Source organism: Podarcis raffonei, chromosome 1, assembly GCF_027172205.1.
Source record: "Podarcis raffonei isolate rPodRaf1 chromosome 1, rPodRaf1.pri, whole genome shotgun sequence".
Classification (NCBI taxonomy): Eukaryota; Metazoa; Chordata; class Lepidosauria; order Squamata; family Lacertidae; genus Podarcis; species Podarcis raffonei.
The window spans coordinates 47572568-47782585 of NC_070602.1; the positions used below are offsets into that span (position 1 = coordinate 47572568).

A 210018-nucleotide genomic window follows, 5' to 3' on the forward strand; every position below is an offset into this window, starting at 1 on the left:
AGGGTCACAGTTCCCTTAGCCCTGCAGTAGAACTTTCTCCTCAGCGTGGCATAATCAAAACAATTGGGAGAAGTTCAAGAGCCTGGCTGTTTCAATTCAACAGGACTCATGCAGAAAACTTTCCCAGGGAATTGTGCTCACAGTTATTATTTCTAGGGAGGCCATATGGCTGCAGTTGAATATTTATTTTTAAACCCTAAAACTTGAAGAATGCAGATATTCTGCGTGTAATGTAATGGTCCCATATTCCCTGAGGCCTTGCTGTGCTAGCAGCATGAGGGCAGTGAGGGGGTGAGTTTCTGTTTCTCATGGTGGACAACAGCTTTGGAATATGGTAACTGTGAAGACAGGAGTGCCTGGTGTGCTCTGGTCCATGGGGTCACAAAGAGTCGGACACGACTAAACGACTAAACAACAACAACTTCATCCCAAAGGCACACTGGAAGCGAGGAGTGTTATTGGTGTGATTTTTAATCTGCAGTTAGGGGCCTATGTCAGGCTAGGAGATGCAGCCCATGGGTGGGGTGCAGAATTAGAGAACAGCGCAGTAAGGCACTCCGACCAGCAGGCGGCAGGAGAGAGAACCCCTGACCATTAGGTCCAGTCGTGGCCGACTCTGAGGTTGCGGCGCTCATCTCGCTTTATTGGGTGAGGGAGCCGGCGTACAGCTTCCGGGTCATGTGGCCAGCATGACTAAGCCGCTTCTGGCGAACCAGAGCAGCGCACGGAAACGCCATTTACCTTCCCGCTGGAGCGGTACCTATTTATCTACTTGCACTTTGACGTGCTTTTGAACTGCTAGGTTGGCAGGAGCTGGGGCCGAGCAACGGGAGCTCACCCCGTCGCGGGGATTCGAACTGCCGACCTTCTGATCAGCAAGTCCTAGGCTCTGTGGTTTAACCCACAGCACCACCCGCGTCCCCTCCTAAGCTGTATAGTACCAAGCATATCTGCTTATCCATTAAGCCCAGGGAAAAGGCAGACAGAAAAGTTCCAACTGTCCAACTTAACAATATTAGGGGGTTATAGTGGTATACACAAAGCAAATGAAATGAATGTCTGTCTAGGCTATCTTCTTGAGGTGCTGCCTCCTCCACACTAGAAAACAGTGGCAGTGATATCATTAAAACACTGAAACATTAAACATTTGGTCATACTTAATATGGGTCAGTATGATATCTCAGAATGATTCATTCCACCTGGCAGAAAGATTTGTAAAATGAATAGGAAGTCCCCAAAATTGTTGAGCTTTTTTTTTATGAAAACACCAACAATTGTGATTTTTCGGTTTACTTGCCAAAGATCCAGGACAAACCTCCGCCTTCCAGAAATTCCCCCAGACATCACTTCTGCTTTTGAAATCCCAGTAATGTCCAGGAAAATCTGGGTGTATGGCAGCATCACATGAGAGATATGACCAGTTTTAGGTTATTATTATCAAACATCCCCACTTTCCCCCCAGCACTTCATATATCTCTTCCTCAGTAGCAAGAAGAGCCATCTTTTAGATTCATTCAGACTCCTCTGTCACCTTCACCAGTAATCTATTCCAAATGTTTGTTTCCACCAGTATCAACTGGTAAAAATCTCTCATATCACCACTTGCAGGTTGGTTGTGGGTTTTTTTTAAAAAAAAGGTAAATTCTGGTACCAAACTTTATTTCAAGCTTAACTATACAGTGGTACCTCGGGATAAGAACTTAATTCGTTCTGGAGGTCCGTTCTTAACCTTAAAATGTTCTTAACCTGAAGCAACACTTTAGCTAATGGAGCCTCCCACTGCTGCCGCACCGCTGCTGCACGATTTCTGTTCTCATCCTGAAGCAAAGTTCTTAACCCAAGGTACTATTTCTGGTTTAGCGGAGTCTGTAACCTGAAGCGTCTGTAACCTGAGGCGTCTGTAACCCAAGGTACCACTGTAAGGGGAAAGATTTTGTTATTCCAGTAACTTCATGGGCAGGAGGGTTTGAACATAATGCGGCATTGCCCACTCACCCCATCCAAACTCTAGAACCTCTATAGGAGCCAAATAATGCAGTTACCCATTTGTTGGACTAGCAACCTTTGTAATGTAGAACCACATTCTCAATGAGCAGCTCCTATGTACAAGATATTATACCAGTCATCATAGATGCATCTACACTATACATTTAAAGCAGCATCATAACACTTTAAACAGTCATGGGTTCTCCCAAAGAATCCTGGGAACTGTAGTTTGTTAATGGTGTTGAGAGATGTTTGGAGGCCCATATTGCCCTCACAGAGCTACAATCTACAGAGTTTGCCAGGAAAAGGAATCGATGGTTAAACCACTCTGCAAATTATAGCTCTGTAAGGAGACCAGGGGCTTCATAACAACTCTCAACACCCTTAACAAATTACACTTCTTAGGATTCGTTGGAGGGAAGCCATGACTTTTTAAAGTGGTATGATACTGCTTTAAATGTCTGGCACAGATGGGGCCTGATTCCAGTAACCCAGAGTTCAGAGAATATTGTCATTCTGTTTATCATACCATCCTGCAGGCTGTGGGGTTTTACGTTTCTCCGCAGCTGGGATCCAGACTAGAGGTTTTTCAGTTTCTCCACAGCTGGGACCACAACCATTGCTCCTGTGATCATGAACAGATGTGGGGGATTCTTAAGGAGCCCAGCACAAGGAACAGACCTGCTTGTCCCTGAGAGGTGGCTTCAGATTATTAATTGTACTATAACACTGTGCCTGCAGTTCAGTTTCAGGCCAAAGGCCATTTCATATATTCCAGAATTTTCCCACCAGAAGCAGTTCAAGTATAGGAAACTGCATACAAATATGTTGTTGATGACACACACAGAGAGAGCAAAATGTTTGTGAGGCTTTTGCTTCTGATTAATTTAAATGCAGGACACTCAGTTTGGGATTACAGTTCCAGTGGTGAAGCTGCATGCTCCGCTACCGGGGGCGGAGAGCGGGGGGCGTGGCATGCATCCTGGGGGTGTGGTACGGCGCCTGCAGGGGCATGGCACATATTCTGGGGCCATGACACACTGCCTGTGGGGGTGTGGCGCATGTCCAGGGGGGCCCCCGCAATGGCACCCTACCGGAATAGTGGTGCCGGGGGCGGTCCACTCCCTCCACACTCCCGTTCCTCTGCCAGTGCACACTTCATGCATCTGATAAAGCAGACTCTGTCCCATGAAAGCTAAGGCCATAATCAATTTGATAGTATTTTAGGCGCTGTTTTCACAGTGCATGAAGTACCGTAACCCCTTCTTTACAGCATACATCTTGAGGATTAACTCACCCTGATTCATGGCAATCGTTCAGACTCTACAGCCCCTTATATATATTTGTAAAAGCGCCCCAGTGTTTCCATTGGCAAAACAATAAAATCCTTGTACCTGTCCTTAATTTAGATCAGTCAGAACCGAAATCAACTTAAACTGGCCTTCCAACAAGCTTTCTGCGCAGGAGGAGAACTGAAATTCAAGGGACGTCTTCCTGGTGGTGTCTTTATCATGCCAGTAACATTGCACTGCACGCACAGACACTCAATGGGATGGTGGTGGCTTCAATTTCACCTCACCTCTGGAAAGGCCACTGAGATGAACATCTGCTCTCCACTGTTGCTTTGGAATTGCTTACTAGACTGAACACAAGCAACTTCTGAAGGAGCAAAACACAGCCAAAGTCAGGGGTGGAGGTGATAATGGCACAGTTAGGGCAAGTGAGAAAAACTTGGGAACACTCAGAAAAGGTAAGAGGGCAGCATGGATGTGAGGAGTAAGCAGATCTGGTACTCAAATCTAAGTCTCAAATCAGCCCATTATGGACCTATTCTTAGTATAATCAAAGGTGTGTGTGCATACACACACCCCTCTGCTACTAGGTCAGCCTTGCTCCATATAAGCCTGAGTACCTTAGTTAAATGCAAGTGAGCTTGATTCCTGAGCATGTAGTGCTAGTCTTGCATGCTTCCTGTACCAACTCTGCGAATGATTTAATTATGATCTAATAATTTAATGATGATTTCAGGTCCTAATCCTTATGCTGGTGTTTTGCACAAAGCATGGATGCCTACTCAAAAGGCACAAGAGAATGGATAAATTAACAGCTACTTAATAGCTTTTAAAATAGGGTTTACCAAAGGGCCTTTTTTCCCTAAAACACATTTGGAAGCTGTCCAGCAACAGCAATAGCTGACTTTAACATATGGCATTTATCCTTGGCAGTGAGCATTTCTGCACCTTTTGTAAGATCCAGAAGCCTTGCTACAAATAGTCAGCAGCACATGCTATCAGTTACTAATGAGCTTTTCCTCCCCCCTGCTGAAGAGGAGACTCTCTAGTTGCAATCAGGAAGCCAGCCTCTCTAAGGAGCACAATATGTAGGAAACATTTACCCAGCTTTGAAATGGGAAACCCTTAACGCTGAGACTAGTCCCAAGGACAATCGGTGAATCCATGGCAGAGAACCTGAATTGTGTATAGGAGAGCAGATTATTCAAGAAAAGTCCCATCTTCACAACACATTTAAAGCAATACCACACCACTTCATAGAGTTGCAAATCAATAATTATTAATACATCCCCTTATCAGAAGGGTTGGGCTGATAGATCTTCAATGGGGGATACCAAATAGCGTGCCTAATCTACAATGGGGCATTTCCAGGTGTATCTAATCTGCAACAGACTTTTGCCATCTTCTTCAGAGCAGCTAATCCTTAGATGCATATTTTCTCCAGAGCAAAATAGCAAAAACATTATCTGATTTCCAAAGTAATCATTAAAATCCAAGGTCTGATGTATGCTCAGAATATGAAGCCAGAGTGCTGATCAAATTAAATCATTCCCCTCCTGCACAGCTCTTTTCCAGAATATGCCCAGTTTACGTTTTTATCAAGGTAGAATGCTTCAAAATCCAAGGCTGCAGAGAAATCCTTGTTTGCAAATTGGGTACACGGATACATCTTCCAGATTCCTCAGGCAAACCAGACAAAAATATTGGTCACTTCAATAAGGTCTGAAGAACCACCTCATGTGTTTAATCACTCTGAGAACAGATTGACAGTTTGTAGTAACACACAATAAAAGACTTTTCCCTTCACTTTTTAAACTATGGACAGTCATGAAGTTCTTCTGACGTATCCTAACATAAAATAGATACACCTCTGATGGTGCAACATCTGGAGTTGTCTAGGAGCTTTTCCTTAACACTCCTCTGATCTGAGAAAATCAGGGTCGGCAGCATTCACAGCCTGTGGGGGAGGACGTGCCATTCACAATAGCGGAGGAAGATCTGTCTAGAGCTCTGGAAACAATTTAAACTAAGTCATGCAGAGTTAAATTGAAAATATTTAATGCCACATTATCCTTCAATTGAAGTCAAGAGGCTGGAGCAGTAATAGCTTTAACCGACTTCATGGACCTTTGTTAAGTTGAATTTTGTTGGGTATTTCACACACACACACACACACACACACACCTATGCAACCCTCCATTTTGTTTTTAAGTTCTATTTAGTTGCATTGCATTCTCCATTTTCACAAAGATTTTTTACATGCATAACCAGGACAGAAGTATTCCGTCTTTATTTCCCCCCTACTTTCCCCACAACCACATGGTGTGTGTTTTTTATTTGTTATTACATCAATATTTTTAATTGGAATAACAACTTTTTAGCTGTTGACATTATACAAAGGGTGTTAAGTATCGTATGCTTTAGAAACAGGATTGTCAGAATATCTGGCAAGCTTCCATGAAGAGACATGGAGAATTGCTACAAGAAGAGCACACTCCTCTGTGGCATGTGCACCCAAGTCGGGGACTGTGTTGCCCCAAACATTTTGCTGCCTGAAGCACAGCTCGAATGCTCCTTCCTCACACTTACAGAAGCCTTAATGGAATTCTCCCTCTGCTACCGCCTTAAACAAGACCCTAAATGCTAGGGCCACACTTCCAAAAATCTTTCTGCATCATGCAGTCACCAGTTCCTGCTTCAAGATTCCCCGCAACGTACTGCCTGAAGCAGGCCATTCTAAACTGCTGCATGATGGGGCTGGTCCTGGTTGGGTAACAGGTGAGTAACAGGTAAGTTTGCCACCCATCCCTAGAAAAATGGGGTCGCCTTGTTTTTGAACAAAAGTGTCCCCTGTCCCATTTGGACTTCAAACAGGACAGCTTTTTTGCTGTATTTGAGCTTGGCCAGCCCCAAATGGCGGTTGCGTCGCTGTTGGTACAGCGGACAAGGACCCTGGCTTGGCACGAACAACAACAGAGAGAAAGGGGAAGGAGTGGCCTCCTCCCCTCATCCTCTCCTTCCTTCTCTCTCACTGGTGCTCCTCCTCAGCCACCACCCGCTGGTCTAGCATGGTACGGGTCTACTGCCCCTTGGCTCTCCTGCTACCCCGAATTGACCTCTCCTCCTCCCTTCTCCTCCTCTGCACTCGAGTCTCTTCAGATGCCAGCATGGGCAAGAGGCTGGAGCTGCAGCCCATGGGAGCTGGCCGTCTACTCCTGGCCCCTGCCCATCAACATGAGTCAAAGGGAAGAGAGGAGACAGGAGGCCAAATTCAGGGGGGAAACCCCTCCTCAAAAGGAGGAGGATTTGCTGTGATGATAGTGTGTGTGCGCCACAATCCCCACCCCGACCTCTCCTGTATCTTGCCCGACCAAAGGTGGCAACCCTAGTAACAGGGTGAGCAAGCAGAGCCATCACTGGTTGCCTCTAGACTGTCACTATTTTGTGGGAGGAATGCAATCGCACACTGGAATTATTATTTAAAAGGTGCACAGTTTACCTGGCTTACCAGTATCTACCTGCATGCCAATTTCGTGCTTAATGAACTGGTTAGAATCAACAAACTGGGCGGCAGGAACAAGCACAAAAGGGAGTGACGCCTAGTGGTAAGGAGGGGAACCAGAGGATTTAGTCTTCAGATGCAAATGCAAGCAGGTGTGGATTAAAGTGGTCAAAAAAAGAAAAAGTAGATTTTTAGCACATACGTGGTTCTCCCCCCTCTCCAAAAAAAATTTAATCTCCACCACAACCATGTAAGGTAAGAGAGATATTGTCCTGCCTTTGAAAAAATATCAAGGGACAGACCCCTTGGAGGATGACATTCCAAAGTCTTGGGGTCAGAATAGAAAAGCCTTTGCTATTCTTTGAGGTGACTCTGTCCTCCACCTGAGATGGACTTCAAAGTGGGGCCTCATTTAAAGATCTAAAGTGCCCCAGCAGCAACTCATTTGGAATAAGTCATTTGCTCTGATCGGCAAGACCCAGGCTATTTATGGACGAATTCACTCAAAAGGAGCTGGCAGCCAGGTTGATGTTTCAGCTAACATATGAATATGCTGACTCTCTTATATCGATGATATCTAGATGCAAAATGCTGCTGTTTTCTGTGAAGACAGGACATCTCCATTTTGAAGTAAAGGCTTTCCTTATTCCACAGTGAGTCTTGCCAGCCATAATACCTCATGTTCTCTTTTACTCTGCAATTCTGGGAAGTGCAAAGTAAAATGCATTTTTGCATCTGAGCGACATTAGGTGTGCCAATGTGGGGATTGACAACCAGCATCAATTTTGGACAGGTTTTTTTGGTTGCTACAAACTCTCTTCCTAAAGGATCACAAATTATTTCGTTATTACCCATGTATGCCCCTCTTCCTCTGAGAAGGTCAGAGTAGCTCACATCTGGCTTCCATGTATTATCATGTCTGGACAGTGTAGAGGGCCTGACCTTTTTATTGAATCTACCTGCCTCCATGCATGGGGTTGTGTCAACCTTCCTCCAGCCTGGTACCTTTCAGATGTTTTGGATTATGGCTCCCAGCTAGCAGTTGGGGCTGATGGGAGTTGTAGTCCAAAACATCTGAAAGGCAAAAGGTTTAGGAACGGCTGGGCTAGAATAAGCACCACTCCTGTAGAGTGAGTTATAGTTTAAAACATCTGGAGAGTGCCAGGCTAAGGAAGGCTGAGCTAGAATAAGCTACGCTTGTGTTGAAATGTTCCTTTTTTTGGTTTCAGTAGACAAATCAGGGAGAACCCCTGCCTTTGTACTATTGAATTTATGTGAGCTTCTGATTTATTAAACCTGACCACTCTTTCTCAGCTAAGTCACCCTCTCAGAAGAACATCCACGCTCTCTGGATTGAAAGTGTGCTTCTTTCCACTGAGGATGCTGCCACCATGTGGCGTCCCATCACGTCTTCTGTACCAGAGTTCTTTGTAATTGGTTTTACGTTTTTTAAATGTATCCCCTGCTGCTGACATCCTCTCTGGGTGGTGTCAAGCAAGCCCCTTTTGAGATAGAGCCAAGTCACAGGTAGGTAGAATCCCAGCTTCTAGTCACAGGAGACAAAGAGTTTCTTTAAGACCAGCAAAAAAATATGCCAGGGAGTTTTCACACATTCCCCAAGCATCATGCCACAAATTCTTGTTTGAACGCTCAATGCAACATCAGTGGCATTTTTCTTTATGGATTAAAATATTGTATAGCCCTTTCCCAATGCACACCAGCCAAAAACAAAACAAGACTGATGTGGTGGCCTGGGATTCGGACTCAGAGGCTGAACCTGAGGAATCCCAGCCTGCACAGGATTCCCCGCCTCCAGAACCAGCTGAGCCGGGGCTGGGGCTTGAGCCTGAAGGGTCCTCACCTGTGCTGGATCCTCAGGTGCAGGCACCAGCTGAGTATGCTCTGGCTCCTGAGGTGATGGAGGACCCATTGCCTGCAGGTGCTCCACTCTCAGCCCCGTCAGGGGAGGCTGAGGTGGCCTCTGGGTCCGGTAACCCTCCAGCTTCTCCTGAGCTGCAGAGGCTCAGGGCAGAGAGGTGGAGGGAACTAAGTTCCTGTAGGAGGAGTGTCGCCTCCAGGCCAGGAGAGGCGAGTCACCTGTGGACTTGGGCCGCCCTATGCCTCGGAGCAGATAAAAGCCAGTCAGCCCCAGTCCCAGGTTGTGGGAGCAATGTTGTTGGTAGCCAGTTCCTGCCTGCACCCTGTCCTGCTGGATCTCCTGACCTCGCCCAACTCCCTGCCTTGGACCCAGCTTCAGCTTTGATGGACGGCCTCAATACTGCATCCTCGACCTCGGACTGGACTCAGACCACGCCTCACGGAAACCCATGGGACCAGCACAACTGAGAACCACTACACCGCCATACCAGAAGCAAATAAAATAAAGTATCACTCAAAGCCTTCAGGAAACAGAGAAGTTTACAACCTTTGTGAAAGGATAGGTGAAAATAAGCTTTGCTTACATGGTTTGGGGGGCTGTTCCACAGTCTGGGGGGCGAATGCCAAAAAGGATCCGCTCCTAGCCATCACTCTGTGGCTCTGTCAAATAGGCAGCACAGCTTCCGCTGTGGAAGCCGTTCACATGTGGACCGTAAGCGTTCTTAAGGTGTGACACATTTAAAATACATTACGCACTGCAAAAGAAATAGATAAATGTTTAGCAACAAATTGTTAAATCGACAGCACTGCGTGGCTGGGGCTATCAGCAGAACCACATTTTGTCCTTCAGATATAGTAAAATACTACCGGCATAGCCCATGGAGCTGTAAATAATTGCAGGATTCACTTTGCAGGAGGTCTGTCGCCCACATGAAGGTTGGAATGTACATTCCCTAAGCCAATCTGATATCTGAATAACTCAAACAAATTGTCCACACATTGGCAGAGTGGAATACACGCTCACTCACACACAAATCTTATCCTATTCCTGATCACTCGCCGTGAGGCTGGCTTGACCTCCGTATCCAAATGGTCTTTCAATTATGAGGGATTTTTAAAAAGATGAGGGAGAACAATTTTGCTAGAAGTCACAGCAACTCAAAAATAGTTTTCTGTTAAATATAACATTTCGGAGACATCTCTCCTTTGGACTGGCACAAAGCATGAGAAACTTTGTGCTGACTGCAGGCCAAATATAGGACACAGGGGAACGGTCAGTCTTGAGAGAAAAAAACAATTAATCAAGCTCTGCAGTTGTGCAACCTCTGCCTATTTTGAGGTGCCTGTGTGGGAACCTTCAAATGACAAGAAGTCGTGCAGAAGCTGTGCCTCTCTTAACTACGGTATATTGCCATAGGATTACAGCTCTTAACGGTAGAGAGGAAGTGTGGTGTAATGGTTAGAATATTGGACAAGGACTGGGGTGCAGGGACCCAGGGTGTCTGCCCAGAATCTTCACTTGCATTTTTGTATGCACTGAATTCCCGCTATGCAATTAGGGTAAAATAAATACTTCTGTGAGCTTCACACATGATGCTGTGTCTCTAGAGGAAACTGACATGAATCCCAAGTCCCAGAGGCAATTTTAATTTGTTGTTCTTTATTTAAATTCTTCTTAATAATATATCTAGTTGAAAAATTCCCTCAGTCTTGTTATACCAATATGGGACAAAAGTGCTCCACTTCTAAAGAAACACATTATCAAGTTGTTTGTCTTCCCCCGCTCTTTTACCACGAGACACTTCTCATAGTTTTACTATCCAGTCTTCTAACATAGAGATGTGTTTCTCCCAGGTGAAACATATTGCTTTGCAAGCATCCATTAACAAGTATGTTATCAGTTCTGTGCCCACTGGTAGTATATCTTTAACATATCCATAGTGAATGAGTTACTGGTCAATCATAATTTTAATTTCATTTATTATAATCATTATTTTGGAATAAGACAAAAAAAATATAGGAAGCATGCCACTGTTCAATGTGCCACCTCCCCAATATGTGTTAGCTGCTCCATTGGATACATGTCTAAGTATATGAATATTTTGAAATAATTACAATTATCTAAGCAGAAATACAGCATACGGGGGAAGATTGTGACCAGGTGACTTGTGTGCCTACTCAGTTTGGATGAGCAACTTTAAGGTCCTCCTTTCTTCAGGGCAGCCATTCAAAGAGAGGACTCCTTCAAACAGAAGACTGCCCTCTAACAGCCCTTATATACAGGTCTGTCCTCTCAAAGCAGGTCACCTGACCATCCTGTAAACCATGGTTTGAAATTTGCTTGTTTCAAACAAACGATAGTTAAAATTAACCACAGTTTGCCAAGTTCTGATAACATGGTGAGCTGCGGTTAATGAAAAAGCTTCTGAAATCTTCCGAAATCCTTCTAGTGATACCTGAGGAGGATAGGGGAGCAGTATACCTGAAGGAGCATCTCCACCCCCATCGTTCAGCCCAGGTCCAGTGCTGAGGGCCTTCTGGCAGTTCCCTCACTGCAAGAAGCGAAGTTACAGGGAACCAGGCAGAGGGCCTTCTCGGTAGTGGCACCCTCCCTGTGGAATGCCCTCCCACCAGATGGCAAGGAAATAAACAACTGTCTGACGTTTAGAAGACATCTGAAGGCAGCCCTGTTTAGGGAAACTTTTAATATCTGAAGGACTATTGTATTTTAATATTTTGTCGGAAGCCGCCCAGAGTGGCTGGGGAAACCCAGCCAGATGGGCGGGGTATAAATAATAGATGATGGTGGTGGTGGTGGTGGTGGTGGTGGTGCAGTCCCAAGGCTCAACTCAGCTCATTCTCATCAAAGCAGGCCACTGGGAATATCCATGTGCTCTATTTCAGAACATCAGTAGTACACAACGCTTTATATAGTGTCTCTAATACAAAGTTTGATCCAGCCATCCCACTCCTACTCTCTGTTTGAGGCATCCCAAATGCCTCTGATGTGTCAAGCTTAGATTAAACACAGCCTAATGGAAAAGTTTTGGCACTGGAATATAATGTTTCCATGGTTGCCTCCAGGGATGGAGCCGACATGTTGGCTTTGCACAGAAATTTGACAAGTTGTGGGCACTTCCTTCCTACGCAAACACACATCCATGACACACACTTTCTCAATTAAGGCTACAGATAGGTAGCCGTGTTGGTCTGCCATAGTCAAAACAAAAATTTTTTTTCCTTCCAGTAGCACCTTAAAGACCAACTAAGTTAGTTCTTGGTATGAGCTTTCGTGTGCATGCACACTGTGTATCTGAAGAAGTGTGCATGCACACGAAAGCTCATACCATCAATTAAGGCTGCAATCCTATGCACACTTCCCTGGGAGTCAGCCTTATTCAACACAGTGCCAATTTCCTCTGAGTAAACATGCATCGGATTGTGCTGCATGATTATCATATTTTTAAACGACATAGAATAGAATGCAACAAGAACAACTCATGTGCACAATCAGTGATGTCTTCTAATAAAAGAGGGGGCCATTGTGCATACCATGCAACTAATATTTTTATGCCTACCTCTTCATGGGTGAATCTGCCTCAACCTTAGTCAAACCATCAGTTCATCTATCTTAATGCTGCCTGCGTTTTCAGCTGTACACAGTTATTTCCCAAATATTCAATAAATGTTTTCCAATCTTCTCTAAACATATGTTAAGTCTACAAGCTGTGCATATTCTGTCAATTTATGCTGCCACTCTTCTTTGGTTGGGATTTTCCATTTTGGGACTAACAAAATATGGGCCGCAGTAGTGGCCTACATAAATAACCTTTTTTGACACCTGGGAATTTCAGTCAGAATTATCCCCAACAGAAAGGACTCTGGTTTTGGGGGGAAAGTACTTTTGAACATTTTTTTTCAATTCATTATGTATCATTTCCCAATACTCTTTTACCCTTTTACAAGTCCACCACATATGAAAGAATGTCCCCTCAACCTCTTTGCATCTCTAGCACTTGTCTGATTCAGTCTTACACATCTTAGCAAGCCTGCTTGGAGTTAAATACCACCTGTAAATCATTTTCAAGTAGTTCTCCTTCAAAGAATGACATGCTGTGAACTTCAAATCACTTTTCCAGAGTCTTTCCCAGTGTGTGTTCTATTCCCACCCCATCCTCCTCCTGCTTCACCCTACCATGGCAAAACAAAAACTGGACAGGAGCAAGCTGACAGGCATTATCACCCCCAGGGCTGGCTGTGAGAAAGAAGGAAAGCGGGGGGGGGGGGGGCTGCCAGAACGCAGGCTGAGGTTGCTGGGCCAGGGTCCTGTTTTTTCCTAATGTACCAGGATCTATTGGCATCATCTCTCCAGGGTCTCAGAGAGAGGCTTCTCCCAACCCTCCTGTCTTTTAAGACATCTTCACCCAAAGCATTTGCTCTGCCACAGAACAAACAGCCCTTCCCCTATTTCTTCCCTTGGCAATTCAGAAGGAGTAGCTCTTTATTTTAAGGTTAATTTATTGGACTCTATTCCTTCTTCAACCTATAGAATAACTCCATCCTGGTGACCTTCTCTGGCCTTTCTATAGATTGAATATCCAGGGATAACAGTACCCCATTGATTTTCACTGTTCCACTAAGTTTCTGATGTGCCCGCTATATATCTAAAGTCTCTGTATATTCTAGGTACTCTAATTCATCCATCTTGGATTTCAGGCTTCTGACATTTATAAGCCATAATTGTGGCATCAGAGTCATCGGCCTTGCAGATGCCGTCATTATTTAATTAATTGTTTAATTAATTAATTCATATACTGCTCTTATGCCAGAGTGGCTGGTCAGTTAGAAGCTGGGTCTTTTTCCATATACAGGGTTTGTGTCAATTAGTGACAAGTCCTGCTTGCAGCACATCTATCTACATAATGCGGTGGCCGGGGCGGGGCAGCGGAGAGACACAACAGTCTTTCATATAGGCATTTGCAGCAGGTTGGAAAATATGACCTTTGAGGTACGTTCAAACTCTATGGTTTTGTCCCCATTGTCTTGCAAAAGGCTATAGGCTGGTTGCCTTGCAGTTGATGCCAACCACTGCAGTTATTACTGCTGGATTGATGAAGTCTCTGGACATCTTTATGCTGCATTTGACACAATATTGCCAACTGTTAATTCACTCCCCAAACCGGAAGGAAGGCTTGTTTTCTCTCTTCACCCCAGTTCAAAGCAATCACTGTCTAAATATGCAGTTGGTTAAAACAACACCCAGCAAACAGCCTATACAGAATTTCATGCCCAACAGGTGCTGTTTCTTAGAGGAATGTCACCACAGAATGGGAAATCTATTTGAAATAAGAACGCTGTGTCATTTAGCCCAAAGGATTCCTGCCAGAAGATTTTTAAAAAATTATTATACAGTATTTCCAAAGAAAAAAGAAGCCACTGATTTTCTTGAAGATGCAGTGTGAAAACTTGCCTGCAAGTAAATGTTGGTTCTGTAAAAAAATTCATTATCTAGCTCAGACTCAACTTATACAGGAACCGAAAACACCGCCCATTCCTGGCTCTCAGTCCCTAATCTGAGAAGGTGTCTCAGTGCAGCTAATTGGGCATTTTGCTGGCAGCTCCGAAGTTCTGTCTGGCTCACCAGTTACTCTGTTCCCATGGTTCTGGGGAAACTGGGTGTGTGCCTCTAAGAACCAGTCAGGAACTCATCCAGTTGGTATGATATACACTGAAATTCAACCAGGGGGATACGAGGAAGTCACTTAACGATGTTACTAAGTTTGCTTTAAATACGGTTGAGATTTATGTTTGTTTGTATGTTTAAAAAAATTTGGAAAATCAATAAAAAAAATTTGAAGGGGGAAAAAAGGAACTCATCCAGTTGGTGCATGTACCTCCAGTCCTGGGGCAGGGACCTCCAGAGTCCTTAGCAGGGAGGAGACCTACTGGAGGTGAAATATGTCTGATTGGTCTTCTCCTGCAAGCCAATCAGTTGTTGCATTCTACGAACCTACCTACCTTCTAGGATCCAAGCTTAGTACATAACAGCAGGGTCCTGCAGCAGGGCTCAAGCCTGGCATCCAGTTAATATGCATGGAACAGCACCAAGCCACCAAAGTATTGACTTTCAGGAAGAAGGGGGCAAGGCAGTGGAAAACACCTGGCTGCTCCTGTTGAGGCAGAGTAAATTGCGTATCTGTAGACACTGAACCTGCAGGAGACTCCAACCCTGATAAAGATATTTGCCTTCATTTGGATGCCTCAACAAGTAGAGCTGTGTGCAGGGAGGGCTCTTCCTCTCCGCACAGTTGAGAACCCTGCAAAGGCAAGGCTAACAATTCCATGGATAGACGTCTGCGGATCAGAGGTGGAGCTTGTAAAGATGAGGAGGTGGAGTACCTGCAGATACAGAACTCCTGAACTGGGCTCCTGCAGTTTCTACAATATTTCAGAATGTGGCAGCAGTGCCTGGAACGTCCTTTTGCTAGTTGACATTGCTTCCACATCCCCCCCCAAAGGCTGACAGCTCTCTGAACTGTTGTTGTGTATTGAGCACAAGCTGCAGGTCTTGACAGTGACGTTTTATGGTCTGGGTCACATTTATACAGGATTCTGTGTCTGCAGGATTTGTTGGCGTCTCTGCGCCCAGAGACGGTTTTACTTTCTAATATTATGTAGCTCTTTTGATTGCAAAAAACAAAAAAGAAACACCCTGCATTTTTTCTTTTAACAAAAAATGTGAGCGATGCAGAATTGGCATCCTGGGAGAGTCTGCAGACAGTCTGCAATACTAACCAAAGGATCAACGTTGCCTTATCCATTTTGATGAATAAATCTCAGGGAGACAATTTGCATGGCCTGAAGTTTCAGAGCAAAAAAAAAATCCAGCTAGTTTGTATTCCAGACTACAAAACTAGCATATTAATTTGGGGGAAGACATGAGGTTTTCTATATATATTTTTATGTGGAAGAGCATTCTTCAAGCATGCAGTTCCCTCATTTCCAGCCTCAGTGGTACATCTCAGAAAATACTCTCTGTAGAGCATGAGAATCTTAATCCCAGGGTTGTGGGTTTGAGCCCCATGTTGGGCAAAAAGATTTCTGTGTTGCAGGTAGTTGGACTAAATGATCCTTGTGGTTCCTTCCAACTCTACAATTCAAGGATTCTTTGCTCCATCAGACTATGTGTTTCAGCTCAAAGTCAACCTGGTTGGCTGACATGATTTCCAGCTTGTCCCCAACACTTACTCTCAGACTACAGTGGTACCTCGGGTTACAGCGCTTAAGGTTACAGACGCTTCAGGTTACAGATGCCGCGAACCCAGAAATAGTACCTCGGGTTATGAACTTTGCTTCAGGATGAGAACAGAAATCATGCTCCGGCAGCACGGCAACAGCAGGAGGCCCCATTAGCTAAAGTGGTGCTTCAGGTTAAGAACAGTTTCAGGTTAAGAATGGACCTCCAGAACGAATTAAGTACTTAACCCGAGGTACCACTGTACAGGGCAAAATATTGCTCCTCTGCCACATTTCATACATAGGGTGGCTCATGATGCACTGCCAAAGAAGAGAATTTGCATCACCAAAAAGAGAATGCCAATCTGCATTAAAATTGCACAAGGTAATTTATATGTATAGATGCAAATTTAGAAAACATTGCTATAATTTAAATAGAAATAATCTCACCATAGACACCAGATGTACCTGCTCGGTCTGTTGACCAGGTGCTGCTGTCTTTTGATAGGCTTCTACTCTCCCTTTTGATGGTTTCTTGCCTTTAGATCAAGCTTGGGCACTTCAAATAGAGGACTGCCCTCATATGACACATGGCCACCCTAGCCATACCCTTAGCTATTTTAAATAGAGAGCAGGCAATCCTGGAAGTGTTGGATAGGTGGATTTCTACTCTAACACACCTGCACACACACTAACCTGGGTTTTGTGTTCATTGTTTTTCACTGAGCAGGCAGCCTGATTCACAATCCAGTTAAATCTAAACAGTTTATGGGGCAAAACAGTCTTAAATTCAAGTAATTTAACTGAGTTGTGAAACAGACCTTGGAAGCAGGAAATAAAGACCTGGGCTTTATTTACATATGTTAACAAGCCCTGTAAAGATGTAGCCGGGGAAAGTAATCCTTTGCATGTTGATTTGCATGTAAGTCACACTGTGTTTAATTGGGCTTATACCAGGTAAACATTTATAGGACTGTAGCCTCGATTGCCTTCACATCTATTTTTATTTATGTATGTGTAAAACATCTTGCTGTCTGAACAGAGCCCCAAGGCTGTGCACAATTAATTAAAAAAATGATGGCGTCAATAGAAAGGAAAGCAATGGTGCATAAAAATGCAATGGACATTTCTCAGCTGCCAGTGCTAGTGAGAGTAAAGATACCTTTCACGTGGTTCCTGAGCATGGAGCTGTGGTGCCACTGCTAAGAAAGCCCTGCACTGAACCCCGCAGGATTTCACACCACACAAAAGAGTAGAGTCACATTCATAGGCACCAATTCTATGGGGCTCTCGCCCCTTCAGCTCCCCAATAAAATATTTAGGGGGGACACACCACCCAATATTTTCTGCACACTGGTGCCTCCCTCCCTTGGGCAGCCACCTCCCCCTCAGCCCAGCGCCTCCTTCTTTTCCCAGCTTGCCTCCCGGGTTTCGGTGCCATTTCTGAGCATGTGTGAGCCAAGGCAGCTGGGGGGAGGCAAGTAGGCGGGGGGGCAGGGGGGAGTGGGCAGAAATTTCTTGTATGCAGGTGGGGGAAGAGAGACCTGTGCTCAATTGCATGTGGCAGAGCAAGGTGCGCTTTGCAGATGTGTGTTGGGGGGGAGATGTGCAGGGTGGGGACAGAGGGGAAGAGGGTCTCCCCAATATATTGTTCAAGTTGGCGCCTATGGTTACATTACAGTACTTGGCTGTGGCATAGAAATTGCTGCTACAGTGGAGGTTCATTTTTAAATTCTATTCTTAGGAAAGAAGCTGTGCCTTTTCAGCTTATGTCCGCATGTCAAGACCTTTAAAGGCCTGGCTTCCACCATCCCCCCTGCTGCCAGTTTGACAGGAACCAATTTTTAAAGGCAAGAATACTGTCAAATAAGTGCCAACTCGAATCTGACATCTGCTAGGCTCATTAAAATGAGATGTAAATTAGATTGCTTACATGCATGCAGCTAATGTATTCCAATCACCTGTGCTCCCCCAGGTCTGGATGCGGCCTTTAGTCCAGCCCCCTCCTCCGCAGTGCTGGGAGCAGGAAGCAGGCGCAGCAAAGTGCAGAGCTTGTGAAATAGGCATTTGCTCTGCAGCTCCAGGAGCAGGGAAGCCATGGGGCCAAGACATGGTGCAGTTGCAATAAACACAAGACAACCAATTGGGATTTAAATAGGCCACAACTTTATGGATTACAGGTGTCAGCAGGTTTTGGCACAGGCACTGGGTGTGTATCCTGAATTAACCAACTCATGCATTGCCTCATTATTTGGCAGGGTTAATCCCCCTGGATCCATTTAAAGAGATGCCCTGACCCCTAGGATGGGGGGCTGCCAACCCATCCATATCAACCTAGACTAAGGATCCAACCCTATGCTTTATCCACTGTCACATTGTAACAATTGCTATGAGGCAGGCAAAAATCCAGACAAGCCCAAATTGTCTGAAGGCGAATTTTTCCCTGGCCTCATATGCAGTGTCCCACAACATAAAGAGTAGGGTGTCTGGGGACTCCAGTGTCCACTGAGACTGACGTCTGGGCGTAGCTAGCTTTCATAGTCAGACAGCGGACCAGAGGGATGAAGTTTTCCCTGTGGTCTGCTCTCCAAACTGCACACCATAGCTGGGCTGCAACCACAGGCGAACCCCAGTAACCAGGGCGGCTGGTGAAGGAGGAAGGGGTGTCCTCACCCAGCAGTGCTGAAGCTAGAAGATTGCCCTGAACTGCCATGGCTGCATGGACCACAACCGCAGCTCCCTTACAGCTTGCAGTAAGCAGCCCTTGCAGGTGGTGACTATGGACGCAGGTGGCGCTGTGGTCTAAAGCACTGAGCCTCTTGGACTTTCTGATCAGAAGGTCGGCGGTTCGAATCCCCACGACGGGGTGAGCTCCCGTTGCTCTATCCCAGCTCCTGCCAACCTAGCAGATCAAAAGCACGCCACTGCAAGTAGATAAATAGGTACCACTGTGGTGGGTAGGTAAATGCCGTTTTCGTGCGCTTTGGCTTCCATCACGATGTCCTGTTCCACCAGAAGCGGTTTCGTCATGCTGGCCACATGACCCAGAAAGCTGTCTGTGGACAAACGCCGGCTCCCTTGGCCTGAAGCGAGATGAGCACCGCACCCCATAGTTGTCTTTGACTGGGCTTAACCATCCAGGGGTCCTTTACCTTAACCTTTTTTTTACCTATGGCTGAGTACACATCATATATGTAAAGCACATTTAAATCACACACATTCAAAAAGAATCATGGGAACTGCAGTTTACCCTTCAGAAAGATACAAATCCCAGGATTGGGGGGTGGGCAGCAGAATGCACTTTAAATGTGTTTTTAATGTATTGTGTGTATGCAGCCTAAGAATTGCTTCCAGGTGCCTGTGCAAGGAGGTATAAGGAAAAAATCAGGATGTCTGCTTCTTTTAGCCAGGTCACACATACGGAGTTACACAGGTATTTACCGGTTAGTGGAGACTGCTCGCTTCTGTGCATTTATTAACAAAGCAGGCTTAGCCAAACTACTTTAGCACTGATGCCAGACACCACCGATGAGTCTTTCATTTTAATTCTCTCTCCCACCTTGCATTTCCAAAAGCCACTGGCTTGATCGTAAGAGAACTTAAGGAAGTTTCGTAGAAATAACTTCTCCATCACCTGCAGGCTCCTGTGCCCCCTAAGAAGCCTCTCCAGGTTGTGGGGGTCCTTCTTTAGAATCACAGAATCTTAGAATGGGAGAGTTGGAAGGGACTACGGGGGTCATCTAGGGAAACCCCCTGCAATGCAGGAATCTTCTGCTCCTGAACAATAAGGGACTCACCAGAGGGAGTGTGGAATCCCAGAGGGCAATTTCCCCTCCCAAACAGCCCCCCTGCCACAACCCCATGTTTAGAAAGCCACAGTGCCTGCAGGAGAGAGGAAACTTTCCATCTGCCACCTTCATTGATTTGTTTTAGGATCCGGATCACAAAGTTTGGGGTGTATAATAATAATAATAAGAATTTATTATTTATACCCCGCCCACTCTGCCGCTCTGGGCAGCCCCCATCATCGTCATCATCATCAAGCAACAAAACATCAAACATTAAAAACTTCCCTAAACAGGGCTGCCTTCAGATGTCTTCTAAAAGTCAGATAGTTGTTTATTTGCTTGACATCTGATGGGAGGGTGTTCCACAGAGCAGGTGCCACTATTGAGAAGGCCCTCTGCCTGGTTCCCTGTAACCTCACTTCTCACAGTGAGGGAACTGCCAGAAGGCCCTCAGAGCTGGACCTCAGTGTCTGGGCTGAATGATGGAGACGCTCCTTCAGGTATACTGGGCCGATCTTATGCTGCTACAATTAAAAAACGGTTCCTTAATAACAATAGCTTTTTAAATGTCAATCATGGAATTTTTAGGAGAAAAATATAGCGGCTCAGCAGCCTTCGGAAAGAGGGAAAGGGGAGATGAAATCCTTCCTTCTGCACAGTCCCCCCGCCTGCACAGTAATTAAATGTTCCTGCTGAACAAGCTCTGAAGCCTGCTCCCTGTGGAAGGTTGCAGAGGCTGTTTGCATCCACTGTGGAGAAGGAGGCCATCTGTCCAATCTTTTTATCACTTCTGCTGCTCTGGGCTTCTCTGCACGTTTGTTCTCAGAGTCCCCCGAACCCCCTTCATCGGCACCACTCTCGCTTTGTGTATCTCACGGTTGCCTCAGGCTGAAAACTGTGCTTTGATGCATGGTGCAGGGTCCCTTCTTGTACTTTCTTGCAAGTGTATGGCATAGGAAAGGGAGAAATAGCTCCCTTCCATTACAAGGAACCCGAGAACAAGGTGTGTATTGCAGCTAACACACAGAGGCTGGTTGGAACTGCTCAGCCTGATACTTTGGGTGCGAAGGCACTGGACCCACAAAGGTTGCATACACACCATACATTTCAAGCACAAGACCCACCCTCCTACAAAGAACCCTGGGAACCGTAGTTGGTTAAGGCTGCTGGGGATCGTAGCTCTGCAAGGGGTAAACTATAGTTCCCAGGGTTCATTGGGGGAAATGCTTAAATGTGTTTTAAATGCATAGTGTATACGGAGCCAAGGAGTTCTGCTGGCTAGATTAGTAAAACAATGGCTGGCTGACAACCTTTTGTTTTAGGCATCTTTGCCTCTTCTCTCCTCTGAGGCCTGCTTGCAAATTAGAAGAAGAAAATAGAAACGTGGGTATTTTTACATCTCTTTATAAAAAGAAACAAATCCATTACCTTTTCTTCTTGGCATCTTTGTTACTTCTGCTTGCCTAGACCACTGGAACTGAATTCATGTTGATCAATTGTATATATATCTCTACATATTTGAGTCATTTCAAATTGATTTCGTGTTTGATTGATTCTATATCTCTGCATTTTAGGCTATGCTCTGCATATCTGTGGCTTATTTTGGAGACCAGGAAATTGTTTATGTCTTGGTTCCCGCATAGCATTTTCCAAGATGCTTCTGGCGTTCAGAGTATCTGCATCTGTCCCAGATGAACATAACTGGACAATGTTCCCTTCTCAAGAGCAGAATCCTCTACCTTTACCCAGCATAGAGAGGTAATTCTAATACAGCCACACCTTTCTTTTTGGCACAGGGGCAAAGCAGAAAGGAAGGATGATGATGATTTAATCCACCCTGTGCTATTGTGGGAAAAAGATGAATGTGAAATATTATAGTGCTGGAAAACAAAGCCTTTGTTTTTCTTTTGAATTATTCCATTTGTATCCTGCCTTTCCTCCCAAAGGAGCCCAGGGTGGCATTGGTCTTGCTGGCCACCACTGATGGGAGTTGTAGTCCAAAACATATGTTGACTCTTCCTGACTTCTGTGGATCGATGGCCCAATTATTTTGTGGCTTAAGACAGAAATAAAAATTATGAATGTGCCTAATTTCCACGGTTCTCTTCTCTTTCACTTTCTCATCTTTCTTTTCCCCTTTCTTCTTCCGATCCTTATAATGGCTTTTAAAAAAATCAACCTAAAAGGCAATTCCAGCTTGAATTTAGAGGCCTTCGTTCTTTTTAATCCACATGCTATACTAAAACATTCAAAACATAGCCTTGTATGGCAGTGGAGAACTTCTTCATGTTTTGGCTTTATTTTCCAAAGGATTGCTTTTTGGAAACTTCCTAAGCGGCTATATAAAGTAATAAATTACTTTCCAAAGCCCCCCCTACTTTGCTAAACTCAAGCCATATGTTCTTAGCGAAGCATTTAGGCTTTTGGAATGAAGCTGAAGGCTGAATGTGGTCAAAGATTTTATATGCCAATCTGCGTGACTAGTGGAAATGGACAGCTGCGTGGTTACCAAGAGGTCATTTTCCAAACGAATGCATCTGAATTGGCAGCTGCCTGGAGGACAATATCATCTGAGACGTCAGAGATCATAAGAAAGCACCTTAACAGCTACATATGAAAAAAAATGTTTATGCCATAAAAATGGAAATCATGCAAGGTGCAGAGAGAAAGGGTTAAGAGTACTACCAGCAAAACAACAGGATGCCAGTAATACCGGCTGGAGTGAGACAAAGATACTGGACACTCTGACTGCAGAGGAACGGAATGTGGAAAGAAAAGGAATCTATGGCAAGTGACAATGGCCAGAGAGGTGCTTCCTAACCTGGACACCAGAGTCACAGAAAATCCCAGTATAAAATTGCCATAAAGTTTGGGTCTGACAGAACAGAAGGCTGCGCTGAATTGCAAACAACTCCCACTCAATTCCACCCAACCAAAACCTAAAGAGATATATTGAGCTCCTCCCACCCCGATTCTGCACTTGAGTAAGTATGAATGTACTGTAGTTATAGCATTGTGAGCAAAATTAGTATTGTAAACTTGCCATCCTGGTGTTAAGAATTTAAGAGGTTAATTCATTACTGCCTTGAACTTCCTTCTCCGCAAGGTTACTGTTCCCTGCCCAGTGGCCTGATCGCCAGAGGGTATTTCAAGAGATAAAATGACTGACAACATTGATTTGCTAGCAATTAAGGACCCCAAGTTCATTGTTTCTAGGAACACACCAAATCCTGGCCTCAAATCCCACCTGCTTTGAAGGAGAATACTTTGCCTTCTGTCTGCTTAGCCAATAAATCCCAGGTAGCAAATTGGCACTAAGGCAGGTCTTTACATACAAATTCTGTTTTTCATTCTCTTGTATATTGTCTGTAAACTGTTTATGAAGGAAGGCTAATGTAACGAGCAAGCGGAACTATCCCTCACCCCTCCCCCTTTTGAAAAGCAAAGTCAATATGATGTTATCTTTGGGGGTTAATTCAGCATTGTGATATATCTCCACATAAAATAATGAAGTCTTGTAACACCTTAAAGACTAACAATTTATTTTCTGGCATAAATTACTGTGGACCCTTCAGGACTTCCTCCTCGTGCTCCAGTTTACCTGTTGCCTATGATCTGGCAGAGTGGTCCCTCTTTGCTTTCCGGATGTGGTGGAAGTGTGGTTGGCAGTGACTAGAGAGAGGAGCAACACTGAAATCGTGGAGCATCTTACCCGTTAACATGTGGCTGGCAGCATCTTTTAGAGTTTTCAAGACCTTTCTACTCCAGCAGGCTTTTGCCTTGCTAGGTTACTAACAGTGATGGCTGGGTCCCGTTGAGACTGGTACAGCAGAACGCAGAAAGGCCCAGGGGAGGTGAAGGCAGATCTAATTCTAGTTTTGTCCCCAATCTCTTCCCTGATGAAGTCTACTAAGGAAACAGTGAGACGAGGGAGGAGAAAGCTAACAGGCAGCGCCACCCTCTGGCCTGGCTGTAACTAAGAAAAACAGATTGAGATTAGCAGGGCACCGTTCCCATTTGCCCTAAAGGACCAGACTCCGTTGGTCATTAATGGTTTTAAATACGGAGAATTGTTTTATCCACCATTTCTGCCTCTATTGCATTTTGCCAGTGCTTCAGTTTTATTGTGCGATTGTAATTTTCATTGTCGTAAACTGATCTGAGTGACGCGTAGACATCAGAAAGGTGGGGTAAAATGATTTAGAAGTGGGAGGAGCGGAGAAGGGTCTAGGGGTTCTAGGTCAAAAAGGCGTGAAGAATGAGGCAAACAACCCTCCACTGTAGTCTATTAAAAGTCAAAGGAAAGAAACGGAAAAGGTTCAAGGCTAGATGGCTCAGTTGGTTAGACTGATGATGCCAAGTGCTGATGATGGTGCTGATGATGCCAAGGTTGCAAGTTCAATCCCCATATGGGACAGATGCATATTCCTGCATTGCAGGAGGGTGGACTAAGATGATTCTCAGGGTCCCTTCCAACTCTACAATTCTATTATCTATGATCTCTAAGACTAGAAATGTGGAACCTGTGGTCCTCCAGATTCTGTTGGACCACAACTCCCATCGCACCTGACCATTGGCCATGTTGACAGGGGCGGATGGGAGTTAAGAGCCCAACAATGCCTGAAGGGCCACAGGTTCCCTATCCCTGTTCTTCTTTAGGATCCCGGCAGAGGTGTTACACTGCACTGGAAGCAGAAAGACACCCTTTCCAAACCTTGCAGAAGCAGCAGAACCCATAGTAGGTTACGGGGCAGCTTGCATCTATTCCTTCCTTTTCTAGTTGTTCCTGTCTTTGAAACATTAATTACAACATTAAGATTCCTTGGGTGTCATCTAGTGACTCACTGACATTAGGTTGCTTTTAGCATCAGAATCAAGTAGAATTTGGTACTCTGAAGGGAAGGGAAGACACAGAGAGGGAAGGAGGAGGAACACTGTAAGAAGGGAATTAAAAAATATACCTGTTTAGACATCTCTTAGGGGCTATGAAAGAAATTCTGTTTCTCTCATTATCTTGATGAGAACATTCACTTTTGCTCAAAACACAATATTCATCTAATGAATTTAAACAGTGGGAGAGAGGAAAAAGAGGTAGAGTAGTTTTGAAGGAAACAGTCGAAGTTTTCATCAGGAATAGCTAAAACAGATCAGTCAAAAATGGGTAGTACTCATGTGCCTGGATCCAAACATGTTAATGTAAAAAACATAGGCACTTCTGCCCATGCATGTGAGCAATGATTTATTGATTTCCTTCCCTTGTTTCAGCTAGAGTTGCAAAAGGAACTCAAGTTTTGCAAATTTAATATGCACTGATTTGATCCGCACCTCCCACACTGGTGTGTGGATTAGAACAGAGTTATTTGGTTCTGCTCGTCTCCAAATGCTGAAACACAATTCTTAGCTAATTACAAAAACGTATTAAAAAAGCATAAAACGTGTCTAAATCTCATACTTGGAGAGAAAAGGAGCTTTGTATCCTTAAAGAAAATGTTCACAATATGTGTTTAAATGTGCTGATTTTCAGGCAGGTTGGCTTTTTAAAATATCAAATTATATGTGAAAATAAGACAAAAGGTATTTATGAGTGAACAGATGGGAAAGTGACATAGGCCCTAAAGAGACAGATTTGCCCATTCCTCTTTGTGGCCCTCAAAAGTCACTTAAATCGCCCAGGGGACTCATTGGAGGGGCATCTGGTGTGGCAGGGAGCTGCAGAAATATGGGTGACCTTACCAAGCACTTAACAGAATTTCCACTCAAATTAATGAAGTTTGGCGCCAACCCAAAGAGAAGAAAACAAAGCAGCTGGTGTATCATTTCTTTAAAACTAAGATTTATTCAACAATGTTAAAATGTGCGAAAATGTTGGCACTCCTATCAAAAATTAATGGTGAACACAAATAGCCGCTAGCACAGTTTTTCTTTCTTTTCTTTTCTTTTTAAAAAACCCAATTAAATTCCCTAGAATGTATAAATAATGGTTAGACCTCGCAGCACCCTGTGAGGTTAATTAAGTAAAGATTCATGAAGCCATTCCCCCCTTTCCATTGCAAGGCAGCTTGTTTCAATTTATTTACAGTATTTGTATGCCGCCCAATATCAGTGTACAGGGGGCAGCAACAAAACACTAAAATACAGTATCAATGAAACAATAAAACAGCAGCATGAAAATGTCAGCGGCAGCCAGTAAAATAGTACAAGATGCACAGCATCACTAAAAGTACACTGCAGATCTGAAATTCATTGCATTAAGAGGCAAAGATTTAAAAAGCCTGGGTAAATAAAAATGGTCTTCCTCCCGCACCAAAGAGAGTATGAAAGTGACAGGATCTGATCAGACTGAGAGCCAGTACAAGCCTGGCAAACCTCAAATACCAGGAGTTTTAAAATCATGTCAATGAACTATCAGTCCAGATGCTGGACTAAGCAATTGAAGAAAAGTCTTATTTTTAGTTCTAAGGAGCTAATTGTGGCAAACAGAAAAGACCCTATCTTGTAGCTTGTTAAGGGTATTAGGATTCCCCTCACTGAACTACAATTCCCAGAGTTCCCTGGGAAGAGGGACTGATCATTAAACCACTCTGGAAATTGTAAGTGTGAAAGGAATGGGGCTGCTTAACAAACTACAGTTCCCAAGATTCTTTGGGAGAAGCCATGACTGTTTAAAGTGGTATGATACTGCAGATGAGGCCTCAGCCACTTAACTTCTCAGAATTCATATGCCACAGTGATTCTTGGTTAATAAGATAGCAGTCAGTTGTCGTTTAATTTTGCAGTAAGTTTTAGTAACAACCTCCTCTTTCATGTGTCTGAAGTAGGGATGGACAGACCTGTCAATCTCAGTTCTCTCAGATTAATATTTCTCCAGTCTTAAAATCAGCTTGCCACATTTCTGCAGCAATTTGTGGGTTTATTTTTTTAAACTGCATGAAAATTGATCAGCGTTGATCCTCGCACACAGACATTCTTGTATATAGTTTTGACCAATGTACATTTTTTTCGCAAAAAAATCATTTTTCTGCACACTTTCCCCTGATATATGTGTTTCTGTAAACATTGTTTGGCTGGAGAGTGGCATCTCAAAATTCAGTGAGGTGTGCATTTTGACGGCTGGCTATGTTTTGGATCTCGTAATGTTCTGGAAAGTTCAAACTTAGGTAGGTTCACATTTAAATACAAATTGAATTTCAACACCTTCCAGAAGTCAAGGTAGAGATCTTGCTTCAGACTAGGGGAACCTCCCTAATTTGCACTTTCTGAAACAGAATGAGAACCAAAAGAGCAACACACTTGCTGGGAAGCTAGCAGACTGGCTCCTCCATACCTGGTCAGTCATAGAGAAAAAGTGGCTATGAGATGCTGTTAAGGCAGTTTGCACCTAGTATTTGCCAGTATGTCTTACTTGGGAAAGAGAATGATGGACAGAAAGAAACAAAACATCCACATGCCTCAGTCTTTCAACAAAGGAGTGGTCTTCTCGAAACTGCCTGTGGCTTATACAGGAATTCCTGAACAGTCCCTTCCCTTCCCCTGGTGTCACTGGTCAAGTGAGTGCTTGAGCCTGGATGGCTGGGAACTTGAAAAGCCCTTGTGTGAATGAAATTCAAGCACTCAGCAGCTTCAAATACACCTTGTGCTGTAGCACCACCAGTCTGACATTATCTTCTATTGCATACAAGGCTTCTTTCTAGTTACCACAAAGGTAAAGTTAAGAAAGGCTTACTGCAGTCCACTAAGGAGACCGGGACCAGAGGGAACACACTTGTTACTTTAAAACAGTATTCATTGCTACCATGACATCCTTCCTGATCCTGGAAGTCCCTCCCTGACAAAAATCTGGCTACTGTAGCCTTTGTGTAACAAAGCAGCAAAGAAACAATGGGTTCAAATGGTACTTAAAATTTATTCAGAACGTAAAAAACTGCACGTTTTAACCATTTCACACGGTTTTGCTGATTTGACACAGCTGACCATTTCCTAAGCGACAGGCAATCTGAGCAAGATCCTGCACATCCATTATAGGCGCGTAATGGAAAACAAAGAGGCCCAGTTTATTTCCCAGGTTTCCCAAGTATATTTCCCGTCACCTTCTTAGCGTATTAGTCCTCATGACGCTTCAAGAAAGTTCGACCTGGAGATGCTCCCCATATTTTTGGATCAGCTTCTCATGATTGTGACTGACAGACCACTGCGTCGGGAGATACCTGGGCTGCATAACGTCCAAGAAGTGTTGTCGCCAGCGCCTCTCCAGCTGCATGAGAGAGCGAAGGCCCCCGCGAGAAAAACACTGGACCACTTTTAGGCCATGTGGCATGTAGTTCTCGTTACAAATCCTGAAAGGGCAGATAGAAAATGTGGATTCAGATACAAAGACAGGACCCCATGGAATTCCAAACCACATACAGGCCTGTTATGCTTTGGCCTCCTGTATGCACTTTATAAAATTATCCGTAATACGAGCAGGCTGGGGACAAACAAACAAAAGCCTCGAGAGGGTGTTGCAAAGAAACAGGCAGAAATGAGAAGTGCTGGGGGTGAGAATCAGGTCTAGCCTCTGGCTCTCCATCACCCCTGCAACCTAGACACAGAGCGAAGTTTCCGACTGTACCTGGTTTCCAGTCCAGCTGCTTCCTGCAGCATCTCCGGGGAAACTGTCACAGAGTCAAAGTAGTCCTTGATCACCTGTAGCAACTCCTCCTTCCTGGCATGGGGAAGACTGTCTGCATTCAAGAGAGCCCTGGCGCCTGAGCGGACCTGCCTGCGGATGGGGTCTTCCAGGAGGCGGACGCCCTCCTCGCAACCAATGGGGGCGCCAAACTCCTCAGCCAGCTGCTGCTTGAGATGGTTGTCATAGTAATTGGAGATGGCATGGCAGGAGGTGCAGAGGAGAAGCACGTCGTGGGAGTTGTGGTCCTTCATCTGGATGGGGAAGTGCTTCCGGTACTCGTGAGGAACTATGTTCTTCCTGTTGAGGAAACAGCAGCGGTTGCCAACAGTCAGCTCTGAGCTTGCAACAACCCACTGACAACCTGATCTAACGCGGTATCCTAGCTTGCTCATCCCCGATTCCTCATCCCTAAGGCAGTTAATGACACAAAAAGTCAGTGTACAGAGCAGCAAAACACAGTAAAATGAGCAAAGCGATTAAAAGGTAAACAATTTACATGTTTAAATTTTGAAGAAGTGTTTTTCAGGGTCTACAATCATGCTTGGTTCTAGTTACATTAAAGCAAACGCAAATAAAAGCCCTTGTCACGGCTCCCTCGGTTTCATCAGGACTGGGCATGGGGTGGGAATCCCAGACAAGGGGAAGAGGATGGAGATGGAGCAGATGAGGGGCAGGAAGGTGGGCACACCTGGAAGCCAAGAATGCAAGTCTTCCCCCTTTTTACTCTAGATGTGAGGGCTGGGGAAACACAGCCATTAGATCTCGCCGCAACCCCTCCTGTGCAGCAGAGAGACTCCTTAGGAATGGAGAGGATTCTGTCCAGCCAGAGGGATGAGCTGAAGAAACAGGAGCACGAGGTAGACAGGCAGGAAAGTCTCTTCGTTGAGAGCGCTCAGGACCACCTTGGTAGGTGGGATCAGTTGCACCTGCCCAGGAGGAGTTGTGCTGGTGCACATGTAGGAGACAAGTCTCATAAACGCCCCACCTCATCTGAGAGAGGTGTGTCAAACATTGAGACATCTTCGTAGTTCCTGTTCAGTTATGAATCTCGTCTTGCTCACGTACCCTGAACTCTTCACTCGTGGACCTTGTGTTTGCTTCTGAGCCCATACTGCTATTAGCCTGAGTAAAGATCTCTTCCTTACCCCCATTGTTGTTGTGTTGTGGGACAGGAGCGTGACACCCCTCGGCAGACCTTTCCTGACCAACATGGGGAAGGCCGGAGACTGAGTGGGCAGGGCGAGGTCTATGAGGGCACTGGGAGATAGGGCGCTGCGTGCACCCCTGCCCCCATAAACAGTTTCAGCAAACACCTGATCCCCTTTCAGTCTCTAGTATTTTGCTCTACCAGAACAGAATGCCTTCCCTGGATTACTGGAGAACTCACCGAATATAAGACTCCCGTTTGCCACACACAACACACAGGTTCTCTTTGACAGTCAAGTAATAATCCACTTTAGATTCAGGGCGCCCAGAAGGTTCAAACTGTAGCTTCACAATAAATGGGTCCATGCTCACTAACTCTGTAATGGCAAAAAAGTATGTTAAAATGTTTAATTTCTGCTTACGTGTCTTGTCTAAATAATGGGTTGCACAAAATAATAATGAATGTCTGAAGATGAATGCTTAGCAGTGGCAGGGTGTGGTGTATGTGGCAAATCTTGTTTTCCAAGCCAACATCTTCAGCCTCTGCATCTGTTTCAGTGTGTCCCAACTTTAGCCCACAAACCTCTTGTTGCCTTTCAGATACCTTTCATCCCTCACTTCCTTCATCCAGACTGAGGGATCTAGATCCCACATTGGAGGAAGAGGAACAGAAGAAGATAGAAGGGCATCATGTGGCCAGGAATGGGTTATGAAGTGAAGGAGGGCATGCTGTGGTGAGCCTCAGATAAGCAACTTGATGGATTTTAATTGGCATGGATGGGAAGAGCATCTGCATCCCAAGAGACTGTCCAACAGATATGACCCAAATGTTGATGCACATTAAATAGTGGGCTGTTTTCCATATGTAGCTGAGCTTCTAAGTCACCATAACATTGGCCAAAAAGCTCAGTGTTGTTGACTAGTAAAATAACAGGCTCACAAACCTCCAATGCCTTTGTCAAGGTACCACTGAGCCTTCTTGCGATCACAAGTGCATAGAGGCTGCCCGTCTGGAGCATGTAAGAAGCAATTGTCATACAAGGGAGATTTTCTGCAAAAACAAAGTTTAACATACATTGCCCAAAATAGACAGTGGTAGTACCTTAATACTTCCACTTACTGCACACAAGTTCACGTGTAATAGAGGTAAATAATACTGTCACCTCAGTCTTTGGATTTACTCTGGTGCAAGACCTAACTTCAACAAGATTTCCTTCCAAGGAAGACTGCAATTTTATGCACACTTACTATGAAGTAAGTCCTACTGAACCTTTGAGTAAACTTTCACAACATCAGCCTGCAAGTAGATGGCCCTTCCCCTTAGCAGGCAGGCATGCTCATTGCCACCACTAACAAGCTGGAGAAGGGCTGCAGCTCAGGGGGAGACCACCTGCTTTCCATGCAGAAGGTCCCTAGTGCAGTTTCCATCGTCTGCAGGTAAGGCTAATGATGTTCTTAGTCTGAAACTCGGGAGAACCATTGCCAGTCAGTGCAGCCAATACCAAGCAGATTCTGATTGGGTAAAAAGACAGCATCCTATGTTCACAAGTTAACCTGCAGGGCGGGGACTTAATTTTTATCTGGTGCCAATTGCTCACTATTTAATGAAAAACTATACAAAGCTGCAAACAGTTTTACCTGACAGAATATCCAATGCCCAACGGCTTTCGCTTGAGCTTCCGAGGATCCTTTGATTGTTGATTGACAGGGGAGTGTCCATCATTTACTGACTTTGGAAAGTTTCTTTTTTTCTCTGGGCCTCCTGTAATTTCGTCATCTCCAAAGCTACTCCTGTTTATTCCTTTGAAAGGTACATCTGCCAAACCCTGACACATCTTCAGGACTTTTTCCCAACCAGGAAGAAGAGCATATTTACTGCCTGCTGGAAGGAAGGGCAAGTTCAACAGGTGGAGGAACAGAGCTACTGACACCTGGGCATCCCTGGCAGCATAAGCAACCTGAAGAGGAAAAGCAAGAACTCCGCGTTATAGAATGCAGGAGGGCCCAAGAGGAACAATTCCAAACATGAAAATAATGAATGCAGGTTAATAAGATAAGGAAATTAAGTTCCCTTATTCTACTTAGAACCCCCACACTAAAGTGTCAACACCAAAGCTCCATGAAGCTATGGTAAAACTGACTTCCAACAGCGTAAGAAAGCACCGTTTCCATTCTGCTGCAGTTCATCTTCCACCAACTACATTATTTGCCTTGCTGTCTGCTGTTGAAAAATTATGAAACTTACGTAATAAATTATGCACGTTAGGTTGTCACTACATTATTGCACCCCATTCATTTCAATGTAAAGGAAATGCAATTCAGATTGGGCGGGGAGGAACATAATCAATTGCATATCATCTGTGGACTGAAAGCAACATCATCAACTATTGATTGTATTCACTGGATTGATTTCTGTTCTGGACAAACAAGCAAACACCAGCAATTTCCACTCCCATTTCTGTTTTCACTACAATTTTCTGACATCCTTCCTTGCAACACAGCCACAACTGCTCCCGACCTTCATTTACACCCTCTGTTGTGGCAGCTCCTTATGCCACTCTTTCTCAGTTTTTACGTATTCACATCCTGGCTTAAGCAATGCAGTCCTAATTCAAATCAGTATATATATTTTTAAATCCTTAAGATGTGCTTCAGTCCTCCTCATATCTGTTTCTTGCAAAGCCTTGCTCCCATTTTCCCATGGGGAAAATGAGACGTTCCAACTGCCACAGTGAATGACTGCAAAACTACTGTGAGCTGCCTTGGCGACAAGACTCTCCAACCACTAACTACTACCAGTGCAGTGATGAAAAACCAAACCTGTTCTGGAGTCAGTTCTTCTTCTTCCCAGTTGCTGCAGCGCAGGTGAAAAGACTTGTCAAGTTGGTAGCTGAGGATGCTCTCAGAAAGAGCTTTGAGGCTGAGTCCATTTTGGGGAAGGACCTTACTTTAGGTTTTGTAAATGGGAGAAAGAAGAGTTATTTTTTTACACAGAAAAACGAAATGACTTCGGAACAGAATGATGCATATGTTTTTGCAACCACTATGAAAGTGCCATCTGTGTCTAGAACTATCTTGGCGAGTGTAACCGCTCACTGTTTAATCTGGGGATTTGACATCTAAATTGTCGGTGTTATTAACATGAAGTTGTTTCACAACTGCAGTTACTTGAAAAACGTAGAGTAACTGTATATAAAACAAATACAATTATTAAAGAAGAAAAAGCAGGCGATCTTCCCTTATGTATATACGAGTTTTCTATCCCACCTTTCTTGTGCCAGTGCACTAACATCATGGAAAACTAGAGCTAAATATTTAGGGATATGGCTGGATGGTGATACGAATAATATTTCAGGGATAAATCATAGCAAATTCATGACAAATTTAGTGAGTAATTTCTGGTTGACATGGCCCATATCATGGATGGGCAGAACATTGTACAGTTTGTTTGTTTTTATTTATAAATATATTCTTAATTGCTGCTGTCTCCAATCTGGATGCTTGGCAATGGCTTTAGTAAAAACAACAACACGCACACACCCTGGAGATTTGCATTGCAATCTTAGGTATGGTTACTTGTAAGTAGGTCCCTCTCGGTTTAGCATGCCTTACTCCCCTATAAAAATGTTTAGGAATGCAGCCTTAAGATCTAAAACATCTTCTGAATTAGAAATAACAGGAGGTATTTCTCAAAGTGCTAATAGTAAATGTATCAAATGTGACTACATTGGTCAGAAAGAGAACTGTGGCTCTAAGGAGAAATAAGGAAAATATGCAGGACAACCTATTTTATAAGCTTAAAGGTAAAGGGACCCCTGACCATTAGGTCCAGTTGTGACTGACTCTGGGGTTGCGGCACTCATCTCGCTTTATTGGCCAAAGGAGCCGGCGTACAGCTTCCGGGTCATGTGGCCAGCATGACTAAGCCGCTTCTGGTGAACCAGAGCAGCACACGGAAACGCCATTTACCTTCCTGCCAGAGCGGTACCTATTTATCTACTTGCACTCTGACATGCTTTCGAACTGCTAGGTTGGCAGGAGCAGGGACCGAGCAACGGGAGCTCACCCCGTCATGGGGATTCGAACTGCAACCTTCTGATCGGCAAGTCCTAGGCTCTGTGGTTTAACCCACAGCGCCACCCGCATCCCTTTTATATACCGTATTTTTTGCACAATAACACTCACTTTTTTCCTCCTAAAAAGTAAGGGGAAATGTCTGTACGTGTTATGGAGGGAATGCCTACGGGTGGATTTTCCTCCTCTAAAAACTACGTGCGTGTTATGGTCGGGTGCGTGTTATAGAGCGAAAAATATGGTGTATATATATATATATAAGCTTATATATATAAGCTTGGCGTCTATATTGGGAGGAATTTATGTTGGCAGAATTCAAGGGAAATATTTTCAAAATACAGTATCTGTGGTATATAGGGTGACCCTTTGTGCATAGACAAAAAAATAGCCAGATAGGACACAACTTTCCATTTGTTGATCTCTCTCTCTCTCTCTCTCTCTCTCTCTCTCTCCCCTAAAGCGGGAAAGACTGTGATCAGGTGGCCTAAGGGCCCACTCAGTCTGCTGTCCTGATGCCTTTCAGCTAGAAGACTCTCCTCAGAAAAACAGGGCACCTGGCCAGCAGAGTAGTATTCTATACATCAGCAAATGTGAGAGGCTTGGAGGAGAAAGGAAAGATCCCAGGTAAGAGCTGGGAGGGGTTACTACCTTCTGCGGGTGGTAAGGGTTAAGATCTACCTTTAAAAGAGGACTCTGTATTCTACTTGTACTTTTCTTAGATATTTTTCTTACTCTTTTTTTATTTGCATTAGTTTTCTATATTGTATTATGTGTTATGAAAATCCTAACCCCTGCCCCCCAAAATGTGGCAAATTTATAAATTGGGTAATGACTTTTCCCATATCTTCCAGGCATGCCTACGTATTAATCTGTTTTGGAGAATGATTGATATATAAGATAAGTGTGATAGTTATAACTTTTTAAAAAAAGAAAACTGAGCCCAGAAGTAGTTTTATAATATTATCTGAAGGATTTAGTGCCAGAGACTAATTTAGAATTCCTTAGTAATTAATCTAACTACAGCCAAGTTAACTTACCAACTACAGCCAAGTATCACAAGTAATTGGAAAAGAGGTAATGCTCACCCTGTTTTGGAGTGTGAGCATATGGCAGGTTGCTGTGATGCCGAAGATAATTGGCAGAGCAATCCTAACAGACCTGCTGACTGCAGGCAGTTAGGATGGAGAGGAGGGGTTTCTTAGCTGGTTGGAGAACCATGTCTGTCACAGAGGTCACTGTTATACCTGCTGCTCCTGCCAGCACTAACTGGCCCCAAAATGTGGCATTGTGGGGGATAAATGTAAAGATGATATACAACAGTTTGATTTCCCCCTTTTATTGGGAGTTGTTGTATGCAATATGTGATTAATGAATTTTATATGAATTACATATAATGAATTCTGGGTGAATTTTATATTCCCCATATATATATATGGGGAATATAAAAAAAATAGTTAGCAACACTAAAAGGAAAGATCAACACTATTCTGTACCAATTGCAATGAATAACATTCTAGGGAAAAACCATGCTAGCATCCGTCTCTGGTAATCATCACAATTCTATCTTACCACCAGTGCATGTGCGCGCGCACACACACACACACACACACACAAAACTTTCTTGCAAGGATACATACTTCTGTCTTATAGCTAGATACCGAAGGTCCACGCTCCCTTTCACTGTGACACCGTAGCCATGAAGTAACTTGCAAGCATCTTCCCAACACCCTACTCCAACTTTCAGGATGCCACCATCTGCCAGAATGTCCAGCAAAGTCTTTGGAAGAACCTGTCCACCTCTGGTCAGCTGGGGCAAGCGAAGAATAGTGCAAAAACCACTGTAAACAGCCAGTTGCAAGATAGACACAGGCGGATCCTTCTTCCCTTTGACTGAGACCTTGAAAAAATAAAAAGATAATTTCTGGATTATATAGATATGCCATAACAGAACGGAAGTACAGAGTTAATTTTAACAACCTTTTCGGCTATCTAGAGCAAGCCTACTGGGAACATTATGCATTTTCAGTCAATATTTCTTGCCTATCCTAATGTAAATTGATACAGGTTGTATCACCAGTCGTCAAATTTGCAAACTGACTCTGGGCTCTAAGACTGCTAAACACTACACCTTGTGAAGCACACAGCTTTCTCCTACTTGCATAATGTATGGGGCTGGCGGTGAACAAGCTCAGAAGCACTCCCATATTCAGACAGTGACATCATGCATTAGCCATTATTACAGTCGTACTTCGGAAGTGGAATGGAATCCGTTCTGGAAGTCCGTTCTACTTCCGAAATGTTCAGAAACCAAGGCGCGGCTTCCGATTTGTTTCCAATTGTGCAGGCGTGCCAGAAACAATAGCAGAAGCTGCGCTGGACGCTCAGCGTCCCCCAAAAATTTGAAAACCAGAATACTCACTTCCGGTTTTTGATCGTTTGGGAGCCGGAACGTTCGACTCCCAAGGCGTTTGGGAGCCAAGGTACGACTGTATTGTGTTTCAGAACCCTTAGGCTCAAATCCTAGCCAGCAGCTAGTAGTTCTTTTATTCTGGTGGGCCACTAATCTAGTGCCATAAACCTGTTCTACTTTCTGCCTTTATAGATGAGTTATATTTTAATAGTCTGCCATAAAACATGTGTTGTGATGTATTTTTTAGAAAAACACACACCAAAGGAACCTAGACAATTGCATCCTTTTTAACATCAGTAATAACAATGCAATTGCATTGGTAACCTCAAGACTGGACTATTGTAATGTGGTTGCCAATCATCTGTTTCTGCCATCAGCTGTTAAAGGAACAGACCTTCCCATCGTTTATGACTTACCCACTCACAGTCAATTCCAAGGACTGGACAACGCACCAACACTTTCTGAATAAAGGGTTCCACTTCATTCCACTGCTCTGCCTCAGAAATTACCACTACGTCTGCCCCAAGAATCTTCTCCACCCAGGGGATTGTGGAAGAAGAATGGAGTGAGAGAAAATTCTCTTCTGAGGTGTCTTCCTTTTCTCTTTCTTGGACTGCCCTTCCTAGGTTAAGTGCAACACAAGATTTGTGTTTCTGACGGCGGATGAGTTTCCAGAAAATCAGGCCTCCTGCTGCAATGCCCAGCAGAGAGGCGACAGTAACAGCAACGGTTGTTTGTCTTGGCATCTTTCATTCCCCATACATCTTCACCTACAGAAGAAATGGCATTATTTAGAGTTGCCTTGTAACCTACAAACAAAATATTATGGAAAATATATGAAGTCCTAGACAGGCTTCTGGGAGAGGGGACCATTATGTCTCCAATCTTATACCTACTTACCTGGGAGTATGTCTCACAGAGCTCAGCAGAATATGCTTCTGCTTAAACATGCGTGGGATTGTGTCATATATTACTTTTAATTCAATCAAACATGCAACCGAGATGTTCAAGATCTGACAAACTAGCTGTTTAGAGCTTACTAGGTAAGGAGGCTTATAATGATATAACCAACAGTCTCGACCCAACATGGTCCTTTCCCAGGAGAACATCCATTTTAGGGAAATAAATCCAGCTTCAACTTCCTGCTCTTCATCAGATGCCTAACCCCTTAATGACACCATTTCTATTCCTCCAAATCCCTCCTCAATACTATACTTTGGCACAATCTCCTGGCTCCTTTGCCCTACAGTAACTAAATCTATGTATGCAAAATGCAGTAACTGCATTCTCCAACCAATTTCCCCTCACTCCGTGTCCTTCTCCTTTCTTTGTTGTCTCCCTTGTGTCCATTTTCTAGACAATTAGCACTTCAGCATAGGGATGTATCCTCTCATTCATTGTAAGATGCCACATTCCATGGATGGCACTGAATGAATGAATGAATGAACAATACCAAACAGTAAAGGAAAAATATTAATATTTTAAGTTATAGTGAAGGCTTACAGCCAGTTAAGTAATTCTGAGTTGCTTGAATGGCCTTTTAACAAAATCAACTAATTAAATTTAAATGAGCATGTAATGCACAATATATACATTTTTTGAGATCCTAAGCTCAGTGGAAATCACACATTGTGCATGCTTACTCACCATTACAACATTACAACGTCACAGAACTCCAGGGTTCCATGGAACACAGTTTGTAAAATGCTGGATTAATTAATTAATCTACTGAGTAAGGGCCTACTGTATCCAGGCCTCGTCATAACAATCTATCATGCATTTTCTAAAATCGTGCACCTCAAGTTTTAAAATGAACTATTTTAAAAGTGTATTGCTTAGCTGTGTGTGGTTATTTCATTGCCTAAGACATTAAACTGGTATAGTATTGGTTGGGAAATACCTTAGTATTTTGCACTCAACTGGCAAAGGAAATAGCCCTGCACTTGGTTGTGGAAATCCCTTTTAGATTTTTATTTTTGAGACTTTTCAGTTTTACAATCACACCTTTCTTCCATACTATATACCATAATTCTTTTTTACTTCCTACCCAGCATTTCATGACAGCTCTTTTTACTTCTTGTTTGACTGCATACATATTAATCCTTCACCCAATTCTGTACACTCTCTTATCTTTCATATTATCAACTGTTGGTCACAAAGTGCCTCCTACCTGGAATTTATATTTGAGGTCCAGTTTTTGTAAATATTCCTCTGGGTACTCCCACTCACTCCTCATCAATGTGTCATCTTGATTTCTTATTTTAGATTTCTTAGTGGCAAACTCTGCATATTCAACTAGTTTGTATATCCACTGTTCTTTCCCTGGGATCTTTCTTTGTTTCCAATCTCTTACATATACTGTCCTTGAAGCTGTTGTTGCGTATAAAAATACGTAAGTTATGGGTTTTCTTTGGTAATTACACCTAGAAGAAATGCTTCTGGTTTCTTGGGAAACGTAAATATAAATATTTTCTTTAACTCATTGTACACTATCTCCCAAAATTTTCTTGCCCATTTACATAACCTCCAGACATTCCAGCACATTTTTTATTTTATTTTTTGGTACATTTTAACCAGTTTGACCGGTGTCAAATACCATCTATACTGCATTTTGTACGTATTTTCTCATATTTGGTAACATGCTGAAAAGTTGCATTGTTGAATTCCATAATTTTTTCACTCAACAATTTCAATATTACACACAATATCAATAGACCATTTTAACCTTGCCTCCTTAAAAAGTTCATCTTTAGTCTCCCACCCTAACAATAGTTTATATATTTTAGAGATTAGTTCTTTATTAGGCCCCAAAATCGCTTTTTCAAATTCTGATCCTTCTTGCACAAATCCTCTGGAAACCCCTTTAGAATCCAATGGAAGTGACAGTTGAAGAGAGTTGTGAGGGAGGAAGATAGGAAGGAAGAGCAAACACAATGGGTTTAAGATAGAAAATGGCATTTTTTAAAAGGACTGCTTGGGAGACTGCTCCAGGGTTTTAGCTTTGTCACTCTGTGCTTTCCATGTGGTGGGATATAATAATAAATGTAATAAATATTTTCTCAATGCCAATTTGTGTCTGAGTTGAGCAGAGTGGCTTCAGTTTCCATTGTAACAATTTTGAGTGGCAGAGAGACTGCCACTCCATTACAACTGACCAACCTTCCTTATGTTTGTAAATCTTAATAGACTCAAGGTAATTGGCTTCCCAGTCAGTCAGTTTCACTACAAGAGCTACCGACTGTTTTATTTCACCATTAAGGTTTCTTAAATGGAGTTAATGGCCAGTAAGGTGAGCTTTGCAAGAGGCAAGCCTTCAGATCAGTCCATTTCACCTTATAAGACCTCCTTCCCTCAGAGTTTTAATGCAGGGACTCCTTTTTTTGTATCTGTATGGTGCTTAGTGCTTTTAGGCACTTTGAATGTGTTGCATAATATGTTCTTTATAAAAAACAATAACCCGAACACACATATAGCGTTTGCATGACAGAGTGAACAGATAACAGCTAATAATAATAATAATAATAATAATAATAATAATAATAATATAGGTAACAGTTTAATCTCTCCCCCTACACCGTGAAACTTTGTTGAAGCTGAGAGAGGTAAGAAAGGCGATTGGTGAGGAAAGATCGCACAATATACTTTACTTGGGGAATGGGATGCTCCTTGTTGAATCGGGACCAGGTTCAGAGATCGCATAAGGAGCAGGAGGGTATCCTAGCTCCACTCGAGTAGACCCGATTAGTCTAAAGCCCCCTTTGCATCTTGAAGTTTTTTATATTAGCATTTTTAGGGCTACAGTCGCAAGGAGAAGCAGAGAGCTCCACCAACCTCTGAACGATATTAGAACAATCTCTAGGAAAGAAAAATACCATGCGACGAGGAAATCAAACGCAACCATCTCACGGCGATTCCCCCCTCCCGCCAGTCCCAACAATCTCGCTTTTTTTATCCTCCCCAAGGGCTGAACCTTTCAAGAAACCCGTATCTACTATCAACAAAAGACACGTGCATGTTACCTGCTTCTGTTGCGCGGGGCAGGAACTCCTTCTCCGTGGTCTGCGCGCTTCCCGGAGCCTGCTCGTAAGCGAACGCTTCCGTCCTTCGAGGAGAGGAACGTACACGTGTGTTGCCGGAGCTTCCAGGAACGCAGGGAGGCGCCATGTTGTACGGCAATTGTGACACTGGTTCTATCTGTCTGGGCTTCCGGGCTGGTTAAAGGAATAGCGCCTGGTGGACGAAGTTCCTCTTAAAACTAGGCCAGCCTTTACTAGAGAACAAGTGCGGTTGGGATTCACTGACGTGTGCGTCTTGCGCGGGCTGTGCAATCCTATACACGCATTAAATGTGCTTCGGATCGCACTAACCGCGCTTTTAGAATGAGTGCGGAAATGGAAGCAAGCAGCCCGATCCTATCACGGTTTGTTTGGAACGAAGTTAATTGCGACGGGGTTCAAAGGAAGCGCTCATAGGATTGCATCCTTGCACCTCAGTTTAATGCAAAAATAAAAATAAAAATCAGTCGCCCTTTGTGCCTGGAACTCATAACTATCTCTGCTGAGGCAACATGTTGGAAACTGTTGCCGTGTGTATTTCCTTCATAAATATTTTTTTAAGGTGTGCTTGTCTGTGATTTTGTTTTAATGTAGATCCCTGTCCAGGAAGCAGTAGTTCCCCAACTATCAAATTCGCAGGTTGCACTACTGATAATGATTACATCACGGGACAGCAGTAGGTAGACTGGTATCTGGTCCAGATCTTTGAATGAATCGTAGACCAGCAGGATTCAGACCCTGACCCTCTTCTAAATTAGGCTGCAAAGATGGAAAGAATGGGGCTGGAGAGATTTTTGTATGACAGGACTGTGACCTCCATTATGATACTGACAACAAATCTCTGGGTCCTCAGTGACAACCTGATCAAGAGCATCTCTGTTTTGCTCCTGGCTCTTGTTGACCTTAAAATAAATAAAAAAAAACATCCTGCAAGCACCAATTCTTCCCTCACCTGGATTACCTAACAGAACAAGAAGCAAGTAATCAAAATAGGGGTTCAGAGAGCAGAGCTGGCCCCTGTGCCAAATCTAGCCAGAAGGTTGCTGCCTGGTTCTTCATTTAGTTGCCAAGCCAGAGTGAGACAGAAGTGCCTGTACCATAGAGCTTCCTGGGAAGCTACTGTTGGGAAGAGGGTGGAGCTTTGGTCTCCTGTCAGATAATAATGTATACACAAGAACATATTATTTCAGTATGTATTAATTTATCAGGAAAAAGTACTAACCTCATATTCTGTACTCCAAGACATAAACACGGATTAACCAGATTAAATAATAAACTGTCAGGCATTGGTGTAACTGACATTTACCCAAACTTTTCAGTTTCTCTGGAGAACAGAAGGGGAGGTAAAGAAAACAGAAATGGAACAGACCAACATGATAGTTGTGAGATTGCATTTTCAGGGCAGATGCGCTAAAATATGTGAGGGGCACAGGAATGCATAGTCTAGCCCCTCCCACACCATTATATGGCATGGTCACACCTACACTGTAGCTTCCTGCAATATGAAATGCTTACCCAACATCCATGTGTTTGGCAACATGAACAGGAAATCTCATTTGGAGATGTAGTAAACCTGTTGTCTAGTTTAGCATGAGAAGAGCAGCTTTATCTCCTAAGAGCTTCACAAATTTGTCTCAGTAGGCCTCCAAGTGCTGCACATTTCATTGGCCACGAAAAATGACAAAAAAAATCACCATGTGGAACAGCTCTGCAGGATGGGCACCTGAGGCTGCAATGGAAGCAGAATAGTAAGACCTCTTCACTATGATGCAATAGTCATGATTAAGAACTCTAATTCATGTTTGGTCATCTTCACAATGAGATTTCCACCATCTGCACTCTAGCCATCATCTGACCTTCATTTTCCACAGTTCCCCAGAGAGTGAATGTGGGTTCATGATGTCCGTGTATCTTCAGGCTCCATAATTCAAGTGGGCTTAGTAGCAATTCTATCCTTGTTCAGGAGGCATAAGTCAGAAACAGGAAAATGAAAGCAAAATAACAGCTGTTGGATTGGAAAGCTTTTATTCTTCATAATATCAATATCACAAACATGTTCCCCAGTTTAAGTATTGTAACAGAGTATTCAAGCGTAAATGTTGAATGAAAAATAAATGAAAGTAACTGATGCATGAGTTGATTCTGGTAAAGGAAGAAATATTGAAACTCCGAACTAAATTTGACTGGCACATAAGAGGAAGATGGCCACCAAGCTTTGGCCAAAAGCTCATCTGCAACTGTTTGTACTTGAAAGCAACTGAACTGCCTTCTCAGATTAAAAAAATAATAATTTAACTTTCAAGTCAGGTGTTATACAACACCACCAATAAATCAAATTGCAAGCCATGACATACCCGAGGACAATTCCTCATTTTGTGATCTTCTGTGGCACGTTAGTTGGTACTGAACAATTAAATGTGCATATAGAAAACAAAGAGGATTCTTTGGTGCTTTTTCTGGTATACATCAGGGCTCTCCACCATCTTAAGGTGCTAGAAGAAATGTTAGGAGTATATATTTTTTTCTGAAACACATTTGAGATCTACACCCACCATTTTTTCCATAATGTACCACACATTTGGGGATTCTCCCCTATCTACATTTTTACCACTTCTCCCTCTTTTTAAAAAATGTGTGCATTCTTATCAGTTTTACTAATGCCAAGGTCTCCCTTCTCTGATTTCTGGTGAACCTGACAATGCGGGGGGAAAGCTTAGTCATTATCTCTTCGTTCTCCTTGTTCTCAGTGAAACAGGGGAAGGTTGGGTGAAGGCCTTGTCAAGGTCACCAATACAGGAAATCTTCCATCTGCCCATCCCTTTCCCTTCTCCTGCTCCAAGGATCAGAGGATGTGTGTGTGTGTGTGTGTGTGTTTTCTTTAAAAAGTAGTATTTGTGCACAAAATATTTTAATTTTTAAAATAAACTGGCAGGCATTGGTGTAACTAATAAGACATTTCCCCAAACTTCTAAGTTTCTCTGGAGAGCAGAGGGAGGGATGAAGGATAGAGATATGGAACAGGTCAAAATGATATTTGTCGGATTGCATCTTCAGAACAGATTGTCTTGGGACAATGAGTGACAGATACTGACAGCTGACCACAGTTTGGCTGGGTGGGAATAACTGGGAAAATAAAAGATCAAGCTGTTTCTCAGTGAGTCTGTTAGTCAACTGAGGCTATAGGTAGCTGCTTGGCTCTGGATTTTATCCAATGTTTTGCTTTTCCGTATTTTTTTTGTTCTGGTGACTGGTGCTTCTGTCAAGGCTCTTGTCACACTGTGGAATGGTAAGCACCAGTCACCAGATGGAAATCCCTCAAAGCATTCAGGAAGACATCAGATTCTCTATGGGTGGACTATCTGATTTGGTTTTCCAGCCCTGCATAGTGATGTCGCCTTGTTTTTTAATTTGTTGGAAGCCACTGAGTGGCTGGGATAACCCAGTCAGATGGGCGGCATATAAATAATAAATTATTATGATTATTATTATAACTGCATTCAGCCCAAATCTCAACAGTGATCTGTCCATGACAATGGAACAGATTCATGATGAGCTGTCCCCTCCATCAGTTGAGTATTGCAAGTCTGCTTTGTGGCAAATACCGCAAATGAAGGGGGAGCAGTGAAATAGCCATGTTTGCTGATCTTTTTTTTTTTCAGAATTGCTAAAACAAAAATGGATTGTAAGGAGCTCCAAACTGGGTGAATGGACACTAAAATGGGGAATGTAAATTGAAGTAAGCAAGTGTAAATTGATACAAACTGGGGCAAAAAGTCTTAATTTCACATATATACTAATAGGGTCTGAGCTGGCAGTGGGTGACCAAGAATAAGACTTTGGAGTCATATTGGGCAGCTCAACAAAGACATCTGCCCAGTGTATGGCAGTTTTGGAAAAGGTGAATTCCATGTTAGGGATCATTAGGAAAGAAATTGAAAGGAAAGCTGCCCATTTCATAATACAAATCTATGGTGTGGTCACACACGGAATACTGTGATTAACTCTGGATGCCACCTCCAGAGTGAAAAACACTCAAAAAAGCAAAATGATCAAATGGGTCATCCAATGAAGCTGAATCGTGGAAGATTTAGGAAAAGCAAAAGGCAGCACTTCTTCACACAGTGCATAATTAAATTGTGGAATTTGCTACACTATATAGTGGTGCATTGTGTTTCTATTGTAATTATATCTAATTTTTTACTAGATCGTATGTGTATTTAATTCCATTAATGTTTAACTGATCTTATTTTATCTGTCTGCCACCTGGAGTCCCTGTCAAGGATAAAAGTTGGGTAAATAATAATAATAATAATAATAATAATAATAATAATAATAATAATGGTTCTATAGTACCTTCAAGCATCAGAGGTGGTATGCAAGTTGCTGAGGAACACAACCAGGAGACTGCTATTGTTATGTCTTACTTGTTGCCTTGTGGGAGAAACAGGACGCTGTACAGTACTAGAATGGTCTTTGATCTGATCCAGAATGAGTCTTTTAAATTTTTACTATGTTATAAACTTTCATGGACTTGGGTCCACTTCATCTGATACGTGTAGTGTGATTCTCAGTTACACATATGTTGGTTTTTTTGCTGCAATACACTAACCCAGTCACCCCTCTAAAAATATTTAAAATTTTATCATAATTCACAATTAAAATGCACATTCTACATAAATCCATTTTTAATCTTCTCTAAAATTGAATTGATAAATAAATCCACTGTTCTACAAAACCAGTGGCATTCCTTGACTATACCGCTTAAGAAAGAAGAGTTATGTACACTTTAGATTAGTTCCTATGTCAAACTTGTCTTCATTTATTGTTCTTTCTAGCTAATGCCTTCAAAACGTGTTCCCCATTGACCCCTTTCTCTTCGAATCTGCTTTGTCTGAATCAATTTCTAAGAAGCCCTTTGAACAGATGAAATACTGGAGATTTTAAGAAGATCCTTTGGTGATCCAAAACAAACTTATCATGTTTCCATTTTATCTACGGGGAATATATTAAATGCTAGCAACTGTCTCAAGAGATGGATTAGAAAGAAACCAGAAAATCCGGGAAGCACACTCTTTCCCCAAAGTTTCTTCCACCTCATTTCTAATAAGGCTCAGGGAGAAGAGGCTAATGTTGGCACAGCAAATCAATCTTATTTCCGATTTCAGTCCTCGGATGGGCTTTGGTGACGGTAGAGAGATCAAACTCCAGCAGGGAGTTTGAACCTGGCTGCCTCTTATTACGTCTGTCCAACTTCATAATTAAGTGTTGCTTTAAATTATTATGAGGAAGGGCCCGAGGGAGGTGCATCGGCAGTTCCAGGTTCACCGTCGTCGTCGCCGCCCCCATCTCCTTCTCCCTCCTCTGGCCCCACCCAAGCGCGATCTAGCGCCTTCCCGCTGTTGCAGCCCCTTAAAATAAAAGTGGATCCAATAACACGTTGATCCCTAGCGGGAGAGGGATGTACCGGTACTTCCGCAGATTGTTCTTGTGGGGAGGGGAAGGCGACTGATATAAGAAGTTAGGCAGCGTAAATATCTTATCTTTATTTAAAAAGCGGGGGTTTGGGGGCTCCGCCTGGGATCGGGGGCAAGTGAGACAAGAGCCACAGTCCAAACCTCCAAAGCCACTGACACCCCCGATCAACGTTCAGTCCAGGGCAGCAGCCGGCCGAGGAATCGCATTAGGAAAGGGGCTGCAGCTGTGGATCAGCTGCTACCGCCGCCGCCGCCGCCGCCGCTACGAGGCAGGGGAGGAGTTTAAAGGGGATCAGGAAGCAACGGAGTGTCTAACACCTCTCCCCTGCTATGGCTGGCTAAAGAAAAATCATCATAACCATAACAAGAAGGAGGGGGGGAGGCGGGGAGAAGGCAGAGGGAGTGAGCCAGCCGAGCAAGCGAGGGGGTGGTGGGGGATCAGCAGCAGCAGCATGAGAAGGCGAGCTGATCTGGGGGGCAACATGAGGTCAGTGGTGGGCTTCTTGTCCCAGAGGGGCTTGCAGGGAGACCCTCTGCTCACCCAGGACTTTCAGAGGAGACGCCTGCGAGGCTGTAGAAACCTCTACAAGAAGGATCTCCTGGGCCACTTCGGCTGTGTCAATGCCATTGAATTCTCCAACAATGGAGGCCAGTGGCTGGTCTCAGGTAATGCAACCCCTCCCCCCTCCCTCCCCAATTTTTATTTTCTTCTTCTCTTCTCTCCCCCACCCCCCACCCCGCCCGCATCCCCGAGCCCGCATCGGAAGGCGACCATAGCGGCGTTGAGAGGCGTATTCTCCCTCCTATACACACAAACACCCCCGATGTTTCCCAAATAGAGATCTAAAATGGTTGACAGGTTTTTTGGGGGGGTTGTTTTTGTTCCCCACCCCAAGTCATGTTTATGGTGGCGGTCTGGTTTGTGGGAGTGGAAGTTTCGTCTTCCCAATCAGAAAGTGTCGGCTACTCTGCGAGGCTTGATAGGTTTTTTTTTAAAGAGAGAGATAAAAGCCGATGTATATTAATAACTGGCTGCCTAGTCCTCCTAGTGTCGGGGGTGATTGGGAACAAAATGGATAAAGACCCGAAGGAATCCCAGGGGCAAATGACAAAAGTAAATAACGAGAGACGCAACATATCCCAAATGGAGACCGGGGTCGGTTTTTGTGGCCGGATCCGGAAGGATCCGTTGTTTCCCCCCCTCCACTTAATGGGGCGTGTGTGGTTTTGAAGGCAGCTGGCTAATTCAGGGAGGGGGCAGCACTGCGGGGGGGCACTTGTTTATTTTAAAACTGCGGGGTGATTTTATTTTGCGCAGCGCCTTTCTTGAAAGAGGTAGTGCACTCGTTTCGTATTCCCCCCCCCCGGTTATAATTTAACTGGGGAAGAGTGTGTTGGGGGGGGGCTTCCTTATGGGGAAGGGGATCTGCTGTCAGGTGTCGAGGAGCCTCGGAGTTGACGCGAGAGCTGCGCCCGGTGTGTGAGGGGGGCGTAGGGAGGCGCCCCTTCAGGACGGGGCCCAGGGAATAATAACCCCTTCGGCCTGCCGCCCCCTATCTGCGCCTGGCATCAGGGGCAGACCCCCGGGAGGTGGGCCAGATCCGTCTCCTTCTCCCGCCTGCCCCGCTATAGCCGCCGCTCCTCGCTCTGAGAGGAAATGGCTAACTCCAGGCCGGGGCTTGAGTGGGAGCTGCAGGCCTCGCTCTCCTTGAGCTCCTCATAGCGACAGGCCTGGGAATCGATGCAGGGAGGGGAGGGCGACACGCGAGTGGCACATCGCAGCCCTTGCGAAGTGTCTCTCCCGTGTGTGTGTTTCGGAGTCGGGGTTTCCCTCTCTGGCAGCCGTGGCTGGGGGTGTCTTGACAGGTGGCCAAAGGGAGGCAGCCCTCGCCTGCACCTCCCTCTCCTCGAGGAGGAAACGTAGGCCACGGATAGGAGAGTCATGATGCACAAGGATGCTTAATCCGGAATAACTACCACCAAATGGTTCTCTACACCATTTATAATCTCACACTTGGCGGCTTCATCCACTCGAGTGCCTTCTCTCTTTAACCTATCCCGGCTTGGAAAGTGGCCCAGTGGCTGAAGCCTGTTTAATGGGTAACTAATAATCAATGTTAAAGGAGCCCTTTCCCTCTTTTTCCACTCTGAAGGCTTGTTGCATCTGCAGTCTGAAAGCAATTCTGACACAGCAAACCCTTTATTCAAAAGGAAGAAAGGGAAACTGAGGCAAAGGGGGACCTTGCTCTTTCTACTGCCTTTAATTTGAGATAAGCACAAATAAGGGTTTTGGCATTTTACTTTTAAATTCTATAATCATTTTGGAGGGACAAGAAGCCTCTCTGGCTAGAAGTGCCTTATATAAGCTTTGGCCTCATCTGGATGGGCATAGCCTGGCATCAGTAGCCTATGCTCCTGTAATCTCTAGGTTACATTACTCTTTTTATAAATTGAGCTGCCTTTGCAGGTTGTTTGGAAACTGCAGCTTTTGCAGAACGTTAACCAGTGATCTGGACATAAAACACCAGATCTGGCCTAGCTGCGTTGGCTCCAAGTTTGTTTCCAAGCCCAGTTCAAAGGACTGGTTTTAACCTATAAAGCCTTACACAGCTCAGAACCCCAACAGCTTGCAGATGGCCTCTTCCTATATGAGCTTCCCCAGATCCTAAGATCATCATCGGAGGCTCTTTGTATGGAGGACGGCAGCAAGAGCATGGGTGTTTTCAGGGATGCCCCCACCCATTTGTGAACTGCTCTCCTCGGGAAGGCTTGCCTGGCACTAATATTTTTTTGGACCAGGTACTTGAATGCTAACATAATTATAGCTCCTGCGGGCATTCTGCCTGAGTATTTTTAGGGAGTGTGCTTATGTAGTGGGTAGGGGAGGAGTATTCATCTATTATAATGAGTGGATAATCTATTTTAGTGTATGACTGCTGATTTTGAATGTTGTATTTGTATATATTATCAATTGCTTTGAGATCCTGAATAGTGGCATAATAAAGGAAATATAGGAAGCTGCCTTACAGTGAGTCGGACCATTGGTCCATATTGCTCAGAGCCATCAACGCTGAATGGTAGCAGTTTTCCTGGGTTTCCAGCAAAAGTCTTTTCCAGCCCTGCCTGGAGAATCCAGAAATTTAAGCTGGGACGTTCTACATGCAAAGTGTGTTCTGTACTATGGAGCTGTGGCCCTTTTCCTAAATATATTTCAATGCACTCATAACATGCTGTGATAGGGTCACTGATTCCACTTCTCAGATATGAAATGGAAACTAGCACAAATTATTTGCCTGAGGCTGTCTACTGAGTCCATAGCTTAGCCCTTTATAGTCCTCTGCTTGGAAGGTAATCTCTCTCAATATCAAAGGGTATTTCTGCTATTACTGTTCTAGCAATAATTATGTTCCATTTGATTTAACTGGGCTTTAAGGTGAACAGATTAAAAAAAATAGCTAATTTTCATTTTGTCTCACTTTCAAGTGACTTAAATTTGCATATGGTAAAAGACACAGTGTGGGTGCTAGGAAGGAACAGTTTTTGTGAAGCGTGAGAGGTTTTAAAGTGGAAAAACACAAAACTCATTGTTTTGAGGAAAATGACATCTTTATTGCTTTACTACATCTCAGGGTATTCCATATTCTACTAACATGCCAGAGCTAAAGTGCTTTCAGAAATAAACAAGTTCAAGGCCCATCATTATTGTGGAAGCTCCAAGTTTAGAAGACATGTTAATAGAGATTTCAAGTGAGCCCTCACTACTTCAGATGTGTGATCTATATTTAAAGAAACAGCAGTTTCATGCTGGAAGTTGTCTACATCCCCGCCCCGCCCCCACTAAAAAAAAACCAGCCTTGGTGTGTGGATGAAAGCTGCTGTTTGATGTGCAATATGATTAACCCTTTAGAATCTTGTTTTTAGTCCCTGATTATTGGTTCACCAACTTTTAAACACAAGCTAATATACCAATAAGAGGCAATAATCCTAAACTACTCTTGGTCTATTTTCAGTATTATTCAAAGTCCGCTTTGTTGTGATTAACTAAGTAATACATAGTAATCATATTTAGGTAATTGCAGGTTCCATCAGCTGCAGCTCCCAAAACTGGGGTGGATGGAGTACTATGCAGTATGTGAATGAAGAGGGTTAATAGATTGTGGGATTATGATTTTTCAGGACAGGAGAGTGCATAAAACTAGCCTTGGTTGCAAACCCTTTCCCCTCTCTATAGCAGAAATAAGACTATTTAATATTTAATATTTTAATAATTTATTTCTCAATGATTTATCAGTATCGATATTAAAACATACTAGCAGCATACACTTTTGAGCATATTTGAATGTTACATACAGAACTGTAACAAATACTGGGTTTTGGCTTCAAACATTCACTTGTTCTAGAAGTGTCTCCAAAAAATGTGGACTTGTAAGGTTTTTGAAACTTAAGCACTATAGCAGCGAAGGAAAGAATGAGCTCTCCATTGAAAAGAGTATGGCTGCAGTTTGGATGATTAGGTTGAAATATATAGGAAAACACACATCTTATTTAGAGACCAGATGCACAAGATTATGGTACTTGGAATATTTGTTGCATAGAAGAGGACTGTTGGCAGGTATAGCCTTTTCCCCCTGTACAAATATGACAGGATGTTTCACTTGCAGACACTCTCTGAACTGCCCAGCTAGTAAATGTATTGGACCCTTGTCCTCCTCCACAGTTGTCGGACCATGAGGCAACTCACTTGAAATCCCCATCCTGGTTCTCGCATATCTAGTACAAAGCCTTTAACTTCAGATGTTTCTGTAGCCTTGCTCCATCTCCTGCCTTAGTTCAGGTGATATCCCTGCACCTGACCCTCGTTATTCAACTCTTACCAATTGTCTAAAAACCTCCAGTTTGCCCTCTCCAATCATTGCACTCATTCTCTCCTGCTGCCCACCCATGGATGTTTGGGGGGGGGTGTTCTGTCCCTCCTGGCATACCGCTTTGTCCTTCTTAAATACCTCCTCAAAGCCTACTTTTTCCTGGCCTGTATCTTTAGTTACCTTTGGTTCCCCAGCTGCCATCTTGCTCTCCTTTGGTAACTTTGTTTTTCCTTGATGTTTAATGTCTGTTGACTGCTGCTGTTCTACTACATTTGAATCCACCTTTCTTCTAAGGAGTTCAGAGTGGTGAGCATGCAGAGGTGTATCTAGGGGTTGATGAAACTGGCCCCTGCCAGGAGCGCAGAGCAGGGTGCAAAAATCACCTATTGGGCTATGGAGTGTATGATGTATATGTGTTTGGTGACGCAATGCCACTGTTGCAGTGAGATCAAACACAGGCTTTCTCTGCAGTAAAGTGATTTTTTTTTGGGGGGGGGGTTGCCAGTACAGCTTCTGCCAGCATAGTTTTCCTTCTTTCCATTTTATCTTCCTTAACTGGCCTGTGAGGTAGGTTGGCCTGGGTGTATTTGACTGCCCCAATAAGTTTCATGGCCAAGTAGGGATTTGAACTTAAGTCTGCTCCATCCTAGTCACGCATGAGCCATTATTCCACATGGTGTCTCTCTTTTGTCTACTTGACAGAAAAGTTGCTCACTTCCTAAACTTGTTACTAGGCTCTTTTAAAGTGAATAGATTTCCTTTATCCTGAATGAAATAAAAGGGTTAGACTACTTCTAGGGCTTGATTCAATGCATCCTTAAAAGCACACCTTAGAATATTTACCTTAAAGTAATATTCTGGTTATAACTCTCCCATCTGTGAAACATGAGCAGGTTTCAAATATGACAACCATTGGTAAATTTGCAGCAGTCTATATTATTTAGAAATGAAAAGGAGATGGTACTAATATTCAAAAGTGAATTTTATTTATTTGGAGCTATTAATTTTATTAGAGTGTAAATCAGTTAGTTCTTTACTTGATATAGACAAATTCTTAATGAAAAGTGTAGCAACGTATTTTAATGAACAGAATGTGCTTAGGCTTCTCATGTTAACTGTTATCTTTTTACTTGTCTTTTCTATTCCAATCTTTACCTTCTTAATTGAACCCAGAATTCTTCTGCTAGAATTATCTGCAGCTGGTTTGACCACATCAAACAGTTGTTGTTTTCTCTTTCCACCCCAGCAACATCTTTCTTCAAAACACTTATCTTGCTCTCTTGATTTCCCCACCCTTCCCATTCTCTCTCTCTCTCAAATTTGGACTATCTCCAGGTTCTACTATTCTTAACTCATTCTCCTATCTGCCTTTTGTAGATCAATCCACAAAAGTCCTGAGTTCTTCCTGAGAAATTCGGCACAATATTGATCTTGAAAGATGTACAAATAGCCTCATATCTGAACTGTTTTTCTGTGTGAAAAATTATCACTCCTTTCCTAGAGCAGCTCCCTTTCACAGAAGGAATGACAGCCCAATTCCATATGAAGAATATAAGAATTATAAGTGGGGCCCTACAATGAAATGTTGCAGCATGGGCTGCTTCTGTTCAGAGGTCCAGCCACTCCACTCCACTCCATTCTGTTCCCCCTCACCCCTTGTCCAGCCCCCTCGGCAACAGGAAGTCAGCATTTTGTGTCCACTGAGCATTCTGAATCCTAACTGGGATGTGTTTGGGATTTTTGGGGGGTGGGGTGGGAGGTAGAGCGGACAAACTAATGCTCAATCCTATCTACCTAAAAATCTTGAAATCTCCCTTGATTTCTATGTGCAATGTTAACATCTTTCCTGAGGAATATATTTCCAGTGCATTTCATACAGGTGAGCCAGAGGAGGTTACCTCAGTGGGTGCAGAGAGTAGTGAATGCCTCAGTACAGGTGCAGGAGGTACCACCCTTAGATAGGCATTGGGGTGCCACCTTAAGAGGACCTCCTTGGACCCAGAAGTGTTAAGCAACCATCACCCAGTTGTTAGTTGTCCCTTGTTAGGCAAGGTGCTCAGGATCATCATGGCAGTTCAGCTATAAGCGTGCTTGGAAGAAGTAGATTATATCAGGGGTTGGCAAACTAAGGTCTGTGGGCCAGATCAGGCCCAATTGCCTTCAGGATCTGGCCTGCAGACTGTTCGTGGATCTGCGTGAGGATTCTGTTCGTTTGGGCTGTGCCATTTCCCCCCCCCCTCACACACACCGCTGTGCCGCCTCCTCCCTCCTTCCTCCTGGCTTCTCCCCGCCCTGCCTAGAGGAGGAAGGGGGCTGGGCTGGCTGAGCGCCATTTTAAGCAGCTCCTCTCTGGAGCCAGCCCTTTCACGCCACTCATCTTCCCTCCGCCACTGATGCCCTGGTGCTCCTGTGGGCCAGAGAGCGGAGCGGATGAGCTCCCTCTGTCTACCCACAAGAAGCAGCAGCAGCGGTGGTGGACCCCTGGGAAGGTAAGCGCAGCGGGTGGGGGTGGGGAGGACGACTACTTGCTCCCCTCACCTCTTCTTCCAGCTCCCCCTTCCCCGGTACCGCTTCTCCAGCCCATCACAAGGTCTGAGGGACAGTGGACTGGCCTGCGGCTAAAAATGTTTGCTGACCCCTGGATTATATGGACCATTTTCAGTCTGTCCAGGCTCTGGTAAGGCACCCGAATGGCCTTGGTCACCAGTCTCTCTGCCTCTCTCAAATTCTTCAACACAGCTATTCCTTGAAGAACAGTGCACCAAGGTCACACCCATGACTTCTGTCCAGCAGTCATACGTGTAACTTACAGTTCAGTACATTGTCCTCTGTACAGTAGGACACATGGCCAACCTAGAATCATAGAATTTTAGAGTTGGAAGGGATCCTAAGGGTTCTCTAACCCAAGCCCCTGCTAGGCAGGAATCACAAGTAAAGAATCCCTGACAGATGGTAATCTAATCTCTCTGAAAACCTCCAATAAAGGAGAGTCCCTTGAGGAAACATCTGAAGGCAGCCCTATATAGGGAAGCTTATTAATGTTTTACTATGTTTTTATATATGCTGGAAGCCACCCAGAGTAGCTGGGGCAACCTCAAGGGCATTCCACAGGGTGGGCACCACTGCTGGGAAGGTCCTCCGCCTGGTTCCCTGTAGCTTCACTTCTCACAGTGTGGGAACCGCCAGAAGGCCCTTGGTGCTGGATCTTAGTGTCTGGGCTGAACGATGGGGGTGACTTGGCTTCTAGACCCTTTGTCATCTTTGTCGATATCCTTCTTAAACTGTGGTGCCCAGAGCTGGACACAGTACTCCAGGTGGGGTCTGACCAAGGCAGAATAGAGTGGTACTATTACTTCACTTGTGCAAGTAGATAGACTTGTGGCAAACAGTTGTTGATACACTAGGGCTATAACTATGTCCAAAAGCTGAAATAGACCTGTAGTGCTCACTTCCAAACACTCCATCTTTGGGGACATCTTTGGAAGCACTGTTAGGAGTTACAATTATGCCTGTAAATAGATGAGATGTGTTCACAAGTATATCCTTGGACTTGCTGCTTGGATTTATTATTCTGGCAAGCTATGTAAACACATCCAAGTATATTCAGTTCATAACAAGTCTACTTAAAAGGGCAAGATTGGAGATTAAGTACAAGCCCAGTAGTAAAACCTTAATTTTCTCAAGTCTCCTCAAATTGTAGCCTGAGGTTGTCAGAGGATTTTGTAGGCTTTTGTTTCTTCCATTGAGCACATTGCAGATATCCATGATTTAATTGTTTTGGGAGCTAATTTACCTTAAAAACTTTTCACTTAATCATGGCGCATGTTTGAAAAGTGTTTCCTAGTATGATGTGGTTAGACCTGGAAGGGGGAAGCTGGAGTTCAAGTCCCTACATGACCATGAAGCTCAGTGGGTGACTTTAGCCAGTTACACTCTGCATCACAGGGCTGTTGTGGACAAAGACTTGGAGAGGGGAACCATATATGTTAATAGTGAGCTCCTTGGAGGAAGGGAAGGATATAAATGCAATAAATACAATATGTGGTAATGTTGACTCTTGTCTCTAATCACAGATGATGCAATTGTAGTATATGATAGCTTCTTTCTGGAAAAACATTGAGCAACAGTTAAGAGATTTTGCTTATAATGGGGCTGTTCGTAGTCCCACAGCAATAGAGGCTCCGTAATTTGGACTTCATGTTGTAAATGCTGGTTCCAGCAGAAGTTGTGCAGGTGCTTATAGTGCTGTTTTTCTCCACTCTCCCACATAGGTGGAGATGACCGCCGAGTTCTACTGTGGCATATGGAACAAGCCATCCACTCCAGAGTCAAGCCTGTTCAGCTGAAAGGGGAACACCATTCGAACATCTTCTGCCTAGCTTTTAATAGTGGCAACACCAGAGTATTTTCTGGAGGTAAGGAAGAAAAGCTTCAAGGGGAACATCTTCAATGGAAAATTAGGGTTTCAGGACCTTTCTGTGAATTTATTTTCTTTGCAGTATACTTTTGGTCTTTCACTTGTGTAGGCTTGGCATCCCAACAACAATCCCTGCAGAGAGAATGCTGCCTTTTCTGAGCATAATATTATGGTTCGGGGAGAATGGTGTTCCTCCTCCCAGGTAGCCTGTGAGAGTCTCAGAGACTCTGCTGGATGCTGCCTGTGACTTGGAGTATAATATGCTGCCTGCCTCAGATAACATATAACCACCATATTTTAAAGGAGGAGAACATCAGCAGGACATTTCTCCACCCACCATCCACCCCTGGTGCAGTTCTCCATAACAGGTTGGCACTGAAGAGTGCATGAACAAATGGGATGGAGGATGAAGGATGAAGGATGAAGAACAAGTTCTTCTGCTCAGCAAGATTGTCCTATCCTCTAAATCCATTCTGTGTGGATGGGCTATATCACATTCTTAATATGCAAGAGGGGATGTGGTAAGGAAAGGCAACTAGCGTATGCTTGGGCTGGATAAAAAAAATATATCATGTGACTTCAGCTAGGCTGGGATAGCTTAACCTGTTTGGGGCTGAAATGACCCATGATCATCAATCCTTTAGGAGCTGCTGCATGTCAGAGTGGGTATTCCCAGAGTGTCAAACTGGGTGCGAGAAGAACTGTGGTAGGGGGCTTGGAAGGTCACACAGAAGGTTTTGATGCTGGGGATCTGCAGGAGCTGTCAGTAATGTTTTAAAAACGATAAAAAGTTGTTTAAAAAAAATAAGGAGTAGTCTTGGGGGCCGTCACAAAAACCTTGGTGGTGGGACTGGATATGGCTGGCATGCCATAGGCTAGTCAGCCTTTAGTTAGGCTGTTGATTCAGAGACAGGCAACACCAATGTTGAGCAGCAAACAGGAGTCCTGATCCTGTGTTTTCCTCTAGCATGTAATGTGATGGCATTGGCAGGACCAGGAGGGTAAGTAGGCTGGGGGAATGCTTGAGCTTCTTATTTCCCAGCCACTTTCCCCCACGCAGTGGGAACTAGCACCTAACCCTGGAACCAGGCAGAGGGTGATATTGCAGAGGTCAGAAGAATGAGCACTTGGGTGGAGGCCGCACTGGGGTGGAGGGTGCTGCCACTATGATTTAGAATGGAGTGCAAGAGGTGGGGAAGCGCTGACGTTTCAGGGCGCCACTGAAATTTGAGACCTCCCCAGGTCTACCACTGCGAGCAAGCACTTCCTCCCTGCACTTCTTCTCCTAGACAAATGTCTTCTCATTTCTGCTACTGGGTATGTCCAAGTCAAACAAGCAGGGAATTGGGAGGAATTTTACCCTGGACACCTTGTCCTGCCATGAGAAAAAAGTAGCAGGCTCATCTCTTTTGCTTCATCTTTTTTTATTCCAAAATGAAAACTGCAAGCACATTATTTCTCAATTTTCATTACTAATATGCTATAAAATTCTGTTTCTTCATCTAGGTAATGATGAACAAGTGTTGCTCCATGACGTTGACAGGTAAATGCGTTTCCCGCAATGCCTGAACACTCTTGGGGTGTGTGTGTGTGTGTGTGTGTGTGTGTGTGTGTTTCCTAAATGCTAACCAGTTGTTGTATGACATTTTCACTAATACAGGGGTTGCCAACATTGTGACCTCCAGATGTTGCTGGAGTCCATTTCCCGCCATCACTAACCATTGGCCATGCTTGCTGAGGCTAATGAGAGTTGGCAGTTGAGCTGCATCTGGAGGGCACAATGTTGGCTAATTCTGACCATGTTGGCTGAAAGCCTATGCGAACACCCATTCTTGTTTGTCTTCTATTTACTGCTTTCTCCTCCTGATATTTTATCTTCCTCCTCTTGTCTTTCCCCTTGATATGGTTACTAGATAACATACTATGGAAAAACTGCATCAGAGCCATTAGGCTTGTTTGTTAAGTTATACAGCAGAATCTTAACCACGTCTACTCAGAAGTAAGTCCTGTTGAATTCAATGGGGCTTATTTCCAGGTAAGGGTTTAGAGCTGCAGCCTTCCCAAATAATGTAAAATAGCCAAAGACCCTGATCTGGAGAGATCCTAATGTATGTGCTTTCTTTCTTTCCTTTTTTATATTTAACCCTCCCTACCCTGGGGGCAGATTCACAAGCAGTTTTTAAAACATCTGAGTTTAAAGAACTAGTGATTTTTATGGATGGTGTGGGGAAATAAGTTCTGCCAGGTGTATAGGACCAAAAATATTCACTTTGCATACCAGCCCCCATGTGTGTTGATATTTCCTGCTAACTTAAAGCCCAATTCTATGCACAATAGGTTGCGCTTATTTCAATGGGGCTTACTTCCAAGTAAGTGTGCATACAATTGCAGGGGTAGGCTACAATCCTTCCCTCATTTACCTGGGATAATGTTAGTGGACATGTATAGGATTGCACTGTTCAATCTCCAAATCTCTACTGTTAAATTTTCTACCTACTGCTACTCATATACAGGATAATGGACTTTACATATTTTCAAGTAACATTTTTCAGTGCTACTTGGCAGACTGTCCTGCCTAGCCTTAAATGAGAAAGACGAAAAACAGATGTCTGTGTCTTTTTCAGCGGTGAAACCTTGGATGTATTTGCCCATGAAGATGCAGTGTATGGGCTCTCTGTGAGTCCCGTGAATGATAACGTTTTTGCAAGCTCATCTGATGACGGCAGAGTTCTCATTTGGGATATCAGAGAGTCTTCGCAGGGAGGTGAGGGCTATGTCTGAGTGTGAATGGTGGTGAGCTCTCTCATTGGAGGGAATTCGTCCTGAGATGTGAAAGTCCAGAAAAAAACAGGGAGAGGGAGAAAGACTACCTTTCTAGTCTCTCTCCCCACTTTTCTGAGGACATTGTTCAAACTTTCCAACAGAAAAAAATGAACATTTTGGGAATGTTGGGGGGACTATTTTGAAATGTTTTCTTTTTTATAAATAATGAAATGCTTTACTGTAATCTATTATATAATCATAGTATCCACAATCCATGTTACTTTAAAAGTGTCATTGTATTCCTGCTAATAATTTCAGCTGTTTACAATGGTCTCTCAAATACGTTAGAAGGTTATTCCAGTCTTTTAAGAATACTTGGTCTTCCTGATTTCTCATCTTTCCCATCAGTCTAGCTATTTCTGCATATTCCATCAGCTTGGCCTGCCACTCTTCTCTGGTCGGTACTTCTTCTTTCCATCTCTGGACAAGAAACATCCTGCTGCTGTCGTTGCATACATAAACAGTCTTTTATTTTCTTTTAGTAGTTAAAATGCCTAACAAAAAAGCCTCTGGTTTTTTTAAAACGAAAGTTACCTTAAACATTTTTTTCAGCTCATTATATATCATTTCCCAGAAAGCTTTTACTACCCCACATGACCACCACATGTGATAAAATGTACCCTCTTTCCTTTTACATTTCCAGCAGACATTTGAACTGGTTCTAAACATTTACGCAGTTTTACTAGGTGCCAAATACCAACAGTACATCATTTTCATATAATTTTCTTTCAGCGAACAGCAGGCTGTAAACTTCAAATCCTCTTTCCATAACTTTTCCCATGAAGAAAACTGTATATTATAACCAAAATCTCTTGCCCAGTATATCACTACTGATTTAACTTCTTCGAGAGTGATCATTCTTATATATGCTGCAGACAGAGACAATGTGCAAATTCAGGATGCATTTCCGCACCTAGGAGGTGTTGTCATCTTCATGAGGGGAACACCTAGAACCTTAGTGGCTTGTGAGTTGCTGCTTGCCACCTTCTGGTGATCTTTGATCTCATTTGGAGATACCTGAAGGAAGAATGAGGCATATGCTGTCCTTTTGGCATGACCCTTCACATCTAGTTGAACTTCCCACCTTGCAGACACCTTGCTACATAACTAAGCCATTTATACTTCTGAGGCTTCAAGCCTATGTGTGCCTACCTGGGAGTAAGTGCCACTATACTTCTGAATAAACATGCATAGGATTGCTCTGTAAATTAAAAAAAATAATACGTTAAATAGTGCAATTTTATATGCAAAGTTAAAATGATGCATTCCATGTTAAAGCAGTAAAAGAAGTGAAGGTTTAATACAAAAGTTAGCATTGCATATATTTAAATCGTCCTGGAATTTACCGTATTCTGTGTTCTTGAAGGGGGAAGGTCCTCTTTCCACCCCTGCCCCATGGCTTTGAGATTTCCAGAAACTTCACATCTCTAGAGTGTGTTAAAGGGTGAAATGGATTGCTTTATCCCTGTTGTGGTGGAGTCTTATTTGATTTTACAAGTATTTCTAGGGCAGCTGACACTAATAAAAACCAATGAAATGAAATGAAACTCCCACAAGAATAAAAGAGCAGGTCCATTTGTACTCTGAGCCAGTATCAGTGGAGATTTAAAAAGCCTGGGAAAATGAAACATCTGTACCTTGGGCCAAAAAGTAATCATCATAATCCTAGGAATATAAGTGCACTGAATTTTGTGTTGGGGGGGGGAAACTAATCTTATTGGATTGGGGAGGGGGAATGAAGGGAGGACTGTTGTTAATTGTAAGATTTTTGAAAACCTGAATAAAATGTTAATGACATGTTAAAGCCTCTCCAGGAAAAGCAAAGGAAGATAATCACAACCAAGAAGCGCCATCTCTGCTAGTTGGGTCACCTAGAGGACGGCTTTCAAAGATTACTTTTATTGTATGGGCTGGTTCATTGGGCATAGGCCCAAGGATGAACTGTGTCTGCCCGGGTTATACCTCTGCTTTTAAGTCTTTTCATGCACTGATTTTCAGAATGATTTGCTGAGCATTTACAATCGCTCCCTGTGCTTTGTAAACTGGAAACTTGCCTATTGATCTGCAGAGGACTCTGTTGAATTTAACTCGCTGGGTTAGGTTTTGGACAGGGGTTGTGTAGAAGCCATGTGTGAATTCTTGAATTTCCTCCTTTAGTTGAAAGTTCAACTAAATAAGATCTTTTCTACGATGTTCTTGGAAGCTGCTATTAGGATACCATACATATGGGTACAAAATGCCTCCAACTGTGAGTGATTTAGGGACTAGTGAAAAGAGAGTAGGGGAGTAGATGGCCCTTGAATATATTTCTGCATAACAGAGTTGCTTTTGTTGTAGAGTAGAAAGGGAGCTGCCTCCTGAGGCAGCTTAGCTTGATCACTGTCTAATAGCTCTTGTTCATTAGGAAGTTTCTCATCCTCCTAACCAAAATCTGCTTCCCTGCAATTTCTACCCATTGGTTCTAATCTTGCCCTTTGGCAAAGCAGAACACAAGTCTGATCCATCTTCCACATGACAGCTCTTAGATATTTGAAGATCTCCATCATAGGTCCCTGTAAACACAGGCAGTGACCATTTTAGATGCGTCTGATGTATGCACATTGTGCCAAACCTGGAAGTGACCTGAAAATGCCACAGAACGGGGCAGGGGTGGAACAGGGTGTTTGCAGGCTTTTTCTATGATGTTTCAAATATACACAATTTCACTTAAACGCGTGGTGCCTTGGAACGTAACCAACACATAAATTGGGAGTTGCCTGTAATATAAAGATGGATCTGTGGATCCTTGAGGTTTGAAGATTTCTGTAGACTAGGTGTGGCTATTCTGTGTCCCTCTGGAGCTTGTTGGACTCCCAACTCCCATCTGTCTCAGCCAGTGAATAAGCTGCAGCGAAGCTTAGAGTCCACATGCTCTCCCAGCTCCTGACTTCCTTCAGCACAAGCATGAGTAGTTCAGAGGTTTCCACCTTCTTTCTTTTTTGCCTAACTACTTTTGCTTAGCTACAACTTGTTGTGTCATCTGAGGTCACATACTATGGTTTGTTAACTATATTTTGCAACATCAGTCACATTGAAAGAAAAGGGGGAGTATTTGAGCTAAAGGCTCCCTCTGGCTCTTTAATAATGCTAAAGCTTTGGGTTACTGTAATGTCTGCTCGTCGGGTATGGGATTTATAACTCAAAGGGGCAATAATTTTATCTGACTCTTGACACCATCCTAAGCATATTTACTTAGAAGTGAGACCAATGATGTTCAATGGATCATATTCCCAGTTGAGTGTAGATAGGATTGCAGCCACAGTGTCTGATAATTCGCAATTTTAAATGTGGGTGTCTTCAGTGGTGAAGGGATTTGTGCAATGAGGAATTTTTTTTGTCATCTGAGTGAGGTCGGTCTGTGATGATTTAGGGAATTAAAATAAACGGGTCAAATAAGGAAGCAATTGTTCATTGAATCCTAGATCTTGACCCATATTTAGAAATGCTAGACATTAAGGATTTTATTACAAACAAGCTTTTGGTAGAATGGCGGGAATGCTGGAAAACTGAATAACAAGGAAAGTGTATGGATTTGGCAAAAATATTTGCAATTCAGAGTTCTCTCAGCAACTTGGACAAGTAATTCCAGCCTTAAGATGTTGATGGGGCAGCTACACTTGCTTGTTGTAGCATATTAAACTCATGAAATAAAACCGTTGAAAAACCTCTACTCTATTGAAATGGTTTGTGTCACATTACTTTTAATGCCATAATCTAGTTTTAATTAGATGGAATGTCAAGAACTTATGAGAAGTTCCCTTGTGGACTACCACAATGTTTTGTGTGCTAGTAAATGCAATGTTTATGGGTTATACTAAAGTAATTTATTTAAAACTCTTTCAATAAGACACAAATCTAAATCAAAACATTTCCCACTCTGCCAGAGTTCCAAGATCTCCCACTTAGTAAAAAATGGTTTCTGTAGTAGATACTACTTCATCAGTACACTAGCACTGTACATTTCTGAGCCACAAATTACCAATTAGTGTGTGGGAATTCTGTTTAATGCTAGGGAAAGATGCATAAAACCTGACTACCTAAACTAAATAAATTCTTGAAAGGGTTGACAAATGTCCCATTAAGAAAAAGTTTAGCCAGCCGTCAGCATTGTGCAAGAGGTCTTGTGCCTTTAAAAGTAAATTGATCTTATCTTGTTTTGTTAACAGAGCCCTTCTGCTTGGCTAATTATCCATCAGCCTTTCACAGTGTGATGTTCAATCCAGTGGAGCCCAGGTTACTCGCCACTGCCAACTCAAAGGAAGGTGTAGGACTCTGGGACATTCGCAAGCCTCAAAGGTAAGACTCTTCTTTCTTATGTGTTGTTTTGTGAAAGTGGGAAGACAGAAAGAATCTCCTTCTGGAACTCAGTTGAACTTGGTGCTTGGTAATGTTGTGGGGAAAATACCCACCCAGCATTAATTGCCAGGATTGATCGATTAGGCAAAGAATGCTGAGTGGGTCTTTCCCCCCACAACAGTAATGTGGAGTAATGAAACTTCTCTAAGTTTGTATTTTTTCTTAGTTTATAAAGCTAAGTAATATTAGCTTCTCTGTTGAAACATTTTAGATAAACTGGATATATGTGTGACCATGATTGAACATAAATCTGTAGCAGCTTTGGTTCAGACAGGAGCAGCAGGTTGATCTGTATTAGGCTTTGAGGCTTTAACTGCATGTGGTATTGCTTTGAGTTCTTAATTCCCTATAGCTCACCAATAGCCCCTATAAATTTTGAACTGCCTGGGCTGTTCATATTTGAAATTTCCATGGACCACATTTTTATGTTGAAAATTACGTTTTACTAGTAGTTCAGTGACTAGTAGTTCTCCACACCTAATGGCAATTTGTTGATGTATCCGTGTGCTCTGTATATGTTTCTCAAATCACTTTGTTTCAGAATGGAAGGAACCTATGGATCATCTAGCAGAATTAACTGTGATAGTCTATCCAGATTTTATTTTGAAAACTGCTAGTGAAGAGGTCATCACTAAGCAGTCTCCCATCCTCATTCTGTATGGGGCTGTCCTTTATTGTCACTGAAATGTCCTATTCAATCCAAGTGTGTTTTTCTTCTGGCTTTGAAATTTGTTCCTCCTTGCCCTATTCTAGAACAAATGAAATTTACTAAATGATCTATTGAACCTGTATTCTTCCACTACATAATGCTGGGTGCTTCCATGCTGGTCATTTTTCTTCTGTAGTTGACATGATTTGCTCACTCAAGTTTCATAGAGAATTTGGATGATATTGCTCCTAAACCGTTCCGACATTGACCTCCCACATAATCTCTTGGCCATTTGTAATCAAATGTTTTGGCTTCCAGCTAGAGTGCTCTACATTCCTTGCATGCAGAGATTGCTATAATGCTGTCATTTCTCCTTTTTTGGAAGAGACTTGGATGATGTGGGCAGCGATGTAGCTAAAGACCGTGGCTTTATCTACATCGCCCTATATCTTCCATTGCCTGCCTGCACCTCCACCACTACCTTGCCAGGAATGTGCCCCTCCCCATCATTGCCTCTTCCTGGCTTGAATCTGCCAATTTTAAAATCTCAGTACAATAGTGCAACAAAAGTTTAATGTGATAACAAGCATGTTAAGTTTTACTGCTAATATTATATAGACATACCAGCTAGGTTCATCCTGCCTGTACTATACAAACTCCCAGGATGTACAGAACGACTTTGTATCTCCCTACTATTCCAGTATCTTAACCCTATTACAGCATCTTAAAAAGCAGAGACATCACCTTGCCAACAAAGGTCCGTATAGTTAAAGCTATGGTTTTCCCAGTAGTGATGTATGGAAGTGAGAGCTGGACCATAAAGAAGGCTGATCGCCAAAGAATTGATGCTTTTGAATTATGGTGCTGGAGGAGACTCTTGAGAGTCCCATGGACTGCAAGAAGATCAAACCTCTCCATTCTGAAGGAAATCAGCCCTGAGTGCTCACTGGAAGGACAGATCCTGAAGCTGAGGCTCCAATACTTTGGCCCACCTCACGAGAAGAGAAGACTCCCTGGAAAAGACCCTGATGTTGGGAAAGATGGAGGGCACAAGGAGAAGGGGAAGACAGAGGATGAGATGGTTGGATATTGTCTTCGAAGCTACCAGCATGAGTCTGACCAAACTGCGGGAGGCAGTGGGAGGCAGGAGTGCCTGGCGTGCTCTGGTCCATGGGGTCACGAAGAGTCGGACACGACTAAACGACAACACTATTCCAGTATGAAAACCCAGATGTCACATTCTCAGTTGCTAGATTTTGCACTGCCATGATGGACATACTGTATTTTTCCATGTGTAAGACGCCCCCATGTATAAGATGACCCCTATTTTTTTAAACCCAAAATCAAGAAATTTAGTTGTTTAGCTTTTTGGGGGGCTGGAGGAGGTCACTTCCACCAATTGCTCACCCACCTGCCCGCCACTGCCAGTTGCTTGCCACAGCCACTGCTGATCGCACACCTCACCGCAGCTGCCAATTGTCTGCCCGCTTGCCGCCACCAACAACCCACCCGCCCACTTGCCGCAGCCACCAATCGCCTGCCCACCTCGCCACAGCCGCAGCCAATTGCCAGCAGGCCTTACTGCAACCACCAATCGCCCCTGCCAACCTCCTGCTTCCTGCTGCCATTAATCGCACATCCCCACTCTGCATTCACTGTCCGTGTATAAGACGACACCCAATTTTTGCCTTTTTATTTTTTTAGCAAAAAGCATTGTCTTGTACACAAAAAAATATGGTACATCAAAGGATTGTTTGTGTCACAAACCAGGCCTAAACTGAAGGCCCATAATGCAAGTCCTGTGCTGCTTCACATTCCTTCCCTTATAGTTGCTTTTAACCGATTGTCTTTTGTCTGTATCAGCTTTAAGTTTATGTGAGTTATAACCACTTTTAACTATTTTCTTTTATCCCTCTCTTCTTTAAGTCTTACGTGTTTTATTTTATTTGCATGTTTGTATTTCATGCTGGTCTGCGACCACATTAAGTTTGTATGTTAAGTACTCTGTCATTTTTACACAAATGGCAAATTGTGTGAAACCACACAGTGGTAACGTTTTGCCTTTCTTTGAAGGTAAAAACAAAAACCTGTGCATTTGTAGTATTGGCAGGAGTTACAGCAGGGGTGAGAAACCTGTAGCCATCCAGATGTTGTTAAACTCTTAACTCCCATCAACCCCAGATAGCATTGCAAGTGATTGTGGGCTATGGGAATTGTAGCCCAAGAGCATAAGGAGGACCAGAGGTTCCCCACCCTTGAATTATAGGATTTGAGATAAAGGAAAAATAGGTTCTGTGGAAAGTGAAAGAGCACTGGCTGTATAAACCCTCGTGTAAAAGCACCTGCTGTCTCCTTCCAGGCGCCAACAAAGGGATCGTGGGAATCATTTATCAAATTTATGTCCCCCTTCCTCTCCAGAGTAGCAAACAGATGCACAATAAAAAAGCAAGAACATTCTAAAAGAGTTAACATGTTCTAAAAACAATTGTGGTTAAAAGCTTCTTCCAACCATGCATGCTATCTTCCAGCCTCTCTCCTCTCAGCCGTGAGCTTCCCTTTCTCCAGTCTTAACTACAAAAATGTTTTTAGGTTGGTCCAAACGTAGTTAATGCTTGTCAGAAATGCTGGGGAGCTGCTGCCAGTCAGCATAGGCAATACTGAGCTCAATGGACCACAGGCCTGACTTGGTGGAAAGCAGCTTCCTGTGTCAACAGTGCACAACTCCTATCCAAACCTGCTGTGCTGTTCTGATATAAAAGAACCTCTCAGAAATGGAATGCATGTAGAGTGTTGGCAAAAGACATGGCATGGGCTGTCCCAGGACTTTTCTAGATTTTTTTAGAAGGTCATTCAAGCAACCTCTGCTCTTGTTTGAGACCACAAGCAAACATTTCTCTTCTGAATAGCGTGGGTGGTTTAAACAAAGCTGTTATGAGGCTTCTCTGCCACGAGGAGGTGCCAACAAATCACAATGTGCGTAAGGCCAATACATGGTAGCATATATAGAACTAAGTGTGGCAATTTATACATTGGTGAATATTATCCATCCAAATCCTAAGGCCACAAAGCATAATCATTCCAGGACTGTTTTCTAGATTTGGACTTCCTAGACTTGTCAATAAAGGTTTATGCCATTGTAAGGTTTAAAAAAAAGGCTATACTTCTGGAATTGTGAGACAGTTTGCTTACTTAAAACAAGGGTGGGGAACCTCAGGCAAGGGAGTTAAATGTGGCCTGTCAGGCCTCTATGCCTAACCCTCAGAATTCTCGCTAGGCCTCACCCCTCACTGCCCCAGGTATTTTGACTAGGCAGCAATGTGTCCTTGAACTCTGATAATGTCTCTTGCTTCTCTGGATGGAGGAAAGGAGTGTGCAAAGAAACTAGCTTGCTGTACAAGATTAAAATTGCTTCACCATGGTCTCCGCCCCCTCTCCCAGCATGTGGCCCTTGGAAGGTTTCTCATGAGGGAATGTCTCCCCTTGGGCTGAGCAAGGTTCCCCACACATGATTTAAAACATCATGTGACATTTTTGCCTGTTTCAGCGGTCTTGCTAATGGCTGGCAATAATCAGTCATCATGTGACTTTTTTTTTTAAGGGGCCTGCTCTTCATGGTTTGCATATCTGGGTACAAGGCTCATGTTGCTTTTAAAAAACCTTGACATTTTTACTTCCACATAAAGCAACGTGGATGGTTCAGTTTTGGTTTGCTAACAAATAGGCACTTGAATATTCTAAGCAAGTTTAGTCCTTCAAGTCGGATCCGCAACAAACGTTTGCCATGTGGAGTGCTCGAGGGCAGGGTTCTAGCTGTGCCTTGGACTGGATACTCCCTTCCTCTCTCCTCACCCCATTTTTCCATTTCTTCCCACAACAGCCAGAAAGGATCCAGTGCCTGCGGAACATGCTTTTAAATATTGTTTTGTGCTTCTTCAAGCCTGCTTGTGGCTGTTTCTTGTGCATTGATGGTACCATGTTAGTTGCATAAGGATAAGCACTGGGAGAATGAATTTGCTATCTGGGATGTGATAGGATAGCTCTGTAAGTCTGCACAGACTTACCTTCCACCTTCAAAGGCAATTTAAAATCCTACCTTGCAATATCCTCTTCTCCCCTAACCTTTTGTATGCTTATCATTCACCTTGATAAACCATTTTGATCAGGCTTAGGCAAACTTGGCCCTCCAGATGTTTTGGGACTGCTATCCCCATGATCCCTAGCTAACAGGACCGGTGGTCAGGGATGGTGGGAATTGTAGTCCCAAAACATCTGGAGGGCCGAGTTTGCCTATGCCTGATTTAAATTAACTTTACTTTTCCTGTTTAACTTTTGGGTCTCTCCCCCCCCCCCGCCGCCCATGCCATTCTTACCGTAAATCATTATTGCACAGTCAAAAAATATCAGATGGGTTAAAATATTAGCTTGGCAGTTGTATTAACTACTGTGTATTCGTCTGTTCTTGTGTGTTGAGTGTTCAAGGCATTGAGTCCTCCTTCTCTTTTAAAGTCTCTCTGCTTCCCCCACCCCCATTATACTGTAAACAGCAGTGCTAGAAACTGTCAACTCTTTCCTGCCCATTCCTCAGCCCTTTCCTCCTCCGCCTCAGTGACTGTAATTTCCTGACACCACTGGCAAGCTTGCAATTCAGTCAGGTGTGTCAGATCAAGATATGCAGATTTCATATTATGAATACAGTTGTGGTCATTTCTTCCTCTCTTTTCTTTTTCTTTTAAAAAATGTCCCAACTTTGTGCTATGCCTTCCTTCTTTGCACTTTGTTCGCAGTAAGTAAGTGGCTGTTTTCAAACCTCAGGAAAACAATCCATCCATAAAACTTGCCAAAGGGAGAAAAGCTTTATTTAGACTATCTTGTCTATTTTTCCTGGAAAGGAAACCATTAGCTGATACAGACAGTAGCTCCCATTTGTCATATCCTCTCTCTTCTCATTTGTCTGTTAGCTACTGGTAACCTTTAAAAAATCTATTCTTGGATTAAGACCCAAAATGTTGCTGTTCCACAGATCCTGCTTCATTTATCATTTTGTATAGGATCTGTGTGGCAAATGACATCACCATGGCCTGTTCACGTATTCTGCTGCAGTGTAGAGGGGAGAAAGTTAAGTGTTTAGAATCATAGAATCATCAAGTTGGAAGGGATCGTGAGGACCATCTAGTCCATCCCCTTGCAATGCAGGAATCTTTTGCCAAATGTCTAGCTCAAACCCTTGACTCTGAGATTAAAAGTTTCAACTGAGAGACCAGCTGAGCTAATCCAGCTGTTCCGTTTCAGTTAACTAAGACATATGGTAATATATTTGCAAGTTTAATAAACAGGAAATACTTTATATGTAGAGGAATTCATAATATAGAATCATAGAATCATAGTGTTGGAAGGGATGACAAGGGTCATCAAGTCCAACCCCTTGCAATATCAACTAGATCAGGGCTTCAGCAAACTTTTTCAGCAGGGGGCTGGTCCACTGTCCCTCAGAACTTGTGTGGGGCCAGACTATATTTTGATATGATGCTAGAGCACCACGAGCCCCAGTGGCTGCTTACCTGTGTCTTGCGAGCGGCAGGCGTTGGTGGCAGCAAGACAATGAGCGGCGCACGAAAGGGCTCCAGAGAGGGGCTGCTTAAAATGGTGGCCGCTTGAATGCTGCTGCCGCTGGCACCAACAAAGCCCAGCCTCCTTCCTCCTCTAGGCAGGGCGGGGAGAAGCCAGGAGGAGGGAGGGAGGAGGCGCTGCTGCCGTATGAGGGAGAGGGAAAGAACGCACGCTCTGCGATCCACGCAGCAATTCCCGGACCGTCCGTGGGCAGGATCCAGAAGGCAATTGGGCCTGATCCGGCCCACTGACCTTAGTTTGCCGACCCATGGACTAGATCATACAGGGCAGGTGTCCATCCAACCTCGGCTTAAAAACCTCCAAGGAAGAAGAGTCCACCACCTCTCAAGGGAGTCTGTTCTCCTGTCAAACAGCTCTTAGAAAGTTCTTCCTGATGTTTATGTGAAGCAACAAGTAAGGCTAAAGGAATTGCTGTGGAATAACCATCTTCTTGTTTATATAAATTGGGATGGGGGACCAAGCTAGGTTTTCAACTTGGTTTAGCTGCTGCATATTATTATTTAGCACCAATCGTATAGCTGGGGCTCCATCCTTGCCCAGAAGATTTAATTTACCATTGTAGCTTGTATACAGTACTGTACGTTCTGTTGAAAACTGTTAGTATTTCCAAGCAAATTGTCATGTGAGAAAGGGGGAAATAGATTGATGATAGGGTTGCTACCAGACCAGGAAAAGAAACAAAGCTTGGCTTGGCTTGGCCTGTCACTAACAGCAGTTTTGATCTGTAGACATTTGTAACAGTATAGAAGAGGCGGAGGACGTTACACTCCAGTATAATTTTTGTGTGAAAGATTGACGAGAGGTTTGAAGGGGCAGGAAGCTGGTGGGAAATGAGAAGGAAGAATCACATTCTTTTGGCTTCTCTGACTGCGAGACTTCCTTTGGATGAACTGAAAACTGTTTTTAATTATGATGACATTCAATAGCTGGGAAAGATTGATTTTCAATAGGTTAATACTTTTAATAATAATAATATCTTTATTGTCACTTTATTTTATTTTATTTATTTTACCACTGTTAATTTAAAATTCTAATCCTGCTGTATGCAAAATCATTTTGTGCTGGCCCCCATGGTACTTCTATCAATGTACAAACCAGCATCTCATATTTTTTTTTAGCAAAAGTAAAGCACTGATTATGATACAGTAAGTGAATGAGCTATGAATGCTTTTGCCACAATAAATTTTGTGGTCCACTGGGAGCCAAACCCTATTTATATTTACTATCTTAATAGTTCCTCTGTGACTTGGATAGACAATTTGTATCCATCTGATGCCATGCATTGAGTATTTTATTCCCAATTCTTTGGAACTCCTTCCTAGATGTGATCAGAAAGGCTCCCTCCCTCTTGAACCTCAGAGACTATTCAATAGGTTATTTAGTTTCCTGTTTTGTGATTAATTTTAAATTGATTTTATCCACTTTACGCCTTTTGTAATTTGTATGTACACCGTTTAGAAATCTGTATATAAATAGCTGAAATATTATTGTTCATTTATTTATTAAAGGCCTCCTGAATTCAACAAGAGATTATTTCCTTGTAAGTGTGCAGGGAATTATAGTTGTAGGCCATGATCCAGTTTAAAGTTGAACCTGCATGTCCGTCTGAAATCATTAGAATGAGTTAGTTGTGGCCAAAGTTTTAGCAAATACTCTTGACTGGATTTGGGACTTGAAATAAACATTGCTACTTGTCTGAGATTTTGCCAAAAATCTAACTGAAATTTTGCTACACATCTAATTCATAAGTTAGTCCTAAGTATAGAGCTTGGGTGGCTTATTGGATACTCAGTAACGTTTCCTTCCTGGAAATTTATTTAGGACATCTGAGTAATATATGGAGAAGTGTGGTTCATGGAACACAGTTACACATCTATAGACATTCTGCCTCCTTTGAACTCCTTCCTGCCTTGTTGTGATAAGGAGGGATGGCTGATAGATGCTTCATGGTAGTTAAATTGCGGCAGCCCATCTGATTCTTTTTGGTTTCTTGTTTCCTAGTTCCCTGCTCCGGTATGGTGGGAATCTATCACTTCAGAGTGCCATGAGTGTGCGGTTTAACAGCAATGGAACACAGCTGCTTGCTCTCAGACGTCGGCTGCCACCAGTCCTTTATGATATCCACTCCCGTCTGCCTGTCTTCCAGTTTGACAACCAAGGATACTTTAATTCTTGTACCATGAAAAGCTGCTGTTTTGCAGGTGATCGCGATCAGGTAAAGAGCCTCAGTTGCCAAGTCTGTGAGCTGAATAAATATTTCACTTGTGGCATTTATATCCCACCTTGCTCTCCAAGGAGCTTAAAGTGGCATATATGGCTCCCTCCCTCCTTGTTTAACCCCCACGACAACCCTGTGAGGTAGGCTGAAAGGGAGTGACCGATGCAAGTTAATCCTGTCAGTTTCACTGCCAGGTGGGGGCTTGAACCCCAGTCTCCCAGGTCCTAGTCCGACAATATAACCTCTACACCATACTGGCTCAGTGGGCACTTCAAGAGCATTGATGGCATGGCATTAAAACACAGGGTCAGTGTGCCTATATTTAAGTTTCCCCCTTGCTTAAAACAAAGAAGGGTGTTAACACTGAGAGACCTGGACAACATACCCACACAACTTAGCCAACCCTGTGGGGTGAAGTAGGCCGAGAGATGGTAGCTGACCCAGGTTGTCCGCTGAGCTCCTCACCTGGGTGGTCATTAGAAATTGTATGTCTCTGGTTGAAATCCACTGTCCACTTCACCCCACTAATGTGACTTTCAGACTAGGCACATTAAAGGGAGGAAATGAAATCCTTTGATACTAAACAAGGTAATGGAACTGTGGTGGCTAAGGCTCTGTTTCCACTCCATCAACGCATCATATGAGTTTATTCCAAAAAAGCCCCACATGGCGAGCGGTTTTAGTGCATGCAGCTGCTTGCAACATGGCTCTGCTGCGTTTCACCATATTACTGTGGTATGCGAGAACTTGGACCGTGCTTCACAGCAAATAGTTGCAAGCAAATGGCACACCATGCAGAGCTGTTACATGGCTATATTTCCATACGAATCGTGCCTTGGCTAATGCAGAAATGTTAATTGGGAGTAGGTGGTACACCATGTTGCCTTGATTTGAGATGGCTGGTGCAAATGTTTAGAAAGATGATAATGTGCTTATTTGCTTTCCCTTTGTTTCTACATATTTCTTAAACTTACATCCCACGTGTTTTCATCATGGAATCCAAAGGGGGGGGGTGCATGTGGTTCAGTCACCACCCAGGCACCGACCAGACTCAGAGCTGCTTTGTTTCTGCATGTTGATGACCCCATGTGTCTTCAGACCTACTCTTTAGAATATTGATGATCTAGTGGGTTATGATGACTTATCTGACCTCATCTGGCTCAGGCCAGTTGCACCACCATTTTTTTTGGAAGGGGGCGAGTGTTTTCCTTTGTTACAGAGGAGGAAAGAAGAAGCCTGGTGCAGTATGGTTGGGAGAGGGGGAGGGGGCTTGAGAAAAAATAAAAATGAATGCTGTTGGGAACTTGCATATATTTTATTTAGGCAGCGGAAGGGAGAGGAGAAAAAGCAGTCTTCAGAATGCCTGGTTTTGGTAGCATGATGGGAGGGGGAGTCTAGTTTTTTGTAGCTGCACTGATGCTCTATCACATAGGCGCCAACTCTAAGGGGCCCAGGTCCCTTCACCCCTCCCATAAAATATGGGGGGTGCCACCCCAATTTTGAGAACAATCAGTTGCAGAGGAGGCTGAGTGTGGAGCTGAGTGCAGTGCTGATTCAGTGGTTGGACGCTGCTTCTCCTGCTGCCACAGAGGGGAAGCAGCCCCGGGCAAGTGGCAGGAGGAGGAGGCCAGGCTCCAGAAAGGAGGAGCCACCAGCCATTGAAGCTGCACTGCTATTGTGTTTGGCTCCACCCCCGACTCCTCCCTGTGTCACACGGGAGTCATGCATGTGTCATCTCCCCCCAATTTTCTACTTAGGTTGATTCCTCTATCAATAAAAAGTGAGTAAAGTTTGGTGAAATATGAATTTCTTTAGCAAGATCTCAACCTTCTAGGGAATGACTCCCAAGACTCGATGAGAAATTTCCTTTGTTTTAGATCAGTGCTGCCTCTTTCATTTCTCCTTAGTTCTGAAATTCGTTTTTCCCGCTCCCTTTTGCTTTGCTGTAGATGTAGCAAAGCTCCAGGCCACCAGTAATAAAAAGCAGTACTTTGATGCTTTTTTCAAGCAAGAGTTAACGTGTGCTTTCTGAATAAAACTAAAATTATCTTTACTCTGTGGCATGTCCTCAGACATTACATCACCACTCAGTCTCCTTTGTTGATATTATGCATGTGCAGGAAAGTTTCAGGAATGCAGCAGTCACTGGGTTGCTCTTCCAGCATTCCTTAGGATGAGTTCTGCACACTGAGAGATTCTGGTCAGAATGCTTTGGGTTTTGCCTTTCAACATGGTGCTCCTAGAAAGAGCAGTGGCTAAAACAACTCATTTACATGCTGTTTTGTTTTGTTTTTAAATAAACTAGGGAACTTGCTCAGTGCCACTTAAGAACAGAACTGGCAGCATTTTCCACACACATCCCAACCTTGGGGAATTTTTTTTGCATGCTTTTGCATCACTAGGAATTTGCCTTGGTTCAGAGTAGGAAAAATTAAGCATTCTGAGGCTAGTTCAAAAATGGAAGCATTCACTTCCGGGTTTTCAGCGTTCGGGTTCTGAATCGTTCAGCTTCCAAGACACTCAAAAACCGAGGTTCCACTGTATCAGTTTTAGTTGGAAAGGGCAGGCACTTGACTACTTCATACCACGTGAATTCCCTCTCAGAAGCAGTGCTGTTCTCTGAGTTTAACTGATAAGATTTCCCTAATTCCACCAGGCATACAGGCTTGTTTTCAAATTATAAACTAGATGTGGACAAACCATTTTTACAAGCCTAATGTTGAAACATTTGTACTTCGATGATGAACAGGGGATTTCAGGGAATGATGACCTAAATACACCTTATGAAGGTTTTCTGATTATCTTCAAATGCATTTACAATGATTAATTTTGAATGTTTTCATTAAGGCCGTAAGAAATACCGTATTTTTCGTCTCATAGGACACTCCGTCCCATAGGACGCACCTAGTTTTTTTGGGGGGAAATAAAGGAAAAAATTGTTTCCTTTATTTCCCCCCCCCCAAAAAACCAGGTCGGGGAACAGCGGTATGGTGGCGCTGCACCTCCCCGCTGTCCCCCGAGCTTGTGGGGCTGGCAGATGTCTGCCCAGCGCGAGGGGCGCTCTGCTTAAGGGCGCTCCGCGCGCTGGGCTGCAGGCTGCTATCTGCAGCGTGGGGAGCCCTGCGGGAACTCCCACAGGGCTCCCGACGCTGTGGATGCCTGCCCGGCGCGAGGGGCGCTCTGCTTAAGGGTGCTCTGCACGCTGGGCGGCAGGCTGCTATCCGCAGGAACTCCCGCGGGCTCCCCAGGCTTGCTGATAGCTTCCTGAAGCCTGGAGAGCGAGAGGGGTCGGTGCACACCAACCCCTCTTGCTCTCCAAGCTTCAGCGAAAGCCTGTATTCACCCCATAGGACGCACACAGATTTCCCCTTCATTTTTGGAGGGGAAAAATGCGTCCTATAGGGCGAAAAATACGGTATATTCTTGGTAACTTTAAGTAGCGAGCTTACTGTGGTGAAGCACTGGAGTTACCCTATACTGCCAGTGGGGGGCAGCAGTGGCTATTATGAGACCTATTACATTGAAAGCAAATATAGACAGGGCCATGTATTTAATTTCTGATATTGACATGATATATACTGTTCAAACAGCTGAAGGCTAGGATTTTTTTTTGAAGAATTATATTTGAGTGGTGAAAGAGTGAGGCAATTACTCTGAACATTTGAATGTTGAAATAATTTTTATCCCCAGTAGCTTATTCTTATTAGCATACATTTATTTTATGCCTTTTCTTGCTTCCAGAAATATGTCATTCCCGATTTTCTGCCTAATTATCAGTTGTTATATTTTGGGTGCACATGTGTGTGTACAGAGCTGTAGAACGTGTTTGTTTAAATAAGCAGCATATCACAAAACAGAACAATTGGTTTTACAGTTATCACTATTGAAATTTAAAGCAACCCTCCTTTGCTTCAAAATTTATGGAATTTTATATATATGAAGAGATGTAAAATAGTAAGATGCTCTTCTTCCTGTGACTATTTTGAGAGTGGGAACTGGCTTTTGCCACAGACTTGAGAGTTCATGCAGATGAGCAACCTGGGAAACTTTTTCGAGTGCTGCTGTTGGCAGGGTGGGGAACTAAGGGAAAGATTCAGCGGCACTTAAGTGTGAAGATGACAATCCAAACTGAACCAAATTTTGGAAGTTGCATGTGCTGTGAACGGTGTGGGTGGCTTTAGACAAGCCACTCTTCTCTTAAGCCCTGGTTTAGTTGTCAGTCATATCCCATACCTGTGGTGTCAAGCAGGCCATCCATTTTTCAAAGCAACATTTGTTTATTTGTTTCCTTATTTAAACAATAACAAGCAATTATTTGAAATGTAAAAGTGCTGAGGGGATTTCTTGGTGTCATAGCTGAGAGCTTAAGGGTTAATAACACTCCAGTCCTCCACACTAGGGTCCAAATAAGCATTGGGAGCCCTGTGCTAGTGAACTGTGTAAAAACGAAAAATCTTAAAAGGCCCAGTTATGTAGCTAACCTAATGTGTAATTTGGCTCTTTAAGATGTAAGAAGCTCTGTCAGTCATGAATTGCCTTACACAAAAGAAGCAAGCAAATGTGGAGCAAGAAAAAAGGGCTGGCTTTAATTTTCCTCTTTAATACTTTGCATTCAGCAAAACCTACGGAAATATAAAAGCTTCAAGATGCCGACCGTTTTCCAGCAGACAGTAGTTAAGAAACATTTATTCCTGTTGGTGGCTGAATTCCAGAATGTGCAAAAAGCACTGCTATTAAGACCGCAGTAACCGCTGCCGATCATATTCCATTTTGCATCAGTTGCCTGTAGTATGTTCTCCTTTTGGGGCAGAAATGGGAGGGAGGTTCAGGCAGGCAAGGAAGCAGCAGAGCCAGCAGTCTGGGGATGGCTCATTCTAAACAATTGAGGCATGTTTATAGAGTTCTGGGATTGCTGCTTTGTGCAGCAACAGCTACTAACCATGCCTGGGAATTTTCTTCCTTCTAAGGCAAACTTCTGAATCAGCAGCTTGTCATCCAAAAGCCTTTCCTCCCCTCCCCTTTCGGTTGTTTGCAGCTAGTCACAGATGGAGGATGATTTACATCTTTGCTCATCAAATGACTTTGAATATTTTCCCCCAAAAGACTGTTAATGTTGTGTTTGAACACATTCTTTTAATGTTTGGAGAACTTGATGGGAGTAGGAAATGGGGGGGGGCAGTTGGCATGAGAAGCACTTTTTTTTGCTGCTTTAGGTCACACACTTCCTGAGAGTAGGCTTGGGCCTGATTTGCATGAAATGCTAAGCTAAACCTTGAATTAGGGAAACCACGCAAGTGTGCAGGATCCCAGAGAGCAGCTTGCAGCACCTTTCCTCCCCTCCAGTCCCATTTGCTGCATGGCTTAGCGTGTTGTCTGAACAGGGACTTGTGGTTCAGCTCTCTGCTTGCTAACCACGAGGTTAGGAAGGAGAGAGCTTAGCCATGAGCCCAAGTTCAGACAACACACGAAACCAATCCTGACTTGCTTTGCCACAGTGCTGCCGCAAAAATGACCAGGGAGGAGCACAGCGGCTATAAGCTTCTCTCCAGGAGCCAACACAGGCTTAGTAAGGTAAGGTCTGGTTTTTCAGGCCTTGTGAACCAGGCCATGGTGTCTCACGTGATGTATCCTCAGTGCTGGAGACACAGCAGGCAGCATATATTTCTTAACAGCTTTCTTCATATTATCCTACAAGAGCAGCTTCTCTGACCATGCTCCTAAAAAACAACTGGCTAGAACAGAGATGGGTCTTCATTTTTCCTTCTTTTAGGAAACTTCATCTCTTGAGGAACCTTCACGCAAACAAGAGTGGGGAATAAATAATAGAATTATTATTACTGCTACTTCTTCTACACTAAGACTATTAAACTGAGTGACTATGCTACAACTCTGTGTTGGGACACTTGCAATTGTGAAAGCTTAGTGAAACTCACCAACCACCAGCAACGTGTTGGCTGCATTTGGCTGGCTGTTAAGTGCAAGATACTTTTTAGTTATTGGGGGGAAATGTGTAGTTGCATTCACATCTACAGCCTGAGCAACTTTCCTGTGCTAGATCCTTTTTTGGACATTGTTAACATTTGCCAAAAGGGACTCCACTGGCAGCACTTATCTAAAGCTGTCCTCTTATAAGCAGATCTCTATAAAATTTCACATGGAAAGGAGTTCCTTGTGTGACTGTTTTTTTCTGGCAGTAACTAGGCTGGAGTGCCAGAACACCTTGACTTTACATTTTGAGAATTCTGGTTAAGGATGAGGACAAAATACCCTTGCAGTTGGAATGAGCACATCCAAGTTGGGTAAAGCAGCTGGGCTTCTCCACATTGGAGTGTACTGTGTGTTTTACAGCTGCTTGTTCTTATTTCTCAGTCCTTGAGAATGAAGGATCTTCATCTTATTTACTTTGTCAATTTGTTTGGCTACTCTAATTGTTTAGTTTCTGCCTGTAAAGTATTTTAAGTGCTCTTTGGTTAAAATTGAATCAACTTTGTATAAGGGGTAAAAACTAAACTTTTGCCTTATTTTCCCTTCTTTCTTTGTGCTACTGGGTTACAAATATGAGGAATTATTTGTTGGCCATCAGGTTGGCACAGACTGAAGATTGGTCAAATGTTGTAAAAGACATAACTTTCTGTATCCCCACAAAGTTGCTCTCAGGTGTTCTTCCTTTTTTCATAACACTTCAGCTCCATATGCAACTTTTAAAATTGTGGTAAGAAATGGCCAGTTCGTTAGCACTTGCATACCCCTGCAGTTTCCCAGTTCTTCTATAAGTGTAATTGTGTTTTATTTTCTTTTTTTCAGCTAAACAGACTAATAATGTACTTTGAGGAAGGAAGCTTTTAAAATTATCAGTACTGTACTTTGAACTTTCATACAGTGGGCATATTGAGTGAATTTGAGGGAGAATTCCATTGAAGTTAAAGCAAATAAATCATAAATGAAGACTAGAACAGGGGCAGGTGTTTGACTTGTGTAGCATGATTTTTATGGGTATAATTTCAATGGGACTGGAAAGTAAATATGCATTAGATTGTAGCTTATCATTTTTGTAGCCTGTTGATTTTTAAAATCAAAGCCTCCTCTCTCCCCACTGGTTTATCATGAATCCCTGGTCTTTATATTTTCAGTCCTTGACCTGCCACCACACCAACAATACGAATTCTGGGGATGTAGAATATATATGTATTGCATCATATAATCAAGCTATTGGAATCTTCCAAATATGTATATTTCAAGGGCTGCCTTAGTGGTGAATTTGTTGTAACTTACTAGTATTTTTATTTCTAACAGTACATCCTCTCTGGCTCTGATGACTTTAATTTATACATGTGGAGAATTCCTCCGGATCCAGAAGCAGGTGAGTGTTCCTGAAAAATCTTCCAAATTAAGTTACTAGCGCTAGGAAAAGCAGTCTTCTAGAACAGTGCTTCCCAAAGTGTGGTGTGCATACCCCCAGGGTTACACTGAAGAGTTTCAGAGGGTACATGGCAGAATTTGCTCTAGTCTAGATAAAATAATGATGTTAAAACTAGAAATTATCTTCTCCCAAAAAGGCCTACCACTGGTATAACCTCTCAAAAGAGGTATACAATCATTGTAAGTTTGGGGAACACTATTCTACAATATTAGCAATTTATGCAAGAGGTGCATTATTGGGGCCTCCTTCCTGTACATGCACACCTTTGTGTAAACCCTGTGATGGTTGCTATCCTTTGCATGTCTGCTTGGAAGCGCTGAAGTTCTCCTGGTTTGTGTGTGACATGTGTGTATATATCCTTGTTCCCATCGCCTTCTTAATCAAATTCGTCTCTCCCCCTCAGCTGCTCTTTGCCTTGTAGGGGTGGGGAATACAGGTATCTGTATTTTTCACCTAACACTGTGTTATTCATTGATGCAGTCCGTCCGAATATGTAACAGTTTAGAAATGCAATACCTAAAACACAAAAAAGCATTATGTATTCACAATATTAACAACTACTGAAACACACATGCACTAAGTTTAGTGCTTTAATTTTAGCTCTTTGTTGATCTATGTATGTTGTCATGAGTGTCACTGCTTTCTCACTTTTGTGTCCCCAACATGGCTGTTTTTTAAAAAACAAAGTGAAGGTTCCTTCATGTTCCACTTCTGGGCTTCCAGAGGCATCGTTTGTTGAGCAGTGCGGTTGAGTGACCAAGCTGAAATACATGAAGTAATAAGTTCTTTACTGTGCTGCCAAGCGCTACAGTCAAAGGACTTTTTGGAGAAAACTGGTTCTCTTCAGTACTTCCAGCACTTCTAAGTAATTGTCCAGACTTGCCTAAAGGTCCATGGTTTTGGTGACCGAACCAACTCAGCCTTATATTTGTATGACCAGGAGAATGTAGTTCTCCTGTGATAAAGGAGACACAGACCTGTTGGGTTCAGAGGTCTGGGACTCTTAGAAACATAAGACCCAGGACGTGTACTGTGTCTTATTAGATAGCAGGTTTGTTTTAGAGTTCCTTCCTTACTTGCAGCTACGTGCAGATTGCTGTTCTTCCTTCCAGAATTCCCTTTCCCCCGGTCTGCCTACTGTAAGTCCTGGGGTGAACTAGTCTACACTTAACTCAGAGCAACCTGGAATCCTGGTTTGGATCAAGGAATGGATCTCCCATAAGCATTACAGTGACTAATCGATTGGTAAACCACCAAGAGGGTAGATAAAAACAAATCCATTTGTGTTGGCTTGCCCTTTACTTGAAGCAGCTTTTCTTCCCATCTCTGTTGAGGCCATCACTACTTTACCTTCTGGATAATAGTTAGTAAAATGGAATGGCCATCTATCTGCCTGCTCATAGTTCTGAAGCTGCTAAGGAAAAGACTGACTATGATTTGGAAGCTTCATCTGATGAGAAATGCTGCTGTACGTCTCCACCAGACATTCCTATCTTCAGCCTGTTCTGTTCCAGTGACATTGGTTATCAATATGCTGTTTTTCACAACTATATGTGGTATGCATGCATGCAGGCTTACTGGAGTTTTTGAATATTTCACCACTGGCATAGTCCAGAGTCAGGGTGTCCTTGATTTAAGGCAGTTTTACTTGCTGCCAATGAAATAGTGACTAATTTAGTGGAAGGTGCACAGTGGGATAAGGGCAGTGGTGGACTTATGGCCTGTAGCTGTATACAGCTAGTATTTCAAATTCAGTGCAAACAAGCCATTCTCTGGTATATGGAGCTATTCTCTTCTGTTGCTGTTTTTTTCCAGGTGGAATCGGCAGGGTGGTTAATGGTGCATTTATGGTATTGAAAGGTCATCGTTCAATTGTGAATCAGGTCCGATTTAATCCCCACACCTACATGATCTGCTCCTCAGGTGTGGAAAAGATTATTAAGGTGAGCCCTTTTCCTCCGCTTTGCCATGGCTGTTGAGTATCCTCTTCTCAGATCTTAAAGTAAATGAAACTTCTTTTAAATGTGTAAACATTTCCTTGTGCGTGTTCTAAAGCAGAACTGTTGGTTGCTATGATCATGCAGGACTTGTGTTCTTTGCTAGAATGTGCTTCATATTCTTCATTTATTGGGAAATACAAGTTAAGGCAGCCACACACACCAGCAAATGGCATGTTTAATATAATTGCATTAATCAAAGCTGGTACAGTCGAGACACCCACACACTTTATCCCCCTCAGTGAGAACCAAACTAGATAAAATGTTGGCAGCCTGCTCATGTCTCCCACATATTTGGGTTTTGTGGGGGGTTGCTTGTTTACTGAAATGCAGCCATGGAAGGGGGGCGTTGAAAACTTGATCAAGGAAACAAAGGGTTTCCTTGAGCCGATTATTGTAATATTTATTCATACCTTGCTTCTCCCCTTATAGGTTTCTAAAGTGGCTTACAGATAAAAACATGACTCACTAAAAACATTTTTAAAGAACCAATTAAACATCAATAGAATTAAAACTATATACATATATGAAATCTGTTTAGAACATAACAAATAATTGCAATAAAAACCACAAATGAGTTGTCCAAGGCATTTAAGCAGTTGTCTTTTATCAAGAGCAGCAACTGTATTGAGGGGTGCTTCTTGAGAGAAAGCATGTCCACTCAGGGAGCCCCTCTTCATAGAGGAGGCTTTTTCAGTGTCCATGGATGAATACATGCCCTTGGAGGCCTTCCCTGACACCTGCAGGGTCCCATCCTCCCACCCCTTCCCTGCTGAAATTTGGCTTGGGAAAGTTTAACATTTGCTCCCCAGCTGCACACTCTGGGTTGGTCACCCTCAGTTAAGCTTAGTGGGGAGCCAAAGGGTGTTCCCAGGGCTAAATACTGGCAGGGCGAAGGGAATGAGTCTACATCCATGTGCATAGTTGTGGAATGTACATGGTGCCCCCAACAGTTTCTCCTGTTTGTAAATATGTCCATAGCTGGTGCCCCCTGTTCTGTGGGCAACTATGCACAAGTTCTGAAACAACACTCAGCTTCTCCAGAACTGTGCAAGACACAGTTGTAAGGAGTGATAACTTGATAAATATTTATGAAAATAGTAGATGGTCTGAAATGTTTAATTGCTTGAAACACTCTTAGAGGCTACTGCCTGTGCAGCAGTGAGGTTATCGGAGTTGGGTGCAAACCACGACACTAGCTGTTTTGGGGATGGTCACATACTTGGTTTTGGTTCTACCACAGAACACATTGGCCGCATTTGTGTCACCTTCCTTCAAATCCAGGATTTTACCCATTCTAAACTCCAAACAAACCTGTGAAGTAGCCATTTGGCTGGGAGAGAGGGAGTTTCATGGGTGGAGAGGGGCTTGTAAGTCACTCTTCCTGGTCCAAGTCCCAACTCCCTTGCTGCTGCACCACACTGGCTCACTGACGTTGAGCTGAACCCTTGAGTAGATCATCTTGTGCTCCTTTATGTATATACAGGTGCAGTGGCGTAGCGTGGGGGGTGCAGGGGGGCCGGGCGCAACATCTGGGGGTTAGGGTTAGGGGGTGCAAATCCACGGGTTAGGGGGCGCAAATTACTTGCCTTGCCCCGGGTGCTGACAACCCACGCTACGCCACTGTACAGGTGCCCTGCAGGCTTAGAAAGCTGGTTCAAGAGGATTTAATTCTACGCCTGTTCTGTTTTCAACCATCCTCTGAAGAGCTTTGTAAATGTCTTTAGGGCAGATGGCAGTAATTGAGGTGTATCATGTAAACACTTTAGTCAGTTGCACATTGATTGACTGACTGTAACCCTGTTGGCCATTTACAAGCTGGGGGTCATGGCTGGCCCTAATCCTGCCAGCATGGTCCACTGCCTGCCTGCATAATACAGTACCAAGAATCTATCTTCAGTCTGTGTCTCTGGCTTGCTCTTTGAGTTTGCTACTGCTTTCTCACCCTATTCTCCAGATACTAATGCATATTTAAAAAGGGATATATCTGGCAGCAGCACAAGCAAGGACATCTTTCCGCAGGGCCTGCAAGACAGAGTTGTTCCACCAGGCCTTTGGTCAGGGCGCAGCCTGACTCCCTCCTCTGGCAACCTGCACAGAGTTTTGCTTAATGGTTGCCATTAACTTGATTTTAATTAATTTTTATAATGAAATATTTTTAGAATGTTGGTTTATTTGATTGTTTGATTATTTTATTGTTGTTAGCCGCCCTGAGCCCGGCTTCGGCTGGGGAGGGCGGGATATAAATAAAATTTATTATTATTATTATTATTATTATTATTATTATTATTAATTACACTGTGTTGTGTACCATTGAAATGCCTTGCCTCTTGTTTTTGAGACGTCTGCCCTAACTGTATTTACACCAGTTTCTGCCAAACGGGTATACGCGTAGACTTAATTGGTTCAGTTTGAAGCCTCGTGTGAAATTTGGATGTAATAACCAATGAAGCTCTGAATCTTTCCTGGGTGACGGTACTTGGTCTGTTGGATTAATGTATGTATATAAACAGCCCCTGTGTTGCTTTTGTTGCACCTATATTTTATTTTTATTTTTTGCGGGGGGGGGGGGGATATTGATTCAATTAAGTGTCTTTTTCAAGAGCTCTCCCAACCTGAAAGGTTGTGGTGCTTGAATGCCTCTGGAAAAGAGAATTCGTGTTAGACCATAGGTTCAGCATGTGTATTTGTGAAACATGCCTATCTTTTCTAATGTACAAGCTTAAAACTAATTATGAGGAAGAAATATTGATGTATGTAACTGCCATGCTGGAGCTCCAGTTTTTCTGTGCCTTGTCCTCATTTTTGCGAGACAAACTATTTTGGGACAAGAATGGCTCAGCTTCAGATTGCTCGCACCTAAGCTCATATCCTACGATCACACATTGTAGGCCAGCCTTGTGAGCCCCTTATAGACTTTCCCGCCTGTTGAGATCAAAATGTGAGGCCCTGCACTGGAATTTTCACCTGGGTAAGGTTGAATTGGCAGGAACCCAACAGAGCAATTCTTTGCAAGGGCTCCCAATTTTAATAACCCTTCAGTAAGCTGATCTATCTGGCTCCTAAATCCTTAGAGGGGTTGCCAAAACTTGGCCTTGAGAGGAATTTGAGAGGTGGATGAGCGGGTGTGGACAGCTGCTGGTGACTTTTCTGTTTTGGCGTGTTATGAATTAAAGTAAATTTAAAATCCAGCTTTATTTGAATTGTTAGCACGGCTTGATGACAGAGTAATTTTGTGTAAAGTTTTTATGTGGAAGATAGCCTTTGAGAAGAGACTTTAAACTAAATGGAGATTATGAAGCAACGCCATGATTCAGAGAGAACATAATGGTGAGTCAAAGGAGAAGACTGCAGAAAAGCTTACTTGGCAGGCAGATGTTGCTCTGCAAGTGGTAGAAAGGTAGAGTTGTGTACACTATTGAGAGAAACTGGCTGAAGTCTGTACAGCAGGAGGGCAGTGTTGAACTGAATATTGATGGTAGTGGCAACTTGTCAAACTGTGTGGGAGGGAAAGTTGTAAGGTATTGCTGATTTATACTTTAATGAAAATTGAAATGCACTACTATGTAAGAGATGGAAGGTTTTTTCAGCCATGTTTCTATGGAGACAACCATAGAGACAAGCTACTATCTGTCTCTTGCTTTTATAGGATAATTTGATGTAGCACACCTAATTATATACACTTGCAGCAAAATCATAATTTAGCCTACCTGAACACAGCAGAAAATATCTTGCTGGCATCTTGCTGGCAGGTGACTTAACCTGACATCTCTGAAAGGTCACCTTCCTGCATGTAAAAGGAGTCTGAGGCTTACCTGGCAACTGCAGGTGATGATAAAAAAGGTTGCTCCTTTGAAGGGCTTTGCTTACTTCTCAACTTCTATCCCAACTCTAAAATCTTCCCAAAGAGTAGCTGTGTTCATCTCTTGCAACAAAAAACAATCAGTCTTGTGTCTCCTTCAATACGAATGCATATATTGTGACATAAGCTTTCAGGGACTCAGGCCCGCTTGTCAGATGCATGAAGTGAAATCTTAGTTGGCAGGTAAACAAAGGAGAAAATGGTAAGGTGGGAGTCATGTCTATCTTGTTACATTCTTTGGTAGTGCCTTTACAAGGATTTTTTCTGCAAAGTCATGTTTTTAGGATTCAGGTTTTCAAAGTGGGTGTGGGGACTAGGCTTGAGGATGGTATGAAAGAATGGAGTGAGGGAAGGGTCTGAAGTTCCTGACTTTATTTTCAAATAATTGAAGGGGAAATTCAATAGCCATTAAATTTTCTCCCTTTTGATTACTGCCTAACCTGTTCTTTGGTTTTGATATTATCTTTCTAACCCAAACTTTTCTACAGATGCATGAGAACTAATGACTTGTATGTATTTTTTTTTTCTTACTGACATTTGGAATCTCCCCAGATTCCACATTCATGTTGTGATCCAATGGGTGTTCCTTGCAGGTCTTCCTCAAAGTTGGACTATTCCGTTATTATGCAGAATTAAAATAGGAACAACCTCCGCGTGTCTGTACTTTTTGTTCTGGGGGAAGTAATTTGAGGGAGGCATTTCTGAATTCAGCTACTTACTGAACTGGTTCCTTTAAAGGATTGGTAAGAGGACCTATCAGGACTCAGCAGCACTAAACAACTATCACCCAGTCACAAATATCCCCTTCTTGGGCAAGGTGATTAAAAGCATGGTGGTGGTCCAGCTTTAAGCCTGTGCGAAGGAAGCTGAGCATCTGGACCCATTTCATTCTGGCTCCAGGCCTCTTCATTGTACTGAAACTGCTTTGGGTACCTTGGCTGATGACTTTTGTTGAGAGAGAAGGGGAATGCAACCCTGTGCATTCTCTTTGACTTCTCTGACTTTTGGTAGTGATGACTATGGAATTCTTCTGGACTGACTGGGGGGGCACCATTTTACTGGGGTTATGTTCCTACCTCCAGGGTCAGTTCCAGAAAGGAGCAATTGGGGGAGGGCTGTTACTTGACACCCTGGGAATTGACCTGTGGAATTCTGCAGGGGTCCATTCTATTGTCCATCCTGTTGTTTACTTGGCCTGGCCCCTTGGGGTGAAAGGCTGATAATAAATAGCAGAACTAAAATAAGATAAATATGTAGAGCACGTCTCTCGAAGGCCCCAACCCACAACTTAGGTGAGGGCTAGATGAAGGTGGGGAGGTAGGGCCTGCTACAGAAGGGCTGGCAAGCAATTAATTTTTTTAAGAAGCGGATTAGGATAAATGGGCATTACCTCCAAGCCCTACTATGCTGTTTACCTCCCATGTGCATAGATCTGCTAGCAAAAGAGGATGGATCATGTCTGCTGTTGGTGATTAAATGAGCATAGGTGTACACTAACAGGCATGATCATCCTCTTTTGCAAGCACAGCCTTCTGCCTGGGAGGTGAATGGTGTCAGGTGGTTCTGATCACCTGTGCTAATTCAACCATATAATTGTCTTTTAGTGCTAGCCTAGGTGTATTTTTAAGAAATACTTGGTAGGACAGCAACATGATTGGAAATGGCTACACTGCTGTTATCATGGCATTTGAGTATAGGGGAACCAATAACAACAACAACAACAACAACAACAACAACAACAACAACAACAACAACAACTGCTATTTTATTACTTCTACCCCACCCACCTGACTGGGTTGCCCCAATCACTCTGGACGTCTTCCAACAAAATATAAAAGCACTGTAAGACACCAAACATTATAGATGTTCGGCTTACATTGTGCAGCCATCCACAACTGCTGAGATGCTGAACCATGCAACTTATTGAAACACCACAACACGTCTCTAAAACAAGCTCTAGCTTTAGTTTCCTGGGAAACAAATGCCTTCCTTACTGCCTAGACTTTTATTCAGAAAGCAACCTAGTATTCTTACCACCTCCTTTCTCTCTCCCCCCCCCCCCACTTGTAAACACCTATTAGATAAAAATAGAGTTCTGCAGTCTGGCGTTCATTTCATTTCAAGCTGGAAGCATTTTATGAGTTGTGAATCCTCAAGTGTAGGTGGGGAAACATTTTGCACGTGAAATGGAACATCTTTGTGAAACTGAGTAAAAAGAATTGTTCTTTAAGATCAGCTACACCAATAGTCTTGCAAAATGATATAGGTATATCAGTAGACTGCTGAAAAGCCTTAAAATAGCAACCGGGTGATATATATAAAGCAACACTTCTTTTTATTCTTTTTACAGATCTGGAGTCCTTACCGGCAGCCTGGTTGCACAGGAGATCTGGATGGTAAAATCGAGGATGATTCCCGTTGTCTGTACACACATGAAGAGTACATTAGTCTTGTGCTAAACAGTGGCAGTGGCCTGTCTCATGACTATGCCAATCAGTCAGTCCAAGAGGATCCACGGATGATGGCCTTTTTTGACTCCTTGGTCCGTCGAGAGATTGAGGGATGGAGCTCTGATTCTGACAGTGACCTTAGTGAAAGCACAATCCTGCAGCTCCATGCCGGAGTAAGCGAGCGTTCAGGGTATAGTGAGTCTGAGTCCTCCACATCTCTGCATCACTCCCCACCTCACATGACGGAAGAATCTGATGAAGCTGCCTATAACTTGGGAACCTTGAGATCTACCGAATCTCCACCAGCCAGAGAAGCTGTGGCTTCTCGCCAGCAACGTTTGTCTGCACTGAGGAGGTACCAAGACAAGCGTCTCTTGGCTCTTTCTAATGAGTCTGATTCTGATGAAAATACTTGTGAGACGGAGCTGGATGCTGATCTCTTCCCGAGGCCCAGATCCCCAAGCCCCGAAGAGAATGACTCGAGCAGCTCCAGCAGCAGCAGCAGCACAGAAGATGATGAGGAACTGAATGAGCGCCGTGCCTCAACCCGGCAACGCAACGCACTAAGGCGCAGGCAGAAGCCACAAAAGGAAGAAAGGACTAATGCAAATGCCAGCACAGAAAACACAAGTACCTACTTAGGCGAAGACCTCTATGATTATCCCCAGATCAAAGTGGATGACCTCTCTCCTTCTCCAGCCTCAACTCCCGAAAGGAGTACTGCAAATACTGAGGTCCGCAAAGAGAAGGTCTCTCCTTGCTCAGAGAGTGAATCTGTAGACAGGAAGATCTACAAAGCTTTCAGGTGGCTCCACTATTCTTATATGTCTTACGCGGCTAACAAAGATGGTGAAACTTCGCATGGAGGTGGTGAAAGTGATGGGAGACCCGGAACGAGCAGAAAAACCCAAAGTGGGCAGGATCCCTCTACTGAAAACCGCAACAAGGAAAACTTCAAGGAACGTAGCTCGGCAGAAAATTCTAGAAATGGTCAAGATCATGAATGCGATAATCAGCGGCAGCTGGAGGATCAAGAGAATGTCGCCCAAGGGAACAGAAACAGTGGGACTGTGGAGCATTCGTTTGAGATGAAGAAGCTCAATGGAAAAGCCACATGCAAAGGCCGAAGTAGTTGCACTGAAGAGCCACGCAGCCAGCCTGCAGGATTTGTGGAGCAGAAAAGTAACCAGAATTGTCAACCTGCACCCAGCCACAACCCACTGGTTGTCTCGAAGGATTCATTTTCCACCGCTGCCACCTGTAGTGGATCTGGAAATTACTCTAGAAACCCAACAGATGACAATGAGGACAGGAACACGGACAATTCCTGTGCAAACCACAATAATGGTCACTTGCACCCTCGCTCTTCTTACCTTAGTAACGGACAGAGTTTTGGAGAGCAGGAGGCTGTGGCTCAAGGAAGACAATTACACTTAAATGCTGATAATGGCAGCCTTGTGCAGACGTGCACATCCTTGCACAAGGAATGCAGCCTGTCTGCAACAGACTCTCCCAGTCACACCGTGAGCACGAAAGAGGAAGCTGCCGAGTTGCATCTTCCGGGCAGTGATGGCTCGCAGATCCGTGGGCGACAGAAAAGGCATAGAACAGAGTTTGAAGACACAGATTCTGAGAAGTCTTCCTCAGAAAAGAAGTTAAAAACACACGCAGCCTGGGTTTGAAATGTCACATTTCCAGTTCTCCATTCCATTCTCCAGTGGGTCTATTTTAAATTGCCAGGGGCTATGTTGTATAAAAAAATCTAATCAACCTTTAAAATGAGACTGAGTATAGTGTACCCTTACAAGGTTCTGTTCAAGTAAATCCTTATTCAGACAGTTGACTTATTCTCGTGTGATGTGTGGTGTTTGTTCAGCTAGCTACCTAACGTGGCTATTGTAAATCTTACTCTTCTGAAAAGAATTATTTGCGTGTTGATACTGTGGGTTTTATAGTCTCATTGACTTGAGTGATAGGCAACTGACATCTATGACTGATGCTTCCGGGGTGTTTTTCTGCACATGAAAATGGGAGCAAATTGGGTGCAGCCTTCTAACCCTCTCCCATGCTTCTGAAGTCTTAAATTAGAGTGACTGTTTGATTTGGTGGAAGCATTCTCATGGTTTATGTATGTAAAGTAACATCACACAGCTGTTTGTACTTAAAGTAATCCAATTACTCATTCAAGAGGCAGGAGATAGTTTTGTTTGAAACTGTTAAGGTAGTATCCAGAATGACCTTGCTCTTTTTCCTTCTTCTAAAGTTAAGCCTCTCCTACCACAAAGTAGCCATATTTGTCATTGGACTAGAACGTAGATTCCACTCCAATTGAAATTCACTAGAGGTATAATCTGGAAGCACTGCTGTACTTCCCATGGCTTCATTTGCTGTCCCTAAACTATTACCTGATTTACAAAATAACTTGCAGGAAAGCTACACGAAATCTTGTATGTAGCTACAACTCTTGTGTCTGCATGATACTGGTGATACAGTCCAGGAAAGATGGTTAGTGTAACTCGGAGGAGAAAAATGCATATTGATGTACCTAACAAGCTAACTGTGAGCGTAAACTGAATCTTGAGACCCGGTTCTCTCTTCTTTTCTTTTCCTTTTTTAAAATAATTGATCTTCTTTGGAACAGTAGGCTGACTTTAGAGACCCTGGTTTTACAAGTCCTGCACTACTGTTCAAAAGGTGCAGATTGATGTATGGTTTCCAATTAAACAAATATTTTTGTGTGTATTGACTATCTTGTTTTTTATGGTAAACCATAACATTAGTATATATTTTTGTAATACAATAGTTATATACTGGAGAGGGGATGGCCTTGCAGTTGAACACTTGACACTGGTAAATTCTTCTGGGATTCCAAGTAAACAGAAATGTTAATCAGCCAATTTTCATATGTTACCTGCCGAGTTTTTAATAATGGTGGCTGGCACAACCATACTCAACTGGGGTTGGGGTGGGGGGAGGGGTTCCCCTAGATGCTGTTACGATTTGTGCTCTGCTTTTGGGTGGCTTGCCTGTCCCTTCCCACCTTACAAAGTAGGTTGGTAGGTGCCAGCCCTACTGCTGTGTCCTTTAGTGTTAGCTGGAGCTCTTTTCCTCTAACACTTCACTGCTTGTAGCGTGTCTTAATGGTAGATTTTGGAAAGTCAAATATGGCCTAAGAAGGAGGGGTGGGATGGGAAGATTTTCTGTAGGAGTCCTACTCCGCACATGTTTAAGATCTCTTCCCTTTGGTCTCTTCCTGATTTTTGTACATATTGAGCCATTTATGAAATGGGCACCTATACAAATGTGAAGGAACTAATCAACTTTATACCACAAAACAAACAGCCATCTACTTTGCAGCCTAGTTCTATGCATCTTTAGTCAGAAACAAGCTCCACTGAGTACATCTGGACTTAGTGTTGCATCTAACAAGGGCATCCCATTTGTGCAAAGACTTCTGTGCTTCCCCTCTCATGCTCCCCAAATATGCTCTGGTGGTACCTCAATACTGAAGAGCAGATTGGGCAAGGGAGGGGAAGGTTTGTTGGGCAAGCAGAAGTCCTTGGAACAACAGGACCACTTCATTGGATACTGCCCTTAGTCCCACATAAGTTTGTGTAGGATTGCTGGCATAGTTTGCTGCACAAGATTTATGATGGCTGTGTGAAATATTGTTCTGATGTGACTCTTATCCAGGGCTTTCCAAACTAAGTACATGGACCAGAGCTTCATTCAAGAGGTCCACAAAAGCTCTCTTAAAAATACAATTAAAAACCATACAGCACCTGGCATGGCACATTACAATTACTACAACAGGTGGGGGGGAAATCATTAAGTGGCACCAGTACCCTCAGCAATATTCAAGTTGGGGGGGAGTTTGGGAACACTGTCTTAAACAATAAATATAAAAATAAAATGCTAAGCATTTTGGCGGAGCGTCACTAGTGCTGAAACTGCTTGAGCTTTCTCTTGGAATTTGAGGAGTTCTCCACGTTCCTTGGATCATCGCTTGCTATGGGATTCTTCCAGTAGAAGCGTCCTACATTGCCGGGTCAGTGTTTTAGAACCAAACCAAAAATGACAGAATGAGGTGCCCTGTTGTGTAGTACTTTGCACAATTTTCCTTTGTGTATATTGTATGCTACTGTGTCAATGGCTAAAGGGTGGGCTAAGCTATCACTGGGGAAAGGGAAGGGGGCCACCTTCATGAAATGAAAAGGGATTTCAGAAGAACTGGAAGATGAGGTAAAGGAGATGGAAGAAAATATACTCCCCAAGGGAGAAGTGGAAGCATGAAAGGCAGAGTGGATATGCTTCAAGTCGAATAACTTGATCTGCTTTACAAATAATTAATATTAATCTGATTGTGGTGTGGTGGGTGTGTAAGTGCATTGAAGAGGGAGTTTCTCCATCGCAAAGATTTGAAAAAGCAAATGCTTATGGTTTTGCAATTGGAAAGCATTGTGCAATAGCATAATAGTTAGCAGATAGATTTTCCTCTCCTGTCACTGTAACTTGAAAGCACAAACCTTGGGGTAAAACTTTTTTGTGTGTTTTGTAACTTGAACTTATTCATTCTGTAGTTTGGGGCTTTGCAGCTCTTCCCCCTCCCCCTCCGCATTTTATCACTTAAACTATTCTCTACAGGCACATACGTTGGCACTCAAAACAGGTGGAGTTGCAGAGCAGCAGCTCCCAAACCCAACCAAGTCAACAAAGACTTTTCCTTGAGGATTATGTTGTCTTGACTGTTTCTCCTCTCCACGTCTTATTCCTCATTAGGAGACCTTACAGTAAGGTGCCAAAATTTCATTGACTTGTATCTCCCCAGTAATTTTAAAGGAAATGGGAACAAGCTTTGCCATTTAAAAAGCCAGGAAATTACTGAAATTTTTACTTGGAATATAAAATCATGGGTGGTTATGAATCATGTTGACCAGAATTTCTATGGTAAAAGGTCACATGACCCCAGTTGCTAGGACTATAGCACCACCATGCCCATAGATGAGAAATCCCTTCTATCATTTGGCCAGTGAATATTGGGAGACATAACACTGAACCAGCTTAATAATTGGTTTGACAGAACACAGCAGTTCTTACATTAAAAAAAACAAAAACATGACTGCAAGCTTTAACTTATAGCTGCATTGATGGACCAAATCTGCAATTGATTTAAAGAAGGGTATATTTTTAATAACTGCAGAGTAGTCGTGTATGTGTTGGCTAGTTTGGCTCTGTTATGTTTCTCCTTATGGGGAATGAAGGATAATATTGCAGGTGGCCTTTCCTTCCAATGATAAGTAGCAGCTTTCTGGAATTAAATTCTTTTACTACTTTCAGTGTTCTCAAAGACACCTTTATATTTTGGTCATAGGTATGTTTGAACACCAGATAACTTTTAATCTAACTGCAGATAGCTCTAGTTTGTGTAAAAATAGATTAAAAATATGCAATGTTAACTGCTGCAGAAATATTCAGCAACCATCTGTGATCGATCCAGGGCTCATTTTAGCCATGTGAAAGAAAATACCTTCAGCAAAACTTTTATGGCTATTGTACAGATGGTTTGAGAGACTTGTTGCAAAACCTAAAATAATAACATAGCTCTCCAAGTTACCTACTTGCACTGTAAATGAGAACCTCTGTTAACCAAAGATGCTGTAGGAGCATGACATCCTTAATTCTGCTGCAACATAGTTGTGGCTACGTCAAAGTTGTGCAGAATTAAAGACTGCATCTTAGTGCAACTTGCCAATTTAACCCTAAGCCAACTTAGACATATTGTATTCAATAGGGCATGTTCAAGCCATCCGCAAGGTTGTCACTAGCATTTCATTTGTAGAAGGGCTTTTAAAGAGTTTGAGAGGCCCACTCCTCAAGTCCAAAGACAATTGCCATCAACTGTAATCATGACCATCGTATATTTGTCCTGCCTTTGGGAAGGCTAGCTACTGTTCCTCTATGAACTGTTTTTAGTTCTGGGACCTGACTGTAGTGTACCAGACATTGTTTGGTATTCTCCATTTCTCCACTATTAAAATGGCACCCTTCAGGAAACCTCTGCTTTATTTGATTATTAACTAACATTAACTAACATTATTACAGAGGAAAGAGAGAGTGATGTGCTTGCATTGTGCAAAGTATGTCCTTCCAATTTCTCCTCACAGTAACCTTGTGAAGCAGGCCAGTGCTGCTACAATTTGATATAGATGGAAATGAGCTGAAAATTAGTGACTTGACTGAGGAGTTTGTGGAAGAACCAAGTAGAAATGAGTATGCATTGCCCCAGCATAGACAGAAAAATAGGCAAGATGAATAAACCTTTCCAAGTATCCTACTTGCATATATGTACAACTTGGGCCTAAATTTGTTTTCAATTTGAAATAAATAGATCAAGAGTTGTTATGCAGCCAAACTGGTCTGCAGCCCGCTAGGTTTAACTTAATGGACTTGTGCTGGCTAGAAGCTTATGGCAGCATTAACATCTGAAGAGACAGATTCTTCCATATGTTCTTATTTGTTTCTGGAACTTAAAAATGACCCAGCCATGTGTTTGGGGTGAAGCGTGTGCTAAATTTTCTTTCACTCCAAGAGCTAAATTAATTTCGTGCCAAGTTCTGCTCTTGAAAGCAAGAAAATCGACTCGGCCATAGTGTAGGGGTGTGTGGGTTTTTCCCCTCTTCTGAAGAACACAATGATTGGCTTCAAGATTGGAAATCTCTGCTGAAGGCTATATTTTATGGTTTGAATCTAAAGTCATTTTGTAGCTGAAATCTGCTGAACTGTTGTGGTCTCACTGCAACTGTAATCCTAATTTCATAAGGTGGAATAAATTCAATTTCTGGCAACATGCCATTAGGCCATACCCTTCTAAATAAAATTTCACCAACACTCTCTGAAAAAAGTCTTGGCTTTATACTTTTTTCTCAGTGAATGTCAATAAATGGTCATCATTAGACATCTGCTTTGCATAATAATATTTTTTAAAAAATTTCTATACCGCCCTTCATCCAAGAATCACAGGGCAGCTTACAACATAAAATCACAAAAATACATACCATAGGAACAAACAAAACCAATAGTCCCTCCACAGCTCGAAAGGCCATAGATTGTTTAATTAGTAAGTACAGTAAGACCTTTGAATGGAATGAAGTTTAGGAGATATATTAACTCTCCTGCATGTGGTTAGTAAAATCACTCTTGTATCTGATAGTGGACCCCGACACAGTTCCATTTCTAATGTGAATCTGATTTTAGCCTGGCCAGTTCCTGGGAAAGGGAGTCAACATGAAACCCCATAACTCTCAACTAGAGAGAGGACAAGGTCCACCATTGCAAACAGCTACCATTAGCCACACCATGCCAGCTATTTGATTAAGTCAGCTAGGTGCATTCATTGTTACAAGATATTTTGCAATGCTAATTAAACTTCTAAGGTAGGACTGGAGGACCTGTAGTTCTTCAAGTGTTGTTGGACTCCCAAATCCCATCCCTGACAGCTGGACATCTGAAGTCCAATTACATCAGTGGGGTGGGGGGTGGGGCACAGATTCTCCTTAAGGAATAACTTGGAGCAGGGTGGTTAGTAGTTGGAATTTCAAATTTATTTATTTTTTAATAGAAAACTATATCCTACACAGAATTAATAGAAGACAACCATGGTCTTTCATGTCCTCTTTCACCTACCCCCCCCCCCGCTATGATTAACATATCTTCTCGAACAGACCTGCTCTCTGTCCCATCTGGAAACATTATGGCAAAGACTGACAATTGGTTCAGCATGTCTTACTAAGCAGATTTCAGTGGCACTCTTCTACTGACCAGCTTTTGGAATTGATATGGTACAAAAGCCTTCCCCCAAAGTGACAGTTTTTAACGTTTTACTAGATGTCCCAAGTTGGGTTTCCAGAGTCTTCAGCTGTCCTTGTGTGCTGTTTTTGTCATGGCTATGGCAGCTGAAATCCTTGCCTTGATACCTTTGGAAAGAATGTAAGCACCAACCGTACTTGTGCACTAAGTTAAAGCATGTGTGAAAGCTTTACAACTTATTTAGAGTACCTTGCAGAGTTCAGGAGCCCTATATCTTTTTACATCAGACTTGATAAAAGGGCCTTTATGTTTAGAAAGCTTGCCTGTTAATATTGCACAGCCAGGCTATCAGACTTCAATATAATTCCCAAGGCGTCTTGAATAATAACGGCCTCTCTGGGTGTCTTGGTTTGGATCGAGAGACGAAAAGGAGAGCACACAGGAACAAGTGTCTCTGGTGCACAAACCAAAGCCAAAAACATCTATCTCTGATTTGCTGGAAATTTAGATGTTCCTTACCATGAACCAGCCAAGGACTGGAACTGAGCCACAACTGTGTAAGTACTCCTGAGAAACATGTTGAAGCCACTATAATAGATAAAACATGGAATGGCAGAACTGATTTGAAGTCTGCAGATCGACATCATTTATTATTTTTGGCTGATGAACAAGCAGTGTCATTAAATATGCATAGAATTTAGTGAAAGACTTTTAACATGTCTGCCTTCTCAGTCTGTGCACTAGTTGCTCATGAGATATAACCTACATTAGTCAACTGAGGCTGTTGGTTGGATATGCTCAGTACATAACTTAGTTTGCATTTCAGTTATACATAGTAGTAATACCCCACTTGCTTTGGACTATGCAGCATCAAAAAGAGAATTAACACTTCAGACATTTTTGTTTCACCTGACTGCCACTGTCCCACAGGCCCTTTATACATGGCCCCAAAAGAGGAAACAAGTCTCACACTTGTGTGTGAAAGAGGACAAAGCTGGGCCATGACTTTGACTAAATAGATGCATATGCTCATCTACATGAGCAGATACTATAATTTAATTTAAATGCAATCCATTTCTCCATAGCAGGAGAAGAGTGTGAGCAGGTGCCAGCACAGAATCCTATACAAATGCTAACTGTTCAAGGTCTCTGGTCTCCCTTCTTTGTCTTGAAAGCTGGCACAAACGAGACAACCCTCTGTGAAGTAGGAAATATGGCCACCCTACTAGCTTTCAGTTCCTTCATCAGTTGAAGCTTTGTTTGCTGAAGAAACAGGAGCCATGCAATGACAAAGAATGAAGCATTCTCTGCTTACGAACACTCTTCTCTTTTTTCAAATGTACAAAATTTGAGATCCAGTCCAAATGAAAGCAAGCTTAGTGGGCAGGATTTGGCCCAGGGGGGCTCCCATTCTTGATCCCTAGTCTATGACCCCCTGATTATGGCCTCTTGCTTAGAGCATATTCCTTACCATGTCTGCTCAGGTCCTATTGAATTCACTGGGGTTTACTTCCAGGTAGGGATGGGGTAGATGGCCAATTCAGTTCACATTTAAAGGTGAATCGAATATCAAATTCAAAATTTCCAAAACCATGCAAAAACCAAAACACACAGTTATCCTTTGAAATTTGCACTCCTCTGAATTTTATGATGTAGCTCTCCAACCATTTTTTACAAAAAAATACAAATATTAGGGGAAAGTGTGCATAAAAATATGTTGGTGAAAATTATATACCAAAATGCATTTTATTGGGGAAAACTTGCAAAAATGTGTACATTACAAAAAAGTGTCTATTAGAACAATTTCACACTGAAATGCTGATGAATTTTCATGAGGTTTTTAAAAAAAGGTTTCTAATTACTGCAGAAATGAGAAACAGAAAGAACCAAAATCGACAAATCTTCTCATCCTTACTTTCAGGTAGGTGGTGTTAGGATTGCAGCCTGAGTCCACTAAATGGGTAGATGAACATTAGGGTGCAAGAGAGAAAGAGGCCACAACATTTTCTACTTTCTACAAGTATTTGGAAGAAGAATGACTTCTCTTCTGTGGCAGACCTAGTTGTGTTAGGATTTTAGGCATTCTTTTGAGCTGGAGATAGATTTTAGACATTCTTTGGACTAGAGATAGTTGCAGCCTCTCTCCCCAGTTTTTAAAAATGACATGCAATCTCCTGCTTGCAGGTCAGCAGCAGTGATAAAAACCCACCATCTGGTCATGTCTGAAGTAAATATTTAAGAAAACTAAATGCTATATATCATTAACTGGGCTGAGAACTTGCACGACCAGATTTAATCTAGGTACCTCAAAGAGAGCCAGCATTTGAAGATCCATCTCATTAGTACCTCTGGTGAACTGAATCGGGCTCCATTTCATTTTTGTGTCTATCATGATGTAGGAATTGATTAGACTAGCTGGAAAAGCTGTCACTGTGCAAACACAGAAATGGGCTGAACTGGCACAAGTACAGGATATGTGAAAATTCACTGCACCGTTCAATTACATTAGCAAAGAAAGCAAACTTGCAAGAGTTGCAATTTTTTGACAGCACTCTAGCATACCCCTATGCACCTTTCCCTGGATATAAATTATCTTATTTCATCAAATTTATATCTTCAGTGCAGGAATATGCTTGAATGAAATTCTTTTCCTCTCGCACAGCTGATTACACAATATTTAAACTATTTCAAAATATACTCAGTCAAAGATGCAATACACCAGACCCACATTTTAAAAGCAGATGCAACCCCCTCTTGTGTCAAGTTTGGTCCTGACTGCCATGACATTAAGCAGTTGGCTGGCCCTTGTATTTTGGTTTGCTAAATAGCAGCCAAGGGGCTTGATCCAGATTGCTGCTGTTTAAGAACCAGCGAGATGCACTGCTAATGGGCTGTTCCAGATCATAGCCTGCATGTGTACAATGCATTGCAGAAGGTATAAGAATATGGATGCAGGGGCGGAGGAAGGGGGTGCAGTGGAAGTGGTCCGCCCAGGGTGTCACCACTGAGGGGGGTGACAAAATGCTGGCCGGCACTCACTGCAGGGCCTGCAGTGCGCTTGAGCCACGTGTCTCTCCTGGGAGTGGCGTGGTGGCTTGGGCGCCCACAGGCTCCGCGCTGCCCAAATGGTCCACCCACTGCCTCCCCTCCCAGCTGTAGGGCGGCTGAGTGGGAGGAGGCAGGCAGACTCCAAGGCCCTGCAGAGCATCCTGCCCCAGCTGGCCCCACCCCCACCCAGGTGCCCGATCAACTTGCTCCGCCACTGCATGGATGACCAGACACAGGAGAGAGGGGCCACTGCTGGTACCTCAGCTAGTGGAAGGCTCTTCATGTCACGGTAGCCAGTTGGGTGTGTTAGATCAGCAAGCACTCACAAACTACAAAGGAAACTATTTTAAATTGCAAAACTGCTCTAGAGATTGGTGGGAGAGTGGGACAGATGTAAAATGTGGGCAGGGTAATTGGCATGTCTCTTACCTTTAGACACCCTGCCTGCCGTGGGCAGTTGAGAAGGGATGCCAGCATTAAGAGCTTTAGAGTCCCAAAGCACTTAATAGATTGTGGTGCACCCATACTTACCTACTTACCTACCTACCTACCTAGCTACCTACCTCTCTATGACACTTTACCAGTTACCAGATTCTAATTTTGTTGTATTTCCAAGATTAAAGCATATTATATTATTTCATTTCATTTTATTTTATTGTGTGTGTATATGTGTATTTTTCTTTTATTGTGGGAGCCTTTTTTGTGGAACTTGGTTCAGCTACAACATATGGTCCAATGTAAATCTAGCACTGGAAAAATTCTGTGGTGCCCCCCTTCCCTTGATGTCCTAAGCACGTGCTTATTTTGCTTAATGGTTAATCCAGCCCAGATCAGCGCCGATTTCAGGTAAGGTGGTGCTGATTTCCATCAGTATCTCATTGAAATTGTGTGAGATCTTGCAGAGTGCGTGAGATCTCACGCAATTTCAGCAAGCTCTCACCCCAAATTGGCACTGGTGCCGACATTGCTTATCTGCCACCAGCAGAGGTGGCAGGGCAGATGGGACAAAGGCAGCAGTGGCAGGGTCACACTTCCTGTTGTGCCTCAAGTGGTGAAACAGGACAGGCCATCCCTGTTTACCTTTGTACAACAGGCTACATTCCAGTCACATAAAAGCTAGAGGTTTCTTTACACTGCTCCCCAGTGTGGATGTACTGTGCAAGATTAACTGCCCTCTATTGGTGAATATCCATCAAAAAATGTTTCAGACTGGAAGGAAAAATTTTCATTTCTGCAGTTTTGAGCAGTTTAAGTGCTTCATTTGTTGTGCACTAGTTTAATGGCTGGCTGTTGCAGTGTATTTTTTTCCCCATAAAGCCAGAAGAATGACATAAAATGTATTTGATTTTAAAGCAACCATGACAGAAGGCCTCTCAAGTTTTCTTCTAGACATAACGTGCTCCTGAGGAGTGTATGTGTGCAGGGCTTGCTTCTGTGCAGACTAGATGGAATGCCGACAGCTTCAGTATTAAAAACATGACTAAATAGAAGAAACATTTGCTGTTCATTAAGCAAGTCCATAAAAGTGTTCACTACGAGAAGGGAGCCAGCATTTCTGCTTTCATTGTTTGAGGGTGGAGGAAGGAGCGTCTTGGATCAAGAAAGGAGTTCTTCTCTGTCACTTTTATCGCTTGGCACAGTCTCTGGTTTGTCTGCATCCAAATTGAAATGAAAAACAGGGGGTGTTGGGAGCCCTATCGCTAGGAATGCAATCCAGTATTCTAAAAATAATGTCCAGAGGAAGTTTCATATCATTTTTAGAACATGCTACTTCTCAGAACTAAGGGAAGAATCCAACAAAGCAGGAATGCAAAAGTGATCCTCTTTTGCCTGCCTGTGCAGCTGACCAGCTCAACCAAGTGTGTATATTCATATCTACAACTAGGCAAATGTGGCTCAATATTGGATGCTGGGCTAAATAGTCACAATAGTCAGTTTCAGTGCTCTGCCTATACAAACAACTGCAATTGTTGCTTCAGTTCAGCCATTTGAACAGACCTTGCTGTGCTGTCTGGCAGGGGTGCCAGCTCCTGGGGGCCGAGCCCTTTTGGGTCTCCCAATATTTTGGGGGAGGGAGCCAACCCCCCCCCAATGCCCAAAAAGTGTGGAGGTGAAGCATGGAGCCAAGCGCAGTGTGGTTCCAGTGGCCGGTTCCTCCTGCTCCTGCTGCCATGAAGGGGAAGGAGGATCAAAGAAGCCACCCGCCAGTGGTGGTGCCAGGAGGGGGAGTCACTGGCCGCTGAAGCCATGTGGCCACCACATTCAGCTCTGCCCCCAACTTCTCCTGACATCCTGATGTCATGCACGCGTTACGTGCAACATCATGCATGTGATGTTGGGCCCCCCCAAATTGCCCGTGCAAGCTGGCGCCTCTGCTGCCAGGCAAGTTTTCCAGAAGTGCAAGAGTGTTTTTGCAGACTTAGCAGCATAGCTCAAGACCTAGCTTAACAAATGTGGGGTGGTAACATTCAAACAGAGAGGAAACCAAGAAGCATGGAGCATATTTTAAAGAGAGCTTCCTGCAATTCTGGCCCGTTAAATGCAATCATGTGGGAGTTAATATTTTTGCCCAAACGTGTAAACTATCCTCTGATCTCTTCCCTACCCTCAAGCAGGTGAAGGTGTTCTTTTGGGGCAGCTCATATATGGAAGTTAAGATAAACTACTACCACATTTCCCTAAATTGGTTGGAGGAGAGTGGAACACTGCCAATAAGAAAAGCACAACAGATCCGAAGCACCATGGGATGCTTTGCTGCTATTTTGCCAGGTAGGAATCCTCATGTCTGAATGGAGTGGATCCAGAACACTGAAGAATGCAGGGGAGACACTGGAGGTGGATGAACTGCTCCTGAAGGTGAGTAAATCTTACTCTTACACACACACTAAAAGTAAACCTTTTGTGTAGTATAGGGTGGAAGTGTGCCTCGAGTTTTAATTCCGGGAAGGGGTGGTCTTTAGTCATATCAGGCATTTGGGAAACAATGCCCTAAGTGATGCCTACACTGATGATTTTTGTGCAAACAGTGCTGGCCAGAGGCTGGTCATGATTCCTAGTTTTGAAGAAAAAAGCTTGTTCCAAGTTTCTGCAGTAGAATGGAGCAAAGGGGTATGGCTGGCAAGACAAAACTTGTTCTTGAAATAATTCAAAGCTCCTTTCAAAAGTGTAAGGAGGGGCAGGCAGGGGAGCACACAGGCTTGGTCTACAGAAAGACCCAGACAGTTCCAATGCCCAGCACTTCCAGTTCAACAATCAGGATGGGGGAAGGCTACTTTCTGAAGACCATTGAAAGCCAGAGCCATAAGACAATGCCTAAGAAAAACCTTCTGCGCCACAGTAAAGACCTATCTAATCTCAGTAGCAGCATGTGTGGTATAATGGATCCACCTTCACAACATGGGTGTTGCTGCTGCTTATTCTCTTACTAATCCAGCAATCCTGTTCATGCAACCACATGGCCCCAATGTCCCCACTGCCCACCCCCATCCAGGTATGCAGTGGAGATTTCAGTGTTGGGGGGTGGATCTGCTGACACCCCACTATCTAGTTCCCACAGTGCCAACTGTGTATAGGAAACCCACGAGCAAAGCATGAGTGCAATAGTACTCTCTCAATATTGTTCACCAGCAACTGGCATCCAGAGGCATGACACATGGAGTTAATACATAACCAGATGACTAGTATCCAATGGTTGATTAAAGCTATTCAAGTTGGTGGCCATCATTACACAATGTGGCTAAGTGCTTCCTTTTGTCCGTCCTGAATCTCCTACCACTGAGCTTTGTTGGAAGATCCCAGATGCCAATATTATGAGAGAGGGAGAAGTGGGTCTACTTTTTTTCTACACCACACATGATTTTACACCCATTATCTTGCTTCCTACATACTTGCCTTCTTCCCGCCCCCGCCCCCCCCCCGCCCCCGTCTCTTCATCCATCTAAGCCATATCTACCATTGAAATTATTCTTTGGAACAGGAATCTGACTTTGAGGATGTGTACTACAGGCCCCAGGTCCTTGAAACCCAGTTTCCCCTCCACTCAGTATCACTTCCCTAACCCACTGGGCAAACCAAGCACAATGTGCTGCCCCCAACCCCAGCAATATGCAGGAAATACATGCAGCAACCTTTGCCTATTGTGGTTGGAGGGTGGAGAAAGGGGTCGTGCTGGCCCCTCTTGTTTTTCTATAGGGTCTCTTTCTTCCCCTTCCCCGTATTCTATCATCAGACTCTGCCCATGAATCTTCTTAAAATTGCACATTTCTTTGCACTCTTGAGGGTTTACCAAGTTGCCCTATCACACTTCGATAATGGCTTGTTGACCTTCTAGAGAGATGAGGGATATGGCAAAATTAGATGTTCAGATCACCATCAAACTGAGGATTCCTCAAATACTCCTTAGCCAATCTGCCTTCCTGCCTCTCCAGCACAGTTCACCGTTTCCATAGCAATGGTGTATTACTTTAAATAGGTTTCATTCCAAAACAATATTGTGGTTCCTCGTCTATTGTGGTTTAATTAAAAATAACCTTTCTTTCCTGAATCCCCCTGGCATAAGTCTTTGTTTTGTCTGCCGAGTGAGATATTAGAGATGACCTTCCTAATTAGCTGACTCCTCTGTCCAAGGACTAGAGTTACTCATGGTATGTTTTGTAAATGGTTTCAGCAGAGAACTGAACTTGGACCATCATGATTAGAATGCATTTTAAAGCTTCAGCAAGATGAGCTAAAATGATTTTTGCCCATTACCTGAAATTTCAGTGAATGCAATTATTGTTCAGAAGCTGCACAGCTCAGCAATGGTCTTAATATGCCGTATCTTGCAGCAGCATGTAACTCTGATTTTGCGAAGAGAAGATGTGGGATCAGAACATAAGACAAGCCTGCTGGATCAGGCCATCTAGTCCAACTCCTGTTCTTACAGTGGCCAACCAGATACCTGTGGGAAGCCTGCAAGCGGGACTTAAGTGAAAAGGTATTCTGCCTACCTGTGATTTCCAGCAACTAGTATTCAGAGGCATTGTGCCTTTGACAGTGGAGGCAGAACACAGCCATTGTGGCTACAGTGGTGCCTCGCAAGACGAAATTTCGTCTAGCAAATTTTTTGTCTTGCGAAGCACGAAATCCCATAGGAATGCATTGAAAATCAATTAATGCGTTCCTATGGTCAAAAAAAGTCCAAACAAAGCCAAATTTGGTACAACAAGAGTTTATTAAGTGCTCTTTAAAGTCACACATACTGTAAAGAGCATTTCAAAATTCAAACCCAAAATTTTTTTTAAAAAACAGCAGAGTGGCCCAATGGTCAAAGAAAATCATAAAAATGCAGGAAAAAAAACAAGCTTCCAGATTCTTGCAAACCCCTCCCCAACTTTTCCCCCAGCCACCCAGCACACAGAAATTCAAATCCATAATTTTTTTAAAAAAACAGCAGAGTGCCCCAATGGTCACAGAAAATCATAAAAATGCAGGAAAAAAACCACAAGCTTCCAGATTCTTGCAAACCCCTCCCCAACACCAAGTCCTTGAATTCCAAACACCCCAACCCAAAATCCAACCCCCCCCAAAAAAAGTTTTAAAAGCTTAACTTACCAAATGGCTGCAAAAGAAGTTTTGGAAAAGCTTCAAAAATCACCAAAGTCTTTAAAAACCTCAAAAAGGCTACTATGTACACTGCGTTCTATGAGTTGCTCCTCGAAGTCAAGTCGCAACTGTATTAACGGTGTTAAGAAAAAGGAAACAAACTTGCAAGACGTTTTCGTCTTGCGAAGCAAGCCCATAGGGAAATTCGTCTTGTGAAACAGCTCAAAAAACGGAAAACCCTTTCGTCTAGCGAGTTTTCCGTCTTGCGAGGCATTCGTCTTGCGGGGCACCACTGTATTGCCTTTGAACTGGGACTTGTGAAGGCTACATTCTCTGATTCTTGTGAATAAGCCCTTAGGAACAAAGATATTTTCGTCTGGGGTTTCTTTCAGTGACTTACTTCTATTTCTCATTGTTTCCATTTCCTAAGGGTACTTTCTTCTATGATTTCTCTGAATGTTCTACAAGTTCAATCAAAATCTGCTTATATTTTGACCACTCAACTAGTAATTTGTTGTCCATGTCATCATCATGAGCTGCAACTTGAAAGCCAGGAGGAAACATTCCTCACAGAGGTGCAAGCAGGGCACCAACAGCACAATCTTAACCATGGCTGCTCATAATTAAGTCTACTGAGTTCAGTGCAGCTAACTCCTAGTTAAATGGAGTTAGGATTGCACCATCATAGACTCTGCTGTCTCCAGCTCCAAGAAGCGCTTCCTTTCATGGCATTCATAGAAACATAGGATACACCCACACTATAGAATTAAATCTTATACAAATTTTAGCCATCATGTTAAGGGATTTGGGAACTGTAAGTTTGTGAGGTCAGCATCCTTAACAAATTACATTTCCCAGGATTCTTTGGGGGAAAGCAATGACTGTTAGTTGTATAGGAGTGCCTGAAATGTATGGTGCAAATGTGACCATAGGAGGCTGCCTTATAGTGCGTTTGATCATGGGTGCTCCTAGCTTAGTAATATGTACTCGTTGACTGGCAGATGCTCTCCAGGTTTTCAGATGGACCTCTCTCAGCTCTTCTTGAATATGTCAGGGACTAAACCTTGGACCTTCTGCAAGCAAAATAGATGTTCTGCCACTGAGCTATGGCTCTTCCCTGGGGCTCATCCACAGTTGCTATGGTTTTTACTCCCCACTATTTCCCTGACAGTGAGAAACTGTAGATCCCATGAGATAAAGAGAGCCTGGGAGCCACATCACACAAAGATGTTAATATTTGTCAAAGTACATGTCATCAATGTTCCCTAGTGAGCGTCCTTATATAATACCCACATCTACTCAGAGTGCACATTTGCCTCACTGTTTGCAAACATATGTTTGCCTTGTTAATGTGGTACACTTTACATGTAAATATTATCATTGCCACAATCCAGAGTTAAGCATGCTTATCCACTGGTAACCCATTGAATGGGCTGGGCACACTTGAATTTTTGTTGGGCTGCGACCAGTGTGTGCAGCTCTAAGTTTCCTCCTCTCTCCACAAGGAAGGGGCAAGGAAGTTGAGCTGAATACAACTAAAAATAAAATATCAGCATTACCAAAATTCTCCAAATTATCTCTAGATTACAGGCAAACATTTCACTAACACATCTTTAAGTGTCCATAGCAAAGTCATGGGAGTTGTCTGCTGAGTAATTTGATATTGACTACTGAGTGCAAACAGACAAATTAAGTGTAGGGAAGGAGTGACAGTCAAGTTCCCATTGGGGCTTTCCTCTTTCCAGGCCAGCCTGGGAGTGGTTCCCATCTACATGTGAACAGGCAACTCTCAGGGAGAAAGGGACAAAGAAAGAAGGGCTAGAACAGTATTCCTCCTTTGATCCATACTCTGCTTTAATAAAGAAGCTTTGTTTGCACATCCCACTCACATCTTTCTTCAAAAGGGCGGTAAAGAATCTGACACTACCTCAAAACAGAAGCCTGTTATGTGAACCAAGTGGGATCTTCCCTGTTACATTTCTTCTTTATGTGTGCTTGCTATAGACTGGTAGAACCCACATGCTGTTCACTGAACTATAATAGTGGGCCTCTGACCTTCCATTCCAATAAATAAAGGAGGCAATAAAGCTTCTATTGAAGGCATCACAAGTGGGACTTCTCAACAATATGTTGCAACATGGAGTGCTCCAGTTCAGTGTCCAAGCCTTTGTTTGGGATACTTTATTCCATACCTTAGTTTTCTTTTCCCCAACCTCAATACATTCAGCATTCTGTGGCCACTGAACATGCTCAGTCTTCATTGACCTGTTTTGGGTTCCCTATTAAGCTCCCCATCTCATTAAAAAAAAAAATCATTATGCAGACCTTTGGGTTCCCCTAAGCCAGCCAATACCTTTTCCTTATGTGTAGATGGTCCCATTTTGGCTACATAAGGGGCCACATTAAGAAAATTGAGTTCACCATTAGTTTATTATGGTATATATCCTCCAGCATGTGGGAATACTTTTCTATCTATGACCCAACTTGCTGCAACAAATCAGATCACAACTATAGTGCTTTCAGCTTTCAACTGATGAATGTTGTATGTTGATGAATGGTTCAACCAAGCAACAGGAAAGCAACAATACTCCCAAGGTATTTCTTCCCCCACTCCAATTCAAATATGGGAGAATATCAATACTGTATTGGAGCCTCAGCTTCACGATCTGTCCTTCCAGTGAGCACTCAGGGCTGATTTCCTTAAGAATGGATACGTTTGATCTTCTTGCAGTCCATGGGACTCTCAAGAGTCTCCTCCAGCACCACAGTTCAAAAGCATCAATTCTTCAGCGATCAGCCTTCTTTATGGTCCAGCTCTCACTTCCATACATCACTACTGGGAAAACCATGGCTTTTACTATACGGACCTTTGTTGGCAAGGTGATGTCTCTGCTTTTTAAGATGTTGTCTAGGTTTGCCATCGCCTTTCTCCCAAGGAGCAGGAGTCTTTTAATTTCGTGACTGCTGTCACCATCTGCAGTGATCATGGAGCCCAAGAAAGTAAAATCTCTCACTGCCTCCATTTCTTCCCCTTCTGTTTGCCAGGAGGTGATGGGCCCAGTGGCCATTATCTTCGTTTTTTTGATGTTGAGCTTCAGACCATATTTTGCGCTCTCCTCTTTCACCCTCATTAAAAGGTTCATTAAAAGAACTAAATACAAGTGACATTTAAATAGGATGGGGGGGAGTATGTAGAAGGATGGTACATAGCTGTGGGAGGAAATGACTGGCTTGTGTTTGCTTTTTTTGCTTTTTTCTTGACTTGGTAAACTGTTTTGCAATGTTGCTGTACAGGAGAAATTACATGTTACTTCCATAATTTCCCTTTTCTTTAGAATTGCCAAGCACTTTTTACAGTGCATGTAGATGATGATCTTGTAAAATTGTCGCAGTCCAGGGTTTTCTTCCCCCGGATCAGTTTTCTGGCAAAATTAATGGTAATAAAATGTGGTCGCAGCACCAGCCTGCCCAGTGTGGAAAAAGAGTGCTGCTGTATAATATAAACCTATATTAAGTGATGCTGGAACTTGTTCTAACTCTACTTGCAGCTCATTTCAAAAAACGCAAGGCCTCTGAAAAAGGCAAACTTTTAAAAGTCACAAGATGGAACAGGAGGTCTATCCTGCCTTCCATCACACTGACTGAAAACCATAAAGAAAGGAACATCAAAGACATCTTGAGAAAGAGAGTTCCAAATGGAAGGAGCCCCAGGTGAAAAGCCTTTGTTCCTGGCATCTACTCACCTGACATCTACCAAAGAACAGAGCAAGGCCTTGCTAGAACGTCTTAACCTGAATTAAGTAATTACAGTACAATCCTAGCCATGCCTAAATTCTTTCCTACCTGATATTTCCCAGGTCCAAGTTGTTGCTAGGTGGCTTTCTGGCTTTCCACGGGGCGAGCTGATTGGGGAGGCAGTATGGAGCAGGGGAAACAGTCCATAGGAAAAAGTGAAATGCTTCTTCTCCCTACCATTTCTTTGACCCATAATGTTCAATTGTGTTGAATGTAATCAAATAACTTAACCTACGAAAGAGAAAAAGAATATATTAAGACACTTTATGTAACTCTGAAATACTGACCTGTTTAACTTGCTCTGAGACAGCCAGTAATACTTTTTTCATTTGTCATTGTTGTTTTTGTTTATGCAGGAAAATAAAAAGATTTTTTTTTTAAAAAAAAGGATGAATGGGATGTTAAGTACATCTGCCTTTAATGTTTGCCTCAAAGACCTTCATTAGTTTAATGTAGTTGTTCAAACAAGCTGATCCATATAAGGCAGAAAACTGTGCAGCTCCCCTCTACTAGGAAGCTGCAGTGTTGACATAGGAATTGCTTTGCGTGAGCACCTTATCTAGAAGATTGGTGATAAACTGAAAAATTCCATGTGATCAACAGAAAGCATTTCATTCTTATCTGAAGGAAAAACCAGAGAGATGTGCATGAGATAGCTGGAGAGGAATGTTGGTGAACATGTTTCACAAAAAACTATTCTTGCTTATGGGTTGTTTGTTGTTTTGCTTTTGAACTGAATGATACCAATAAAGTTATTGAAGGTTTCAAACCTCTTCCCACTCTCATCTTTTTAGGAATTTATATCTTAAAGTTTAAACCCTGAATATCAGGAGTCCTGTTGTTACAGCAAACTTGATTTTGCGTTAAGTTTCACATTGTTGAAATATTTATATTCCACTTTAAAAATATACTCGAAACAGCTCATAACTGTAATAGAAATCAGCTGTCTATAAAAAAAAAATCATGTAAATATTAAAATGCAAAACCAATAAAGTTCTGGCTTATTGGTGCTAATTTGTAAAGAGCTAACCTTTTAGTGTTGCAGCACCTAGCTTTGGAACCCCCTGCCTACTGATATCAGGCTGTGTTGTCCTAGATGCTGAAAACCTATCCCCCAGCAAGTCTACTGGGACATATAATGTAGTTGTAAACATTTGCTTTAATTTTGTTCTATTTGTGTCTGTGGTTTATTGATAGTTATCTAAATAGACATGGTTACAATTGCACTGAAAATCAGTCATCTGCCACTGCAGGCCCCCCCATGCAAGGCCCATGACTTCTGTGATGGGGGGGGGAACTACTTCCCTGTAATAGGGAAAGAATGTAAATCTGTATTTCTTTGTGAATCAGACATACTCATGCCAAGCAGTTGTTCTGACTTGCAAATAGATTCCCCTGTGACTTCTGTAGTTTTGCCTCTTAATCACTGGAGAAAATAATGGGGACACTTCTATGAATAAACAAAAGTCACCAATTATTATTATTATTAAATAATATAATGTGTAACGGTAAATCTGCTATATTATAAGCTTTGTTGGGAGTCCACACTACACCATGTTGGTTACTGCTGTCTCTGAAAGCTCCTAAAAAGTATTATTCGTACAAATGGAGCTATCATCTGAAGTCTTGTGAACTAAGTTTATAGTCCATGAGATATGGCAGGCGCTCACTATCTGCGCTTGCCAGAAACAACTGAAGACATTTTTGTTCCAATGGGCTTTACCAGTGAGATGAACAGTTCTCTGCACTGGGTGTTTACTTCGAATTGTTTTAGACACATATTTGCTGTTTTCTGTGCTGTTTTTCAGCTGTATATCGTGCATATATGTGGAGGGTGATGAATAAATAAAATCTAATGGTACAGCTTCAGAGCTACAGTGGTGCTAACTGGAAATAAATCATTTCTGTTCTTGCACTGATCACATAAGTATATTTTCACTTTTAGGAGGGAATTTTTTCTGTGAATCCTTCCCCCTGTGTCAGACTCCTGACTCTGCTTCATAAGCATTTTAGAGCTGCCTGCTGAACTTCCTTTGTTCTAGCCTAGGGTTATGATGTGACTTTGTAGATCAGTTAGGTAAGCTCAGCAGAATCTCTTCCTTGCCCTTGTCTTAAATGCAGAAATACAGCAGACATGGTTAAACCACCCAAAAGACAGAGAGTGAGCAATGTCTGTGAAAAACTGAAGATGGGTAGACAAATTGTGCACTGCAATCTTATACACGGTTACCTGGGATAGAATAAATCCCATTGAACTCAATGGTGTTTACCTATGAGTAGACACATATAGGATTAGATTGTCCTTTCAGTTGAGATATATATATATATATATATATATATATATATATATATATATATATATATTTCATTCAGGTAACTAATCCAAATGTTTCTGAAAGGAAAATTGTTCTTTTTCAAAATTTAGCATTTTTTCTCTCTGTGTCCTATACATGTTCATGTGGAGATAGGTTCCCCTAATATTTGTCTCAGCATGGTCTTAAACCAGGACTCATGGTTAAGCTCTCTCCTCACTAAACACGATCTCTGGCAACAAAAAAAACCTAAGCTTAGCTCAGCACAGCAGTAAAAAGGACCAGGGAGGGGCAAAGGGGTGACAAGCTTTGCCTCCATGTTCTCAAGATCTTGGTGTGCCATAGTTTGGTTTAGCGTGTCATACAGATCAGATCAGAGAGTCCTACTAAAGTCTGTTGCACAATGATTTCCTTGACCAAGGGGGTCCAAGTCCAACACTCCACCTTTTGGCCATGATTGGCTCTCATGGTAATTTAAATTAATTAACACATTGAATCCAGATTACTTTATCTTAGGGTGGGAAGGAAAACTCAATGCTCTTTAGCAGTGATGTGGGTTGGGGGGGGATGTTGAAAATTTGGCTGCTTTGGTTAAACCACCCAAATTTCCTGATGCCCTAGAGAGTGATCTAATTTGGCATGCTCATTTTACTTGTTTTTATTAAGCAAAGGTAAGCACTTTGAAACTGCCATGCCTTGCAGTTGGCATTCGTTCATTTTTCCATGGAAAAGTAAAGCATTCCAAAAAAACTGGACCTACATCTTTGCTGTATGTAGGCATGTTGAAGATTGTGATTTCCTTTTCAATCAGTCACCACTTGTGCATGGTATGTCAGCGCAGCAGTAAAACTGCTAGAACATTTGCAAAGCTAAGCAGAGTCTGGTATGGTTTCAAATTGAATGGGGGTCATGTGTTGAGATTTCTGCATTGCAGAGTGTGGGACTAGATGATCCTTGAGGTCCTTTCCAAGTCTATGCTTCTACATCAGTTAAATGACCTCAGAATGTATGAGTATCATTATTTCTAACTGTATCATTATTTTTCAATCTTGCATTACTAAAAAAAAAAAAGCACTTGCACCATGAAACCAAGATAATTTTTGTACACACTGTTTTTGGTAAGAGGCAAGAAGCAAGAACAAGGGGATGAATTAAAGGTGAAAGCTTCAGTCTCTCTTGGCCATGTGCTGTTCAGACCAATTCCTTGAAAGGGACTGTTGACTGATTGTGGTGAGCTGACATTGTCAAAGAACAGCAGCATTGTAGGGCCAATCCAGACACCGTGGCTTTCCTGGAAGAATCGTTAGAGCTGTGACTCAACTGCCCCAGATATCCAATGGCTCCTATTGTGAAGGAATCACCATTTCCAAGCATTTTAAACAGCTAGACACAGTTGCTGGGAATTATTTCTTCCTCCAGTAAAGTGGTATTATTGCACACTGTTTGCTTTGGGGATGAGAGTTGGGCTATTGTCATGGGTATTGGACAGCATATCCCTAAAATCACCTCCCTGTACCCATCTGTGCCATTCTGTACCACCACCATTTTTTACTTCTATGTATTTATGTATACATCATATATAACAGTGAACAGTAAACTGTGGATCCTTATGAAGCCTAAACAGCACAAGAGAGAAATAAAGTATATTTTGTTCTCATACCAGAAGATGTAAGCTTATGAATGGTGTATCATGATTGTTGTTGTTGTTTTATTATTTATACCCCACCCATCTGGCTGGGTTTCTCCAGCCACTCTGGGTGGCTTCCAATACATATAAAAGCATAGTAAAATGTCAAACATTAAAAACTTCCTAATAGAAGGGCTGCCTTCTGATGTCTTCTAAAAGTTGTGTAGTTCTTTATCTCTTTCACACCTGATGGGAGGGCGTTCCACAGGGAGGGTGCCACTGCTGAGTACATTGGAGCCAGCCACCACACATGTAGTTGAGTGTGCATGCGCCAGTGACAGCCCCAAACTCCTGTTTTTGAAGCTGAGAAACAGAAAAGGTGCACAGCAGGTGGAGACATCCCCACTCACTCTGAATGACATATACCGTTAGGTCTGAGGATTACGTTGCAATTTCTTTCTGGCAGGGACGGGGACCCTGCGGCCCTTCTAGTGCATCACTGGACTCCGGCTTCCATTAGCCCCATGGTTCCCAACATGGGGGGGGGCACACACCCAACAGGGGGGCAATTTGAGAATGAGTTATTAACAGTGAATGGCCTTTTAAGCTTCCTCCAAGTGAACAGGAGTTCACTATTGGAATAATAAGAATTATAGGGGGGAGGGCTCAGGATTTTAGAGATGCTTAGGTGGGGGGGGCAACAAAAGGTTGCATCAGCCGGAGCCAGCAAAGCCCAATGGTCAGGAATGATGGGAGCTGGAGTCCAGCAAATCATCTGGAGGGCAGCACCTCGACGACCCCCTACAGTTTAAGCCTGGCCTTGGTGACAATGCTCTGCTCCCCTCTGCAGGGCTGTGCTTACTCAGCAGGGAATGAAAGAAAGGTTATTCCACACGCTCACCACGAATGTAGGTTTTCCTACATTCCCTGTGACAGAGAGAGCGCTTCCATTCAGCCCCACACCTGAGGCAGCCGCAAGGAGGGTGGGGAGCGCCTGGCTGCCCCCTCCACCTTTCGCGGCGGCGTTCCAGGAACAGCCGCTTCCCTCCCGGGCTCAGGGCTTCGCCGGCGCGCTGAGGAAACGCGCCCAGCCGCAGGGTAGCTAGGCGCTTTCCAATGGGGCCAGACTTTTTCGCCGCCGCCTTCTAAGGTAAGGCCGGCTGCTCCCCGCGCAGGACTCCTGCCCAGCCTGCTCACCAACAGAGCCAGCCGAGGGAAAGGTGGGGAAGGCCGCCTGCCTTTATATGGGCATGCTCGCACGCTTGGGCCGACGTGGGAAAGTGATGTCACGGAGCTGGAAAAGATGCCCCGAGGCTTCCTGTGGCGGTGGTGGTGCTGCCGCCAGGCTCGCTTCGGGCGGGTTGGACGCGGACGCGTCTCTCGGAGAACTTCCCGCTCGCCCAGCTGGCCGCCTTCACAGGTCACGGTTCCCCGGGCTTGCCGTGGGCAGATGCACCTGAGGGAGGAGGGGGGATGGCAAATCGACTCCTCCCACGATCCCCTCCCCTCACACCCCAGCCCTGGTTTCTTTTTTACGCGCCTAGAGCAGGTCGGTGCGCGCGCTGCTCTCCTCTAGGCGCGTGAGTCAGCCAGACGCGTCGTGAAGTATGTGGAGTCCGGGGAGTTTTAAGGGGGCAAAACAAAAGTCTGGCCAAAATATAAAAAGCGGGGGGAGGGGGAAGCCGGCAAGCCCCACTGAGCTCTCTTGAAAGAACTTGGCAGCCAGGCTGAGGAGCGACAGTGTGGTGTAGTGGTTAAGAGCGGTAGACTGGTGAACTGGGTTCGCGTCTCCGCTCCTCCACATGCAGCTGCTGGGTGACCTTGGGCCAGTCACACTTCTCTGAAGTCTCTCAGCCCCACTCACCTCACAGAGTGTTTGTTGTGGGGGAGGAAGGGAAAGGAGAATGTCAGCCGCTTTGAGACTCCTTAAAGGGAGTGAAAGGCGGGATATCAAATCCAAACTCTTCTTCTTCTTCTTCTTCCTTCTGGTAGTGTGGCTGCGGTTTTAATAAAATCGTCAGGGTTAAGGGGGTTGCCAAGAGCTTTGCTTGGTACAGCCAAGGCGGTCTATATGTATACCAGTGTTTCCCAAAATTGGGTCTCCAGCTGTTTTCGGACTACAGTTCCCATCATTCCTGCCCACTGGTCTTGCTAGCAAGGGATGATGGCCATTCTCAGTAGTCCTCTGTTGTACTCTTCAGTGTCTTTGCCTCGCTGGGATGTCCCCTTAAAGTCCGATAATGCCTCCTTTGCCTGGATGGAGGACCCAAAGGCTGCATGTGTGGAAACTAGCCTATTGAACACCTACTTTTCCCTCTGGCCTTGCGCATACTAATATGTGGTCCCTGGGGGTTGTGGGCTGGGGAGAGGGTAGCGCCTGGAGAGAGTCCTGAGGACTAGACAGAGATGCTTGGAGGGCCACATTTGGCCCCTGGGCCTGATGATCTCCACCTGGTTAAACCTCTGGTTTAAAGCACTAAAAAGCTTGGATCCCTTTCCTGGCCAGGCCAGGCCGGCCCTACTTGAAAATGCCAGGGATTGACTTTGGGACCTTCTGCATGCAAAGCAGATGCTCTCCAGTGAGCTATGGTCCTTCTCTAATTACTGGGAGCACTGCTGTCTTAAGCATATCCTGCGCCGTGGCGGCAGACAGAGGCTCCGGGCGCAGTGCTGCTTTGGCGCGGCATGACAGAGGTGGGCGAGGGTGGCAAGCTGGTGCCAGGAGGTGCAGTGTCCAGCCACCGCCTCTTCCCTAGCACCCTCTAGAACTTGGCACTCTGTGCCACTAGCCACTATGGGTAAGACATTGCTCTCTTGGCCCCTTACCTTGGGCATTCTGCTGGCCCAGCCCATGGGTGTACTTGCCTGGGTGTGGGTTTCCTTGTGCAGACAGCCCACAGCAATGCATAGATGTCAGGGCCAACTGCATTCCTGATTCCTGAAGGGGGCTTTTTCTGTGTCCCTATTAACATGCAGAGTGCTTTGCCGTCCTTATCTAGTCTTCACGACACACATGCCTGCTGAATTGCTGGTATTTCCATTTTACAGAAGGGAAACTAAGGCTGAAAGAGAACCAGCCAGAGCTGGTGTATTGTACTAAAAAGATGAGGTGTGAACGGGGAAATACACTGACCTGTTCTGGTAACCATAGGTAAGCAAGTAAAGGCAACCCCCATTTGCGCAGGGGTCGCATTCCAAGACACTGCATGCATCAACAGGATGTGCATAGGCCCAACCTGCCCCATCCCACCCCTTGCGGTGCCGAAAATGGTGTGCATGTGTCAGTCACATGCAATGGGAGGCTGCCTGCTTTTCCTCAGATCATTTCAAATCCCGTATGCAATATAATGACAATCATAAGGATTTATTTAGAGAACCATTGTAAGGATTAGTAAAAATAATTTATATTAAAATCTTTGTACACTAAATGTTATTATTACTCATTAAAAGTGAATGAGTTCATAGCAGAGTTGGGGATCTAAATTCAGTTTTCTCAAGTCTCTGCTGACTCCTGAGCTCAAATGTTCAAACACAGGAGAAAATTGCTTGTTTCCTCAAATATCAAAAGCACACTTTTCACAAAGCATTTCATTTTTTAAAAAGTTATTTTACCTTGAGCTTTTGTGGAACGCTGAGAGTAATTTACACTATTTTAAACACCTTTGGAATTGGCTCGTGATGTTTGTTATTACCGTAACTCCTCTCCAAACTCAACACATCATTGAGAGTAATAAGGAACAGTTCCCACATGTAATAACAGTTTTTGTCAGTTTCCTTCAAGCTTGAAATGATGAAGTACATTGGTAATATCTGAAGTGCATTGGTAGCATTTTCTGCTTAGCTTTTACAGGTGGTTTGAATATATGGTTTGTTTTCAAAATAAGTCTTTGAAATCTGATAGAAATTATCAAATTGAGATATAGTATGTTACTTTTTACTTGATATCTTATACTGCTGCCACTAATGCAGAAATATAGTTGCTGCAAATACACCTGATAGTGGTGGAGAACCCACAAGAACCAATACCGTCTCCAGGGAAATCAAGAGAACAGATATTCCCATTACTTTACCAGCCTACAGCTTTCTATGTGCAGCAGCTGTAATTTACTTCCTCTTTTTTTTTCCTCCCAGAAGAGAGAAATTCCCCATCAGTAATAGTCAACATCATTCTATGCAATTGGAATCATCTGGTAGCCAGAGAGCAGAAGAACTGGCCACTCTAGGAGACAGGCTGCAGATACAGAATTTCATGCCCTGGGCCACTTGATACAGTATGTAGCAATTTCGATCTTATCAGGATAAATGGCCTCAGCCTGCAGTTGCTTGATCTCTGATGCCTTTCTGTAACAACTGAGGGTGACTGAGACCCCGTGAGCACAGCTGAATGCAAAATTCCTGAGGCTGTTTCAACAGAAGAAATACCATGTTTTTCATCTCAAAGTTTAAAAACAAGACAGTCTGTCTTCTCTACAGTATGTATTGCCTTACAGGAGTTGAGATGTGTATGTTTTTTTATCTAACAAGTACTTCCTTAGTGAAATGTTCCTTTTTTATATGCAATTTAGCATGGTTCCCCCAGAGAGAGAGAGAGAGAGAGAGTTAAATTCTTCGCTACCTAATCCAGAACAAATTATCACTTTTGCCAACTAGTACAAACTCCAAGCAACTACTACACTCTTCACACATGCCTATGGTTGTGTTGTACTACTTTAATACAGTGGTACCTCTGGTTACGTACTTAATTCGTTCCGGAGGTCCATTCTTAACCTGAAACTGTTCTTAACCTGAAGCACCACTTTAGCTAATGGGACCGCCCACTGCTGCCGTGCCTCAGGAGCACAATTTCTGTTCTCATCCTGAAGCAAAGTTCTTAACCCGAGGTATTATATCAGGGTTAGCGGAGTCTGTAACCTGAAGCATATGTAACCTGAAGCGTATGTAACCCGAGGTACCACTGTACATGGAGAAGAAAGTATTGCATAGGAAGGTAACAATGAGGTAGAACTGCACAAAATCCTAAACTTGGTCTGCTGTTTATGTGACCTCAGGGTGCTTCTATAGCTTTACTAGTGTTTCCTTTATAACAATAGTAGTCTCATGAGTAGCAGAGCTATTTAAAGCCCCAAAAGATACTAGTGGAAACTAATGAAGACTTTGCCAGGTGAGATAATATCTGCTGTGTACAAATTAATTTGGGGCTGGGGCGGGGCTACTCTTGTTGGATTGGTTCCAGCCATATGCCTCTCTTGTCAGCTGTCAGTGGCCATCTACCTGCTGCCTGAACGTCCTTCTTGGTTACATGTACATCTAGCAGCTGCTGATGCACACTTACTGGGACTTGATTCATCATTTAAACAATTTATGGTAGTGAAATATGAAGCTAAGACCACAAAGTGGAGGTTGCCACTCAACATCAAGAACAGGACACACCATGTAACATTCAGGAAAATTACTCTGTTCCTGAGATGGATGCATGATAAAACACTAAAATAAATATACTGTCCAACACTTCAATGGATTTTGTATCATTTTTGGTAGCAGATGCATATAACCGCCACTTTCAGGATTTTCATGCTGTCCATATGACCCAGAAAAGCTGTCTGCAGACAAACGCTCGCTCCCTCGGCCTGAAAGCGCCGCACCCCACAGTTGACTTCAACAGGACTTAATTGTCCAGGGGTCTTTTACCTTACCTTACCTAGTTAGGGAACCTGCATCCATAAGCCATTATAATTCAGCTTTACTTAATTTTCCATTATAAGGAATGCAGTTAGTCTAAGCTCCTGCTCTCAGGCACACTTACTAAAATCAAATTTAATTGAAATAAGCGCAAGCTCGTATTCATGTACAAATATGCTTCTATTTCATAATACATGAATTATCCACACTCACTCGTAGTCCCCCCCCCCAACAGCCTTAGGAAATAAATGCTTGGGGTCACTATTGACGCAGTTTAAAAATACGTACAATGTGCAGAGAAGTATAAACCTATGAGTATGAATCTATAACACGAACATTGCTCCTGGGGCCCCACTTGCTTCTAGGTCAGGGCCGGAGAACCTGTGGCCCTCCAGATGTGGTTGGACTCCCAGCAGCCCCAGATAGCCTGGCCAGTGGTCAGTGATTATGAAAGCTGTCATTCAGCAAGACCCAGAGAATCACAGTGGGGAGTGCGCTGTTGTGCTCAGGTCCTTGTATGTGGGTTTCTCATGGGCTTGGATATTCCACTAGGATTTTGCACTAGGTGGGCTTTTGGCCTGATCCATCAAGGCTCTACTCTTCATACATTAGTGGCTTTACCCTTTTTGCCTAAGCTACCATAATATACCAGTATAGGACAGTGTAGAAAAGAATAGAACTGCTGCAGGGGGCGGGATAATTGCATACAGAGCGATTCAAGGTATGTTCCACAAAGGCAACAAATAGCCAGGGCAGAAAGAACAACGTGATACTGTTGCTTTCAGACTCATTGTTAAGCTTCACCATAGCACTTTGTTAAGCTCCTTCCAGCAAGTTCTAACAAGACAGTTGTGCCGAGGGACTGAATTCCCTGTTTATGGAACATAAATCTGTCCTCCCCTTCGGTGTCCAAAGTAAGGGTGGGAAGTTAAGAAGCAGTGTTTCCAGACGATCAGTGTGGAAAACACATTGCAGAGTCTCTCAAGCACAAACCCCAGCTTTACACCCACTCCTTTTTTCTCTCATGTTAGCCCCCGCTTGACTAGGAGCACCAAGGCTGCCATCTTACTTTAGTTTTCACCTCAAGCAGTTGCGACCCCAGGAATGTCTACTGCACTGCACTGCCAAATCTAGTTTAAAGGAATGCAGAGTTCTCTTGCAGAATTATGCACTCCCCCAGTGGTGTTGCCAGAGGGAAGCAGCCTGCAACCCACCAAGGCAAAATAGGAGGCAAGGAAACTTCCTCCTCTGTGCTATACATGCAGTTGCTACATTGGAAGGGAGGGGACACAAACACAGAGAGAAGGGCAGTCCATCCTATTTCACAGTCTGAGGCAAAACAGGAAGGTGCTGCTGCCCTATGCATGTGCTGCCTGCCCACTTTGTTGCCCCCTACCAAAACGTTGCTTACTGTGGTCACACAGCTTCCAGGTTCTGGTGAGATCTCACAGACACCTCTGCAGGGTTTTGCTGAAATATTAGCACATAGAGATAGGTGAGCCAACTGTATAGTGCAGTTGGATCACTTCCTGGAAATGTAGTTTCAATTTATGACTTATGCAATTGTGGAAGGGACAGGTATTTATCCTCCGAGTTCACATTTGTCTTTCTGGGAGGCAGTGGCGGAGCTTCATGCTCTGGCACTGGGGAGGGGGGTGGAGAGCAGGTGGGAGCGGGGCAGGTGTGCGTCCTGGGGGCGTGGCGTAGCATGCCGCCTTCGGGGGCATGGTGCCCAGCGCAGGCAAGGGGGGCCGCAGTGACACCCCACTGGGATCGCACTGCCAGAGACATTGCACTCCCCCCGCACTCCTCTTCCTCCGCCAGTTCTGGAAGGATGACCTTGTTTAAGAGACGGGAGACTCAGGTTCAAATTGCCATGAAGTTCACTGAGTGACTTTGGATGAGTCATTAAATCTGAATCTGACATACCTCACAGGGCTGTTGTGTGGGTGAAGGCAGTAGGCCGAGAACCAGCAATGATCTCTCAGCTCCTTTAAGGAAGGATAGGATATATATATGTACTAATAAGTAAATTATAAAATCTGAAGTACATCTGCAGAAGTTGAAGTGCAGTCTTCCTGAGAGTAAGTACACAGGATCAATTGACTTGTATTTCACAGGCTTAGTTGTGCAAAGTAGATATGAACAAAACATGAAACTCTGTAATTTTCTATGTGATAAGTTCTCCTGGTTATAAAGGTTTTGGTTAAATTAATGTACCCAGTGTTAGTCATACTCAGAGTAGACAAACTGAAATTAATAGACATGACTTTGGTCCACTGATTTCAGTAATCCTGCTCTGAGTAAAACCTCATTGGATACAATCCATCTTTTTAAGCTTCTACAATTTGTCAAGTTAAACAGCAGCAAAATAAAATATGCAATTTCCTATAGGGAATTCATTACTTGCACTAATTGATAATAAGCCATAGCATTGCATAAAATCAAAATATGACTAGGCATGGTTGGTGTAGAAAGCAACACTCCACCCCCTCATAGACTAGAACTAACTTGGGGTCACTCAGTGCAGTTGGTTAGCAGTGGATTCAGGAGAACAAACTCAAGGAAGTACATATGAAATTGGCTGCCACACCATGTCACGATGGCACCTAGATGGCTTTTTAAAAGGAACTAGACAAATTCATGCCGGATATGTCTTTCTACTGCCACAAGGCATGAGAATGAGTAAGAACCTTCAGGGTTGGGTGCAGCAGATTTCATAGATCCAGATGCTTGGGAACATACCACGAAGGAGGCCTCTAGCAATCCTCCTCATACCTTGTTTGTGAGCTTCCAGAGTCATCTAAATTGGTTCCAGCGCATGGATAGGGAGCCTATGGGCTCATAACTCCCACAGGACCACAACTCAAAAAGTTCCTGCAGCTTCCATCACCTGGAGTTGTGGTCGGGTGCATGGGCATAGACAGGATTTTGGGGGGGGCAGGGCTTTTGTTAGGGGAGGGGCAGAACTGATGTGATTGGTCAGTTAGTTAAGTATTTCTATTGTTTTGCTTGATCTAGGACAGTAGCTGCCCCCCTGTCCGTCCGTCCGTCCCCCCGCTATGCCCGTGGGGGGGGGAGGAGCTGGGAGTCCTGGCAATATCTGCATGGCTGTAGGTTCCTCATCCCTGGCCTAGTCTTGATCCAACAATATTCAAAGTGTCTTGCCTTTTGGATTGGAAACTCTCACAAAGTATTTATCACAAACCCTTTTAATATGTTGCTATCCTAAAATAACAGTATTTTGAAAAGGATGAAATGCCCTTCAGAAATTCTGTCCTTGCAGAGATCACTTTTAGTGGGTAAGCATTTAGTAAATTCAAATGTTGCTTTCGAAATTTTGCTACTAGATTCCGTTCAAATTTGGCAATCTACTGAATATGCTGGGTTCCTTCCCCTCAAAAATTAAAACAAATCACAAGCCTTTGTTTTTATTTTTTAAGAGCTGTAGGTGTGAAGTGTTTGTAGGCAACCAGAAGCAAATCTCTTCTTAAATTATGAGAGGGCGGGGAGAGAGCACTTAAAACAAAGGTGGAAACAAATCCCACTTCATTTCAGCCTTGTTTCCCAGTGTCTTCTGCTGCAGGAGCTTCTCTTAGACTCCGAACTTCTCGTAAGGGTGACTGACTCTATGCTCCACGTAAAAGAAAGGAGGCGCTGAATCCTACCGAGTCCCCTCACATTCCTTGCATTGCTTTGCAACACATGACCACGGGCACCAGTAGGTTAAAACCGCATATTTGTCCTCTCAGCAGCTTCTGGGACTAGAACTGTAAAATCTCCCCCGAACTCCAGGGAGACGTCACCATGCCGCTCCCACGGAGCAGATGAAATTCAGACGTCACATGTGCAGAGGGAAGGAAACTGGAGCCGTGAGGGGGAGAGGAAAGCGCTCTTAAACCGACCTATAAGAGCTGCTGGAAGTTGCGATTGACACCGGAGAGACTCAATCGGGGTTAGGGTGGCCCTTGAAAATGAACTTTGGGCAACTCCGCTGAACCAATAAGGTCAATCGGGAGGCAGGGCCGTTTTGTCCCCCACCCCCACCCCTTTCGGTGTATGCGAAGATTAGGTTGCGATCTGGCAGGGGGAGCTGCCTTATTCTCTCGGCTCTCGCTGCAAGTGGAGCTGCGCCTTCAGCAGCAGCAGCAGCAGGGAGCTGTTGAGTCCAGTAGCCCCGACGAGGCGAAGCAGCACTGAAGGACCCCCGGCAGCCTCTCGCAGGAATGGATCATTATGACTCTCAGCAAACCAACGACTACATGCAGCCCGAGGACGACTGGGACAGGGATCTACTTTTGGATCCGGCTTGGGAAAAGCAACAGAGGAAGGTAAACCTGGATCTCGCCTCCCTCCGGCGGTGGGCGGTGGGGAGGGGAGCAGAAGCCCCATCAGTGTAGATGAGACCGAGGAGGCGGCGGCGGAATCTGGGAGCGTGTAGGGAGCGTGTGGGATCGGCATCCCGTGGGGCGCCGCCGAGGAGATTCGTGGGCGCCGCCAATCCGCACATGCGGCTGTGCAGCCGCGGTTTCCATTTGCCCCCTGATTTTTGCCCACGCTGTGTAGATCCGGAGCAGCTGCTGAGCCCAGGATACCAGGCGTTTCTGCTGCGCCCGTCCCCTGCGCCTCCGCCGCCCTCTCCTCGGGAACCTCGTGGAATAATTTCAGCGCCGTTCCGTTCCTCTCCGTCTTCTAGAGCCAGGGCGGGCGGCGGGGATGGCGGTGGGCGCAACGCTCAGCCCAGCGCGGCTAAGGATTTGTCTCCAAGGGAGATCTTCCCTCTTCCCTCACGCACGCTCGCTCGCATCCTCCTCCGCCGTCCCCACCGTGGCCAATCTGACACGGAAATAATGTCTTGTGTGGACGGTGGCGTCTCGCTCCCAGGGCGCAATAATTGGAGAGGGCTGATAATAACCAAGAACTCCCTTTAAAACATACGCGCAGTAGGGCAACTTTAAGTTGTTCCATAGGCTTGGCTAGGGATCTATTTCGTTCGGAATAGACCAGCTTTGCCAGATCATGCTTTGTCCGTATGTAGCCTTTTTTTCTAAAATAAACAGCTTTTTATTTAAAAATAAACACCGTCAGAGGCAAGCATGAGGTTGCTAGCGAAAGGCAGCGGAGGTGACGTGCAGAAGGGGGAGGTGGGTCAGGGTGAGGGGGAGACGCTGCTGAAATAAGGCGGTCGGCCGCGGAAAGTGTGGCGGAAGGTAAAGGGACGGAGCCGTTTGCGTTGCTCAATGCCTCGGCGCCGAAGTTGCCTTCCTTCCTCCACCTCCTCCTCCTCCTCCCGCAACAGATGTTTTCCTCGCCTGCGGGCGGGAGACAGGCTGGCTCTGCTAGCCTCTCCAGCATTTCGCAACGCCACCTTCCCGGAGGGGCTCTTCGAGCAGGGAAGTAAGTGGCTGGGCAGTTTGCGCGCCTTGTTGCTGCCGCCGCCTTGCTAGGTGGAGGAAGCGGGGCTCCCTCTCCTTCGCCCCGAGGGGAGGGCGGCGCGTAGGTAGCGCGTGTTCCCTGCCACACAGTGTCATTATGAACGGCAACACTTCCTCTCCCGAAGCAGTTACCCGCCAAGGAAAGTTGCTTTGAAGGAGGGCTTGTCCCCTCCCCACTTCCAGCCGCCAGAAATCTAAAGGTGTCTTTGGGAAGGTCGAGCAACCCGGGGGGAATTCCAGATCTCTTTGGCCAGCGGCCTCGTGCCGGCGGCCTGCAGTTCTTTCTTGTAGGGCGAGAATCCGGAGCGGGGAAGTGGGGGTCCAGGTTATCCTAAGCGGGGGCTATGTCAGGCCGATGGGTTGGGTTGGTTGGTGTTCGTGAACCGCCTGCGCGCAGAGCCACGCTTCCCTCGCTCTCTGCCCTTCGCTAGCGGGATGGTGGCTCACTTCAAGTTTTGAATGGTGCGGTTTAGGGCTGGGCTTGTGCAAAACTCATGTCCAAAAATGGTAACATTCATCCCATTTTTAAATTTAGGGAGGCGGGGGAGGGAGGTTAGGAGGCGTTCTAGCTTCTTCATTCTCTCTCTCTGCCCCCCACCCCCCCAATAACCAAAGGCATCCTGTATTAGCTCACTCTGGAATCCTAAGCCCTTAAACATTTCCCTTTAGTCATTTGTCAGACGGCAAAGCCCGATGAAGAGGAGGGGAAGCATTTGGCAAAGTTGCCTCCTAGCTATGTGACACACAGAAGAGGTCAGCAGAGAGAATGGCTTCTGCGTGTCTGGCTGGAGTTTTGTTTGTATGTTGCCACATTAAAAGGACTTTGATGGAAGTCTGGTGGGTAAAAGAAGCATATTTTTAAAAACAGCAACAAGTGACTCCCCTCCCAAGGAGCTCTGAATAAAGGTGGGAATGTATCAATCCAAGGGACTGACTAATTGGAGAATACCCTGTTGTCGTTCCCCTTGCCTAGTTTATGAAAAGATGTATAGATACTTTAAGATGATGTGCCTTCAATGGAGGCTAAGTTAATTAAAGAACTCCCGTCAGCGATATCCATCCTGGCTTGACAAGGCTTCATAGAGAAAATAAAGACGAGAAACAAACCCGGAAAACAAGGGTGCTCATTGAAGAATGGGGTGCAGGGCAGATGACCTTGGCATGACAACAAAAGGGAGAGGAGTGGTAATTTAATTCTCAGTCCATGCGGTGGGAATGTTAAATCGCTGGCCCATGGGATGCAGCAGAAGTTGCTACTGAGAGATTTAAATTACCACAGAAGAGTTATGGGCAGATGATTCTTCAGTCTCACCCCCTTTTTTTCTTAGAACAACATGATGTTTTAATTAGTAAACTTTGTGCAGCAAAGGGAGAAATTCTGTATATAGTAGAACAAAGAGATTTGTCCCTCATTTCTCATAGACAAATTATTTTATCTCTTTTGTTTTTGCAGTTAATGTCTACATGCCAAGCAGAATTTACATGAAATCAGCATATAAAGACAGTAAACAAAATTTTAAAATCCTTCATAAAAATCAAGTATCGTTAAAGCTCATAATTTCAAGACAAAATATAAAATACTATTGAAACTGGGTAGAAGATAAGTTTCTAGTGTATGCATCTTAACGTTACAACTGGAAGAACTTTAAAAGGCTTCATAGTATTAGTAGGTAATTCCAAAGTGCTGGGGGGCACTGATCAGACCCTGTTCTGCGCCCCTGTTATTCTAACCTTTTAACCATGGGGAAAATCCAAGCATAGTTGAATCTGTCACTCTTAACGAGGAGATCGGCTCACATTGTGAACAGTCTGCTGTAAGGCAGGAGACAGGAACCTGTGGCTCCTCAGATATTGTTGGGACTCCCTCTCACCAGTCCCAGCTGGTATGTCCTGTGGCTAAGTATGGTGGGAGTTTTAGTCCAGAAATATAACGTAGTCCCTAAGGCATAGTGAGGTCAAGCTTTGTAGAACTCCAATCCTAAAGGCACTTGTTAGGGAATTAAGTTGAACTCTGGGACTTACTTTTGAACAGAAATGCATAGGATCACACTGTTTGTTTTATAGTTTAAAAACCAGCAGCACCCTGAACTTTGTCAAGGAGCCAACTGGCAATTAATGCAACTTACGCAATCTTGCAGATGAATGGGTCATATGGGCATTCCTTGTAGGCCATCCCCTGATTTGGGAGTGCAAGGAGAATGTCTGACAAATTAGTCCTTATTTTAAATGAACCTAAACTTCAGTTATTTTGTATTCCAAATATTTTCCAGTTACTCTGGAAAACTAACGTTAGGAAGTTCTTACATCCCTTCTTTGCACTAGCTAGATGACCCTCGTGGGGCCCTTCCAACTTTACAAATCTGTGAGTCTGTGAACATTCAGGGTGTGTAACAACATTTCCTTAACATGCTCTAGTATCCCTGTAAGTCACTCTTCCCTTGTATAGGAGCTATCTAGTGAATCTGCAGGTAAGCTGGGATTTGGATCAAAGTCTCATTATTAATGCTGTCCTATGGACCAAAGCAGCACTTGGAGTAGCAGATCTGCAACACCACTTGCCATTCCTCTGTAAACTAAGCATGAGGAACCTTCTGCCCTCCATATTGCTGAATTCTGACACCCATCAGCTCCAGCCAGAATGGCTAATGGTGGTGGATGATGGGAATTGTAGTCCAACAGCATATGGAGGGCCGCAGGTTAGCCACATGTTTCTCAAACTGCAGGACATAAGATACTGGAGAGGAAAGGAATAATTCTGCCTGTGCTCTTGGGAATGACAGACGATGAGCAGTGGGGGAGGAATAGCATCAGCAAGCTGGAGAAGGTAGGAAAGGAGGAGTATGGGGGATTATTGATTTAGGGAGGGATCCAAGGGCGATATATTAGTGGTTGGTGTGATTTCATAAAGTTTGAAAAGCAAAATAAATGTGATTGGAGTTTGGCTGTGCTGTGGCTTGCAGTCTGGTACTTTCATGTAGGAAGTGTGACAAAGCAAGTATGTTTCTCATAGGCTAGAAACTGTGGCTTCTGGTATGGGGGCTGGCCTCATAACCACAGGGAGAAAAATGGGCTAAAGTCACCAGTGCCTGTGACAGCACATCTCTTTTCACACCAAAACTTCCATGTAGATTGGACCCTGAATTTTAATGTGTCTCCTCTTGGTGGTATTCCAGCATGCACATGAGATTTTCTCACCTTCCATTGAGTCTCTGTTGTCTATGGAGATATACAGAGAGAAACTGCCTGAGCATTTAAGTCAATAGATAAATAAGCCTTGACCGAGACAGAGGAGAATTGTGAACAGGATTAATATCTGGTGTGTAGGAAGGACCATAGCTCAGTGCTTTGCTTGCAGAAGATCCTGGGTTTAATTTGGGGCACCTCCAGGTAGGGTTCACCTTTCTGAAACCTTGCCAGTTAGTGTAGAGACTACGGAAATAGATGTGCTGTTCTGTTAGTCTGTTCAGTATTAGGCAGTTTCCTATGTTTTTCCTTCTCTCAAAAGCCAGCCCTGGGACCTCACCAACCTGAAAAGGACTGTGCAGCTCTTCTGCTCATGTGTGGTGTTGGCATAAGTGTGTGTGTCTTGCAGGCAGGTTTTCTATTTTAAAACTTTAAAAAAGCTCATCATAGCATCAGTCATTTAAAAGAAAGAGGTTAGGTTATGTTTCTTGAATCTACAAATCACTTCCCACAACAAGTCCCAAAGCAATTTTCAAGAATATAATATAATAAAAATTCATAAACATATTCAAAATATGATAAACATACGTCTACATTAAATACATTTCCATATAGGCTTTGCACTTTCCACATGAGGTTTGAATTATGGGGTTAGTGTGCTTTTTTCCTTTTAATACAATTTTTTTTGGGAAGTCCCTGTTGAATTCCTTGAATAGAACTTCCAACCTTGACCTTTAATTCCCCAGTAAAAATAACTTTCTATAGTAGCCCTGGCACAGCTTTTATAGGCTAACCACTGTTTCTTATTGATACTCAATGAAACTCGGGCTCATTCAATTGTGGCATGTTGCAGGCAGGTTAGAGTTTTCTGTTGTAAAGCTGGCAGAATCGAACATTTCCTGAAACCTCATGCAACTAATTTTGCAACCAGTGAGATTCTTCTGGTTTCATAACCAAAGGAAGTCAGGTTGCTACATGGCCCTTGTTTGAAGAACTTGCTCACAATGCCCAGTGTTTCCAAACATGGCATCTTGGTGGACAATTGTATATGTCCCCTATTTGGGAAACATTTCAGCTACTTCCATGGCAGTCGCCTTTATAAGTTGGCTTTAAAATGTGCTTCGTAATCTTTGCAAAGGTAAACAGCAAGCCTGACTCAGAAAATAATGCACTCAGCCACCCTATCAACCCCAAGCTGTTCTTTGCACTGACTAAACCTATTTTCTCATTAGGATCAAGAATACATTCTTGTGTCCTTTTATATTTAAAATTGTTACAGTAAACTAGTCCTAAAAAGGAAGGCAACTCACCAGGTTAAAGTAGCTAATTTTGTGTTCTCACAAGTCCTCTGGGTGTCAAATTATACGAGAATACATTGCCCACAAGACTGTTACATTAACTTACAGGTTGACAAGAAGAATGTTTTTACTTAGCTAGCCCAGGTTGGAAAGCAAACCAGTTAAACAGAATAATAACCCAACCTTGACTTTAAAGGAGAGGCCTCTAAGAGCACATGGAAAGCGTAAGCAATCTGGAATCTAATTTGCAAAGGAATATGGGTTGTGTGTGTGTGTGTGTGTGTGTGTGAGTGAGTGAGAGAGAGAGAGAGAGAGAGAGAGAGAATGAATAGCTAGGTGAATAATTAGTAGGAGGGTTATGTTTAGAGGTCTCACAAACAACTCTGCAGGAGTCACACATTATACAGGATGTTTTTAATGCATGGTGCCCTAGCTGTCACCTCACAAACGCTATTTGCACTGTGTTGTGAATTCCCAGAAGGATCCCAACAAAAGAGGCAAATTGTTCTAGAGTAAAGGTAGCTGCTTGTGTTACAGATGTGGGAGGTTTTCCTGAGTTTGTAGACACAGACAAGTAGTGTCTCTTGTATTACTAATTCATACACCCCAGATATGTGCCCTGTGGAACTGTTTTCTTGAGTTTTACGTTTCACGGGGTGTGTCAGAGTCTGCTGAGTATGTTACTAATTCACACAAGAAATTGGGCGCAATTGAAAGCCGATTTTGAAAGCCATCCAACTTTCACAAACTGCTTTCCATTAGGCTTGGAGGAGGGTAAGGAGGGAGGGTGACGGCTGTGCCTTAAATCAAACAAAGGCTGGCTGTAAACCTTGATTTGCCACATGCACTATTCTGGGTTGTAGTAGCTGTTTCGTGAATGCAAGCTGGCTGGGTTGTAGAAGGTGATACATGAAAAGCACCTGTGCCTCTGGTAGAATGCTCTTTTCTGGATGTGTATTGAGGCTTCAGTCAGCAATGAAGGCAAGCAGACAGAAAGGACAGGTGAAGGGACTGTTGGATTAGTGAGGACCGAAGGCCTACACCTGGACACCAGCGCCTGCAAAAGGTGGGGATGACGCAAGTCCCACCCTGCCAAGCTACTCGGACTGGCACTTTCTCTTGGCTCCACCCACCCAAAGCTCCTCCCCTTTGCTCCACCCCATGCAAGTCTCAAAAGGGATAGAAGGACTCAAAAGGGAAATAGAGTCAGATGATGGTTGGGGTTACTATAGCGTGTGACTCTCTTGCAAGAGGCCATTGTAGGACAATAATTTGGATATTGAAAGCTACTGTCACAGGATGTTTACCCTTTGAGAAGGGGAAATGATTTGGAAGTTAAAGGTAGGGACTGAACTACAGAGCAAATCACAGCTTATTCTTCACACGTTCTGTTTCTTTCCCAACGGCTGTTGTCTCAAGCCTTTTTACTGGGATGAACATCTGGGATGGGGGTCAAACAAACCATGGTTAAGGAAAGGTGCTGGGTTCACATGTAAATTGCAAGTCGTAGCTTAAACAAAAAGTTTATAAGCCAACAACTGAGCAGGGTTTCATATCATGGTGGTTTTTTTGAAGTCAAATCATACTTCTCAAAGGGTAAACATCCTGTGACAGTAGCTTTCAGTATCCAAATTATTGTCCTACCAATGGCCTCTTGCAAGAGAGTCACACGCTATAGTAACCCCAACCATCATCTGACTCTATTTATTTCCCTTTTGAGTGCCTTGATTACAGGGCTGGCATGGCATTTATTGGGGTGGTTTATTGAGGGGAGAATGGAGAGAAGAAAGGACGATTCTCCTGCCTCTCTCTCTCTCTCTCACACACACAGAGGGAAGAATCAAATTAGAACTGATTTGTTTTTCACAGTATAGAAAAATTATTTATTTAGAGTAGAAAGCCTTAACAGGTCCTTCACAAATTTTCTGTTATTACTACCGTTTGGTTATAAGAGAAAGCAGGAAACTCAGATAATATAAGCACAAGATCCAGTGCAATATGTCTCCTTTATTGCGGAGGTTTGGACTAGATGACCCATGATCATCAACTCTTATGATTCTGCCATGAACTTACTAGCTCAATTCACACATAATGCCCAGTAAACACCAGCCATTTGTTCTAGGAAACTTCTGGACAATTCGTCTGGGATCTAAAGTGCTACTTAGGGTCACCCAAGGGCCCATTTCCCCCCCTTAAATTGCTGACCCCACCCTTAGAGTAAAAAAAAAAGGCTCATAACTCATATTCTATAAAATAACCTCTCTTGGTTGGTTTTCTCTGCACATTTGTATTCCCCCCTCAAGAAGCTTTCATGTGTTCCTTTTCAAAGCATGCCACAATGTTCTTAATTTCCTCCCCCACCCCTTCCTTTGAGACAAGCTGATGTATGGATAAACAAGCCACAGCAGAAACCATAAAGTCTGCATTAAGATGCTAGTGAATATGGTTTTTACTCAAAGGAAAATGCCTGAACCACCTCCTAGATGCTACATGGTAAATAATAAAGCCCATCCTTTGCAACAGCAGTTATGATTCTCCCACTTTTCTTACTGCAGCTGGTAAGAATATTGGCTGTGATGGAAATTGTACAAAGTCCTGGTTACTTTGTTTTAACTGCCTGATTTACCGGTAAGTAGAATAAATAATTTTGTTGTTGCAATTATTAAGCAGTTGGGAGTCGGAAATCTTTGCCGATCAACTGCAAATCTCCCAGAGCACCTACCAGTAGATGCTGATCTTCATTCTGCCCACCTCTGCCATGCACTCTCAAAACTGATAGGGGCTGCAAGGCCATTAGGACCTGGACTGGTAAACTACACTTCTTTAGGCATGGCAAACACTTGCAAAGTCACAACAATATGTTGCTTATTATGGGCTGGATCTGCATGGAACACTGCTCTTGAAACACCCTGCTTCTGTGGTTCCCAGAGGCACCTGGCTCACTGCTGTTAGAAACAGAATGCTAGGCAATATGAAGATTTGTCTGACCCAGCAGGGGTTTTCTGAAGTTGTTAAGCAACTACTCCTTAGCCTGCATGACCTGACTAAGATGTTTCTCTCTCTGCAGATTCATTTCCCATCCAGGTTTCCCCTACAGATTATTACTTCCCTCCCAGATGCCCACCAAATAATTCCCACTTGTTTGTGTGTGTGTATGATGCTTCCTTTCCACAACTGGGTCCCAAAGGTTAGCACAAGAGAGAAATACACCTACTATGATGTTGCAGCCTAACTTATCCTCCTCCCACACCATCAAGCTTGGCCCCTAATGACGCTTAGGGGGTGATCCCTAATATTTTGCCCTTTATCAGTATGGTGGTGCAGTGAGCTGTGCAACCCATGTATGAAGCTGCATTTGGGTAAATTGGTCAGTTGTGATGTTACAATCGGCTGAGTCCTAATTTGTGCATGTCTGCTTGAAGTTCTGATGACTAATTAGGGTTTTGAAACACGGTTCCTCTTCCCAGCCCTGCACAGTATCTGCTAGACTGCAGCAACTACTGATATGAAGATGAAGTAATAACCACAGTTTTGGATGTGCAGATCTGTGCAATGTATTGAGAAAGATTTAACACTGGCTATCATTGCATCTTGACTTGCACTAGAACAGTCTTCCCAACCTGGTGCCCTCCAGTTCTTTTGGACTGAAACACCCATCAGTGTCAACCAGCATGGCTAATGGTTGGGGATTATGGGAACTGAAGTTCAGTAAATAACTGGAGGGCAGCAGGTTGAGGAAGGCTGCTCTGCAGCATGAAAGCAACTCTCTAATGCTCACTGATGCCTTAAATACATTTGCCATAAATCTGGCACCATGTACCGTAGTTGTCAGGGCTTCATAGTTGTAAGGCACATTTGTCAGGCCATAGCATAATACATAGATATGTACAGTGATACATTCAAAACCTGAAAGAGAGATTTAGCATTAAAGTGTGGAATCTCCATTCCTATTACAGATTGAAAACATTTTTGTTAGGGCCAGAAGGATTCTGAAATAAGAGCTCTGGGATGCATCTAGCCTATAGGCCATACATTAGCCATCTCTGACTTCACTTGCTCTCACTCAACCCTTCCATGGAACACAGATTGTTGTTTGTGAGGTTGCAGAGTCCACAGTGGCTTTGCAACTTTACCTGTCAGTCAGATTTTACAAATTAATTACAGTAGCATGAGATGAATGTCAGGCCTGGAACAGATACTTGCCAGGCAGGGAAATCCCAAGGCTTAGTTTCCACCATGGGCTTAGGTCCAACAAGCCCATAAACAGCTGGCTTGTGAAATCTTCTGCACAGTGGCTAATTTACACAACACATTTCTCATCATGAAGCAACTCTTTGCACTGCCACTGTGTAGAGAGTAGCTGTCTTTGAGCTTTACTGAGCTCATCTCAGCAAAGTAGGTGGACATACGATGAGACTTTCCATGTGGATGTTTTCCAGTTTCCACTTGGATGTTTTCCACTAGGAACAGACTGTAGGCATCCATCTGTCTCAAGAGACAATGGAGTGCTTCTCTGGGGGTGAAGTCAAACAACTGCTTAACAGCACCAAAGTTGCTCCCAGTACATTTCCGAGCACAATTCAAAGTGTTGGTGCTGACCTTTAAAGCCCTAAATGGCCTCAGCCCAGTATACCTGAAGGAGCGTCTCCACCCCCATTGTTCTGCCTGGACACTGAGGTCCAGTGCCGAGGGCCTTCTGGTGGTTCCCTCACTGCGAGAAGCGAATTTACAGGGAACCAGGCAGAGGGCCTTCTCAGTAGTGGCACCCGCCCTGTGGAACTCCCTTCCATCAGATGTCAAATAAATAAACAACTATCTGACTTTTAGAAGACATCTGAAGGCAGCCCTGTTTAGGGAAGCTTTTAATATTTGGTGAATTTTTGTATTTTAATCTTTTGTTGGAAGCCTCCCAGAGTGGCTGGGGAAACCCAGCCGGATGGGTGGGGTATAAATAATAAATTATTATTATTACCAAAATGACCTCCCCAGGGAACAAGCCTGGGCAGTGTGTATGGAGCTCCTGGGCTGCCCAGACAACAAGACCCTCCTCTTGACCTCGTCCAAAGGAAAGCAAAGCAATATGTTTGGCACCAGCTTGGCTGCTGCAGTTGCCAGAAGGTGGCATACAAGGCACCATCCAACCACCGCCTTTGGAACTCCGAAAGCAGTCCTGAGGGCTTGATAGAGAGCACCCAGGCCTGAGGAACCCCACCTCACCCCACTCCACTTGTGGGGATTGCTTTGTGACTGAACTCTGAATAGCTAGACATGACCTAATAAAGCAGCAACAGATTTTTTTTTTACCTAGTGAGTTAAGTCTTATCATACCTGTCTCAGAAACTCTGCGCCAAGCAACAGAACATTGAGCTGATAAGATCAAGGCCTCAAAATGAAGTCTTGGGCAGGAATGAATATGCGTAATAAGGGCAGTGGGTTGTTTGGCAATGGCTGCAGCCATAAAGGCTGGATGGGGGGCGGGGAGAGGAAGGACAGAATGTTGAAGCAACCCAAAGGTTGCCGAACAAATGGCCTTGCAACTAACTGGAAGTTTTAGTAAAATTAGGAAAGAGTCATTTTCCTGTTTCTGATTCTTTTGTTGTATTTTAACAGTGAAGGGCAATAGCATGTTTGCGACAGGGTTTGGAGCCAAGGAGTTATCTCCCTATTGTGCTGTAAAGTTTTCCTCTTTGGTATCCATTTCCTACCATACTGCTGTAGTACCTCGGGTTAAGTATTTAATTCGTTCCGGAGGTCCGTTCTTAACCTGAAACTGTTCTTAACCTGAAGCACCACTTTAGCTAATGGGGCCTCCTGCTGCTGCTGCGCCGCCGGAGCACGATTTCTGTTCTCATCCTGAAGCAAAGTTCTTAACCTGAAGCACTATTTCTGGGTTAGCGGAGTATGTAACCTGAAGCCTATGTAACCTGAAGCCTATGTAACCCGAGGTACCACTGTACTGATATTCCTGACACCTAACACTTGGTGGCAGGGCTATTGCTCTGTTTCCCTATACCTATCTTATAAACCATACATTTAAAACACATGACTTTCCCTAAAGTTTTTCTGCTTCTCTAAACAGAAAAGTGTGTGGAGGGCACTCTTCAGTTTATATTTACAGTATTTTATCACACCTTAGCAAGCAGAACTGCAGTCCTAACCTGGGAGTAAGCCCCACAAAATTTTATAGGACTTATGTCTGAAGAATGACTGTGATCCATATGCAGGGAGCCAAATCTGAGTTCATTCCTGGCAAAAGTTCCAAATTTGAGGGCCTGTCAAACATCTCCTTGGCACAAGTTCTTAAGGCAGGTTCACTACCGCTAGATTTTACTTTGCACCCTAATAGGGGATCCAATCTGCAGATGCAGCGTGGCTGCTTGATTCCAGGGGCCAGGTGAAAAGTGGGGAGACTGAAAGAATATATTTAACCAAGAAGTGCTTTTTGGGTGGGAGAAAAACGAGAGAACCTAATGAAGAGGCTTGTTATTATGGAGCTGAGAAACTGTTGTGGGCTTGGTTCAGAGAAATAAAAGCAAACATTGCTTCCCTTTGCTTTCAGAGGTTTTTCACATCATGCTGGTGAGCAGTGGCAGGTCCAAGACAGTTTGCCAATATATTTCTGCTTTTCAGCAGAAAATCTCCTGGGCTGCACATTGAAGATCACTTAATGTGCATTAATCACCCTTTAGCATGCTTAAATTAATCTCGTTTGTAAAAACAATTAAATTGATTAAAGAAATAGCAAAACTATTTATGTGTGAGTGTAATTACACCATGGTATAACCAAGAATTAAAACATGTGATTTGTTATCTTGGGGGAGAAGTGCAGAGAAGCCTTTCCTGACCATGATTTACCTATCCCCTCCCCAACAAATGGCAAACTGGCAGGGTACAGAGAAGCCACTCAAAATCAATCCAAGCTGTGTTACAGGCACAACCTAATTTGCATTAGCAATGAGAGGCTGAAAGTGGAAAACCTGTGGCACTTTACAAATGCCGCACATTATCCATTCCCTCTGTCCTCTACTCTCTTTCTCTTCTGTTTCTCTCTCACACTTTCATTCCATTTTGATTTCTCCAAATTTCTCAGCTCCCCTCTCACATGCACCCAGTGCCCAACCATCTGCTTTCTGCCACCCCCAGCCCCTCACCTTTCCCCTCCTTGCTTGGTAGGGAAAGGGCCCAGGCTGCTGCTCACAATGGAAGCTTGAACAGCTTCCTTGGGAGTAAATCTGCTAGTCGGGAATGCGCTCAAGTTGCTGCAAAGCAGCTGAATGCAAAAGGAAACGGGGCATTTTTTCCTCCCTCACTTGGATGCCGCCTATTATGAGGATGTGGCTGGGTTGGTTGTTTCCTCTTCTTGGAATGCTGAGGGATGGGATGAAGCGAATCATACTCAGCGTGGTATGAAACCAAATGCTGATATCATAGTGTTGGCAAATGTGAGAGGATTTGTTTTTTGCTATTTTATATGTGTGAGTGGGCATTTTCTGCCTCAAGGCCTGGAAACCTGAGATGTGGTTTAATGTAAAGGCTGAGGTTTTGTTCAGTGTCCCTGATTCATGCTGCAATCCTACACTAAGTAGGCATATATAGTATTGTCATGTCACGTTGCCTTCAGCCTTGGCTTTTCCTTCTCTGTGCTTGTCTGAACAGCCATTGGTAGTTGGGGGGATATTTAAATAGGTGCATAAAAGGCAACAGTTTAGGGAATTCTTATTTCTCAACATTTCCCCTGAAATATATGTACAGATGACCTTACAGTGACTATTTTGCAATGCTCATAGTTGCACCCTTCTGTGGCATGTAACAATGTTTAAAGTATGATAGAATAAGGTTAACATATTAGCCCACCAGCTGCCTTAATGTTTTAATAATGTAAACATTATTCTGTAAATACAGAGGGTAACCCTGTCAAACTGGTAACTCTTTATTTTTAAGCAGTATACGTAGAAGCACCTATTCTGCTGCCTGAATTGATGTACCCATTCTCTGGCACATTACTAGTGAGGTCTTTGCAATTGCTTTTCAGGAATTTCTCTCACCCTCTTAATGAGTTTTCAGTTTTGTCTACTGTTTCTGCTCCTTGGTACTGATGTAGATATATGTGTTATTATTGCTATTTCTGTTGTCTGGTCTTTTCTTTGACCGTAATATTGATTGATTGATTGATTGATTGATGGTTTTGCTGTTTACTGGCTATATTCTATTCATTACTGTGGTGCTGTATGAATGTTAAAACTGATACCGTCTTTGTAAACAGCTGGAAAAACCTCTGCCATAGACTTGTATGGAAAATCTGAAACTTGGCAGGAGGGAAAGGCTGACAGACAAGATACTGGACATCAAAACTAGAAGGCATTCAGGGCTAAAATACCTTATTTTTCCATCTATAGGATGCCCCATGTATAAGACTGTTTTGGGGGACTCAGATTTAAGAAAATGGGGGGGATGTATCCGTGTATAAGACGCCCCCTAATTTTGACATTTTAAAGGGAAAAAACCTAGTCTTATACACGGAAAAATACAGTACCTTTAAGTGTGTGTTTCAAGTATTTGTGCTCCCAGTTTGTGTACAGTACTTCACAAGGACTACCAAGCTCATTCCTTTTGAGCTGTCTCCTAAAATCCACATGCTGTTGCAGTAGGGACTTTTAAAAATTGTTTTAATATCTTTGACTGCTGGATAAGTCTTCTAGGTTTCAATTTTTTAATTGAATATTTTAAGCAGATTCTGTCCCAGAATAATGTGTCTTTATCTGAGACCTCTGGTGTTGATTGCTGCGTAGTATCCTGCCTTATGCTCAATGATGGCTTCCAAGCCGGATCCTGAACTGGGATTTTGGGAGTCTTGCCTATTCATGGATGCATGGTCCACAAACAGTTGTGCTGAAAGGGTGTTTCCATACCAGGTGTTTACTTGACAATTGCCACTAGCTTTTTACAGAGCATCTGGAAAATGTACTTGTGAATTTATTGTTCTCCTGCATTTTCTTCACAGTGCTTCCCTCACTTTTGAGAGCTCACAATAAAGGAATAGAATCATGAAGCGATATGGCTAGAGGAGAGTAAAGGGGAAATAATGCTTTTAAGTTAAATACAGCATTTCTTTTCTTGCCTAGAGATTAAATATGCTTCCAAACCCTGAAGCACAATTTTATTTTTCTAAATACGTCTCAGTGAGTCAATCTTCTGTCTCTGCTGATTCATTCATGGCTGGATCCTGACTTTCTCCTTTTGTCTCTTCCATTGTTGGGGCAAGTAGTGACAAACTTAAAATCTATTGCCCTTCTGTTACCCCTTCCTCTATCTGTCTGGCTACTTTAATAATCACTTTACATGCACCCACCTCCTCTAATCGTCATTGTACTGCTCTAGATCCATTGTCTTCTATTGCTAACTACCACATTATGGACAACAGCTAGCAAAAACAACACAAAGCTTACATTGATTCCTGTGTAGGAGAGGAAGCATCATGAAGAATATCGATTTCAAGCCTCTTCAAAAAGCCCACAGTATTGTGGCTTGAAGTAACTTGGGTTGTGGGTAGCAGAGGAAGGTAGCTTAGAGAGGAACAAAAAAAGAAAGACGTGACAGTGTTGAAACAGTGGTGTGTCGTGCTGCCAAAGCTCTGTCAGTTTTCAGACTAGATGTGCTGTGAGATTGAAGGGCCTTGTTCTTGTGTGTGTTTTGACCTATGGTGCGACTGGGGAAGCAACAGGAAAACCCAGCTGGGATTCATTAAAGGAGGAGAAGAAGAAACATTTATTGCTGTAGACTTTGTTATGATCTTGGCATATTTTAGGAGTCAAAGCCGTTCATTCTTCCTTGGGGAGGAAACAAACAAACAAACAAACAAAAGCGTTGCCCACAAAATATGCCGTTTTAGTTAATTCTGCATAAACACATTTAATTTGCATGCTTGGTTACTCCTGTTTAATCTGCATGCTGTGCTTGCAGAGCCATAGGTGCTGTGCAGAGCGGGGATATTATGCCCAGAGATGAGAGAAGAAATGTGAGAGAACGGAGAGCCGAAAAGTTGTTTGTAGGAAGAGGATATGACATAGAAGCACAGCATGCACCAAAAAACCGCAAAGGACACGGAAGCGCCACTTAAATTCCCTGAACCCAGTGTTACTTAGTCATCTCTGTTTTATTTTGTTTTTAGTTAAAATTTCAGATTATCAGGAATTCCAGTTTCGTTCCAGAAATTAAATCCTGTACAAAGTGTCCCTATTAATGGAAGGTGAGCAGATCGGATCTTAATTCACTGTGTTTACAGGCTTGCATCTCCTACTGCATCAAATGCGCTTGCTGAAATGTTGAAGACAGACTGGAGAATTTATATATATAGATATATAGATATAGATATAGATATAAAACCATTTGTGGAAAAGACGCTACGCTGTTCTTCTCTACACCTGAAACCCTGATTCTTGTTGGAGTTGTCTTGGAGAATTGAGGAGACAATTATTGATGGTGGTTTTGATATTAATTTCATCACATGCCTAATAGCGTTTCTCTTGAGATTCTGCCGCTCAGTTTTTGTATGAACCAGATTGGACGATCTGAAGGACAAAGGCAAGTGGCTTGCTAAGAAATGGATGGAATCCTAATTTTCCCCAGTACCCAAGTCAGTCCCTCAGGGGCTGGCCTAAGACATTTTGGCACGTGAGGCAAACCACCAAATGACTTTCCCCTCCCCGGTAGGAAAGAAGGGTTGAGTGAAGATATTTGGAACAAGCTGGGAATAAAGATCTACAATGAGATCTTCTGCCCCTGTGGATCCTGCTGCCTGAAGCAATTGCCTCCCCTTACCTCATGGGTGGGCTGTCCCTGCTGCCCCCTATAGTACAACATTAAAGCTGAGCATTTTTAGAGAGCAGAGTTGTAAATATCCATGTGCCCTCTCATCCCTTTTTCTGAGAACTAATGCAGAGGTGGCTTTCCAGATGTCATTGCATTCCAGCTCCCATCAGCCTCAGCCAGCATGGCCAGTGGTTGGGGACAAAGGAAGTTGTAGTCTAGCAATATGCGGAGGCCCCAAATCCCAACCTCTGAACTAGAAGAAGACACAACAGCGTGTAAATGTTCCCTTGCACACATACAGTCCGCTGTCCTAGCTTACCTAGCCATGCACACACCTTGATATATGGCCTTCAGTTGATCTCTGCTGCTTGACAACAATTGGATAGCGAAACCATCACTACAAATTGATTTCCTGTTAGATTGGCTTATGCAGCCCCTTCCCACCCACTGTATTAGTTGCTGCTACCATTAAATATTAAACGCTTCTGCCACTATTCAACTTGGCTGTTGTACTCACTGTTTAATGTGTTGCTGTTCTCAGTGCTTTGGGGAGTTTACTTTCCCCTTTCAAGCTGCCCTGGCTTCTGCTTTCCAGTATATTCATGAATGGATACAGCCATGGAAGGGAAGTACTGGGAAGCAACGCTACTGTCGATAAATGATCGGCTGTTATCTCCAGTTTCTGCTTTTTGTATGGTGCCCCAATTGTGCCATTTTGGGAAGAAGAAAGAAAACTCACCTCCTCTCCCTGGTGGCTGACTAATACTTGCCACCCATGCCATTTGTTCATTTTCTTTCATGTATGGCATAAGTGGATTATGGGAAGGTAGTTTAAAGAGTGCATTCAGTCTCTTATAGGGAATGCCACAGTCCTTTATCTAGAACTCTGTGTGCTGTATGGAGCCTAAAACAGGCTGTATGTAAACAGACCTAAATAGAAAGAAGGGCGGTTCTTGAGCCTAAGACAACAAACAGGGATTCTGAAGCATTTGAAACTGTTGGTGGCTCAGCCATGCATCTCCATCATTGCAGTGAGCAAGGAAGGTTGATGGTGGTAGCATATATGAGTCATTTTGTTCCACATATCCTTAAAAAAAAAATCTCCACAGTAAAGTCACAAGGTGTAAACCTATGCATGTCTATTTGGAAGTGAATACCACTGAGTTCAATGGGCCTTAATCCCAGAATTTGCAGCCTGTCTCCTTGTTTTCAATTTCAGCAGCCTGGTTTGCACATCACTTTAAACTCTAGTTTAAATTTAAGCTATGGTTTAAAGTGTACGAGCAGAGCGTTTGGCATACTACTCAAAAGACCTACAGTGCTCCTCCCTGCTCCTTTCTTTAGCACACCTGGAAGCAATATATTTTTATTGTCTCACAAACTTAAAAAAAAAATACAGCTTCTTGTGAGTGCTCGTAAGTTTTCCTGCAGTAGTACACTTTAGTTCCAGCTGATGAGGTTATGCTAACTGTTTGGGCTTCTGAAGTAATAAATCATGCCTAAAATATGTAGGATTTATCATGACAAATTTATTGTCAGGAATCCAGAATGCCTGACCCTGGTTTTTAAATCTTCCATCACTAGCTAGGATTAAGTATTGTAGTCTTAAAACTATAACATTGGAAGGGATCAAAAGGCCACATGATTCAACCTCCTCCCAGAAGGAAAGCCATCATTGCAAAATATCAGCCCTGTAAATATACACTCATTTGTGTCATCTGAGTAAGGAAAAGTCTTCTCCAAATGACCAGGCAAGGAAGCTCTATTCAGGTGTTTGTGAATGGGTAGCTTCACCCCAGGTTTTGCCTCCTGCAACTAGTAATTATTAACATTTCTCAAACACTTAAAGCAATTAGATGCTGTTCAAAGAATTATTAAATTGTCTTTGCATCTACCCACAGATTTATAATCGAAGAACTATTTTTATTGTTATTTCTAACCTTCTGAATGCTCTTCTCTCAGCTTCCTTTTGTCCTATGATATTCTGTGTCTCTTTGTAGAAATGAAGAAGGGTGCACAATGGGTCATATCCCATTTAAAGAGAGGTTAATATAATCTTATTTATAACCACTTTGGTTATATGCTCCCTTTTGTTTTTTTCTTACAATCTAAGGTAGACATAATGTATAAGAGAAGCAAGGGATGAAATGTAATTGGAAACTAGAGAGGAGGCACCAAGCTGAAGAGGGGGAAAGGAGAAAGAGAATTGTTTAGAAAAATCATGGGGGAAAATGTGAGCTTTGAGCAGTTCTTTACAGTAGCTAAAGATGAAATAGCATGGGTATATAGAGCAAGGGGTTTCTGGCAATAAGATGCTGCCCTAGAGTATGAATAGATAGAGGAAAGAACCAAGAGAGGCTGTGGTTATTAAGGTTGGAATAAGGAGAATGAAACGAACAGGAAGGAATATAGATGTAAAAAACAGAGCACAAAGCGGCAAGAGTGGTGAACTTTAAAAGGCAGGACCTTATTAATATGAAATGGATATAATAAACCAATTAATATGGACAGATATTATTGGAACCAGTGAAAATACAGCTGGTGGAGATTGAATTTTAGAGACATGGCATGGACTGAGGTAGCAGGTTTAGCAATGGATTGAATCTGAAATTCGATCGTCAAAAGTTAATCCCAGTTTATGTGATCAGGTAAGGATGTATTGATGAAACTGTGACCTCAAAAGAAGCATTTGGCAACTCTTTAAATAGACTAGGTCCCTCTAAAGCAGGGATTGGATAAAGCAGACAGCTAACTCCCAGCAGGCTAGAACCTCTGGCCATTCATAGTCTGCTGTCAGCCAGACCAGTGACAGAATTTACCATTAATGATCCCTGCTCTTGTACAACACGAGGGGCCCATGTATTCCCTCTGTGGGTCGGTGCCTGTGTAGGAGAACATTTACACATCACTGTGTCTACCACTAGTTCTGGTATGGGGAGTACAACTCCTACCATCTCTGATCATTGGGTCTGCTGGCTGGGGCTGATGGGAGTTGGAGTACAAAAAAATCTGGAGGGCCACAGGTTCCGCCCCAATCTCTTCTAATGGGTCAGCCATACACGGTATAGTCTGGATTGTCTGTTTCTTGTAGCTGCTGCTCTTCTTGCGAGGTAGAGTAGACTATTTGCAGATTCCCTTCTTCCTCATTTTCCTGTTCACTGCTACCCACACTTCAGTTTTATTATTATTTTTGCACTCAACATTTGATTAACTGGCAAGGAGGAGACAGCCGAGAAGGAGGCCTGGAAAGTGAGCCAGATTTGACATGGAAACATTACACTTGGCTAATAATCTAAATTGGAGCCCAGCACCTTTTAGGATAGTAAACTCTAAATGTTTTGCTTAGCAACTGTTGCCAAGGAATAATCTGTATGATAGCAAGACAAACAGAGCTTGCTGCATTCTCATGTTAATATTAATTTACACTCGGAAGGTGCCATGCTTCAAATATATTACAAATGCTTTAACTTATTCACTCACTGAGTGAAAGACAGAAAATAGGCTGTGCAGGGTTGGAAAAATGAAATTTTGGTTACGTATTAAATGACGTTTAATCAAACAGCATGCGTTTCTAGCTGCTGGTGTGTTATTTGACTCTTTGTTTTTTCTAAAAACCAAGTGTAGCCATTCTGGTCTGTAATAAATTTAAGAATATAAGGAACAAACATTGGCTTAAAAGTGTTGGGGTCAAAGCTGTTCTAAACTCCTTTCTGGGAACCTGCTTGTTTGTGAACTCTTAGTAAGAAATAATTTGGCTTCCTGTGTTGTGCAAACCAGGCCTAAGCAGCGTGGATAATCAGTTTTAATGTCAAGGTGTGTGCGCTAATGAGATTCTTCATCATTGACATGCATACATAAAGCAATACATTTTAAAAAGGGCACTCTCTTCCTCTCTTTTATTATGTTTCAAGGTATAATCTAGAATAGTTACGGTCCACAACTACTTATATTACAGTTGTCCTCAGTGATTATTATGAAACAACAGAACTAATATTTGTAGAAAACAACTGTAGCACACCTATACCCACAAGTGTCCAACTAAAATTCATTTATCATAAATGTATAATATTCCTACAGGCAAGAGATGGTATTTAACGGGACACAGCTATTGGGGATTACACTTAGAAACATGCTGAAAATAGAGACTAAGTTTGTTCAAATGATGACAGATTTTCCTACTGCTTTTTCACAGCCATACTTTATAGACTTTCCTTGGGTTATCACATGTTGGGTGATAATATTAAGTGGATGCCTCAGTTTTTGAAGAGAGGGGGAAATAACTTTGAATAGCTCCTGTTTAAAATTATGGTTTTAAGCAGCTAAAGCACAAACATACTTCTTTGTTTTGTTTTGTTTAAGCAAAATGGTTCTTTCTCATGATCTTGCAGCTGAGTACTTCCAGAATAGAAGTAGGGAGTCTCAGGCCCTGGGGGTGTATGTGGCCCTCCAGGCCTCAATATCTGGCCCTCTGGACTTTCCCCAGCCACAATGCACTCTACACCTCCACCTGGAGTGAACCTGGAGTGGCACCAGGTGTCCCGATCATAACAGATCAGTGTCGATGTAGTTTTAACATACTTAAATACCCACCGTCATCTTCATCTTTGTGTGTGGCATATCCAGCCTTTTGTAATCTTAGCATTTTTTTCTTTTTAAATGGATGTTACCTAGTTCTTAATGCAAACAGATTAGGCGTTATGTTTAAATTTGACTTGTTTCTCATCTGCAGCCACTTTCTCCTTTTCACCCTGCTCCAAATGGGGACAATCTAGATTAGTTACCATGTTACTTGGTTACCATGGCAGCTGATCTCAGCTTTATGTGTCTTAAGTTCTTCATATCTGTGACTCAATTCAGTTGGCTAGGTTTCTCTCTCTCTCTCTTTTTAAGTGGAGTACAGCATTGCTACTGCCTACTATATGTAAGGAGGTGAGGTGAGAGAGAAAGTATTTTGAATATGAGGATAGCTAATTGCTGCTTTGTTTGGAGAGCATCTTTAAAATCAGAAGTATTAATCACAATAGTATGCATAGCTAGTTTGAGCTGCTAAGGAAGTATGGATTCTGCGTGAACTCATTGGATCAAGAAGCGTGTCTGTCCTTGCTCCCTCTGCACCCTCTTTTTCTACCCCACTGTATCTTGACTATTTATAGCAGGAGATAGAAATTTTGTACCAGGAATACTGAGACAAAGTGCAGACTCTGAGGGCTGTAGCAAGATTCTGAGAAATCCAGCATTTGCATCTGGGAATAAGGACACAAGAAGAGCCTGCTGGACCAGACCAATGAAACATCTGGTCTGGAATCCTGTGCTCACTGTGACCAACCAGATGCCCATAGGAAGCCTTCAAGCAGGACTTAAATGCAGAAGCACTCTCTCCCATCTGTGATTGCCAGCTACTGATATTCAGAGGCATACTACTGCTGACTGGGAAGGTTGAACATAGCCAGTGTGGCAAGTAGTCACTGGTAGCCCTATCCTCCATGGAATTGACTAATTCTCTATTAAAGCCATCCGAGTTAGTGGCCAGCACTGCCCCGTGTGGGAGCAGATTCCATAGTTCAACCAAGCACTGTGTGAAGATCTTTTTGTCTGCCCCGAATCTTCCAACATTCAGGTTCCTTGGATGTTCACGAGTTCTAGTGTTACGAGAGAGGGCAAAAAACTTTCCTCTACCCACTTTCTTCATACCGTGCATCATTTTATACACTTCTGACATCTTGCCTTCTACTCCCAAATACTGAAACCTTTCCTCATAGGGGAGCTGCTTTTCTTGGTAATTTTGGTTGCCGTTTTCTGAGAAACTTCTGCAGGACTAGAGAGTGTTTTAAATGGTCCACTTCTGCAGGACTAGAGAGTGTTTTAAATGTTTCCTCAAATTAGCTGATTATTTGACTTCAGGGTGTTCAGTTACTAGATGATAATATGAACAGTTGGTACTTGAGACAGGACTGCTTTATGTCCTTCTGGCATTCACTGTGAAAGGACTTAGGCCCCAAATATCTGCAAGTCTACCTTACGCCCTACAGGCCCTCTGAAGTGTTAAGATCACACCATTCTCGAGACATTTGTGGGGGTAGCAGCCACAAGCTGTGGAATTTCCTTCACACTTACATGGATGTCCATAGGTGTGGGCAGTTGTCCCCCCCCCCCGGATAAACCACCTGAGATATGAGACAAAATGTATAGATACTGTACACACACTATATAGCCTGCCCCTTGCCTTTCTATATTTTATTCCCTCCTCCACTAAAATAAAATAAAATTCTGCAGATGCCCATGTCCACAGAGGTGCAACTGGCACCTTCATTTATAGCTTTCATCATTTTAGTCCTGTATTACTCTAGTGTTGCAACCTGCCCATGGACCTTATGGTGAAGGGTGGGAAAGAAATCCATTCAACAACAACACTAACACATCCTTATCCTGCTCTGTATTGTTGGCACTTGGGCTGGCCACTTGCACATACCAATTCTACATAGTTGTGTAGCTTGCTTGCCTTTCTTTAATGCCACTCCTCACCCCCTAAGCCAGTTTGTGCCAGCTCGATGCTCCCTGCTGATATGCTTCTTAGCTGCTGCTCCCCATATATAGCCCCTTTGGATTCTTTGTTTGCCTTGCAATGCCTTGCACTGAAGCGAAACTCCCCTGAACCTTTTATGGTTCTCTGTAAGCGTTAAACTCCTATCCCTCTGGAGCAGCAGAAGTACTTTCAGTCAAGGACAGGAGAATTCTTCCCATCTGTGGCTGCAAGAAAATAGTACAGATGCTGGCACAATAACTTTTCAGGGTGATGCCATGATTACTCCCACTTTGTTAGACCCAGTTCTAAGAAACATAAATCTTCCGTGCCCTTAATGTTCCTGCCCTCTTTTGAAGGCCATTCCTGCTTCTTGTGCTCAAATGGTATTGGCAGCTGAAGACAAAAGGTTGCTCACATTAGACATTTACTGAAAGGGTAATTCTTCTAGCTGTGAGAGCTTCTGCATATTTCAGTTGCCCTGGCATAATAATTGCCAGTTGTCTTTAGATGGAAGCCCTGCTGCAAATCAGGAAGGGTTTAGACTTCGTGTGACTTCTGTGGAATGCAGAAATGCTGTGAATATGCCCAGTCCAGCTTACTAACCTGAATTTAAGATTTATACCTGCAAAAAGGCACTTAGTAATAGAAGCGAATGGAGGCTCTCTGTGAAGTTCATCTGCGTGTTGATTAGACTGTCACACAGCTGCTATGGTGTCGGGTTGTCAAGGTGCTGGGAATGTTTACATGCTCAAGGTTACCTCTGTCTCTTGGATACAGGACTGACTGCGATGACTTTTCACTTGCACTCATGCCTCCTCCATAGTACCATTTTAGCATTTTTAGTTTTGGGTCTATTCTTCCCTGCCCAAGTCACTTTTCTATCCAATGTGAAACAGGGAGTGTATCTCAGGCTGGCACACACCTGCTCGCCCACCAGGTTTCTAATTCCTTGAAAGCAGGGATTGCATCATTGTTTGAAGGATATGATGAAATAAGCATGGGTAAAAAGGTAAAGGAGGGACGCGGGTGGCGCTGTGGGTAAAACCTCAGCGCCTAGGACTTGCCGATCGCATGGTCGGTGGTTCGAACCCCCGCGGCGGGGTGCGCTCCCGTCGTTCGGTCCCAGCGCCTGCCAACCTAGCAGTTCGAAAGCACCCCCGGGTGCAAGTAGATAAATAGGGACCGCTTACCAGCGGGAAGGTAAACGGCGTTCCGTGTGCTGCGCTGGCTCGCCAGATGCAGCTTGTCACGCTGGCCACGTGACCCGGAAGTGTCTGTGGACAGCGCTGGCTCCTGGCCTATAGAGTGAGATGAGCGCACAACCCTAGAGTCTGTCAAGACTGGCCCGTACGGGCAGGGGTACCTTTACCTTTTACCTTAAAAAGGTAAAGGACCCCTGGATGGTTAAGTCCAGCCAAAGGCGACTATGGGGTGCTGTGCTCATCTCGCTTCAGGCTGAGGGAGCTGGTGTTTGTCCACAGACAGCTTTCCAGGTCATGTGGCCAGCATGACTAAACTGCTTCTGGCTGAAATAAGCATGTCACCCTCTGGATCCATATGGGGATTAGTGCTCTCATACATTTGGGATATGGGAGATAGCATAATCTGGAAGCTGGTTCAGAAACTTGTCTGCTGTTTGTGGCACCCCAGAGTTCAGTTGGGGGTCTTCCCCTCTCTACCAGTCACCTCACATCTGTTGAGCCCTCTGCTGCAGTTGATTTTAGGTACTCTCTTAGCACCTGACTCCAGTAAATCTGTTTAAACCTATTGCCAGTAGCATCCCCCCCCCAACTTTATCCCCAAACTTCAGACTGATGAGCCGGTGTCGTATAGTGGTTAAGAGCAGTAGACTCGTAATCTGGGGAACCGGGTTCGCGTCTCCGCTCCTCCACATGCAGCTGCTGGGTCACCTTGGGCCAGTCACACTTCTCTGAAGTCTCTCAGCCCCACTCACCTCACAGAGTGTTTGTTGTGGGGGAAGAAGGGAAAGGAGAATGTTAGCTGCTTTGAGACTCCTTCGGGTAGTGATAAAGCGGGATATCAAATCCAAACTCTCTTCTTCTTCCTTCACAATAATGTATCCCATTGCTCATTTCCTGGATTGGCCATCACATGTGCTTCTATGTTCCCCATGAGGGCATGAAGCTTCACAGCAGGACAATCCTGATCCATTTGGTAAACACTCCCCCTGTCTCGCACTGTTAACATTTGGATCAGCTTGCAAGGGGAGGCTGTTTTGGCAGCATCTCTGGCTAGCAGTATGTGCTCAGGCCCTCCATGTTCTTTAGTTTCCATGGCAATCACAGCTAGCCAATAGCCTTACCCTTTCCCTGGGCTCTCTCTTAGTAGGTGTCTCTCCCACGAGGTTCACTACACTAAATCATCTTCACAGAGCAAGGCAGCTTCTCCACCTTACAAGGAACTTCAATTTCTTTCGTGCAATTTGGTGTTCTGTTTCTAAATTTGTATTGTTGCTGAAATACATCTCCAGCACGCTCACGAATTTGCCGCCTCCTACCCAAATTGGCAGCATCCACTCCTCAGTTCTGCCAGTCTTTTTGTATGGAAATCAGCATGAAGTACACATAGGCTTGATCCTCCTTCAGAGATGGGATTCATGTATGTTGGCCTGATTAACCTCTCCAATTTTCAATTTATTTAGTCAAACAAATGCCTCCTATCCAGAGCAGGGAAAGTTGTTGCGCCTTTTTTTAGATTTCTGTATTTTTCTACAAGTTTTCCTTTTTTTTATTTCCAGCAAGTTGATGATACAAGATGCCAACAACCTGGCAAAAATGTTCTTTGCGTGCTGGTTCCCCACCTACTTACCTCTCTGCATGCAATGATATTAGGAGGAGGGAGGGGACCCTACTCCCTTTTGCCTCCCTACCCTTCCCATGCTTCCCTAAATATATATTAGACAGAGGGATCTAGGGGGAGGGGATGGTCCTAAATGAAACTTCCCATGACAGAAGATATTGAATAGCCTTATGCTGTAATCTAGGGGCTAATATGCTTTTTTGGGGTCGATTTTAGGCTTCCATAAACCAACTTTCCATTGATATATGATGTGGCTTAAAACATTAAAAATGGAGAAATAATGATAATGCCAGAAATAAATAAATAGAATAACAATTGATTGGGGGCATCAAATCCACCTTTCTGCCTCTTTGAAAGTTTGAGTTGGCCACCCAATGAACCTGAAGAGAGGATTTGTTTAGAATAAGAGACAACAGATTGTGAACTTTAAAGAGATTCTTGATCAGATATAAGAGGTCACATAAACATTGGTTAACCATGCCAATGGTATACCATTAGTGTCGTTAATCCCTTTTTGCTTGGTGCCATGTGTTGGTCTGCTGATCAAAGTATAGAGATATTTGCCCCTTCTCTTCCCACAGTTAGTGCAAAGATGGCTACATCAGACACAGTGTCTCTCTTGTCAATTATCTTGCAACATAAGATGATGTGCTGAGGAGGCTGTGTTGCAGATAGGTCTCTGTGTGTCCTTCTCCTGTTAAGAAAGTGTCATGGATTTCACCAACACCATTCCCATATTCCACACCACAAACTGTGAAGAGCTGCCCTGAAGAGCACAACTTTGAACACTTTGTTCCCAGCTCTCTGAAGCAGGGGAGATACTGCTCCCTTCCAATGGCTAGGATTATGCATGGAATATATATGCATGCATGGATGGATAGATAGATAGATAGATAGATAGATAGATAGATAGATAGTTAGTCATGGCCACACCCTAAGGTAGGGGACCAAGGTCAGCAGAAAAGAGAGGAGACAGGCTACAGTGCTTGTTGTAATAGGCTGCTTATTTTGCTCAGCTATAATTTGAGGTTGACATGTTTTGGAGATAAATGTCATTCATCAGGAGCAATAAGCAAAAACAATGAAAATAAAGATAATATACAAGGACAATATTAATACTTAATAATGCAAAACCTTATAAATTTTTAAAACGAATACATTCAAAAATCACTTATCAAAAAGACAAGTTACGATAACATTATTACACTAAGGGAATACATAGCATGCATATCTGAAGGCAGCCCTGTTTAATGTTTGATGTTTTATCGTGTTTTTAATATTCTGTTGGGAGCCACTCAGAAGTGACTGGGGAAACCCAGCCAATAAACTGGAAATTTAACATCAAAAATCTATACAACTTCCATTCTGTGTTTATATCTCTTCTCTGGTCCAATGGTCGCACTATAGACTGAGAATTTACTAAACACAGTATTTCACCTTTTCAATGACGCATGGTGGTTCAAATACAAGGCCATGTAGTTAATATTTATAATGAATTCCTATATCTCAACTATTAGTCCCTGAACTTGTGAGAACCATTCCTTTGGAAAATGGCAAGGAATTGTGTTTTACTGCCTTTGTTGTTGTTGTTTTTAAACAAGAGGGGAAGAAAGCAGGCACCATGCTAAGCAGCTTAGGACATTGACCTTCATATAATCCAAACAGTATTGTTTGTGAGTACATAGAGATTTTCCTTAGCAGACAATGAGTTTGAGAAACAGTACCGACAGCATGAAATAAGACGTATTTGGGATATTCTGAAACTTAACAAATGAAGCTTAAGACCCACTAAGATGGCATAATGGGGACAGCCACGTCTGTAATTCATATATTTGCTCCATTCACTTTTAAAGTTGGATATGGGGGTGCTCTAATTTTTACAGCAGAAGTTGTGCAAGGGCAAGTGGAGCTGAAGCCAATTTTCTTACTGCTCCTGAGTCATTTTGGGTGTCCTGAGTCCTGTTCCATTACCAGAAATGAGCTGAACTAGGAAGAAAAATGTCTTACGTGACAGAGCACAGTTAGGTAAGTCAATGAACATAAGCAGCTGCCTTATACGGAGTCAAATTGTTGATCCATCTAGAAGTAATGTAAACACACCAGCAGGAGCACCAGATTGTTTCTGCTGGTGTGTTTGCACCACATCCCTCTCTCCGCTGCCTCACCCCAACTCCTGGCACAGTCACTCATACCCATTTCATAGGCTAGTACAAAGGCCTCATGGTGTTACAACTTGCAGTTACAGTGGTACCTTGGTTCTCAAACACCTTGGTTCTCAGACAACTTGGAACCCAAACACTGCAAACCTGGAAGTAAGTGTTCCAGTTTGCGAACTTTTTTTGGAAGTCAAACGTGCTCCGTTTTGAGTGTCACGCTGACAATTTGAGTGCCACACTTCCGTTTTGAGTGTTACGCTGAGGTCTGTCTGTTTTTGCTATTTATTTCGCATTTTTTGCATTTTTGTGGCTCTTTTTTTTTTTTTTTTTTTTTGGTGTGTGACTGTGTGGAACCCAGTTCAGCTACTGATTGATTGTGTGACTGCAGTACATTGTTTATTGCTTTCATTTGTGGATCAATGGTCTCGTTAGATAGGAAAATTCATGCTAAATTGCTGTTTTGGGGGTTGTTTTTAAAAGTCTGGAACGGATTAATCCATTTTGCATTACTTTCTATGAGAAAGTGTGCCTTGGTTTTGGAATGCTTTGGTTTTGGAATGGACTTCCAGAATATATTAAGTTTGAGAACCAAGGTACCACTGTATTCGTTTCGTACACTTGTACCCTGCTTTATGCCCAAGGAGCTTAAGGCAGTGTACTTGGTTCTTCCCTCCATTTTATCCTCACGACCACCCTGTGAGATACGATTAGGCTGAGGGATGGTGAGTGGCCTAACAGGTGGGTTTCATGGCTGAGTCAGGATTTGACCAGGGCCTTCCCAGTCCTGGGCCAACTCTGTAACCACTGTTCCACATTAGCTCTACAGATCCTTGGCACACAAACAAAAAGTATTAAGGCTGGCTGAGAAGGGAGCTGATTGGACCAGTAGCCCACTAGATCTAGTATCCCTATTTAGGTATTTTCTTGAGGACCAAAGTAAGTTTAAAGGGTGATTTCATGTATATTTGTGAGGAATCTGGCCACAGTTGAAAGAGCTTCCCAAAAGCCAATCAGTAAAGGGTGGCTGAAGTACTGAAATGCTTCAGTTTGGCTGCGGATGTATTAACTATACTAATGTGTAATCCTTTAATCCCACTAAGCATTTTACTTCAGTGACAGACACTGCAGTTAGCAAGTTCCACTGGCTAAGAAAGCACTGAATGTGAAAGCCTTGTTTTCTGTCAGATCTCTTTCTTTTTTGCCTGATTCTTCCTCTGGTTGTAAGGGAAATAATTCCATTGTGTTCCCTTAAACTTGTCAATGGTTAGAGTGTCAGACTGGGACCTGGGAGACCAGGGTTCAAATCCCTACTTGGTCATTAATCTTACTGGGTGCCTCTCAGGGTTGTTGTGCTAGTTAAGCAAGGAGGTGAAGAACCAAGTACACCACCTTGAGCAACTTGAACATAAAGGTGGGATATCAGTGAAACTAATAAATAATAAACTTTTTTGTATGGATCTCCCTTTCAGACATTTTGGCACTCTCTGAACACATTGCTCTGCTCCCCCAACCCTTAAAAACGAAGCCGGTTAACATCACATTGCACCTTAGCACATTTCATTATCCAGTATTCACAAACGAGTCAGTCATTGCCTTAATTCTGTTTGTCCTTTTTAAACATTAAGGCATATGTGTCCTGTGGTAGCTGAGGGAGAGAGAGAGAGAGATATCACAGTTTATAAAGAATGAAAGAGGACTGAATGCAGACTAAAGGTGAAAATAAATTTATGAAAAGCAAAAGGTTTTCAAAATAGTAGGAAACTGAATTGAGAAAAGGTTGACTGTGTGTTAAACATGTCCCTTTCCCCCCTCTTACAAGTGACACTATTGATTTGATGTGGCACAGTAGGAGAGAACAGAGATCTGCAAAACTCTTTAAACTTTTTAATTTTTTTTATATGCCACTTGATTGTAATAAAACTTCTAAGCAGTTTACAAGAAATGTTGAGATTTTCAGTAAAAACAGTTAAAAACAAATCATCCTACATTGAAAAGAGAATTAAATTGACAGTAGACCCAGGGATTTGTCAGTTTCCATTTTGGCAGTTTGGCCTAGACCTTTTCTCTCATTGCCGCTATTTGCCTCAGTCCCTCGGAAATTAGTTTTGGCACTGAGATCTGACTTACATCTTCAGCTGTGGAGGCAATTCATTCAGCTTCTCGGAAATCTCCTTTTCTTTCTTTAGCTTACCTTCTCCTTTTCTTTCTTTAGCTTACCTTCGACTCCCTTCCCAACCCTTCCTAGGGTCTCTTGCTACTAAAATATCTAAATTGATTTTTGTTGCCTGCCTTTATATTTTTAGCAATGTGCTCAAATTATTTTTTTTAGCATTCCTTCTTGTCTGCCTGTATCCCCCTCCCCAGGTTTGTGTTCCTTTTTTTTGTTCTGCTCTTTTAGAAAGACTTCCATTTTTCAAAGGAAGCCGCCTTGCCTCTAGTACCTTCTTTGACTCTGCTCCTTAACCACGCTGGCATCCTCTTGGTCCTTGTGGTGCCTTTCCTGATCTGTGGTATACACTCCAGTTGAGCTTCTAATAGTGTGTTTTAGACAACTCCCAATAATTTTGAAGTGATGCGGAGCCTTTCAACTTCCCTTTTACAAGAATGCACAATTTGATGTTTAAATGTAGGTTGTAAGCCACCTTGAGATTTTTCTTCTTAAAAATATAAAATGGTATAGATGTGAAATGAATTAATAACAACCACAGTAATAATAGTTAATGGAATTTGTAAGCCTTGATATATGGAGATAGCTGTTGATTGTTTTAAAACAAATTAAATGAATGAATAATTTATCAATGAACGGTAGGTATGTTAAGCCAAATGGAGCCCCTGTGGTTAAAGGCACAATGTTCCTCAATTGAGTGTCAGGGGCAAACATATTTGTGGCTAGATCAGCCAGGCTTTTGCTCTCAGCCAGCAAGTCAGTTCTTAAGAACATGAGTGCAGCCACATACTGTACTCGTTGCAAACTGTATGTTCTTGTGGATTCATAGTTATGCTTGAGGAGGCTAGAACAGTTCTTTTCTTGACCCCAGGACAACCCACTATGGCACAGTGTGAAAACTTTTCCTCTACAGTTGTGCCAATCTCTGATTTATGACAGATGTCACATGCTCCATTCTTCAGGTTTCATAGCAGGGGAACAATAAGATTTTCTCCTTAGCCTGCCCTTTTTGGCTAAGTAGAGCTATCACTTATGATCACCATCAGGGAGGGATTTTTGCACCCTGGTTTATATTTCTGGCAGCTGCGTGACAAAAGTAGCAGAATTGGTAAAGTTGTTGAGCAAATAACTAGAAGAATTTAGACAAAAAAAATGAGCGGATAAGAGTTTGAACTATGGAAAATTCCTCTGCTTTCAGAATGTTGAAAGACTAGCCTCTGGTTTATGAGCCCTTCTGAAATTGAAGTTTGAAACCCAAAGTTGGCAAAAGAGCTCCCATGTTTTAAAAACAGAGTGCAGAATAGAGGTGCAAAAAATCCATCAGCATCTGATTTCATTTAGAAATGTCTGTTTCAGTGATGGGTGTGTTTATGCTGAAGAGTCTAGCACACAGTGAAAAAAAAATCCTAATGCTCTCAGCAATCTGAAAGCTCCTTGGAATTGATCCTGTCTTTTTTCTTTCTTTCTTTTTTGTAAAAAAGCAAAATTAAAACTAGCTTGGCTGCTGCCTCTTATCTGGGATGATCACATCCTATCCTAGATGAGACCTGGGTACCCTGTAAGGCAGGGTGGCCCAACTTTTCATACTAAGTGGGCCACAAGAGTACTTCGACACGGAACCCATGGACCACACACTGTCTGCCTTGTTGGGGGGTGAGGGGAGAGAGGTAGAAATTATATGCCCCCCTCAGCTCTTGCACTGCCTTTTTGGGAAGGGAAGGGGTCCTAGAGCCCTCACACCTCCTTCCCAAAGCTGGGAAACCACTAAGTAGTGTTTGCGAAGGAGACATGGATGGGGTACATGTTCCTTCCAACTGTTCCTGTACTCCTGCTCTGACCAAGCCACCTCATCGGTCATGTGGCTGAGGCCAATGAGAGTTTAAGTCCAACAGCCACAGGTCCCCCAGCCCTGTTTAAGTTAACTCCCTGCTTCATTGCACTGCTGTAGCTTTCCATCTGCTTCGTATATCATCCCCCGCATCTAATATACTGCAGCACAGACTTTCCCAACCTGGCTACAGCTGGTGGCAGTTGTCCAAAATTTCTGGACGGCACCAAGTTGGGGGAGACGGCAGGATGTAGATATGGAATAGTTTTTGTCTCCATTTTTGTAGCATCCTAACAACTCTGTGAAAGGGGGGGTCAGATTGGCACCCATCTAACTTTTCCCTGCCACAAGGCCTTGAAGATACTAGGCTGCTGTCCAAAACTCAAGGCATCAGCCATTCCCAAAGGCAGGAGGGGGCACCATGTGTCATTTGCCGTACTGCTTCATGATCAGCATGAAACTGGTATGCTGACATGGTAAGCAGATCATGTGCAACATTTAATTGGAGTTCAAAAGTTAGTCCAAAGGCTTCTCCCCAGCCTTGCCTTCTAAGACTTTTTTAACTGCGTAAAGCTGGGGAGGGAACCCAAGATTGTTAATAGATAGGAAAGCACAGGCTTTGTTCCCGACATGTGCTACACTCCCTTTTCTTTTGTCCTGTATTCACACTTCTCTTCATTTCTGCTTTGTTTTTCAAACAGTGTCTGTCTGGTCATGTTTAGAATCCAGAAGAACTGTGGAATTTAACACCTAGCATTCTGCAGGTTTCCCTTCTGCATTTCTATTATGTCTTCTTTGGTCTTGTAAATCTTATGGCTGTAATTTTAGCCACTGCTGCTCAAACTCCTTCCTTTCTAGTATTTGTAAACTTTCCCTGCTGTGCCATATGTTAAATTACTCTTTTAGCCGGATACAGTAGCACAATATTGGTAACCTAGTCGAAGGGTTATATGTCTGTCAGATCTGAAGAGAGGAATGATTGGAAACTTCAGAAAAGTGGGACTTGGGCAAAAAACAAACAAAAAACCTTTGAGTAAATGGAACTATTTCATGGATCCAGCACAAGTAATTTTCTTTTTTAATTAAATGAATTTTGTTCCTGGAAAACTTAGGCTTTTTTCTTCTTGATGCACACTGGGATGAAAATGTTTTCTGAAGAGCTGGATTTGGCCACTTGATATTTTGGATTTGTTTTTGTTTGCTTGCTTTCATTTATTTTCCCAATGACCCCTGGCAAATTTGTTTAAGATGAAACAGCATCAGTTCAGTGTTGATGTTGGACTTTTCTTGAGTCATTTTCTCCAATAACTCTATTTAGTCCATTCCAAGCACTGGCAGAAACCTGGAGGTGTTTGGGCAGACGATTCATGCTTTTAGCCCTCATGTGTTCAGGCAAACACTTGAACACAACCTGAAGGACAGAGAGAACACAGGAACAGAACACCCTCAATATTTTGGGTCTGGTAATGCCCCCCTCCCATTTTGTGGTTGAACCTGCAACACTTTAAATTCTCCAAATGTACTCATCAACCCCCAAAGGTTGGGGAACCCTGCTTTAACCTTATGCTTAACCATTTGAATTTTCTCCATTCCTGGAGTGTTGGATACTATTGTGACAAACACATACTATGGACAAAAGTTTCCAGGTGACCAGTTGGCCATGCTACTGAAATTAAGAGTACTATTAAGCAGTTGAATATCCTGTCAGCCAAGACATTATTTTCTCTTTGTACTTCTAGTCCACTTTCCACAATGTTCCCTCCCCTATTTCATTGGTCTTGGTACAGCCTTTCACCTTTTCCAACTCAGCTTTGAGTAACTGGAATACAGTGGTACCTCGGGTTACATACGCTTCAGGTTACACACTCCGCTAACCCAGAAATAGTGCTTCAGGTTAAGAACTTTGCTTCAGGATAAGAACAGAAATCGGGCTCCGGCAGCGCGGCAGCAGCAGGAGGCCCCATTAGCTAAAGTGGTGCTTCAGGTTAAGAACAGTTTCAGGTTAAGTACGGACCTCCGGAACGAATTAAGTACTTAACCCGAGGTACCACTGTGAGTGCCTCTCCTTCTCTAAACTGAAAACTGTCACCTTAAGAAGATTTATGCATGGGTGAGGGGAAGGAGATCTGCTTAAAATCCTGTTAAAATTGGTGCTGCTCACTGTAAAAAACCTGGGCATTATATGTCTAGCTAACCCCCATCTTTTAAAGCTGCAGGTTAGTCTGCTGTCATTTCGAAGTTAGTCATTTCAGAATTCAGTGCAAGCAATTTCTCTTGTGTGCCTTTTCCTGGAATGAAAGCTGAATCACTGGCAACTTATGACAAATCTTCCTAAGTGGACAAAACTGTTCTGCCTGTCTCTGCCATACATTAGGTATGCCTGGTGAGCATGCTGACCCAAGAAAGGTTTTCAAAACTGGAAAGGTGTAAAAAATCAAGTTAACTGTCAAAACAGCTTTGCTTTGGAAAGAAGAGAGCTAATTGCAGTTTTGGCTCCCAACAAGTCAGATGTGACTGGAGCATTACAAATATTTTGCATTGCCAAATCAGTTTTATATTGAAAAATACATGTGGGTTGCATGTGGAAATAAATTAGGGCATTTGTTATCTAGATTACTTTCTTTGGCAGTTTTATAAGATATTGCCCCTTACTGGTGGTAGGTTTGCTAGTTACCCTGAGGCTGTGATCAATTACTTCAGTAATTCTGCTTCCTCTTCCTCTTCCTCTTCCTCCAATCCATGCCCAATTCTGACAGGGCCATGAGGCTCATGACAGCATAGCATTAGAGGAAGAAAAACTCAGTTTAAAATTTTACTGCTTTCTCTCATGCCCTAGCTTGAGGAATCCTCTTCAGTGGATGATCTGGAGCTCCCAGATCAAAACATAGCCTGTCTCAAGGGACTGTGAAGTAGACCGGGGGTGGGGTCCAGACCCTCAGCGATCCATCCTTTCATTCACAACCCAGGTAACCCTTTCTCAGCTTCAGATGCCAGGTAACCACCAAGCCCTAGGGAACAGAGGTGCCTAAATGTGCAGACTTTAGTTGCTGAAGTGCCCACCTAAGAAACAAAGACACTTTAGGAGTAAATGAATATTTGTGAGTAAGCTACTGTATGTGAATAGACCAAATCTGCAAGCAATAAAGATGGCTTGCAGCTGTGTAGTGAGTGGGGAGTCAAATTAAAAGCCCTTAGTTCCAGACCGAGTGATGGAGCAGATCTTTGCTCCAGTTCCCTGACTTCTGTTTATCTAGCTTAGCTGGTCACTAGATATCCCCCCACACCCTGTGTTTGGATTTTGGACTATTCCTGTGTTGCCTGCATTTTGGCTCTGACCTTGCTTCTCATGCTAGTCTTAAATTTGGACTTTTTAAGATTGGGATGGCCCTGTGAGCTCCCAGTTGTTCTTCCTGTGTGGCACCTGGAGCAGGACATTTGCTGATAACTCTTTCAGACTCCACATTATTTGTTCAAGTTTAATGAGATCATCCAGCTTCTCTGCTGTATCAGGTGATGTGTGTATGTGTATATACTGTACATACAGGAAGCATAAACATAGGATGCACATTTTATAAGCACATTTACTAGCAGCACTTCTGTGGAACATCCAAAATATCCTGAATGAAGCGTATTTAAAACACACAAAATATGTCAACGAGTGAAAGACATTTATGTGGCAGGAGCTCACTTGGTCCCCAGAGCTCCTATGTAAACAGCAGCTGTGTTGAGATCAGTCTAAAGTTGACTGTTCCAGGTTTTGGCTCACAACTGAAAGAGAATTCGGAGGTGTAAACATTTAAAGGGCCGTGATACACTGCCCTTCCTCTGTCATGAATCAGTTACACAAACAATAAACTAATAGTACTGTCATGGGGCAGGAGCAGACAACACATGGTGAGGCAAAATTCCAAGGCTCTAAGATCCTCAGAAACCTTATTCAAAGAGATCATGATTTCATCAGCTTCCTCAGGAATTTATGCCTTTCACCCCTGCCAGGTTTTCCTGATTACCAATCTTCTTTCCTCACCCCATAGAAATGAATGAAGCAAAAGTATTCATTCATTTCTATGGAGCAGAGGAAAGGGGTTGCAAATGCAATCAGGAAAACCCTCACACAGGAAACACGATTTCCATCTTACAATGTGAATAAAATAAGATGCACCTGGAGAGGGACTTATTTTTGTCTAGGGCAGTAAGATAACTTAGCCCTTCTGGGTTAGAAGCTTTTGACGGTTTCAGGTGGTTGTTGTTTTCGATAAGGAGTGCCCTTTTGAATTGCCCAGTGAGAAGACTGTAGAATGCTTAGCTCTCATACTGATTCTATGATTCTACAGAAATACACAGTTTCTACTTTGCCCAGTGATTGCACCAGGTTCATTCTAGTTGAACTGGCTTAGGGATTATTATTTGATCATCTTGCCATGTGCCATGTGTATTTGTAACCCCAAAGTATTGCTACCGGACACTCCAATCTCTGCTGAGCAGTTCGAGATTTCAGCAGTCTTGGTGCTCAACCAGGGCTGGTGTTTCATTTGGGGGAAATGTGGCATGGCGGAAGCTGTAGTGTCTTTATGAAATATGGTTTACTTCTACATATTTAGCCCCGAGTCTGGATGGAGCGAGGGATCAGAGCATCACATCTCATGAAGGGCTTCCTCCCTGTAACAGCGCAGCATTGGATTCAAAAGCAGCCCAAACGCCATCTCTCTGTCTCCTCCTCACAGCTTATCTGTCCCTCAGCCCGCATGGCCTCTGGCTCCACCCTTCTTCTTCCCCAAAGCCCTTGCTAAAAATGCAACCCATGCCTCAAGTAAAAAGGACATTTCCCCCCCTGTGGTAACATCACCCCCCCTGTAACCCTGGCAACCTCCCCCTCCCAACTCTGCTATAATCTTTCGCTAACTAACAGACAGCTGGGGGAGGGACTCCACCCCCCTTATTGTTTTGCTGTGTGCAAGGACACCTAGCTGGCCCTAGCTTGACTGCACAGCTGCTTTACAAATATGGTGGCCTCTTGTAAGTGACAGGAAGCTTGGGCCAAAAGGTGAAAGGAGGGGCAGACAAAATATTAAGGAGGTAAAGAGAGAGTAAAAGAGCAGATGTAAAGGTCAGTTAAAACTGGAATGTCACATTGAAAGCTGTCAGGAGACCAAACTGCCTATTTGTCTTTTTAAATAACTGGCATTTGTATGATTGCGACGTCGACATTTAGAATGCAAAAACTGTTAAAGGACTCAAGTGAATTATGACTTCAGTAATTTTTTTTCCTGCAGTGGTGAGCTCCTCAGTGTTATTACAACTGTTTGATGGTCTGCTACTTAGTGATGAATTAATGCAGCTTTCACAAAGCAACATAATGGCGGGATTTACATAATACAGGAATTTACTGTACCTTTTTTATTTCTTCAAAATTTCTCCTGAGAGGTTTCACATACACTGTTACTCTTGTAAAAAATGTTTGGAACCCTGCATGGGGAAAATGTGATTTGATGTGAGCAGGGGCGGGGGGGGGGGGGGACGGGACTAGAAGCAGCTTTTTCCAAAATAAAACAGTATCATGTTTTATTTATTTATCAATTTATTTATTTATTGCAAATACTCCTTCCTCCAAAAGAAGCCCAGGGCAATAAACAAAAGATAAAACAATAAAATACATAAATAAAGAAAATGCATGGGAAAGCCAAAAATTGTTCTGTAAATGAACAAAATAATTCAAACACAGAATAGTCCACTGTGGTTAGGCATTAGAGAGCAAATTGTAAAGGCTGGAGTAAATGAAATCGCCTTCAACTGATGTCTAAATGCAAACAAGTAGGACAGCAGTGGACATTGCAGTTAGGGTGGCATTACGGAGAAGGCCCTGCTGCATGTTCCCAAATCACAAATCCTAGTGAGGACTGCAAATAGACACAACCACCCTGGTAGATTTAAAAAATTGAGTCAGCTGGTATTGGAGGAGCTCCCAAAGATGCTTGTGTGTGACAGTTATTTAGGACATCCAGTTCATCCGCTGGTTCAGCGATGACTAGGAGCAAGATAGGAAGCTGCCTTATCCAGAGCCAGACCTTTCATCCGTTTAGCTCACTGACTGGTTGTGAGTCTCCAGGGTCTCAGACAGGGCACGTTCCCAGCCCTGCCTAGATGATGCCTTGTTGAGAGGAGGTTAGGATACAAACAACCAAACGAATCAAAAGTAGCTATTGAAACATCCTCTGTAGCTTAACCAAAACAAAATTTACTGAGGTTCAGCAATCGACAAAAATACATTAGTCTACTTTTCATTCATGCCATGGCAATAAGGTGTGCACACAAATGTACACATCAAAAGAGCGGTTGTCATGGCCAAACTCTGCTATCTGCCACCTTCACTATCCTTTAGTTTGAAAGACTTGAATATCAGCAAGTCCAGCCCTGATTTGGGCTTAATTTTTTCTTTGCCGCCATGCTTCAGGTAGGCTGTCTGTCTTTTTATGTATTCATTTTTAAACAACAAAGCACCGCTGTTAAACCATCAAAGACTGTAAAATGCCTATGTGGATGATGGTGATGGGGAGATGGGATCACGACAGCTGCCAGACAATCAACACTGCGTGTGGTTTAAGTCTGTCGCAAACCTGCTGAATCCCAGTGGCAATGAGCGTGCTTCACTCCTAACCTGCCCTCCAGTGGGAGCCTCTGCTGGATCTGGGTTCCTTCTACGAAGAACATGCCAGGATCCAACCCATTATTTATGATTACACTTTAGTGTCATTCCTTCAAGGACGGTGTACATGGGGCGCCTGTTTCCTCCTCCTACTTTTATTCTCCTAGCGGTCCTTCGAGGTAAATCCGTGTGTGAGAGATGGTGGTCGGCCCCCAAAGTCAACTTCATGACTGAGCTGAGTTTGGTAGCCGAATGATTATTATTGTTCTTGGAGAACCTGCACAGCTGCTCACAAGAATCTCAGGAAACACAGGTGCTAGTATTCCGCTTATCACCTCTTCTTGTCCCTGTCCATGTTTGTAAAGGAAGTGAGTTTGGCATCTTTCAGCAAACTTTCCTTCTTCAAAGGATTTCCCCTCCCACACAAGCACAACACCCCTTCCCATAGGAAGTGTGGCAGCACTTACTGGTTTCCTGCTGCTGACTGGCTTCTGCTAGGTGTAATTTAGTGTTGTACAGGGGAAAACAATATAATAGGTGGTATTGTTGTCAACAGGGATGTTATGGTCGGGTTCTGTAATTCCATGTGCAGCCGGACTTTGAAATGTCTCAGCCAAGCGAAATATACGGTTAGAGGCAGTGTTGGACATGTTCGGCACGTACAAGGGAGGCACCAAACCGAATCAAGCTGCTTGGTTTTCCATGAAGAAAACGTGGGTTTCTGCTTCAGTTTGTAAAGTAAGGCCTTGTTTCATAGTCTGCATGCCTGTATTGTTTGAAGTGCACAGAAGAGTCCATGGTTTGCAGAACTTAGCAGAAGAACCTCTCACATACAGCTGCCAACTCCTTTGGGCAGTGAGAGAAATGGAGAGCAAGTTGCCAGAGTGTAGGAGGGAGGAGAGAAGGGGCAGCACCTGCTGCTGCTGCTGAGTGAGCTGCATTGTGAGCACTGGCTGAGGAACAGGGGCGGACGGGGGAGTGTACTGCCTCCAGCACCATCGGGGAGGGGGTACCATCGCGGCCGCCCCCCAACACGCACCGTGCACCATGCCCCTGGGACGCACGCCAGCCACACCCCCACCTGCTCTCCACCCCTGGTGCCAAAGCATGCAGCTTCGCCACTGATTGTGAGTCCACAGATATAGAAGCAAGTGCACACTTACATGGAAAGGGCAGTGGCTCCTGCCCTTTCTGACACATGGCAACATGAACTAAATGAGGAGACAAAGCTACTGTTCAAAATCAAGTAGAATTGTGAGCATGTACTATTGGATTGCTGTGATATATTTGACATTATTGACTGAAGTCAATTGAATGTTAAACGGTGTTGATCGATCACTTTGTCTTAGAAACCATAAGTTCTAATGCAGTTGGCTTCCGATCAAACGTTTGGCTGCTTGCTTGCTTGCTTATTTATTTATTTATTACATCTATAGACCCACTTTTCCTCCAGAGAGCTCAGAGTGGTGCACATGGTTTGCTGGTCTCCATGTTATCCTTACAACAACCCTGTGAGGTAGATCACTCGAGTCTGTGGTGGCCCAGGATTATTCAGTGAGGTTCATGGGTGGGTTGGAACCTTGGTCTTCCAGTTCCGGGCCCAACACTCTCCTAAACCATACTGGTCTTTGTGGATGACACAAAGTAAACTAAGTTGGTAAAAATGGAAGGTTTCTGCCAGGAGCTTCAAAAGGAACTCTCCAAACTAGGTGAATGGGCAACAAAATGCCAAAGGTAGTTCAAGGTAAGTAAAGTGCTGTTCATAGGGGAGCAAAAAACCCAAATCCCGGCTTTACAGTATAAATTGACTGGGTCTTAACTGGCAGTTACTGATCAGGAAAATTATGTTGGAGTCATGGTTGATAGCTTAGTGAAAAATCTGGTTTAGGCTAAAACAGCTAGGAGTTACTAGGAAAGGGATAAAAAAATAAAATTGCCAGTATTGTAATGCTCTATATACAAATCTATTGTGGAGTCAAATTTGAGATACTGTGCAAATTTGGGTCACCATGTCTCCAGAAGAACAGCTAGAAAAAGTGTAGGAAAGGGCAATAGAAATTATTGGGGGTGAGGGGAGCACTTTCCCTACAAGGAAAAGCTACAACGATTGGGGCTTTCTTGTTTAGGAAGAAAAAGACGAATAAAGGGAGAGATTACTGAGATTGTTCACTTTCTTCATTCTATAATTTTAGCAAATATACCCCCCTTTCTCTCAAAGTACTAGAACCAGGGGTCATCTGGTGAAACTGAGTGGCAGCAGAGATAAGGTGGAAGGCACTTCTTCAAACAGTGTACAAATAATGTATGGTTTGGCTTCCTGGGTCATGCAAACCAGGGCATAGGGGATCGTACTACAGAAATTAGGAGCAATAGCACACACTGGTGGCTTCTGGAACATGCAGAGTTTTTGCCTTGGGGCAGGGCATTACCTATGCTGTCAGCTCCATCAACCTTGTCTGTAGTTTTTCTGCAATAACCACCATTGGCCTCTCTGCTGTTGAGGAAGCGAACAGTACAAAGGCTATCTCAACACTCACATTGCTCAGGGAACGAAGAGCACAATAGCATGTTCCTGTTTGCAACCTGCACTTCAGTTTTTTATTGGAGCTTTTCCTATTTTTGACCACACTGTGGCTAAACCATCATCCTTGCATTGTGTGGTTAGACTGCAGAATGTAGCTGTAACTTCATAAAAACATCTTGCTATCAGCATGTATATTGCCATTCTTCTCTTAGCCTTTGAAAAGAAAGTTTGTCTCTTCTTTATTTTGTTTTTAAGGAGTAGCTTGAAGAACAGTGATCCATAAAACATGTTGAGATTATTGTACTGCATTTCTTAGGTAGGAGTATTGTATCTCATTCCATATTTTCCTTAAACATTTTTGGTTTAAGATTATTAAAATACTAATTCTGCACCTGGGTGGTTGCCCACAACTTCATCTTTTTTCTTGTTTGGGATTCAGCCCTCTTTTCTTTTTTCTTACCTTGTATCAGCAGGTGAAGCAAATGTGTTTTCCTTTTTTCTAAGGGAAAATCCTAGGTTTCAGTTACATGGTCCTGTTTCAGATCTCATATCACGCTCTCAAATTAATGCTAGTCAGAGGCAGAAAACTCTAATTTTAGTCCATTCATCATTCTCCTAATTAAGATCCAGCTAATGAGTTGCCAGCTCAATTGCTTTACTTTAATTTCATGGTGCTTTCCTCTGCTTAAAGCTGCATAGGCTGAGACAGGCTTACGCCTGCTTCCTATGGAGCAATAATACATCTCTTACTGTTTTCCCAACCATTCTCTGTATGGAACCTTTACTTGATGTTTAGCTTCAGATCAATGGCTTTTTTCCAGTGCAGCAAAACTGTCTTATTTCTAGCTACTACGTGGCATAATTCCTCTCCACCCACTTGGTTAGAAATCACTGGCTCTGCCATTGAAACAACAGTTTTGCTTGCTCACAGGATGGTAAATTGTAGCCAGCGGCTTGCACCGCTGTGAATAAGAGATAAGGTGGATGGAGCACACAATAATTCCTAGCCTTGTGTGTTATGTGTGTGTGACACTGTCCTTCAGTAGCCATCTCAGAGCTTAATATACAGAAGAGTCAACATGATTGTTGAACAATAGTACAGTTGAACCTGATAGGTGATGTCTCTGTGACTCAGAAGAAAATGAAATACTGTATTTTTTGCACCATAACACTCACTTTTTTCCTCCTAAAAAGTAAGGGGAAATGTCTGTGCGTGTTATGGAGGGAATGCCTACGGGTGGCATGCCTACGGTTTTTCCTCCTCTAAAAACTACGTGCGTGTTATGGTCAAGTGCGTGTTATAGAGCGAAAAATACGGTACATCTTCTTGCTTTGTAACTTTTATAGAGATCTCCAGAGCTGATTGCCCCAATAATAGCCTTTTTGGATCCCAGGAAATGGCTTGCGTATTACACCTCTCATTTCTTCTCTGTTACAAACAGAAACTGTAGCTAAAATTATGTTGAGTGCAAGGAGGACACTGGCTGAAATCTTTTCCCAAGCCAATGTAACCAGGGTCCCTACCTGTCAATAGAGCCATTTGATATTGTATCTCATTTTTGTATGTTAACAGATGTCTGAGTCCTACTGCGAAGTCTGTTGACTGGTTCAATAAATTGATTGAGCCGTACAACTGAAGCTATCCGTTAAGGGTGTCCTTTTGTTTTCAGGCAGCTTTTAAGTTCTTGCGAGGTTTTACTATTGATTTTGTTGTGGCTGTATTTCTGTATTGCTTTCTTCTTTGTTCTTTTATTGTGAGTGGCATTGTTCTTCTTGGAATTTTGAATTTTTGCTTTTTGATTGTGAGGCATCCTATTGGCACTGAAGGTATGGGATATTTTAAAAAATAGAAATAAATAAATATGTAAAGCCAGCTGCCCGGTGCAAAATGTGGCTCTTAAAGCAACTTTTATCTGCTTCCCTGCCCTGGCAGAAGCACACCTGATTTCTTTTTTAAAATCAAGGTTGTTGTTTTTTAAGTGAATGGATTGCCCAACATTGCACCTGTAAGGAAAAGAAAACTGTTCCCAAATTCACATGTGTGAAAGAGACATTCTCAAATGCATGCCCCCTGTTACTTTGAAACCATGACTGCTAAATGCTGCTGACTTCATTAGAAAGCCTGGCCATCTGTGAAGAGGGTGGGTTGTGCATCCTAACACAGTGGCCCACACAGCTGTCTGGAGAACAGCATTGCCCTGAGGTTTGCCCTCACAGATAAAGAGGGACAACTGGGAATAGGTATATTCCTTCTCTTGCAGATAAGGCAGCCAAAATGACTGACACAACACTTAAAGCCAACCTGCCTGTCCTCTTCAAAGGACAAGAAGTTTGCCACGATTCTAGCTTCTGCTTTTTTAGAAAACAACGGCTATTCCCCATCCTTCTGATCCTGACCTTCCCTCCTATATGTCCGCTTTCTAAGTTTTCCATTCATCCCAGCACCAACTGTCTGTTCCATAGCAGAACATGCATAGATCTTTGCATGCATTCATGCACATGCACTCTGTGGTTTGGGGAACTAATCCCAACTCTGGCATTAGAAAGGGGAATGGAGTAATATCCTAAAACCACACAGGAATTCCCCATACAAACCAAACAGTTGTTATGCTTTAACAAAGTTGAGGTGATTGGGTAAGTGGGGCAGTAGTCCTTGCCCCCAGTCCAGTGTGAATCAATAATATCTGTTGCTAAAGAGCATTCAGCCCAAATGTGACTTGCTTGGTAAGGGGAGAGGTTCCACTGCGTCAGGATCCTATTCCACCTTCTAGATGATCCACGCAGTCCAAGAGGGCTTGCCCTATACTCCGAGAACAACTGCTGTAGAATACAATGGATAGTACGCAAGAGTTGGAGAGAGGACCTACCTGTTTCCTAGCTTTGATAAAGAGACAAGCTTGCAAACCTCTGGCCTGGAAGGGAGCTTCTGAACCCTTGAAAGCAAAACACCATGGAGAAGATTTGTCATTTCTACAGAAGCAGTATGGTGGCAAAAGCTACACTTCTTAGCCGTCATCCTGCCATTCAGCCACTTAAGATATTGGCGGTTTTCTTGCAATCTTGTTGTTGTTGGCATCCGTCTGTCTTAGTAGACAATGAAGGAAGTGCGCCTTTGAGGGTGAAGTCAAACCGCTGGAGGGTTACAGCGTCTGCTGTGGCTTGGAAATCATAGCCTTGTTCGGGGAAAATGAGTCTGCTGTCTGTTTTTGATCAGAAGCCTATTAGAAAACAGTAAATGAAGGAACCCTGTTGGGAGGGTATCCTTGCATTCAGATCTGTAGAGTACATTCAGGCTGCATGGGCCAAATTGCCTTGAATTTTTCTTCTTGCCAGCACTCATTCTCACTCATGGCCTTTTTATCTCCAGGACGTTTCTGCCCTGCAGAACTTCGATATAATTATTCCCTGACACTCACCAAGTAAATCACAGCACCAGTGCTGTTGAAATATGGGTTTCTTTTCAGCAGCCCAGTATGTTCTCTTTGGAGATTAATTATTCCCTTTTCTTCTCTCTTCCAGACATTTACAGCCTGGTGTAACTCTCACCTCCGCAAGGCTGGCACACAGATTGAGAACATAGAAGAAGATTTCAGGGATGGCCTTAAACTTATGTTACTCCTGGAAGTCATATCAGGTAAGACAGCCATTGTGCAAAGGTTAAATGCTTTGGGGGGAAACTCCAATCTAGTGAGTCTGCTAAAGTACAGGGGCTAATAGTTCAAGCTTGCACAAAGGTAAGGAAGAAAAAGCAAGTGTGGCCATCTTGTGTACTAGCATCATGGACTTAGGACATGGTTTGAAATTTCAGCTGGAAGGGGGAAAATAACCTCAAAGATACAAAAGATGGGGATCCAGTGGCATGCAGTGCCATTAATTAGCAAAGTAACTTTCATTTCCCCACATTGCACCACCGTAGCAGTTCCCGTAAGGAACCCATTCTCAGACTTTGTTATATAGTCCTGTAGGGCTTCCCAGGTGTGCTTGTTTCTGTCCTTGGGGAAATGCAGAATGTTCCTCCTTCCCATGCCTGATACAAATGGGTCAGGGTTCGAAAGGCTGCAGAATGCTGAAGCGAGGTACTGAGAAGGGAATCCATGAGCCGTGGCTTCTTTTGATGCTTGCCAGAAACCAGCTGAGTCGAGTCCCTCGCATTATTTATTTTTGTCTTGTTTATCTTGTTAGTGAAATGCTCACTCATGCATAGGGAAGGCGGTGAAAGCTGAGAGGAAGCAGTGCAGAGAGCATGATAGGAGGGACACAAATGACTGAAGGGAGAATGTCTGGGTGCTTTTCTGTTCAGAAGCAGCATGTGCCTGCCCAGCACACATCTCTTGTCTCCAGACATTCATTTCTCTTTCTGCGCTTTTTTATTTTTTAAACGTGCAATCTTTTTGAACCCAGCCAACATACTTTAGGAAAGTCCCTTGCTGCATGCCTGGCACTGTGGCATATTCAGTCTTGTAGCTGGGACCAGGGCATTCTTGATCTCTTCAAGGCCACAATGACTCCTCTTTTCCTGTAGGAAAAAAACCCAGCTTGGAAACCCCTTTTTTCCATTTAGCAAAAGAGGATCACACATAGACCCTTGTCAAGTGTCGGTGATCCCCTTTGAAAGTGTAGGACAAGCGCCCACTTTGTTGTGGCATCGTGTGGTAAAAAATGCCATGGCCACAGAAGAAGTCAATAGGGTCTTGTCAGAAGAAAATGGGGCTGTTGTTCTGTCTCTCTCAGCTTCAGTTTTCATTGCTCTTGGCTGCAGTTCAAAGTAAACACTAAGTATAAAGGCTGGGCACGCAGTAATTTAAAACGAAAGGGTAAGTAACAGCAGGAAAGCAAGGATGGTGGTGCCCTGAATCCTTTGCTGTGCAGGTGGGTTCATACCCTTCTATAAGATTTTTTACTGATGGCCATTTCTCCTGGGACATATTTAAAAGTGGTCTTGGTGAAAATATGTGCATACACTTCATACAAAAAATCATGTGAAGCCAAGCCTCCATATACGAGTATTAATCTTGCATTTAGTTAGAAGTGTGCTCTGTATGAAGACAACTGAGTGCAATATTTAAAGCACTTTGTTTTCATTTGGCTGGGTTCCTATAACTGTCCAACATGAGAGAATTGCTATTTAATTTTACTGGAAAATAAAACATTTTCATTTTTGAGGCATATTTAGGATTATTAGAGCTGTGGTAGCTAACCTGTGGTCTTCCAGATGTTGCCATAGCCAATGAAGGGATTCACAGTCCAGCAAAATACAGAGGGTGACAGATTAGCCACCTTGCATTGGGGATAAACATGTGATACTGTCCTCCTGGAACTATACCACTTGAGGGTACATGTGTTCTTACTGCATATTTAAATCTTTCTTTGCTGAAAAGCTCCCTCCTACTATGAATGAAGATTTTAGCTTAGTGTTCTCTCAGTTTCTTATGAGCTGGGTGTTAATGTGGAGAAGCGTTCAGACATGTGATTCCTTTGATTGCTTTCTGAAATGATGTGGTCCTTGTGAGTGCATAGCATCTCAACTGTGAACACAGCTCTGTAGATTGCAGTTGTGGTATTGCAATAAAAGACAAACGGAAAGTTTCCCAAGGTAGACTGTGTTCTTTCGGTTGTATATCAGTTGTTTACTGAAGTGGAATGAAGAAGTTCATTGAAAAAGTGGAACATAATTCTTTTCTCTTTCTGACTAGGTGAACGTTTGGCTAAGCCAGAAAGAGGCAAAATGCGAGTGCACAAAATCTCGAATGTCAACAAAGCCCTGGATTTCATTGCTAGCAAAGGAGTCAAGTTGGTATCCATTGGAGCAGAAGGTAAGTCAGAAACCACACCAGTGGGAGCATATAAGTGGGTCACAAGGCTACTAAAATGATTACAGGAACTGGCCAACTTTTCCACTACAAGGTGACGGTTGTACTACTGTGGTGGTGATTGTTATGGAATCCCCTAAGTTCAACATATGTGTTTGCGTGTCGAGGTCCCCAGGGCCACCCCAATAACTCACACATCACACAGAATTTTTTGTTTAAGATTTTTGGCATAATTTTGGCCACAACTTTATTGAAATACAAATTTGTGAGTGGTTGCTTAGGCATTGGTTGCGACTATCTGCCCCCACCATGGGGGACAGACTGACATTCCGCACGATGCGAAAGTCAGAATAGGGGAATACACTTGGGGGTTACGCAGAGCAGGGAACCTGCCCTCACCCCAAATGCAACCAGGAGCTCATTGCTATGGCCCGAGCCCCCTTGACAGAGTGGACAAGCAATAGTTAGCCCCCAATTCCTTTAACGGAATCCCTTGCAGCAGCAGCATTAGAGGGGCAGGCACTCAACCTACCAAGGGCAGGCACTCAACCACTTCCCCTCAACCAACCAAACCATAAACCAATGCCTAACCGCAACCTTACAAGTTGTGACGATTTGCTACGCAGTAGGCAAAAACCAAATGGCCCTAGCCAATCAGCCAGATGGACAAAATTCCTACCAGGCCCCTGCCCCAAGAGCAGACGAGCCCATGACAGGCATAGCAAGGTCAAAGCGAACAACCCTAATTCTAGGGAGGGGGGGACGGGCAACATTAACTTCTTCCCAACAACAAGGGAAGCCCCAATCGCATCAGTGGCCAATGAACAATTAGCCCACCCCCAACTTTGGAGTGTCCTAGCGGCCCCCACCGAAACACATGCTCTCCATGAAGGAGAACACGCTTTAGCAAGCAAAGACTCTTGAGTCCTGTGGGGGACTGCAGATAACCATATTACACGTTGAGCCCAACTGCAAGTCTGGTTTCTACCAGGCTCCCCAACAAGTAATGTCTACCAAAGTCCAGAAAGTGTGTGGAATAAAACTGCACTGGATATTTGATGCAGTGCACTACAGGTAGATCATCTATTTTGAATCCCTTTGTGATTTAAGTTGGCTAGAAACTTGCAGAACACAGGGTGAGATGGCCTGGAAATTATCCCTGTAAAGCTTCAGGAAGAGTTGTGTTCTCCATGCTCCTTCTGACATTTTCATACACTTCCTGGATAATTATTCTGCCTGATTGTACTTGAGGTTGTGGGCTAGGAAATCAGATAAGGGGACGTGCTTCTGTCCAATTCTAAAGAGAAATTTTTCACATTATGCCATAATCCACTAATTCACAATCATGGTGAATGACATCTACATTTTGCATCTGGACGTTGGCTTACAGATCATGCAGCTTTTCAAAACTAAAACTCCAGTGAAAGCATTAATGATATATGTTATTACAAACTCATTTGCTTATGTAGCCTGAAGTGGCATGGCTCTCATCTCTATGGAATGGTCTAGGGTCTAGGAATGGGGGAATATAATGAGGGTGCGTGTGTAAGGTTAAGGGGTACTTTAAGGTTAAAATATGTTACCATCCATCTGTCTCTGGAGACAATGGAGGAGTGCACCTTTGGGGGTGAGGTCAAGCTGTTGGATGGTTGCAGTAGCTGCTGTGACTGTAGAGACCGATGCAGGAGAGACATGTTTTGTTGCAGTTGGGGCAGATAAAGGCATCTGGTTGTGCTGCTCCAGATGCAACATGGTGTTTTTTCTCTCTGAGTATGAGGAGTTCATACGTTAGTCCTTAACTTCAGCATGAAGTATTGCAAGAGTGCGGGCTGTACCCTGGTCAATGTGTTTCATGAATCTGCTTTGTTTCTTCTGACTTCTGCCTATATGAATGACAGAATCAATCCACATGTCAGAATAAATGCATGCCTGGTGTGTGGATTCCTGCGCCACTCTACTGTAGACATTTTGTTTTGCATGAAGATGTTATCATAGCAGTTCAGTGGGCATCTGGGGCTGACTGACAGCTTTCTGGTGGGAGGACTGCCCAATGAAAAGGCTTATAAAGTTTTCCAGACTATGAATTTTAAAAGGACTCAAATTAAGGCTTTAAATAGCTGTCACTGTTGTAAACTAGAAAGTAAAAATTAATGAGGCAGGCAGAATGTATTTAATGTGGCTCAGGCAGGAAATGCCACATCAGGCAGGTAGTACTTAATGAGAAAATCATCTTGAGTTAGTACCAAGTTCGCGGTTGTTGTTGTTTTAAATCACCCTTAGCCATAATTTTTTTGGTCCAAAGCTCTCCAGTGTCATTCAGCCTGCTAAAAGGTTTCAGCACCAGGCTGCTGTATATCATATAACCCCAAAACAGCAGCAGCACAAGTTTGAGAAAACAGGAATGCAGAATTGATCCAGTAATGGCAACATCAAAATGGCTTTCTGTGTGGTGAACAAGGAAATGGCTATTGAGAATTAGAAATGACTATGAAAATAATTATTTACACAGCCAAGGCCCCTGTGTAAATTGGCTTAAAAGAAGCTCTTTGCTGGTGTAGTTCACAAACTATTTTCCACCAGCCAATGAGCTTTTCATCCTTCCTGGATCCTGATTAGCTGCGCACCAAAAGCTCACATTTGATTGCAACATAGAGTTAGATACTACTGGGATAATAGATAAGCATTTTTATTCTCCCATTCATGCATTTCCAACATATCAAATAGCTATCACCTTTTCAGACTCTTGAGCCCTGCTTCCATGGTATAACACTGATCTGAAATCCAACTATGTCAGCAAGGAGAAAACTTAAGCTTTTAGCTTGTAATAATGAAACAGTGTTGGTTGATCACAACCTCTTACCAGCATAGAGAGCTATGCAAATATGCCTGGCTGGCTGTTATTGGGCAGAAGACACGTATTGCTTGCAGCATTAAAAACAGGCAGCTGTTTGTTTCTGTCTTCTTCCCACTCATAACTGGTGAAGTGCGGAAGTGACTGACAGGGCTATGGTCTGTTTTACCTCAATTCTATACATCAGCCAAACCTATTAAAATTGAAGCCATAACAAACACATGTTCCAGCTTACATAAGCTTATATATAATGTTTTTAAGCTCTATCTCTCATGTTTCATTTAGTTCTCAGGCTAGAAGGATGCTCTTTATTTCAGCTGCAGTCCATGAACCGTTTAAAGCAGCCACTGGATAGTTAACATCCGAATGCAGTGGGATGTTGCAATGTGCAAGGCAAGGAGTGGGATAAGACTAGGTACAAAGGCCTTATGCTAATGCACCCTTCGGTATCCTGTTGGTCCTCCAAATGCTTTTGGACTACAACAACTCCTATTATAGCCCCACATCAGGGCTGTTGAGAGTTGTGGTTCAAAACATCTGGAAGGCATCAGGTTAGTGAAGGCTGTGCTCGTGCAGTATTGAGAGTCATCATGTTGCAACAGCAAACAGGGATGGCACAACAGTGCTGAGATGAGAAAGTCCTTGCACAGGTTTTGAGACGAATGAGGGGGAGAAGGCAGAGCCTGGACAAGTGAATGGTGGTGCTACCCATAAGAATGAGAAGAAGGAGCTTGTACTAGTTTACATGCTGGTGCAGCAGCCCTATAAGCTGGGTTCCAGGATGTCCTTGTCCCATTGACACCAGTGGAATGAAGCTACCAGTTATTTTGTCTTAATGATCTTGTGGTTTTTGCTGCCCTTAGGTTTTGGAAACCCAGCCAGATGGGCAGGGTATTAATAATAATAATAATAATAATAATAATAATAATAATAATAATATTTCTGGGTGGGAGGTATATGCATTAGTGTTTGCCTTCCTTTGGAATTGAAAGTGTGGTTAATACACAGCAGTTTAAATGTGCTAAGGATGTTGAATGAATATTGAACACATGTTCAGTTGTGAGCAAAACTCTGCTTTCTTACCCACCATTTAGTCCTCCTGACACCTGTTTTTGTAGAATCAACCTCCTTTCTCCACTTTTGCGTGGCTAGTGGTTGGGATGCCTCTCAAAGTACATTCAAACAGCCAAGAAATCATATAGATCCTAACAGTGAATTTTCAGCTTGTCATTTAAGACTGGAATAGAGGAAGGAGACTATTTTACACTCCAGAGGGTTCGGATTACTAGATTGTGAATGTGATGGCATTTCAGAACCCTGTTCTTTCCAGCCACCAGGTTTAATTCTGAAATATTCAATATTTATTGCTCCTCCAGCTGCTCGCCAAAGACATGAAAATACTGTCTTTATTTGCATAGCCTGTTAGCAGAGAATAGTTGTAATAAAAGCAATGGGATGGAAACAAATTCACTTGAGCAAAGCAATTTTTTGTTTCCTGTGTGTCTGTTCTGTTCTGGTTCTTTAAACAACTCTCCCTCCTTCACTGAATGTGCATTTCACTAAGAATCTCTGCTTGCTAATAGTGCTGCAAAAAACAGCCTTGTGTTATTAGTGAAGAAGGGATTCTTCAAGTATATATGGATATTTGTTTCTGTGGCAAGACTAAAATATATTTTCCTGCAAACAGGGGTCTTAAACTTTCTGAAGGATGGGGAATGCTTTTGTTTTAGATCCCACCCCTTCTAATATCACTTAAATTGGAAAGGGGTTGCACTCTAGCAGATGTTTGTTAGGAGAAACAAACTCCTTCCCCTTTCCCCCAACACAAGACCCTCTTTTCTTAAGGGGTTGCAGTGTGGGTCTATAAATATTGCTCTCCCAACAATTTGCATGGTGGTGTGATTCTGATTGGCTGGCTTTGGCAACAGGTACACCAGAAGCATTTAGGGATCATCATGAACCCTGCCCCCGCTGCATTGGCACAGAATTGCTTGCTAAGTTTTATCATGCTGCTAATGCGGTTTATATCTGCTGCCACTGGTAATTTGAAGACCACAGGCAGTGTCTTGAGCTTATTCAAGGGGGCAGGAACTAGTGGGAATCCCTGAGTAGCAGCTTGGGAAAGACAGTGCACACAACCTTCTCTGGCCTCCACTTCTCCCAATATCCTCAGAATGCTTTCCACAAGCAATAATGAGCTCATTAATAGTATCTGCTGAACTGCTTATTAAGTGCAGTTTTGTAGAGAGGCTTGGGATGGCATCAATTAGCAAGCAGAAAGTACAAATATATGATGCTAATCCACATTTCGAGAATAATGACCATAGAAGGTCTTTCTAGCAGTTAATGCTCTGAGAACAGGAAACAGTCATTAAGGCTGTCCCAAAGAGGGAGAAAATTCAAATGGACAAAGGAACCACATTGCAACAGAACTAGTAATATACAGTTGAGCCCTTTGATGTTTTCCTTCCCAACTTAATGATTGCAGATCTTGATCTCAATGAGGGTATTTGCTATTGTTTGTAACTCAGTGCAACAGCATTATCTATTTATGGTTTAATTTGCATCACTACCTGGCACTTGTTCTCTTGTGAATGTGAAGGCAATTTTTGAATGGCTGTTGCCCAGCTACGCTTGCCCAAAATAATCATTGTGTTTGATTGTTATCCTCAACCAATAGTAATCTCAATTCTCCCAGTGCCAATCCAAATAGCAACCAAAATAGTCTCGCCTAAAAGCACAAGGAAGTTATAAGCAGACCCTGGGGAACCCTGAGGTTTTCAGAAGTTTATATGGAGTGGATCGGCTGGATCTCTATAAAGAGAAGAACTCCACATTGCAGCATTTTGTTGCAGGTTCCACCTGGATATACTGATAGCCATCTCAATGTGCCTAGCGCTGGTCCTCATGCAACCAAAACAGCACCAACCACACATAAGAGAGAGTTATCAGCAGACTTGGGGAAATCCCAAAAACATTATATCTAATCTTATGTAAGCTGGAACATGTGTTTGTTATGGCTTCAATTTTAATAGGTTTGGCCGATGTATAGAACTGAGGTAACTACCCCCCCCCCACAAATCTGTTGGGAAAAACCTTTCAGGAGGCTGGGGGCAACCTCCCAAAACAATCTAATGAGAAGTAGGCATGGATTTTTTTTATTTTGGTGTGTGAGGGCATAGAAACTTAATGGGAAGTGGGATTATAATGGATTGTCTGGAATCCCAGAGAAGGAGCAGTCCACTCTGCAACATTTTGTTTGCAAGCCCCACTTATTTTCCTAATTCTGAAACATGCTCACTGGTGACTCTTGTTTACCAAAGTTCCAAAGATGTTTTGAGCACCGGTAGCAGCTGCTGAGAGGGTATTTTTCTCTTTTGCAGAAATTGTTGATGGGAATGCGAAAATGACCCTTGGAATGATCTGGACCATCATCCTCCGTTTCGCTATTCAGGATATCTCCGTGGAAGGTACATCCCAATGGGCCACCATCTCTCACAGAAGCACTTGTGGAATATTTTGTGTGTTATGTATTTCCAAAATAGATAGCATACGAAGCTCCTGTCATAGCTGGCTATTGTCTACGGGAAGGGAAATATTGCCCCCAGAGCATGATCCAGGAAATAGCAGGTGGTACTTCTGCTTGCTTGTTGGTGTTACTACGATGCCGACCATATTTACAGTGACAAAATCAGGGCTCAGACACCTCCATTTTATTGAATTTAATTCACTGCAGACCATTTCCCTGATCTGGAAGGCCATATTGACTAGTGTCCTGAAGGCAGAAATGTGAGGTCATGAATTGAGCTCAAGGGGTTCCTGAGAACAACTGAGATAATTATGTTCCTGCCAGCCTACAATGCAAAACCTCTCCTTTTCTTTTGTATTGATACATCCCTCCCTCACACATAATGCAGAATTAGAGGTGCAAAATTACTTACTTTGTGGAAGGAGCTATTTTGACTGATGAAACTACTAGGAAAAAAACACCCTCTGGGCTAGATTTGAAAAGCAATAGTTCTAGCATAGGGATTTTAGGGAACTGTTTACCCTTTCCAAGTGTAATGTTTGTGCTAAATAACATGTTCTGCCAGCACATCACTTAAGTCCTTTGTGGACTTTCTGTGCAGCCTGCTTAGCTCACTTGGTTAGAGCATGGTGCTGAAGACGCCAAGGTTGCAGGTTCAATCCCTGTATGGGGCAGCTGCATATTCCTGCATTGCAGGGGATTGGACAATCCTCAGGGTCCCTTCCAACTCTACAGTTCTATGATTTGGAGCCTATGTAATCCTAAATATTTTTGGGTTTTCTTAACTCTGTACAGCACTTGATCATTAACAACTGGAAGAAAAGGTCCCCCCATACCTTTTGAGTTGCACAGCCTGCACTACAGTGTAAATCAGGCACAGGCAAACTCTGGCCCTCCAGATGTTTGGGACTACAATTCCCATCATCCCTAGCTAACAGTGGTCAGGGATGATGGGAATTGTAGCCCCAAACATCTGGAGGGCCGGAGTTTGCCTATGCCTGGTGTAAATGGAAAGAGTTGCTCAAATCCTCCTCAGTGGCTTCTGACGTATTAATGGTCAGGATGAAGAGGCAGCTTTAAAACTCTAGTGAAAGAACCTCACAGAGGTTGGCTAATACTTGTATCTTTTTCTTCCCTAGAGACATCTGCTAAAGAAGGGCTTTTGTTGTGGTGTCAGAGAAAGACAGCCCCATACAAAAATGTGAACATCCAAAACTTCCATATTAGGTAATGTAAAGGTGATGGGGAGCAGCCTGTGACTTGTAGTCTTTGCATGGCCTAGAGGATTTGGATGCTGCCTGGTCCTTACCTCAACCGTTTTAGCAGTAATGTTAAGACCATTTGCAGTGGACTTGCCATCACAGTCCATTAAAGGCTGTGTGTGCGTGTGCGTGGCAATTGCACTCTGAAAGCTGCCCTACCAGCTCAGGAGAAAGGGCTGAGGCCACAAAAGGCTTCTTCCCACACTATACTCGGCACACAATAATGCCTTTATTATCCTCATATCTTATGTAAATTAAAGTGCTTGTGCTGTTTACTTTTGTACTTCCAAGTTTGTGGATACATAGCCCAGTTCAAACATTACTGCATTCCTGGCATCTTAAACCATAGTTTAACAAGCCAGGAATGAGTGTTGCCCCACCCCCCCATATACCTCCCCTGCATATCACCTCATTCCTATAATTGATGCACCAAACATCGATGTCTGTAACAAGGAATGGTGCCTTAATGCTGATTTACTAACCAGGATTTTAGACCATGTTCAGATGAGGAACCACCATTTAAGTTAACTGTAGTTTCAGCTAAACAATGGTTTAGCAAGCTGGGGATGTATTGTGGCTGTATAAATATGTAATGTCATGTAATCCTGTTCTTGTACACATAATCTCCTTTGGCCTGTCATTAGCAGAGGATGATTTATTGAGCCAATCCAATAGCGATCAGTAAAATAATATATATTATTTATTTTTATTATTCACTTGGCACTAGAAACCTCAGAACTTTTTTTTACATATTGAAAAGTTTTGTAGTTGGCATTGTGGAAAGGCTTCAACTGAAGCAGAGGTGAAATTTACTCGTGCTCTGATTCTTACTGAGTATAGGACAAAAAACAAACCCCATTCCTGAATGAGTAGAGTTAATGGTGTCCTATCTCTCTCACAGCTGGAAGGATGGCCTTGGTTTCTGTGCCTTGATTCACAGACATCGTCCAGAACTCATTGACTATGGAAAACTAAGAAAGGTACCTTCTTATGTTTTGGGATGTTCCAAGTTCAGATGTCATGGGAGGATGGAAACCTGTGCTGGCAACTTGGATAACTAACTTGCCCATAAGATGAGAGAAAGGAGGTCTCTGAAGAGCTCAGATGTTTTGGTTTACTTGATTTCTGTCTGTTAGTTCCTGGTGGAGATTTAGACTAGCAGCAGGTAAGGAAGTCTTTGGACTTTGGAAACACAACTCAGGTAATTCCCAAAGTTAGACTGGCACATTCAGCCAAGACACATTAGAGACTAATCTTTTCTTAGGCTGACTGAGGTTATCATCCAGGTGAAAATTGGGCTTGACATCCTTGGAGAAAGCATGTGGGTGACCAAGCCCAGAAATGTGTTTTGGGAAGCTGTAGTGGAAAGCATGGCTCCAATTCCATAGTGGAATGCATAGTTGGCGGAGTCATCTGCTGCTTGTACAAAACTGCATGGTTGTCCACATTACTTCTTCTTTAAGCTACAATTGTAAGCCCCTTGGGTTTATAACTTTCAGAAATTCTGTTGTAAGCTGCTCTGAGCCATGCAATAAGGTAGGGCATAGCTCAGATAAATACCTCTTTGCTTACCCAGCTTAAATCATGATAGGCAGAGGTAACAGGAAAACTAAATTCTGCTGCTGGGCAGATCTGGGAATGTGGTTGCCCAAAGAGGCATCATATATTCCTTCCCACTGTCTTGTAGAAGCTGTTAAGTTGCTATAGTCCCATGGTAAGCCATGAATCTGATCTCCTTGTTCATTAAGGAAACTGGATAAAAGTGTAACATTTTTTCTCTAGTAACCTAAGAAGCATGTCATCTTGGTCAGTAAAAATAGCATCTTTTTTGTGAATGACACCTCCAGCCCTGATTATTTTAACAGTAACCAAAACCATATATTTACTAGGTGAGGTTCCTTGCATCCCTGACAGACATAGCTAACAGTGGTTGCTCGTTCCTCCTACCCTGCTTCAACAGTTTTGCTGATTCGCTGTTGATAGAAAGGTGGTGATTGGTGACATTATAATTATTGTCATGGCAACATCATATGAAGTTGCTAGGAGGGGAAGATGTCTGTGCGAGTCAGCATTTTTACGCTGAGGTAGGCGAGATGCAGTAAGAGACTCTAGCATTCATTTCTTATGTCAGCAAAATCAGCATGCTTGTGATAATATTGTTAGCAACCAAAAGTGAAATGATCCTTATAGTAACTATGGTTCCACACACAGAGACCCCTCTCGTGACTATACTGAGCACAGCCTGGCTCTGTGTTCATGGGTCTATATATACCTAAACTTCCTAATAACTATAGTGTATGCTGTATGGTACTCTGAGAAAGATACCTCAACAAGTATACTTGTCTCAGATAGACAATCCCAAGGTGTCCTCCCTTTTGGTGCAATTATTTGCACCCTTACCTTGGTGTAGGCCTCATTTAGATCAGTACTACATGTGGGTGGCGCAAGGGACGCGGGTGGTGCTGTGGGTTAAACCACAGAGCCTAGGACTTGCCAATCAGAAGGTCGGCAGTTCGAATCCCCGCGACGGGGTGAGCTCCCGTTGCTCAGTCCCAGCTCCTGCCAACCTAGCAGTTCAAAAGCACGTCAAAGCGCAAGTAGATAAATAAGTACCGCTCTGGCAGGAAGGTAAATGGCATTTCCTTGCGCTGCTCTGGTTCGCCAGAAGCGGCTTAGTCATGCTGGCCACACCGGCAGCTATACACTGGCTCCCTCGGCCAATAAAGCGAGATGAGTGCCGCAACCCCAGAGTCGGTCACGACTGGACCTAATGGTCAGGGGTCCCTTTACCTTTTTACAGGCTGCAAGTCATGAAAAAATTGTTTTTGTATCCTCAAATTTTAACAAAACAAAGGTAGATATTTCAACTAACATATCCAACAATTTTGGATCCGAGAAGACAGAACAAAGGAAAACTGGGGTGGGCCTCATCTTCTCTAACCTGTTTAACATTCAGCTCAAGAGAGCCCACTGAAACAAAAACCCTATATAGTGTAGTGGGGTATAGTGGAGATTCTATATGTGTAGAGGGTGGCTTCTCATACTGCCCCTTACCAAGACAGGGCATTGAAAAGATTTGCACCTTCTCTAGTTGCAACTTACACAAATCAGGGACAAACGTCTTAAGCTGACAGCTCTCCTGCTCAGTACTGGTCCAGGAAGTAAGCAGACTAGTGGAAAGGGGAGATGACGGAATATGTGATGTCCTTTCAAAGTCCATAAAGAAGATGTTACAGAGAGGCCTTTTGGAAAATGCACATAGCCCTCATAGTTGCCCTTTACTGCATTTGTGGTGGTGGGAAGTGGAGGTCCTGTCAACATTCCACCTCCTAGTTCACTAGTAGAAACAATCTGACCTGGGGGTGTTAAGTGCATATTTTTGTGGTATGTGCAACTCATATTAATGTTGTAATTATCAGTCTAGAATGTGACTCTAATGATCTCACTTATCAATGCCCTAGTATGGTATATAAATTGTTTTTTCTGCCATGTTTTTACATATTGCTAACTTAAATTATTTATTTCCTAGGATGATCCTCTCACTAACCTGAACACAGCTTTTGATGTGGCTGAAAGGTACCTAGATATCCCCAAGATGTTGGATGCAGAAGGTAAAGTAGAATCAAATTTTGATTTATTTTCCTCTTCCCCCGCACACACCCAAGAAGTTCCACAAACTTTCTACCTCTACTTAACTAGTTCTTCCAAAAGTTCCCCATCCTTCTTATCAGGTACCTAGACTAGAATAACTGCAGATTTTTTTTTTCTATTGGCTGGATCCTATCCTGATAACATTTGAATAACAGCACAAGAAGTGTGGATAATGGAAGGTTCTATGTCAGAGCCCCTAGGGAGCAGCAGCATGGATAAAGGAACCTTCTAACATGATCTGCCACATAATTCTGACGTGAGATCTGACCTTGATGAAGTAGTTTCCATGCATCACCAGAAATGTATAAGCCAGACCTAAGATGAATGACAGCATGGTTGCATTTATACTTTCTCCCAAATTTCCCTAGTATTCTCTGTACTTCCCAAAACTGCTCCGTAGCTTGTTATTGTGGAGCTCATTTGTAAATTCAGTAGTAACAGGACACCTGTTTCTGACTAGGCTGGGACTCCACCATGAACAAACAAGCTGAATTCTCAACAAACAGCAAATGACATGGTATCTCTACAGTACATAAGGAGAGGTGGAAACAAAGGCAGATCATCCTGCATTGTCTCTTACATACTAGTTACATTTCTCTGGGCACGTTATTTCCTGAGCCACCACACTTGTTAATCAAGGGATCTAGCATGTGACCATTATAACATTCAGTTCTCAGCAGTTAGATTCCTGGAAACATGTGTTAAATTTCCCCTTTTTTCATGTTGTTGCTTTTGCATTTTGAAAATCTACACTGGCTCTGAAATCCACAGTTTTCAAGTTGCCTTTGTTGCTCTGTTCCCTTTTGTGACATTTTCTTTTTTCCCCCTTAAAATTTGGGAGAACATTTTGTACTGGCTATGCTCTGTCCATTCCTCATTACCTCTATCCAGGGAGCTTTTGTGTGCTAAAGAGGACAGTGTATTCAACTAGATTTTTTTTATTTTAATAAATCATCTTTATCAGGACTTCTTTCATATGCATAGTATGGTATTAGATGCAGCTAGGTAATGAGACCTAATTCATCCCAGCAGGTAGCCTCAGATGGAGTCCCAAAGTTGCTGGCTCTGAATTTTACAAAGGGCATTTCTTATCCTTTGGGATTTGCCACCAAACTGAACTATCACAGGTTACTGAGACAAATGTAGGTCCCATGAAAGCTCACAGAAGAAGCAGATGGTTAGGTGCATGGCAATATGCTTCTCTTTTTGTGCTATGGCAACTATTGTTCTCCATCGCCATTATAATCCTCAAAGCAGCAAGGAAACACTATGAAAACATTACATGGCCTGAGCTTGAGAGGTGATAAGCACCTGCTTTCCTTAGATGTTTGGAAAACTCAGACTAACAGCCTATTGAGAATGGTGGCCATTTGCTATCATTCACTGAAACAGCAGCTTAAGATCGTCTTTCATCTTCTCAATTTAGCACACACAATTCTTCTGTGTCCTACTGGGCACTTGCACCAAGAATATGTATTTTTTGTGGTAAGGAGAAGAGGACAGGGACAATTGCCCTAACCAAGAGGGGAAATCATCTTCCAAGAAAGTATCTAAAAGACCTATATGTAGAGAATGTGTAGGTTCTAATAGTCACTGCCACCCCTCACCTGGCGTCCCCATAACCTTTTGGTGATCCATCTCGCTTTGCTCACGTCCCATGAGTTGATATGCTCTTTAACTTCAGGTTTTCTTTGACAGACATTGTTGGAACAGCCCGTCCTGACGAGAAGGCCATCATGACCTATGTTTCTAGCTTCTACCACGCCTTCTCAGGAGCCCAGAAGGTATCGCAGGATTCCAAGCTCCCTCCACACAGAGCACCTGGTCCTCTTGCTAATGTCCAAACCTTTTTTTCTTTCTCTCTCTCCTATCTAGCTACGGGCATCTTTATTATTATTTTTGGCAGAGTTGGCTTGTTGGCTCCGAATGGCTTTCTGTGTATGTATCATTTTGGGGGTCCAGTTGGGGACAAACACAAACCCACAGTCAGTGATGTAGTACAGATCTGTACTTTGGTGCAAGTCAGCGGGTCACTCTCATAGCAGTGGGAGCTCTGCTTTTATCCACAGGACACAAAGATCTCTCTCTCGAGGTGAATCTCACGGGGGGGGGGGGAAGTATTTTGCATAGTAATTTGTCATGCATAGTGATCCAGCATCATAACATTCTACATGCCAGCTAATCCATGCTGAATTGCTTTGCTGATCAGCATCAGTGCTGTGCGATTGAGCCTCCTTATTTTGCAAAAGGGCATAATTTTAAGAAATAAGACCTGGATGCCGCAGAACAGAAAATGTGCATTCTGTTTGCCAAATTCTCTGAAAACATTACTGACAGGATGTCCCAAACAGGAAGTTTCCACAGAGCATTGCAGTTTGATGAATCAACTGTTCTTTGGTATCTGAGAACTCATCGTAGAGCAAATGGGTTGTGCAGTACAAGTCTCTGCTTGTTCACTCAGAAGTTAAGTCACACTCAGTTCAGTAAGGTGTTCTCCCAAGTAAGTGTGTAAGTAGGCCGAAGCTTGAAAATGGATCCAGAAGTCATGTCATTTCCCACTAAAGTAGACTAAATGCTAACCTTTCACTAGCTACAGCTTAAGACAGTGGTGGACAGAAGTTGTGGAGCACCTACTTTTTTCTGGGATACTTGCAGAAAATACTGAACCTGATGGTTCTAGTTAGGGTACTCCTCATGTTCTTAAGCAATTGTGCATTATCAGATTATGCCTTAATTTTTAAGAGATCCTGAGCATGCGCTCTTGCTTGGTGGGCCAGAAGGGTTCTGATAGAAAGTAGATCATGGAATACTGAAGCCTTGCCTAAATGGACAGATATGCATGTCTGTGTCTTCTAAAGTGAAACAGGGAGCAGTATGATAATACTTCAGATGTAAACAGCATTTCTAGAACTCCTAGTGACATGCCATTGGCATTCTGTCATTTTACTGCAATTGCATGATGCAGTTACCTTAAAATCAACTGTACCAGGCAAGGGGTTACTCCACATCTTTTTCCAATGCACACAGCTGAAGTTAAAAAAAATCCATCCATTTTTAATCTGCAGTTTTATAGATGGAATATCTGGTAGCTGTGCCCACAGCACAATGGGAAGAGCTGTATGCTCAGAAAATGCACATGGGACAGCCCTAGTAAGATGTCAAGCACTGGCACTGCAAGAACAGATCTTCTCTGCCTTGCATCTGGGTTTTGTCATGCCTTTTAACTTCTATATAGTGTCTTCATCAAATTTAGCTACTTTATTCTTGTATGTAGAATGGGCACATGGCACTGGCTGTTTACTCCCCCAGATAAAGCTAGATTTGCCCATCTGCAAGTGGGTTGAGGCTACTGACTGTGGAGTTGTGTCAAAGCAATGTGGACTAGGCTGGTTGCTTGGAAACCACAGCTGAAAATGGGAGGTGGGAACGAGTGTCACAGGAGTCCACAAAGCCAACCCTGCCGGTCACGTTCTGATCCGAATTCCCAGCTCTCCGCATGGAAATCTGTTTGGCCTGTCCTGCAATGCATGATGGGAAGTTTTCCCCTCTCTTACCACCCATGACTGTTTTATTTTATTCTGTGTGCTGCTTCTTACTTTATCCTTTCAACCTCTTCTCCTTCTTTGCACAGATATTATAGGCACGCTAAGGCCGGATGAGAAGGCCATTATGACCTATGTTTCATGTTACTACCACGCCTTCTCAGGTGCGCAGAAGGTGAGACTTTACTCCTAACAAACCCCCTCCTCTTCCTTCTGTTTCCCGCCCACCAAATTTAGAGGAAGATACCCTAAACCGTTAGAGGTATGGAATCCAGTGCTGGCTGTCATATTGAGCTATCTAATATTGTCACAACTTCCTTAGCATCTTGGGTGATTAAAAAAACACTCTCTAACTTTGTTGAGAACTCAGTGGATTTTTTTTTCAATGTAGTGGGTCTCTCTGCTTTTTCCCAGACAATATTTCTGGCCTAGAACACCCAAGTTGCAGCCTACTGGTTCAAATTAATATTGTAGAACATATTCAATACTTTGCTGACAGATCAGATGGCTGCCTATTGGAAAGTGCATTGCTGGTTTCAGCTGGGTGCTGGTTTCCTTAGAGCGCTCTGTTCTCAGTCATTTTTGGTGGCTGATACCACACTGGTCCACCACTGGCAATGCTAAGCCTGCTGGGAGTGTTTTAAAGACCCAGCTCTAGAGTTGCTTTTAGCCATCAGTAATAATTACTATAGGGCTAAACAACTGAGGTCAAGACTGCAAATGATGCTCAGTTGCAGAAGTTCTCTGATATTTTCCTCTGTACTAATCTTTTGCTCCAGACTGTAATTTCTGCAGCTGGATTTAGTTAAGAACATGTTCAAAAAAAGCTATGCATGATTGAGCATCATGCGTAGATTGCTCCCCATTCATGCAACCTAAAACCAATTGTTCAGCAGGGTTTATTTTATAAGCAAGAGGTCTCCGTTATTATTGGCAGTATACCAACAGTGGTCGTTAATTTCCGAGCAGCTACTTTTCCAAGTGAAGTCAGAAAATTGCCATTCAGCCTTTATGTGGCCATAAAAACAAAATCCCTCTGCTGCTTCTGCTTTACCATCAATGGAATCTGGTCATGTCTACGTGGATGTATATAAATGGCCACTTCTGCTTTGACAGGTGTTCTCCCAATGGGAGACCTCAGAAGGTCTTGTTCTGTAGATGCCAAGCTCATGGAATTCCTGCTCAGTTTACTTATTGTTTCATGGCCAAACTCTAGTGATTTGTGTAAGTTGGGATGGCTGTTCTCTTACATCTTTTTCACACAGCCAGCCTTTGATGCCACAATTGATTATCACAGTCTCTGCATACACCTTTTAACTTTTTCTCTGCCCCATGTTGCTTCTCTTTGCTCCCATCCATCTGTGTCCTTCCTCTGCTGGTAGTTCTGTTGCTTTCCCTCCTTGTACCACTTACGGTGTCCCCTTACCCTTACGGCTTTTTTTATCTATGTAATCATCTCTCAGTGGATTTATCCTCCCTTGACATTTTGTACTCGTCTGCAAAATATTTGGCTTCTGTTGGTTCTGTATCACGGCTTAGATGCATTTTGTGGAAAAGCTTTGATTCAAACACACGTGTGTCATTAGCGTTGGCACTGACATCGTGCATCTATACCTGAGTAAAAGATGCCAAGGGGAAAACAGACCTTAGTCCAGGCTCCTTGGGCACACATTGGGCAATTAAACTCTGATAAGGATAGCTGGTAATGTAACAAGACTTTCCTTTACTGAACGAGATAACCATTCCACAAAGTTTTCTTTCTTGGACCCTATTCTCCATTCTGCAGTCACACTGCATTCATAACTTTTTCCTGTCCCATATTTGTTGGTAGATTCACAGGGGTTCTCAGGCACAGGTGTAACTCTAAGCTGAACTGAAATATTGCAAACTAAGTTGAAAATGTTCGTTCTGGGGCCTAATTCATATGTTACTGACATGCCATGTTAGCTGCTGAAAAACTGACTTCACTGTGGCCTGCTCCCTTGGGCCTAACTCTTCATACTGAATGAGATGCAACATAGTGTGAAAGGATATCCACCATTGCTATGGGGCTTCTCTTTCCTCTCTTCTCCACAAGCAAATTTCTATTGCTTAAGCAGGCAGACAACATCGGATGTCACCAATATTTACAAGCATCTGAAAGTACTAAAGGACATATTTTGTAGTTTTTAAAATATGTAGTGACAGCAGACCTTCTAAATATGTATTTTTTTAAAGAATACATTTTATTCACTAATTACCCTTTCAGGACAAGCTTATAGAAAACCTGGGACATGAGTGTTTCTGCAGGGAGCGTTCAAACTTTGCTCAAAGACCATGTTTCCAGGTTTTTTTACCCTGAAATTGTGTAACACTACTCTGGATTTAATATATATCTAGCAGACAGCATAGACTATGGATCTCAGTGCTGTAGTGTTCTAGAATGGGGCACAAGAGCTTTGTTCAGTGGTGGGGCCTAGTGCCTGATGCCTTGAAATGGCTGATAAGATACAAATGAGAACATCAGTTGCACAACATTTGGATAGTAATCGGAAGATCAATATATAATCTCAAGTTTAGCAGAATCCAAAGTTTTATAATTTTTTTCTTTTAAATGAATGCACTGTCACCTAGCTAGCCAGTCAGCCCAGCAATGAATTCATGACCTGGACGAAAGAGTTAGGGTCCCTTTCCCTTTGTAGCAGTCCAAATCTGGGGCTATTGTAGAGTGATTAGCAAGCATGCATTTCGGCCTTGCCCAGGAGCACAGAGTGTCTTTTCAAGCTCTGCCCTCTTACTTGACAAGGTGACTTACTGTGATGTCGCTCCATTTCTCATTCAGATTTCTCATTACTGCTACCAGCCCTGAAGGGGAGGTCACATGATCAACTTTCTGCTTCTTTCATTCTCTTATACTGAGTCTTTAAAGGTACAGGGGCCCCAGCCTGCCATGATGTGTATGTGACTGGCTGCTTTTCCTTCATATGATTTTGTGTGTGCGTGTGTGTCTATGTATTTCTACACATATACTTGCTTTGGTCCATTTGCTTTCTTCCCTCCGCCCTAACTGCTTCCAACTTTAATAACACTAAACTGCATGAGTGTTTTTATTACTAGATGGTTTTAAATAATGTGTTTTTAATACACTGTCGAAGGAGATTCCTGGAAATAATTATAGGCAAGTATTTTGATTAAGCTTCCGTTTGATAGGTAGCATTTCCGGATTCCATCATTAATCTGTGACGAAAAGACATTGTCCACATTGTTTTATATATCTATTATATTAAGCCTTACACTCATTCATTTAGACACCAGGGGAGATAGGGAGCCATATCTATGCTGTTCTTTCTTAATGTTGAGACAAAAAGGTGAGGCATTATTGGCACTATCTAGCCTTACCTGTTCTATGGGTAGCATCTGGGATTAACAGTCTAGCAGTGGCGTAGGGTGGGGGGTGCAGGGGGGGCCGGCCGCACCGGGCGCAACATCTGGGGGTTAGGGTTAGGGGGCGCAAATCCACGGGTTAGGGGGCGCAAATTACTTGCCTTGCCCCGGGTGCTGACAACCCACGCTACGCCACTGCAGTCTAGTCACCTATAGGAAAATACTGTGGGCATGTATTTGCTTAAGATACATTTTGGACCCATTAATGAAAGTATACCCCTTTTGTTACTGGACAGTGGAACAAGTTGCCCAAATAAGTTATAAGTCTCTGTACTTGCAAGTTTTTAGGGAAAATAGCAAGATTCTTAGTAGAGCGAACTTACCAGTACTTTAATATCAATGCTTTAGGGATGTCAGATAGTGGTGGCATAATACAACCTTTTCCCTCTGCAATTCACATGCAATTCACATACATTTAATTACAGCACCAGAAGAGAACAATTTATATTGAGAATGTTCAAGTGCTGCCAACTTGAAGTGGCTAAAAGAGGCCTGTTCAGTTTGAAAGCTTGCATAGTCCTTTCAGTGGTGGATAAAAGCAGGTTGTTTCTGCCCCAGAATTCTGTGCAAGCCCAAAATCTTAGGATTTCTAGAGACCAGCGAATGGTGCTTCAGTGCCCTTTCTAGTTCTGTGATTTGTCAATACAAAAAATATGCAAAATGAGAAAGTAAAGTTAATGCACATTCAGTTATTTTTCATAATGTTTTAGAATTCAGCTTACCTTGGCATAAAAAATTGATTATCATTACTTCAAACACCACACATCCCTAAACAAACAAACAAACAAACAAACAAAAAAGGGTAAATGTTGTCATTTTGGTTTATCTTCTCTGGAGCCAAAAGCTTAGTGTTGAATGTGAGCATCAGCATTGTAGGAAACTGCTTCGGTTTCCTCTCAGTTTTGATATGGGATAGCCTGTTAGGGGTTTTTAAAAGCTATTTACTTATTTATTATAAATATTTTTATTCTGCTTCATCCCTAAATCTGCCCAAGATAGCTATATCAAGATGCTCAGAATGCTCAACTCTCTGCCAAAGTAAAGGAATTCTTAGAATGCTTTTGAAATATACTAAGACTTTCACTACAAGAACTCAGCAAGGAAGCTGCTGGAAAAAAATGTCTCCATGCTGTAGATGTCCTGGGTTGGCAGGTAGATGGTTTCATCCTTCTTGGGGGATTGTGATGAGGCATGTAGAACGAGATGGCTTCTCAGATATGTTGGGCCAGAGCAGCCTTCTCTAACCAGCTGGTCTCAAAATGCTTTAGACTACAGCTCCCATAAGCCCAGAGCCAGCATTGTCCAGGGGCGAGGAACTTCAGGCCTGGAGGTGAAATGCAGGATTCTCCTGAAGGCATAAACCCCCCCTCAAGCACAGCCTCTTTCCCAAGGCCAGACCACTTCTCTGGCCTTGCTTCATGACCTCCTTGAGAGTTTTGGCTTGACTGGGAAGTGGTGTTGGATTCTGATAATGACTTGTTGGCGTGGCTGGAAGACAGAGAGGAGGGTGTTAAGTGGATGTAGAAACTAAGCCTACTGTACAAAGGCAAAATTGTTTTACCTAGTTTTGACTGTCCCTGCCCACTGCTGGCATGTTGCCTACAGAAGGAAACACAGCCCTTGGGATGAAATCAGTTTCCCTCCCCTGTTTTTGTCCAAATCAAACTGGAGGACACCAGTTTGGAGAAGGCTGCACTAGAGGGTTGGTTTTGTTTTTGTTTTTGCTAGTTCCAGTGAAGTGTAAAAGGAAAATAGAAAAAGGGTTTCAAAGTTTTAACAAGCAATGGCTCAGCTTTTTTAAAAAATGAAATTATGTTGCTACCCTCTGAAGATCTGAAAAATAATTCAGTTGATATTGTTGCAGTTCAAGTGAAAGATACAAGGGACAGTTTTGTAGCCTCTTAGGACTGTTGAGCAGTACAACTTTGGACTTCAGGCTTTATTTCTCTTCCTGCTGCCCCCAGTCTGCTCTTTTATTTAGGCCCTCTGCCCTCATGTAACTTTGAGGCTGAATTGGCAGGTTGGGATGAGTCTGTAGACTACTCAAACCCAATTCTACCTTTGGCGTTAATTCCTAAAAGTATACATCAGTTATTCTATTTTTAAAAATCTAGTACAATATATGTAATAATGAGAACTCTTGTAAGATTAAGGGAAGTTCATGTTTCTTCCAAAACCTAAGAATGTGAGACGATCACAGCAGAGCTACAGTTTCATATGAGAACACTTTGATAGCTTTGAACATTTGGATATGTATGGAATAGATGTCAACAGTAGACCTGTGGCTTCACACTTTCTTCAGGGGCAAGTTAGTTTTGGTGAGAAGTGATTCCTTGTAGCACCTCAAAACAGAGGTGGAAGAATAACTACAACCAAAATGGAAAACATTGATCATTTGAGGTGGAAGAATGTTATTCTACAAGCAAAATGGAAACCATTGATCCATCGAGACAAATGGGGTTAGATTTTTACCTCATTTAGTTTTATAGGATGGCCTCAGAGAAGGTTTGGATAGGCACTTACTTGTTCGAAGAATAATTTTCCACTTTATGCATTCTATCTCATACCAGACATTGATGTGCATAGATACGGATGTGCACCTAAATGGATATGGGCAAATGTAGAGGGTAAAAAACCTCTTAGGCATTGCAAGTGTACATTCACATCAAAACTCTCAGAAGAGAAATGACAGCAAGAGCACTTCAAAATCTTCATAGTGTGGAGATAAATTTGGACCAGTAACATTCTCTTAGACACAGAGTGAACTGTGCCTTTCCTAAAAGGCAAGCATCAAGAAGCTGAAGGAAACATCTTTGTTAACAATGTATTTTTCTTTCTTTCTAAATTTCGGTAGGCGGAAACAGCAGCCAATCGTATCTGCAAGGTGCTGGCAGTTAATCAAGAGAATGAACAGTTAATGGAAGACTATGAGAAGTTGGCCAGTGATGTAGGTATTCCTGATTTCAATTTCTTGACAAGAGCTATGTGGAAATGGAAAGATAGATATTCCATAGAACATCCTTCTGCAACCTGGTTCTCAAAAGGCTTTGGATTATAAACTCCCATCAATCCCAGTCAGGGATGATGGGCACTATGGTCTGAAACTTCTGGAGGGCACCAGATTGGGGATGACTGCTATGGGATCTATATATTTCTCAGTTTTGGATCCCAGATATCAAAGCAACATATATTTTTAAGTATGCAGTTGCAAGAGTCTATAGTCATGTTAAATTCATTCTGGTGTGACCTTCAGGTCCATGTAAGTAATGTTCCTTTAGTGATCTGTTTATTTATTTATTATTATTTTTAAAAAACCCAAATAGCATTGTATAATGCTGGGGCTAAGAAACTAAACACTAATAGGGGAAAGAAACTGATGACTTAGGTTATAGGAAAGAGTGCATTAACTGATAGTTAGAAGTTGCTCCTGACATGTGAGTGGAATAGTGGCCTGCAGGTGGTGGCAGCAGGCATGGGCAAAACAAAAATGTTAATTTAACTCCAATGCTACTGCAGAAATTGTCAAAGGAAACCTATAATCACCCCAATTGTAGTAGTAGTAATATCACCACAAAATGAACTTAACTCAAAAACCACAAGAGCTAGGAATATATGCAGCCCTGGGAAGACTATCCTCAGAATTGTTCCTTCACCAAAAATCAGCAGAAATAAACTCAGAAGCATGATGTAGAAATACTCATTAGCCCTGTTGAAAATTAAAAGCTGGATTGCGTGCTTATCTTACTTGAGGTTTCAGATCCTTAAATATGCTTGTTAGTGTAAAGTCTAGAGATGCGAAGTGTGAAAACACACAAACATACAAGTCTGTTAAACTAGATTTCTGCCAGTTGCTGAACCTTGCTGGCAAATAAAATTACAAGCATGAAAGGCAAGATGATTGTAGGACTAAAACCACAAATAACAAAAAATCAAACCCTTGACCCTGTTAAATGTCAGCAATGATGGGTTTCTAATCTTAGCACAGTTCCCGCTTTCTTGTTTGACTTGCTTCCTTTTTTCCAGTTGCTGGAGTGGATCCGCCGCACCATACCTTGGCTGGAGAATCGGGCTCCAGAGAACACCATGCAGGCCATGCAGCAGAAACTGGAGGATTTCCGAGATTACCGCCGCCTTCACAAGCCTCCCAAAGTCCAAGAGAAGTGCCAACTGGAAATCAACTTCAATACGTTGCAGACTAAGCTGCGACTTAGCAACAGGCCAGCCTTCATGCCTTCTGAAGGGAAAATGGTATCGGTGAGTGTGTTTGGCCGAGTTCTGAGCAAAAGACAAGTTTTCTAGGTACATGCTCTATGGCTGCTGACACTTTCAAGTGGCCCATGTATCCCATCCTGGCATTCAGTGGACTTTCTCATCACAGCCTGTGGTCCACAGAGATAACCATTCATGAATGGTATAGCTCTTGCAAGTTGACAGCATGTTCTTGTCATCCACTATAGAATATGGATGCAAAACGATTATTATGGGTGTCCCAGGTTGCTGTTGCTCAGGATCCACTCACCCCTGCATCAACACAGAAACCTTGGGGCATCAAGGACCCTGAAGGCAGTGGAAATCCTTCCACTTGATCATCTCAGGAAGGGGCCACTCCTTGCATTGCCATGTTTTGATAGAGGCAGAAGAGCCCCAGTAGGCTGTGCTTTCTTTCTGCTGGTCCTGATCATGTTTCCTTGCTGATATTCTCAGATCCCAAAACTTCTTCAACTCCATACCTCTTTCACCACTGGTCCCAGAGGCAGTAGGAAGTACACTACTTTTGCAGGATCGCACATCTTCATATCATATTGCACATCTTCGTATCAGAGAGCTGGCTTTTTAGCTGGGGACAGGGAGGTAGCGACTAGAAAACAGACCTCTTGCATCATCATCATCATTTTTTATTTGTATGCTGCCTTTCCACAGTTAAAAAACAATGCTCAAGGCAGCTTACAGCATAACAAGATTTACATAATTACAAAAGTCATAAACAATAAATAAAGCACATCAAAAAAATACACAGCCAAATGGGAAACAATTTCTACATAAATCTAAAACTAAGAATACAGCATTAATATCAGTTTAAAATGACATAGGTAAAAAATAACAGCAATTTAAACAAAAACAAAACAAAATGGAGCCCTCTCTGCCCAGCAGCGGCAGCAGCAGCAGTCCTTTACAGAGCGCATCAGGCCCCGCCCTGGGCCAGGTGTTGAGTGGCAGGACTGGGGCCCTCAGGCGCTGAGTAGGGGAGCATTGCTGCCATTGGTAGGTGGCAGATCAGTGCAGCAGCAACTGTCCAGGTAAACTGCTCTCCCCAGATGTTGCTTAGTTAGCTTAAGCCTTGCCTCTAGTTCCTACTGTCCCTGGTTCTGGTGCTGTCTGCCTATCAGTTTGCCATGCTCTGTAGCCCATCCATGCCCAGGACTGCTGGTGCTTCAGAGCCTTAGCCCTCCTCAATGGATTAGTGGCAGGCTTCTGCAGACACTTGTTTTCTAAATTGCTTGTGGACCTTCCAGTGGTTTGCATGGTTTTTCTGTTAAAATGCCATTGTGCTCTAGTGCAGTGTTTCCCAACCTTGGGTCTCCAGCTGTTTGAGGACTACAATTCCCATCATTCCTGACCACTGGTGTTGCTAGCTAGGGATGATGGGAGTTGTAGTCCAAAAACAGCTGGCGACCCAAGGTTGGGAAACACTGCTCTAGGGTAATGGCAAGCAGTTGCCATTCTGTCAAAATTATTTGCCCACTTGAAACTTCCTTTTCACATCTCTTTCTGGCGTGATGCTGACCTCCAGTTAGCACAGGCCATTCGCCAGCCAGCTTGGGGAAACTATCTGAGGACGTTTCAGAATATTTCCCTTCTTCTGAACTTGCTCATCCTTCCTTGACCGTGTTTGTGCTTCTGCTTTGATCGCTACAGGATATAAATAATGCATGGGGGTGCCTAGAACAGGCCGAGAAAGGCTACGAGGAGTGGCTATTGAACGAAATCCGAAGATTGGAACGGTTGGATCACCTGGCTGAGAAGTTTCGGCAAAAAGCTTGCATTCATGAATCCTGGACAGACGGTAAAACAGATCCTAAATGTGTCCTATTGCCAGGGCTTTGTGTGCACTGTGTAACAATAAATTCATGCACCGTTATTATTATGAAATAAGATGATGATCCATGCCAAGGTAGCCTAAATTCTCATCTTTATTAGTAAATTAGCATGCTCTTCATACTTTTTGGGGGGGGTAGGTAGAAGGGAGAATTGATGATGAATAGATCTCTGGGCAGCTCTGAATTTTAGTTGTTTCTCAATCGCAATGAATAAAGCTTAGAAGAGAAACCAGAAATGGTTGTGTGTGCGAGGGAGGTAGAACCTGCAAGCTGGAAATCTGCCTACCCCTGCTTTAGTTAACGCCAAAGAGCAATACTTCTCACCAGAAGCAGCTTGCTGAGTGGGGACACAGCCACTGTGTTAGCTTCCCTGCAGGGGAATCATCATCGCTTACCAGGAGGAGGGAGAGGGAAAGGACTGAGGCAGCCAGGAAGTAGGTGTGGTGCAGATGCAACAGCAGGGCTAACCTGGTGTTTCTGTCAGTGAGTTTGCACTGCATCAACCTTCCTGCCACCTTGGCCCTCTCCTTCCTGGTAGACAATAGCAACCCATTTGCCAGGAAGCTAGTACAGCACCTCTGACCCACCTGGCAAACCACTTCTCCTCCCCACGTGGGTTACTGATATTGGGACTCCTGGAGATCTTGTTTGGCTGGTCTCTAGGCTTCTAAGATCTACTTGGCATCACAAGCCTGTCTTTCTAGTCATTAGGGATCTGTTTTTGTTTTTATTTTTAAAGAATTAAAGCTAAGATTCTCAGAGAGCTGTATTTTGTGTCCACTAGCACATACTGTGTTTCTGTTCTGTGCATGTGTTAAATTGTAGGGTTGCAGACAGATGTTTTTTTAAAATAAACATCCTTGCAAAAATATGGAAGCTTACAATTCTCAGATAATTTATGCAGTCCCAAAATTGCCTGTTCTTAATCCAAGGCTTTCCCCATGGGTCAAAATAAAGGCAGCCTGCAACAAATCTCTGTTAATGGTAAAATTTATTCATGTTAACTTGAGGATTGGGCTTGATTAAATTGTTATTAATTATTATTACTTTCTATTTATTAAATTTCCTTGGGAGAGTATTGCAAAAGTGGGGAGTTACCACAAAAAATGCCTGTTCTCATATTGCCACCCTCTGGACCTCTCATGGAGAAGGAACACAAAGATTACATGCATTGACTAATATAAATGATGAGGACAATTTTGTTGAAATATGGTATCCTTTTATAAAATACTTTGCCAAGAACCCTGAAGAATGGCAATTACCAAAATCACAGATTGGATTTGGGCAAATTTAACTAGATTAGGCAAATTGGAATCCCCTCCCCTTTTTGTAATTGTTATATATTGGAAGTTAATAAAACTATTTTGGAAGGAAGGAAGGAAGGAAGGAAGGAAGGAAGGAAGGAAGGAAGGAAATGCTGCTTTATCAAAACTCCTCAAAACTCCTTACCTGTTGGTCTTTTGCTCATTTTTCCTGTGTTTTGGCACCCCCTTCAGGTAAAGAGGCAATGTTGCAGCAGAAGGATTATGAAACTGCCACCCTCTCAGAGATCAAGGCCCTGTTAAAGAAGCACGAGGCATTTGAAAGTGATCTTGCTGCTCATCAGGACCGTGTGGAACAGATTGCTGCTATTGCACAAGAACTCAAGTACGGCTTTCACCTAGCAAATGGGCTCCACCTTTTGACACAAAACCAAACAGTGGCCTTTTCAACAGTCAGCAAGCCTGGGGAACCCGTTGAGCTCAAAGGCAAATCTAGTTCTTTTTAGACACAAGGACTATAGGGAAGCACTCTTATTTGAAAGAAAACATTGACAAGGATGAAAGCACAAAAAGAGGGGTGTAGGCCGGTGAGGGGAGAAAGGGACCTCTTCACTATGACACCTAACAAAATGCAATAGGGGTTTAAACAACTGATGTGCATAGATTTCATTGATCCATATTTGAATACCTGCATCTGTATGTTCATTTTGCCTGCAAGCTCAAGGCTTAGCTGAGCCGATAAGAATTGTCATCCGTGTGCAGAGGCTATATGCCTCCGAAGATTAGTTGCTAGGTCAAGGTAGGGCGGGGGGCGGATAAACAAGTGTGGGAGACCACTTTTAGAATCAGGATACTGAACTAGATGGACCTTTGATCTGATCCAGCCAGAGTTCTATTCTTCATCTTTGTAACAGCATTAGCAGGTTATTCAGTTTCAACATGTTTGTGGGTTTTAAAAAAAATATGAATAGATTCCAACTTTTACCAATGTGTTTGGTTAACCACTTTTTCAACTTTTTTTGCTAGTGAGCTGGATTATTACGATTCCCCAAGTGTCAATGCCAGGTGCCAGAAAATATGTGACCAGTGGGATAACCTTGGGGCCCTGACCCAGAAACGACGAGAAGCCCTGGAGGTAAAAGCTTCTTCATATGTTTCATATACAGCTTGTTTCTCCCTCTGTTTCGTATGAGGGCAGAGTGGGGTGGCAGTTTCACTCAGTGAAGCCGACATCGCGGTCTGCTCCTCATACCAGTCCTGGGCGATATATTGATATATCGCCCAGGCCTACTCCCAATACCAACCTGCCCAGGTTTTGACATTAGCAGAGGGGGTCCTTCTTGTTGTTCCCATGGTGAGTGTTGTTTTCTGCATGAGGATGCAAGATACGGCCTTCTTGGTAGTGGTGCCAGGCTTACGATGGACCTGCTTTGTATTATGCCTGGCACCACTACCAAGAAGGCCTAGTTTTAGATTTTATGATGTTCTAGTTTTAGATTTTATGATGTTTTACAATGGTTTATCCATTGCTTTTAAATGCTGAATCATAGATCAAATGATATTTTTAAAATTGATTTTCCTGTTATTTTGATGGTTGGAAACTGCTTTGCGATCAATTCTTTGATTTTTAAAAAAAAGCTTGAAAAAAAATCTGTAACTTGAAACTGCTTCCTAACTGTGGTTCTGTGGACTGTGGGAAAAGGGAAGGTGTACTGTTTTAAATGTCAATAATGTTAAGTCCTTTGCCTGGATTGCTTTGAGAAGAAGGGTGGCATATAAATTAAATAAATACGTACGTAAATTACAGCTTCTTTTTTTAAAAAAAGAAAACTAGGAGAAAGGACTGCGAAGAGTAACAAAAGAGGAAATGTCATTAGGATAGGGGGAGTGTGGGGAAAATTCAAGGTGCCTAACTTCTTTATCTGGGTGGATTTCCTAGAGAACAGAAAAATTGCTGGAGACAATTGACCAGCTGTATCTAGAATATGCCAAACGAGCTGCCCCTTTCAATAACTGGATGGAGGGGGCCATGGAAGATCTTCAGGACACGTTCATAGTCCATACCATTGAGGAGATCCAGGTATGTACCCTCTCTCACCGGATAAGCCATATACATCTTTGGCTCTTGTTCATAGGGTGCAAAATATCAGCTGATACAGTGGTACGTCGGGTTAAGTACTTAATTTGTTCTGGAGGTCTGTTCTTAACCTGAAACTGTTCCTAACCTGAAGCACCACTTTAGCTAATGGGGCCTCCTGCTGCCGCCACGCCGCTGGAGCACAATTTCTGTTCTCATCCTGAAGCAAAATTCTTAACCTGAAGCACTTTTTCTGGGTTACCGAAGTCTGTAACCTGAAGCGTATGTAACCCGAGGTACCACTGTACTAATGTTTCCTGTCAAACCCTAGCAATGGAAATAAATCACCTTCTCTCAACAGCTCAGGCTGGTAACAGCAACTGCCTGTAAACTGGTGGGAAAGATTGGATGGTTCCCTCTGCCTGTTAGATATACAAACTGAAGCAAATGAAGTGAGAAAAGAGAAAAGGAAACACAAAAATCAAAAGTAACAAGAGTCTTATGGCATCTTAAAGACTAACAAATATATTATGGCAATAAGCTTTCACGGACCATAATAAATGTGTTAGTTTTTAAGGTGCCACATGATTCTTTGATATTTTTGCTGCAATAGCACAACTACGCCTCTCGAAATGGTTACAAAAAAATTAAAATTTCCCATACATTCCCATTTCCCAGGCCTATACCTATTATGTGTCTTGTTCCAAAAATAAACACATTGTTCTCACCTAACCCTTTTGATTCAGTGATCAGGGCTACATTAATTCCAGGTCTCAACAACTTAATCTGTTTTCTGCAGCATGGCAAAAAACCTGGCATATGTTTAGTAATGTGCGGCAAAAAGTGCCTCCTGAACACATAAAAAGTGCTTTTCTCACCTCTGGTTAGTCATAGTCATTCCCTGTGCTAAGGATTGAGGAACTGCCCTGTCATCCTTCAACAACTTTAATAAATAAAAAAATAAAAGTCATAAAATAACAGTCTTTGAAAATCAGCTGATATACTGCAGGAGTGGGGAACCTTTGCCCTCCAGGTGTTTTGAGACTCCAGCTCCCATCAGCCCCAGCCAACATGGCCAGTGGTCAGGCTTGATGGGAGTTGTAGTCCAACAACATCTTGAGAGCCAGAGTTTGCCATCCCTTTGGGCTTAGGCATCTTTCTCTTTAGAAAACAAGTATTCAGAACAGTTGTAAGTAATGCCTGCAGTAAGTAAGCCTGCAGTCTCACACCAACATATGGAACAGGAAGCCCTGTTGAAATCAGCAGGGCTTGCTTCTGAATAGACAGGTATAGATTTGGGCTCTGACTCAGTTTTCCTTTACCTTCCCCTATGCTAAACCATCTACTACCAAAGGGGAGCTTTCGCCATCCCTGCCTGCAACCCAGAAATGCCAGAGCCCAACCCCTAACTGATGTAAGAAAATGGCCTCCAAGAATACTAAAAAGGAAATGTGCTTTTGGCACTCTTGCCTTAAAATCTTTCCAGCATGTCCTTCAGTGGTCATGCAGTAGGAAGTTTTAATTGCTGCACAATTTAATTTTCCACTGCTCCAGTGCAGTTCCCTGCCTTTATAATTCTCATTTGTAGAAAAGGGAATCTTTCCCTGACACTGTTTAAATTATTCCAATGTCCTGTTGCACACACAGATTCTTCCATCCTGTGCTGGTGTTTTATAACGCAGCATGATGAGGAATGGGCTTGTTCTTTTTAAAAATTGTTTTTGTGTTTTCTGTTTCCTTCAGGGATTGACCACAGCCCATGAACAGTTCAAAGCTACCTTGCCAGATGCAGACAAGGAGCGACAGGCCATTCTAGGAATCCACAACGAAGTGTCAAAAATCGTTCAGACCTACCACGTCAACATGGCAGGAACCAACCCCTACACCACCATCACCCCACAGGAAATCAATGGCAAATGGGACCACGTGAGTCGCTTTCTAGGCTTGGCAATTATTCTTCTAGGTTGGAAGCCTGCTTTTGGAATTCTGGCAAGCAGCTCAATCTCAGACGTTTTTCCTTGGGCGTAAATCCCACTGAACTTGGGCGTAAATTCAATGAACCTCCTCCCAAGTAAGGGTGCATAGGATTGCAGCCTTAGTTGAAATTCTCACAGATGTGCAATGTAATATCTTGACTCTTGGTTTGCAGGCAAGTAATCCACAGTGCATATTATAAAAGGTAATTCTGAACTCAGTTTTATTCTTGTGCTGTAGGAAATAATTTTCGCCTGTGAAATATATATTTATTGAGCGGCCTGGTGACTTAAGTCACCAATGCTCCCACCAAGTAGAATTAATTTATTTGGAGCACTTACAGAAATATTGGCATTCCATCTTGACTTTTGGATGATCTGCTGACATTTCTGATGTTGCATCTCACCTGTAATAGATATGGAGGTGTTAATTTTCTTTGTGGACATTAATCCACGTAAATGGAATTTTTTATTTTAATACCTACTTGTTCAGAAGAGGGCTGGATTTATCCTTTTGATTAACAGTGCACAGAACTTGGCTTCTCTGACTTCAGAACGCTTTGTGTTTATTAAGGCTTAACAGCAGTAAGCTCAATTTTTCTAAGCTTTTTCATATTTGCTGAAGGTGAGACAACTAGTTCCCAGGCGGGACCAGGCTTTGATGGAAGAACATGCACGCCAGCAGCATAATGAGAGACTTCGCAAGCAGTTTGGGGCTCAGGCCAATGTCATTGGGCCCTGGATCCAAACCAAGATGGAGGTAAAAACTTGCTAATACTTAAAACTGCCATTTTTCTGTTGAAGAGCCTCCTAGTTGGGCATTGTCTTTTCATCCTTTCAGTGAAAAGGATTTGTGCTGAGAGAAGTCACCACTCTCTTTGGCCTGGTTTGCACAGCATGAAAACCCAAACCATGGCTTACTTACTGGGACTTTGCAAACATGCTAGCTTCCAGAACAAACCTTGGCTACAGACGGTGGCTAAGAAGGAGAGAGCTTCACCATGATCTTGGCTTAGCTGCAACACTGTGCTGAGCTAAAGGACTGGGGAAGAACAAAGCAGCTGCAATCTCCCCCTCCCCCCCTGAGCCAGTATATCTGCGCTAAGCTATACTTGCAAAGTGGCCTTTCTTTCTTTCTCTCTCCTTACTAATCTTCATAAATACACATGTTCTTTGTTTAAGATACTCAATGGCCAGTGGTTACTTCTTATTTAAAAACCATTCTTATGCAAGAAATTATTGAGGATGGCTTTCTATAATAAAATGCTAAAATAAGTAGGTACTAAATTAACTGAGATGTGCCTTAGGAATAGTTTGTGCTTTGCATTTTTCGTCTGCATGTGCATGTTCCAGACTTGCTCCATCAGAATTAGCTTCAGATTGGTTTTAAAACACATACACCACAACTGACTGTAGCTTCAGACCACATTGTACGTGCAGCTGTGCATATTTGTTTGGCTGTTGTTTTTTAAACTTGCCTACAGGGGCATCTGGTCAGAATCATAATACACATGGTTTTAAAACAATGTGTAGCTCCAGATCTGCGAGGCTCAGCTATAACTGATCTGTAATACATACCCAATAAATGAAGTGAAGCCCTAACTTAGGGCTCCTCCTGACTTCCTTTTGAGCCATGTTTCTAGGCACAGTGGATGGCTTTGGGCCAGATCATCTCCCCTCTTTGAAATGGATCCAGTGGATCTATCACTGCCTACCCCCCCTCAGCTCTGCCTCCACCCCACACCTGTAATGCCTCATTTCAGAGCCCTGTACTAGTTACCACTGGTGGGAACACCCCCAATGATAGCTTCCCAACAGCCTGTGCTTTAGCCATATTGAGGATTTCTGCAATGGCCCCAGTCAGTGGAGGGACACCTCCACCTAAACCCACCAGCAGCACTGAGCAAGGGATTAGGATAGTTTTGTAACTGTGCTAAAAAGGAAACAAATTTATCTTCTGAAAGCCCTTAACACAGCTGGGCAGGTCTTCAGTTGGTGTTAAATATTTAACTCAGTAGAGCTGCAGTGAATTATTCCAGCGACTCGGTTTTGTTTACCTGTTCTCTGAAAAACCTGCAAGCAAAGCTCTTTTCCCCTTGAGATGACAAGGCCTGTGGTTAAAGCATGTTTTAGTCCATTTAGGGAACAGTTGCAGACAAATGCTTTACATGTTGAAACTTGTCACTCATCTGCTCATTTCCTTTGGGCTCGTGCAGGAGATTGGCCGCATCTCCATCGAGATGCACGGGACTCTGGAGGACCAACTCAATCACCTGCGGCAATACGAGAAGAGCATTGTGAATTACAAACCAAAGATTGATCAGCTCGAAGGAGATCACCAACAGATTCAAGAGGCGCTCATCTTTGACAACAAGCACACCAACTACACTATGGAGGTAAAGGCCAGGGGGAGTCTGTGCTGGTATAGCCCAGGCATGCAAGGAGTAATACCCTGAGCCACCCAACCCTGCTCTTGATTAAACTGATGTTGGGGGAAAGGGTGCTAAACTAGTAGCACTGACTAGCCATGCAGATGTGTACAGATATTGACATACAACACTTTTGGCTAAAGCCTTCACTTGTGCAAATGACAGAGAGGGTGACTGATTTAACATTCAGTAGCACAGTCTGGGACCCCACCGGATTCACCTTTGCTTAAGGCCCATAGTTTGCAGCCAAGATATGAATATTTTCTCTGTGAGGAATAAGGCCCTCACATAATGGGGACTGGCTGGCACATAAGGGATTACAGGTTTGAGGCAACAACCTTAAAAGTGTAGGAACAACACTGCAGACAAGTCTGAGGAGTCCATGCAAATGTGAGTGGGCAGTCGCTGGAGCTTGCCAGCTGTTTAGTTGGTAAGAATTACCCATTAAAGTAATTATCATGACAATATATTTTTTATATTGTGATTTTTTCTGTGAACTGTCCTGAGACCTCCGGGTATAGGGCGGTATATAAATTCAATCAATCAATAAGGAATTCTGTGTTAGAAGCAGTTTCTTATCAGCATTGTCTAAATGTGGGGTGGGAACCTGGGCTAGGGGCTGCATTGCTCCAGTGGAAAGCTCACCCCCCCAGCTCCTCAACTGATCAATGCAGATCAGCTAGGAAGGAGGATATTTCCGTACCTACTGCAGTGCCAGGATGGGAATGAGAATCATTCTTTTTTCACTTCTCAGCTGATTGGCACAGACCATCTGAGGAGCATCCCCATTGCAGCCGGCTGGGTGGGGAGGTTTAAACCTCCAGTGCATGACAATAGGGATGAAAACTGCCTACCACTCCTTGGCTGGTCCACACATCAGCTGTGGGTGATGGTGGTTTTCTTCTCCATCACAGGGTGCCAGGCAGTTTAAACCTCTCTACCCAGGATACCTTGATCAGGAAGAACAGCTGATTGGAGTGCTGAGGAGCAATAGGCAATTTTCATTCCTGTGTAGAGGAAAAACCTTCCACCCAAAGTACCATTCGGTGGATGAAAATTATGCCCTCCCCACTTCTCCGATGGTCCACGCCAATGTGCACGCACCTGGGGAAGCCAAGGGAGTGCTGTGGATTGCATAGGAAGGTCTAGTGGGCTGGATTAGGCCTACCCTTGTTTTAAATGAAAACCTAGGTCAGCTTTCCCCAACCAGGAGCCCTCCAGATGTTTTGGACTACAACTCCCATGATCTGCAACCAGCATCGCCATGTGCTTCCTCTCCCTACCGAGCAGCACATTTTCCAAGTCTACAATCACTTTACTGCATTTTGACTAGTCTCCAGATGCTGCTTCTCAACTTAAAATGTAGGCGGGAAATTGTTTTTTCTCCTCCAGCACATCAGAGTGGGCTGGGAGCAGCTCCTCACAACCATTGCTAGGACTACCAATGAAGTGGAAAACCAGATTCTGACTCGGGATGCCAAAGGAATCAGCCAGGAGCAGATGAATGAATTCCGCGCCTCCTTCAATCACTTTGACAGGGTAAGTGGCATGGGTGGTTGGGATGGTGGAGTTTAGTAGTGCCTGTAACTTCAGAGAGTTTCTCCATAGAAGTGAATGGAAACCAAGGCTCAGATTCTCCTTGTGAAACCACAGCTCAAGTAAAAAAAAATTTAAAATGTGGCAGAGTCCATTAACATTAAAGCGTTTGGGGACTCAAAGGAAATGCTAACACAAACGTTTAAAAACATATCTCTTTGATTTTCAAACCCTTCTCAGATTTAATAGAAATGGCCACATTAACCTAATGAGCCTCCGTGAGAGTAGGTAATGGTTGTGGGGTTGTTTGTTTGTTGAACTTGATTACATGCCCCTTCCTAGCAAAGCTCTTGTATGTTATCCATCCATTAGAAAATGTACAGTGATAACTCATTGCAGTACAAATATTCTACATGTGTAAGCTCACAGGTCAGGTATCACTGTCAGTAAGCCTCTTGTTCAGGCCACACTGCCTGTGCTTCACGTTCTTCCTTCTGGATTGTTCTTAAGGTTTTTGCCTCAAAAAGACCGAGGCTAACCTTGCATGGAACAATCTTCAGCTCAAGCCACTGAATCCAGACAAAATACTGTATGTCAGCAACAGCACAAAGGAAGACAGCTGGCTGCACGGAATGGCTGTAAAAAATGTAGTCACTTCATGCGCTAATAGTGTGTAGCTTTTAGGCGTGCTCTGTCAAGTCTTCTATCTCACTCACATTTTAATGTAGCTTATATTCACTATGTGAGTTGTTTCTGTTTGTTTTTTACAATTTAGAAAATACAAAGGCAATTTAATGTTGCGTCACATCACTGGGTAAACGTCTAAGTTAAAGACAAAGGTCTAGTTTTCAGTGCAGGGAGCATCAAGCGGGAGACTTGGTCCAAGTTCTGTTGCAAGGATAAACTTTTGGACTAAAAATGGCTGCAGAGTTGGGGCCACTCTAAACTACATGAACTCACATGTTCTTCTAAATCCAAGGCTCCTCTAAGCGCAAAGATGCTTCAGCAACAGGATATTCCAAATGTGTCCAATGCTTCTCTGCAGTCCAGGTGGCTCAATAAATGTTTTGCTTCTAAACTTGTTGAAGAAAATTTAATTGTTTCTAATGAAGAGCAGTCTTCAAAGCAAACATTTGTCCCTGGCATGGTCATGTTTTGTGAGAAAGAAGTGCAAAAGAAAAAAAGAAAAGGCAGCATTAGCACAATACAAAATGTGAGCACAGTATCTAACCTTGTGCACTTTTTATTTCTTCCCCTGTTTTATTTCCTGCATGCCATTCTCCCCCCAATCTCTCTCCACCTGCTGCATGGTGCACCTCCTCCTTCTCCTCTCCTTGCCCCTTTGTTGTTCTCCTTCTCTTCTTCGTCTTATGCCACCACCCCACTGGCACTGCATGCCCTGCTGGCTGGCGCACTGCCTAACCAGGACCACTCCGGCACACTTGGCCCCGAGGAATTCAAAGCCTGCCTCATCAGCTTGGGTTACGATATTGGAAACGATGCACAGGTACTGAATGCTAGCAAGGAACTCAGGCAAATATCAAACCCTAAGGGAATAACATATTTCTCCCTTCTCTTCTTTTTTGTTTTAATCCGTCTTGTCAATATTCTTATATTTTATTGTGCATATTTCTGCATACTGTTGTATGTTCTGTCTTAATTCCATTCTTTTCTTTATGCATTGTCAAATCATTTTTTCTCTTCTCGGTTACACATTCCATTTGCTTGATTCCCTAAAACTCTTCTTGCCTTCCTTTCTCTTCTCCATTTTTTAAAAAATTATCTTCCTATCGGTACCTTTTTCTTCTTGTTGTTGATCCTTAAACTTTCATCTGCTTCTTTATTTTCAATGGAATGAATCCATATCTTTGTTTTCTTCAAATTATTTTCATATTTTCTTTTTTTGTTCAATATAACTCATCTTCCATTTTTCCTTCATACAAATCCATTCTTTTAACACCTTCTGTGAGTTCATCTCTACTTTCTATTCCTCTCTTTCCCCTTTCATTCTTCCATCCCTTTATGACTGTGTAGAAGAAGACTGGCATGATGGATGCTGAAGATTTCCGCACCTGCCTTATCTCCATTGGTTACAATATGGTAATGTAGAAGCACCTGCCACTTATATTCACAATGGTATATTTGACCCTTAAACGAGAAAAGGGCATACTGCTAGTGAACCCAGGTAAAGCTTTGTCAGTCCCGTGACTTGTGAATAAAATCTATGGCATCAGTGGCATATTTCTTTACAAACTGGACTGACTTCATACTTTATTTTTGGAAGAAGAATCAGAATATAATCCAAACTGATTCCTGGTTGCCCTCTGAATAAGTAGAACAAAACAATGTCTAAGCCTTGTTCTCCCCTGGCCGTTTTGCTTGTTTTTGCATTATAATTATGCATTTGTTGCTAATTCATTGTGAGCAGCCCACACAACAACCCTTCACACTTGTCCTTCTGCTGTAAAAATAGTCCATTTTCCCACATTTAAACTGCAAGATTTGGTTTATCAAAAAATGATTTTTTCTTCTTCATCATGTACATCCATTGGTATGGAAGAAATTCAATGATCAGGGCTAGCATTTTGGCTTGCCAGACAGAAGGGTCGCCCCCACCCTCCTCTCCCTGCATGCAATTGCAGAGGTTCTCTCAACCCCTGCCCCAGAGCCAATTTGGGGGGAGAGAGAGAAAAGGCAGGGAAAGCCCTATGACACATGTGAAAGTCCTTGCTCAGGGCTTCTGCTTGACAGGATTCATTAGTTGAATCCTGTTTTAAGGGGATTTTTTATTCAAACATTTTCGAAGCTCCCCTTTGGCCAAAAATGGTATTTTGTGTCGGTCTCACAAATCCACAAAAACAACTGGATTTATTCGCAATAAAAACAAACTGCAATACCAGCAATATATCAACCAACAGATGAAAACCATTTAACTATGCAGTGTGGGATACAGCTGCACAAGAGTCTTGGGCACCTTTTCTGTTAAATACTCTTATGCATATTTTCTGTGACTTCAATGTCGATGAGCAACACAGCTCTCTCTAGGCATGTCTTTGCCATTTTGTGAACAGTTCATATTTTCACAGTGAAAGGCACACCATCTTTACTCAGAAGAAACTCCTACGGTAGCTAGTGGGGTTTATTCCAAGGAAAGTGTACACAGAACTGCAATCCCACAGGGCAACTGTATACTCACATTTTTCTGGAACTGGAGCTATGCTGGTAGAAGTCATTGGAAGGGAAATTAGTTATAGCCATCAATTGAAGGGGTATAGGATATGGTGACGGTCTGTGCCTTCCCATACTGCCTATATTCCACCCATAAGTCCCAGTGGCCCGTGGCAGCTAAAATTAGTAGTACTAAGAATGCAATGCTATTTTCCAAAGAAGTGTATTTTCCAAAATTATCCTCTGTTGATTCTTTCAATCAACAGAGACAGGATGCCTCATAATATAATCTCATATCTGGCAGTACTACTAATTTTAGCTGTCACAGGGCCACTGAGTTTATCTTCATCAGACTCTGTGATCTCAAATCTTTGGTCTGGAGCTTGCCCCATTCATGCAAGCTGCAATTGAATTCCATGAATTTTGCTACCCCACATGTTACACTGCTCATGTGCGTAGCCCATTTGCATGGGCTAGAAAAAAGGAGGGGGGGTTCAGCAATAACATGCAAATCGGCCCCTAGGCTTATTCTTGCCACAAAATTTATAAAGAGGGGAAAGGAAGTTGCTAGTGAACACGTTACATTTCTCAAGCACCCAGTTCTAAGATGTGAAATATGGTGAATCTTAATCTCCAGTGAGATCAACTTTTGTAAACCATGTTTCCTAGCCATGAAACTGTCAAGGGTACTTTTATTGTGTTTCCCTTCCTATAAAGAGGGTGTTTCTACACAGCAGCTTCTTGTGGACTTAGTGCCATGCAGTGCCCACACGCAACAGCAGCAGCATCACAATAATATGGCATTTGGGCAGTGTTTGGTTGGAGCTTGAGGAATGTCTCTACCTGAATCAGTTACGCCATTGGCTTCCATTGGTTGCTGTCTTATCAGACCTGTGATAAGGGGTAGCAGCCCCATTCTTTGGGTGTCTTTGCTGAGAATACTACTCGGTGCCAAACATTTATGAGCTTGTCTTCCTTATAACTTCTAATGCAGTCAAACTACTTCAATTAATTCTTCATGTGCTACATCCTCAATGCCTCTGGAACAGCCTTCCCGAACTTAGTGCCCTCCAGATGGACTGGACTACAACTCCCATCAGGCCCAACCAGAACAGCAATTGTTAAAGAAAATGGGGGTTGTAGTCCAAAACATCACTGGGGGGTGGCCAGTTTGCGAAAGGCTATGGTGTGTTTCCATAACAAATGCCTATTTCATCCTTTCCTGTCACCAGTAGATTGAGTTGTTGCTAACTCTTGTTTCATTGTCCAGGGCGAAGCAGAGTTTGCTCGAATTATGAGCATTGTAGATCCCAACCGCATCGGAGTAGTAACGTTCCAAGCCTTCATTGATTTCATGTCCCGGGAAACTGCAGATACCGACACAGCTGACCAAGTTATGGCTTCTTTCAAGATCCTGGCTGGAGATAAAGTGAGTTCAGACTTTTGTGCGCTATGTGGTTTTAGGATTGGTGATGTCAGGAGTGGTGGAAACAGCCTGACCAAGATGCCCCCCAGGGAGAGTGCAGTGGAAGACAATTTAGAGCCGGTGTTGGTGTCTTGGTGTTGGATGACCAAACACACCCCAGAGGAGGAGAGCTGGGAGATACTGAGTTGAAAACTTGCCAGCTCCTTCTCCCATTCCCAAAACAAGGGACTTGCTTTATGTAATAGAGCAGAAAACTAGGCAGACACAGAGAAGGTCCCTTGGGACTCACTGTAGGCAGAGGGAGGGATATGACACACAGAAAATAGACTAGCTAGGGAGGAGCAAGACACCCTAAGCAACAGCTTATGCTGAGGGAGCATATGTCATGAGTGTCCATGAGTCTGATTCTTAATAAAACTGCTAGCTGCAAGTTTCCTGTCTGACCTTGTCTCTCTCTGATCTTCGCTGAAGTGTGCTACTTGTCAGCGCTTCCCCGTGACAGCTGAAATGTAAAAATATAACCTGGGTTTTTCAAATAAAGATTTTAGGAATGTGTTGTAATTTATTTCAGGTTGGCTGAAACATTAATATAACCTGTTTTTGCTTATGGTAATTTGGCCCAATTTGGCCTGCAAGGCCATTTCCCTCCAACCCACACAACCACTGGTCATGAGTGTCGTCAGCTGATGGGTCAGAAGACAGGGTTTAATCCTGCATTTGGCCGTACTCCCTGTTCCCAGTAGGGAACAGGATCATACAGCCAAGGGAGCAGGCTTTAATCCCTACTCATTAGCTGATGGGTGGAGTTTAAAGCTCTTTCCAGAAGTGCTGTTTGAAGCAGGTCACGCTTCTTCTTTTTTTGCTCCAGTGGGGTCGTGGCAGCCGGATAAGGGAGAGGAGTCTTCCCCTCCACCCCACTGAGATGACCTGCCCACAAGCTAAAAGGAGGAGCATTTGCAAACACCACTTTTCCAAAGTGATGTAAGGCAGCCTCCGGTAATAAGCAGTACAGTGGTACCTCGGGTTATATACGCTTCAGGTTACAGACTCCGCTAACCCAGAAATAGTGCTTCAGGTTAAGAACTTTGCTTCAGGATGAGAACAGAAATCGTGCTCCGGTGGCGCGGCGGCAGCAGGAGGCCCCATTAGCTAAAGTGGTGCTTCAGGTTAAGAACAATTTCAGGTTAAGAACGGACCTCCGGAACAAATTAAGTCCTTAACCTGAGGTACCACTGTACTCCATATGCACATTGGCTGATGGCAGGGTGATCCTGACTGGTCTGGGTGCATGTGAGAACTCTCTGCAGGGAACTCTCTCACACACACCTGAACCTGCTCAGGTAGGTTTTCCGCATGGCAGACAGCAAGGTCCTGCTAACAGGAAGATTTTTTCCTTTGAAATGAAGCGGGGGGGTCTTTCTGTTAGCTACACCTTGCTACCTGCTGCTTTCAGGACTTCAAAACACCAGATCCCCTGATGTAATTTGTGACATTAGTTGATGGATAAGGATCTGGCCTGTGGAGCCAAAAAGGTTCCTCATCCCTGTCCTAATACTACAAATTATAAAATAGGCTGCACCCCAATTGGGAAGCAACAGAAACACAGAAAATGCATATCAAATAAAGCCACTAGTCGTACCTTGGATCCCGAATGCCCTGGAACTTGGACATTTTGGCTCCCGAACGCCGCAAACCCGGAAGTGATTGTTCCTGTTTGCAAACGTTCTTTTGGAACCCAAATGTCCGACGGGGCTTCCACAGCTTCTGAAGCTTCCTGCAGCCAGTCAGAAGCCGTGATTTGGTTTTTGAATGTTTTGGAAGTCGAATGGACTTCCGGAACGGATTCTGTTCAACTTCCAAGATATGACTGTATTTAGTTAATATGGAAATAAGTTCAATTTACATTAATAAAAGTGTGCCTGCCTCATCTAGTTAAAATAAAAAAGGACACCCCTCTGTTCTCTTGCAGAATTATATCACTGTGGATGAATTGCGACGGGAACTGCCTCCTGATCAAGCTGAATATTGCATTGCTAGAATGGCACCTTATACCGGGCTGGATTCTGTACCTGGTGCCCTGGACTACATGTCTTTCTCTACAGCTCTCTATGGCGAAAGTGACCTTTAACTATTACCTATCTATCCACCACACATCCTTGGCCTCTCCCATCCAGGAGCACTTTTCTTTCTGTTTGCAAAGCGGGCTCTGCTCTGCCTTTTCTCTCCCCTCCCTCTGCCCTTCCTGTTTCCACTTCAGATCCCAGATCCCATTTGGGGTGGGGGCAGCAGAGGGGGAAATGTTGAAATGAAACAGTTTATCTTGCCCCTAAAAGATGACGGTTTACAAAATTATTTTCTGCAGAAAAAGAAGTTACATATCAGCAAACGTATTTTATTACAGAAAAAAAGTATTTTTCTCCAAGATTGAAGCATAAATAGAAAATGTTAAAAGTATTACACAAAATGTATACGGTTTGTTTTTCTTCTTCTTGCCATTCAGACATAGGAAATGGAGTTACGTGTTGCGTTCCATCCTAAAATTCCCAAGCCCAGCGCCACTCCCCCCACACCTGTCTCTATTTCCTTATCACATTTATTTTAAGAGGCGGAGGCACACAAGTGCATGTATTGCTGGTTCACTTGTTTCATGAAAATATTTTACAATAAAACTTTTTGAAATTGCTGTGTTTTTTAGGGAAAAATAATGTACACAGCTCATGTTTTCATATTTAATTAAAATTGCAATATGCCTACTTTGTGTTGTTGCTGAAAGTTGTCTGGTTTCCAAACATGGCGCTTGAGAGTTGGCATCTTTGATATTGCTTGTCACAGACCATATTAAAAAGAAAACTTATTGTGATAACAAATCTAGACTTCATTCTTTTGTCTAGTTAACTTGTTTCTCTATAACCAGAAAGGCTTTCCAACATTATTCAGAATGCATTGGCCGCTTGGAGGGTTTTTTGTATATTATTCTGATGTTCATGTTTTACCTGTTTTCTTAAATGCAAGACACCAAAGTGCTTTCCCCTCCTCCACTCTGCTTTGGAATTGTATTGATGTTTACGTGGCTGGTATTACTGCTTCAAATGGAGATAATCTTAAGATAACAAAAGATAAACTTGGACCAAACATGAAGTATGCAAATTGCTGGAACTTGCAGCTTTTTTCCAGCAAAGAAATAATTAGCAGTCAATTTTCCTGTTTTAAAGAAGGTTTTTAAGTGACTGACAACAGTCTTATACATGTCTTACTCAGAAGTCCATGGAGTTCAATGGGACTTACTCCCAGCTAGGTGGGTATAGGACTGCAGTATTACAGCATGGTCCTATGCAGGTTTACTCAATGTTAAGCCACACTGTCCAGTCATACCTTGGGTTGCGAACACTGTGGGTTGTGCGTTTTCAGGTTGCGGACCGCACCAAACCCGGAAGTACCAGAATGGGTTACTTCCTGGTTTCGGTGCTCACGCATGTGCAGAAGCACCGAATCACGTCATACATGTGTGCAGACGCGGCGCTGCAGGTTGCGAATGTGCCTCCCGCACGGATCACAACCCGAGGTATGACTGTATTCACAACCCGAGGTATGAATGTATTCAGTGTGTCTTGATCTTAGGTAAGTGTGCATAGGATTGCAGCCTTAATTTTATAAATACTCTCATCTTATTTGATGAGCCATTGCATTATTTCCAATCCTAGGCATTGGAAGATATGAAATCCACATCTTCCCCCGCCCCCAATGTACAATTGGCTTTAAAGCAATTGTTTTCGAAACCAATAAATTTTGTGTGTTTAGTTTGTCTTGGGATCTTCTTCCAGCTTTTGTGTATGTTTTTGTTCTCGTATCCACATTTCTGTAGGTGTATCAACATATTCTTAAACACAGGGGTGAGGGGGAAAGGGAAGCTTTGAAGGATGGTGAATAGAAACCTGAAGATTTTACAAGAGGAAGTACCACAGACAGCTACTGTGAAAAGCTGGCAGCACTGTGCTGAAGTGTCTGTTTAAAGACACAGACTCTCTCATCTTTGTTAGGAACAAATGTTTTTCTCCATTGCCAGTTTTTCCCCAAAGGTATCTGAGCCTGTGTAAATGATCGGGATTCTTGCTGCAGTACTGTAATTTAATTGTTGTTCCAAGAACAAGATCCCTATTGAGCAATAATCTGCAAATTCACACGGGACACCTATATTTGTCTGTGGTTATCCAAGTAGCACCAGGGCTGGTTAATAAGAACTTTGCTTCAGAGTACCCTCACTTTTAAATTTTGCTGTGATAGTATCAGTTTTTTATTTAACTGGAAGGTCATTACAATATTGTACACAAATCCAGCAGCAGCAATAAAATTAAAATATTTTGCTTCTAGCAGGCCTTTTATGCATGTTTTAAAACATCTTTGAGAAATTAGCTTCTTGACAATTCACTACCTTTCTGCACATACCCACATTAGCTGCTTTACTTTCATACTATATGTATCTCAGGTGAACAAAATGATTTCTACTCCGTTCTG

The 210018-nt window shown here is 43.1% G+C and overlaps 3 protein-coding genes, 1 long non-coding RNA gene and 1 other non-coding gene across 12 annotated transcripts; 3 read left to right on the plus strand and 2 right to left on the minus strand.

Moving 5' to 3' along the window:
- Nucleotides 1-27565: 27565 nt before the first annotated feature.
- Nucleotides 27566-40121, minus strand: EXD2 (exonuclease 3'-5' domain containing 2). 3 transcript variants are annotated; one of them, XM_053385066.1, is made up of 9 exons: nt 40000-40121; nt 36405-36750; nt 35208-35467; nt 32317-32439; nt 31135-31454; nt 30441-30547; nt 29738-29873; nt 28291-28647; nt 27566-28015 (listed from the first exon to the last, which is right to left on the minus strand). In XM_053385066.1, the coding sequence occupies exons 2-9, from the start codon at nt 36724-36726 to the stop codon at nt 27799-27801; spliced, it is 1842 nt and encodes a 613-aa protein (XP_053241041.1). In that variant the 5' UTR covers nt 36727-36750; nt 40000-40121; the 3' UTR covers nt 27566-27798. The 3 variants fall into 3 exon arrangements, with proteins under 3 accessions (XP_053241041.1, XP_053241031.1, XP_053241052.1); XM_053385056.1 differs by having other exon boundaries at nt 32317-32443; nt 36397-36750; nt 40000-40120; XM_053385077.1 differs by lacking the exon at nt 40000-40121 and having other exon boundaries at nt 32317-32443; nt 36405-36569.
- Nucleotides 40122-45516: 5395 nt separating this feature from the next.
- DCAF5 (DDB1 and CUL4 associated factor 5) lies at nt 45517-88975 on the plus strand. 2 transcript variants are annotated; one of them, XM_053385089.1, is made up of 9 exons: nt 45517-46175; nt 54646-54789; nt 56298-56334; nt 57416-57555; nt 61820-61949; nt 70288-70501; nt 77798-77864; nt 79740-79867; nt 86134-88975. In XM_053385089.1, the coding sequence occupies exons 1-9, from the start codon at nt 45962-45964 to the stop codon at nt 87913-87915; spliced, it is 2856 nt and encodes a 951-aa protein (XP_053241064.1). In that variant the 5' UTR covers nt 45517-45961; the 3' UTR covers nt 87916-88975. The 2 variants fall into 2 exon arrangements, with proteins under 2 accessions (XP_053241064.1, XP_053241071.1); XM_053385096.1 differs by lacking the exon at nt 45517-46175 and adding an exon at nt 47282-47609.
- On the minus strand, nt 78417-111405 carry LOC128412226 (uncharacterized). The gene is made up of 3 exons (XR_008330038.1): nt 111306-111405; nt 106514-106696; nt 78417-78685 (listed from the first exon to the last, which is right to left on the minus strand). It is a non-coding gene; the product is annotated as an uncharacterized LOC128412226 (long non-coding RNA).
- Nucleotides 111406-120029: 8624 nt separating this feature from the next.
- ACTN1 (actinin alpha 1) lies at nt 120030-209303 on the plus strand. 5 transcript variants are annotated; one of them, XM_053385149.1, is made up of 22 exons: nt 120039-120414; nt 164989-165103; nt 167163-167282; nt 173514-173600; nt 174799-174886; nt 175823-175901; nt 178451-178532; nt 180271-180356; nt 188392-188484; nt 189561-189791; nt 191454-191601; nt 193132-193282; nt 193924-194032; nt 194837-194977; nt 196718-196900; nt 197573-197707; nt 199164-199343; nt 200769-200915; nt 202339-202419; nt 202947-203012; nt 205351-205509; nt 207476-209303. In XM_053385149.1, the coding sequence occupies exons 1-22, from the start codon at nt 120310-120312 to the stop codon at nt 207632-207634; spliced, it is 2745 nt and encodes a 914-aa protein (XP_053241124.1). In that variant the 5' UTR covers nt 120039-120309; the 3' UTR covers nt 207635-209303. The 5 variants fall into 5 exon arrangements, with proteins under 5 accessions (XP_053241115.1, XP_053241100.1, XP_053241124.1 ...); XM_053385140.1 differs by lacking the exons at nt 180271-180356; nt 202339-202419 and adding an exon at nt 182204-182289 and having other exon boundaries at nt 120030-120414; XM_053385125.1 differs by lacking the exons at nt 180271-180356; nt 202947-203012 and adding an exon at nt 182204-182289 and having other exon boundaries at nt 120036-120414.
- Nucleotides 174260-174333, plus strand: TRNAF-GAA (transfer RNA phenylalanine (anticodon GAA)). Its single transcript has one exon. It is a non-coding gene; the product is annotated as a tRNA-Phe (tRNA).
- Nucleotides 209304-210018: the final 715 nt, after the last annotated feature.

Coding starts and splice junctions, on each gene's coding strand:
- EXD2 (XM_053385056.1), bottom strand. CDS start 36,726: ATGCCAAGACAAACAACCGTTGCTGTTACTGTCGCCTCTCTGCTGGGC. Junction 32,444..35,207: donor TATCTAGCTATAAGACAGAA/GTATGTATCCTT, acceptor CAAAACCTAAAG/TAAGGTCCTTCCCCAAAATG. Junction 28,016..28,290: donor GCAGCTGGACTGGAAACCAG/GTACAGTCGGAA, acceptor CTGCCCTTTCAG/GATTTGTAACGAGAACTACA.
- DCAF5 (XM_053385089.1), top strand. CDS start 45,962: ATGAGAAGGCGAGCTGATCTGGGGGGCAACATGAGGTCAGTGGTGGGC. Junction 57,556..61,819: donor CAGAGAGTCTTCGCAGGGAG/GTGAGGGCTATG, acceptor TTTTGTTAACAG/AGCCCTTCTGCTTGGCTAAT. Junction 79,868..86,133: donor GTGTGGAAAAGATTATTAAG/GTGAGCCCTTTT, acceptor TTCTTTTTACAG/ATCTGGAGTCCTTACCGGCA.
- ACTN1 (XM_053385149.1), top strand. CDS start 120,310: ATGGATCATTATGACTCTCAGCAAACCAACGACTACATGCAGCCCGAG. Junction 120,415..164,988: donor GGGAAAAGCAACAGAGGAAG/GTAAACCTGGAT, acceptor TCTCTCTTCCAG/ACATTTACAGCCTGGTGTAA. Junction 188,485..189,560: donor ATGAGAAGTTGGCCAGTGAT/GTAGGTATTCCT, acceptor CCTTTTTTCCAG/TTGCTGGAGTGGATCCGCCG.